Here is a 288,358-nt window from a genome sequence, read left to right on the forward strand (position 1 = left end):
TAAGCAAGCAATTCACACACAAATCAGATATATGCAATGCATTTTTGACAAATAACCCTCTGCAATAACGGATGAAGCTTAATCACATTGTAAGTAAGGATAGTAAAGCGTATGCTTGTAGTTCAGAAAGTCCATGGTACTGTTTCAGTTCATTGTATTTTTTAACATACCTTATTTAACATGCCTTTACCAACATACCTTAGAAGTCATCCTTTTGTAGTTGAAGTTGTGCCAAATTTAACATTTAATATTAAAAATTTAATTTTAAAAATAAAAAATAAATATTGGCCATCATTCACCCACATCTTCCTAAAAAATCTTATTTCAAATTGCTCTTATTGATGGATCTCAATGTGCTCGTATATTGAACAAATCCTAAATAAGAAAACACTGGTCGATGTTAGAATCTTTGTGAAAACTGCTTAAGAAATGTATTCTTGGTGCTTAAATTATGAGATCTTTAAAAAGTCCACATGTAAATAATACTAAATATATACAGTACATGCAAGCTAAACATTCCTGTGCTTTGGAAAGACATGCTATACAAGCAAGTCATCTACCCATCCAGAGAAAGCATGGCCAATAGTGCTCTCTCAGGCTCCGGCTGCTGATGGCGAAGGAGCATGCCCTGGAATTCGAACTGGCCATCCTCAGGCCATAGTGTCAGCATCTCAGGTCCGGACTACACAACTACACAGTCCGGACCCCAGACTGATTCTAGGCTTGTTTGGGGGAGGGGCTTCTTGTCAGTGGTTTCACACAGAAGATTTCCATTCGAACACGTGGAACGATTTTGAACATCACCTTCCGCACACATTTGTAGAATCTAGGTTCATTTGTTTAGTTGTCTTCATTATTTTACATGTATACAAACTCTCAAGCAGTGAAGAACAGCAATTTCTGGACTCACTCTGGCCTTTAACCATGCAGGAACACCTGCAAACGTGGTGCCGGTCTTGGAGGAGAAGGTTTTTAGCAACACTAAGCAGTAACGTGATGAAATTAACCAATCACGAAAGCCCACATGTGGTGCTGTGAATGGATAGCTTCTACACCATCAATTTCAGGAGACCAGAGATGACTTCTCTGGGCTGCTCCTGGGCTCGAAAACAGCTTTAACACTTCTCGACCGCTTAGAGCAAGCACTCCTGAGTCCAGAAAAATGATTTTTGTGGATCGAGGATATTGTTAGTGATTAATAAACACTGACCAGCTGCAGGTTTCATTACTAACAGTGTAATTAGACTGGTTTAAGACTGGTTTAATTAGACGAAGAGCAGCAGATGTTGAATATAAATCATTGTACTCAGTACAGGAGAGTCTCTGAAAAGTATTTAGTAGAGTCTTGTCTCTACTCATGTATTTAGTCTGTGATTACATGCATTGTGATAAGTATTACATGCATATGTAATATAGTATTTTTACCATATCGCCCAGCCCTAACTTGAACTTACAAAAATGTCAAGTCTTTTTTACATGAAAATTTTTAATTTTTTTATTTACATGACTAGTAACTGAACAGAAGGTGTCATTTGACCAGGGTTTCCTAAACCTGGTCCTAATCTTGAGTCCTTTCTCCTTTGATGGCTAATAACCTTCTTGGGCCCTTGAGCAAGGCTCTTTACCCTCTCTGCTCCCCGGGCGCTGGAGTTGGCTGCCCACCGCTCTGGGTGTGTGTGTGTACTCACTGCCCCTAACACATGTGTGTGTGTGAGTGTGTGTTCACTACCAGATGGGTTAAATGCGGAGGACACATTTCGCTGTACAGTGTACACTGTACAGTGACAAATACGTGCACCTTTACCTTTACCTTTACTTGGACTAATCCAGTAATGTGATGATTCCCAGCAGTGGTCCTGGAAACCCGCTTAGAGTCAGAGAGCAGATGTGTAAGAGGAACTACAATGTTCAGAGCAGTGGGCACTCCAGGACCAGGGCTTGGAGCCTGTGTAGTAATGAAGCTGCCCTTAAGATGGCGTCTGGGATTCCCTGAGTAAGGCCAAGTGTTAAGACCGCTTGTTAAAAGCGCTACTGGGTGGCTGGAGTCTGCCTATGCTTGAGCTGTTGCTTATATATTAAGATAATGAGACGTATTTAAGCAGGAACGTATCGAAGGAAAGTGTGGCTTGATTACAGCACAACAGTTCCCCATGTTTAATGAGTTGAGAAAGTTGAAAGAGGTATTAGCACCCCTTTGGAGGAAATACTGTGGATCCACGACAGGGTTTTAGGACGATGGCCTAATGAGTTTTTCTCTTAGCAAGCAGCTCCTTTAGCATAGCCTACATGTTTTAGTCACATTATCATTGGTACCAACACAGGCGCTAAGTGGTGGGGCTATCAAAATGCACAACACTTTACGTTAAAGGTGCCAAAGAATGCTTTTGTTTAGTAGTTCTACATTTTAACACGAGAATAACATGAAGACTTTCCTTTCAAGGTGGGCTTGGGAGGGGGGAAAATGATGAGCTCTGCTTTTATTGGCTGGTTTATGGCCCTGTGGCGGCCCACGGTAGCTGCATAGACTAGCCTGGCATTGTTTTTAGGCATGTAACAAAAATTATGATTATAATTTTATTATAATAACTTAGTAGATCATGTTGCTCTGTTCTCGGGCTCCTATTGGTGTCCAGTCGACATGGTGCATGGTCATATTGCAATGAGAGATTCTAGTAGGGCCTGGCCTGGTCTGACCGCTGTGTGCGAATGCAGGGTGCTTCCCCTGGTAGGCAAGTGTTAGCTTGTAGTTAGCGTTTAGGGGCTTTCACTAATGATTTCACTACGTTTTATATATATATATATATATATATATATATATATATATACAAATTAATATGTATATGAATATGTATGTGTCTGTGTATACATATACATTTATTTATTTTTTATTTTATTTTATTTTTTTTTATTTATTTCTCTATACCACCATTCTCTATAAAGATACTTTTAGTGGGGTTTTTCACTTCACTAAACGATCAGATTGACGCGGCAGTTTTTAATAAAAACAGCGATATTAAACAGGAGATCTACGGTAACAGGTGTATGCCTAAAGCTCCCCGACGTTCCTTTTTCCTACCCGTATTCCGCGCAAGCCCCGCCCCCCCATGCCGGACTCCGGGGACGGAAAACGGGTAGGTTTAAAAACAAAAGCCGCCCTCTCTTGGTTGCCCTTCCCAACATGGCCGCTTTGTTTACGCAAGTTGCGTAGCGGTACCCTGCGTATTCCACGCTGTCCACGACGAACCGTCGGTCGTCCTCACCGCTAGGCGTTTGGGCTGCCGGGGGGGGATTTGCTTTTCTGACACAAACAAACCGCTAGAAACCGAGGAACCGAGCGAAGATGGGAAGAGAGCGGTCGTGATAAAGCCCCACGTTTCTGACTGCAGCGTTTTTGTTAGCTATCATTTCCAGGCTCCTTTTTGGTCTGTCAGCGTAAGCCTGCGCATGAACTGGCTCGAACTAGTCCGCTAGCTAATCCTAGAATAGGGAACGCACAGGTAAGAGCAATTTACCGTTGTATTCACGCCGTGTAAGCGTTTAGTTGACGACGATAAGTGAACAATATTCGGGCTTTCGGTGTGTGTATGTGTGTGTGTGTGTGTGTCTTTAAGCGAAGGACTGTGGGGATACGGTGGTTGTGTGTGTGTGAGCGCGCGCGCGCGCTCGTGTGTGTGGTTTGTCAGCTGGCTAGCTTGAGCAGCCTGGTGCACGGATAGCGATTTAATGGAGAGGGCCACGGTTGCCACAGTGGTTCGTGGATGCTGTAGCGATACACAGCAGCTTCAATATGCGGTCATTGGGGTTTATCTGCTGTTTATCTCAAAATAGTAGCGAAGGGACGTGTGTTATACCCTCAGCTTGTAGCTAGCATTCCTCGTCTGTATATATTCCAGAAGTAAGTTGATGGTGTAGCTGGTTGGAGAAGCCCTGTAGAAGCTGAGGATGAGGTGGTTTGTGTGCTGGTTAATGGGCAAAGGCTCAGAGCCATAACCTGCGTACACCTGGCGCACCTCTGGTGACTGTGGTTAGGCTGTCAGTTCAGTGCTGCTCGACCTTCTCTTCATCTTTCCTTCTCCTTCTCCTTCTTCTTCATCTTCTTCTTCTTTTTTAATCAACATTTCTGAACACATACCAGTTAATACGTGTCTTTTTCCGTTTAGAGCTCCTCTGGGGTTTCCTGACACCTGCCCTCGTTTGGGCCTTGCTGATCCTCGCTCAGTGGACAGATAGAGCAACCATCTGTGTGTTTGCTTGCTTTATGCAACCTGTTTTGATGGGAAAGCTCAGGTTTACTATCTTGAGACTTCTCATTAGTCAAGAGGTAGCTAGCTACGTTCCAGGTCCTCTAATAGTGCCCTGCAAGGTGGAGCACACAGGGCATTGAGCAGCTTTAAGGATGATTCCTACCCACAGAGAGCGAGCAGCAGTTTACTGCATGTCTGTAGAAGAGAATCTGTTGCCTGGTGTTTGATGAGAACATTGACAGATGATCCAAATCGTCAATCAGAAACGTGTCTTCCTCTTTATGTGACCTGTTTCGCTTGGAAAACGCCCCATTCGATTGGGCCATTTCATTTTCTTCAATGGAGTTTGACTGGTTCATGAAACCTAGTTGTTTTAAAGTGGACATGGAGGCAGGCCCGGACTTTAGTATACGGTTATTTGTGGCCGTGTTGGATATACAAAGTTAGCACGCTCCCCTCTATTAAGACATAATAGAGGGGAGCCGCTCTCTCATCGGCTTTCAGTAAGTGTGAATTCATTAAGGGTCGTTTCCTCCGGCCTGAGGATAAAAGCTTCACCACATCGTCCAACAGCCTCTCCAGGCTGGGGCATGTTGAGCTTAGTAGACCCAATGGTGAGAGAGTTGACGAGGCAGCTATGGTCATCACCACAGGCCATGTAGCTGCAGCCGTTCACACCTTCATTTGACTTCCAGTTGGCCCCAATCGGAAACGTGTCTTCCTCTTTATGTGACCTGTTTCCCTTGGAAAACGCCACATTCGATTGGGCCATTTCATTTTCTTCAATGGAGTTTGACTGGTTCATGAAACCTAGTTGTTTTAAAGTGGACATGGAGGCAGGCCCGGACTTTAGTATACAGTTATTTGTGGCCGTGTTGGATATACAAAGTTAGCACGCTCCCCTCTATTAAGACATCCTACACATCCTACAGTCAAGCATTTATTAACCGAATGCGCTCTAGCACCAGCCATAAAGGGCCTCTTCACCCGAACCGAAGCTGGAACGCTGACCTATCGATTGCAGGACAAAACTCTGTATCTGACCCTTCCCATGACGGCATCCAACGAAACTGCCTCTGCTGTACTGTCGTTAAAACACTATTAACTAACGAACGAACTACAGGTAATCGTTTTGCGTTAATGGCAGCAATTCTCTGAGAACAGTGCAGATTGCTTCAGCACCTGATATTCAAACCTCTTTGCCGGCTCTTCTCACTTTTGTTCCCTATCAGCTGACGTCCCTTTCATTAACTAAGCTGACGCCTTGTTCCTCCACAGTGGCGTCACATGCTTTAGGCAGGGGTGCGTAAATCAAGTTAATATTCAAGTAGGACCTAGAGATAGGGTTGTATTGCTTGGGATAGTTAAGCTTAAGCTCTTGTGGGAGTGTCCATTTATTTGCGTTAACAGGCTGCTGTTTGGCGTAGGGGGCCGAAACGGGCCGCTGAGAATTCCAATGTATCTCTGTTTACATTCGGCGAGGGATGCGTCAGTTTAGTTAGGCTGAGTAAACAGAGAGCTCATAAAGGTATTGGGCGAGGGCTGTGAGAGCTCCCTGGATCCTGCTAGCTGTCCCTGCCCTGGCGGTCAGTGGCGGCGCCTTTTTGTTATGTGCCAGCCTGCCGCTCTCTCATCGGCTTTCAGTAAGTGTGAATTCATTAAGGGTCGTTTCCTCCGGCCTGAGGATAAAAGCTTTACCACATCGTCCAACAGCCTCTCCAGGCTGGGGCATGTTGAGCTTAGTAGACCCAATGGTGAGAGAGTTGACGAGGCAGCTATAGTCATCACCACAGGCCATGTAGCTGCAGCCGTTCACACCTTCATTTGACTTCCAGTTGGCCCAGCTCTCTTTGTACCCTTTCAGATGGCTTCTTCAGCTGTTCTCTAGTAAGGATGTTCTCCAGTAAACTTCGGTAAAGGCACTGCCAAAGAAAAGCCCGGTGCCCCTAAATCAGGTTCATATTAAAGAGAAAATTTAATATTAGAGAGGATTGTGGTACTGGAGTCGGTTACTGAACTGGAGTTCATCCCGTTGCAGCCAGCCGTTCATTTTGGAGCAGCGAAGCGGGTGCTTTCCGAAATCCTGGCCCACCGATGTTAATACCCAGCCCGATGAGTCACGTGGAGACACATTAGGGAGCTCTGTGCACTCCTTTATTTGCCTCTGCTTGTTCATGTGGCTGAGTCACACGCTGCCTCACTGCGAGCTGCCAGTGAAAGTCAGAGCCTGTCCCCATCCTTCTCCTCAACGGCCCTCTCGCTGATCTGACAAGGTTGGATAGATGCGTGCAATACAGAGCTGTGCTAAAACTACAGTTAAATAATAAACGTGCCAAAGATGTGTTTATCGAGCATTTTAGGTTTTACTTCAACGTATGAATAGCTCAATTCAGTTCAGTTTTAATTATGTAGCGCTTTTCACAACAAAGGGTGCCATGAAGCAGCTTTACAGAGAACCAGATCCAAGGGAGGGCAAGCCAAGGGTGACAGTGGCAAGGAGAATCTCCCTCAGATCAAAAGGAAGAAACCTTGAGAGGAGCCAAGACTCTAAAGGGGAACGCGTCCTCCTCTGGCCGACACCAGATAGCACAGCAAATGACAGAACAACTAGAATAAAATTGACAAAATATGTATGTGCACAGCTATGCAATGAGGCGAGAATGAATCAATGTGAGGATACAGAGCAGGACAGCAGGGTAGTGAAGAGCCAGGTCTGGCAGTACCAAGACAGAACAGTAGGAACAGGGCATCTCTGAGTAAGAAGGAAAAATTTTAATGGGTAGGAGGAACACAGCGGGACAAAGCCTGATGCAGAGGGTAGGCAGGCACCAGCACTCAACCAAGCATGGACTTGTATCAGCAGCAAGTAGTCAGTGTGGGGCAGCTCAGCACATACTACAGACTGGTGTCGAGCCTGTAAAAGAACTAGATTAAACAGTATGTGACTTTGGCTGGGGTGAAAAATGGTCAGGTGTCATTCACCAGGCCTATTTAGCACCCTGTAATTTTGCCTCAGAATGAAATGTTTTTTTTTTTATTTTATGGAAAAGGTTTATGGCTTCATTGGAAAAATGCACTGGCTGGTTTACAGAACAGCAACCCACAAATTATAGTGTAGTAAAATTATTCCTGAGTCTTGCCGGATAGTGTTGCTGTCTTCTTGTGGTGTCCTCTCGAGGCCTGTCAGAATAATTACATTATCGACTATATATCACACAATATATGGACAGCACATGGACCTCAATATTGCTAATTGAGTTTAGTTGTGTGTATTTTTTCTAGCTGCGCTATTCTGCTCTCTTGTCCGCTCTCTTTCGGAGGCAAGCTCGAATCTGTGAGCAGACAGCGACGTCTATCGTTTACAGTAGTGGCCGATACATCTATAATAGCGCAAATGCTTCACCATAACTGTGGAAAACAGATTTACTCCTTCTGTAGTTATTCACACCGTTTGTTGAAGTGCTACACGGACATCTGTAGCTCGTATTCCAACTTAACACCAGTAACGTAGTTCTGTGGGAGCCTGGCGTTTAATTGCCGGTCTGGGTGACTATTCTGCGCTACACCGATGAGAGTCCTGGGGCAAAACTCCCAACACTACATTGGCCCACCTCTGTAATATGAGTAACCTTGTAAGTCGTTCTGGATAAGAGCGTCCGCTAAATGCCATGAATGAATGAATGAATGAATGTACAGTGTGTGGTTAGAAGGCTACAGAACTCATTGCCAGCTTTTAGCCTGGCCCCCACTCACTCTCCCAGGTTTGGCTTTCTCAAAATTGTGACATATGTACCATTGTATTGTAATTGTTGTCGATACTCAGTCGTCACACAGTATGCATTTCATTTACTGCTTGTCTGGATTAAAAAAAAAAGCTCTGGGTACTTAAAAGCTGTGGACGTGGAAAGACTTTTTAGGAAGCTATGGAGGGTTCTCTGATCCTGAAGGATTTTTTTTTTTTCTTTTTCAGGGGCAATTCCTTTGGTAGATTAGGTCTGGGTTGGGCTCTTTGCTGATCTGATCTTATAGCAACAGTTTTCCAGTTTTGCAGACAAGCGGTGCTACATGAACACTTGCTTTTTCCTTACTGTATGTTGGCCTTAAAATGAGTGGTGATCCACATGGCTATTTTACTGTATTTGTACTTGATTGGAGCCTTTAGGGAAGCATTGAAGGTTCAAGGCCGCTGAGTCGAGGTTTTTGCTTTGCCGAGAGCTAATCTGTCTTAAATTGCTTGGTTCCTGAAATGTAGGTCAAAGCTTTCTGCTCTCTGCACTTGTCACTGCGAAATGTCTCTAAAAAGAAACGGTAGCCATAAAAGCACAAACAAAAGCCAAGAATAAGATTGCATTGATTAAACTAGGCTGCAAGCTTCTTTTTTCTTTTTTTTTGCCTTTTGTGAAGAGGGTTGTTATTTACAGGAGGCACAGCATAGATCTGCTCTCTCACTCTTGCCCTCTTTCTCCCTTCTCCCATTTAGTGACGCTCCAGCATGACGGACAGTATCATGAGTAAAGCGGCCACGATGGAGATCCCCATCAACAGCAACGGTGACACCAGGACCCTGGGGGAGGACGACGGCCTGGAGCAGGTGAGGAAAGCTTGCTTTTGGCCTTGTGCTTTGAGCTCTTGTAGTTCAAAGCATCTGTTGCGATAAGTGAGGGAGGAAGGAACGCCACCTCCAGGAGTTGTGGAAAAGGCTGAAAAGTGGCTTTTGAACACGTCTGCTGTGCGAAAGAGGCCAGGTGTTGGCACCTGTTGCGGGTTTCACAATTTCACCTTTACACCTTGAGAACGAAACTTCCTGGAAGCAGGTGGTTCAAACATTTACCTTTGTTTCGGTGTTTGTTTCCAGCCAGAGGCTTGTTGGAATGCTAAATACAGGATATCAGGTCTCAGATAAGGAATTTCTATATGCTGGGAGATGAAAGAGTGTAATGACCTTAAGATGTAAAGACTTTTAGTGGTATAAGTTCAGTGTTGTATACTGGGACCAATCATTGTTAGATTGCATGGTTTCCTCTCCCGGGTTCAAAAATAGCCGTATGTTAATAAGGGAGAGAGGAAAAAGCCTTTGGTAAACAGAAGGTGGAGTGGTTCCATTGTCCCAAGACACGCCTAGTCAAAACAACAGAGCAGAGCCTCTAGATCCGGGAAAGAAATGCTCTGCAAACATTGCTCTGTTTGCTGACCAGAGGAGGTGATTTTCTTAAGTAGGCGACAGTTGTTTTATCGTTGGGCTGACGTAGGAGCTTTGGCTAACGACTGGTGGGAGGAAGCCTTGGCCTACTGGGTGAAAATAGCACATTTGATTCCAGATACAGCTTCACTGGTCAACAAACAATGATGATCACTCTTCTTTTAACTCTAAAGCCACGTGTTCGAGGCTCTCAGCTGATTCAGGCGGTGACGGAGGGCTCTTTGCTGTTCCGTATCTTTTGATAGAACAGGGGAACTGAACCGACGTGCAAATTATGAGCTTCTCAGGCTCAAGACATTTCGTTGCCTGTGATTAATTGGTCAGAAAGGCATCCTTTAGCGTCTGTTGGGTGTTCTAAACTTAGAAGAAGTGGAAGGTGTTGAGCGGATGAGTGTCATAGCTGCTCAACACGTGATGTGATGCTTTCCAGGGCTGTGACAGTGTGGCAATGCAACACTGTAGATCACACCTCCATGTATAGGTTTCTTTATCTTTTTATTATATACAAAGATCTTAACCGTGCAGTATTTTGTCTTCTCTGTGTGGGTGTGGGCTAAGGAGACTTATTTGGTAGCTCATTGATCTAATACATGGTTTGGTGGTTCTCAGTCCTGGTCAAGGAATACCACTATCTGGCGTATTTTAGTGTTTGTCCTGCTCCCGGGTAGGGTTGGGATGGTGCAATATGATTAGTTATTATACGTTTTTAAACGGATGTTTTCAAACCAGAAAATTATTATACTTTTGACCCGCATGACTAGATACATGCTGGCCTGCTGTGCTAATATATATCTGCACTAAATAACCACATTTTCTATTGGTTTGTGTGTGTATTGGAAGATTGTAGAGGTGGGCAGCATTTTATTGTAGTATGTCATTATGAAAAGCATAATTAGTCCTGTTTAATTAGACAGAGTGCAGCACATTTTTATAGAATTTATCTGTAATATTACCCCATTTTCTACCCAATTACTAAGTAAATTTATCCCGTTCATGTGAACTCCCCAAGCACTAGGAAGATGAACACTAGCACGTGTGAAGCTATCCACCGCCTCTTTTTGAACTGCCCCCAGCTCCAATATAACACTGGGAGTGATAGGAGCAGGTGCCACCAGCCCACCCCTGAGAGCGCAAGATCAATTGTGCTCTCTCTGATTCTGGCTGCTGATGGCGAGATTTGATCCAGCAATCCTCAGCTCATAGGACAGTGCTTTAGTCCACTGGGCCACTCCGGAGCCCAGCAAATTTTGAATGATCGCAGTTTTTAAAACCTGCTTTCACTGCTGCATTTTGTCTACATGTCTCGTGTAATCATGAAAATGTCTTGATCAATGAATTTTTACCATAATGCTCGCCTCTAGCAGCCCACTGTTCCCTAATTATTATAATGAATGACGTCACATAATATCACCATGTTCTCTTCTGAGCAGATATTGTCTGAACTTATATATAACCAAGCTATGTTTAGAATATTCATAAGAAAATTTTGTCATGCCAACAAAATGTATTAAGATGCCAATATTTCATCACATGACCTGATCCGAACATGTTGATTGTCATGGGAGCCGATCCAGGCATATTTTAGCGGGTATTGGCTATTTTAATCGTCGTAAAAGTTGTAGTTTTAAACATTGTGTTCAGCGCTCCATCTAGTGTCCTCAGGGCACCATTAGCGGACGTTATTCCCAGCTGGCAGCAGTGCGGGCGTTCTCAGATGGTAAATAACAATGCAGTGTGGAACTGTTTCACAGTGGAACATGAAAACAGACCATAAAATCTGAACATTTATAAAACTATCACTGAACTGTTTTACCAGCGGGTTTTAAAGGAGCTGGAAGCTGATTGGTCAGGGAGGAGAGTCAGACTGGATTATAAGGTATTAAACACACTATAAAACAGTGATTTTTAGAAAAGTTTCTACTAAACTAAATCAATCAGTCCAGAATGTCTATTATAGAAACTCTTACTAAAAATAAAGTTTTTTCTTCAGTATTAGCTGCTCATCTCCTCTAAACTGTGTGGCTCTATTATTACATAGGTAGAACACTACAGCATTCCAGGCATGGATACTCCAGAACCAGGACTGAGAACTGATCTGTTATAAACCTCATTAATGAATAATGTTGGATATTGTCTGCTGAACCGATCTAGCATTTAGCCCCTCAATATTATACACTGCTAAAGAATGAAATTGAGAATATTACAGGCCACTGACCTCGAATGATCTTTAACAACGAGTTTATTGCAGTATTCTCTTTTGTTTTAACAGATTATATCAAGGACCTAATTCTCACTTTTTCCCTAAGATGACACTTCATATTTGCAGTCAGATGTGACCCAAAACTCTCATTTATCACCTCGTTTCTTTCTTTTTTGGGTCTCAGTGCACCTCTATGCACTTTGCTCAAAGCAGTTCACTTTTATGCTGGTAAAGGTTTAAAGATCATCAGGAGAAATAATTTTATTACACTGTGCACATGGCTTTAAATTGTTGTTGATCATTTCACTACTATTAGTGTCTCACACTTGATGACATATCAGACTGAATGATGTGCACATTCATTAAGGTTCAACTGTATGTTAAGTACGGGTGGGAAATATGACCATATTTTATTGTAGCGTGAAAAAAATTGTTAGCATGATATACTTTTCTGAGGATATTGATTATTGTGTGTATCACCAGAGTGTAAAGGACACTGACCTACTGCACATTTTAATGTAATTAGTGCTGTTCAGTCAGATGAAGTGCAGCATATTTTGAATGAAATTCGCTGGATAAAATATGGGGAATAGTGTTTGTATCTGATGCTACTGGTGAAGTTTGTCTGCGTGTCAAAATATATTAATAAATAGGAATGCATTGATCCAATACTTATAATACAATCAGATATCAGCCCTGATACTAATACAATTAGCTGAAGCAAGTATCCAGGGGACTGATTCATTCACTGAAACTGATTCCCGCACCACCACTATTATGGGCTTCATAACTCAGGATCAGAGTAACCTACAGACACCATACACATCATAGCAAATGGTAAGACTGCGCTGTCTCACTAGCTCTATCAGCGAGTAATTCAGCTCAGAAAATCAACTAAAATCAACACACCTTGCCTCCAGCAGCCTGCTCTGTTTACTCAAGAGCAGCGCAGTAAGGTGGAGCGAGCAGGGCATTTGCTGTTTTTGCCATTTTCAGCAATAGAGAGAGACTAGAGCACTTCAGTTGGAACTTTTTTTTGGTCTCACAAGGTGTGCCAAGGTCCAGCACAGTTATTAATTTTAGTGAGAAATAAACAGCAGTTCAGTTCATTTATATCTGTGTTCATTTGTTTTAGTTTGTTTTACAAAGTTAGTAAAGTCAGCGGTATCTGGTTTCTGCAAAGTTTTATTGATCAGCATCAGAACAGAAAATGTTGGATCGGTGCATCCCTGATAATAAATATTGTGAAAATGTCTTTAAATATTGTGATATGATATTTTCACCATATTGCCCACACCTAATGTAAAGTGCTGTTCTTTGCTGTTTTCATTTCAGCCTTTTTATTTATATACCTTATTAGCCCATACAGTTGACATGTGATTATCATCATCACTGTTTTCTTTAATCAGTGCTTGTGTTTGTTTATGTTTATGCATTGTTCATTTTCTTTTCTTTATGTCTTTGTCATCCTTTTCCACCCATGTCTGTGCAGGCTCGAAACGTACAGTGGGGCCCCCCAGGCCAAAGGGTGAGGAGAGCACTGGTGGAGGGTTTTCTGAGCCCACGAAGGCTCTGTGTGTGTCTGAATGTGTCTTTGTGTGTGTGTGTGAAGTGGGAGAAGGTGGGGTGTGTGGGGCACTATCTTGTTTGGCCCCTGGTTTGTAGGATGTCTTTCAAAACTGTTTAGAGAATGTTTCTGTTAATCTGGCATGTTAAACTGGACCCTCCCTCTCTTGTCGTACTGGGTTCTGTTGCCAAAATGGAAATTTAAATAAATTGCTTTTTTCCTCTCGTGTTGGTTTTGAAAAGCATCCTGCTGCATTCCTAGTATTCCAGTATTATTAACAACCATCTTAACATTAGCAGCAGTGTAATTATAATTCCTGTTAACATAAAAATCCATGTGGAATACTGATTTAGGGGCATATGAATGATTCCAATGGATTTTTGTCCGTAACCTTCCTTGTCTGTGTTGTTGTGTTCATATACAGTGTTGGCCAGTAATGCAGTGTGTTACTAATCTGTCCTCAGCACTTGTGACATTTTTGCAGTGACCGTGCATTTGACGTTTGTTCCAGACACAAGAAAATGCTGATGATGCCACGCGCTTATCCCTGTAGGGGACGTAACCCCAGCTAAACGTGGAATCTCAGCCTCCCCTGCTACGCCTGTTCCATCAGTGCTGTTTTTACAAGTCTTCTATTTGTCCGACCGGTTGGAGGAGATGATTGGCCTGCACTGTGGGAGAAGGCTGTTTAGGCTATCTGGCATCAGAGGCCGTTTACTGCGCTGCTGATGTAATCAGAGCGTCTTCCTGCTGCACACTCACAAGTGCACCCTATTTAGAGTGATGAATAAGACGTCTCTAGTGTGCCGGCTGAATACCAATGGCCAGTATTTAAAGGGCCTGCGTTGCGTTATGGGGGGAAAACCACATTTTCCCCGCCTGTTTTCAAAATGTGCCTTTCTCTAAACAAGGCTGTTAAACCCATTTTAAAATCTTTGTTTTTGGGATGGTAACATTGTTAACGGAGTAGCAAGTGCTGCGCAGTTTACCACAGCAAGGCTAACCTAAAAAAAAAAAAGACGAAATATAGTCATAATAAACAAAACACAATTTAAAAAGGGCGCTTTCACACCTGCGATTTTTTTTAGTATGGTTAAATACTGCCGTTGCTCCATGTTAAACTGCACAGAAATCTGCACTTGTCTAGAACACAGGACCTTCTTCCTGTATTTACTTTCTAGCTCCTAAATCGAAACCTGATGTCCTAAAGTCCTGATTGGAGCAAGGCAAATGCAACTGTAATCAGGATGCAATCAGATCCTCACAACAGTGCCCCAAAATAATCTAGTAGAAGGTCTTCCCTGCACAGTAGAGACAGTTACTCCAACAGTCTTAAATACCCTTGATTTCAGAAAATGAGCTGGTGTCCCAATACTAATGGCTAGTTAGAAACCAATTTAGTTCAGAAGTATTATGTGGACCAGATTAGTAATGCATGTGGAGGTGGTGGAATAGAAGTTTACCTCAGGAATGTGTATGAGTGTTCTCGGAAAAGATGACCTGAGAGACCACCATAGTCACCATCAGTGTTGGACAAGGGTGGAATTGGATCTACGCTTTTAACCCATCAGTGTAGTGAACACACACATAAACACTAGTGAGCAAACGCACACGTGCCCATCGCTGCAGGGCCCGGGGAGCAGGTGAGGGTGAAGGGCCTTGCTCGAGAGCCCCACAGTGGCAGCTTGCCGAGCTCTGGTATCAATCCCACAACCCTGCCATCAGTAGCCTGGTGCTCTGAGCCACCACTGTCCCCAGAAGTCAAAGATTTGAAAGCTTAAATAAATAAGAGGACCTCAAGAGGACCCAAGCTCAAAAGGGGGACCGCTTCTTCTTTGGGGAGACACTAGGAATAATGGAGAATAAGAAAAATATACATTTCTAAAATTAAAAGTATCGGGTGGGGGGCACATTAATCATTAAAACTTCTATAAAATAGTAAATAATATATGAAATAATAACTGCACAGTAACTTACCTAAAGCTGAAGCATCCTCAGAGTAGTCCTCTGAGAAGTCCTATAGAGCGTCTTCTACATTTGAGCGTTATGTGGAGCTTGAGCCTTGCCTTATTTGCCATAGACTTTTTTTTTTATTATTACTATGACTCCTTTTTGTTTTTTACCCCACAAGAATTAGCTGAATATTCACCAACATGTCAGTCCACACAGGATTATTACAAACTGGGCCTCTTTCCACAGTTTATTGTATAGAGGATAGGCATAGCAGGTCATAGAAATGAATGGCACAGAGCAAAAAGCACTGAGATACTCTGGTAATAATTACAATACCCCACCTCTCCATGTAAACTAACCCCGTCTGAATGGTGCTAGACTCAGTAATTTCCTAACACATACCTAACAAACCGTCTTCGTCCCTCCTAATAATCTGGATCTAGACTAGGTAGACCACATGGTTTTCTTTGTCTCTTTAACAAGCCTTGAACATGGGGTTTGTGGGATATTGACTTCAAGGGTGACTTAAAGGCATCTCTTTCTTTGTCTGTCTCTGTGTGTAGGATCTGCAGCAGGTAATGGTATCTGGGCCCAACCTTAACGAAACCAGCATCGTATCGGGTGGCTATGGTGGCACAACAGAAGGCATCATTCCTACCAGCTCTATCAAAGGTATCACTCTCGCTGAGTTGCACATCCCATGCTCTTCTATGTCCTTCTTTTCTTTCCTTGCCTTCCTGCTATAATCTTTTTTTTTTCCTTTGACTGGACATGGTGTGCTTCTGAATCGGAATTGTGGGAGGGGAAAGGTTTTGTGCTTTAAGGAATGTTTTTCTTCCAGCCCAACGCCCTACTCGAAGATTTAATATCTGGAATTGCTTGTTTGATTGTTCGTTTGTGTTTGTTCTATTATTCAGGGTCCTGGAAAACCTGGAAAGTCATGGAAAATAAACATTCTAAAATCCAGTACTGAATACTGAATGACCAATCGATGCCCGTATTTCATATGACCATGCACCGTTTTGGCCGTGGTATCATGAACGTGCATTATGTAGTTAACTAGCTAGCCTGGACAGTCTTTCAGCTAGTAGCGTGGACTAAACATTCCCGTAATCCTGGAATTTTGAGTTATTTGGTACTTAAAAAGTCATGGAAAGTCCTTGAATTTGAAATTGTTGAAAGTGTATGAACCCTGATAAAAAAAAAAAGTAAAATGCCATCAATGCTGTGCAGTATAATGGGCCTCGTTCACCAGCCGTTCTTAAGAAGGATTTTCTTCTTAAAACCCACTTATGCAGTTTTTACGAAGATTCTGACACTGTTCTGTTTTCTTATTTAGGATTTATTTGGGATCCATCATTATAAGAGCAGAGCTGCGAACCACTCTGACATTGACTTTTTGTTTTGACTTTTTGTGTTTACTTTTCTCAAGAATTTCTCTAAGACAATTCTTAGAAAGCTAGTGGTGAATAATAATGAAACATCAACAGCCAATCAACTTTAGCTCCTCCCTTCAGTGTTCTATCTAAATTCTTGCTAGCTACCAAAGCACATGCGCAACCACTACCTAGGCTAGGCTTCTGCTCACCTTTAGTTCTAATTAGTTTTTGATATGGCTGCCGTCTGTGCTCATAAATTCTATTCATGGTTTCCATTTTGCTTCTGTCGAATATTCAGATTTTTAAGAATTGCATTGTTTCAAACTGAAATTTGAATTTTGACATTTTTTGCAGCCCTAATGTTAACATGAGGCACATATTTGGGCCAGTTCTAAAGTGAATTGTGTGTAATCCTAACTCAACTAGTGTTTTTTAAACCGCAAATGACCGCTGTATTAAATATTGTAGATACAATATATTGCCACTGTCATGGTAAAACCTAGTGTCTCCAAAATAGCAACTTTTCCAGGAACATTTCAAAAGACGTAAATATAAAAAGGTCATTCCAGGTCATTTTGGAGTGTTCCTATTGGTCCATTCATCAGGAGTTTTTTCTTTTCTTTTCTTTGTGTGTGTGTGTGTGTGTGTGTGTGTTACATTAAGATGACTTGCTCCTCCCCTATACAGGTCATGCAATGCATGGACTTCGCAAGACCTCCTGTGTTATCTGGCGCCAAGACATTATCATTAGGTCCTTCAAGTCCTGTAAGTTGTGAGGTAGGGCTTGCATCAATAAACCTTAGGTTCTTCAGTTCTCTTTTGGTAGATACTGACCACTGCATACTGGGAACACTCCATAAGACCTGCCTGATGTTTTGGAGAAGCTTTTCCTGAGTACATCTAGCTATCTGCTATACCTATAAGTTGGCTCTTGTCACAGTGGCTCAGATTCTTGTGCTTGACCGTTTTTCCGGATTTTAACACATCACCTCCGAGAACTGACCGTTCACCTGCTGTGTAATTGGTAAAATATCCACTCCTTGACTGCTGCCATTGAAGCCAGATTGTCAGTGTTCTTCATTTGACCTGTCAGTGGTGCTGATGTTGGCTGGCTGCTATATACAAGCATATTGTGTTGTATTGATCAACCACCCACCCCCTTTAAGCGAGGCTAACTAAGTTGTGACAGACAATGGGACTGGTTGGGAGCCAGTATTCAGTGCCTTTTATAATGAGACGTGCGCTACACATTATGCTGAGAAGAGCTTATGATGACATATTATAATGATGCCACCACGCTTTCATACCGCCCACCACTGTTTGAATGTCGAGTCGTCTTTTGCCCAGAGTGTGCCCTGCATATTGCAGCTTTTTTCTGTGCTGGTTCCACAGGTCTTTGTGGGACTTGCAGCCGATGGAAACCGCACTTTTATTCTCGAACAGATTACAAGTTTAGATAACGATGATCTTTGAAAGAAGACGTGGTTGCCAGTGTTCTTTTCCGGGTTTGTGCTTTCTGCGACGAGCTTGCTTTTTCTCTCCCACACAGTTCCTATACTGCTAACTAGCTTTCCCCAGGAAGGAATGTGCTCTATGTTGTGCTTTCTTCCTGGTGCACTTCAATTTGCATGAGGTAAAAGGAACTGTACGGTTGTAGAACCGGTCTAGTACAGTGCGAGACCCATTTAGACAGTTATCTTCCCCCTCCCCCTACACACACTCACGCTCTCTGCTCTGGAGGTTCCATTGAGTGCTTTGCATAATTTTCAGCCTCAGTAGCTTTTCTATTGTTTTCTGCTTTTGAGTTTCCCATGGCTCACTATGTGTGAAAGTGCAGGGCAGGGGGGGTGGGGTTCAGGGAAATGTGTTATTGCATTGTAAAGCTCTTTTACTCTGATCTCTTCATGTGTGTGACCTCTGCCATAGAAAACATGTCAGCTACCTCCCCCAGATCGTTACTGTCTACTGTCTTTGACCCATATTCTTTTATAATCACCTGATTACATAAAAGTGGCGTATTAAATAACGATAAATCAACTATAGTAGGTTCTAAACAGGGATGCAAGGTGTGTGTGTGTATATATGTATGTGTGTATGTGAATATATATTGTATGTGTATATATATACATATATATATGAAGTGAAAAACCTTGATTATCTTTTTTTACAGTGGATCTATTAGGCAGCAAGTATACGTTCAGTTCTTGAAGGTGATGTGTTAAGCAGTGGGCAAGCATAAGGATCTGAGCCACTTTCACAACAGCCAAACTGTGATGGATAGTCGACCAAGTCTGAGCATCTCTAAACATCAGGAAGGTCTTGTCGTTTTTTTACTCTGGTAGGCAGTGGTCAGAACCTACCAAAAGTGGTCCAAGAAAGGACAACCGTTGAACCAGCGACAGGGCCATGGGCACCTAATTGATGCGATCAATGAAGACCCCACCTCCCCAAACTTCCAGGACTTGCAAGATCTGCTGCTAACATCTTGGTGTCAGATACTACAGAACACCTTCAGAGGTCTTGTCTTTACATGCCGCGAATTGTCAGATCTGCTGTGGCAGAAGGGGGGGTTACTCACTATTAGACTGGTTGTGCTAATGGTTGCACATAGTATTAAAATTTTATATTGAGGGTATGTCTGTCCGGTTAACCCACAGTTGAGATCTCTCTTGAGCTCAGTAATCATAACACAATGGCTTATTATTTTGAAATAACACATTCCATAAATATGCAATTATGTAATTGACTGCTTCACGTTAAATGTAGCCGACCTACTACTACTTCATCCATCAGTAACTGTTTGTCAGCTAACCGTTAGCTGATATGAATATGGGTGTTTCTCCTTGGATGATTTATGGAAGGTAAAACTGCAGAAACTGCTGATGTCAGCGGTGTGCCGGGCTAAAAATAGGCACTGGGAATGGAAATTGATCCTTTATCAGCTGTGGTGGCAGTGGTGGCTCAGCGATTAGAGCGCCGGGATATCGATAACAGGGTTGTGGGTTCGATTCCCGGGCTCGGCAAGCTGCCACTGTTGGGCCCTTGAGCAAGGCCCTTTACCCTCTCTGCTCCCCGGGCGCTGGAGTTGGCTGCCCACCGCTCTGGGTGTGTGTGTGTACTCACTGCCCCTAACACGTGTGTGTGTGTGTTCACTACCAGATGGGTTAAATGCGGAGGACACATTTCGCTGTACAGTCCACACTGTACAGTGACGAATACGTGCACCTTTATCCTTTTTTTTTCTCTTCAGAGCTGTGCTCAGTGTGAAGGATGTTTGTGGCTCCCCCTGGTGGCTGACTGAGTGAAAGCGTTCTGTCTGTCTCCTCTCAGGCCCTGCTGTTCACCTCAACACTGAGTTTCTAGGCAACAGACGCATCCCAGTGGATGGACAAGGTTACTCAGCCCTCTCTCTCGCTCACATGCTCTTGCTCTCTCTCTTGATCGCTCGCTCGCCTTTTCTCACACATGCTTGGTCAGCCTGGAGTTGGAGATTACTGGCTGCCTCAGCAGTTTTCATTATTCCTTTCTCTTTTCCTAAGGTTGGGGGTTCTAAAGGACAGACTGATTTGCATCTCTTTATTCCTCTCCTCCAGGCTTTTGGGTTGTGTTTTCCCTCTACCTGCATTGACTCCACTTGTGTATACTCTTTACTTTTCCCAGGGGAGGAGGTGGCTTATGTTGATCTTTTCACTTCATGTGTGTGCACTGATCTAACCAGAGTCTGAATGATTTCTACTTGAATGCCCTGTAACAGAATCACAGAATGGCTGAGGAGGTTATTAATGGCTGAGTTGGCCTTAACCCCTTAAAAAGGCTGCGGCCTGCCACCGGCCCGAAAGTGTTCTTACACACTTCTATTATCAAAGAATAGCCACACCAGAAATCCCTCTAGTTACTGAATAATACATAGTATTAAGTAATAAGTCTTTCTGTGTTCACGGGTTAAGTTCAGGTAAAATCTGATGCTCTTAAAAGTCATGCGGCACAACCACCTACAAAGGACTTTTATTCCCTCATGCTTCTATGAAGCGGTGGGCAGGGTATTGCATCATAAATGAGGCCTCAAAAGCCCTTCATGGTGCAATGCCAAGGTCGTTAGCCCCTTTTTAAATATTTGAAAAAAGAAAAAAAAAAAATGTCGTTGTCAGGTGGGTTTTAGTTTGCCAGGTCAGGTGGTCTAACCCTAGTTTTCATAGGTTTTTTTTATGATAATTTGTTTCTCATATATATATATATATATATATATATATATATATATATATATATATATATATATATATATATATATATATATATACACAGACGATGTCTGACAAAAAACCCCAAGACATCTCCAAGATCTTGTTTTTCACTTTTTGAGGTAATTTGAGTTTTAAAGTCGTTCTGACAAAATTGTTGGGATTTCATGATGAATGGTCCAATAGAAACGCTTCAAAATGATGTATTTTACAACATTATTTATTTATTAAAATATTTAATATTTATATAATATATTGTTGAATATATAAACTATATATATATATACACATATATTCTATATATTATATATTTTTTAATAAAGTCAAAAGATTCAACTGATTATGGCAGATACAAAAAAATTTCTAAGAAATTAAGGAACTTTTAGTAGAAAATCATTTTGAAAGCCTTATCAGTCATTGTCCCATCAGTATTGTTGGACAGCTGTTGGTTGATGCTGCTTAGAGAATTGTCCTGTTTCTATGTATTTGCTGTCATGCAGCAGTGCTCAATGTTTAACTTGTGTCTTCTTATAACTTATATTTTCATGTACCTTCATCTCATTCTCATCTCATTATCCCTGTTTTTCTCTCTTTTTCACCTACCCCTAATCCCGTACATGTCATGTTGTGACATGACATGCTTCTTCATATTATCCAAACCATACGTTTGCTTCCTCTTCTTCCTCATCCACATCCCTTTTGGCATACACATGCACACTGCCCTCCATTGTCTATCCTTCACTCACCGAACTGTGTTACATGCTTTGCAATGTAACGATAATCTCCCGACGCACGTCCTCACTCCCTTTCTCCAATCCCTCAATATGACCCCAAACTGCCTGAATCCCCCCACCCCACACACACGTCATTGCCCCTGGCCACCCCCCCCTCCAGACCTTCGAATGAAGTGCAAGGGCATTAGCGTTGCGCCCAGCCGGTCCGCAGCCAGCCGGATAGCCAGCCAATCAGACGATTGCCCCGGTATCCCAGGTACCCCCAAGCCCCGGAACATACCACCATCGCTCTCTCGTTCACTCTTAATCACTCCATCTCCTGCCTCACCTTCTGCCTACATGCTGTAGCACACCGTTCAGGGCTGTCTCTCTGCTGTGAGGATGGCTGTGATGATAAGTAGGATTGATATCTGATTGGGTGAGTTGGATTGGGTGGAGACTGGGTGATTGGAGATCGGCTTTGAACCCATGCCTGTCTGCTTGTGTATCAGGATCCAGCATGCATCACAGCAGCAGTTCGTCCATGATGGCGGAGGAGGCCACGAGAGGCGTTGCTGTGGAGAAGTTTGACATGATGAAGAAGTGGGGCATGAACACCTATAAGGTATGAAGAATGTGTGTGATGATAAACACAGCTACTATACAAGTGCAGTTAAAGGAAGAGTTTAGAGAAACATCTAATTGACAGATCTAAAAACCCCAATATACCCTGGTCACCGCAGACATGGTGCTACAGCACTGGTCGGCAACAGCAGCCACCATCTGCTGATCAGCTGTTAGCCACATCGTGCTAAAGTTTCTCCTGCTAATGCTGCTAATAGCGGGAATTCTCAAAAATGTAACATTAACACAGAAAGGTGAAAGCTGCATTATGATTCTTCCACCAACCCAGCACATCCCTCTCATCGTCCACACTGGTTGTGCCTGACCTTGAACTGCCCTTAAACTTTTATTCCAGACGCAGCTATATAGAGCAGGCCAGATTTACCTTAGTTTAATTAAAATTACACTGGTAAACAAATATTTAGGAACATTTGTAGTGAAATAAGAAGATTGTAACAAGCTGAACACAAATGTTTTTTATGATGTCTGTATCATGCACCACTTGCCAGAAAATTGCGATTTCCTTGAAGCATTGTCATATGTCTGGCGACATACACTACGATGGCAATGTTGGCATCGGGAACTGATGCCGCAGACTGTCCGATGCTTCACGGATTGGCTCCACCAATGGGTCACGTGCAACGTTCTTCTGCCCTGGAACCAGTTACTAACGAATAAATCTGTGTACGCAAGATTGTTTAAAATTTTGCAATGTTTGTGAAACTAAATTGGCAGTTTATCAAAAAACGTACATGATGAGGATGTCCAAGTCAGGAAAGGAAACAAAAACCTTGTAAATCAGTGTTGACTAACAAAAATGACACATTCGGATTAAACAAACCTGAGCCCTAACAAGTTTTGGGCTTGACACATTTGCTCACAAACTGGACATCTGGACCGGACACCTGGCACAATGTTTTGCTGGACATTGAGTCAAATGACAGACCTCTAGATTGGTGTCCAAACGTTGCTTCTTCAGCTTTGACGTATTATTGGCTAAAAGGGGCCCTAGCTGGGATAGCAGCCATCATGAAGTACCGGGCATACAGGTCTGTTATATATGAACTCTCATTATTTGTTACATGAACATCATAGTTCCAGTGCAGATCCGACTACAGAAACGTCGGACACAAACGTCTCTTGGCTAACTGACTTTATTCTGGTTAAAGCAAAAGTTGTGTAAATATGATTGTTTGCTGAACTATTCCTTTAATATCACACTTGGACCCTGTTTACACCTGGTCACTTCATGTGACTAGTATCTGACTACTATACCTGGTAAGATTTTAGGCACATGCGTTTATACTAGGTAGTCAAATGCATCTCCGGCTAGTCAGACTGAAATCCGATTGCTGTGTGTGTTTGTAGTACTTGAAGGGGTTTTGATTATCTAATAATTCTTGGAGAGACGGATGTGTTTACACTGCTAACGTGGCCTCCAGCGGTTTGAGTGCTGGGATTTGTATCTGGTTTAAATTTGTCTTGGGTGTGTTTACACTTGTCCAGATATAATCCTGATACTCAAGACGTATAAAGTGACCAGATGTAAACGGGGTCTTATTTCTTTAAAAGCTTAGCTAAGCACAGGAAGGGTCTCCGAAACCGGCAAACTGTTGGCAAGTTGCCTTGCAACTGCACTTGTTCGAGCCAAGATATTAAACTAAACAGCGCGCTTTATTTTGGTGCAGTGGTCTCACGCTCTGCCACTGCCGCCGCAATTCCCACAAATCTCTGTTTCTGTTGAGCTCAGTGGCACAGCTCAGGGAACGAGCATGTTTGCAAAACAGTAGCTTGTTAAGTCCTTAGTTTTCCCCTCAAACATTCTCTCATGCAGTTGTTCTCAGTCCCAGTTGCACGGCATGTGTTTTATCTGCTCCAACACACTTTCTTCACTTCATTAATTAGTCAGAATCCCTGTCATGTTGGAGCAGAGATAGTACTGTGGGCTCCACGGGGACCCCTGCCCTATTATGGCCTGCAGGGGGAGCCAAAGCCAAACAGTTTTTCGAGAACTGCTTTCTCACAATCTCACAAAAATGATCATCATGATAAAAAAACTGGATATTTGAGTTAAATAATTGTGTATTTCTGTGCGATAAGAGGCCTGTATATAGGGGTGCGTTAGGATGAAATGGACATTCCTAAGAGAACTACTGTGGGGGCGAGTTTGGCAGTGATTGAGTTCTGTGGAAACTCTGCTCGCCCAAACATGTAGATGCTAGTTTTGCTTTATCTTGAGAATTGTGTTGGTGTATGTTATGAGTTAATTTAGGATTTTGCTCCATTTCCCATAAAAGCAGTGGGTGTGAATACAGCAGAAGTGGGCGGACGTAGACATTGGATTACGTGCATTTCTGAAAAAGTGACTCAAGCAAAATATATATGTATAACAATAATCTGGAAATATTTGTGTAAAAAATGAATGTGTGTGAAGCCTTTTTAAACCTCAAGGGTAATGGTTAAGTTATTTATCAGCCAATAACGATCTGAATGTTTTTGTTTATGTAAATAATACAGTCACACAGTTTAGATCAGATTAGCTGCTGATTAATACTATCCTATCCTATTGTCTTTAGTTACAGTTTGTATAATAAGACATTCTAGACTGGTAGAATTAGTTTAGTAGAGACTTTACTCTTTACTCGTTTTATAGTGTTTTTAATATTTTATAATCCAGTCTGACTCTCCTTCCTGACCAAGCAGCTCCCAGCTCCTTTAAACACTGCAGTCTAATCATCCCTCTCACTTCTAAGCATGCTCTTCAGTGCTGCTTTAAAAAGAGACAGAGAGAGAAAGGCATGAGGTTCTCCCGCTGGTAAAACCGAGCATTTCAGGGATAGTTTTATAAAGGTTCAGATATTATGGTCTGTTTTATTGTTCCACCTTCTGAACATGTGCACACCGCTGTCAACTAGCCAACAATGTTTGTTAATGGTGCCTTGAGGACACCAGATTGAGCTCTGAACTCTGTGGTTAAAACAAAGATTCTGAACTGGCTTTGGATTGAAATAGCCGATACGTGATCCATTAAAATATGCCTGAATTGGACCACATTCCCATTCTTACCTATTTAAAGGTTCTTCACTCTCACATCTTTTAAAAACATAGTTCTGTACGGAAACTAAAAATGGTTCTTCTGTGGCAATGCTCAAAGAACTGATGTAGCACCTTTATTTTTAAGAGCTTGTAGAACTTTATGGTTCACGGAAGTTAGCAACATCTAAGCAACCACTCTGGATACCATAGCGACTGCCTAGCAACCGTAACTGCCTAACCGTAACTGCCTACCTAGCAACCACTTGGCAACCGCATCGCAACTACCTGGCATACCATAGCAACAAACTCTCTACCCACCTAGCCAACACCATAACAACTAGCTGAGATACCTGAGCAACCACCTGGGAAACCATGGAACTGCCTAGCAACCACTAAGCATCATAATGGCAACTGCCAGAAAAACTGTAGCACCCATCTAGTGTCAACACAGTAAGGAATACCATAGCAACTAATTAGCAACCACTTAGCAATGGTGTAGCAACCAATTCTCAGCCACCTAGCAACACCCTAGCAACCACCTGGAACCCCATAGCAATAGCCTAGCAAATGGCTGGAAGTGCAGTCCACTTTGGCTGTACAACCATTCTGTGTTTTCTTCTGGAAATGCACTTTTCTGCTTATGAATGACTTACTTCCTGTTCCCAGCTTTTGAATGATTTATTTGGCATCTTGCTTCACTAATGATATGTTTTTGTTTTTTTGTTTTTTGTCTCCATCTCGGCTGGTCCCGTCTCAGTGCACTAAGCAGATGATCTCAGAGCGGTTCGGGCGCGGCTCGCGGACCGTGGACCTGGAGCTGGAGGCTCAGATCGAGGTCCTGCGGGACACGAAGCGGAAGTACGAGAACGTGCTGCGCCTGGCCCGCGCACTCACCAACCACTTCTACAGCATGGTGCAGACGCAGCACGCGCTGGGGGACACCTTTGCTGACCTCAGCCAGAAATCTCCAGAGCTGCGGGTGAGATCACTATTCAATTAAAGATGTTCTGTAATCACGATTCAGGTCATTGCTTTTATTTACATGCATTGACCATTCTATATCTGTCACAGCTGATTGAAAATTAATAAATTCATTTATAAATATATTTATGTATTAATTTATTTATTTACATATTATGGAAAACTCACTTTTTCAGTACATGTGCACATAAATCTGGGTATTTGGAATGTATTCCAACCCACAAACTGGGAAATAGCTTTTGGAAAGAAAGAATTTCAAAAGGTAGTTGTGTGATTATAGAGTGCATTTTTAAAGGCTTCTTCATAATGCATAAGCAGGTGTGCGAAAAAGATGTCATTTGCATTTGCCATAGTCAGACACCAATCATATCAAATCGAATCACTTTGACACATCACATTAACACAGGTGTAAAAGTGAGTGGAAAACACAAATATATACAAATATATACAAAATAAGACCCAGAATATATACCCACATTTACTTACACTATACATACATTTTACACATACACTATATGTGCGTTATTGAAGTGTTTAGAATGTACAGGTGTAATATATATTTGAAGTATATAGATAGACATTGGATAAGATCAATGTAGTGAGTGGGGAGGCCTTTGGTGGGTGCAGTGTGACTGTGACCAACAGTTCCAGTAAGTAAGTGCAGAGTGTGTGTGTGTGTGTGTGTGTGTGTGTGTGTATGTATGTATGGGGTGAAGGTTTGATAAGATATCTTGTGTTAAGGTGAGAGCTTTGTGACTGACTGGACCAATACACTGTACTACTGGCTGTTCAGCAGCCTGATGGCCTGGGGGTAAAAGCTGTCTCCGAACCGTCTGGTTATGGTCTTCATGCTTCTGTACCTCCTGCCGCTGGGCAGCTGTGAGAGCAGGCTGTGGCTTGGCTTGCTTAGTTGCTAACAGCTTACAGATTAAGGTTTCTGGGTGAAAGTCTTGGTTTGATCTCTTGTGAAATCTGGTTCCACAGGACGTTCATCAGTCTTTGCACATAGGCTACCGTATATTCTCACTCTCATTACTCTGAGTCGTGATCAGATTTGAAGATTGGTGAAAGCAGAATAATGCTGGCGACTGACTGCTGTTATACTTCATAGAGATGTTTTGTAGTTGAGTTGTTGATTGTGTTGTGGATAGTCTTGTATGGAACAGTGTTGCAGTGGCGGTTTGCAGGTTTACAGTTTGGCTGATGTGTTTTCCTGTGCTACTGTTTTAACTGCAGGATGAATTTGGCTACAATGCAGAAACCCAGAAACTGCTATGTAAGAATGGAGAGACCCTGCTGGGCGCCATCAACTTTTTCGTATCCAGCATCAACACGCTTGTCAACAAAACTATGGAGGACACCCTCATGACCATCAAGATGTATGAGAACGCAAGGTAGGAAATCCGGGTACAGGTCCTGCTAAAATTGTGACCTTGTAGAAAGATGTGTTTGTAATCTGCATATTTCTAGTAATTGAAAATTGGCCAGTATCTCGCCATTTCAGTATGTACTTTTTTATTATGCATTACAACCATTGTATATTTGTCAGAGCTAATTGGAAATAAAGAAACATCAGTAGTTATTTATTTATTTATTTATTTATTTACATATGGAAAACTCACTTTTTTAGTGCGTGTGCACATGAATTTGGATATTTGGGGTGTATTCCAACCCACAAACTGGGAAATCTTCCACTTCCTTTAGCAAAGACAAAATTCTAAAAGTCACCCGTTAGTCAAAATGATCTAGTTATAGAGAACAAGACTTCTTCATAATGTCCTGGTGCCTTGAAAAAATCAGTGTATTTATAATGTAAGGGAGGCATGTGCGCAAGAGAAAGAGAGATCTTAAGGTGAACTCAAGATGAAATAAATGTCAGCTAGCTAGTTCAAATGGGCTGTGACCCCTGTAGTATTCTGACCAAAGCATGTCACAGATATTGTATTAAGACCCCAGGAACTGTGTTCACTTGTGGAAAAGAGGGATATATGACCTTTTAAGTTTTGTCTATGTGTTGTACAGGTGCCTTGGTATTGTGTTGAGTAACAGTGCTGATTTATGACACTGACTGAGGAGTTTTTAGTTCAATGTCCAGAACAAAGCAAACTAAAACTGTGCTAGCACAACTGCTGCTGTGTCTTAAAGTCCTTGTTTCTGTTTCCATTGATTGATTGATTTATTATTTAATATTGTTTTTAGTTGAGCATGTCATGAGAAGTCAAAAATAAAGATTTTCTCAAATGCTTTTGTCAAATGCTAAATTCTGCTTTGTTTGATCTCCTGTAGGTTGGAGTTTGATGCTTACAGGGCTGATCTGGAGGAGCTGAATATGGGGCCCCGAGACGCCGTCACCATGGCCCGCATAGAGGCCGCTCAGCAGCAGTACCAGATCCAAAAGGACAAATACGAGAGGCTCCGTAGTGACGTCACTATCAAACTCAAATTCCTTGAGGAAAACAAGGTATTTGATTCTCTTGCTTTAATATCATTTGCAAGTACTGCAAATGTGTGATGCTGTACATTTAAAGCAGATCATATAAACAGTCATCATGAGATCTGACCTGATATATTGGCATGGTTATTGTGAACACTACTGCTCAGCAAAACTATTACTAGCTAGGTTTGTGCCTTAGGTCAATGGCTGATATTTGCTGACAAATGAAGAAACATTGAAACATTATCTGCCCAGTGCTGCTATTGCTAATTGTTTTAAAAGTGTTAGATATTCGGCTCAATATTTTACACATGAAGTAGGAACCTATTCAATTGTGAAGTAGCACCATATGAGAATCATTTTCCATATGTATGTAAATGACGTTTTATTTGATGGGATGATTTTGTTCCCACGTTTTCAGAGGTGTTGTGAAGATGGGCAGTCTCAATTTGCCATCGGAGGATTATACCTTCAAACATGCATCCGTTTATTTTATTTAATTGACTTATCTTTTCTTAAACACAAATTATTATGTGGATAATTGTGTGAATTAAAGAGCAAATAATCTTAGTTATTTGGCTAAAAGACGTGGAAAGGTGTGAAATGACTGGGAATGTGCAAGTGTCTTATGTAATCAGGTTAAAAAAAAATCACGTTTCAGGTTTAAAAAAGGCAAATAATTCTATAGTCACATTTCTATGTGTGTTTTGGGGTTGTAGTGTGACTATACCTTATACACAATGTCTGATAGACTCGAGATTCCTATTGACACAAATTCATGTCTGATTTACTTTAGCTGAGAAACTATCCATCTTTGCTGGCCTAACAGCATCTAAAAAGACATATACATAACTGGTTTAACCCAAATACACAACTCTCCCAACAATAGTTATTATTCTATCATGACATTGTCGTCGTCGTCCCCCCCCCCCCACCCCCATTAGACTACTGCCCATACAAATCAACGCTAAACTCAGTTTTCTTATGTGATGTGACCAAAAACAAAATTCTATTCAGTACCAACAACCACTGTTATCTATGTCTGTCTATGCTTAAGATGCATGTTGGCTATGCATATCTAAAAATATTACAGTTTGATCCGAAAAAAAAAAGTCCAAATATTGACCATCAGTCAGCTGGTCTGTAAAGCAATTGAAATTGGAACTGTGCATTAAAATCCAGGATCAATGCATCCCTGCTATGATCTCTGTCAGTCTTCTCACACTGCATTCCTCAGTTTTTTCTGTGTTTTCCTCCTTCCTCTGGCAGGTGAAAGTGATGCACAAGCAGCTTCTTCTTTTCCACAATGCCATCTCTGCCTACTTCGCTGGGAACCAGCAGCAGTTGGAACAGACCCTCAAGCAGTTCAACATAAAGCTCAAACCTCCAGGAGCCGACAAACCGTCCTGGCTGGAGGAACAGTGAAAGTGCCCGTACCACCTCCTGGCCCCACCCGCCCTTTCCTACAACCGGTTTATTATCCAGACAGAGCCACAACCACCAGCCCCAGTCATGCAGTCTAGCTTCTTCAGCAGCAGGGCAGCAAGAGGCTGACTGTCTTCCCTCTATCTCTATTAAGGGGGTACTGCCTTTTCCATCCCATCTCATCTCTTCCTCTTTATCTCCTGGTTCCCTGAAATTGTCTGATCATGAGAATAAAAACTACTTGTATCTTCAGTCATCCCAAAGGCCGTCACGTTTGTTTTCCCGCTTGAACAGTAGTCGACGCAAAGGTCAGCAGAAGCTGGCCGGGTCCTGCAGGGAACAACCTGTGGGCGGCAATCGGAGCTCCTGTAGACTCACTCTTTTTTTTCTCTCTCTCTCTCTCTCTCTCTCTCTCTCTCTCTCTCTCTCTCTCTCTCTCTCTCTCTCTCTCTCTCTCTCTCTCTCTCTCTCTCTCTCTCTCTCTCTCTCTCTCTCTCTCTCTCTCTCTCTCTCTCTCTCTCTCTCTCTCTCTCTCTCTCTCTGCCTCTGACAACGAAGCTGTTCTCCAGCCCTATTGACCACACCAAGAAGAACAGTTTTTTTTCCAAAAAGACCCCCTCCCCCTCCCTCCTCGCCCAAACACAGGGTTTGGCTTGTGGACCTGGACCTGTAGAAGTGGAGAAGACGTGGAGCACTGCTGTTTCTGAATTTTCAAAGAACGAATTTCTAGACGGGTTCCGGGGCAAAAATAGATCTGTGTTATTTATTTTCATAAATGTCCAGCGGAAATATTGATACCCTGTACGTTTACCTTATAACCGTCATCCATGTGTTTACCAGATCCCGTGCTCCAGAAGGGAACGTTCATTACTGTCGTCATAGTCGATCATGTTGGTTACAGAAACACTTGTGTGACCCAGTGCTTTTACACCATGAGATTCTTGACTGAACCTCTACATGTCGCTCTTGGAAAACCCTTCCATTTGCTGCACGTTAGCTGCAGTTTCTACATAAACAGCTCTGAAATTGGAGCCACCTTCTCCCGTAGAGGTCTTTCATTTCACTACGTGTTCATGTGTGCCCTCCTTTCTGTTGAGCGACCTAGATTATGGAGGTCCTGATCGTTGGGGCGCTCAAGTTTTGTGCCTGCTGCTGCTGTTGTGATCTTTGCATTTGAGTTCTTGCTCTCCAACAATTCATCTGAAATCCATGTTTCAAATAGTCATTGGAAGTATATTTTCTATACTGTACGATATGCCTTTGGGTTTAGTTTTGTTTTCATGCCGGTTCGGCTTCAGTACCAATTAGTTGGTTATAGAAAAGACAGACAGAGAGGGGCATAAGGCTGTTCGCCAGTCTAAGGGTGTTTGTTTGTGTTCGATGTGGTAAATTTTCTGTGGTATTACATACTAATTTCTGTATGATTTGTTTTTTCTTTCTTTCTTGTTTGTATATTTGTTATTTTAATTTAACAATCAATGGTTAATCTGAGAACTGTAGCGTAGAAGTGTCTTTCTGATTTATTGTATGTGCTTTGATTAGTCCTAGCCATGGTTTAGACCATCGTTTATATATTCCCAGACCAAAACGTACACTACAATGTCCTGCGAGTTTCCAGTGGCCCGTTTCCCATTGGAAACTTCGGGTTTGCCTACAACAATTCATGCCTGTTTTTGTTTTTTATTTTGTTGTTGTTGTCATTCACTCATAATCATGTTTATTATGATGAATGTATGTTTATTTTTAACCCCCCCCCCCAATAAGTTTAATTTACAACACTATAGCTTGTTCCCGAAGAGACCCCACAGAGGAAGCGAAATGGATGTTCACATCATGACCTCATGCACAAAACTGTACTTTTGCTTCAAGTAAGAGCTTTATGCCTCCAGACACAGAACACTGTTGTAACTTCTAACACATAAAATATGACTCCCATTCTGAGCGGTTTGTTGTGGTTAATCACATGGGGCTGAGATTTGTTTTTACTGGAGGTGGCACGATACTGCTTTTTCTGTTCCATCTTTCAGTGTTGAAGTTATTAGTATCGGACGATGCTATCCGATATTTTTTCCTTAAAAAACACCAAGCTTTAAAATGAGCTGATTTGATTTGCAGCTGTTCACTTCAGCTTCGCATTTAAGGCCCCGTCCACACGTATCCACACGAGTATTTTCAAAAACTGATTCTCCGCTTTAAGCATATTTCTGTCCACACAGATACGAATGGCCATGCTAGCCCTGTATGGGGGGAATAATCCTTATATCCTATAAATAAAGACCCCAAAGGAAGAAAAGACATAGACAAAAGACAGAGGTTTAATCCCATATTACGCACAATGCCAAAGTCATGGAATTACGGATTCAAAATCTGTAGAGCATTATATCTAGAATAATATTTATATTTATTCATATGTCGAAATCTGAATCTAGCGCCATTTGCACATGGACCTAGGGTGCTCAATCTTGTCTGCTCAATCTTGTGGCTGCCACGTCGGCTCTTTACGGATAAGGTTGGACACCTCTGCTGTAGATGTTGTGATTTTCTGACTCCTGCAGTTGATTATACAGGGAGGGGTTTGAGATGCAGTCCGAAACATGTAAGCGTTGTCATAAAGCTTTTCAGAAACAGCGCTTTCATGTGGATGGGAGGCCAATACGCAGACAAAAACATCCAGATCTGGATACATTTGGGCGGGGCCTGAAAGTAGACCGCCATTCTCAAAATACTGAAACACTCCATGCAAAAACAATAACAACAACAACAAAAAAAAACAGTCATGCCAGCTCTAGTTTTTTTACAGTAACCTAATAAACATAAACATCATACGCTCTTCAAAATAGAAGTCCTTATTGGTTTATGGCTTGGACGTACTGTTCTTTAAGAGAGTTCTTCCAAGGTTCTTTAGTAAAGACATCAACTGTGACAACTCGAAGAACCATTTAGATGCTTGAATAGGTCTTTGCCTAGAGGGTTCTTTGCTATGATGGAAAACAGATGGTAATATATAGCAGTAAAAAGGTTTCATTATTATTATTATTATTGTTATCATTATTACAAGTCAAAAGCATGTATTAGTTTGAACTCCACAGTCATGTGGAGGTTCTTTTAACATCCGATGTTCAGAAAATTAGTTCTAGTTTGATGGACAGGCTGCAATGGCGGTCTTGATACAGCAATACAGTGTGATACCTTGTATTGGTTTATCCTTAGAAGCACCTTTTGTCTTTTAGAGTGGGAACAATGTGGGGGTGTAAAGCTTTTTTATATATATATATATATATATATATATATATATATATATATATATATATATATATATATATATATATATATTTAGAAATAAGCTACATAGAGTGTAACTCCCCCAACAAAGGAACATTAAGGATCTGAGCTCCAAGTGAAGCAATACTAAAGAGGGTTCTAGAAAAACATGGTTCATTCTAGCTGTGTTGGTTGCTGGTGTGTTTTGCATGGCTTCTCCGATGGCTTTAGTTGGCTGGTACCTCCTTGGTGTTTATCCCGTTTTACGCAGGGCTAACGGAATATAGGGTAAACGGGTTGCTGTAAGGCAAGGACGTTTCTTTTGAATGTTAACGTGGGAATTCCATCAGTTTTTCAAGATGTGTGCCTAATGCAATTAAGTGGTCGGGTGCGAAATGTTCCATTGTGGAGAAGCTTTGGCAACCATTTACACCTGGTCACTTCATGTAACTGGATTGTATCCTGATCAGATTTAAGCCACATGCATTTACACTGGAGAGTGAGACATGCTTCTCCGGGTCAGTCAGAGGGAAATCACGATTGCTGTGTAGGACAGAATATGCAAATTTGCTCATTGCTTGGCCATTAATACTGGTGTTTCAGTTGTACTGGAATGCGTCCTGGAGAGACGAATGTGTTTACACTGCTGTAACGTGTGGCTCGGACCACCTCCTGAAGTGGTTTGCATGATGGGATTTATATCTGGTTCAAATGCTTGTCTTGGGTGCGTTTACTCTTGCATTTAATGTATCCAGATAAACTCCTGATAATCATGCATACGCATGAAGTGACGAGGTGCAAACGGGGTCTTGATGAGGTCGAGGTTGTTCACAGTGGTGGCGAATGGGACCCCTAAAAGCTACATCATGCTTGAGGCATGGTTTTTATTGATAATGTTAAGATATGTACATTTAGAGGCGTGTTTGTTTACTGCTGGTATTGGACAGTAAATAAAATGGCTATGTCTGCATTGTTGGCACTGTGGGCCCTGGATCCTATCACTGCCACTGTAAAGAGGTCAGAGTTGGGAAGTCTTTGCAGTGAACCATTTCACACCAGACCACTCAGAATGACTTTACAGTGACTGAATTATGCCGAAATCGAGGCCAAATTAAGCATTTATATACAAAATAGGTCGAATTCCCCACCTAGGATAAACTGGAAGTTGTAATGGCTGGACTTGAAGCGTCCATATTGTTGGATTAAAAATAAGTTACGATGTTCTCATTTTTTTTTTTCTGTGCTTTTTGAATCCAGTGTGTATTTTTTGCTAGAATAATGAGTGCAATGCTGCAGTGTGACGTAAGTGTGATTACCTAGTGTGAGAGAAAAAATTTGCCTCTACCAACAGAGTCTGAAAAGGAATCCTGGAATGAAGGACTGTTTGTAGTTGAGCAAATATGAGCTAATATCCTGAAGAACCCAGCTGAAGGTAAACTGTGGCCCAAAATTTTTATACATATATAATTTAACTTTCTGTTTCAGTTTTGACTAATGCACAAGTTTCCAGCTGAAATGAGACAAGACCACTCCTTAATGCCTCGTCTTTGACCAGAGTGGAATGAAGGGTTAATGACAAGTGTACAATCGATGTTTTGGGCTGCTCTGTAGTACTGTGGTGTATGAATGACCTGTGTATATAACTGGAGTCCCATGATGTTTGCCTTTATTCCTGACTGACCAAACCCCCTGGAATATGGCAGTGATGTGAAGAGCCCACAACATAAAATTTGAAATGTTTGCAAAAAAAAACAAAATCTGTGTGTGTGTTTTCTTTTTTTTCCCCTTCCCCTCCCATCCATTGATTGAAGTCTTATTGAGTGTTTTTAGGTGATGCACCCTCTGTGCTGTCCCAAGACACCTTTGGAGTAGCCACAATACTGGCTTTCTGCTGCCTTGTTCAGAAAGCAGGCTCAGCTGAAACTCCCTTTATAAGTTACATGTAAACAGCTAGGGCTCAACAGCTATAGGCCATAATGTCAGTCAAGTCAAGTCAGATTTATTTGTATAGTGCTTTTTACAACTGTTGTCGTCACAAAGCAGCTTTACATAATTAGTAATTAGTAATTAATAAAAGAGACTAGATACAACAGATAGTTAATAGTGGTGATATTAATAGTGACTGATCGTTACGAGTCCATTTAGGTGTTAACATGGTCATTAAACAGGTAGCAGTGGTAGGAGGGTGTTCCACTGGTCTGTTATGGGTGTTGGTGGGTGGGGGACCTGATGGTCGGATTGGTAGGTGGTCTGACGCAGGTAGAGGGGACCTCAACGGGCAATCTTCCACCAGGTCGGGCTGGGTGGCCATTTACTCGGAGAAGAAAGTTCTGAGAGGAATTTTATAGAGAGAAGGGAATGTTGAGCAGTATCAGAGTGTGTCTGACGACTCCTGCAGGTCTGAAAGGAGAGCCAGAAGAGCCAGAAGGTAACACAGACACAGGAGCACCCTGAAACTCTAGTGTCCATCTGCTCCACCGTCCACAAACTTGAGTGATCTCCTATTAATGGGGAGTTATTAAATAATATTGTCGCTGTCACAAAAAAAACGTTATTAAATGTGAGGAAGGTTTTCTCTTATCCAGTTCAACATGGTTGAACGTATGGTTAAGGTCATGAATCATTACTAATTACAACTAATTAGGTGTCTGGACATACTATGTACAGTCTGAGCCTGTGGCCACCCCTGACCACCCATTATATCAGCTCCACTTACCATATAGGAGAACCCTGTAGTTCTGTAATTCCTGACTGTAGTCCTGTATCTGTTTCTCTGCATACTTTATCAGCCTGTTTTTCAATGGTCAGGACCCCACAGGACCACCACAGAGCAGGTATTACTTGGGTGGAGGGTTAATCTTAGCACTGCTGTGACCCTGAGATGGTGATAGTTGGTTTACCTTGTGGATGTAAGGTCAGAGACTGAAGCTTATCTATTGCTGCACCGTTTGTGTTGGTCATCCTCCAGCCCTTCATCAGCGGTCACAGAATGCTGCCCACAGGACGCTGTTGGCTGGATATTTGTGATTAGTGGACGATTCTCAGTCCAGCAGTAAGACTTAGGGGTTTAAGAGCGCCAGCAGCACTGCTGTGTCTGATCCACTCGTACCTCCAGCGCAACACACACTACTAACACACCACATTGTCAGTGTAAATGAGTGGTGTGAATGACCCACCACCCAAATAATACCTGCTCTGTGGTGGCCCTGTGAGGAACAGGGTGAAAGGAGGTTAACAAAGTATGCAGAGAAGCAGAAGGACTACAGTGTGGAGTAAGTGAAGCTGCTAGAATGGGCAGATGTTGGCTATAATATTCTGATACAACTATGTATGTGTATATATTTATATACTTTTGCTCACTGAGCACTTTATTAGGAACACTATAATGGTACTAAGTTTGTTCCTCAAACACTTTGATACTGGGAGATGACTATTGCTTTGTGACGTGGTAGAAGATGGGTAGATGATGGCCATTAAGGGACAGCAACAATGGTCAGCAACAATAGGCTGTAGCACAGAGTTAATTGGCATGATTAATTGGCATTAATGAGCCCAAAGTGTGCCCAGAACGCATTCCCAACACCATCTCCACCAGTCTGGACTGTTGGCACAAGGCAGGTTGGGTTCCTGGGTTCGAGCTGTTGGCACCTAATTTTGACCCTACCATGTGTGCCATAGCAGGAATCAAGAATCGAGAGAGACTGTGCCCACTGCAGCCTCAGCTTTCTGATCTTGACTGGCAGATGTGGAACCTGACATGGTCTCCTGCTGTTGTAGCCCATCCACCTTAAGGTTTGGTGTGTTGTGCATTCTAAAATTCTGCACACCACAACTGTACAGAGTGCACGTGGTTATCTGAGATTGATTTTCTGTCAGCTTGAACCAGTCTAGCCATTCTCTGTTGACGTCTCTAATCAACGAGGTGTTTCAGTCTGCAGGACCACCGCTCACTGGACATTTTTTCTTTGTTAAGGCATTCTGGGTGAACTCTAGATACTGTTGTAGTGACAATTCTAGGTCAGCAGTTCTAGAAATACTCAAACCACTCCTCCCTGAACTGGGTGTGCATTTAGGCTAGATTTCATGGGTGTGTATCTGTTGTTGAGAGTTGAGAACTGGGATTGAGCTCTGTCTTAATATATAGTTTTACTTTGTGGTCTTAAAATATTATTTTGTGTCCTAAACATTATATATGTTTTCGCCTCAAATTATTACTGTGTCTCCTTAATACATTATTCCATGGCCTTAAAATATTATGCTGTGGCCTCAATATATTTTCATAGGGTTTTAATGTATTAGTTATGGACTCAATATATTATTTGGCGACTTCAATATATTATCATTGGGCTTTAATGTATTATTTTGTGGTCTCAATATATTATCTCAGGGTATCAGTATATTATCTTGAGGCCTCAATATATTTTTTGGTCACTTCATTATACTTTTTGAGGGCCTTAATGTATTATTTCATGGACTCAATATATTATCATATACTATCAGCTTTAATGTATCATTTTGTGGTCTCAGTAAAAAATATCTCAGGGTACGAATATATTATCTTGAGGCCTCAATTTAATCTTGTGGCTTCAGTATATAATCTCATGGCCTCAATATGTTATTTCATTTCCTCTATATATTATCTTGTGGACTCAATATACGATCTCGATTCAAGATTCAAGAGTTTGTTGTCACATGCACAGCAGAAACAAGCAGTCTCACTGTACAATTAAATTCTTACTTTGCAGTCCCTCCATTTATTGACATAATCTTATTAATATCAATCTAAAAAGAGAAAAACTGAATAAGTATAATAATAATAATAATAATAATAATAATAATAATAATTATTATTATTATTATTATTATTTATTGCATTTGCAAGTTGTGCGAGTAGAGTTGTATGTGCACGTGTACAATGTAAAGTGCATTGACCTAATTATAGCAACAATGTATTATTTTATGGTCTCAATATATTATCTCAGGGTATAAATATATTATCTTGTGGCCTCAATTTATTCTTCAGCTTCAGTTTATTTCATTTCCTCAATATATTATCTTGTGGCTTCAGTATATTATTTAATTTTCTCAAAATATTATAATAAAAATATCTAAAATTATTGTATGGCCTCAATATATTATCTCAGGGTATAAATATATTATCTTGTGGCCTCAATTTATTATCTTGAGGCCTCAATTTATTCGTCAGCTTCAGATTATTTCATTTCCTCAATATATTATCTTGTGGCTTCAGTATATTATTTAATTTCCTCAAAATAGTATAATAAAAATATCTAACATTATTTTATGGCCTCAATATATTATCTCAGGGTATAAATATATTATCTTGAGGCCTCAATTTATTCTTCAGCTTCAGATTATTTCATTACCTCAATATATTATCTTTTGGCTTTAGTATATTATTTAATTTCCTCAAAATATTATAATAAAAACATCTAAAATTATTTTAATGGCCTCAATATATTATCTCAGGGTATAAATATATTATCTTGAGGCCTCAATTTATTCTTCAGCTTCAGATTATTTCATTTCCTCTAATATATTATCTTGTGGCTTCAGTATATTATTTAATTTCCTCAAAATATTATAATAAAAATATCTAACGTTATTTCATGGCCTCAATATATCATCTCGTGTACTTCAGCAGTATCTCCGGTCTGCCAGGCTCCTGTATTACCTCCCCCTGACGGCGGCGCTGCACTTTAACACTGACGTGGGGATGCACGCCCGCTCTCACGCTCGTGCGTCCACGCTGAGCTCAGGTGAGTGGCTGTGTGAGAGGAGGGGGCGTGGCCACGCGCACGGATAAAGAGCCTTGGCCATGAGAGATGGCGTTTGTCAGGTTTTATGCCCGACCGCGGTGATGGATGTTACACGAAACTTCACACGTTTCGCTCTCTGACTGCTTTCTGACTGCTCCACTGCAGGTAAGTGTCGCTGCCGTCCTCCAGAGTTGATAAAAAGCTGGTTTCTCTCAGCGCGGGGTTTTTTTTTTTTCCTCTGAAGCTCAGCTCAGTCCGGCCCGTTAGTTGGTCGCATGTTGTTGGTGTCTGTGGTAGTTTGGTGGCTGTAACGGTCGCTTTAGCTTTCCCCTTCGTCTTTGAGGAAAAGTTTCGTTTTCGAGGCCTTAAAAGTGTAAAACCCGTCTCTATTTAGAAACTAAGAAGCTTCTGGAGACAAGTAGTGTTGATTATCTACAGTTTGCTGTATTTTTAGGTTTGCTAAGGATTGTATAATATAAAAACACGAAAATATGGAGTCGGCTCTAGTGCTATCTAGCAACATCCAGTATAAAGTCCATGGCTAACTGCGCAGCTTATGGTGCCTGTTGGTTTGCTGTAGTTATCTACAGGGAGGCCAATCATGCAAACTAGTCCCTGTCCATTAAACGGCTTGTTTAACAGGCAGCTGTAAAAGCATATGAATGTGGGCCCTGCATGAAGCTATCAGTCTTTTGTGGTCAGTTCCCACCGCAGCAGCTTCCCAATACTTCACCTGTCCAGTCTCTGTTATCAGCGGTTTGCTGTGGACTGTGGACTGTGGCTGTGAAGACTAATATCCCAAACCCGGCTCATAATACAAGCAAAAGTCACTTATTTCCCAACATTTCTGTATAATTTAATGGTTGAGACATAAGTGAAGTCGTTCAGGGTGGCTCGGTGTGCATTGGTTGCATGTAGAGTGACCTACTGACCGTGTTGATGATGGGAACCAAAGGTTGGTCTTGTGAGTTTTGTGATGAAGATGAGCCGGAAGGTTGTTGTGGATCTCAAAATATGTTGTCTTTGGATGCATTTTTGATCAGATCCCTGCCAAAAATGGTTTGTCCACTGTGTATGCCTTTCTGTAATCTAGCAGCTTTGTAGCTAGATGTCTTGTGGTGCTCACACAGGTGGGGATGAATTCAGACTCTGAGTTTCTCTAGATGTGATTTCACACTACACCACTCTGAATGACCTTGTTTACGTCTTGATCTGATCACACAGAAATGTAGTCAATCTGTTGCATTATTCATGTCTGATCTGTCTGACCATGCTGTTCTTTATTCTCTCGTTCTTGAATCAGCCCATCTGAATCCCGCCCTTCTTCCGCTCACTTTCCCGGTTGGATCCGAAGTTCTTCCGATTCCCCATCCCATCACTGCATCATCCCATCAATGGATGGCATTGCACTCCTAGTTCCCCCGCGGCTTCCCGCGCATTCTCCTGATCCAGCGAACTGCTTTCCCACTGATGCCGTGTCCATTAGACCTCCTCCGCCACCCCCACCTCCACCACCCCCTGCCCTGGCTCCACCTCCGCCTCCCCCACCGCCCCCGCCGCCTCTCTGTGGAGGCGACCCGTTCTCTCGCAGTGTCCACAGGCGCTCCAGGATGCGCACCTTCAATTGGGATGCCATTCCCCGTCACAGTGTCGTCGGCAAGCGCAACGTGTGGACTTCCCAGAGGAAGCTGGAGGACTTCCCGCTGGACACGGAGCGCATCGAGGAGCTATTCAGCCACAGCGAGCAGCAGCGGGCGCCCCGCAGGGTCGGGACGGTCAAGAAGTGCGTATGGGGCCTTCCGGCAACCGCTCAGGAGTCCGAAATGGTAAGTGCTAACCCCAGTCACTGTTTTCTCAAGCAGGCGGGGCCCACTGGAAGTGACCAGGGCATGTGTACAGTCATAGGGGTGGTGCAGGGTCATTGTGCTGCCAGCCGTGGGATTGCAGAATATATCTTTGATAAGTGGGGCCAGTTGTCAGCCGTTAAAGCCAGGAAGCAATTCGGAATTCAGTTTAACAGCTGAGGCTTGGTCCGACCTGTCAAAAGTAAGTTTTGCAACCAGTTCTGAACTGATTATGTTCAAATATTTTTGGTAGAACAACTGGGCCGAACTTTCTTTATTAAACACTTTAATTGTCTTTGTAGTACCAGGTGTGGAAGTACAGCAACTGATTCTAGATTATACACTCTTTAAAAATAAAGGTGCTTTGGTGGTTCTTTGAGCGATGAGTCTCTTTTGGTTCCATGTTTGTAATAGAGATGGGAGTTTGAACAACCATGCAGTGGTCAGTTCGCTCTGTTATGGTCAGGGAAACACTTTCACTCCCGAAGGCAAACACAGAAAGAAAAGGGGAGGGGAGGGGGGGGGGGTCTTCCCACAAGTAATTTGGACTTTGAACCAGGACAGTAATTGGGACTACCCCACACACAATACTGCATACACAGGACTTCTTACTGTCGCCACTGTTTCGGTCTAGGCTAAGCTTTAATATTGGCGTATGTTGTTAAACAGTGAATTACCTTGTGGTTGCCTTATGGTTTATGCTGCCTTTTTTGCGGTGTTGAAACGAACGCACTGTTGCAGCATTTAGGTGAACTTAAGTATAAGGCTACACTATATGTCCAAATGTATGTGGACACCCCTACTTTAAGTAGCACCCATTGCTGACTCAGATGTGCAGAATCTAATAGGAAGCCATCACAGACATTACTTAAACAAAAGCTGGATCGAATTTTCTTTAAAAACAAACAAAAACCAACTTTGATTTAAAAGAAAACCATAAATGAGTTGGTGCCCCAATACTTTTGTCCATACACTGTAGTCTTGGTGTCGCTAGAAACCTATCCCTGAAATCAGTTGTGAGACCAGTCAGCAATGATTCACTCAGCTGGAATGGGTTGTGTTGCACTCAGATGAAAATGAAAGTACTCGTAGAAGTGACAAATTAGGGAGGTGTGCATCTAAACATCTAAAAGTGTTAAAACAGCTTTGTGTTGAATTTTTACCTTTTAAAAATTGCTTCAAAATTGAGATGCTTCATTGTAACAGTGGGAATGGCATCCCTGTTTTTCTCTACTCCAGGCTCGCTGCTTACTGCTGTATGTAACTCTGGTAAAACAGACAGGACAACACTTGAGCCCTTGAGTGTTTGCGTAAACTCCACATGATTCCTGCACGTTCAGGGATGGTCAGGGATGGTCCTGTATCTCTCAGCTCCAGAAAAGTATAAAGTATGTCCTTTACTGGTGGCTCAAAGTGCGCGTTCACCCTCTTCTAACTGTAGGGGGAGCTCAGGAGGAATCTCACTTCTCCTTAATGCTGCTTTAAACAAGAGGATTGTGTTTTTTGTGTCACACATCTATGATCTGGAGCTGTTGCTCATTTTTACCTGAATTAGCAGACTAATTGGGCAATGATTCTGTGTAGTATTTATATCTTGCCCTGTTCCTTTTTAGACCAGATTTAAGCTTAATTTGGGTCTGGGAATGCTTTAAATGCAGTACTCAATCTGTTATAGGATCTGTGAAAAGAAAGCAGCAGTGCAGTAAGTACCCAATTCAGTTCCATTCTTTTCAGTAGCCAGGCTTCCATTTAGCTACCAAATAAAATTTTTGAAAGGAACTGAAATGACAGCAAACAATCAGCTACGTACAAAAGAATGAAAAACTCTACGTCCTTCTGTAAAACACACCTGGGGAAATATGGAGCTGATTTACAGCAGTTTCTAATGCTGAGCAGATTCTTGTTTTAGGTTTTGTTTCTAATGTCTAATAGCCTAGACAATAACAACTTTACTCAGTTGCTAGCACCTTTTTGTATTGTTTAATAGGACTATGTTGGTCAAATTATCTATTGATTATTAACTTGAATAATCGATTACTCCGATTATGAATTGCTCAATTATGTAGTACTCTTATGTAGCCATCAGCTTTTAAATTGATCTTAAGTTTGTTTTATGAACTTGATAACTAACAATCGGGTGATTTAAGATGTATGCCTTATTCAGAAATGTCAACTCCCCTACTGATGATAAAGTTAAATAAACTCCAATATCGGTTTCCCTTTAAAACCAAGGGTGTGAAATGTATAAGTAAATCACCCTTTTTTTTTCTTTTTTTTTTTTCTCAAATTGTGAGATTTGAGATTCCGCATTTATGTATTGACTTAAAATTGTAGCTTTTTTTTTTTTTAAAGAATGTAATTTAATTTGTTTGTTTTTATTTGGTGTCTAAATACATGTGAAACAACATGGATGTAAAGTCTTTCCTAGAGCTGGGCAATATTTTATCATATTGTGAAGAATGTTATGACCCTATGCTTTTCTAAGCATATAAAGGATATTGTTGGTGCTTAAAGAGCACTGTTCAGCTGCAGCTTTCATTACAAACAGTGTAATTAGACTGGTTTAATTGGATGAAGAGCAGCAGATGTTGAATAAAAAACACTGTATTCAGAAGAGGATAGTATCTGAATTGTAGTTTAAGGGTCTGTTGCTACTGATGTATTTTGTGATGTATTGTGATAAATTTGGTCATTTTTATCATCATAAAATAAATCATTTTAATTTTTTGATGCTAAAGTAAAAGCTATATCACAGTACAGCAGAACTTTGCAAGCTTTTTTTTTTTAACTTTCATTTTCCTCCTGTAAAGAGAATTTAAGCCAATTTTGTGTAGTGTATGTGTGTCCTTTTGTGTTTAAGGCTATGTACAGGGAACTGTCAGCTGTCTGCCAGGTTGAAATGCCTCTAACTAAAAAGTCATTGATACAATGAAAACCAGAAATGTGAGACCATATTTGTTTTAGCCCTACTTCATCTTAACCTACAGAAAGTGGCTTGCATAACCCCCCTACTTTCCTAACTACTTTCTGACTGCAACAAGTCGAATGATCATTCATAAAGAACAGGTTTCTTTTACCTTTTCCCGTTCACACTAACCCTGATGTGCTGGCACAGACCGGGGAAATGTGTTGAGTCAAAGAAATGATGTCACTTCGAGGCAGTTTGGCACTGAAGTTCATTTGTGATCTTGCGTCATCATTCAAAGTAACCAGCAGCTATTTTCACCTTATATTTATTTTTGTATTCTTCTGTCTCTCTCTGGCAGGTCTCAATCGTCAACTCGAAGAAGAGTATGAATATTGGGATTTTCCTGAAGCAGTTTAAAAGGTGAGATTTTGAATAGGACTGAAGTTCTGTGATTTTATTTATTCTCTAGCTACCTCCTGTGGGGTCCGGAGGGGGGGGGGTGGCTGGGGTAGACCAGTGCTGACATTTTTGACATTTGAGGTGTGGCACCTCCAGGAACCGCAAGCGTTATCAGGTAAGTGACTAAGAGTGACTAAGACGACAGATTTAGTTTTGCTTTAGTTTTTGGAGATGCAGCAGATCATTTTATGTAGCCCAGACGTAGGTGCTACAGAGAGATTTGACGTAGATGCAGGATTTCCTAAGAAGATTGGAAGCAAATCAGGCATGTTCTAAAAGCAATAAACGTCACAGTCCCATCCCTCCGATGTTGCTCTGCAAAAAAACCCTGAATGTCTTTCTCCTTTTTTTTGGTTATGTGCATACATGGGAAAATTTTACCGTTTAAAGCAGTCAAACAGATTTGAGTAGAAAATGCCTTATTCCAATGACCTCGTTGTGTAAAAATGTATTACAGTGGTTGAAGAGATTCTCAATATTGATCCTGCTGACAGTACTGCAACTAGTTGTTGTTGTTGTTATTATTATTATTATTATTATTATAATTTGTATTCTAATTTATTATTAACAACTTCCCCATAATATTTTTTTAGCCTTACAGAGATGGGGCTCCAAGTAAGCGTAAGCGGGGGGGATAAAGTCTGATTTATGGAATATTATTAATTCTGAAGGAATTGGCACTGATGCAGTAGTGTTGTGTGTGTGTGTATAGTTTTACATAATCAGACATCCCTTTTGTGTTGGAGGTTTTTTTTTTGTTGAAAAAAGTGTGTATATATGTATATGTATGTGTGTGTGTATATATGTATGTGTGTGTATTTATTTATTTATTTATTTATTTATTTATTGTGTGTGAAGGCAGTATCCGTTTATGTATATTGTATTTAAAAGCTTGTCTGTTCAGAAAACCCACAGTTCTGGTTGTCTTAATTGTTTGCATTGACTTACAGCAAACTCCTCAGTCTATTATAATGAACCCAACCTGTGGGCCAGTGTTTGCACTCAAACTGAATTTTTGCAAAAACAGTTTTTTTCTGTCATTTGACACTTAAGTTTCATATACTACATGTTTGTGGACACCCCTTCTAATGATGGAATAGGACTCTCTGGAGCAGATAATAAACATGAACCTATTGGCACCATGCCTAATGCCTACTGTAAGTACAGTATGGTGAAGATTTTTCAGTATTTCACTTCTGCAAGCATCCAGTAATCCAACCGCTCAAGCCTGTCTCCCTCAGCTTCCAGCGAGTGCTGGCACCTACCCTCTTGGCTATTTTCCCACTATGACCATGGCCCTGCAAATTTGGTCCCATCCACTTTGTGGATAATGCGGGACCTGCAGGCAAACCTGCCTTGTGTAGAGCTTTATTCATTAGTGTTTTGTTTCCCCCTACAGGCCAATGCAAGACATTATTGAGGATGTGAGGCAGGGAAACATGCGTTTTGCTGCCGACAAACTTAATGAGCTGACCAAGCTGTTGCCTGACGATGTGGAAGTGAGCTCTACATTACTAGCCTCATGCTCAGGCAGATATTTCACGTTTTTAGTTTGATAACTAATGTAAGCATTTGTAAGATTGATCTGATTTGCTTGTCTTTGGTTTTGTTTTTAGTTGAGGAAGCTGTTATCCTTCAGTGGTAATGCATCCCAACTACCAGAGGCTGACCGCTTTCTGTTGATGCTGGTCAAAATTCCTGGGTGAGTCCCCGAGCTCTAAAATCAAGAAAGTTTAAAAAGTTCTGCTCCTGAAGTACCACCATCTTTTATACACCGATCAGCCATACCATTAGTAGCCTAATATTGAGTAGGTCCCCCTGGGGCCGCCACAATAGATCAGACTCCTCTGATGGAGTCCTGTGGTATCTGGCACAAAGACGTTAGCAGCGGATCCTTCAAGTCCATCAGCCTTAGGTGCTTTGTCCTTTCAGGCTCTGACCACTGCATGCTGGGAACACCCCACAAATCTGCCTGTTTTGGAGATGCTCTAGTCGTCTAGCCATTATAATTTGCTTGCCCACTCTTTAAGATGATGAATGTTTTTCCACTTTACTAATGTTACTAATGTTTTGGCTGATTGGTGCGTTTTTGTACCAAAGCAGCACCAAAGACAACACCAAAATGTTCATCCCAGGATTAGGAACCTCTGCATTACAATGAAACATCCTATATTTCTCAACAATTGAATGTTGATGATGCTTTTGGGTGCCGCTTCCAGGTATGAAGAACGAATCAAGGATCTGCTCCTCCGGGAGGAGTTCAGCCCCTTCATGGAGGAAGTGACCAACTCTATTGCTGTCATGACTGCAGCAGCTAATGGTATTTCTTCTTCTTCCTTCTCCATGATCTTTATTTATGTGGCCTTGTACTGATTTTCTCAATCATTCATTTATTGATTGAAAAAAAAAAAAAAAAATACAGACTCTTGGGGCCCTATGGATTTTTACATAAAACATTCTTTACACTCTGACTGCTTGCAGCACATGAAAGGTTTTTATATTAAGAAAGTATAAAAGAAATGTGACCCTAATTATGAGCAATACTGATGCATCCCTGTGCTTACTGCTGGATTTTCACAATTCAAAAATTATTTTTCCAGAGCTGCTGGTATGTGATGATCTTCATTCTATCATTCGACTTGTGCTGAAAGCCGGAAACTACATGAATGCTGTGAGTGTGTAGTTTATCCTTAATCGCTTACTTAATTCCATTAGGCTGTGAGTTCTTTGATTTGTCTAGGTGTGCTCTTCTGAATTCTTTACAGCAGGTAGACCATAGATCTAGCAGTGACTTGAGATTTTTTTCAGGGCTTTGTGTGTCCTAATTATTTTTTTTGTTTTGGATTTGTTTAGGGTGGATATGCTGGCCGCGCCATAGGCTTCAGGATGGCTTCTCTGCTGAGACTAGTGGACACCAAAGCAAACAAGCCTGGCATGAATCTGATGCACTATGTGGCTATGGTAATGCACTGTGCCTGAAACAATGGTGTACTTTGTTAATTACTGTACTTTTTAGTCTGTTCAACGTCATCTTGCTTTGTCAATGTCTTTCAACCTCAGCAAGCTCAGCAGATTGACAGTGCTTTGCTGAACTTTCCAGAGCAGCTTCGGCACATTGGAGAAGCTTCAAGGTAACTTTTATATTACTCTACTTTGTTGAAACCTATGTGATCAATGATATTTAAAAGTTTGTCTTTTAACTGCATTGATAAACCTTAAATATAATGTGTACTAAAGCCCCCGCTCTAGGCGTGTTTGGGAACCCAGAACTTTTCAGAGAACTGTATGCATGAACACAAATGGCTGCATCAGTTGTACTGGACATTTACCAGGCTTTATCCTGCTAGCCACATAGTACAAAGTCTGGTAGATGAGTCCAAATGCAGATAATTTTCCGGGTGATGCCATGCCTCCTGCCTTCGCCACACAGATGCCAACCCTTGCCTCAACTACGTGGAATGTTTCCTGTAGTGAGAACACGTCAGACACAGAAAATCTCGCTACATGTTGCACAATTGTCGGGACCTGTGTCACCTAACATTTTCAGGAAGCATCAGGGGGAAAAATAAAAAGAAATGCGGACATGTTTCAGTGGGCTCAAAATGCCTGTTTGCTTGGGACCCACAGCCCTCAGTTTCAGATATTTTAAGTGTGTTTGGTGCAGAGAATACCTGAAACTGTGAGTGGGCCAAACTCTGCTTTACAGAACCATACAAAATATCATAAAGAAAAAAACCTTTTTACCAGGCAAAGAGACACTAAAACATTCAGTTGATTATTTGGTGGCTCAGCGGTTGGAGCTCCGGGCTATTGATGACAGGGTTGTGGGTTCGATACCCAGGCTCAGCAAGCTGCCACTGTTGTACCCTTGAGCGAGGCTTCTCGCCCTCTCTGCTCCCTGGGCTCCGGCCACATGTGCTCACTGTCCACTGTGTGTGTTTCACTGGTGTGTATGTGTGTGTTCACTGCACAGATGGGATAAAAGCGGTAGCCAAATTCCATCAATCTGTTACAAATGGAAAATATGGTTGTCTTGTCTTATGGGGGAACACAAGTTGTACAATATGACCTATGACGTATATGGAAAACATTGCTAAAAAAAAAAGCCAAGTTGCTAAAAGTCAGTTTGATGGAAATGAGCAGCTGGGCAGTCTGTAAGCGTCTTTGTGTCCCTCATCAGAATCCACAAACAGGAAGTGGAGACAGACTTTCAAAGAGAAATGGAGAAGATTAAAAAAGCAAAGGCCAATGCCAGTAAACAGCCTGACCTGCAAAATCAAATGGAGGAGTTTCTGCAGGTAAGACTGCTCTGTGGAACACTTATGGCACTCCTAAAGTAAGATCTGAAGCGAGTAAGTGACTGCAGGCTTTTGCACTCCGTATAGATGGCTGAAGGTCGACTTGCAGACATGGAGGCCTCTCTGAGGGAGCTGGACTCAGTCACTCGCTCTGTGGCCGAGTACTTCTGTGAGGATCCTGCTACCTTTAAGCTGGAGGAGTGTTGCTCAATCTTCCACTCCTTCTGTGAGAAGTTTGAGAAAGCTGTACAGGTGAGCTTTGATTTTACATCATTATAAGCCAACAAAGCCAAGAGGTGCACAAAACAGTCATGTGAAAAAGTTAGGGTAAACCATGAAATTCTTTGTGTATTTTTACAAATTTATTTATTCATTTATAATGTAGGCATTTGAACTGATTGTTATTGAACAATATTGGGGGTGGAGGTAAAATAACCGAACAAATGAAATGTGTAAAATGTAAGAAATCAAGATTACCGTTTCCTGTGATTGGGGATGTTGGGATACTAATACATGTAGTACTACTTAAAATGCCTAACATTAGAATCAGGTGCAGCACATTAGCAGAGTTATTTGGACACAGTAACAGAGGACATGTTTGGTGTAAACTGCATTTAAGCACATATCAACCCATATAAACTGTAAAGCATGGAGGTGGAAATGTTGTAGTTTGGGGCAGAGCTCTCCAATCCACTAGGATTTCTCTTTTTGGATCAGAGGGTGCTTGAGGGGAAATCCCTCAAATTATAGACCATCGGTCTATAAACTACAGCTGAAATGTCACACAGCTGAATGACTTCTGCATGGAGGAGTGGGAAACTATTTTTTCCCAGTTAATGTCAGAGACTGGTCGATCATTATAGGAAACCTCTAACTGAAGTCATTTCGGCCAGCTTTTGGGCCTGGGATGTCCTAACATTTATTTATTTATTAATTTTTTCTCTTCACAAAAAACATTACAATAATCAATTTAATTACATTTTACAAATGATTAAACATTTATTGTTTTATTGGTTTAGTAATATAACCTCTGTCTTGTTATTGTTTAAATAAATGTTAAAATATTTTAAAGACCAAGCTTTTCCTGTTGTGTCCGAACTTTTTCACATGACCGTATGCTTATCGGCTGAGCTGTGGAAGAGCGATCAGGTGTTGACTTTTTAAGTGTTTGATCACTGCGGTGTGTGTGCTACCAGAGCCAGTTTATGTATGTTTACATCTGAAGTGGATTGAGAGCTGGGACTCTGAGGCTGTAAAATTTACATTTCTGTTAAGGACCTCTAGATTTAGTCAGGTGCTCAAAGGGATGTCCTCCCCATATTTACGATTAAGTTGGAACTTTATGTAGAGTCCAAGGTTTCAAGTAGTTCTGGATTTCTCTTCGTAAGCATGTAATTGGGTCGTATTATTGGCAGGTCACATAGTGGCAGGTAAAAGGCTTAATCTTAATTTGACACCACTGTTAAAGGCTGGGTGGTGAAATGGAGAGAATCAATGAAGGTGAAAAGGAAAAATGATTTGTTATAAGGTGCTTTAGTCTAATGATTGCTTGGTGTTCACAATACTAAAACAACCATTCACCTTGTGTGTTGGGCAGGAGAATGGTGAGCGCGAGGCTGCAGAGAAGCGCCAACTGCAGCAGAGAGAGAGGGAGGCAGTGAACCGTGCTTCCAAGCGTCGTTCCATCACCACCTGCTCCGGACGCGATTCTGACACCGAGGTTTCAGCCCTGGAGTCTGTTCTGACCAACTTTCTCACAGAGCGTCCAGCTCGCAGGAGGCAGCCTTCCAACAGGGAAAACCCAGCAGAACTGTTGAACAGTAAGAAGCCTCTGGCCGAGACTTTAAAGACAGCCATTGATAGCCCTGCCAAAACGGCAAAGAATTCTGATGTTTCGGATGGTGAAGGACTCCAGAAACCAGACCAGAGCTTTCAAACCAAAGAGGAGATACCCATTGTCATTGACAATCTTCAGACCCCTAAAAGCAGTGTGCGCAAGGCCGGTGGCCGCAGAAGCATCCTCATGAAGCAAAACCCTGTTGTTCCTGAGGAGGGTGACGACCAAGAGATAAAGCAGAAAGAAGCCGTTCAAGTCCCTGAAGCGTCCCGCAAGGTTCTGCGATACCAGACCAGCCGTGGCAGTCTGAACGGGGATCCTGCCCTAGAACGCCTTGAACCCTTAACTGTTGTCTCGTCTCCTGTCCAAAGAGAGATGCGGGACGAGGATCTGCCCTTAAACGATCTGGAGTGCATGGGCTCACCCTGGACGGTCCTTAGCCCTCACATGACTCCCAGAAACACACCCCACCGCAGGCACTACTTCACTCCCGCCGCCAAGGACGAGGAACTGGACGACGGCGTGTGGGCGCTCCCCGACACGCCTGTTCGCTATAAACCCCCTTTACTAGCACACATGTGCAGGTCATACGAGCACAGCATCTCTACCTCCGTGCTGACGGACGCAGGTGTAGGAACCTCTCAGTTATCAGACTGCCCCTCAGGCATCCCTTTGTTGAGGTCTGCCTCTGTGGGCTCTGAAGCCCCAGACTCCGCCCCCGGCTTCCGTTTGGGGGTCATCTTCCAGAGACGAAACGCACAAGAGCCTCCACCGACCAAAAGGCAGGAACCTTCCGCCCTGGTCAACTTCTTCAGGCGCTTTGGGGAAAGAGGAAGGCCCGCTTCAGTAGGGGACTCCCACAGAACCGACACCTAGTCGGAAAAGGCGAATCCCAGCCCTGTTTTAAGTTTAACATTTGTCTGTTTTTAATCGTTTTGCTGTTGTGTAAACACACAGACCTCTCCTGTTTCACAATGCACGTTGTGGCGCAAAACAAATGTGGACTTGTTTTGGCAAATGATCATGGTGGCATTAGTGAATCCAGAACTGCTTATTTATTTACTATTATTTTCTTAACTTAATCTTTTTATGGTATTTTTAGTTTGTTGACTTTTATGCAGGTTACGTGTAAACGTGGTACTAAAATGATTATTAATCTGCTCCTTTTGTTTCTTAAAGCACACTATATTTTTATGTAATAAAGTGTGATTTTTTTTCACATTAAATTGTTTTTTTTTCCCTCACATATTTTACAATTAGTCTATTTGAAATGTCATTAACTACATAGCTATATGTAAATACGTCTGCCACACTAGTCAAAAATATGAAGTTACAATAGCCTTGTGTCCAATGGCACCACGAATAGGCACCAGACCCACTGCTTCTCTGGTCAGGAAGAAGCAGATGATCAATTGAATTGCATAACTGTGGACTTCAGGAGGGCACAATTGGCCATGCCCTTTCTGAGTGTTTGCCCATCATTAGAGAGCACAATCTACCCAATGTTTGCATCTGTTAGCTGCTGTGGTAAAGCTGTGGGACCTGGCATTAACTTCTGAGCAGGTCAGCCACCCAGGTAAAAAAGAGGAGAGAGAAGGGACTTCAGGCATGTTCTTCCTCCCAAAATATATTCCTCAGTCACTGGCTGCCACACAACCCCAAAGCATGGTAGGTTCTTTAATGCTTTGGGAGGGGGCCTCCTTGCCAACTGTACATTTTCACTTCATCATGGCACTGCATGCGTTTCCAAAAAGCCTGTTTCTTAAATATTTGTTTGAACACTTCAAATGCTTTATTGCTTTTTGTGTTGTGGTTGATGTTTCCTTCTAATGATGCTTTCATGCTATTTGTGCTGCACAGTAGAGTACATCTGTCAGCTAATCCTTTCTGCAGGTACTTTGCAGTCATTCAGTAGCTTGCTTTTCTTCTGTGTCCAGCAGACAAGCGGTTCTGTCCGAGAATTCTGTCTGCTTTGTAAGCATCAGTTAGCTCAGCGCTGCTTGAAGGAGCCCTTGATCGTGGTGTGTTGGCACTAGGTTTGAAGAGTTGCTAACTGTTTTCTTAAACTTTTTTTTTTTTTTTTTTTTCTCCAGTATGAGGAATCATGGAAGAATCGTATGCAAGTGTTTGGATACAGGCCAAAAAGGTTTCTGCAAATGTTTAGGCTTATGTTTTCTATCACAATGTTGAGACCATGTCACACTTTGAGATTATCTTGAATTCTCCTAAATTATGTATCCGTTTTTCCTTATACTCTTTTCTGGTTATTAACCAGGTCTGTGCTTTCCCCAGGGTCGTGTGCAAGGTTGTCGCGTTGGCGTGATGAGCATGGAACTGTAAGGAGAGCCGATTCCAAGTCAGTACTGATATGGCCTCTCAACAAGGCCTGATGTATAACCTCATATTTCCAGTCCCTCCTGCAAGCCTCTATTGTTTCCCTGCTTTCTTGCTCTTTCCCTCTTTTGAGATGGATTGGGATGGAATCTGGGGGCATTTGCACTGTTGCCTAGGAAACGGTGTTGTTTACAGCATGCTCTCATTTGGCCAGTGTCACAGTGAAATAATACCCCCTCGGAAAACAGTGTCCTCACACAGACTCCTCTTTCATGCAGAACCAGTGCCCGTCCAACTCCTCCACAGAACAGCCTCAGTCTGCTTCTGTTCTTGTGATGTAGTTCAGGAGCTGAGGAAGCCTCAGAACAGTGACCGCTTAAGACGCGAAACTGCTCAAACATTTAATGATGCTCTTTTAGTCATTAGTGTAAGGCAGTCGTACCTGCTGTGAACAAATGACTGCTGTAGTTCTGGCAAAGACCTTGGCCATTTTTAGTAGATTGTAAACTGTGGTCAATCCGTTTCTACGTATTAGCTTGGTGTGTTTTCGGCTGTGGTGATACTTGACGTCTCCTGCTAGACTCCTCTGATCATAACAGATCAACTGCATTGTTTTGTTGAGTGTGTGTGTCAGAGGGCGGAGGAGCAAGACGGACACTTGAGCTGGAACAGAGAGGAATGAACTTGCACTACAGGATCACATGAGAAGGCCACTTGGAGGGCTTTGAGTTTCGACTCCTACACTGGGCATGACCTGCTTGTTTAAAGGTGAGTCAACTTTTCTATTGATTCTTTGTTTATTGTATGTATGTATGTTTGTATTTATCAATTTTTAAATCTAATTGTTTCTCAGTTTAATGTTGTAGTGGGGGATCTTGGGCGATATCTAGAACCCTGATCAACCTCAAGTTGGTTGTTACAGATTTGGCATCATTAGACCTGGACCTAGACCTCCATTTTTGACAGTATTTTTGTTTTTATTGGTCCATTACAACTAATCTAATGTAGATATTATAATTTAAAGTATTGGGACACTTGTTCATTTATTATTTCTTCCCAAATCAATGCTATTAAGAGTTTGTCCTGCTGTTGTTGGAGTAACTGAAAGACAGAGCGTTGCTGTTATAATTAGATTGCCTTCAGGGAAAGCAAAATTGCCACCCTAACCTTATCCCTTAACTCGATCCAGAAGTATTAGATGGCAAACAATAATTCCAGAGGCCACAGTTCCACTGTTCCACAGCTCAATGCTGGAGGGCTTTGTACCTATCCCTCTATCCCATGCCTGGCATGTGTGTGCAAGCTATGGGTGCATTCATTAGAAGGGGTGTCCACAAACATTTGGACCAATGGTGTGTCCATACAAGGGCTCCACTCCCTAGCATTATTATATATATTTTTTTTTTATTACATAATTTTAATTCGTCCCATTTTTGCCAATTTCAGCATGCCAACATTTTGCGTAATTATAAATTAAGTTGGGTACACAGTGTTAATAATGCACAGCATCACCCTTTCCCTTGCCTTTCACAACTTCACTACAGCAAGGGCGAAGAGCTGCTTCACCACCAAAAACCTGAGGCTTGGAAGCTTCAAACAAGGCATTGAGTAGGTGAATGTTAAAGACTCCATTAACTAAACAAATGCTATGTAGGCATGTTGACCTTTCAGTTGTGTTTTAAGCAGAGGGTGGAAACCGAGGGCCAGAGTCTAGTCTAGCAGAAGTTTGCTGACTTCTCTGCTCTGAAGCAACTAAACCTGGTAAATATCTGCTTAACTTGGGTGTGTAGAAATCCGGCCTTCCAGGACTGTTTTTAAAATTTTCTGTGGCCAGTTTGGGCTTGAAGCTTTAGACCAGGACTGCCCAAAGAGTGTCCCATAGGCCATAGTTCACCCATTAAAATGTTTGATTTGGATCATCAGAAAGTTCTTAATTCCACCCACTCACTCGGTGATAACTTATTTGTCTTTTGTTTTTTAATTATCAATTAATTATTTTGGGATTTAAGTTCATTTTCTACTATTATTTAAGGATAAATTATTTCAGTATTTTACAGACGTTAAGCACTTTTGGTAACAATTTAGTATTATTTTTTTAAGCTGTCATAGTCTTTTTATTGTAGCCTATGTTTCTTTTTAGCTCTGTTTTTAAACCCTTCCCAGGCCGAAAAGTTTTTTGCCTTTAATCTGACCATATGAAATGTACACCGATCAGCCATACACCTTGTTTATATACTAATTTTCCACTTCATCAGCTCCACTGACCATATAGGAGCACTCTGTAGTTCTGTAATTCCTGTAGTCCATCTGTTTCTCTGCATACTTTATAAGCCTCCCCTCACCCTGTTCTTCAATAGTCAGAAACTTCACTGAGCAGGTAGTATTTGGGTGGTGGGTCGTTCTCAGTACTGCAGAGACACTGACATGGTGGTGGTGTTGGTGTGTGTTGCGCTGGTACCAGTGGATCAGATGTAGCAGTGTGGTGTAAATAATTCAAGCACCAATTATCTAATCCAAGTACATTTAAAGTGGCTGTGATTTAAGATATGTATTTAAGCAGACACCCCTTCTAATGAATGCATTCAGCCTACTGGAACCATGTCTAATAAGTGAGATGGTCTAGAGGGGTGTAAAGCCCCCCAGTGGAACTGTGTTCTCAGGAATGATGTAGATTGTAGGATACTTTTAGAATGAGGTGGGGATGGGGTGGGGTGGTGACCATCCAGCATCCTGACCTCACTAACGCTCTTTTCGCTGAATGTGGTAGTGCTCCAGAATCTACTAGAAAGGCTTCTTCCTTGGACAGTGGAGACAGTTTTCAACAAAAGCAGGATAAACTCATTTTTAATACCCTTGAGATCGGAAGAAACAATAAATTGTCTTTGTCTTGAAAATCATCTTGTTTTAAAATGGGTGCTATTTCATTTACAGTTAATGCTACTTTTGACACAAGGCGTAATGCAGAGTTCATCTTAAGCACCAGTAGATGTCACCAGAGAACAGCCATTAACAAAAATACTGCATATGTGGGAACTGTTTACAGTATTTCATTTGCAGAAAAGAATTCCTTGTTCTTGGAGTCAGTTATTCCATATATTTCACATCCAATAATGGTCAGACACATTTATCTCCATCTTTCTTTCTTTTTTTCTTTCTTTCACCCCCTAACCCTTTCACTACTTAAATTTGCATCACACAACCTTGTGGCACTCCACCAAATCTGGTTAATCTCTGATGGAAAAATAGAAGTCTGAGCCAGTTTTAAATGGTTGTTCACTTAGGTAAGTTACTGAAGTTGGTAACTCCTTCCGACTTTGTTTACAGTCCACCCTCCAGAACACTTGGAATTCATACCCTGGGCATGACCTCCAACACAGCGGGCAGAATGGTTGGGTAAGTTGAGATGATAAGCTTGTTAAGATGTAGACTAATAACTGCTAAACTCCAGAAATCCAAATTACAATTTCACTAAAGAAAAAACAAAAAACAACCCAGACGTCCACATTTTGCACCGAGGCTTACAAAGGGATTAATTAACAGAGACCTCTGTTCAGGATCATTTTTCTCCAATCATTATCCCCCTCCACAGTGGAATTCATGAGCCCGGCATACTTTCCTAAATGAATACTTAAGCAGAGGAGGCGAGGTGGAAATTAAACGGGAAGTAATGGAGGATGGAGTGGAGGTCAGTGTTTGAGTGTGTGCCCCGTGGACAGTTATCAAGAGGCTATGACTTGTGGAAATGACTCAGTGAGAGCATGTTCTAGAAGCTCTCATCAGGAGTGTTTTTTAAAGGGAAGGTTGTAGTTGTTGGTCGGACTTTGCTCATATAACATATTGTGCTGTGTGGTAGCCAAGACTGTTTAGGCCATTATGTACACCACATAAGTTTGAGGGCTGATTGTTGCTTCTACATAGCTGGTGCTATGTAGAATTCTTTAAAGAACTATGTGAACTATTTTCCAAAAAAACTCTTCATCATATTTTCAGTTGATTTTTACATTTCTTTCAGAAAATCTAAATCTTGTGGAGGTTTAAAACTGAATGCTTTACATCTGAGCCAGCGAATTATGCAGAAATCCACATTTTCTGAACTGTAAACGGTAATTCATCTTGGTTTTGTGTGAACAGTTTCACTACAGAGAAACTTAATAACTCAGTTTTATTTATAAATAATTTATTTGTACAGCGCTTTTTACAACTGGTGTTGGTCACAAAGCAGCTTAAACAATCAGTAATTAGTAAAAGACAAGAAATCAACCATCTAAGAAGACATGAACCTCCAGTGAGCAAGCAAACAGCGAGAGTGGCAAGGAAAAACTCCCTCAGAGCTGGAGGAAGAAACCTTGGGAGGAACCAAAACTCACAAGGGGCGGTGGGGGACGTCTTCCTCTGGTCAGAACTATGTATCAATTATTGATAATAGTTACCAAACTACCAAGACTGTGTTACTGCTCAGGTGTGCTGATGGAGTCCATTTAGATTTTAACATGGTCATTAGACAGGTAGCAGTGGCAGGAGGGTGTGCAGCTGGTCTGGCATTTTGGTGGTAGGAACCAGAAACTGCAGTGTCTACAACACAAACCTTTTTGTTTTTACTCTCTGAAAACAGCAGTGACCTACACAAGTCTGCCTGTGGAGTTTAACCCGAAACTTGGCTCCTAAATGTCTGTTCCAGCCTATCTAATCATTCTAATACTTAGAAATATGTATATATCATATTTTTCATATAACCAGTGAACCCATTTCTAGAACAAAATGATTATGTATTTAAATAATTCTATTTATATACTTTAAGTGCAATAGAATTGTTGTGATCAGTAAACATTTTACAGTTAAAATCCACATGCAACAGAAGACATCATGTGACCTCTATCACAATAAGGAAAACTGCTTATGAGCTGCTCAATTAATTTAACTCATTTCATTAGTTTGAACGCTATTTAAAATTGACTATGGGTTAATGTGCAATACTTCTGATTGTCAAATGGTCCCTAAAGAAAAGTTTGTTCAAAAACCATGTTACCCCTGAACATCCTGTAAAAACTTTCCCAACAAAAATAAAACTTTCTTAATAAATAAATTAATCAAATAATGAAAAAATAAATATGTCTTAAGCCTCTGACATCTCTCAAAAGTAAAGCAACCACAGGTCTAGAGCCTCTGTTGGCTGGTTGCAGTATGATGTGTAGCTACCTGTTCTAATATTGACCCAGTTTGTATTTCTTAAGTAATGTTATTGTGCTCATGTACTTAGGAAATAAGTGAGAGACTGTCTGCAAGATCTGCATTGCACCCTTTCTGTTTATTACATGGAGTAGCTGAGTTGTATTATAACTTGCATGACCTACACTTTTACTGTTGATCCTTTTATACTTACTGGACAAACTGGGAATCCAAAAGACCACTTTGCTTCTGTGCTGTAAGCTCAATGAAGGCGGTCTGAGACACGCTTGGTCTGGGAGAAGGGAGTGGGTCTACTAAATGAATAGACGAGTCTGACTCTACCCTGGCCTACTGCACAGACTCTATTTGCAAATTCCACAACATGGCGGACAGTTCTGGCTTTATTTCTACTGAACAGAGGATATCATTGGTCAGGCCAGGTGTTAATGACCATTTTATGCAAAAACGTTTAGAGGCCTTAATCAATTTAAATTCTTCCTAGATTTCTTTAGAATGGGGCATTCCACACCAAACCACTCTACATTACTCGCTTATGTTTAATCATGTCCTTTAGATGACTTTAGACTTAGAGATGCCTTTAAGACGAGGTTAATTATTAAACGGTGCCCTTACTAAAAGACCCTTGAATATTTAGGGACCTGTTATCTTTGCAAGGTATAAGACCTGTGAAACTAACCTACCAACCAAACAAGGCTGATATCTTCAGTTTTCCTTTAGTTGGTCAAATAGTTTGTATGTGTTCAGCGAATGTGAACATGAAGTAAGGCAGGCCTGGAAGGAGCTTATACTGTTGTAAGTGAACTCTGATCCAGAGATGATTAGTGCGGTCTAAGCTTCAAAATAAGCCTTTAATCTTTCAGACCCATTCGGAATACAATAGGCTCATTAAAGCAAACAAAGGCGCCAGTGCTCTAACCTCCACTGACTCCTGTGAACAGCGGAGCATTCACATGCTATTTGCTAGTAAAGTAAGACTAGACTGAGGACATAACTTAATAGCACTTAACAGCTACCTGGTGGTCATACAGTATTTAGGAAAACTGCTCAGACTACCAGAATGTCTTTGTTTTGTAATGTAGAGGCGCTTGGGATGCCCCTTTTGTCTGTATAAATAGCAGGTCTTAGAGCAACGCTATGCAATTTTTGCAGCTTAAAAATTGTTGTGATGCTCCATTGACTTGTAAAAGCAAGAATAGCCTTGCTTGGCTTAGCAAGCTGCTATCTGCACTATATAACTTTGGTGAAGCGGGCAGGACAACATTTGCCGAACTGCATACTGCTGCTTTAAATGAAACAGTGAAAGAAACAGGACTTTTTTTTTTTTTTTTTTTTTTTTTGTAGACTCAAAACCTGACAGATCCAGAATTCCTTTTTAGTGTTTAGTGGTGCATGGTGTCTGATCAGTCTTCACAAAAACTAATGCTGTATGTAAAGCAATCCAAAAACATTCCTTATTCATTTTATATGGTTAAATCTGATTTAAAGTGCTAATTCTGTTAACAGATTTATGTAGTCTTTGCTGTATATGCATGATCAAACTTGCGTCCAGCTGGAGAGCATATGTATTTGAGCAATAATTACAGCTGTTTGCGTTAGCCTAGTGCTAAATGGGCTAAGTAAATAAATAAAAATAATAGCTACCATTACATTGTTTACATACTGACATTTTCCTCATCTGCAGTTTCACTATGGACAGTTAATTGATCCCTCAAAAGAAATTTCCTGGCCCAGGTTTTGAAAGCAAAGTGGTCAGCATGCGTGTAGGCAGTTTTATTAGCTGAGATGTCGTATTTAAGGTTTAGGGGGCAATGTAGGAATTTATGCTGGACTGTGCTTAACTATGACCTAATGCTAGCCAGTCAGAAGGGGAGGAGGACGCCTTTGGAAATAAGCTACTCAGGAGTAACACTGTTCACATTATATTCTTCAAACTGTTTTCTCTCCTAGGTGGCCCACAAAAACTAACAGGGTCTTATTTTACAGTTTGTGGGTTGGTAGGTACTTCAGAGACCTGTTTGTTTTGAATGTTATCTTTTACTTTTTTTTTTTTTTTTCTTGAATTTTTCTTTAATTTTGGGAAGTAGATGATTTTACAATATTTAAAAACATCTATGAAAAAACTGCCATAGTACATATATTCAGCGGTGTCTCTTTCTTATTAAAGTCACATATTCAAATAATCACATTGTTGCCTAAACATGATCACTGTTCAATGAAAAACCTGCATCTCCGAAATAGCAACTTCACAGGAGAAGCAAAAACTAATGTTATTTCAAGTCATTTTAGGGCATTTCTATTGGTCCATTCATCCATTCGACTTATTTGTCCAGACTAGCACTGGCTTCCTGTAGCTGTAGCTGCTCGACTTGACCCGCCATCCCTTAAGATCCATGGAAGACCAGCATCTAGGCTTTTTTTCTGTCCTGGCACAGAAGTGGTGGAACGAACTTTCCATGGGTATCTGAACAGCAGAGTCGCTTGCTGTCTACAATTCGCCCAAGTACTCTTGGAAGAGGTGGGTCTTCAGTCTGCGTTTGAAGTGTTGAGTACTGTGGTCTCTTCTGTGGGCTTTTGTATTTAGTAGCATCTAAGCTTGGAGGCATTATTTGAATCCTAGTCTATACAAACTAGCTAAGGGTGTTTTCTGAGTGAATAGTGAAGCCCTTTTGTAAGTCGCTCTGGATAAGAACATCTGCTAAATGCCTTAAATGTAAATGTACAGGGTTCAAATGACTGGGAAAACTGGATATATATTTTTGTTGAGCAGCAGCGAAATAGTAACGTTACCCTAACGTCCCTCATGGTAATATCCGTGAATGAATTGAAGTAGTTACAATGACTCTGGGAAGTAAGTTAGCCGTGATGAGATGTGACCGATAGCATCACATTTGTTTTAACTGCCTGCTGCAGAAGCTTACTTTGAATTTAGGATGCAAATACCGTGGCTCATATGTATCTTTCTACGGAACTTTAAACTTAAAGGCCAATGTTTTTGCTTAATTCAGCGTTCCGCATACAGCTCTGCTCACGAAGGTAGAGTAAACGAACACAGGATGATGCACAGTCTCTAGGGGAGCATCGTAGGCCTTTATGCTTGTGGTGTATGGGGAGGGGTGGCTTTAAGATTTGCTTATAGACGCTAACGCTGGGAATATGCAGCATCACACTGCTCTTATGATTGCAATACCCAAAGAGCTTTAGCAGGAAAGTGGATTAGAGGCTCCCCTGCTTTGTGTACACTCTTGCTCTCGCTCTCTTGCCCTCCCCTCTTACTTAAGGAATGTCTTTATGTAGCAGTAATTGTAACATCTTCCATGAGACTGCCAGTTCTCTGCTGATCTGCTGTGATGATGCTCCAGGCTACTAGGAGACAGAGGAGAGTGAGTAAGAGAGGGGAGGGATGAGGGGCAGGCAGCCATCTGGGCTCTGCTGCACTGGATGCAGTCTCCATGGCAACATGGCTTGCTCGCACAATCAAATCCAGGCCTTAAACCTGAGCCCCGCCTCCCTCGACCGTCTGCACACAAGCTTTATTTTCACTGGCCGAGCCTTACCTTATTCCCTGCCCCGCTGCGGCCCCACCCCCAAACCCAGACCCAAGCTCAACCTAAACCAAACCCAGGCTACACCCTTATTCCTGCTAAGAACCGGGCTGTGTATGTACGTGTGTGGGGGGCGGGCAGCCTGTGGCCTACAAGCTGTGTGGAGCAAATGCACCAGTCTTTCCATTCTGCTAGATAGCGGGGATATTTTTAGCCTGTCTTGAAAGCCTGGTGTGTTTAAAATGACCCTCCGCCAGGCTGCTGCTTGTATACTCGCAGGCTGACTCTGTTTACTCTCATATCTGTGCAGACCCTAGATCTCCATCCATCTTTTACTATTACATATCACTGTCCGACCCTTCATCTTCTGATCCTTCTATCCCGCTGTCTCTATTCCCCCCCCCCCATGAATCTATTCCACTGATCTATTTCAGCCTTGCATCCTAATAAGGTAACCCATAAAACACGCACGCACACTCTCACTCTCTCACTCTCTCTCTTCTCAGCCCTGCTAGAAACAAAAGCCTCTTTCACAATGTGCCTCACATGATCAGTGTAGATGCCATCAGCCTTCATCGTACAAGGGGCGCCATTGATTTTTCAGCTTTTGCAAATGCATGTCTCTCACGCTCTTTCTCTCCCTAATCTCCACTGTAACTGCTAATTATCTACATGGCCTCAAACAAGATAGGGAAGAAGTGTCCAGCCTTGTCCAGGCAGTGTGACCCCCCGCCCCCCCCCCCCTTCCCTCATCCTTTTCCTTATATTTGATATTTGATGAAAGTGCTTGTGTTTAGTTTGCAGACCAATGAGAGAAGGGGAGCATGAGAGGAAGACACAGAGAGAAAGTGAGACAGGGCTCATCTTCCAGTGGTCAATTACTGCACTGTAGAGGAATCTCTCTCTCTCTCTCTCTCTCTCTCTCTCTCGTGCGCACACTCTTACTCCTTCATGGTCTGTCATTGGCTGTCATTGCCCCCTCCTCTCCTCCTCCGAGCCAATATGCTCCCACCATCTCCACTCACCCTCCCTTTGTGCCCCCCTGTCACATGCGCCCGCTCGCTCTCCCTCTCTGCCTCCCTCTCGCGTGCTCACGCCCTGCTGCTTGCTTGCTTGCTTGCCTCTGTGCTCCTCTGCCGTCTTCCTCTTCTCGCTCCTTTTCCTCTTCCCGTTTGGGTTTTTGCTTTTTGCCGTTCCGCTCAATTGAGCCCTGTGCGGGATGTGGATCTGTAAGGATGGGAGGATTCCTCTCTGCAGGACCGCACTGATGCTGCACTGAGCCTCTTCTCCCCCCCACCACCCCTTCCCTTCTCCTTCCCTCCCTCACCCTCTTCTCTCGTTCTGCGAAAGCTCACGTGAGTACTGCGCTGGGGAGCTCCCCCACTTTCCTTCTTTTGCCTCTTGTATTGTCACTATGGTATTAGTAGCCATTGGAATATGTCTTCAGTGTCCGTCTATCTCTCTATCTTTTTGCGCCTCTCGCTCCCAAATCTGCTGCTTTCCATCTTTGCATGGGTGCAGTGTATTGGGTAGATATGAATAATTAACTGCTGTGTCTGTCTGGCCTTAGAATCAGCACTGATTCACTGGCACAGACAAAACACACACACAAGCATTACCAGCATCCGTTGACCACCCTGCCTCTCCCTTCTTATGTAAATCGACTCAGAGAGCAAAGGTAGAGCAGTTGGCGGTGTGTGTGAGGTGCAGTATTATCCCTCCCAGTCTCCACCTGTAAACAGTGTTCTCTTCTGTCCACCGCTCTGATCACATATTTACAGGGTGTGTGAAAGCCTGTGGACGCTGCCGTGTCGTGTCACTGCTACCAGCTGTTTACTGTGTTCCGTCTGAGGCCGCCTGGTTAGACACTATCTAAATTTAGACCCCTTACAACCCTGTTATCAATGAATGTCCAATAATAGTTCGCGCTACAATACGAATGTATCCCAAACTCATGCAGTACAGCTATCCTGCTATCAATCAAGTACGATACTGGAGACCAATTGGTTGTAATAGAATGAATGTAGTAGATGGTTTTAAGCCTGGGACAGCAGAGTTTCTATAGAGCAGTTTAAAAATAGCATGTGTGTGTGTGTGTGTGTGTGTTGATCTCCTTCAGGCTGCATTTTGCATCATATTGTCTTTCTACCCAATTGGAGTGATGCACAAATCTGTGTGTGTGTGAGTGAATCAGCAATGGTTGGTGAGAGTCAGCGCACGGCACTGGCGTCCTCCTGGCTTCTGTTCAAGAATAGAATCGGATACTCAGTTTGACATATGCACAGTGGCATCTGTGAACTTTCGGGAAAAAGCCCACACACTCACATTGAGCTTTTTTTTTTTTTTTTTTGGTTGGCCTTCCGGTTATTCAAGGGTGGAGTGGGATCGTTCTTGGCAGTTTTAGCTTTGTAAGCTCGCACTGTGGACACATTCCACTCCATTTCTGCTCAGCCCAGCGTTTCTTAACCCTGGTCTAGGAGAGGCACCCTGCCCTGCACATTTATTGCTTTCCCCTCTCCCAACACACCTGATTGAACTAATTAGTTAATTAACAAGTCCTTATAGAGTTGCAGTGGGTGTGTTAAAGCAGGGAAAGCTCTAAAATGTGCAGGGCAAGGGGGCTCTGGGACACTGGGTCAAACCGACGCATAAAAGCACTCCCAAAAAAACGTTTTGGGCCCCTGTGAAAATTTACTTAAGGATCCTCATCCTGGCAGTAAGTGTTTATTTGCTCAGTAAAAGTAACTGGAATTGGAAGTCCGTGCCCCGGCTAGAGGCGTCTAGGAGTAATCTGGAACCAAGCATCGTTCTTCAAACTAGCTCTCAAGAAAACTGCTGCTTTCTGCAAAATGAGAATTTCTTGTTACTGTATTTTTCTTGTTGGATGAAAACTCCTTATCTACAGCCACATCACTCTGATTGCAAAGGGAACTGGCTTGGAATAAGGGGAAACTGTGTGTGGAAACTTTCCTAGCAAATGGACGGTGTTGAGGCTCAAGTCTGACATAGTGAATTAATGGGGAGTAACCCAGTCTGTTCTTAGTGGGTAAAGTTCAAGACTTTCAATTGATTGGGGTTGGGAATACAGTATTTGAAGGGGGAGGAGTCTTTCTTTCTGCTGATATTCTGGCTGCAGGTTAGAACAGGCTGGTAATTTCACTGCTCACATATGCTTGCTGGATATTAGTGGCCTAGCATTTACCTGTGAGAATCCGTAGGGAATGCAAGATGACATTTGGGTGATCTTGGTGTCTGCAGATAATGGCTTGCAGGAAAATAAATCCGTGTCGGACTGATGTATGAAATATTTTGCAATACATGTCAAAACTGAACATGTATGTTAGTAATGTAGAAGTATTAGCAGGATAGAAGACCAATATTCCCATATTGGTGCATATCTAAAAATCATAGTGTTGAGGCGATCAGCCGATATATTAAGGTCAAAAGTCTTGATGAATCACTAATTGTGAGTGGTTTATTTAGTACTATAATGAATAGAAATTTCACTGTGGTGGTACCATCAAGGGTACGCATCCGGTACCTTTAGTTAGGGTAGATACTTGTACATTTGTACTATATTGTATAGTGTTTTTCTCTAATTGACTTGACCACATCTTGCTTGACTCTTGAACTTATTGGTCCAATATTTTCAAATCGCAACTGTGCTGGACTGAAGTGGAGGACCCTTGCTGTGGAGGTCTGACCATGTACCATGTAGCTGTTGGCTGAGAGATGTGGACCCAACAAAAATAAGAGGAGCAAGAAGGTGGGAATTGGAATCTCAAGCTGTTACAGTCATAACACCAGCCGGAGAAGACCTGAGGGCTGACTGTGTGAATCTCGCTTCACCTTGACCAGTTAACACTTACAAAAAACAGCCAGACTAATGGGTATCCATGGGTGTGTTTGTGTGGGTCTGTTCTCTGTGGCTGCACTGATGGATGGCAATTCAAAGGCAAAGGCAATTTGCCGGTCACTGAGACATTCTTTACACTTCTCTCCTGACTGGGACGTGTTAGCAGGGGCTTTTCAACACATTGAAATGTGAGCAGTTGCGTCTCCATGCTGGATTTGACTTGTCTGTAGGTTTATAGTTTGGAACTGCGGACAGTCAGCTTCAGCCCCCTTCTTCCCAATGGTTCCACCACTGACTAGATAAGATTTTGAGAGGTGGCCCAGTCTCAGCATGTCCGTGACTATGACACTATGGCGGCGGCAGTGTGTTGGTGTCTCGGCTGCTGTATTGGGTGCTACCCCTGGGATTTTAATACACGGTGTTCACACATTGACCTTAACATTGACATTAAGATGCACTTGCACAGTCTTGGAAAAAGGCAATGTACAGGCAGGCTCAAACAATATACATCCTGGTCCTCGAGATGCAGGAAGGCTATGTATTTATTTAATACTGTTATAAACAATGTGTTTTTTAATTGAAAAATGTTTTGGACGGAGTAAGAACTAAAGATACCGGAGACGCATGCTTGAGGGTACCACCCCAGTGACCGTTTGGTACCTTGTTTGCACCTTGCACCTGTTCTGCATTGAGTGACCAAAGCTCATCTTCATCAGTGCACGTTTTCTTGTTAGTAATCATCTAGCCCTTCAACAGGGCCACTGTTGTCTGGTTTTGTTCTGGGTACAGGAAAGTGGGGACAGTGAAGTGTCTAAAATACTCAGCAGTGCCATTACCATGTTGAGTCACTGCTGTGCTTTGTCTGGTCGGCGACGGCTCTATAATGGGATGAATGATGTAGATGGTGCTAATAAATTGTGCAGCAGCAGATGAGCTACAGTGAGCAACTGTAAATGTGCAGCTATGTGTATCTGTGTGATGGGTGTAGCTGGTAAAATAACCAGGGAGTGTAGTGTACTGGCAGTATGCCCATGACCTGTCGGTGTGACACCATCATAAGCCTTTAAGACAACACACACACTTGCTGGAAACAGCCTTTGTAGTTGTTTATGTATGTTAATGTGAGTTGTAGGAGATGTAGCCTTAAGAATGCTGCCTTTTCGTTAAGTGTGACTAAAGAAAGTCACTAATGCTCCGTTACAACTGCCTGGGAGCCTGAGTAGGAAAGTAGTTCATAGCAGGGATCCGCCTGGGGTAGTTCAGTACAGTTCAGCCTGTAGATGTTGGCAGCCACACCTCCACCCTTCCCGACATTCACAGTGTGATTGACAGATAGGAGAAGGTGAATGCCTGAACCTGCTTAAGCTGCAGACTGCAGGGAAGCGATTCTGTGTGTGCTGTTATCACCTGCGGATTCTTTTGGGGATTTAGTGGGACTACAGTGGCAGGGTGTGGCTGATGTAGCTTCTTCAGGCTTTGGGATGGGATAGTTAAGGGATAAAACTCTTCAGAGACTGGTAGGTTAAATGACAGGGATGGCGCACACAGGTGAAAGGTGGTCCTTTTTCAGCTGTACGCCTAATGTCATGCGTGACAGCTCAAGATCTTGCTTCATCATGCTTCATTCTCCTTGGTGGTACACAGTTTTAACCCATGCAGTGCAGTTCTGTTTTAGCGACGTTCTAGTCCTTCATCAGTGGCAGCTTTATCCACAATTTCATCCCCAAATTGTATCCCCCAGTTTCTACCCACTAGCTTGGACTCCTCATTGGTTGGCTGAACACCCTTTTAGGGGGACACTGCTTACATGGCGTTCTGGGACTCCTTGCCATAATTGGCTACAACTACGATGATCTCCTGATTATGGGGCCAATGCTTATCCAGGAAGGCTTCTTGTGAGTGAAGCAGCCGTCTATTTCTCAATTGACAGTAACAGTGGTCATTCCATACTAAAAAGGGTATTTTCATTGATGGACCTTAAGGATCTGCTGCTCACGTCTTATGGCCAGACACCACAGGACTCCTTTAGAAATCTTGTGAAGTCCATGATTCAAATGGTCAGATCTGCTGTGGGGGCCCAAGGAGGCCTTCTCAGTTTAAAACAATTGGTGCTAATGTTATGGCGATCTGTGTACGATGGAGCAGTGTGGACGCTATTCCTTCTCGGCCTTAGAACTGTGTGTGTGTGTGTGTGTGTGTGTGTGTGTGTGTGTGTGTGTGTGTGTGTGTGTGTGTGTGTGTGTGTGTGTGTGTGTGTGTGTGTGTGTGTGTGTGTGTGTGGTCAAGCATGTAACACGCTCATCACGACACCCTGCTTCAGCCAACTGGCTCTCTTAAGCACCCTCTCTGAGGTCAGGCTCTGTGTTCTGAGAGGTGCGGGAGGTTTGTTTACTCGGGCTTCTGCTCTTTACAATTATGCATTTATGCCATTTTGCCCGGCCTGCTACAAAGGGCGCCATGCAAATGATGGTCTTTTCAGGGGTGTTTGCAGACTCTGTTGGCAGACCCTAATTGATTGAGTGGGATGCTTCTGCAGAGAGGGTTAGAGAGCGGGGGAATTAATGAAAGGCTAAGGGAGCTTGGAGTATTGCAGTGTAGGCATATGGTGGGGCAAACATTGCTTAACGCTATGCGAAGTTGAGTCCAATGACCGAGCTATTCTCCATGGTTAATTAACTTCATTATTAAATCACTCTAAAATTCCCACGGGTGCTGTCGCGCAGTGTGACCATCTGAATTTGCAGCTCAAACCACTTCACAGCCTTGTTTATACTCAAGTCTTACCTTGTAAGTCCACTTTGCTAGTGTCCAGTTGATGTACCATGCATTTGGATAGTCTTCATATCCTTTTAGTTTTTGCACACAAAATCTTCAACCTGCTCTTTGTACCAAGTGCTCGAGGACTCAAAGAAACTTCATCAATATATTTTTAAATGCATTTTAAATTAATAATCTTCCTGTTATAACACTCTGGGTTTGTATTAGCCTGCTATTATTAATAGGCAGTACTGTGTTTTAAGACATGGGCCCCATGCTACGTCGACGGATTGTTGCTTTCACCTGATTGGCCAGCGTAGTGTGGCTACCATGTGCAGTTTGCATAAAAGCCTGTTAAATTTTTCTCACTGCGTTGCGAGTCACGCCGACACTGGCTGCTTTGCTATCCCACAACTAACCCGCTAACACAATAATAATAATAATAATAGTAATAATAATAATAATATAAATAAATAAATAAATGGGCCATCTCGTGGCCACTTCAACCAAGTGCTCCTAGTGACTTAGGCCTGATACCAGGTCCTTTAGATGTAATGGGTTCAAACAGCCTATGCCTGGATCAGCTCCGATCTCATTGGAGCGGCTCAGGACATCTCGATTACGCAGTGTTCAAAAGTCTATGGGTAAGGCCTGATGGCCTTACCCATAGACTGATGATGGTTTTTCTGCAGTTTTCAGTCCTTGTTAACTACATTTAAGCTTCATCGCTTCAGTGCAAAACTGAAGAAACCTAGTCAAACATGCCCTGGCTGATTGACTAAAGTATAAGGCGTGTATGCGTTTGTGTGACCCCTTTAAGGGCCAAGTCTATTTTCACATTTCATCTTCATCTCTCCTCTGTGTTGGCTGAATAATAATGCCCTGGGCAGATGTGTCACAGCTCTCCATTAGCCGAAGCTGCCTGGCCCCCAGGGCCCTTCACCTCTCCCTCGGTCTCTCCTACCTGCACAGGAAACAACAGCAGCAGGAAAAAAAAAAAAACTCAGCCTCGAACTTCAGAATGAGGACAGCCATGCATAATTCATGCTTCTAAACTGGTAAACATTACTGAATGTGAGTGAGTTTGTCCCACTGCACTGGCAGCTGGCCTGCCATCTGCGGAGTGACTCAACACGCCCGGCGGTGAAAAGATGTCTAGCATGCATGCAGCACACATGTATTACTGTTATTACTAAAATCCCAGTTTAAAGATTAAAGATGTAAAATCTGACTGACAAGACAGACAAGAAGTGTTTGAAGCTATTGTAAAATACTTGTCAACAGCACCAGGTTATTCCTGCTCAACCCACAAAAGTTATTATACAGCAACTGCTGTGGATAAGCTAGACAAGATTCTCAGAACGATGACGAAAATCACATTCAAGTAAATGAGCTAGATTAATAATGCGCTGTAAATGAAGTTCCCTGACCCAGCCAATATTCTATAGTGCTTGACCAACCTTGCGCCAGTTGCTAGGGAAAAACGACGGCTGGCCTGAACATATTGACAACATATGATGCATAGTAAACCATAATGTAAGCACTTTAATAGAAGGTAATTCCTTATAGTAGTAGGAAACACGGGGCAAAAGTGGCATCCATTCAAGAATTGCGAGGTGCAAACCATTCCTCACCAAAAAGAACACACAGCCTCCTGGGATGATATTCTTTTGACTGAAATTAGTCAAAGATGGAACATTTGGGCAACATGTGCCCTGTTACATCTGACGTAAGGCTAACGCCTCTTTCCTCCAACAGTTAAACATGGTGTTGGTAGTGTGACGGGCTGGGGCTGCTTTGCTTCTGAAGGACTCGGACAATTTGTCGTAATTGATGGAGCCATGAAGTCTGCTTGAATCCTCTGTCCGAAAATCCTGAAAGTGAATGTCCACCTGTCAGTATGTCACCTAAAGCACAAGTGCAGCTGGGTTAGGCAGCAGGACAATGACCTGAAGCAAGCCCACCTTTTTCCACAGTACTGTAGATACTGGTGATGGTGCAGATGAGCTGAGATCAGTTGTGACCGTATTCCTTCTGATGAGATCAATTCTATATTCATGGGGTATTAATGATGGGCAAGTTATTATAACCCCAAAAGGTTGCTTGGCAACCATACCAACTGTTGACAAACTAGTGTTTTTGCTATTATTATTATTATTATTATTATTATACTGTTTATTAACCTGGTGTACTCTTGTACGTTTTGTTGACGTTTAAATAAAAATACTAAATAAATCATATAAATGGGATGTTTATTTGACTATTTGGACGCAGCGCAGTGGTCGTGTCTTGCAACTTTCATGGGGTTCAAAAGGGAAGGGCCTTAGAGTTGATGTATGTTTTTGTTTGTTTTGTTTTGTTTTGTTTTTTTTGCCTGTGGTGGGGTGGTGTACTCCCCTCCCCTCACACACACACAGTTATTTAAAGGATCAGATTATTTCTGGCCCATCTCGTTTACCCTGCAACACGCCACATTTCCTCCAGGAATATTCTCACAGTAGAGAGAACGAGAGAGAGAGAGAACGAGAGAGAGAGAGAACGAGAGAGAGAGAGAGAACGAGAGAGGAGAGACACGCGGCTATGCCACGCTCTGCATGGCCCACTGTCAGGACCAAGCCCAATTAGAAGCTCGGGGTGCACACACACATGCATACGCACAGCTCGTGTCTTATGCATCAGGGTCAGGCCACGTGTGCTCAGCCTCTCCGCAGGCAGCTCGAGCAGAGTCGGCACTGATGACTTATACCCGGATGCCAAGAAGCAATGACCAGTGTCATTACTCGGTATACATGTGCTTGAGGAACCTCTTAAGGTGCTTTGAGGAAGCTTCAAGGAACCTTTTCATCTTAAAGTTTTTTGTTTTGTTTTTTTCTTAAAGGTTCCTTCACAGTTTCAATGTGAAGAACCTTCAAACGTCCCTCATGGAACTCATGATTTTATATATGACCCAGCTCATATATGAGAAGCCACTGACAAACGGTAGAAGTCAGAAATGATGATCAGGTGAACGATCAGTTGTCTTAGGCACTATTACTTGGTAATTGTTTGGTTTAAAAAAACAAAACAAAAAAAGTATGTTCTTGGATGTGTGCGTGTTTCGTTTTGAAATTAAGATGCTAGGCTAATGTAGCTAACAAACACTGAACTGACAAACACTGACTGTCACCAATCTCATCTCTGTAAATACCTGCCCAAAACAACCTGCTGAAAGCACAGCCAGAGCTTAATTTGTTTGGTGTAGACCTCGATGTGGATCAAAACGTGACTGTTATATACTATATATCGGTCTATACATTTTGACCTACTTTGATCTATAAAAATAAACTCCAGTTTGAAAGAACTTGATCCACTTTTACTCACAGCACAGCATGTGGGATTATTCCACACACGGTGGTCCAACTTTTTTTATTTTTATAATATATTTAAACAAGGTATATCTGTGCCAATAATAATTGCTTGTGGTCATTTTTAAAACACCTGTGTTAATATTAAAGATTTAGTATGTATGTATGTATGCATGCGTGACCGCCTAAATCCAGTGTTTGTTAGCAACGTTAGCCCATCGTCTCCCATTCTAAACTGAAGAAGTACACGTCAGTGATGAATCACATCAGTTTAATTTTCCACTGAACCCTTCCTTTAAACACTGCATTTTGTCATTTGCAGAGGTGAGTATTAACTCCGTGCCAGTTCACGTTTCAGTTGTATGCAAACATTAACACACCCCTGCTCAAATGATGGGAACATAGTTTTATTGACGACAAAACAGACTAATTTCTCTAGCGAAAATATGGCTTTTTTGCACTTTTTATGCAATATGACCTGTATGTGAGCCATGTTATAGTAGTGTAAAAACATCCATCTCTCAAAGACCCACTGAACAATCAAACCCCTCCCAGTACATCCGTAACACCGGTTTATAACTGCAGCGCACATTATTTCAATCCACACTGTGATCTGATTGCAGTCTGGCTAACTGGAGACGCATGTGGCTTAAAAAAAAGTTTTATCAGGATCCAATCCGGATACTAGTCTATACATATTAATGGATTTTTTGAATAATGTATTTAAAGATAAATATACATTTATTAGGAACACTTCTTACAATGGGTAGGGCCTCCTTTTGCTCTCAACACTGCTTAAATTCTCATGGCATGGATTCCACAAGAGGTTTGAAGCGTTCCTTTGATGTTCTGGTCCACGTTGGCATGATGGCATTACCCAATTCCTTACAATGTTCTCCAATTCTTCAGCTTTTCAGCACTTGTCTGGTCAAAAACTGTAAAACTAAAGAATCTGTCAAATCAGTGTTTAGGCAAAACATGCTCTTCACACCATGACACTTTAAAGAAGATGGTGCTAAGTACTAGCCAGTAAATAAACAGTGGTTTCTGCAAATGAATTGGCTTTAGCTCTAACCGCTGAGCCACCACTGCCCCACTCATTATAAATCTTTAAGGTTTATCACTTAAAGATTTATACTGGATTAAAATCTGAGTTTGTTGGTTCAAATGGCAAATAATAAAAACAAAAAGTTATCAGGTTTGTTTGATTAGTGTTTGATCCCTAATTAATTTTCCGTGCTAAAAAGAACCGCAAAAAGCCATTTCTGCCAAGCATACCACCAAGGTCAAAGTCCACCTACTTCAGGCCTCTCGCTCTCTTTCTTCGCCCCTCCTCCCTCTTATGCCTTATGCCTTGTGGCGTCCTGGGACTGTGCTCCTTTTGAGTCATTCTTCCCTTGCCATCATGACAGTGTTACGTAAAAGCAGAGGCCTTTGGGCTGTGTGAGAGGAAAGAGGAAAGGACTTGTGGCTTAATTACACTTGATTTTCGAATTGACCTAATGGGATTTCATAAACTGATGTCCTGCGCAATGACCAAGCCTCTGGAGATGTGGAATAATGAATGTTTATACATTTGACCGTAATACGAGTCCTGGAGGCGAACTCCGTGGACGAAGGCTCACACTGATTCAAAAGGAGGAACGTACGATTAAGCTCTTCCTGCAAATGCAGGTTTGTCTTGGTTGGAGAGACCAGTCCAACAGTTTGAACGTCTAGCTTTTCAGAACATTCTTAATAAAGATGAGCTTGTGTTTCTTTGGCGGGTTACAATACCATAACACATTACATGGGTATTCATTTTTTTTTTTAGAAACCACTGTGTATTTAATGATAAATGTGAACGTACATTCACATTAGGAACACTACTTACAATGGGTAGAGCCTCCTTTTCTCTCAACACAGTTTAAGTTCTCATGGCATGGATTCCACAAGAGGTTGGACGGGTTCCTTTTGAGGTTCTGGTCCATGTTTGCATGACTGCATCACCCAATTCCTTACGATTTTCTCCAGTTCTTCAGATCCAATTCTGTCTACTGCAGCCTCAGCTTTGTGTTCTTGGCTGACGACAGTGAAACACGACCTGGTGTTTCTCAGCCCTGGTCCTGGAGGCGCCCTACCCAGCACATTTTACTGCCTTCCCTGCTTCAAACACGCCTGATTCAACTAACCTAGCTCAATGAACAAATTTGCAGGGGGTGTGTTAAAGCAGGTCCAGGGTTGAGAAACACTGTTCCAGGCTACAGTCAATGATTCCCATTACTGAAGAACATTAAATGCCATTGCTTTAGTAATCATTTGAACAGTGTTCCAGCAGAGCGGGATCCATTAGTACATGTCCTGATGTATCCTCAGATCAGTCCTGGTCTACTACACTCCTCTAATCATACTAAAAGTCCATTTCTGGGAGGATTATGCAATCCGTCTGTGATGAAGCTGTCTGCAGACGTGTCTGATGGCGTGTGGAGGCTGGGGGTCAGTGGCGTTAGTGGAAGGTGTGGGCGTTAATCTGGAAGCTGGACGCTTCTGCATAAAGCAATGCAGTCAATCCTTCAGTTTAAGCCGGTGATTGATGTTCACTGCCTAATCTGTTCCAGCTCTGTCAGAACGTTTAATATTTTATCCCCCTAGCAGTGGCTTTTTAGATATATATATTTTTAACTGTGGCCGGAAGAGGGGGACGTGAACGTGAGTTTTTATTTGCTATAATGAACGAATGTGGGTTTTTTTTACGCTCCGTAATCCCTGACTCTTTGGACCGGGCGTTAGTTTGATGCTGGAAAGCAGACACTGCGTGGATTCTAATCCTCGGATCCAAGGCCGCCCCACCTAAAAGTTGTTCCCAATGACCTCATGCATTATGCAACTTTTCATCGGCTGAAATTTGGTTTTCAAACAGAGTGTGTGTTTGCTGGCTGCGCTATCAGGACGGGCCTGCCTCTCGAGCTCAGCCAGGATTAAAAATGGACCTTGACATTAATGGTAAACATTTTGCATTTGCATTTCATTTTCATGCCTGTTAGGGAAGGGTGGTAAGACTTGCCATCAAAAAGCCCAAATCATGGAAAGTCCATACAGTCTGTTTATGGAAACTTGGCTACGAAAACGTTTTTTGTGATGTCATGAACCCAAACACGCTTACAGTAATATTACAGTACATCGGCCTGTTCAGCCTGCAGCTGTTTAGCCCCTCACTTTCACATTGCTGAGGTGGCCATCTTTTGTTTACTTCGTCTAGAGCCTCTACAGCGCTACAGTGGATCCATAGAACAATAGACATAGTATAGGTCCTCTTCTTTGGATATGGCGCCCCACAGTACTCCGATCTTTTGGTGTTGCGTTGGAAAGCTGGTTAGCGATGCTCTGATTAGCCATAAGTAACGCCAAATAGCCGGTTGGATTGTAGGGCTAGCATAGCTAACTACTTTATGATCAGTGTCCACAGCAATAGCCGCTCCTTCAGTCTGCATTAATGTTAAATACAATATGACCGTCAATCATTTAATACAGAATGACTGGAAATTAACTATGTCAAAGGCAGAAGAAGCAAACTCTTGACGGTTTGAAAGTGGGTGTGGTGGAATAAGGTGGATAAGGAGGTTACGAGATACTCCTAACCTGACCTACATGGACAAAGCTTCTCATGATGCTTTCACGTGGGGTTTCATCTTCATCAGCGACAAGAGATTCCAGTGGCTGACTCCTGATTTGATCTTATTTCAATACCACATATGAAAGTGACTGAATATGAAAATGTCAGATTCAGTGTGGGGTTCCCCCCCCCCTTTACACTGCCACAGAGAACACGTCTGTCACATATGATGAAAAAAAAAAAGGAATTTGGTCTACTTTGACTTACTGTGTGAACGCAGCCTTACCTACATCAGTTTTTAAGGCACAGTAACGAAAACAGCCTGTTGAGTTCTAAGCAATAAAGACAGATTAGAAACTTGCCATGTAAAATAAAATATGATCGATTTTGGTACATAAACCCACACAGACGTTCCCAGCAGGGGAAACGCTAAAAATCGAAATGTAGGTGCAGCCGGGCTACTGATGACAGGGTTGTGGGTTCAATACCCACTGTTGGGCTCTTAAACAAGGCCCTTCATCCTTTTTGCTCACTGGGTGCTGGAGTTGGCTGCCCACCGGTCCTGGTGGGTGTGGGTGTGCGCATGTGCATGCTCACTGCCCCTAGTTCACTAGTAAGTGTGTTCACCACCATGGATGGGTCAAATGCAGAGGATACATTTTGCTGTACATTGTACAGTGACAAATACTTGCACCTTTACCGTACCTTTACCTTGTGTAGCCCAGAACTAGGCTTAAACCTCGTCTGGGATACCCACCCTTATGGGAAAATCCTTCTCTCAAAACTCTGTGTAAGGCAGCCTATTCATAATCATTTAATATCATACAATAACATTGTGTGATGTAGCTTTAACACATCAGATGTTTAATGTCTATTATTGGTGTTGTGAATCCTGTGTTTCGGTACATCGTTACAAACCTGTAAGAGATGTGGTGAGAGACCATGCAGAATTTCGCTTTCCCATCCATTCATGGGGTGGGGGCGCCCCTTTTGAACTCCCATCCCCACCCTGTTCTTGTCAGCAGGAATTGCTGGCCTGTGAGGCAATCCATGCTTTCATCAGGAGCCGCTCAGGAGGGCAGCCAATCAGAGCCGAGCCTGCGGAAGGAGAGACGGGTGTGTGTTCGTCCACAGCCAATAGAGGAGCCGAGTTACGCGCTGTTGTCCCGCCCCCCTCGGATAGCGCGAGTCGGATAGAGGAGTGCTCGCGCGGCGCGATGCTGTGTAGCGCTTCTAATATGAAGGTGGCCTGTTTGTAATATTTTAGCTGGCTGTTTTATATTACGTTATTATAGACATTTTAGGTTTTTTTAACGTCAAAAACAAATGCAGAGGGCGAAAGAGGTGGAGAGGACGGACGCGGCTGAAGTCGGTTTCTAATTCGATTTTTTTCCCGTTCCACCTTAAATGGTGCCGTTGTGACGGCCTGGGTAAACGAGACGCCGCCTTGTTTACGCTGACTGTCGCTGCTGCTCCATTTAAGGTGGAACGGAACAATTCGAATAAGAGGCCAACTTCAGCTCAACCAGCGGGAGGGAGGGAGGGAGGGAAACGTTAGGAAGGAAAGAGAGGAGCAGAGGGAGGGGCAGAGCGAGGGGCAGAGCGAGGGGTAGAGCGAGGGGTAGAGCAGCGGAGCACTTTTGCCGAGGGGGCGTATAGAGAGAGAGAGAGAGAGAGAGGTACAGACAGAGCGGATTCACGCTGTCGTTCAGTGGCTGGGCCCCCAGCTGTAATCCCAGCGAGGAAACAAAAATGAAGCCCGCTTGAAATCTCCTGCAAACCGCTGGTGTGTGTAAGTCGAGTCTTCGCTTTCTGCGCCTGTGCACCTCTGGCTGTGTGTGTGTGTGTGTGTGTGTGTGTGTGTGTGTGTGTGTGTGTTGCTCACTGGTTGAGTTTAGGGCTGTGACTAAAGCTGTGAAGAATGTTATTGTTGCAGGTCCTCTCACTCAGCCCATCAGAGGGACACTGCAGAAGTTGGCCTGTTGGCTATACTGAGGCTGTACATCCACTTTTACCTCACTGTGGCTTTCAGGTTATATCCTGACATGAGAACAGCGTGGGGGGGCTCTGTGTGTGTCTCTCTCTGTGTGTGTGTGTGTGTGTGTGTGTGTGTGTGTGTGTGTGTGTGTGTGTGTATTAATACACTCAAGTTATGGTTTATTATAGCTCACATTAATGAAAGGGGAGTTGCCTTGGTTGAGATGCAGGATGCAGTTATTCAGAGTGATTTGGTGTGAAATAGTTCATTGTACAGACATTTGCTGACATGGTTGTCTTTACTGTGGTGGTGATCGCAGCAGCCAGGGGTCCACAACGCAGATATAGCCAACACATGCTATCTAAACCCACGAGTAGGAGCCAGGGGTACTGTCATCTCAAACCGGCTGTTTTTACCATCTAAAACCACAAGTAGGAATCCGTGGCCTATCTAACTTTTACTATCTAAAACCAGGAACCAGGAATCGGGGCCTCTGTCATTGCAAACGCAGCAATTGTTGACTATCTGAACCACATTTTACTATCTAGAACCATTAGCAGGAACCTGGGGGTTCTGTCATTGCAAGCACAACCACTGTGTACTATGTAAAACCACATTTGTACTGTCTAGAACCATTAGCAGGAATTTAGGGCTTCGGTCATTGCAAACATAGCCCTTGCTGACTATGTAAAACCACATTTTTACTATCTAGAACCATTAGCAGGAACTTAGGGATTCTGTCATTGCAAACATAGCCATTGTTGACTATCTAAACCACATTTTTACTATCTAGAACCATTAGCAGGAATTTAGGGGTTCTGTCATTGCAAGCACAACCACTGTTTACTATCTAGAACCATTAGCAGGAACTTAGGGATTCTGTCATTGCAAACATAGCCATTGTTGACTATCTAAACGACATTTTTACTATCTAGAACCATTAGCAGGAACTTAGGGATTCTGTCATTGCAAACATAGCCATTGTTGACTATCTAAACGACATTTTTACTATCTAGAACCATTAGCAGGAACTTAGGGATTCTGTCATTGCAAACATAGCCATTGTTGACTATCTAAACCACATTTTTACTATCTAGAACCATTAGCAGGAACTTAGGGATTCTGTCATTGCAAACATAGCCATTGTTGACTATCTAAACCACATTTTTACTATCTAGAACCATTAGCAGGAACTTAGGGATCTAAAACCACAATAGAAATAATGGTGGATCAGCTTTTTTGCACCCATTTTGTGTAATCACTCAGTAGGGTAACTTTAGAGGCATTCATCATTACAGATGTCTGGTTCCTATCACCAGTTCTGTTCTCACGCTTCAGTTTATCTAGAACACAGCATTTCACACCAAACCACTCAGAATGACTTGGTGTACGTCACAAGCCTTTATTTATGCAAATGTAGCCTTAGGCATGCGTTCGGTATGCGCTGTTGTACTGAGCCCTTCTGTCCCTGGCTTGTAACCGGGTTTCAGGCCAGTTAGTGATACTGCCTTTCAAATTGAAACACTCACCCGCGGCCGGCCTTGGCCAGAGGTAGATAAGCACTCACCCCCTTCAGTTCGCACACTCTCATTACCTTACAGAACACACACACACACACACCTATAGCTTAGGCTACATTAATACCAAGCATGTGTAGTGGTGTGTTTATATGGGCAAGTTAACTGAGTCTCCTTAGTATTGACTTTATGATGAAATCATCAGCTTGAGCACACTGCGAGAGACGCGAGATGTTGAATGGGTCAAGCGCCGACTGTTCTTTTTTTTTTTTAACAATGACACTGTGTTTTCATTTCGTGTTGGTGGAACAGCTTCTATCTGGGTCATGGCAGGGTAGCCTGTGGCCTGACCAGGGGCAGGACAGTCCTTCACTCTCTCACATCTCAGCGTCTTGAGCTGTTTGTGTTTGGACTTATTTGGAAATATGATTTCTGCAAAGACACGTGAACTGTTTGCCTTTAGGTTGTCATCTTCCACTGTGTGCCAGGCTTTCGGTTGTTTGAGTAGTCATGCAGATGAAAGTGAGGCAGTTGTCTACCTTCGGCATTCCATTCCAGTGCAGAAATTGGGCTGGATTGGGCCTGGGCTAGCTAGTCGTTGGTACTGCAGCAACAGCCAGTCTCAACAAGTCTCCAATGCACTGCTGCAAAACATGTGAAACACCAGTATGTGTTTAAATAGCTTACTGGAAGCACGCTAAACCAATACTGATTGAGATTACCAATGTGGCACTACTTAAACTTTGTGCTACAACACACTACAGCATTTGATTTCTGTTTAGTTCATCAGTGGTGGAATGATATGTAGGATTGTGCGCTGTAATGGTAAAATTGTAAAACGTGGTATTTAAAAAAAAAATAAATAAATAAATGAGGACGGTATTTCAAAAGATGTCTGATCTTACATGGCCAAATAAGCTCATTCCCCCATGTGCATTTGAGAGCCACAGAATGGAAGTGCTGTAAAAGCTCACACATTGGTGATGTGGTACTGGTGAGTTTAGCGACGTGCTAAGTTTGATTGAAAGGCCGAGCAAGCAAACCTGGATGAGCCAGTCTAATAAATGCGCCTGAAAACAGCCAGAACCACTGCTAAGACCATTCCTTGTCCTCCATGCTCTCAGATCTGAGGTTCTATCTCTTAAATGTGTGTGATTTGAGTCCCAGCCAGCTGGAACACGGTCCATGTTGTGGTGTTTAGCTTGCTGGCTAGCTTCTCTACGCCAAGATCGTCCAAAAATCACCCTGACTCAAGTTTAACATCACCACTTGTGTTGGTAGCTCAGCAGTTAGTCAGCCGAGCAGCTGTTTTGGGCTGCCTGATGCTTGGTGCATCTGGAGCCAAGCTAGCTAAGCAAGGGCCAACGAGTGGGCTTAGTGAGTGGGCTACAGATCCAAAACCATGGAGAAAAATCTAGAAAAGCTTTAAACACCGGGGCCTGCATGTTCTTCAAGCACAGCAGCGCAGTCATTATTCATTCAGCCAGGCTGCAGATATAGTATTTTAATGTTATGGGTCAGTTAGAGGCAAGTTAACCTCACCGAAACTAGAATAATCCAACCTTACCTAACCCTACTGAAATGATTTGTAAACGGTGAAATTGGTTTTAATTTTCACGTAGTCAGGTTATATTATTATTTATTAACATGTCTAATTGATCATTGTTCGTGATCTCTAATTGCTTTAGAGCAGCAATTACCGCAATTGCGGTCTGTAATTGCTATAATTTCTGCCAAATTTCATTGCAAACGTCAATCAGCGGGCTCCAGGCACGGCATGCTGTTATGGAGCCAATTATGGGTGTCCCAAATCGATTCAGGCATGTTTTAATGGATTGGATATTGACCATTTTAAGTTACATTAAGTTCTGATCATCTGTTTTTATCGGCCTAGCAAAGTGCCCTCTGGCATGCTCTAGACGTCATTAGTGAATATTATTTCTAGGCCGCTGCAGTCAGGTGTGTTCTCAGAAGGTTTTGTCTGCAGGTAATACCTGTGATTCTAGTGCTTTGGCTGGGTTTGAGCTGCTTTACTCTGGACGTTTATAGTCTGCCGTATTTGACTATGCCACCAAACCTATTCTATTCTAGTCCAGTATATTCTATTATATCCATTCTGCTCACTATGAACAGGATATTTGATTGTTTATTTTTTAATGATATGAAGATATAGGGTCATAAAATGATATGTCAAAAATCTTGATCTTTTTGATAAAAATGAAAACATTTTAACAAATAAATAAATTAATACATTTTTGGGTACTTGCATAGTTGTTGAACTCAATTAAGTAAACAATTTATTCCATATTTTAGTCTCAAAGTGTACCAGAATTTAGGCTTGAATCATTAAAAGTGTTTTTATTATTATTATTATTATTATTATTTTATTATTTATTTTAGAAAGGAACAGCTCTATCTGGTGCCGCTACAGATTACTGGTGCCTGAACTTATCACCTTTTCAGGAGTTTTCTGCAATGTATTGATTTACTCCATTGAGTGCAGTGCGGACTGCAGATCCAGTGTCACATGCTGTTGCCATATGGCAACAAAATGCAAACTAAACTCATTAAAAAAGAAAAATCATTAAAATCTAAATTCTTTTTGTGTGAATATTGACTTTTAGCTGCTTAACCCCCTTTCCAATGCCTTCTGCAAAAACTTGCTCACGGCAATATCCATGTCCTGTCTCCCCCGACACGGCATCCCATGAATCCCAGCCATCTGCTGGGGTGTCTGACCCTGTCTAAGTCCCGTGTAGTGAGAGCGCAGTCTTATTTTAGGCTCCCTGAATCATTGCATCAGAAGAGGTTGATACAGATGGATAGATATCAGCTGTTCCATTTGAGGGGCTGATGTCCTCACTCGTGCCCCCGTCCCGTTCACCAGGCAATGTTTTAAATCCCGTACAGGTATCGGTATCTGAATGTGCGGCTATATTAATAGTGCTGGTGCCCGGGGAGGCCAAAACGTCAGTCCAAACACACACTCAGAGAGGCAGGAGGTGGGGGCAGTGAACTGACTGACCAGCCAGCTAGACTCTTACGGATTTAGGGCCTTATTCGTACCACGCTGTGACAGATGTGCAGGCGGCGGTTTGTGTGTGTGCACACGAGTGTGAATAGGAGAGAAAGGGAGTGGGGTATGAATAATAAATCTCCCTGTGACCCACTGGGAAAGTTTGTAATGCTGCAAACAGCAGCTTATCCTAATGCTCTCGTTATATCAGTCGATCTGCTGCTCAATCAGCCAGGTCCTGCAGAGCGGCTTCATTCGTAACGCCCCACCGGACCAAAGAGGTCAAAGGTGAGGTTACTGATATACTGTATATCAGGATAAAGGTAGAATTTGGTATAGTTAGGCTAAATTAATGTTTTTTATTTTATCTGGACTGTAAAATGGGAAGGTTTTGCTCGTGTTTGAGAGCAAGTATGTACAATGGCATGCCAACTGTTGGGCACCCTTGTCGAAAATTCCTTGTGTGATTAGAAGATTGTCTCCAAAAGGCAAAACATTTAAGGCAAACCTATCTTTTTGCACAAATATGGAAAAATTATCTGTTAAACATGGGGGTGGGTCTATCAGGCTTTGGGTTTGTGGGACCATGCGAAAGGGGGTTGCAGGGTACTCAAACTTTTACTTTTTGCCCTTTTCGCCTTTTGTTATTTGGAATCTGTGAAAAATGAAAGCAAAACCATAATCTTGCCTAAAATGTTAAAGAAATGTACACAAATGTACAAATTTGACTTAATGCCTAAATCAGCTAATGTTTGATTTTGATCGGGGGGCCCAAACTTTTGCATGCCACACTTGGTGTAAGGCACACGAGTGCAATAATCTGAGCATGTTGCCAAGGGTGTGTTGTTAATGACATGAGTGAGAAGTATGGTGGGAAGAAGGCGGAGTCACCGTTTCGCTTGCCAGGTCGTGCAGTTGCAGCTTGTTATGAAGGAGCTCTCAGCAGCTTTAACCTTTTCGCAAGTAAGTTCTGGCTACTGGCCAGAGTGAGTTTTCTGTAATTTCCACACCATTTAAAGGTGGAACAGACAATTCCTGCGTTTTAGGGATGCACTGTATTTTGTGGGAAGGCTGGAAAGCTTAACGGTGGAACTCTTACTTGTGAGAAAGGGGTTAAAAGTACAGCTTTCACCAGAGAGAAGGACACTAGGACACTAGCTGCCTGTCTAGGTAGCAGGAGCTAGTAGAGAGGAGAGAGGAGCCAGTGTAGTGAAAGCAGCTGTTAGTGTAGTCCATTAATTGTCAGGGTTAGTCAAGCGACAGTGTGCCTGGTGCAGAGAGGGTTAAGTGCCTTGTTTAAAGCAGAATTATGTGGCATTTTAACCTTAAAATAGCAGCTTTAATATCATATTGATGCTCCCCCGGCCTCAGTAAACCAGAACCTGCACGATGGAACTTGGGTAGCACTGGCAGGACAGCGCTCATGAGCACTGCACAACGCTGTGCAGCCAGAGTTCCTGTTTGTGTCAAATTCCAGGAATATTACTGTACCGTGTAAAGTGTGTCTTTTAGGAGTAGCTCAAAGTGCAAATTCCACTTTTCGACTGTAGGGGGAACCCAGGAGCAGGAAATCCCAATTCTTGCATAAAGCTGCTTTAATGGCCCAACAGAGGTGGTTTAGCATCCAAATTTTAGCTCTTTAGCTCCTTTAAAGAAGCTTTTCTGTTTTGTTTTTTTTGCTGTCACTCATCTGACATGAAAACCTAGTAAGTTCCCTTTTGCAATTTTGAATAATAAAACATGATTTCAAATAAATGCTTCTGTTTGCTGCTAAATTGTGCTATTGATTTGTGCCTCTTATCACTCCAGCAAGTGTGCACATCCCTAATAACAGCAACAATAAAACACAATTATTGCTATTATTATTATTATTATTATGCAATGCAATTCGCAACCTTATATCTATCCATTTTTTATTTATTATTTTTCTGCAGGACAAAACAGATGCACCATTCAAACCGATTGTTTGGTTTGTGATTTTTGCTGAATTATTCCCAAAGGGATGAATTGGGCGCAAATGCAGTGATATACACTAGTATAACCCAACCAATCACAAGGGTCAACACAACGACCACTTGGCGACAGCCTAGCAGCCACCTATGACATCCTAGCAATCACCTAGGATACTTTTAGGAGTACCTAACGACCATGCAGCAACGCACTAGTAACTACTAAGCAACACCATAGCAACCACCTCGAATACCATAGTAACTGCATAGCAGATACGCCTAGCAACCACCTAACCACTTTAGCAACACGATAGCAGCAACCTGAGATATACACCATAGCTATGGTATCCCAGGTTGCTGCTGATTTACATCAGTTGCTATAGGACAGGTGACTACCTAGCCATGCTATAGAAACCACCTGAGACACAATCGCAACCATCTCCGTAGCAACAACCTACCAATCATCTGAAATCCAGAGGACTGCAATAACCGTTTCATCCTAGTGACTGCATACACTATATGGACAAAAGTTTCGGGACACCTGGTCATTCATTGTTTCTGCTGAAATCAAGTGTTTCCCTACTGTCCAGGCAAGGCATTCTATTAGATTCTGGAGCATTGCTGTGAGGATTTGATTGACTAGCGGTACTGAGGTCAACATGTTGGACGATCACCACCCCACCTCATCCCTAAGTCATCCCAAAAGTACTGGATGGTGCACCATCCATCATTAGAGAGAACACAGTTCTGCTCAAGTTAAAGAACCAGTGGTCCATGGACAATGACGTGTAGCCAGGAACGTCCAGCTAACTGAGGCTCAAATCACAGCCGTTTCGAGGATAAAGCCTCATATCTGAGAGCAGTCATCTTAACTGGCTAACTGGCTGTAGCATGTAGGTAAATTAGCAACTACAGTGGGCTTGTTTTTCCTTTCAGCAGTCTGTAACGCTAACTCTGACACTCAGTCTTTTTCCCCGTCAGACTCCCACCGTCTGTGACGCCACAGGCATACCCTCTATTGCGGTGACCACGCTGAAACGATATATTGGACGGCCTCTAATTCCAGGCCTGCTCAGTTAATTTTATAGTTTCATGAGCTAATGCACCCGTTCCATCTTGTTGACCAGCTTACCCAAACTTTTGCATGCCCCCGTACATGTTTGTTCAGTGTTCTAGTAGACAATGCTGCATGTACTCGGACAACAAGGTGTGCTGTACTGTAATTTGTCCCTGTAATGACAGCATGTTACGCCCTTCCTCAATAACTCTGTCAGTTGTATCGGTGAACTCTGCTTTATTAATCTACAGATTGACTCTCACTGTTTCTCTGCACTGTGTTGAAGAGCCTGCACTTCATTATGCTGCGTTAAAGCAGTGCAGTCCGGAAGCCTCGGGCAGGGTTCTGTCAGTTGCGTCTGCTTGTGAGCAGGAAGCAGAAATCACCTACCAGCTTTTGGTCACGCTTGAAATGCTCATCCACGCAGGAGTCTTACCTTCACACCCCCTCCAGCGCTCCAGTCAGGCTCCTGTCAGAGTGAGGAGGGGTGGGGTGGGGGTTTATGGGGGCTGACTAAATTCAATTAGCTCCCCCCCACACACACACACACACAGTTATTGCTTGTTTTAATAAAGCTGCAAGTCAGAAGTAATGAATTCGAAGGACTAGTTATTAATGATGCTTATGAGCAGCGTCTAGTTATGTCTGTTTAATGTTACTCCCTGTAGCCCTTCTTAAGGGATTCCTGCTTGCTTAATTCCATGTTTGTATTTCGAGGGCTAGTGAGGGGAGTGACCTTGAAGTTGAAAAGCTTCAGATGCGGCTGGTTCCGTCTTTGTCCGTGCTCATAAAGTGCTCCGTTATCTCAGCCCATTCTTTCTTGCTCCTCAGTCTTGTTTATGGAGTGTTTATTGAAACATAAACCAAAGCCTGAGTGCAAACTTGTGTCTGAAAGCAAGCGAAGGAGTTTTCAATCAGAGCTGTTGTGAAGAACCAACTGCAGAGTCAGATTTAATCAGTAGTTTGTTCTAGAGACGGGGTCATAAGGAAAGACCAGGGCTGGATGATATGCACTGAAATGTATATCGCAACTATGTGACGTTATGATTTTCGTTGTAGTAAAATAATATGAAATAATAGTATATTTTATACTATTATTTCATACTATTATTTATACTATTTATTTATACTATTATTTATACTATTTATTTATACTATTATTTATACTATAGTATAGTATATTATATACTATACTATATTTTATACTACATAGCAAGTGGTTGCTGTGGTATTCCATGTGGTTGCTAGTTGTGCTGGGCAATATGACATCAAATCTGCTTCACAATTAATTGAACAGCACTCAAATAATCGTTTATTAATCGTAAACAGTATTTTTCTTTGGTCTGAGGTGTTTATGTTGCCCAGTTGTCTCTGTGTTTGAGTTCTCCTCCATGTTGCTTGCATGCCGCAGACTGGATGGGGCGGAGTCACATGACCCCTGCGCTCAGATATATTTTTTAAGAAGGAAGAACATAAACTCACACAGTAGTGAAATTGAAATTTAGGACATTTGATTCGTTCTGAAGGTCAGTTTTGATTAATTTTCAATTAAATGCCCAGATCCATTCGCTAGGGTGTTTCAGGGGACTGCTAGCATATTGCTGTAGTCACTTACTATTGATATTGATGATGATGATGATGATGATGATGATTTGTATTATTATCTATGTTACTGATGGTAAAATATTTTAAAATAATGAGACAGGTTCCACAGTGCAACACTAGGAAGGGTATCCATGCTATAGTGTAATCAGTACCATTTAATTAAGGAATGTTGCCAAGTGGCTACTACTATGATATATCTAGGTGGTTGCTGGGGTGTTCCAGGTGGTTGCTAGGATGCACAACCATCTAAATAAACTTTCAAGCTCAGTCATCAGGAGATAACAGGTTTGATCACCAGGAATGCCACAGTCATCCGTGGCCAGGGGTCTCCGAGTACGATTGCCCTCTCCTGGTGTCTCTGGCTCTCACCACTCTGTTAGCTGGTGTTACAGATTTGGCAGTTAGGCGCATGATGTTGCATTACCAGCAGTTAAAAAAAGCTGCAGTGTCAGGCTTTATGTGAGTTGGGGTAAGCACATGCTAGCCCCTGGGCAGATGTTAAGACCCCCTCCTAAGCAGCAAATCCTCCCCCAAGCCTTCAAGGGTCAGAACCCAATTTTGTTCTTACAGGTATTGTTTGTTTTATGGATGATTTAACCATGCTCATTTCTCTCTTTGTGTGTCTTTGTGTGTTTGTGTGCGTCTTCGTAGGTTAAGGTGTGTCCCGGCCCCTGGCCCCTGCTGTGGATGTCTGTCACCATGGCTAAGCGCGAGACTGGCAGCACGAGTCCAGTGGTGCGGCAAATAGACAAGCAATTCCTGGTCTGCAGCATCTGCCTCGATCACTACCACAACCCCAAAGTCCTACCCTGCCTGCACACCTTCTGCGAACGGTACCACTTCCTCAAAAGGCGCCCTACACCCAAACAGCTAGAGAGGATCTTTGGAACCTGTACATATTGCCTGTTGTCTTCATAGAGGGAATGCTCACACTCCCAGGGTTCAGTTTTGATAAACCACTGGCCCAGGTCCATGTTCTAACTGTCAGTAAAAGTGGCCCACAAACACAGCTGTCCACTGTTTTTTCTTAAGATTAATATAATGGACTTTTTTCACAAAGCTCCTTTGACCCCTTTTGTTTCGATGTTCTTGAAGTAAACCTGATTGTAAGTAGCTGTTCGTCTGATTGGTCTTGATAAAGAGCATTATGGGTGTTGGTTTACACGACACTCGCAGTCTCGCTCGTCCTCCTAACCAAGACATGCGGAGTCTCATAAATTTCCGACCCTAATCTGGCTGGTGGCATCGCCACATCAGATATGTGCAGTAGCATGCAAAAGTTTGGGCATCCCCAATCAAAATATCTAATGAAACATTTCTTTAATATTTTGAGCAAGATGTTGCTCGATATTTTTATTTCCATCTGTTATAGATTCATTCTCCCCAACCCCTTGCGCCCCCAACAGCTGGAGACGTGTTCTCTCCAAACCTTTGCTTGTTGCTTACCTTTATCAGTCCACATGACTTGTTTCCAGGATGCAGCAGCCTTGTTCAGAGGTTCCTTTGAAAACCCAGGTTTATCTTCTACTTATTTAATTAGTCATAGTAAGATACATTTTGACCAGGGGTGCCCAGATGTTCCAATTCCACTGTATTTCAGTGACTGCAAATGAGCTGGCTCAAGTAGGGATGCACAGATCCGTCGTTGTCTGTTCCAATATGGATACATAGTCTTTGCGTATTGGTCGATACCCGATTCTGATCCAATACCATTGTTGAATAAACCATAAACTGTATCATGTAGGAGAGACTTGAGGCATCAGGATTACCTGAACTTCAAAGTCTGTGAGATCCTTTCTTCTCGGGTTCTTCCCATATGCCATATGATAGACCAGCTGTGTCGTCATTGGTCAACTTTGGTACCCAACCGTTGTCACACAAATTTGGGACACTTTTCCTGCAGTGTGTACATAACTTATGAGTTATGAAGACAGTCTGGTGATTCTTTATATAGCTTAGCACATTAGCACACATTAGCATTATGCTCCAATTCCACACACTAATCTAGTTTACCAAACCCAGCCTCGATTTGATTGTATAGCTCTCCTTTTTGTTCGATCCAAGTCCCTTAATGCTTAGTACCAGCGTATACAGATCTGATCTGATCAGGACTGATTTGTGTTTCTGTAAATAACAGTCACACAGTTCAGGTTAGATGTGCTGCTAATTAATACTGAAGTCAAAGGATATAATCCATCTCATAATACAAGGCATTGGTGTTGGACACAGATGAAATTTGTCTCCTTTAATCCCTCCATGCAGTGAACACACACCTATGCACTATTGAGCCAACATACACAGTGACTGTGAGCACACATGCCTGGAGCGGTGGGCAGGCATTGCTGCAGCATCCAGGGAGGGTGAAGGGCCTTGTTGAAGGGCCCCTACAGTGGCAGCTTGCTGAGCCTAGGTATCGATCCCACCACCCTGTCATCAATAACCGCTGAGCAACCACTCAGTGGGTGGTCCTGCTTGGGCAAAAAGGAAAATTTGCAAGCATCTGCAGAGAAAGCATCTCGCACACAAATAAAGCAGATAAAAATTATATGCCAGGTTTTCATGTTCCACTCTGTAAAATAGTTTCACACTATAAACTGTTCTGTTTACCTTCTGAGAACTCCTGAGAGATCCTCACTGCTGTGGCCTGTGAATAATCTCTGGTAATGGGACCTAAATTGGACCAAAATAGTCAGTAATACATTGCAATATGCCTGGCTCAGCTCCGATGCCCTTCCACTGGATCGGATCTGGGTATCCCTACTCTAGGGATGTGGAAAGCAGTACAGCCTGGGTTCCTATTTGCTGTGATTCTTATGTGGCTGGACTAATTATAACTGTGGCCTATGGCTAATGATCCAGTGCAGTTTGATGTTAGATCACGGCAGAACGCACTCTGTTTAGTTTGGGTCAGTTCACATGTAATCACGCGTGTGCACACGTTGTCCACATGCTCTATTTTGAGCCATGCCTGAGGAATCGTTTGACTCATTAGAATGAAAGAGGAGGTGTGTTCAAGGCTGGGCAGTCCAGTTGCTTTGGAGTAGCCTAAACACTCAAGTTTCCTTCATTGCTGGCAGTGTGTAGTGCAAAATGTAGTGACACAATGACAGGAAGTGGCACAAATGGACTCTCCCTGCCAAGGGGCGTTTTTCCCCTCTGCTTATGTACTGCAGTTTGACAGCCAGGGTGATGTTGTCCCACTGCGTCTTGGTGTTTTGGCCCAAGCGCTGCGTGTCCACAGGCCGTGTTCAGCTACTGCGCCTCTACGTGTTTTGACAGACCAAAAAATTGGAGTGTTGAATGAGTTCTCTTGCCCCCTTCCACCCACCCTTTTCTCTCTCTCCCTCTCCCCTAGTATTGAATAGGGGTGTCTCGGTACACAGAATTCAACTACCGTATGGACCCCACGGTTCGATATGGGTTACATATGTGGGGGCAAGAAAAGAGGTTCCCAAAGTTCAGATCTGCTCGTCATCAGCAGCCAGGGTCAGAGAGTGCACAGTTGACCAGTTGGCACTACCTCCCCACATCACTCCTAGTGTTAAGACCCACCTGTATCCACTATCAATCTGCTGTTCTTTCACTCAACAAAAATGTATTCCAAGTTTATTGTATGTTTATGTAATTATATTCTGAAATTTTTATTCATTTAAGTACTATAAAGTCATACAATTATGAGCCTTATTTGTTCTGTATTTGTGATCTTCAGTATAAACAAATCTATATATTTCAGTATTATTTATGCATGTTATGCTTAAACCTGTCTGCATCATATATATATAGTGAGCATCATATGAAACTATCTCTGCCATAGAAGAGGAGCTTGAGACTATAAAGCTGTTGTGAATCTGAGCCGGAGTCAATCGACTGCTCTGTATCTGATCACATACCCCTATTATTGAGTATTTACAGTATTGCTTATGCTGCAGAAGCTGCATATAGCAATTATGTTAAAAAAGCACTCTCGCCTAATCTGTTCATTGCTTCTCTTCATCCCTCCTTCTCCCATTTTTTTTCTCCCTGGTTTTCAGGTGCTTACAGAACTACATCCCACCCCAGTCGCTGACCCTGTCCTGCCCGGTGTGCCGACAGACATCCATCCTTCCTGAAAAGGGCGTGGCAGCGCTGCAGAATAATTTCTTCATCACCAACCTGATGGAGGTGCTGCAGAGAGATCCCGAGTGCTCCCGTCCCGAGGCCTGCAGTGTGCTGGAGTCGGTCAGCGCAGCGGCCGCTGGGAAACCTCTGTCCTGCCCCAATCACGAGGGCAAGGTAAGCTACTTACCAGTCAAGATCTGATCATGAGAAAAGTTTCGTAAGGAGAAAGGATTAAGGAATGATATTTTTAATAACCAGCACGTTGTTTGTTTGAGGATTCAGTGCTGTGAGTTCAGCCGTCCACCAGAACACACTTGGGGACCTTTTGGGTCTCCTGATATGGGCTGGTGGTGGAGTCTCGGTCAGTTGAGTCGGATTTGGCTGTTAAATACGAAGATTTGACTTTTTGTTCTTTTATATTTCATATGTTTTCTGGCATCATGAGTTTCAGTGATGCTTTTTACCACATTAACATAGTCCAATACAGTAGAGTCACGGCAATCAATAAAAGACCGCTGCATATGATGCATCTTATTTGAATTGCCGTCATATACAGTAAAGTGGAGCTACCACATCGGCAGCCGGGGCCCCAAGAAAGCACAATTGGCCTTGTTCTCTCAAAGGTGGGTAGATGGTAGTTCTTCCCACATCACTTCAGTGCAAAGCTGCAGGCTGATGCATTAGAGCCGGGTACGCTGCGCTTTCCCCCGAGCATGTAAATCTGATTTCAGGGTCAACCCCAATTATGGCAACATAAGTCATCAAGTTCCCACAGCATTCTATAGCCCCTAATAATCAAAAGCAGATCTGGTAGAGGTGTAGATATATACTGCAGTAAGACCACCAGTATGACTCTTCCAATCCCTCACTATAAGCATAAAAAGTGTATTCTAGAGGCCTCTATTAACCAGAAAAAGAACTGTTTAATTATTCATGGTTATTTGAGTGTTCACAGGTCTATACAGATATACTATAACCCTTAGTAAAGAACCCTTAAAAAACCCTCTTTTAAAGGTGTGTCATGAAAGGTTTCATCTCATCACATTTTTCATATCCTCTCATCTCAGAGCTTCCTTGATTAGCAAAAGCCATTAGTGACAGCTTGCTTGTAACGACCCAAAGCACCAAAATGCAGGACTTTTCTAATACGCTATTCTTGTACAGTTCTGTAGAAATGTATGCAAATCAAACATTGAACCTGTATGAATCATTTGCTCACAATATAAATAACTATAAATGAACTCCTAATTAATCAGAGCTGCACTTATGGAAAGTATATGTATATAGAACTTGGAGCGCTGTGTTTATACGTGTTGCATATTCACAGTGTTAAAAAAAAAAAGTATTTATTTGGTTAAGTCTACCATCTGTTCGGAAAAATATATTTAGGTGAAATGCTGATGTGGGCTTATTATTACCATTAGCATTATATGCTCCTTAATACACCATGTTCATCTACTGGTGAAGTGCCCTGATGTTTAGTCTTGGCAAAGAATTACAAACATATAAATTAAGATGTTAGATGAAATCTGTGGTAGTAAAGAATCATGTTTGTAATAGAGATGAAGAGGTGGGGTGAAGCACCTTTTATAGGGGTAAAGAGCCTTCACTGGTGTACATTCATTACTAATGTAAAGGTTCTTCGCACTTACACTTCTCTGTTACAGGCATGGCTTTGATGGAACCAAAAGTGGTACTTGTATGAGCTTGCTTCTTCTTCTATGAACCATTTGATAAAGCACCCCTAACCTTTTAACCAGAAAAAGAACTGTTTAATTATTGATGGTTCTTTGAGTGTTCACATGTCTATGTAAATATACCACTGCCTTTAGTAAGGAACCCTTAAAGAACCCTCTTTTAAAGGCGTGTCAATGTTAAAAAATTTCTGCCAGATAAGGACATCTCATCTCAGAGCTTAGTTTATTAGCAAAAGCCAGTAGTGACCGCTTGCTTGTAACGACCCTAAGCACCAAAATGCAGGACACTGGACAAGCTTCAACTTCAGCAGACTTCAAACCCAGACATGAGCATTGCACTGCACATCAGGACATCTTTATAATCCTCTTACTTTTCCCAACCAGTGAAAGTCCTGTTGTGGACATGAAAATCCTATATTTGCCCCAAACATCAAATCTAGATAAGCCCCTTAGATTCTGTCTCGGCGAAAAGGGGGTAGGAGTTTTTGCAGTGCTCCACAAACAGCTGCCGTGTGTGTCACTACTGCTGGGCAAAGGCTAACTGGTGCAAGTTATTTGGTGCCCCCTTGTCTCGGATCAGATCACTTTACCATGACTCCTTGTAATGAAGATGCTCACTGTTGCCCTCTGCAGGTGATGGAGTTTTACTGCGAGTCGTGTGAAACGGCCATGTGTCTGGACTGCACAGAGGGCGAGCACCGAGAGCATGTGACTGTCCCACTGAGGGACGTCCTGGAGCAGCACAAAGCAGCACTGAAGAACCAGCTTGACGCCATCCGCAACAGGTACCCCACTTTACCACAGTGATGCACTCTTGCTGGAAGTGATTGCAGAGGAAAAGTGATGTACAGCAGTGTAAATGCATGTTCTCTTAAGGAAAGTTTTTTATTTGCCATGAAATAAGATTAGGGACATCATAGAATCACTGAGCTTATCAAGGCTATTTAAATGGATTGCTATGAAATTACCAATGTTCAGCCAACTGTTTCTTAAAGCGGATTTACCTTGTTGTGCCCCTACTTACACCACAGTTGTAGAGGTAACAGACCTTACCATTTTCTGCAACTGCAGCAGCAGCAGTTAAATAGGCATTTAAAGTTAAGGGTTTATCACAATATTTAAATACATTTTTACGATACACAATATTAGCATGCAAAATTCAACAGTGGCTTCAGCAACCAATTAAACAGGACTACAGGATAACACTCTTTGCAAAAAAAAACAAAACATGCAGTTGATCAGTGTCCTGTAAACATTTACTGTATCGATAATATATACTCATAAAAGCAGATTGTGTATCACAATAAATTTAATTGAATCACGATTCCATAAAATATGCTCATATTGCCCATCTAGCACTTCTCTGTGCTACGTCTGACCTCTGTGAATTATTTATTATTTTAGTTTAATGCGTTTATCTATTTAAACAACATTTTACTGTCATAATACAACATTTTAATGGAATTATTTTGTTTCAGTTAAACAGGCATTTAAAGTAGGGTTGATTCATTTGTTTGTGACTTCCAATTTCTTTACAGCTGAATTTCCCAATCGATGGTTGTTGGGAATTTTTCCCAGCAGTCTTTATTAGCCTTAATTAGGGCTGGGCAATATGGTAACAATGTTATATCACATGCTTACAAAATTCACCAGTAGCTTCGCCATTCAATTAAACAGAACTACAGAACAACACTGTAGTTTATTACAGTGTTTACAATGTTCTGTAAACATTGACTATATTGATAATATAAAAACAGATTGTGTATCACGATACATTTTATTGAATCACGATTCCATAAAATATGCTCATATTGTCCATGCCTAGCCTTAATTTGTTTTAGTTTTTTATGTATTAAGCACTTTTCTGTGCTACTTCTGGCCTCAATTAATTAATAAATAGTTAAATGTAGGCTATTCTTTATGCATTTATCCATTTAAATATATTTTTTTATTAGCAGTGCTGGAATTTAAAACGATAATATAATTAATTTAAATAACATGAATCAGTTAAAGTGCTAGATTGAAAGTGAGATGCTGCCGGCTAATGAGCACATAATCATGCGTTATTACACCATGACATTTATCGTATAGACATAACATCAGTATTGACATGCAGTGGGATGGCGCTTACTCTGCTCACTGCCGACCTGAAGTAGTTCTTTGCCCATGTTGGAGCATGGCATATTCAAGAACCTGTAAGACCCTATAACTTAGTGTAGTGTAGAGTAATCCGCATTCTAGCATATCTTGCCAAAACTGAATTAACTTTAATGTCATTGAAGAGGAAACTATGCAGAAAATGCGAATATCAGATCAGACTCTGTATCGGACTTGGTTTGGGACATCTCTGGGAATAATGAACGGCTGTTTCAGCTGTAAGAATGTGAGCAGTGGCCGAACATGCAGGTGCTCTTAACAGTTAACTTTATTAAACCATTAAAGGCTATAAACCTGACATTTCTGTGCTTCTACCATTGGCAGGTTGCCTCAGCTTACAGTGGCTATCGAGCTGGTCAACGAAATCTCCAGGCAGCTCACAGAGCGGAAGAATGAAGCGGTGAATGAGATCAGTGGCACCTTTGAGGAGCTGGAGCGAGCGCTGCACCAGCGCAAAGCAGCCCTCATTGCAGACCTGGAGAACATCTGCAGCACCAAACAGAAGGTCAGTATACCTCAGTACTTATTAGTTACTCCACAGTGCTGTTCTTGGAGGGCCGGATTTCTGCAGAGTTTTCTGCTTTTCCTGATCTTTCACCTGATTCACACAGCTTGCGTGTTAATGGCCAGGGTGGCAGTGGCAGGGAAAACTCCATGAGAGCATGAGGAAGAAGCAATGGATCCATAAAGAGCCATTTTGTAATGGATATTTGAACAAGGTTCTTTACACTCAAACATCTCTATGAAGCCCTTTTCAGATATGCACAGTAACCTCGACCCTTTCCAGACATCACCTGGAGGAGCTGTATGTATGAACGCAAAAGGACTTTATCCTGCCAGCCCCCTAGAACAGAGTCTGGGTAATGTCAGAGTGAGCCCATGTGCGAACAGAGCAGGTAATTTCCCGTATAATCCCGTATAATGATGGTGTGCCTCCTGCACATGTTATACAGTCGCCACCCCTTGTCAAAAGCACACAGGAAATTTCCTGTAGTGAAAACGCCTGATCTCTGGGTCTTCGGATGTTTGTTACTCATGAAATGTCAAATTTCATATGTGAAAACTGCTTTACAAACATGGCAGTTTGTGGCATTATTTAAACTTTCAAGTTTGTAAACCACCAGCTCCAATCAGCACCCCACTCCATCACGGCCATGGCACGTGCCACACTCCTTCCATGTCCCAGCTTTAGTTTGATTAGTTTGATATTTGATAGTGATGTGAACCAAGTCCTTTCATATAAAAAAAGCTGTTGGAGAGCCCTCTTGTGGGTTGTTTGAGAAATGCGTTATATGAATTCCTGTCCTTTCTAGTCACTGGTTCCCAAACCTGGTACTGTATGAGCTGTGCCCTGTGGATTTTGATGTTTTCCTGCTCTAACACACCTAGACTGGGTTGTACTGGTTGTTCGTACTTAAATCTGTAGTCAATCCTATTTGTCACTTGCTGTATACTATTTACGAAACTCTGTTTAATGTAACCTGAGGCTAATTTTGACTAGTAACAACTAAATAATGTGTCTAACAAGATAAGAGCCAATCAATAAATAGATTGCTTAAAAGCTTCATCTTCTTCTTCACGCTTCTAGTGCTTAAATCTCTCTCTTGGTGGCTGTGAGAAAGCACTGGTGTAAGGCATGTAAATATCTCACAGTAGCCACGTTTACATTACATTACATTTACATTTACGGCAACTTTAGCTAGTTAGAATAGCTTAAAGGATACCTTTAAGCTTTAGACATTACTAAACACAAGACAATAAGGTGACCATAGTACTCTAATCGTCCAAGTATTCTCGGAAGAGGTGGGTCTTCAGTCTGCGACTTTACACGCAGCCTGATAATCCGTTAATAATAAGACTAATGGCAGAGAATATCAGAATAGAATATGGCCATGTATACATTTCAGTCGGACCCGTCAATTCCTGTTGAGGTGTATGTGAGGTGCCATTGCGAATACAGTTTGAGGGAGGTGGGTAATTCATTAACGAGAGGAAGAATATCCCATTATATTCCAAAGGTTTATTATTATTACTGGAATAGGGACTCTTATTGTATGTAAGATTACCCTTTTATCAACTCATACAAAAATGTAGCTGGAAAATCTCTCCCACTCTCTCCCGCCAGTCTTTACGGTGCACTGAAATTCAGGTTTTGTGTTGGTGGAGGTTTTCCTGAGTCCGCCATCATTTTAAAACTACTCCAGTAAACTCCAGTAACACACTGCTGCTCCTCTCACTTTGATTGGTCATCACGTGATGCTGGTTGTCATGGTAATGTGTACACAAAGTGGTACTTTAAATATGAGCGTAATTTTTGATCAGGTTGTTGTGTAGGGTGTACATATTGTGGACTTGCCACACAGGGCGTGATGTCCGAGCTGACTGGACTGTAGTCAGAAGCGACTGACCTTATGGAGTGGTGAAGTGGTGTTAATGAGGAAAAACGCTAGTTATTTGAGCTTGAGGGGTTTTAGAGACCTAAAAAACTAAAGTTATTTAAAAAACGCAAATTTTAAAATAAACGTCAGCTTAAAAAATAGTTTCCGTGTCCTGGACTACCGAGACTGATCATGGCAGCTCTTTAAAGTTATGTTTCCCGTGTGTGTGTGTACATACAGGTGTTGCAGGCACAGCTGTCTTCCTTGCAGCAGGGCAAAGAGAACATCCAGAGTAGCTGCAGCTTCACAGAGCAGGCTCTGAGCCACGGCAGCGCCACCGAGGTTCTGCTTGTGCAGAAGCAGATGAGCGAGCGGGTCAGCGTTCTCGCCCGCCACGACTTCCCCGAGCGCCCGCACGAGAATGCTCACCTGGAGTGCCAGGTGGAAACGGAGGGGCTGCGGCGCTCTATCCAGAACCTGGGCGTGCTGCTGACCACCAGCGCCGTGGGACACACCAGCGTGGCCACCGGAGAGGGACTGAGGCACGCCATTATTGGCCAGCACGTCACGGTAACCGTCACCACCAAGGACAAAGACGGAGAACTGGTGAGGACCGGCAACGCGGCTTTAAAAGCGGAGATAGCGGGGCACGATGGCGGGCGGGTGGCTGAGGTGGAGGTGGTGGACAATAAGAACGGCACGTATGAGGTGGGCTACACGCTGAGGAGCGAGGGAGAATACTCCATCTCTCTGCTGCTGTACGGCCAGCCCGTCCGGGGTAGCCCTTTCAGGCTGCGTGCCGTGAAGCCCTGCGACGTGCCCCAGTCTCCGGATGACGTGAAGAGGAGAGTGAAGTCGCCCAGCGGGACCGGAGGCCACATCAGGCAGAAGGCTGTCCGCAGACCCTCCAGCATGTACAGCACCACGAAGAAGAAGGAGAACCCTATTGAGGATGAGCTTATCTACCGAGTAGGTAAGACCACTGAGGTCCACTGGAAAAGGTTTTGGGAAATGGCAACCAACACGCTAGCAACCACTTAGCAGTACCATATCAACCCCATGGGATAACAAAGCAACCCCCTAGTAACCCCATAGAAGCAATCTGGAATACTGTATCAACTAGCTAGCAACCACTTAGCCTAGAAACCACTAAGGAATTCCATAACAAACAACTAGCAACACCTGTCGATCACCTAAAAACCACTTAGCACATACCTACCTGTAATGTCATGGAAACCAATTAGCGACATCATAGCAACACCTAGGAGCTGCACCTAGCATATCAGCTGCCATTTAGCGACACCATAGCATCACCTGGCAGCTGCACCTAGCATATCAGCTGCAACCACCTAGCCACACTGTTGCAATCACCTAACGACCACTTAGCAATACTGTTGCAACCACTTAGCGACACCATAGAAAAACCTAGCAGCTGCACCTTGCATATCAGCTGTCTAGCAACTACTAAGCAACACCATTGCCTCCATATGTGATACCACAGCAACCTCCAAATAACACCAAAGCACCCATCTAACAACACTAGCCAACACCTAGCAACCATTAAGCAACAGTAAGTAACAGAGTAACAGTACAGTGTCCTCAGCCTGTCAGTCTGGCATTGCATGCAAAGAAAGCACCCGTTGAATTGACTGTTTGCTTGCTATCGACACAATGACCTAATCTCATATTTAAGATTAGATTTATTAATAGGATTTATGAATGTATTTATAAATATATGAGTGTCACTAGGTTTGAAATGATTCAGGTGTTTTGCCTGTGTTTGTGCATCACAGGCACAAGAGGAAGGGAGAAGGGCGAGTTCACTAATCTACAGGGCATCTCCACCTCCAGCAACGGGAGAGTAGTCGTGGCAGACAGCAACAACCAGTGTATACAGGTGGGTCTGTTTCTTCAGTTTGTAATCTATCCCAGTCAAATAAGGAGGGTTTATTAAAGGAGTACAATGGAAGGAGAATGCGAAGAGAAATGTGGTGAAAGATTTCCTGTCTATCTGTAAACGTACTTTGACTGCTAGACTGTCTAATATCGTTGTACTTCTGTCTGGTAGGTGTTCACTAACGATGGGCAGTTTAAGCTGAGGTTCGGAGCGCGCGGCCGCTCGCCAGGGCAGCTGCAGAGGCCGACAGGAGTGACTGTAGACATGAACGGAGACATCATAGTGGCTGACTATGACAACCGATGGATAAGCATCTTCTCGTCAGACGGGAAGTTTAAGGTAGGATGACTGGATTGCTGCAGATGAAATGGATATTGAGTCAGAATGAACATTACTCCATATCATCGCTGTCCAGTAAAAAACATGTATCTCCAAAATGCCGATTTTACAGAAGGCAAAAATGCTCTCAATTGTGAGTAGAGGTCAATGTAATAGGAGAATTTCTAAAAGCAATTTTAGAGCATTTCTATTGGTCCATTTCTCCAGACTTATTTACACAGTGTACAGAGCAGCTACAGGGTTCAAACCATGGAGAAAACTAAAAACATACAAAATTGGAGATGCATTGTTCCAACTCCAGATTGGTCTGATTGTGTGATTAGGGCAGCTTTTTGATCACAGTGAAACAACGGTAACTGTGAAGTAAATAATTGGATTATCGGTACATTTAAAAAAAAAAATAGGGTGATTACTAGCAAGGATTGTATTAAAGCAGGGTGTGAAACATGCGGCCCGTTAGGTTCTAATCAGACCCGCCAAACAAACTCTGAATCAATGTTCTCAACAGCGACTATTAAAGAAATCCACTATCCCTCAACTGTGCTGACACTGACAGGAAGACAGTCCAATCCAGAGCCAATCAGAATCTCCGTTTCAGCTGGGAGTGGGGCAGCAGAGAGTCAACCTCAAAGGCAGAACCACTCAGAATCTCTATTTTCCCACTTCCAGCTGAGTCAAACTCAGAATCAATTCGGGGAGGGGTGGGACATCTCCCAAACAGTGAAACCAGTAAAGAACCTATAAGTGTAAAGAACCTTTCAATTGGTAAAGAAGCACAACATTGACTTCTTTAAATCTTGAAAGGGTCCATCACACACACTTCTTGTACAAAAAATGTTCTTTATGAACCAAAAAATGGTTCCATAAAGATGGATCACTCAAATGACCGTTCATCTGCATTAGCATCTTCATTAGCAGTTGCTCTATTCCACTGACCCGGGCTCTCTCTGTGTGCAGAATAAGATCGGCGCCGGGAGGCTGATGGGCCCAAAGGGTGTGGCTGTGGACCGGAACGGCCACATCATCGCAGTGGACAACAAGGCCTGCTGCGTCTTCATCTTCCAGTCGAACGGAAAACTGGTCACAAAGTTCGGGGCCAGGGGGACCTCGGACAGACAGTTTGCAGGTACCGAAGCTGAAGTAACCAACGGGTGGTCGAGATATTTGTGGATCACAGATTGCTAGTGTGCTGTGGGGTTTTGTTGCACTTGTGAGCACGGATGAATTGGGTATGAAGTTGTAACTAGTGTGTGGGTGGGCATGTTGTGTAATGGTTCACTGCAAAAAATGGTATCTTAGCAAGTGAAATCCTCTTAAATCTAGTCTGAATGTCTTCTATATTGTGGTAAGAATATTATTCAGCATATTACTAACTTATTCTTGTTTTAATTGATTGTATCTATTCCACTGGCAGACTATTCTGCTTGTTACACGCTCTTTTATATTATTTTTAATTATCTGCCAATAAAGTAAGTAGTAGATAAAATCACTTAAAACAAGTAAAAATAAGCAAGAATGAGTTCATCTTATAATGCTACTGCAATAATTTCAAAATGAGGAATACTGGATATTTAGACATTATTTAGGAGGATTTCACTTGCTAATAGAGCTGCAACAAATGACTATTTTGATAGTCGAATAATCTGTCGCTTATTGAAATGAATAGTGGATTATTCTGATTATGAATCACTCAGTTAGCAGATAACTCCTATGTAGATATGAGCTTTCAAATTTAGCCTGAGGTTGTCTTATGCATTTGCTAACTAACAGTCAAAACAATATAGATGAGTACCGCAATCAGAAGTTTACTGTTTTAATGAACTTTCCTGCTAAACGTTCCTCTTAAAATTTCAAACCACTGATGTGCAAAGTAGCAGCAATAAAATATACCAGAAATACATACATTTTCATATAAAGATATATATCAGAAAAATTACCGGATTTTAGCTCTGTATAAAGGTATTTTGTGTTACTTTGGTCGTATTAGGGACTTTTATTTTGACATGGCCTGACAGGGAGCCCCAATATCATTGACCCTGAATCGCTTGCAACATTACCAGCAAGCTGATTGGTTCTACTTATTGAAAGGCAGGTTATTATTCGTAGAAGGGCGGGACTATCCATAAGAAGAAGCTATGTTGAGCGTTCCATTCACATTTCAGCCAGTGACTGGTCTCCTCATTTCTAACAGCTCTGGTTCGACTTACTTGATTTCTCCTTTTCCGCTCAGCCCGTGTCCATATGAGACGCCACACAGTTAAACAGTTAAACTTTGGCGATTAATCCGTGGTTCACGTGCGACCCGACCCATTCCTAGACATCACCAACTGATCGACTATTAAATGGTGATGGTTGCCAGCTGATTTGGTCCTCGATTTAAGTCGATTATCTCGATTAGGTGTTGCTACCCCACTTGCTAAGAGAACATTTTTTGCAGTGTTCACCTCCCCTGTTGCGTGTTGTAACAAATGCTTGTTCTCTAACAACCAGCTTAATTCACAGACCAGTTTCACACAGTGTTTGATCTTTGAGCTTTTGGCCTTAAATTCCAGCTTCACATTAAAGGGGGAGAAAAAGGCCAGGCCAAGAAATCCCTGGATTCTGTTACACTGTGAACCCGTCTGAAGCATCAACTTCTGCTGCAGAGATCAGTGTTCCTCTAATATTGGCTGATCTTCAGAATGGTCAAAGGGAGAAAGCCAAATAATGGCAAAATGTTCCTGCTCAGTACTTGCAGATTAAATGGTGGATTTCTGGAAGATTGCACGCACTCACTAGATAATTGGAGGATATTGAAGGTTAAAATGTTGCAGTTGGATTATTATGATTGATGCATTGCAATGGCCAGATTTACCCAGGCTTCAGTTCCAATGTGTAAAAATCTTCTGTTCTCCTCTCTGTTCCTCAAACATACGACTCTCTAGAATATATCTGTAAAATCTTAAAGGCACTGAGAAAGCAGTTCCCAACCTTGGACCCTTGTCCTGCATATTTTTGTGTTGTCCTGCTCCAGGACACCCACTTTAGTTTAATAAGGTGTTGTTAATGAGCTACTAATGGCTCGTTTATGCTTGACGATAAATACAAATATGGATACGGACAAAACCTTCTGTCTGTACTGTCTCAAAGTTATGGACAGAATGGAGCAGTACCTCTGTGGCGTGGTAAATAGTTAAAAAAATACACAAATATCATTTGGACACAGCGAAAGAAGACACTGGCTCAGAAATAACCAATGGCAAACTTTTTTTTTTTTACCGTTTACAGTCATATTCACCGCTGCCTTTCATCTTTAATGTAATAAGTACATCATCATGACTTCCTCCACTGCTGAGACTTTTGTATAAATTAGCCTTCAGTTGGATTAGGTGTGTAGAATCTGGAACAGGGAAGACACTAAAATGTGCAGGCCAGAGTGTACCCAAGTTAACAGTGGCTTTCAAGTCTAGTCTCGGGGGTCCCACTCATCCAGCTAATAAGGAGCGCGTACCTGAAGCTGTGCAGGGCAGTGGTTCCCCAGGACTGAACCCGAAAACCACTGCTGTAGGACCATGATTAGGAACCTCAAAGGAATCTTACTGTTTCCTTTTATTGTTGGACTTATGAGCTTTGAATAGAGAGGACATGTACATACAGATACACTATATGTCCAAATGTTTGTGGACACTGAATGCATCGACACAGATGTGCAAATGCACACTCACAGCTTGTCTAGGTCCTGTAAAGCTAACCAATAATGGGATAGTATAAACGCCTCAGGCATTGAGCTGTTGAGTAGTGGAACTGTGTTCTCTATAATGAGGGTGCTCCATCCAATACTTTAGTATCAGTTTAGGAATCAGTTGGGAATGATGTTGCCTAGGGGAATCGTCCAACTTCCTGACCTCAATATCGCTCTTATTGCTCTTCTCCTGGACAGTAGTACTTCCACTGTTTATTATCCTTGATTTTGGACGAAACAATGAATGAGCATGTGTCCCAATACTTTTGTCCATATAGTGTATCGCAAGCATTTTCCACATTTCCCAAAACCTTAATCTTAAGACCCAGTCCTCCTGCTTATCCACTTTTACTTGTTGCCATTTCCTGCTTACTTTACCTGTTAACCCTGACTGTTCACAATTCACGATCCTGAGCAAGCGCATGTGGCATGCTGCCCTCTGGCTCCTTCTGACAGCATTTATTGACAGGTGAGGGGCGTGAGAAAGCTACTTTATGGGCTTCACTTCATGCGGTCCATCTCCTTGCTTTGCTTTGCTTTTTGTGGTCTCTTTGGCTCTTTAGGAAAGACCTGTTTTTGCTTCATTTGCCTCTTATATCTGACCTTGTGTTTTTGTCCCCTATTCCTTTTAGAAAAAAGTGGTGCAAACTTTGCACTGGAGCAAAAGCTTAGTAAATCTGGCCCTGGGTTCAGTAAGTATGGAGCGCACTGCGTATCGTCGTATTGTGCCTGACATTGGTCCCCCAAGTACTGTTAGCTGAGTGTATAATGTATGATTTTGTGATATAATCGTGTTGTTCTTAATTGGAATCAGTTCATGAATGTTGCGTCTCAACCTAATAGATTATTGTAGATTGTCGCTTTCACAAGAAAACCTTGTCAGGTTTTTTTTTTTTTTTTTTTTTTTTTTTTTTGCACCTTTTGAACAGGCTAGTAGACCCATCCCAGGATGATTTGGAATAAGATAATGTTACATAAGTGTTGGGCTGGGCGAAATAACAGTAATAAGGTATACTGTAGTATTTTAAAAATGCGCTACAGCTATGGCCCAGAGGTCACGAGTTCAAATTCGTGAACTGCACCACCTGATCATCGGCAGCTAGAATCCAAGAGAGCACAACTGGCTGCGTTCTCTCCGGGTGGGAAGCCACGTAAATGTGTACTACTCTCCACCCCCAGTAAAACCTTTGGGGGGGGATAATACTGCTTAGCTCTACATAAGTGTACGTTCTAGTTTGGAGTGTTTTTTCTTTCTCTCACTCCTTTACCTTTTTCAGAAAAGCAAGGTTTTCTTATCACTGTGACAGTACACTGATATGTACACAACAGAATCAGTCAATCTCTTCGAAAGGTTGCATAACATTGTTGATTCTGCTCTAAATATCTAATGAAGAACTGTGACTGATTGATGTCTTTAGATTGTGCTTGATCACTCAGAGGATCCTCTTTCCATCAGATCGTGTGGCAACAGCACTCATGTACTTTTTCTCTCTGCCCGTCCCTCTGTACGCATTTTCAGGTCCTCACTTCGTAGCTGTGAACAACAAGAATGAGATCATAGTGACGGACTTCCATAACCACTCCGTTAAGGTAAGCCCGGCGTATGTTCACGTAGTTCCACAGAGTACAAATCAGTTCTCATGGTTTGAAGTGCAGTGTTTAACTCTCTGCTCCTCTCTCAGGTGTTCAATGCAGATGGGGAGTTTCTCTTTAAGTTCGGCTCTCATGGTGAAGGAAATGGCCAGTTTAATGCTCCAACGGGAGTCGCTGTGGACACTAATGGCAACATCATTGTAGCAGACTGGGGCAACAGCAGGATACAGGTATCAGCACTTAGCTAAATGGCACATTATTTATTTATTATTATAAAAACATTTTTTTAGCCTAATTTGACAAATTTTATGTTTTTAAAGCTGATGTGAGGCATTCATATATACCCTAGACTATAATTTGTGTTTTATCAGTGATATTTATAACATTAAAAACTATAAATATATATATAATCACACTTCATCTGCAAAAACCTTAATAGAAATAACCACTAAGTAAAATTCATGTAAAATTACTTCCAAAAGATTTTATTCCAAGCATTTCTATTGGTCCATTCATCATGCAATTTTCATACAATGTAAAGAACAACTGTCCGGGTCAGTTACGGTATATCAAAAATGAAAAATAGCAAAAATTTCTATTTTTGTAGCGACAATGTGCTGTCCAGCTGTTTCAGTATTTTTCTGTTCTGCTCGCAGAATGTTCACAACACACAAACATATCAGGCACGTTAATCTAAGGATACACAGCACATGATCAACTGAACCCTGTCTTAACCAGCCTGTTCAAAAACAGTCTGAAGAATTCAAATAAATCTAATTAAATACAATGGTTAACATGGATCACTGGACGTTTACTAAAATGGCAATATATACAAGATCTATTTTTTTGGGTTACAGAATAATAGACAGAGTAGACCACCAGACCAAAACAGCAAATGTGCATGTTCTTTCCCATGCAGCAATCAGATTTCAGTCCGACTAACTGGAGACGCATTTAACTATTAAGTGTAATTGCATGGGGCTAAAGCTATATTTTACCAGGATACAGTCCAGATACTAGTCACATGATAGTGTAAACAGGGTCTGAATGTGGGCGTTTACACCCGGCGTTTCCTGTGATCAGACTCTGTCAGGGATGATCTGTGGATCTTGGCTTCTCTCTCACCCTCTTTCATGGTCTCTCTCTCTCGTGTGTGTGTACTTATTGACCGAATAGTCAGTCACATTTTCTGATGGAGGCGCTACAGGAATGCAAGAAACACATGTTGTAGAACCAGCGCTGTTCCTCCAAACTGCTCAGTCTTTCAGAGCGGGACCATTTAATCAGAAACCGCTGTTAACAGGATCTAATCTGGTCTAGCTGGGGATGCATTTTAATGACCAGTGTAAACTGGCAAAATGTGAAATCCGGGCAAAGTAGATCCAGATACCATCCAGGTGCCAGGTGTAAACCGACCCTAAACAGACAGAAATGTGGACCAGGTCTAAGCAAAGAACTCAGCTAACAAATAAGGCTTTCAGTTCACCAGACCAAACTTTGGCTTCTTTGTTTTTGAAGGTGTTTGACAGTTCAGGGTCTTTCCTGTCCTACATCAACACGAGCGCGGACCCTCTGTATGGGCCTCAGGGGCTGGCCCTCACCTCGGATGGCCACGTGGTGGTGGCTGACTCGGGGAACCACTGCTTCAAAGTGTACCGCTACCTGCAGTAGCGCTGGGGCCGTCGCAGGAGCCGCCGCAGGAGCTGTCGCAGGAGCCGCCGCCTCCACCTCTCCTGCTTTCCCTCTCGTAAAACCCTGTTTTGCACATTCAGTTGGGCTCCGGGCCCTCAACCGAACCCCAGCAGAGGACAAACGGAAAGCACGAGAGCACTTTTCTCCCCCCCCCCTTTCAGCTTCTACTGATGCTGTGCCCCCTTCCTCCTCACCCCCAAAGAAAGCTAAAAATACCAGAGTGAGTGAACTGTTCTTATTTGTAGTCGTAAACCAGACCTTATGATTGTTTGAGTGGGGATGGCAGATAATCATATCGAAAAGCACAGCTGTTTTACAGTAATCACTAACCTCTAACTCCAGAGGTGACCGTTAAATTAAGTACGAGTTGTATATTTCACTGAGCAAGATGTCTTTATCTTATTTTTTGGTTTGGTTCTTAAACCAGTGTCTTAACCTTGCTGAGGAGTCACTAGTCTCTTAGGTCAGTGTGGGCTTAGACCGAAAGCAAAGTCTCTACCAGCTTCCTTTCCTTCACTCTCTCTCCTCCAGAAACGGAGGCACACTGTCTGTCTGTCCTCCGACTGCAACACGACTTGTGGATTTGATGAGTGTGTGTTTGTATCTATGCGCATATACAGTACGTGTACTTGTAAATATGCATATGTGTGTATATATCTGAGAATATATATGTATATGTAACCTGTACATGTAGTGCTTCGGCTTCTTCTCAGCATATGTATGACGTCGCTGTTTACCACTGGTCTGCCGCAACCCTTCGGCTGTACAGAGCTAGTGCTTAGAGAAGCTTACTGCGACCTGGGCACCTAGGACATACTACTGTATTTCCAGCGAGCTTCAAAGTCACGGCACACTCCTCGTGCTCTTTTTCTAAAAGCTCGAAACACAGAGCCAAAAAAGGACTTGATTTTATTTTTCTGTTCCTTTTTTCCAAATTTTTATTTTTCTATTTTGTCAGCCTGTGTTCCGTGTGGAGCTCTTCTATCCGAAAAAAAGAACAAGCTGTGGCGGGAAGAAAAAACGCAAAGAATATTCAGATATACATATTGTGTGGGTCACTTCTCTATAGATATCACCATGGGTATTAAATGTTGATTCCCGTCAGTCTGGTCCAAAAGTATTTGGACGGTGGTAATGTTTTTGTACCACTGCACGATATGATTTGAACTTTAGACTTTCAGATTTAATAAAAAGAAATTCAGGTCACAGACATTTTCACAGGCTTGCAGTAAGTGAAGGAAGCCTGCATTCGTCTGAAAAATACAAAACAAGTCTATCAGACAGATAGCAGAAACTTTAGGAGTGGCCAAATCAATAAATTGAGTCTTAAAGCCCCTGTCTATCTAAAAAAAAAAAAAAAAAAAGATTCTAAAGATAACAGAATAAGCATAGCATTTCTGAATATTATTCATATCATAGTTAATAGTCTAATGCTCTAAAACTCACAAGCTGCAGCCCACTCAGAACTGCAAGGGCGTGTCAGATCGCCAGTGGTATCAAAACGGCAACGTAAATTATTTAAGTTGGAACGGAAAATTCCAGTAAGAACCTGGAGAATAACTTGTCTGACTAAGGTTAGGAATTTCCAGATGCACAAGAAATTTAAATGAGCAAGCATGTGGCCATCAACCTTAATAACCTTAATAAACTTAATAACCTAAAAAACTGCATTTGAAACTGAAGGTGGCTGCAGTAAAGGCCTGGCAATGCCTGTCAAATGTGAAAACTCGATATTAAAAAAATACTCTTGTGTTTATAATTGATTAATAGCTTGTCCAATTACTTTAATACATAGGGACTATTTTAATAGAAAAAAAGCTGCAACTCCTAAGCTCTGGAAGCTGAAGGTCCACTTTTACACTTTTTCTACACACGACACAATTACATCCTGACTGCTCAGGTGTTGATGCACAGAGGCAAAATTGCAAAAACTGTATCACTGTCCAAATACTTCCGGCCCTGACTGTATATAGAATTATATATACTTTCCTTGTACATAATCGTTTTCATTTCTACTATCGGTGGGTCTGTGTGATATCAGTGTGGCATAGAGAAATGCCATCTTTTTATCAGTATTTCTTTTTTTTATTATTTATTTGATGTTTTGTACAAAAAGTCCTGATTCTCCGATTTGTGCATTTTTAGAAGTGCCCTGCACGATCCCCACCAGCCAAAGCTCTCAAAATCCATCTTTCTCCTTTCTGTTTCCTCTCGAAGGCCTCTCTCGTGTGTGTGTGTGTGTGTGTGTGTGTGTGTGTGTGTGTGTGTGTGTGCGTGTCTGTCATAGACCTAACTTGTCTGTTACAGTATGAGTGGTTTATGAAGGGCGACTCGTAGTTGAAATGGTAAAAGTCCATCTCTGTATCGGTGTGGGAGTGGAGTTTTGCATGACGGTGAGGATTTTCCAGCAGTCGGGACATATCTGCTGCGACAGTGAAGTACTTGTAATGCTGTATCATCTTCGGCCAGTGATTAAAACACTTTTCTATTTATCAGTTTGGTGACACCTGCTGAGTGTACATGGGTATTTACTTTTGGATAGTCACATCTGTTCCACTTGGGTCAAGCTTACTGATCTCTGAGCAGGGGTTCCCAGTCTCAAGCAGGCCAGGCTCTCTGTTTTTGTGTTTTTCCTGATCTAAGGCTGTGATCTGAATTTTAATCCAGTACAAATATGCAGCGTATATGGTTTCAAGTCTGATGATCAGAGGTTTCGAACTTTGGGAAGGTTTCTAACCTTGTTTTGCTGCAACTGCTAAAATGAGTGCAGGATAGACTATTATTATTATTATTATTATTATTATTATCTCCCCCCCCCCACTCTGTTAGTCGTTTTGGGGGAGAGTCTGTAAATCACAGGCAAGTTAAGAGTGCGGAGTAAAAGTCTATGGAGAGTTGGAGGCCTAATATTGTGTTTTTTGTAAAATTCAATTAACATATTTACATCATATAATGTACTTAAGCATAATTTAAGCAGCCTCTTCTGAAACTACCCTCCTACGTCCCTGCTGACAAGTACAGATTCAGCGAATTACCTTACTGTGATTTACCCAAGCTTCCTCCTGGAGGAACCCTGTGGTGATATAATGAGCTTCTAATAGACACAGCCGTGTTGATGTTATTGAGCGTCCCATCTGTCACATAATGCTGACATTTACATCCACGGTGTGGCGTTCCGATCCTGACTGTCGGCCAGTTGAAGGACACATTTTGATTCCTAAGGGATTGGGTCTTTTGGATTAATATTATGTACACTTAAAAAAAAAAATTGCTGAATTTTTCCCTTTGTCTCCCGACACTAGAAGAGTAAGGCTTTAACACTCTGTCTCCTCCAATACGTGCGAATCCAGCCACCGCCTCTTCAAACCGCTGCCAATGCGGCATCGCCGGGCATCACTGGTGCACTCGGAATAAAAGCCGCATGCGCCGACCAGCATCATTTAAGAGTCAGCCGATTGTGCTCTCTCTGACTCCAGATGTCGATGGTAAAGCGGCAGGGGCGCTCGGGATTCCAACTTGTGACCCCCGGGCCATAGTGGTAGCACATTAGACCGCTGAGCCACTCTGAGCCCCATAAGATCTATTCTAATTGACCTGTAATGTCGCATTCAAAAAGCAGTCAGGCTCCTTACATCTTCAGTTTGAATGGGATAATGGAAAACTTTAGGCAGAAATGGCCTATTATACAAATTCATTTTTGTGAAATTGGGCTGTTTTTGCAGCTTAATGAAAAAAGCAAAAAAAAAAACTTTGCAACTGTATTGATACAGGAGTCAGAGCTACATATTAAATATCCCATTACATCCTATTAGAGAAAATAATTCCAAGAGAAAATCCTGCAAATCAGTGGTGGCATCATTCCTACCACTTTTATGTAGAAATCCCCCAGCTCACCTGAACTGCGGCACATCCTTTGGAAAACACCTTGAAGATTATACCAAAGGTCTCTTTGACCAGACAGTTCACGGTCAAGTGGGTTAGCTTAGGCATAACACCAAAACATCTGGGGCAACTGGGAACCACTGTCTCAGAGTAACAAGGCTGATCTAGTATCTAGACCTCCCAATGTTTCTGTCTTGCTGCAGATCCGTTGAGCAGCCGATCTGGGTCAGAACTAATCTCTGAGACACTGATGCATACGTGGCACTGACCGGTTAACACGAACTCTGATCTAGTAACAAACTGTTTAACACAAGAAATCATCAGTGTGTTCATTTGCCTGGTCAATTATTACAATGTGTAATTAAAAAAAATGTAAATATAAAAGTCTTTCAACACCTATTCCTGTTGTTCTGCACCACGATTACATCTGTATTCTCACTTTCACACATTCTGGAAACTGACTGATGTGTTTTATCCTGACCTGATATGAAAAGAGTTAAGTTCCGAAACCAAGCTTAGGTCTGGTAGCCTAGGAGAAAACCCCAGTGACTGAGGCCTTGGTTTAATGCTTCAGCTGGTCTACCAGCTTGATAGCCCAGCTAATCCATCAAACTCAAATGAAAACATACCCTATAGGTCAACCACTTCACCCCTTGAACTTCAGGCTTATTTTGGTCAGTAAAATATTTAGTATCAACTGTCCATTTTTCAGCATCCATTGTTAACTACTCTAACTGCAGTAATTGTCCATATTTTAAATGATTACCTGTTATTAATTATTCAGTAATATGTAACTTGTGCTGTTTGAGGGTGAATAATTGACATATGGGCCCAGAGGCCATTAAGGTTTAACCAGCTTGATTAACAGCACAGGGTGTTTTGCACCTGGATAACCTTGGCCATTAAATACCAGCTTAGAGCATCTAACCGCAGGCTGGATTTATCAGAAGAGAATTTTTTGCCAATACAGTTGAAGAAAGAAAGTGGAAACAAAAATAAATCAGCAATCAAATTTTATTTTCCAAACTGATGTATTACTATGGAAAATAAAAAGCTTGACATACTGCAGTAGTTATTACAGTAACAAACCACACAACCGTTAATCTCCTCACATGATCTCCCTCTCAGTCAGTCAGTCAAAGGGCATAAAACACCATCACGAGAACACATTCGGAAACGAGTCCGATCTTACGAACGCCAGTCAAAAAAAAATCACAGTCCAACTCGGAGCTTCTCTCACCAGGTCAGAAGCAAGTGTTACTAGAAACAAGAATTAGAGTGAAACACGTTTCTTATTACACACAACAGGTAACAGAAATGAACTATTTGGGCACATATTCGATTTACAATGGATGGGATGCACACAGAAGCCAGTTTGTACTTTAAATGGAATGTCTTCTTTTCGGTTTGTTCAGCAACTTGGCCTGAAATGCAGGATGCATTCAAGAAGACAACCAAGACGGAAATACTGAAATAAAAGCATATTAGTATAAAACGATACAAATGAGGACTGACCACATTTTCTCAAGGAAAACTGCAAAATGGCACACGTTTTAGTCTAAAGGCTTTTAGCTTGAGATGAATGAACAAATTAGTGATCGTTCCATTTACAAATAATTATAGCAATGTGCGCTTGGAGCGAGTCCTCAGGCCCCAATGGAAGCGTCTTAACAATTCCAGCTTAGGCCTTTAAGAAAGGTAGTAAAAAGGAACCCTAGCGTATGTGTATGCATTTATTTATAGAGCTGGTTGGAGCCTGTTAAAAAAAACTGGAGTTACACACAGTGTACTATTTTATGTGTTATCTGTGAATTACTCAGTTTATCAAAGTAGAAATATTATCCAAGGGAAGGGGGGGGGGGGGGGTCGACTTCATGATGTCAAAGACAAAGCTTACAGTATGTTGGAATATTTAAGTGTAAAAGTTGAAATACCTCTAAATCAATTTAGCTTCAAAAACTGAAATCTTAATACTGTTAAAACATAGTGACCTAAATTCCACTGCCCTGGAGCGGACTTGGTACGTATAAACTCTCATCTGAAAGTGATCTGAAGTCTTTTGTTACTTTTACCTGAAAAGTGAAAGACACGACACAACACTGAGGTGAAAACGGAGGTTATGAGCAGCTTTGAGTTGCTATTCGTTTGAAACCTGCAACGTATCTCTACCTGAATTTCAGTAGGGCTACATCATAAATCCAACAGTAACGAGTAGAACCGCCTCTGATTCTTTCAGATTTGGGTGAAGCGGAGCACTGTGCTCCTTTAAGTTATATAAACAACAACGCCACAGTCCGAGCCGCACACCGGCCGAACCCTCCCGTCTCCCAACAGGAGGGCTCCAAGCAATGGAAACGCTTTATCACAGAAATATAATCAATGTTTTATTTCCGATATTTCGTTTCCTGGCCACTAACTGTCGGGCCTCTCAGTAGAAGTGGCAGATTTGCAGCCGGCTGCCCGGGTCGTTCTTGCCCGGGCTGAAAAAGGGCGACACAGGCTCGTCAAAGTAGGCGATGAAGTTATATATGCGCTTCATGGTGACGGCGTCAAAGAACGTGACGTGGCCCCTGTCATAGTCCAGGAACACGCCTACGCGTGGTGAATTCCAGTAGTCAGCCACAGGCACGCGCGAGTCCTCTTCGTTGGCATACAGCCGGTCTTGCAGACACAGGCTCCAGTAGCCAGCTGAAGGCGACAGGTTAACAAAGCCCTTGCGGTTGCTGCACTCAGTGGTGACGCCCAGGTACCACACACCCTTGTCCCGCACATCCACCTCCCAGTAGTGCTGGCCGCTTGAGTAGCGGGCTGTGGCCAGGACGCCGAAGAAACGTGTGAAACGCTGGGGTAGGTCAGGCTCCTGAGAGCGTACACGACCCTCTTCCACTTTAGTGTCAAAGTCAGTGATGGCCAGGGAAGGGTGGGCCGTGTCCAGGTCCAGTGTCAAGTTCTGGGGCACTGAGAGATGGAGAGAAAGGAGTAGTAGTTGGCACACCATAAGTTTTTCTCTTAGAGTTTCGCTTTAACTACTGGCTATGCTGGACCCACGGTTTCCAGTGGTACTGCTCCTTTCTATCCGTATCCATAAACCTTTAGGAAATGTGCACAAATATAGCCATGTCCAAAACCATGTCCTACTATACTAATGAACACATGGATAATAATGGTGTACTATTAAATGCAGCAGTGTGGTGTTTTGGACCCATCCAAACACTAGACAGTCACTACAGTACATTTCTGAAAATGTTCTTCACATACTTGTATGCAGCACGTGCATCATCTTCTTCCACAGAATGAGCTGAAAAGGACCGGTAAACTCTGTGTAATCAGGGGGACAGTTCACTGCCTGCACAGTAAGGCTCACATGGCTGGGGCTGGAAGGTAAGAAAGAAAAAAGATGAATTATACAGTAGTTCTAAACTATAGTACTGAGGAGCCTTTGCCCAACACATTTGGGTGGTCCCTGCTCTAAAAAAGGACCAGGGCTGAGAATCGCTGAATTATATAGAATCGCTATACATTATATAGCTGGACAAGGTCACTATATAAAAAAAAAAGGACATACCTTGAGTATGCTCTGCTGATACTCTAAGGACAGAAAGAAGAGCCATAATGTAAAAGGTTACAGTGCATTTCTAAGGACATCCAATAACATACTTGTGCAGAAGAAGAAACACGGCACAAACGTTACATACATCGAAGTTGCCAGCCTCGCTGAGCTGATTCTGAATGTCAGAAATGGCCTTGTCCACCTTTGCTGCCTCACTTTCCACCAGCTTAAGGTTCTCGTCTATTAGTGCTATGGTGGACGCCTCCTCGTCCTCCAACCTCTCCAGGAGCCCGTCCTTCTCGTCCAGCAAGAACTGGACCAAAGCCCCTACATCATCTTCAATCTTCTCTTTCAGAGCCTGCTTCTTCAGCTGTGAGAAGATGAACAGACTATGTTAGCTGACTGAGTTTAGACAAGGTCCTGCACTTACTGCAGTTATCCCTCATTCAAAACCTGGTCCAACCAAAAGACTGGTCGTGGTTTTATTTAGCAGTTCATCAGGCCATCATCACGCACTTTCACATCCGCTTTGGCTTGCTCATCTATGGCCTTGACTCTGGCACACATAGACTTCTGCCAGTTCAGCTTGATAAGCCTCAGCTTCAGTTCTCCCTGTTGAAGAAAGACAACATGCATGTTCAGTTGAACCTTGGTTACAAACATGAGCAACATCTGGAGACTGCTGGACGGTGCCACAGGTGTAGTCAAGGACTAGCAGCGTGTTTATTTCTTCAACCCATCCCTGGACCTGAAGGCTGAATCCATAGAGATGAATTTTGCCTGATCTGGCAGTCATGTGGATCCACAGCTAGTCAGCTAGCAAGGTTGAGTGGATAGGAAGAGGAAAACTTCACTAAACTACTCTGACCCAGCCTTAGGTCAACATCTGGTGGAGCGAATCATCAGACCTCACCTTCATATCCTCAACAACTTCCGGCACAGGGGCAACGTCATGGTGTCTGAAAACACAGACATGCAGAATGTCCATTACGTCAACAGGCACTACTTCCCAATAAACTCAACATGAAATAGAATTCAGAAAAAGAGAACTGCAGAGTAACATAGTTGAAACTCATGCAGACTGCCTACCTGTGAGCCCTGGACTCTCTGCACACAACGCAGATGGGTTTTCTGTCTGTGTGGCAGTAGAGTTTCAGCTCCTCGTGGTGCCGCTCACATTTCCCATCCATTTTGACCGGCTTTACTGGAGCTGGGGGCCTACAGGTCTTCAAACAGTCAAAATCGCTCAATTTATCCACCAGGTTCTTCACGAGGTAGTTCTTCGTGAAGCTCATTTTACCAAACACCTATTTCATTCATAAAAACACAAAAGCAAAGTCTATCATTTGATACCCGTTAAACTTTTGAGACCCCTGCAACATCAACTATCCTAAATAATGATTTCATTATATATAAAATAAGAAAACTATATATAAAATCAGTGGATTATGTGCATGCACCCGTGATGTATTAAATAGGATAAAATAAGTCATATACGCATATTTTTATATGATTGATAGGAGGGCCAAATAAACTAATCATTTGAAAGTTATGCCAATTGTTTGATGGTTCAGACTTTAAGGCACTGGGCAGGCAGACCAGACCACTAGCCAGTTAGCTTGGTCCCATAGCCACGATCCAGGAGGACTGGCTAGCTAAACTGGCTAGAGTTCACCTCAACCTCCCTTAAATGTTATTGTTTAAAAGAATTAGCTAGTTAGCCAAGGTAGCATTAACATTAACAGCCAGGTAGCACTAGCTAGCTGATTTCCAGTGGTTTAGGGCAATTAACCAGCTAGCACTAGCTAGCTAACTAACCTGGGTACTTAGCTAGAGAGCTTTGTTTACAGTCACAGTAATACACACATTTTAACAGCGGGCCTAAACGACAGAGCTTAACATTTTGAAGCAGGACAACGTCTAATAATGTGTATGAATATAGCTAGCTAATAATTATATTATTAGGATATTATTATTCTGGTGTAATACACATTATACAGAGAGAATAACGCGTCCATGCCGGATTGTAAACCAATGTGTTTTCCCAGCTAAGGCTTGTCTTTTTACAGTTGCAGCTGCAAAACGCTTAAATGACTGAACACAGTCAGGACGTGAGCAAACTGCACTGGTCTTTAGCTTGGATGTATGATGTGCAGGAAAACATGGCACTGTAAACTAACGGTACAGACCTGGAGATGAGGCAACATATCAGGTATTCTTTGCAAAGGTTGCAAACTCAGGTCCGAAAAGTAAAAATCCATCCCCGGATTTTGTTCCAGCCGCATGGGCGGCTCCGCTGTCTCCGGGCTGCAGCAGAGCCGACCAGCCAGTCGGAACAAAAGCCCAGGGTGGATTTCTGGACCTGGATTTTCTCGGGAAGGAAAATAACCAGCTTTAACCAGCTTTCGGGCTCGACACACACGTTAAATATTCACTAACAGACCCCAGCCGTCTCTCAGCTTCTCTGGGCTGTGAGACCGCAGAGAGATGACGCTAAAACCTGGCCGTAACAGCGAGCGTTTTCCAACTTCTCCAGCCTGCTCCGTTAGTGAGGAGGCTAGCTGGTGCTAGCTGGTTAGCGTTAGCAGCAGGAATGAAAACAGAGCGCACCATCCGGCACTCCGGACACTGGTACCCGATGTCGTCTCCGCCGTTCTCCTCCCAGTGCATTAAAATACACATGCGGCAGAAATTGTGGCCGCATTTTAAGATGACAGGGTCGTCGAAGTAATCGAGGCAAATGGCACAGACCAGCTCCTTCTGCAGCTCCCCCCTCTTATCTCCAGCAGTAGCCATGATCACAGAGCGCTCGGCTTCCTGGACAGTGCGGGAAGACAGCGGAAAGACGACAGCCGCCGGTGACGTAGCTCGCTCGCTCGCTGGGAAGGGGGTTGTTGTGCGTCCCGACTGGCGCACTTGTGTGTGTATATACACACACACACACACACACACACGTGCGCTAATACATTCACACACTGATGCACATATCTTTCCTAACGGTAGAGTAACTTCTATGTTATTATGATCTAGCACATCATCGAGATGTTCCAACTCCAGATGTTTTGGTGTGACTGTGAGGTTTGTATACAGCTTTCTGATTGGCCGCACGGTTTCCAAGTAACGACGGTTTTATGGATGTTTTTCCCATTGGAAAGAATAGGGTGTAAAGGTGCGGATGATATAGCTAATTATACCATTAACAATCAGCCACTTTGTCACAACCAGCCACAATCAGCCACAACCACTTAGCAACTAGCCACAGCAACCACCTGGGACACCTAGCAACACTCTAGCAATGACTAAGCCATACCATAAGAAACACCTGGAATACCTTAGTGAACACCTAGGAACAATCAACCAACTACTTGGCAACACCACAGCAATCACCTGAGATACCATAGCAACCACCTAGCAACACTTTAGCAACTACTAAGCCATACCATACAAAACACCTGGTAAACCACAACAACCGCATAGCAAAACCACAGTGACCACCTAGCACACCATAGCAACCACTTGCGATACCATAGCAACTGCCAAGCAACTAATCCCATATAGTAGCAAACACCTGGGATACAATAGTGAACACCTAGTAACAATCCACGAACCACTTGGCAACACCACAGCAACCACCTAGCAACCATCTGGGACACCAAAGGCAACTGCCTAGCAACGCCCTAGCAACTAATACCATACCACAGCATTTACAGTTACATTTAAGGCATTCAGCAGACGCTCTTAGAAAAGTGCTTTGCTATTTACCCAAGAAAAACCTCAGCTAGTTTGAAAAGACTGATAATTTAAAGATGCCTCTAATCTTAGACTCTACTAAACACAAGTCAGTAAGGAGATCACTCTGCTATTCACCCAAGCATTCTCTGAAGAGGTGGACCTTCAGTCTGCGACAGCAACCATTTGGGATACCATAGTAACCACCTAGCAACACCCTAGCAACTAGTTCACTGGCTGCCCGCAGCAGATTCAAATCCCTGACGCTGGCCTACGAAGCCGAGATTGGACCAGGTCCACACCAAGAGCCTTTCCAGCTTCAAGTACGGCTCGGCTCGACCCGCCATCTCTCAAAATCCACGGAAGACAAGCGTCCAGGCTTTTTTCTGTCCTGCACCAAAGTGGTGGAACGAGCTGACCCTGGGTGTCTGAACAGCAGAGTCGCTCGCTGTCTTCAAACGCAGACTGAAGACCCACCTCTTCTGAGAGTACTTGGGTGAATAGCAGAGTGATCACCTTACTGACTTGTGTTTAGTAGAGTCTAAACTTAGAGGCATCTTTAAATTATTAGTCTATTTAAACTAGCTGAGTTTTTTCTTAAGTAAACAGTGAAGCACTTTTGTAAGTCGCTCTGGATAAGAGAGTCTACTAAATGCATTAAAATTAAATCACTCCCTGCAGAGCCTTTTCATGTTTTAATTACATTATTTGAATTATGACAGATGTCAGTGGGGTTCAGCTGGAGGCAGTTCTCTATGTTAAGAAGATTGTTATGGATGTAGCTAGCACTAGCTACGTTACACAGATTTTATCTGGCAATATTCCCCAGATAGCCAGGTGATGTCATACAACACTTATTTTTGCTCAGACTCATATTGATGAAAGTTGCTGGTTCTTAATGTCTGCAGCAATGAGACCAATATTGCTGATGTCCAATGAAAAACATGTATCTCCATTTTTGGCCTTTTTTTTTTTTTTTTAGTTTTCTCCATGGTTTGACCCCTGGAGCTGTTCAGTACACTGTGTAAATAATTCTGTATAAACAGACCAGTATAAATGCTCTATATTTCTTGGAATAAGCTCTTATTTTACAGTCATTTTCATTCTTCTGTAAAGTCACCATTTTGGAGATACATGGTTTTCACTGGACAGGGCCGGTACACTGGGTTTCAGCTGACCGGGAGATCATGTGACAGAGGACGCGCGCGGTGGCGCGAGCTCACTCTGGCAATTCCAACGGACCCACACTGACGTTTACGACTAGCTAGTTAGCCAAGCGCTGCCTCTGAGGTAAGGAGAAAAGCTTCATAACGTAGCATAGCTAAGATGTGGAGTTTCTGAGCGACTGTTGGGAATACATATCGATTTTAACTGAGTATTGATTATTTTAGAGCATTAACTCAATTACCTTTACATTATACTGTGGTAAAATGCCTGGTTGTGACTGAAGGCTATAGCTAGCGAACACTAGCTAGCTAGCTAACTAGCGGGAGCTAGCTAGCTAACTTCAGCTGTTAACGTCTAACCCAGTTTACCTTCAGTCATTAGCATGGGGAGCTAGCTAACGTTAGCTAATGTGGATAGTATAATTTTAATTATCATGAGGAAAAATGAACTAGCCAGCACTAAGTAGTGCTAACTAACTTTATATCATAATGATATCCGACTAATGTTTTAAATGTTGAGTTGTAAACTTTTTTTAACCTTTCCACATTGCCAAGCCCTTTGGAGAAGCTTTTTTTTTTTCATACACATGTATTTATGCGTTTATTCAAGCAAATATATGAATATTAAGCACATTTCTATTTTACTGTGCTGATTTTACTGATATGTCTCATAAATAACATTTCTATATTTGACAAACTCTCTTTCCACTTTTCTTGTCCCTAGTCTGCTTTTTATCAAATTCTAACAAATTCACTGCTGTTTCAATATTGATTCAAGGTGCTGGTAAAAAGGATGGTAAATCAACATCAGATTGAAACGCTGATTTAATGAAGTTAATGTTGGAAGGTTAATGTTGATTTAACATCTGGCCAATGACCGATTGCTATCTGGGCCGCTGATGTCAATCTTGAAAGGCTGGCTTGAAGTTGAGGTGTGCAACGGCCAGATTTTACACCGCTGAAGCAGCAGTGATTCACATTTGGACTGATGGCATTACATATGTTAACACTCTGTAAACATTGACATTTGCACTTGTTTAGCACTTTAATGTATTGTATGATTTGTTGCTTGCTTATCTGCATTTATATCCCCCCCCCCCACACACACACACCTGTTTTTCCCCTTTGGTGCTATTGATATGCAGATAGGGTAATTATTCAAAAATAATGAAAGGTTATTAACAACAATAACAACAACAAAAAAGCAGAGTAAATCAGGTCATCTCCTACTCCTAGTTATTCCCAGTATCTGAAATTCTGATTAAGAGTGCTCAAACTCTTGTTCAAGGACACCTTGTTTTTATATTGTGTTGTAAACTATAGTATTGGGATGCAAATCATATCATATCTGAAAGTAAGAGATTCACACCACCAGTGTACAGCCTTCCCAAAAGACTGGGAGAAACTTAATATGTTTGTTTTACATTTACATTTATGGCATTTAGCAGACGCTCTTATCCAGAGCGACTTACAAAGTGCTTTGCTATTTACTCAAGAAAACCTTAGCTAGTTAGAATAGACTAATAGTTCAAAGATACCTTTAAGCTTAGACATTAGGAGTTTTTTGGAAGGAGATCTTAAATGTTTTGGAGCACACTGGTAGTGGTTCTGAGCACTAAACTAATACGTCTTCACAGTAGAACAGAAGTAATCATCAAATCAAACGGGATTTAACCCTTTGCTCTGTTTTCCTTAGTCATAGGAATGTTCTGTTGGTTGGTTTTATTTACACAGGCATTAGCACAGGCATCTATCTTTTAGAGTTGGCGGTACAGCAGCAAAAAATAATAAATCATCTACTGTATACTGTGATGAGGCATTACAGATGAGCCTCTGTAATCATGCAGGAAAACAAATTAGACAGCAACAGCCTGTGTGTGTGTGTGTGTGTGTGTTTATTTACACTGGGTGAATACAGTAGTGGCTATATCCACTAATTATGTGAAGAATATGCAGTAGTCGCTTTAACAATCTAAATACCTGAGTCACTTTCTGTCTATATAGCCTTAACTGTCTCTTACAATTCAGAGTCTAGATGTATCTCAGATGAAGGGTGGCTGGAGATATTGAGATACAGGAGTCTGTAACCAGAGGTGGGTAGTATCTTCTCTTAGCATTTCCAGTGTACAGCCTTCACAAAAGACTGGGAGAAACTACATTTGTTTTGGAAGAAGATCTTAAATGTTTTGGAGCACACTGGTAGTGGTTCTGAGCACTAAACTAATACGTCTTCACAGTAGAACAGAAGTAATCATAACAGGGGATTTAACCCTTTTCCTTAGTCATAGGAACGTTCTGTTGGTTTTATTTAAGGTGGACCAACTGTTTTCCTAGTTCTCATTTAATCTTTTGTGTCAAACAGAAATGTGTTAAATACTATAATTAATTATAGCACATCGCAAAGTATTCAACCTATCCTTACCTAAAAGTTAGCAGATTTGTCTGGATCACAAAAAACCCAGAAAGCTCCAAGTTCTTTGTCTTAAAGACCCAACTAATATAGTACCAGTGGTTAAGTTAATATTATCAAAGATGGAATATTCAGGTCCAGAAAGTAAAAAATCTGCCCCAGAATTTTGTTTCAACTCTGCTGCCGCTAGCTAGCATCTCTACTGAAGAAACAACTTATTACAGCTCATTTGCTGGAGTTTGCCAGAAATCGGCAGAGTGACACAGATAAAGTGGTGCGATCTGAATTGTAATCTGTAGTGCTCTATAAATGAAGTCTAGGCCTGCTCACTTGTAGACCATGAAATCAATTCATCCAGTTTTTCCAAAGTTCATTTATTTGGTGGCTTTTATACCTTTTACAAAAAGTTGTACAGATTATTGGAAATATTTAACAGTGAACATTTCCAAACACAACATTGCACCATAAACACATCTGCATACATAAAGAGGACATTTTCTATCTTAACTCTGTGTTCATTTCTGTAATCTCACTTGACTGTGCCCTTGACTGTGGAACAAACAAATCAAGTCTAAGACAAAAACGCAATAAAAAAAAAAAGACAACTGGATACAACTGCTCATCTTCTACTACCTGCATTGCATAGAACATGTATTTGTCATATAAGGAATGTATTTGTGTGGAGGGAACTGTTTCATATGCAATAAAGAAGATTCAGTTGTATTCTGCTCAGTTTTGGTGTGATCAAAACACTGGAACATTGAGAAGTGTGTGCAGTGGTTTATGCAGGCATTAGCACAGGCATCTATCTTTTAGAGTTGGAGGTACAGCAGCAAAAAATAATAAATCATCTATTGTAGAATGACTGTGATGAGGCATTACAGATGAGCCTCTGTAATCATGCAGGAACACAAATCAGACAGCAACAGCGTGTGTGTGTGTGTGTGTGTGTGTGTGTGTGTGTGTGTGTGTGTGTGTGTTTACACTGGGTGAATACAGTAGTGGCTATATCCACTAATTATGTGAAGAATATACAGTAGTTGCTTTAACAATCTAAATACCTGAGTCACTTTCTGTCTATATAGCTCTTCCAATTAAGTCTAGATGTATCTCAGATGAAGGGTGGCTAGAGGTATTGAGATACAGGAGTCTGTAACCAGAGGTGGGTAGTATCTAATGTTAGCACTATATAGCAGCACAGTATGTTTTAACATTTTCTTTAAAAAAAAAAAAAAAGTTAATATTGAATTAATGTAATAATACAGTTCTTTCAGTCCAGCCCAGAGTTCGCTACCCACCTCCACTTACTCACAAATACTGAACACACACAGTAGCACACCCAACTGATGCTCAACTCATGCCCCATCACATAAATCCTAACTGTGCATGAAATGCAAGTTAACAATTAAAGAGATACACAGTAACAAAATAAACACAGCAGCGCACGTGGATCAGTGTAAACTTGTGAAAACGTGTATGGCTTGTGACCGAGCTTGGTAAACCAGACACTTGCAGCAGGTATTCAGTGTTCTCTACTCACAGTCTGACATTTGTGCACAATGACCAGAACTATCTGGAATCAATCTGGAACAGCCAATGAAAAATGATCAATCAAATATTTTAGTCCTAAAATGCTGATTACTGACCATGATATGGGTAACAGGTTGGTATTGTGATTTCTTAGCGTTACATTTGATGACTATTCTTTTAACACATCAAGCTGAAAACTGTTCTTCTTATTCTTAAGGCCAGAGCACACCTAAACGTAGGTATGACACACCAACCAAATGTTTGGCCGGAGTTTTGGGGCCTTTAGTGCGTCATATTTTTTTTTATATTGTTTAAATAACTTGTTTTTATATTAAAGCAAGGCAGTGTTTCCTGTCAGCATTTCAGTGTTATAATGAAATATAATTTTTTTTATAGGAACAAATGAATCTCTACTGTAAGATTGTTCAGTACCTGCAAATGTACCTTTAAAGAACTAAAGCTTTTTCGTACTTTAAATATGTAAACCCAGTACATGTAACCACATGTGAATACAACTTGCAAATATTTATATTGTGACCTACAGTACGCCGTAATGATCAGTCCATTCATATAAGCATAAACTGCTTTCTCACCAACAGCAGCAATAACTACACTTAGTGACTTGTGTATTGAACATGTGCCTTTTTTCTCCAGAGCAAATAGTAGTAGCCTAACCTGAAACAAAGGTGCTACAAAGGGTTCTTTAAGCAGTGCCGAAGAAGAACCACTTTTGGTTCACTAAAGAATATTTTTTTAAAGACCCTTTACATCAAGTGAAGGTTCTTTAGACAGTTCTTTATACTCACAAATCAAAATCATTCTTTAGGAAACACGTCATTCTTCTACAGGACTGCTCTAAGAACCCTTTCTAGAGTTTAAAGTAAACCATTAGAGTATGAGGTGAAAACTTTTCAGCTGGACACTGTCTAGATGTGGACGGATATTCCTTTGGGTTGGGCATGATTTTGGTCCATGAGCTCTCCATAGGACTGGATCTGTCTGAGGCACTTGTTGAACCACAACAAAAGGAGGCGGGGGTCATCCGAGACAGCACAAAAAACCAAGAGAGCCAGCAGACAGTCTGCCAGCCTTCAGACCTCTGAACTATCGCTGCAGTCAAAACCGCTCCTCAATATAACAGGCTGCATGCTGGAGGAGACCTTTGGTGCTCCTTTTGCTGGTCTCTGTTGTGACCGTGCCACCAGGACAAGGATAGCCATAAGAAGAACAGCAAGCAGAAGCCCAACTACAGCTCCCACCACCGTCACCACTTGGTCCTCAGCACCATGACTGCCCAGTCCCTGCGGAGCCAGGCTGTCAGCAAACAGCTCTTCACCCGGGGCAGCCCGCCTGCGGCGCCGGTCCAAAGCGATGTGCATGATGTTGGTTCCTCTGTTGTTTTCAGCACTGATCTCCTCTGCAATGGCAGGGACATCTCTCGTCCAACGCTTTGCACGACTGTCGGTCTGAGCTAAGGGCAGTGTGGCGCCCGCCACAAGGGAGTGGTACTCCAGGCTTCTCTTGCCAATTCCGCGTTTGGCATTGTCTCTTGAGCGCACAGTGTAGATGGTGTGGATGTACCACTCTCTGCCTGCTGCCACCTGACAAAGAGGGGAAAAAGCTAATTTAATTGTGACACAAATTACGGTTGGTGTTTTTAAACCACTTTCTTAATTCTTAATTTTTACCAGGTATTGGTGGAGAACACAGTACACTGTAATGTTTTTTTTTTTATGAACAATACATCTAAAACTCAGAAGACAAATATAGGTTTATTGGTGGTGGTTCTGGATAGTAAATGAAATGGTTGTATTTTGCACTGTTGATAAATTTCTCCACAATTACCACGTCATACTAAACCACTCTAAATGAACCTGTTTGCTTTCTCTCTTGAATTAAGCAGAACATTTGGAAAACTGCCCAATTCTTTAACACTAGTTTTTTTTAGATTCTTATTAGACAGTCTCTGTTACAATAGTGATAAATGCAAAACTTTGTTAAACTTTGAGAGGGCAGGAAAGGTACCTGGAACAAGGGAGCGGAGTCCAGTCTGAAGCCATCTGAGCCAGGCTGCTTCACTAGAGAAATGGCAGATGGGTCATCTACTGCCAGCAGAGCATTGAAGCCCACATCACCAAAGCTTTGAGCCTGGGTCTCTGGCTGTGCTTTATCCTGACAAAAGAGGAGATGCCAGAAGAGATCAATGAAAAGCAAACCCTGATTTCCTTTATTTGAGGAACAGGCAACAGACTCTAGATTTCTGACACTTCATTAGATTGCAGATTAGATCATTTGTGGTATTTGTAGGTCCTAACGTAGCATTATATTCCATAGAGTTATACCATATTCTGTGATCGCCATGTATAAATGTCCATTAATGAAGAAATCTAGCAAACATTCCTTACATTTACTGAGGTCTATATAAATAAGTAGAACTTTAATCAGTCAACTGTAGGAAGTGAGATACTTACGATAAGTTTGAATCTGTAGAGTAGAGAGGGAGAATCGGCCAAGCAGCCAAACTCAAACTTAGTAGGGTTATATTTGGGGACATATCCATCTGCTCCAGTGCACAAATAAACCTTCTCAATATTACAAAAGAAGGAGTCGCCCAGGTTCTGCACTGGGTCCACCATCACTCGCCCATAGATTATATCTCCTAGAGGAAGAGAACGTGATCTATAAGTCTTAATACCTACAGTACCATTCTGGCCGAGAAATTATACATTTGACTACACTGATTTTTTATGTGTTATTATTTAATAACCTGACTTTGTTCTCTGCTGTTTTCTGATTAAAAAGAGAACATGATTAATATGATCAATGATGTGCAAAGATATGTCTGTCACCTGACTAACAAGCTGCTTAATCAGAAAGCAATTTAAAACCTGAATTATGCACAATACTGCTGTTTTCCTGAGTAATGATGAACCACATAAAAAAAAAAGAATTAACGAAACTATTATGTGTAGGTTCTTAATTTATTTTAGTTGTTGTACAGAGTTCCATTAATGAGTGGTTTCCTCTGGACGTACCCTCTGAAAAAGCTGCATCACTTTCCTGGCCAAAGCCCATGGATCCATCAGACAGCCACACAGATCTCTTGGACAGCAGGAACATCTGTGTGTTCAAGCTAAACTCCACTGCAACAGGGTCACTCACCTACAGAGAGTTAACAGTATGAAAAGTCTTATAGCTTGTGTGGTTTTTTTTTAATGTCTTTGTTTTCTCATCAATAAAAGAATATCTAAGAATATCTTATGAATAAATAAACACTGCTAAATTTACTGCTCCAACAAAAACACATTTATGACTAAAAACACAATCTGCAAAGCTCATAAAAAAAATACGGATTATTACTGTTTCATTATACCTGCTGGAATCGAATGTCCAGATCAAAAGTGATGGGCTCTCTGGGGTTACACACAGCAGGAACGGAGTACTCGATGTTCAGGGCCGTGGTACAGGGGGTCAACTTCACAGTATATGTGCCAGAGTAATCGCGCACCTGTAATATGGCACAGAGATAGTTGGAAGTTAATGGATTTATCGTATCTGATTTAAACCAGATACAAATCTGATCACTCAAACCACTTTTACAGCAGTGTAAACACATTCATTTCTCGAAGATATTTGCGACGGATTTCAGTCTGACTAACCAGGCGATGCATTTGACTAGGGAGTGTAAAAGCAAGTGGCTAAAATCTTCCTGCTCATTCTGGGAAGTATAAAAAAGAAAGGCTGTCTATAAATTGCCAACGCTGATTCATACTCACAGCAAAGTCTGAGGTGAACATCCACTGCTGCACAGGGTGGTTGTATGTGGGCTCTGTTCTGACTAAGGAGAGGTTGAAGGTCAGCCCAGGGTGGTCTGCACTCATGACCATTGAGATCAAAGAAGAGGCTGCATCAAAGAAGCAAAGATAAAGTCACGGCTTCGGACCAAGAGAAAAGCTTTGAAGTGGCACATGCAGACGCTTCTAAGCTGCTACTTCAACAGACTAATGAAGACTTGCTCTCAGGGTATCACAGATTTGCTCTTGGAAAAAGGAGGAAACTTAAAGCCCAAGTCAGGAACTGAAAGAACATTTCTGGTATTGGGAAGGTCTTTGAACAACCGTGCCCCAAGACTGCTCCCACCATTGCGTGACTATGCCTTTTATATTTCTAATCATCTCCTCCTGAGATATACAGTTTGTGGTGCTGTGCTGTCAATACTCTTGATTGAAACTCTCAGGGAAGCAAGACTGAGCATGAATCTTGCTTGACTGAGCTAGTTGTTAATTATATATTAATCATTGTATTAAAAAAAGGATATCAATGCCAAGCAAATGTTTATTTGAGTGCCTCCATTATCCATACATATGTGTACTATTTTTATAAAAAGCTTATAATAAATAGACCACCAAAATGCTTAAGCCTAACCCTTACTTCCCTTATGAATTAACAAAGATTTTAGCTTCTTCTGTGAAGTTCCATTTGGTAGATATGAGATGAGATTCTTAAAATAACCTGAACCTATTTCTCATTATAATTCATTACTGACAGAGGAGCACACAGTCCGTACAAATAACTGACAAAGCAGATTCGGAGGAGACTGAAATCACTGATAAACTCCCATGGTAATGACTTTACCCCAATTAATGCTATATAGCCTTAAATATATCCTTAAAGGAGACACGTCTATGGCTTCTGTGTCTCTGTGAGGCCTGTGATGTGTGTAAATGTATGTGTGTGTCTCTGAACACCAAGATTCCTGAAAAATGACCCTTCGTTGAGAAAGTCATTGTGACATTGATGAGAGTTAAGCTATCTCGATCCATTTTCTACAGTCACCAGATGAGCTTATCTAAGACTGAGGCCTTGGAGTGCCTGTAGCAAACACCACTGCCAGAGGCATCAGAGACCTACGTGGACATCAAATTTGAGGAGTACATTTAATCAATGGCATTGTGGTCTTTATCGCATCTTATCTTCTGACTAACCTTTTATATTTATTAGACTAGCAATTCTGGAATCCATCATAGCTTTCCTGCTGTAACTATGAATCAGAAAGTATGAGCACATTTTTAAAAGTTAAGTAGCTCTGTCTAAGTCTGTTATTGAATATATATATATATATATATTGACAACTTATTTACAATTTTTATTATATATTTATTTTAAAGTTTTATCATATATATTTTGTGGTTAAAATGCTTAGATAAGCTATTTAGAATTATCCTTGTACCCCCCTCCAATTTTGATCTCTCGTTCCCATCTGCATACAAGTATTCTCTGTAGAAAAATCGGGTAAAACATCTGTAGAAGGGTGTGAATCTTACCTGGATGAGAGGCCACAAAAAGCCCTCTGAAGCGAGCCTCCGTGCGGAAGTTGACCACCAGACGGCCCTGCTCATTAATCCTCATACTGGTTGGGTACAGAGCTCCTAATAACACACCATGCTCAGGTCAGTACTGCACAATGATACTGGAGTCATATCAGTGTTGGTGCAAAAAATGCTTTAAAACAGTAATTTACAGTGTAATTAATTGGTATTAGCAGTATTAGCATCAGCAGATAATGTATGTACGGGAGCAAATTAGTTAAAGCATTTGACCCAGACTTGCCTTGTATTTCCGCTTGTGGAGGGCTGCCAATGCCATCCTTCCACAGGATGGCGGTGTCGTACACGAAGGTGAGCCGCAGTTCTGACTGTAGGTCAAAGTGCTGCCAGCCACCGGCGCCCACAGGAGAATGAAACACGTAGGAGACGTGGAGGGGAATCCGCAGGGTCACGTAGGACTGGACCAAATTCAGCACCTAACAATGCAATCACAACAAAACCACATTGAAGCTGAACAGGAGGTACGTACAGTACATTATTGACTTATTTTGCCCATAGAAACTGCTTGGGAGTTGAACTTGCTGTCTTCAAAACACTGTTGTTTTCCTCTCATTTCGTGAAACACAAGTTAATAGTGGAGTCTGCCGTTCTGAGGTCGATTTACTTGAGTAGTTCTACTTGTTACACTCGGCCTGTGTCCACATAAGACTCCCACACCTCACAATAATAGACCTCTGCTCATCACTCACCTGTGTGTCACTCATCTGAGTGATTGTCACTGCAGATATGTAGCCATACTCAATGTGTTGCCTACTGGCTCTCGTGGCACAATATTAACGAATCGTAACAGTTTTATCCACACGCTCTGTTCATGTGACATCCAGATTGAGATTGAGATTATTAGTGTAAAAAGTAACAGCATCAGTAAAACTGTACTCCACACTGCTATGGTTAAACTTTGGAGATTAATCTGCAGGTTCGAGGGTTTTCCCGAACTTTGGGAGGCTCGCGGATCACGGATTATCTGTGACCTGTTACACCACTGTACTGTATGTATGAGTTTGGTCCTAGAATGTGACCTAGAGTGTGACCTTTCATATGCTTTGAGGGCTGGATGATATGGTAAAAATGTTATATCATTAAAGACATTTTCATGATACATTTATTGTGATATTTTGTCACGCATATAAAATTTAACAGTAGATGCAGATTTAAAGACTGCTATCCAAATACTCTCCGAGCTGTGCACTGCAGTCTCCCATTACTTTTAAGAACACATCTGCTTTGCAGAATTGATGGGTCAATTGGTGCAAATTTTACAAATCAACAGAGAATAAATCAGGGGAAAGTGTATGAATCAAACAGACCATTGACATCATGTAAATAAAATTATATATAAATATTTAGATATTTATTTATCATGATGATATTTTCTGTTTTATTTTGAGGTCACAAATAAATTTGCCAGCATTTGATACACAACCTATTCCTCATAATCAGTTATATTTGGATGCATATCATTATTAGTAGTAGCAGTATTATTTTAAACTGGGTTGAAAAATGTATTGCGTTTGAACAACAAATTGAGAACTTTTTTTTATTATTTACCAGCAACATCTGTAGCATCTGTAATGCGTGCACACTTTGTTTACCACTATTGTTAATAAACTGTTGGTACTGGAAACTGGAACTCTACATTTTCATTTGTTGCAGAGATGCATTGTACATACATCATGTGAGGATCCTGGCCACATCATCAGTGCTAGCATCTGGGGGTCAGACATCCTTGCCCACGCCACCCAACCAAGGTTGGTCAATTCCTGGTCTGTGCCTAAGTAGTCAGCAACAGATTTCCTCTCTATATTCAGAGCCATCTTGAGGCTTTGTTGCTTCAGCTGACTGGCTGAGAGAGCCTTAAAATGGCTCTGGATGATTACTCTAGCTTTAACTCTTTCAAACAAAACACACAGCCTAAAATTGTGCCCCACTCTGCCATCTCAGCAGTCCTACAGACATTTGTCTAATGCAAAGGCTAAAGTCCACTAGAGTGCGCTACTGGACAGCGTTTTTCTACCAAGAGCACCACATTAGTTCTGGAATCCCGCCACTGCAAAAAGGCATGAATTAAATAGCCTCTGCTTTGTCAGAGAAAAAGGATTATCTGTCTCAAAGTATAATCTGGCTTGATTGAAAGAAACATTTCCTCATTTACATACTCAATTATAATCAAAGTACCATGCAGTGAAAATCAGCCCGCTGCTAATGAGGATGGCCCAAACACCTGCTGGCCTGGAATTACTCAAGAGGGGAAAGAAAATCCCCATGAAATAAGCCAGCAGCTCACATCCTGAGAGAGAGAGAGAGAGAGAGAGAGAGAGACAGAGAAAGAGACAGAGAGAGAGAGAGCACAGCCGACTGCAGTTTGCATTCAAGCGACACGGTGCAGTACCCTTAGCGGAGGGAGCAGGTCAGATGGAAACGGAATACTGACGGGCAGCACAGCATGCAGCAATAAGCCCCCCTCTGTTCCCCCTGGGACTGATCTGCTTTAGCTAATGAACTGAAGACATACTGTGGAGGAGAGGTTTGTCACAGAGTTAACTCCGGTGTGCTGAGGCTCGACTAATACGCAGAGGGCAACGAGAGAGCTTTTAGTAAAAGAGGGAGCGAACACAAAAGGGGCGGCGTGACTCTACAGGTGAGTCTTTTCATCAGCACAGCAGTTGCTCGGTTACACGAGTGTCTGTTACTGCACCTCAATTGGGAATTATAATACCTGAATGATGTGACATTGTGCTTTTTTTTAAGGAGTCAAAGGAAAAGAACCAGAAAAGAGATTATAAGCAGCAGTTATTACTGGAGGTAATCAGCATAGTGTAATGTGATATTAAGCCTTTCTTGCTGTCAGCATATTGAATCAAGAGGAGAAATTATTTGGAAGGTGTAAATTGCTGCTGTCCAATGAGTGCTGGCTTTAGTTTTTGCCATCGTTCGAACCCTAAAGCTGCTCAGTGTACTGTGTAAATAATTCTGATTCTGGATGAATAGACCAATAAAAAAGCTTGGAATAAGCTCTTATTGTAAAAGTTACATAGATATTTGCCTTCTCCTGTAAAGTCACCATTTTGCCATTTTGGAGATACATGTTTTTCACTGGACAGCGACGATATCCTAAACCTTACATCTACAACACATCTGTGCTTGTAAGTATAAGTGAACAAAATACATAATGACTGATATTATTATGATAATTTCTTTTTACAAGCACAGCGGTTAGAGCTCCGGGTCCTTGATCACAGGGTTGTGGGTTCGATACCTGGGCTTGGCAAGCTGCCACTGTTGGGCCCTTGAGCAAGGCCCTGGGCACTGGAGTTGGCTGCCCACTGCTCTGGGTGTGCGTGTGCTCACTACCGCAGATGGGTCAAATGTGGAGGACTAATAGTGCAGTGACAATACATGCACCTCTACCTGTTTTACCTTTAGTGAAAATACACACTGAGGATTCAATACTTAAACACACACAAGATATTTACACAGGAGATATTTACTGTAGGGAAGGACTGTAAAAAAGGGCGGGGAATTGTGGGCTGGAATTCAGGGGGGCTTCTGCTTTGTGGTAGGCCTTTCCCCCTCAGGAAGGTTAAAAGGGAGGTGACGAGGTGGTGGAGGGTTGTGCAGACTTGTTGTAGGCATGTGAACAAGGATGGGATTTGAATGACGTTAGTTTGGGAGGAGGGGTTTCAGGCACGTTCCTCCTCCCAACATTTAGTTCAATTTCAGAACTCCATTTACGTTTAACAGGCGATGGCTTAGGCAGGTTTTTAAAAAATAAATGAAACATAAATACAAACTCCACTCTACAACAACTAGAAAAGTACCAAAAATGACTAAAATAGACAGCTATCATAGAGTCATACTGATCTAAACAGTCGTCACACAGAAACCTGCAGCTCACAGTTCCCTGGCTAATCTACCAAAAGTTAGGAATGTAAGCTTGCACATCCAGCATCAGCGCTTTCGTCTCAGTCGTGTAATAAGTTTTGGCTTTCACTGGAGCACGAGGATAAATTGTGTACTACTGTGAACTACACAGTTATGTCTGTAAACTACACTCCTATAAATAAAGGTGCTTCATGTGGTTCTTTAAACAATGCTACAGATGTGTGAACCATGTCTGTAATAGAGATGCGTGAGTCTGTAGAACCTACATTTGATGTTCTTTACCAATTTAAAGTGTCTCAGTTTTTTTGTTTTACCTAATTTACCTCCACAATTACTCAACCCACTCATTAGTACTCTGCCCCTGTCACATGTAATGCTCCCAACACTGAGAGGGTGAGGAGTGACACATGCCTTCTCTGACACATACGCAACCAGCCACCAGCTCTTAGTTACCGCTCGACCAACGCGCTTGGATGATAGTGTCAATTGTGCCCTCTCAGGCTCAGGCTGTTGATGGCAGGCAGCATGACCAGGGATTTGAACCAGCGCTCCTCCCATCATAGTGGCATTGCCTCAGTTCACTGGACCACTTGAAGCCTGTACAAGTGTGGTGTGACACTATGGCACTTTACAGCATTCTGTCAGCGTAGCCTTCAGTGCTTTGTAACTATATGAATGAAAGACAGCAGATAATAGACTGATAAAAGGCTTTCGAGCCATGCTCAGGATCCAGTGGGAAGTTATCAGAATCAATATTGATGCGTCTACAGAAGAGAAGTGGGACTTGCACAAGAAAAGGCGCAATACCATCTGAAAAATTGAGACAATGTAATTATCTGCACTGATTCTGTCAAATAAGAATAGAAAGGGATAACAAGCAATAACAGAGCACAGCAATCATCACTTGCTCAGTTCTGCATCAGACAGATTCACATAGCATGGACAGATTACATCCTGACATGCTTCTGATCTTCACACTTTGAACTGGCAAAACAATCACACATCAAAGCCACTTTCAAGGCAAAACCTTCTATGAAAGTTACATTACAGCTAGAAGGAGTGGAGTCTGTTTCAATAGCATTTACTATCAATCACTGTTTGCTCGTAACTGTGTGATAACAGCAGTTTTAGTGTTCTGCATGTCACACTGTACGAGAAAATACAATTAAATCTAGCGTGAATTCTACATACACTGTGTTTAAAAGTTTGTAGACACCCTTTCCAATAAATACATTTAGCTACTTTAACCCCTTAAACAGCCTATGGACTGTCTGCAGCATAAGACTCTCTGAAGCACATAAACATGAACCTATTGGCATGCTGTAGCAAATTCTACAGTATAGAAAGTAGAATTCAACAGCTCAGCAGCCTTTTGTAAACAACAGCAACGGTGTCCTCTATGCACACATATCTTCCAGGTTCTCGTATACCAGCAGATCAAATTCTGGGATAACAGATATAAGGTAACAGAGCAGTCTTGTCATAAATCGATGAGGAAAAGTGAAAAGTAGTGTCAGTGTGGTTAGATTAATGGTATTCAAGCTTTAGCCACAACATTGAGACCAACTCCAATGAGTGCAGAAACAAGGAGGTGGTTTTAATGTTGATGGCTTATCATTGTAATGTGTATATAAATATATGGCTCTATTGTCATCAAGCTGCAGGGCAACTGATTATAGCGGTGTACGTCATGGTGATGCACTAATGGTGCTGATGCTGGGGAGTCAAACAAGCTGTGTGTTTTCAAACTAGCTAGACGTTTCTCACAAATTGGAAGCTGGACTGCCGGTATAGTGTCTGAAGGAAACACCTCACAGACCTAGCGTGCATAGAGCCTATTCTGCACTAAACCTGGCTCCAAAATCTTGTAGAAAACCTTCCCTGGACAGTAGAAACAGGTGCTTTAACAAAAGCAGGATAAACTCTTTTTTTAATGCTTATGATTACAGATAAAATAAAAAATAAACAGGTGTCCATATACGTTTGTCTATATAGTGTAGTATGTGAGACTAGGAGATATTGTTGTGTCATGTTCAAGTGTGCTGTCCAGACTACCTGACAATTCTCTGAAGATATCCCACATTGGGTAATCTGTCAACCGGTGTGAGTTGTGCATCATCCTATGCCGTTTTCTTATTCTACTGGTGGATAGTGGATGGTGTTAGGCCAGAAACATACTCATGGCATGTACACAAATGCAAATGGCAATGGCGTACAAACTCAACGTGGGTTCTTACGTTACTGTGGCGGTTAAACACTCTGTACTCATTCAGTTCATCTTCTACTCGCTTTGGCATGCCACTGTATACCTGCTTCAACTGCACATATGTAGATTGCTCTATCCACATAGACCCAGCATTGCTTGAACACGTCCCAAAGCGTCAGGATTTCATGTGCTAATACCATCAATAACTGTAACTGTAACTCTGCTATTTAAGAACTGGGTTCTCACCTGGCCGTCTGTGCCGATGGTGCCCCCGCAGTCAGTCAGCAGCTCAGACATGTCATAATATGTGACAAACTCCCACAGACAGGCCTCCAGGTTGAGGTTCCTGTAGAAGCGCAGTGTGCTCTGACCCCGCAGGGGGGCGCTGTATTGGTATGGGGAGCTCTCTCCCACGCTCTCCATGTTGCGGGTGGCCTTGGTCAGAAAGCCGTGGCGGGTGGACACCTCGTTGAAGTCCAGCAAGTTGGAGCAGCGGTGGTTGCCCACGCGGCTCCCGTCAGGGCTCAGAGTCAGCTCGAAGTTGGACAGAGGGCGAGTGGAAACCACAGGCAGCATCCCTGATGCAGAGGGATGCAAAAAGAGTCAGTTTTATAACCTACACAGTCTATATAAACTCTATGAGAGTGAACAATGGGCTTCATATTAATCTCAGTCCTGTTCTGATACACTTGACTTAACCTACAAAGGTCTTGGTAATTGCCTGTCTAAGCAGGTGTGGAAAAACGGGGACAACTAAGGGTGCATAAGACTCCTCTAATTATTTGCTACATGTACCTAATCTACTCTTAAGCTAATTTGGAAAGTACACCTAATGTACAGACGCACTGTGTAGGTGTTTAATTACTATATTTTAATATTGGAATGCTTTGAATATTAAACCAGTCAACTGTATGATCATATTTGCTAGCGTGTGGATTGCCTTTGCTTAATTGGTAACAAACACATCCACCAACCCACTCAACCCTGATGAAAGATGTTATACAACCAGGATGAGGTTCTTAATGAGAGTGAAGGTCAGCAAATTCTACAGTATAGAAAGTAGAATTCAACAGCTCAGCAGCCTTTTGTAAACAACAGCAACGTGTGTCCTCTATGCACACATATCTTCCAGGTTCTCGTATACCAGCAGATCAAATTCTGGGATAACAGATATAAGGTAACAGAGCAGTCTTGTCATAAATCAATGAGGAAAAGTGAAAAGTAGTGTCAGTGTGGTTAGATTAATGGTATTCAAGCTTTAGCCACAACATTGAGACCAACTCCAATGAGTGCTGAAACAAGGAGGTGGTTTTAATGTTGATGGCTTATCATTGTAATGTGTATATAAATATATGGCTCTATTGTCATCAAGCTGCAGGGCAACTGATTATAGCAGTGTATGTCATGGTGATGCACTAATGGTGCTGATGCTGGGGAGTCAAACAAGCTGTGTGTTTTCAAACTAGCTAGACGTTTTCTCACAAATTGGAAGCTGGACTGCCGGTATAGTGTCTGAAGGAAACACCTCACAGACCTAGCGTGCATAGAGCCTATTCTGCACTAAACCTGGTCTCAAAAATAAGTCCAGTACATAATTAGCCTTGTATACCTTGACGACTGCTTGTTAACTTGCCCCCTTGTTTGTTCATTTATTGAAAATGTATTTGTAAGTTTTTATTTCATAATTACATATCACGCCTGTCATGCAAAAGCCTTGTATTCATGGGTGTTTTTCTTTCTGATATTTGGAAGTTGTCCTTCACATTCTGTGATGATGAATGGAACAGTGGAAATGCTTCAAAATGACGTGGAATTAAAAACATTTTACATTGGCTTTTACATAAAGTAGCCATTTTGGAGATACAGGGTTCTTGCGTGACAGTGACATTCTGTATTTTTTGATCTCCCAGTAAACATCAAACAAATACTGAATGACCATTTGTTTCCGCACAATTTATCAACACTCTTTACCAAATCCATCAATGGAAAAGGACTTCTGTAGTAGCACATAACGGGTGAGAAGGGTGGCGGACCCTTCTCAGCACCGCAGTGGCATGGTAGTTTGTGTTGCACTTGTATGAGTGTATCAAATAATCTGGTATTAAATAAGCTTGCTTTAACCTTACTAATTTATGATTATCAATGATTAGAGAGTTCAGAGCTGGGTAGACCGCTAACAAAAAAACACTGTACTGCAGTACAATGAACTTCAACCCACCTGTGGCAGTGAACACAGACACTAACAATAGTAAATAGGACACTAGTGAACAGAGAACAAACGCCCAGAGCAGTGGGCAGCCAATCAACACCCAGGAAGCAATTGGGTTTTAGGTGCCTTGCTCAAGGCCCCCTTAACCCATGCTTACTGCCAGTCCAGGGGACTGAACCTATCTATTGGTCCTAAGCCTGCATCTCTAACCTTAAGGCCACAGCTGCCCCTAAGTTATCTGACAATGTGGGCAGCCTGATAATGTAATGCCCAACTAAATATTACTGAATTATATGATGGCTGTGCCACCGTACATTTTACATTCATATTTAGTGTAGCATTACTGTAGCAGGCTGTTCTACAGTGAGGAAACTGCACTGTGAAAAGAGCTGAATGTTCCACATTTAATACAGAACAAGTTAAAAGGTGAAAAATAGCATATTGAGTAAATGTGGATGGAAAGCCTGAGGAATTGTTTGGTGAGTTTATATCTTATGTGACGTTACAGAAAAATTGCTGAGGTTGCAAGACAAACACTACCTGAGTTGAAACTGGTGGACTGTGGCGCTGCGTAAAAAATGAAAATGAAAGCTTCTATTCTCTGCGTTGTACGGATGCGATACATCAGGCTGACCAATCACAGCTCTGTTTGTCATGGTTGCAGACCAAACAAATGAGTATCGAGACGTCAGCACAAAACACACAAAATCTTACAAGACGAAAACCTCGCTGACTATAAAAATGCAGAGTTTAAAGAAAAGGTTTCATTTGATAATATTGCGGAGTGCAAGTGAATGGCTGCGGAATGACGGTAAGCAGAGATAACCCACCCGGCACCAGACGTCTTTTTTTCAGATCACACATATATCCCTAATATAGCCATGAAAATAATTTGCTGAAAACGTCTGAACATAATTTTTGCTGTTCAAAAACTTCTACGACTTATTATACTTAAAAACTTATATATAAAAATATAATTTCCTCTTGGAAAAAAGAGACATGTGAAACAATCCTTCTCTGACAGCAGTAGAGGACCACCTCCCAATGCAGAATGTTTAATTTAGTCTTTTTCTAGACGTCTTTTCAACGACGGCTGGGCTATTACCTTTCACTTGTGCAAGTATCAGCCTTGTTAAGACGTCATGTGAAGTCGTCTTTTCAGCGTCCTTTCAACAAGTTTTTGCTGGGTGGAGTTTCTAGCCCCGCTTCCAGAGCACGGAAGGCCGAAAACACTTCAGACGTAATGTGAAGGTTCCACTAAACCCACCCCAACACATTTTTCTCAGCATGACCCTTTACAGCCGAGACACTCAAATCAAAGGCTTATATATGCAGAGACTAAGGTTTGTAGAGAACAATAATCAGTAATAACGGACCCTTAAAAGCTCTCTCCACAGGTAGATTTGGACTGTGATTTCAACGCCTATAGCTCACAAAGAAAAGTGTTGCCGGTTGCCATGGTGTTACAAGATAACGAACAGCTGTAAAGTAGAGAGGTGCGGTAAAGTGGAATTATCCCTGCTATTTTTAGGCCCCTGTCTAGCATGTGGCCTACATTCCAGCCTTGAAGCAGGCGAAAAAGTAACAGATGCTGGGCTGATTATGACAAGGTGAGTTGCAAATTTCTCTGTTGTCTTCCAATCGTCGTTAAAACAACACTGTTATTTTCTTTGACTTAAATTCACCTTGACAACCAACGCAGCATGAATCCAAGACTAACGCCGGCCTGTTCCTGTGGGATATTTGAAGAACACGTTAGCTGGCATGCGGCTTGGAGAAGAAAGCTGTGTTAAGGATGAAGGGTGGCAGGGAGACAGACAGACAGGGTTTTATTCGCTCACCATCTATGTGGGGCATGGTGACACTAAGCTTGATGAGGTTGGCATGTTCCGGATCTTCTGCGCCAGTGTAGCGGAGCTTGGCAGAGAAAGGCTCGGCCCCCACTGTGCCCACTTTGCGAGGCTGGCACATTCCTGCCAAGGAATATCAAAGAAAGTCATTAGCTGACTAGTTATGATCACATAATCACCCCAAGTCCTCCTGAAGTCGCAGTGTGCAGCCCCCAGTCATGCGACGAGGAGTCCAGTCCCGGTGAGGAGTGCAGTTCAAGTGAGTCTAGGTGTGAATCTGATGCACAGATGCATTATGGGTTCTAATCCTAGGCAAGCAGTCTGACAGAAGTTGGAAATCATTTTCATGAACAGATGGCTGTCGAGATGACTTTTGGTGGGTAGATCATATTAAAACATTCAGGAATGATGTTGAATTTCTCTCTTGATATGGTGGCACAATATATTGGCAATTAATATTTTTGCAGTATTGCACTGCTTATATAAAAAATTCTGAGATCAAATCTTATCTCAGATGTTCTCGGATGTCCTTGCTTATTGTTGTCCTTGTAAGTTTTCATCACTCAAGGCATTCACTTGTCCTAACAAATATGAAGAATTCTCAAAAATCTGTTTAGCAATATGAGTTTTAAACATCCCAAGGCGGATCTCAAACGTAATATGTGGCAAAAGGATTTTTATGATTAGCATTTTTTGGTACCTAACATAGAATATATTAAACATGTGAATGTATTAAAGAAATATTTCAGCCTTTTCCAGCTAATAATGTAGGGAAAAGCAGGGCGCCAAATAAGGTGGGGTAAAATGTAACTGCTGGTCATGCTTTTGGCCAGTTTGTTTCTTCAGAACACCACCATTTGAGCATTTGGACTGTCAAAGAAATATGTGCAGTTTAGAAATGTACTATTTTAACCCTTTAAACCCTAAATGCCTGTCTGTGGGCCCATACCTTGCGACATATGCATCATTAGTTTATAGCAGTTACTAAAGTAATTTATAGAAATTAGCTAACAACTCTCAAAACCCCAAGAGCTAGCCAGTCCAAGTTATACATACATATATATTACAGCCTCCACACACTGGAGGTGAAACAGTGGGCGGTATCCATGTTGCCCATGTAACATACAATAGACATAAAATATAGAACAAAAATCAATATATATGTATAATAACTGTATTAAACAGTGCTAATAGTTGCTCTTCTACTTATTTATTTTTTCAAACACACATTTTGTCATGTTTGACACAGACACTTTTCTTTAATTTAAACTAATATTTAATAATTATTTGGATATTATTAGGCATTTAAGTTGGGCATCTCTTGTCTCAAATAACATACAATAACATACAATAATTGTGTTTGTGTCCATTTACCTAGACTAATTTGCGACAACTAACCCCTCCATCTCTTAAAATGAACCTTGCATATGGGATAAGTTGGTTTTCAGTTACTCTTAATATGAAAAAAATATCAGCCGACAATTTTCATTTTGTAGCTGAGATGTGGAGGTTTCTTTCTAATAAAAACCTAAAACAATTTTGCTCAAATTCTTTTACAATTATTTATTCTTTTAATTTTTGAAATTATTATTTAGCATTATGTTATTATATTCAGCATTATAATGTCAAATATATATATATATATATATATATATATATATATATATATATATATATATATATATATATATATATAAACTTATATATATGTATATATAAACTTATATAACATTATATATAAACATTTATATATTTACATAATAATAATAATAAAAATAAACAAATCATATAAAAAAAGGTTGTACCCTGCTCTCACCAAATGCATCTGTAAGGTCTGTAACTCTGTGATCTACTTCTATGTACATCTGGACAATCATTTTGACACATTTCCCTGCTGTCAGAAAAGGAGAGAAACTCCATCCACTTGAAACCCTTGGTCAGTTCATGAATTCTATGAATATATATTAATTCCAGAATATATATTAAATCCTACCAGTGAGCAACCCTTTCCCGAGAAACCACCGTATCACTAAACCGCTGCTAAGCAGGTCCTGAGGCTACAGCTGGTTTACTGCATTGTACTGCATCGAGACTTTTAGGCAGTTTAAATGTTTACAGAATCCTAACCCTCTTCCATGCTGATGGACGTGATGGGACTGCTGAGCTCCAGTCCCTCGTCTCCGTTGGAGTTGACGGCGCGGGCGGCACACTGCACCCGCGAGCCCGCCTGGAAGTAGACGGAGTCCAGGGAGATCCTCTTGGAGGAGGTGAAGAAAGTGTCAAAGTCCACCTCCCTCATGGGGCTTGTAACTCCGTCCGGTGCAGTGGGGGCGCTGACCAGCCAGCGGTAGCGTGTGAGTGTGTCGTTGATGTGCTCGCTCATGCATATGGAGCCTGTTTTGTCATATTCTGGGTATTTGGGGTTACAGGCCTGGAGCGAGACAGGATTGAGAAGGTTATTTCCTTCGACAGAGAGGCAGAAAGGTCCTGAGTAAATACTCCTGACACACATAAACACTTAAATAAATCACATACACACTCTCTCTCACACACACACAACGATTTCGGAGGGTTGTAAATATTGATTGTCTATAATGCACTTACACAAAGTGAGTTAGGTTATTGCATTTCCCTTTCGGGGCCTGTGTGATTTCACAGCAGGAAATCAATTCACCTGTCCACTCTGCACTCTTATTAACCTCCACAGCCTCTGTTCGGGGTCCAAACACTTAAGCACTAACCTTTCACCTTCTTCTTTGTCCATGCTGAAGCAGTACATATCTGGACTGCTAATGAAGGCCCTTATCACCTCACAAAAGAGACTAAATAACAAGGCCCGGAGAGTGGGCTAAATGAAGATCTGTGTGATTTTTCGTTTTTGCTTTAGAGAGAACACACTGTCCTCATACTAATTGTGAGATCTTTATTCAAGGGCCCTTATTCTGAACATGTTATAGTCTTCAATTGGTTTTACAAGAGCCAGGGTTGGTCTGTTCCTTTGTGTTTCAAGGTTATTTAAAAACCTTGTATTTCCAAAAACCCTTGGTGAATAGTCACTCAAAGCTCTGATTAAAAAACACACTGCACTCACCTCACTTAGTGTTATCTAGTCTGTCCGACTCTATTAGGTTTGGTTTCATGGCCGTTAATCCCAGTATGGGACATTCTTTTTAATGAATGACCAGTGATTATAGTCTAAATGAATTAAAATTATACTGGTGGGCTCACAATTGTGTATATCAATTCACATGTACAGCACTGTACAAAGGTTTTAGGCACCTGAGCACATAATTTCAAACCATTTATCTCCACAATGGGTGTTTCTGTTTGTAAAACTCTAGATCACATTCAAGCAGATACACAAACAGAAATTCAATATAAAATGACAAGAATTTCTCCTTTTGAATAAAGTAGTTGTGAGCTTGTTTTTAACTGGACTTGATTTAACATAATTAAGCACTGATCTACCACACCAGGGGACGGATTTACAAAAGTATATATATTTTTTATTATTATTCTCAGATGTGATTATTCTTTTTTTCTTAATCTTACAAAAAAAGTTTAGGTACACGTATATTCTTCATAAATCTTCATTAAAATGTTCAGATTTTTCTTCTTAACCTTTCACTAAAGAATTATTATAAAGACGTATTCTCAAAGTCCTATGTCCTTAAATATTTTCTTAACCTTACGATAGCCTAACACTACATTTTGCTCTTGGCTTAACTAAATATTGAAAAATTGTAAATGCTATTTCCAATTGTTAATGTCAAATACAGCATAAAATGGTCTAAATAAGAAAACAACTATGAGCTTCTTAAGAAGATAAAAAGAAATAATCATTACGACTTTCTTAAAAGAACACTTGAGACCTTAAGATTTTTTTGGGAACTGCATTTAAGAACATTCTTATGACCTTCTTGTTGTGTAGTGTCTATCTTATGATCTTCTGCATGTTTTTTTCTTTTTTTCTTTTTTTTTACTTTTGTGACTCCAGCCCCCGGGTATTGAGTGATAACTACAAACAATAATTTTACTAAGCAGATAATACATTATTACTACCCAGATGAGGAGCTTTTTAATTCTCATTCATTTACATGGGTGCCTAAAACATCAGCACATCATGTACCCAGTAATATAATCATATACCCCAGACACACATACCGTTACACACACTACAGGATACCCGGCAGGTGGATGGGCGTTGGCCTTAGTCCTTCTGACATCATCATAGTGCAGCAAAGACACAACGTGTGGCAGTGAGGGGAATGTGACATCCGCCATGCTGTTGGTTTCCTCAATGTACACTATGGCCTTGGTCACCTGCCAATAAATTAAAGCCATCATAAACCTTTGCAGTCCTGGCTTCTATTGGTCACTTTTTTCTGAAACATTTAAATGGAATAAAGCGATTAAAGTGGAATATCATTTGAAGATAAGTTCACTGATTTAGGCAGTATCTTCTGCAACCATTTCATTTACAGTAACAGTACAGATACCAGTAACACAGAATAATCCAAACTTCCTTTAAATTCTTTTACACTCCCTCAAGAATTTATTTAATACAAATCATAGTTTGGCAAGACAAAGTAAATTCAAAAAAAGCTCTAAACATTACTTAAAACATATGCTTACAAAATGTAATATAAAGAGATGTGTTTCACCAGACAATGTCTTCTGAGAGTATGGTGAATTGCACTTTTATTGCACTACATCTTTTATATTTCCTTATATATATTTTCTTAGTGCTCTTGTCTCTTTCCCAAAGCTGCTGAAGGAGCACTACATTGTTAAATATCCTGCCACTCTCATAACTGCTGAAGTAGATAATGAGAACAAGACAGAAGTATAAAACTCTCCTCTGTAATGCTACTCAGACTGGTCGTCATCAGTGATGAAGAGCTCTAAATTAAAGCCTCTTCCATGACAACCATTTCCTGACTCCCTCCTCCTTCACTTTTCTTAAGCAAACCATTTACAACAGTGGTCCTGATCAAACACTTCTAGGTTGGTCAAACACTTCCTAAATGTCCAAGTCCTAAGTGACTGGGTTCTTATGGAGCTTTAATTTAACCTGTAAATGATACAATGTTTATACACTCATCAGCCATAACAATAATGTCACCTGTTCCCCTTGTGCCACCACAACAGATCTGACCATTCGAGGCAAGGACTCCACAGGACCTGGTACCTGGTACCAGGTGTTAACTGTAAGTTGTGAGTGTGGGGCCTCTGTGGATCACATCAATAAGCCTTAGGCGCCCATGACCCTTTGTCGCTGGTTCACTGGGGGTTACTTTCTTGTACCAGAAAAAAGCCTACAACATCTGCCAGCTGTTTTGGAGATGTTCTGACCCGACAGCTTTGACCCTTGTTAAAGTGGCTCAGATTTTGAGGCTTGCCCATTTTGCCAGCTTTTAACACATCACCTTCAAGAACTGACTATTTACTTGCTGACTAGTATATCCATCCCTTGACAGATTCCACTGTAGATGGAGATAATTAATAATCAAGGTTTTTCACTTCACCTGTCAGTGATATTAATGTTATGGCTGATCAGTGTATATAAAACAAATATATACACATCTTCTTAAGACTCAAGAGCATAAAATTGTGTGCTGTGGTGTAAAAACGCTGTTAACCTCCAGTAATAGGACCTTCTATCAATGTTTTATTTAAATTTAACACATGACTGCAAGTAAGCAGTGAATGAGCTGATCAGCTCACCAGCCAGTCAGCACACAGTAGCTAAAATGCTGGCACCATACTACCATGTAGTATACCGCATAAGTACTCAATTTAGTCTCTTCCGATTACCACTGTATTACACAATGCTACCAGGGCTGGGAGAGTAGAGGCCAGCATGTGCTTTGTCACAAGAAACCAGTCAATACAGCTTTGCCAACTGACACTGGTGCAACATCACTGGACAGCTGAACACGCTTGTTGGAGAACCTGCCAATTCTGTAATAATTGCACTAGGGGTGGGGGGTGCAGTTACATTCTCAGAGATTTCAGGCCATGGATGACTGTGGCAACACTATGGCAAACCTGTTTATAGTCATTTGTGGGTATAACCTGAGAAACAGAAAGTGGCCAGGTCCCTCATAAATTGGCTGTGGCTCTATCAGCTTAGAGCAAAGGCCAGAGTACACAGAAAAGACAGACACAAATGTTTGCTTGGTGTGTCCTCTCTGTGTTTATTTGTTCGAGGTTTGTATGAAGGTTCTGAAGACACTGGCAGACATTAATTTGTCTGTGTTTGTTTGTTTGTGATTGTGCATGTTTATTTGGCCTGTATCCTTTGGTCTAAAGCGACCACCGTTGTTACTTAGCAACCAGTGGAATTATACAGAAACTCTGTTATGGTGAAAAACACAACATATAAATAGCAGTTTTTTAATCAGACTGTGTGGTAGCGACTAAGGCATGTAGAAAGAGGAGAGTAAGTATGCTATAGGTCAACGCTGCATATCTAAATAAGCTCTGCAATACACAATTTGCAAAAAAGAAAAAGGAACAGTACAAAACTGTACAGTAGAATGTAATATTTGCTAGTCCGGACCATGCCATCAGCATTTGGTGATAGGGAGGAGACTTCAGAGAAGAGAGAAGAGAGAACTCGGGGCTAGTTCAGGCAGCTTCTGCTTGTGTTAGGAAGCCAGTCCCCCCTCTCTGATAAGGGATGAGAAATTACGAAGTTAAAAAAGGGGGAGCTAGAGTGGTTGAGGGTTGCGAAAACTCTGTTGTAGACACAGGAACAAGGTAGATATGGAATTTATAGGACGTTCGATTAGGGAGGAGTGACTTCAGGCATGTTCCCCCTCCAAAATGTGTGTTATTTCATAACATCACTAACTGAAAGACCATGCTGTAGGAGGTAAACCAGTGGTCATTAATCTTCCTAGCTCTTGCAGGATTCGCCTTCAGCCCAAATCTAACACCTTATTAAGCTGGACTTCCGAAGGCAGTAATTCAATGGGGACGATCAGTTGGGGTCGATTAGCCATCCAAAGTCTGCAGGATAGTAGATCTTCAGCTACACCGTTGGCTACTGACCACTGTGGTAAACAATTAAGTTGATTAGGCTACTTTACCTGCGTCTCGGCCACCATGTTCTCATCGGGTTTGAGGTGGACAGTGAAGGCTTCTCTCATCTCTCTCACTCCATCGAACAGGACCTCAACCTCCACAATATGCTCTCTTTCGCCCTTCTTAAATTCAACATCTGTATAAATTCACACATGCCACAAAGAGAACCTTGTTTAGCATTGAAAAAAATGGACGCACCGCACTGTTACATCATTTACACTTGAATAAAATGCACTGCTCTAACGTGAGAAAACTGAAAGAAAGAGAATGTATTTTATTCATGTAGAAATGATGTTCAGATCTGATTTTTTTGAAAATCTCATTTTCTGTGTGGGTAGAGATGTAATACCAAATGTAGAACAAATGCCAGTATGAATAAATAAAATCCATTTGGGTTCAAAGATTATTGAGAGAAGCATAGCTCTAAAAGCTCTAGCAGTTTCTTATTTGGACCACATATAATGCTGAACGCGATGAGAATTTCTGCCGCACTCTGCTCTCTGCAGTTCCTCACCCTGAGAGATGGGGTGGTAGTCCTCTCCTGAGATGGCTGAGCCGTCTTTAGTGTGGACTCTCACCACGGACACCATCGAGGGGTCTCCCACTCGCCGCACAGGGATCTTTACCACATTAACCTGACGTGACTCCTTGGGCTCACTCACGCTGAACTTCGTCTCAGCAAACCTTATAATGGGCTCTGAGGGATAGAGTAGGATGTTATAAATCTTGGTTGATACTGCTTACATTTAGTTTGGTTCAGAATGTGTGTTTATTGAACAGATCGTTGGACAGGGATCATACTTGAACAGTAATCTAACCCCATTAATGTCTAAAGGCTCATTTATGCTCAATGTTAAATGTTGGATACAGATAGGGAAAGCTTACTGATACATATGGAGCCTTCTGACTGTATTCTGCACTCATTTCGTCCATATTTCTGCATGTTTTCCGAATGCTTATGGAAACTTATAAGAACTTATAACTAGCTCTTAAAAAAGAATGAATGAATAATAAAAGAATAATAAAAATATGAATGAATAATAATGAATAATTAATATTGATTCTTTTTAACAGTAATATGTTGAGGAATTGGTTAGGAACGCCATCCAAATAAAAAAATGGCCATGTTTATTCTCAAAACAGCCTTAATTCTTAGTGGATTTCACACAGTGTTGGAAATGGGATTCATCAGACCAGGCTATGTATTTTTAGGTAAACCTGCGCGCACTGTCTCCTGTAGCCTCAGCTTTCTGTTCTTGGCTGACAGAAATGGAACCTGAAGGGGTCTTCAGTTGTTGCGATGCTTTTCTGCTCACCACAACTGTAAGTGCTTAACTACATTACTATATCCTTCCTGTCAGCTTGAACCAGTCTGACCATTGTCTGTTGACCCCTTCTCATCAAAAAGGCGTTTCCATCTGCAGGACTGCCTCTCACAGGGTAATTTTCTTTATTGCACTATTCTGAGTAAACTTTTAAAACTGTTGTCATGTCCCAGAAATATGGCACCAGTAATCATTCCATACTCAAATTCAATAGTTGATGTGTATCTGCATGATTTAACACATTGGCTAATTGGATAATTAAGTGAATTAGTAAATGCATAGGTCTTCATAATAAATTGCTTGGTGAGTGTATATCAGATGTGTATATGTTACATGTTTTCTATTCCCTTGTTTTTTATCCTCTTAATTAGTCAGCACGTTCCAACTTTTGGTGCAACACAGTTTCAATTAATGCTTTTAACAAAGGTTTGGAAAAAGCAGCTGCCTAATTACTATTTTTGTTTATTTTGTTAAAAAGTAGCAGCAAAGATAATAAAACCTCTAAAAAGAAGGCAAACCTCTGATGGGCAGAGTGGAATGAAAAGGAAGCAGTAAGATTAGAAGAGAGCAGAGCTGTGTGTTTCTCTCTTACTGTCTGCGGAGTCTTTAATCTTGATGAGTGTTTCGTTCTGCCGGCCTATGGACGCTCCATATGAGAAGTCACTCCTGGCGCTCCCCAGAACCAACCGCATCTCCTCCTCCTCTTCATACACCACGTCATCCACCAGACTCAGCACACATGGCTTCTCCACCTCACCTAGGGGCATCCAGAGAGAAGGATTATATGAACACACAATAAACTGATCTTTTGAGCATCTACAACATGACCTATTGACCTACTGGACAGATGGAATACTTGTCACATATAAGGATGATCTGACAACCATTACATACTTTCAGTCTGTAATGGTTGTCAGATCATCCTTATATGTGACAACCATTACAGACTAAAATACTTGTCAGATCATCCTTATATGTGACAACCATTTCAGTCTGTAATGGTTGTCACATATAAGGATGATCTGACAACCATTACAGACTGAAAGTATGGAAAAAAACACTTTTTCCAATGTTTCCAAAATTACTCCAATACATTATATAGCATTTCTTTAACAGTTGCTTAGAATTATCGTTTTTTTAATTATTTACATTATGGCGCCTGTATTGGATAATGTCTTTATTGCCCCCTCCCCATCTCCATAATCTGCAATTTTACATCCATGACTCATTAGTTAGCTTTGATAATCTAATAACAAAAAAAAAAACAAGATATTAGCCTGCATTAGAGACACAATTTAGTTGAGAAATGGACAATAATGAGCAACCAAGCCAATTACATTTAAATGTGGAGTTTTTTTTTTTTTTTTTTGCGGGTCCCATTAAGATAATAGTTATTGCAGTGTTATTAAGCTTTACCCGGCGAGAAGGTTATAATGGAGGCGTCAGTGTTGGGTCTCTCGGCAAAGTCGCTGGCCACCTGGGCAGACCCCTGGCGTGTGTAACAGCGCACACTGGACCTGTGGCTGATGTCACCGCTACGCTGGACCATCGCAATGAGATGGCCTTCGCTCTCCTCTCCAACCAGTAGAATCTGTTTAAACTGCACTTTTGGCACTGCAGCATTAAAGAAACACATTGAAAGAGTGAAACCTCAGAGAAGTACAGTTGTCTGCACCTAAACAGTAAAGGCGTGGTACAGTGGCAGTGGATGTGAAAAAAATAAAATAAATAATAATAATAAGCAGAATTGTGTATCCATAAAATATTTGCCTTTATTATGACGATGGTCTCAGCTGCATTCAACGCTCTATTTAAACCGTGAAGCCGAAACGCTGCTGTCACTTCATAAAAAAAACTTGGTTTTAATACCACAAGACTGTTATATAACTAGAGAAAGCCTTTCAACACCTAAAGCTGCAACCCCGTCAAAAACACACCCAGCATTTTGGAAGAATTTGATGACTTTGTGACATTTGCGACATTTCATGTGCCAGTGTCCACTGAAGGGTACAGCTAACCACACGTTGGATGGGGATCTAAAAGCCTAAGTGTGAGGTAGACAAACCTGGGGAAAGCAGACAGTATCTGTGCTAGGCTAAAAGCTAACACTATGCCGGCGAGCCACAACCTATTCAGCTAGCTAACTGCACACTGAACCAAGAGAACACAGAGAGGGCAGCAACAGTGCTAAAAACAAAGCTTTACTATAGGATAACTAAAGGGAAATCAGTAGATAGGCTACAGCCGAGGTAGGCTGCATTTCTCAGCTGCTACATCATCGAAAGCTGTTCCACAGTGAAGTGCTCTTCATATACAGCCAAGAAAAGCATGTTCAGATCATTTTTAAGGACACAACTGATGTATTCTTCCTGGCCCATCCACAGTTCTCTGCATACATACAAAGTGAAGGGAAAAAAAACAGCCCCTTAAAAATGATGGAAAAGGAAGCCTCCGGTGCACAGTTTCTTTTAAAATGTTAGTTTTTGTAATTATGATTCATTTTGGTGACGAAATGAAAATGCAAGAGACACAATCTGACTGGCTCCACTTTCTCCCACAATTGCAGGAGGTGAAACCTTTCTGGGGACGTCACCATACTGCTTTGTTAGACTGTTCCATTTGTATGACTAATATGGAGTCTTTATACCTCTTGTCTCTACCTACCTCTTGTTACAACCTAGTCTACAAAACGCAGTCCCATGTGTTTCATTCTCAGTCAAAATAACAGGTAAATAATGCTGTTATACAGCCTTTTTTTGCTCCTTCCAAAGTCACATAGTGGAGCTATGACATAACTGAATTTTGGGAGAAGGACAATGCCCCAAACTCCTCCTCCTGGCCCTCAAACCTCTTCCCCGCCTCTCAGTCCTATTCTGTGGTGAACAAATGTCACACCCACCTCCACCCTGTCTCCAGCCTTTCTTTCATCACGTAACAAACCAACAGGGGGAAGAAGTTTAAGTCCAGCCTCCTGTTCCACTCCAAAGCGTGGTCTGTACTAACAAATTTACTATTTATACATCCAAAAATGCTGACAAAAATACTTCTATGGCACATAATGGACACTGGACTGTACACTGGACTGTACACTGGACTGAGGTTGAACAAGAAAATCGGGTTGATGTCAAAACCCAACTTTAGACAGACGTTGGTTCTTTGCTTGGAAATCAAATTCACACATCCGTCAAAAACCAACACTGGGTTGACCTTTATGCTCCAACATTAAACAGACGAAGTCTGGTCAAATAACACCATGACAACATATCACTGTCTAACAGTATTTGACATTAACGCCATTAACTCTGCAATTTTAAGTGCACATTAGGTTTTGTTCACCATACCTCACAACTAAATGTTCTTATTTTTACTTCAAAATAACACAATGAGATGATGATGGCATGTGACATTTAGAAGACATTGCATTTTTAGTTACTTCACATCACAACTTCAAACCAACAAAATATCTACGTCAGCTGTCGTCACTATTCTACGCCATGTTGACGATGACTTTAGACATTGTCCTGACGTTGAATTATGGTCAGCTGACTTCACAACCTACACTCAACTACATAATGTCTATCTTTGTCAGTGGCCAGCTGGGTTTGTTGATTGATGATTTGCCTGTGTGACCAAACAGGTTTGAAAACATAATGAAAAATATAATTTTCATTGGATTCTTGTGGAACAGTGGGTAATAGCTCATGCAAATAATGGAAAATCAAATTAGTGCCACATCATATATCACAGGTCAGACAGGCTGGTAATCTCTTTTAATAAATTATTTAATTCTAATAAATGAATAAACTATTACTCAGCTGTTACTGTAAATACACTGCGCTTGCAAATATGCTGCATTATCATACTTACAGTCTGAGATGGAGTCGTTGATGAAGACGGTGGCCTTCCCTGGTTCTCCCAGGATGCCGCTGGAGGGCATGCGAAGGACAAGCTCAAATCTCTCTGTGCCTTCCAGCATTGGCAGGCCAAGGTCATCCAGGATAGTGACCCGGATGGTTTGAAGACTCACTCCTGGCGCAAAGTCCAGGTTCTTGCTGATCCCCACATAGTCCACTCCAGCTAGGAGATAAACAAATAGTCCGGAGAGTGAGGTGAGAGAGAGTTCAGCCTATAGTTAACACTGAAGAGCATCAGATTCATCCACATAGCATAATCACTTTTTAGACAGAGAGAGAGAGAGAGAGAGAGAGATGGCTGTTGCTGCTTTTTAAGGGCTCAAAAGCCAAGGTGCTGTGTGAAGCTCTCAGCTCTCCTCAGCAGGATGGTGCAAAATGTGTGGGAAGATGGAGGAAAGCGTTTTTTTTTTTTATTTGCCTAGAAAAGATTCACTTTATCTTTGCTTCCAGGTTTTCAGAGACTAAACTTAAGAGGCCTTTGTGCTAACCTTAGCCTCCTCCCTTCTTGCATAATATTTAGACAGGCATTAACATTTTTACACGTTCGACTGCATACCTGAAGCCTTTCACTACATTTTTTTTTTTGTACACACTCGAAGCATCTTTTCATCAAGTACAAGCACTGAAAGGCATCACGGCATCCAGTAGTGGTCCATTATCGGCCAGATGACATTTCACAGCCATTTCAGCAAATGAACCGCATGCCTTATGTAAAGACACAAATTCCGCCCAGAACACGTACTCTGATTTACAATGCACTTGTTAGATTTTTCTTATTCTGTCATATCAAAACCATCCATTCAGGTTTTTCATTTGTACACTCTTCTTCAGCCGCTCTATGCGCTGTGTGACAGTATGACAGCAATGATTCACAGATCTCAAAGGAAGAATACCTGAAGAAAATTTCAGTCATTATGAAAAAAATCAACCTTTAGCTTCAGGCTTCAGGCTACATGATCATCATGTAAGAAAAGTAGCACTCCTTTCTGCAGGCCCACAAGTGGTCCCCCTTCTGCAGTTTACTCTATGTTTTGCTTTTAATAATCCGACGCCTCACTGATGTTGTGGAATTTACTTCACGTGTAAATTTAATGTGATTTAGCAAAGTCAGAAACTGTTATTTTAAGCAGAAAACACATGGATAGGAATAGAAGTCATACATCCTTGCTGTGTTATTGTTACTCGGTTTCAAAAAATAAATAAATAAACAGCGCTTCCACTAGGGGGCCTATAGAAAGAGATTAAGGAGGAATTTCTTCTTTCATCTGTGGCCAATGCCAGAGTGGCCCACCGGGAGCCAGGAGAATTCCCGGTGGGCTGCTAACATTTTGGCCCAGTTATATACACCCACACATATAAACACAAGAATGCTCAGACCAACTCAGACCAGAACAAAAGAAATTTACCGTTAGGGTACGTTCCACCTTAAATGCTGGGGCAGTTCTCTTGCTTGTACATGTGCTATAACTGATTAATCATTTTTAGGTGAAAAAAAAATATTTGGACAACTCCTCATTCATTGTTTCTTTTGAAATCGATTGTATTAAAAGAGAGTTTATCCTGCCTTAGTTGGAGTAACTGTCTCTATTGTCCACTGAAGGCTTTCTACTAGGTTTAAAAACATTGCTGTGAGGATTTGATTGCACTCAGCAAGAGGAGTATTGGATACCAGGATGTATCAGGATGTTGGATGATCACCACCCCACCTCATCCTCAACTCCCAACTTATCTAAGAAGTATCATTATAGAGGACACAGTTCCACAGCTCAATGCTGGAGGGGCTTTACACAATGCCCCTTCGCACTGCATTAGACATGGTGCCAATAGGTTTGTGTTTATCTGCTCTGAGAGTCCTATTCTATTGGCAATACTTCTCTACAGGGACTAGACAAGCTGTGTGTGTATGTGCATTTGCACATCTGTGTCAGCAATGGGTGCAACTTAAAGTAGCTGAATGCATTCATTAGAAGGGGTGTTCACAAATATTTGGACGAACAATGTAGATAAGCTGGTGGTCAGTGAAAAGTGCTGACAGGACTTCTAGTCAATTCAGCTAGAGGTTGTTTATATTAGTCAAATATTAGTCATCATGATTTGTCTTATTCGAGATCAACATTTTCTACAGTTTTCAACAGTTTTCCTCTATCCTCCTATTTCCACTAGCTGGTCAGCTAGCAAAGGATGAGATTGTATATATACTGTACAGTACAATTCAGGCTCAGTCCTGTATAACACTTGAAGGAAGCAACTGCAGACGTCTCTTACCTTCAGCCGACACCGGCTCAGTCTTGCGTGACCTGACAGTGACTGTGGCTGGTTTAGAAAGATCCGTTCCTGACCGCCACACTTTCACCTCGACGTGACCATCGCTCTCATCCACATGGTACTCCTGATCGCCGAAGTAAAACACAGGGGCTGAGAGACAAAGAAGAAAACGAGAGACTTTAGGGTGGTACGTGAACTAAAAACATAACCAGTGCCGTAAAAGAGCATGTGCACTCGGCCCAAATTTCTGTTGAAGCAAAGGTAATACAAACACAATACACCAGTGGTGCTCAATTCGGATCCTGCAGCATCATTGCCTAGCACATTTTAGAGGCTCCCCTGCTCCCAGCACAGCTGATAGAAACTGATGAGCTAATTCCTGAGGTGATCTGGGTGTAGTAGAGCAGAGCCAAAAGCACCACGACATGCTGAATGTGGGACCAGGATAATAAACAATATTAGCTGAAAGTAGAATCAGACAAATGCCTACTGTCATCCGTCTAATCCTGCCACTTCGCATCACCTTTTTTTTTTTTCATATGTTTGCAAACACTGCTGAGCAACCAAATGCTTATTAACTTATGAACACCAAAGCCTTCAAGGCTTTTCGTAAAGGCGACCTTAACTGGAAACACCAGTAATGCCCCCTGAGCTCCTGAGCCACCTCCTGAGTTTTTCCAACAGGACTGTGAACATGGGTTTCCATGACAACACTCTGACATCCAGTCTCCAGGTGGCTGGTCTACCGCAGTGGCTCGGTGTGTGGACACTGGGGGGACTGACTACTTTCTGTAATGATGGAGCTCACATGTACACACACACACACACACACACACACAAAGAAACCTTGAGACTTCACCTATTACTAAATTCCAAATTCCACCCCATACAGCTTCGTATGCACTCATGCGGGCCGGTGTAGGCATGGGTGCTGACTTCGGAGGATAAAAAAAAGGCTTTCAAGCCTGATCGAATGACAGGTGACTGATTCGATGAAGGATGTAAAAGCAGGAATTGAATAAGAATATATTAAGTTCATTAATAATTGATTTTGTTTGGGCCTCCATGTTGTATTCTGTATGATTCTATGCTGTGTTTCTTCTTTCTATCTAGGTGTGTGTCAGTTCCTGTTAGTTCAGCTAAAGCAGGTCCCCTGTTTTCACCGGACTGCGAGGTGTGTATTTGTATTCTAGTTTAGTTCCCCTCAATGAAGCTTATAAAGTACCAGAAACATCAAGAGAATAAGAAAGCATGGTCGCTCTGCTCTGCTGGAAAAAAAAAAATTCAATTCAAATCATAACGCCATTATTAATTCAAAGTCAAATATTTGATTAAAAAAACATCATGAGACCAGCTCAACCTCATGCTGTGCTGGTGTTTCTGCCTGCCTTTAAAGACCATCGTGACTGAATGATGCTAAAAGATGCTATGAGTAAATGGGCAGGGCTGACTTTTTTGGAAACCCTGTTCACTAGAAGCGGAAACTAGCCTGGAAAGACTCTCTAGATAGTCAATCGAAAAATTCTCATGAAAATTCATACTGAGCTTGTACAAACAGACGAGACAGACCTTTTAAGATGGTCAGGGCGTAGCTTTAGAACTTCCAACATAACTCATCCCGCAGGTTTCTCTTTTCCACCTGCAACTGCAACCTGCAACTTTCAAACTTGGTGGCAAAATCATCAATCTGGCAACTCACCATAGGTTTACAAGAAACCTCTTCATACTTTGTTGAGATTCTCGCTAACCCAACCTGTCCATGTTTCCCCCACAAGTGCATTCTTTTATAGCAACTGTAGAGTGAGCTTACAGCCATGGACAGTCACTGAAGTGGTGGAACGAACTTCCCCTGGGTATTCTCCTCTTATGAGAGTACTTGGGCGAAGTGTAGAGTATTACGGTCTCCATATTGACTTGTTTTAGGAGTATCTAAGCTTAGAGGTATCTATAATTGAATTATAGTGTAAGTTGCTCTGGATAAATGCCTCAAATGTCTTAAACGTCTTTTTTTTTTTGCAAACCCCAATCAAACCGATGAGCACCTGTGTAAACTGTAGTGTTAAATGTAAAGTGTGTATTTCATTTCTGTGAGCTTGGTAGTAAGGGCAGGTTACAATGCTCCAATATCTGAACAGCCTTTAATCTTACATGTTCTCATATTGGGGAATCTTGAGATGTCTGTACTTCATCAGAGGGCACTGTAGAGTCTGTATTCTAGGAAGAAAGCATAGAAGAACGCTGTGGCAAATGGTGCTCTCCCTGTCCGGCAGTCCACATTTGCACAAGCATGTGAGGACTGCAAGCCTGCAGAATGTTCCAGTTCCCATTTCGGCGATCAAAGGGGTGCTCACGAATGCGCTCTCTTCACCCTAAAGGCTGGTTCATACCCAGAGAGCATTATCAGAGAGGATTATGCCCTGTATGAACTGTAGCCTTGATTATGGTAAATAATTATCTGCTGTGCAATAATAATAATAAAAAAAAACACACACACACACACCTCAATGTAGATTAGAAAGCAAGTATTGTTGATCGTGGCACATGCTGTACATCTTTTACAACAGTACACGAGGCAGCAAAGAAAGGCCTCAAAAGCTAACTCTGCATCCTGTGGTGCGTCTGTGTCCGCTGTAGGTAAGACCTTAGCCTAAACTGTGGTTTTTAATTGCACATAATAATAGGGTGACCAAAACAGCTTTCTTTCACCCAAGAAATGTTGCCAAGGTACGTCAGAACTCTGCTGCCAGAAATTTGACCAAAACTAGGAAGAAAGAGCACATGACTCCAGCTCTAGCTACACTGCACTGGCTTCCTGTATCTTGTAGCATTGATTTTAAAGCCCTTTTACTTATATATAAAGCTCTAAATGGTTTAACACTCTTACATGGCTCTATCCAATTTTTTATGTCCCTTTGCGAGCCCTCAGGTCCTCTCCAGCAAGCCTGTTAAATATTCCGAAAGTCCCCCAAAATAAAACAGGTGAAGCAGCCTTCGTCACCTACGCCCCCAAACTGTGGAACACAATACCAAAAAGTATTAGAGAAGCAGGCTCAGTGGACTTTTTTAAAATGACGACTGAATCGAGCTCATAACTAACCGGACGTTTCTATTATTTGCTCTTTCATTATCTATCCACTCTTCTAAGTATCCACTATTATCCATTCTTTTTCATTATGATTCTATTATCCTTTTATTTATATGATTTTACCTGTTCTTGCTGGCCTTGTTTGGGTCGTCTGTCTTGTCTATTACTGTTGATTACTGCTGATCTTAAATGATTTCTTGTTTGATTTAGTTTTATGTTTTATGTTATTAAATGTATTTTTTTCTTTTGTATTTTAAAGCTTTGTACTGTAAAAGCATCTCAGGCTGCATTCCTGATGTATGTAATGTGCTATATTGGTGGTTGGTGTGGCACAACAGATAAAACCACTAGCAGCTAGTGAGGTATTACACCATGTGGGAGACCAGGGTTCGATTCCCAGTCTGGGTGGCTATGCTGCGCTACACCAATAAGAGTCCTTGGGCAAGACTCCTAACACTACATTGGCCTAACTCTGTAATACGAGTAACCTTGTAAGTCGCTCTGGATAAAAGTGTCTGCTAAATGCCATAAATGTAAATAAAGTTCATTAATATTGTTATTAATAATATTTATTATTAAGTCTGTCCTAAACACACTTGTCTAAACCAAGCTCCCTCCAGAGCCCCTCCACCATAGGTCTGCACATTGCACAACGTGTAGAATTTAAGGAAAGCCTACATAGCTTAGGGTGCCTTAGCTGACTACAGGCTACTGCAAACCACAAGAGCATTTTTAGCTGGAAATATTGGAATGGAATAATGGAATAATGGAATATTTTATTTATTTATTTGTTTTTACCATCATTCACTAAAGCTCGGTGCGACCTCTAAACAGCTGCTCCAAAAGAATACATTTGCGTGTGGAGCACAGGAACACAGGTTAACCAATGAGCAGTGGGTTTTAGACAAAGCACAGACAGATTTAACTTGTCTAAAGTCTTTCCCCTTTCAGTGCAAAGCTGCATTTTCGGCGCATCGATTATTAATTATTTTGACTGAACATTTTCAGATGGAGCAAGAGAGATGTTCTGGCATGTCTCTGGACTTTTCCGCCAGTCAGGAAGAAAGGAGGAATCCGGCAGCTAATCAAGCAGAGCTGTTTTTTTTATTTTTGAAGCAGACAAGCTGATGGCTTTTCAGAGCCTCACCTCAAAGAAAACTCCCAGAGGGAACTCACTGAATGTCTTTTTCCTGCCTGTGAGATTTTCTAACAGTTTGTCAGTACAAAAACTGCTCGCTCCGACAGGCCTTACAACACTGCAATGTCCACAGCAGCAGGCTGATAGCAGAACAGAGACACACACAAAGCAAGCATGACTGCTCAACTATCAGCTGAAGCAAAAAGCATTTCCAGCAGTGTTTGTTTAGCGGCCTCCTTTTACTGACTATCGAGCAGTATCTGCGCCGACAAATGGTACGATTTGTAAAGACGGTGAGCATATGCTGTAGCACAAGTACAAATAGGACACGTTCAAATAGGCTACGTTCATACAGCAGGTAAAGTGGCCCCAATCTGAATTTTCTGAAGACAACCAAGACCATATACATAGTTCTTGCTTTATATACATAGTGAGCACACATGCCCAGAGCGGTGGGCAGCCAATGTGCAGCACCTAAGTAACAGCGGAGGTTAAAGGCCTTGTTCAAGGGCCTGACAGTGGCAGCCTGCAACTCTGTCATCAATATCCAGCATTCTAACCGCTAAGCCCTCACTGCCCCTGGCAGTCTTTTTAACGTGACCTATATCAGACATTCGTCGGAACAGTTCACGCTCCTAAACTGAAAGAGCAATGACCTCATGCTAAGTTTCATCTTCAGGCTTCATCTTCGCCGTATAAGGAGTTTCAGCGGCTGACAGCTGGACTTTTAACCGAGAACAAGTTCGAGCTCGCTGTAAAAAGACTACGATATTTGGCAACTTTTTTTCCCTTTGACGCTACAGCTGCAGCGCCCTCTTGTGGTCACGTCCAGCCATTTCGTTAGACAATTCTTCAAACACGGAGCGGTTGCAATCTGTGCTTTAAAATTTACTTAGAACAGAGACATTACCACACCTAGTTAACCCACCACAGAAACCCCCCGTCGTTATTAACCCGTATCCCCAGCGCACATTTAAGGCGAATGTCTGTTGAAGTCGCATTGCTGCATATTGGATATTTATCAGTTTTTAATACCACCCTGCCAGACATCTGTTTCACAGATCGGATTTGGGCCACTCTGACCTGCTGTGTGAGAGATGGTAGCAGAAAGTGAATTAAATGAGCTCTGGAACTAATCACTGAGTCATCATTTTATTAGTGAGGGTCAGTCCTCTTGTGTACTTGCCTAGGCAGCCTGTGCGTGTTTGTTTTTTGAGGGTTAAGGAAAGATGAATGGAGAGGCTTGTTTGAATGTTACATTTCAAAGCAGCTACAAGAACCACCAACATCACTGACCTCATCTCAAGAGTGTTCTCAAGAGTGCTGCTATCACAACAAGCAGATACAGCGTGTACAGTTATTAGTCCCAGTGTAGTACGACCACAAATACTGTCACAAACATTTACCTTTTGTATTGTTTTTTTTTTAATACAGACCTGGTTATTCTTTAATATGTTACATCTGCAGTCACATTCAACAAGCTAGAGTGTCCTCAAACCTCTGATGGGTAATTCATGTGTAAATCCGTGTTCACATCACCCTCCGGCATCAACAGTGAGAAATTTTCCAAAACGTCTTGCACTCATTGGAGCCTTTGTGATTAATGTATTTGGGGCAACAGCTGTGGCTAAAACGTTCTGTAATGCGGTCAGGTCCAAAAAGTGCTGGAGAACAGGCAGGAGCTAGTAATAATACTTTTTTTTTTTTACTGTCTGAGCTTCGCGATAAAGGCTGTGTATTTTTTGTGCAAACAAAAAAAGTCATGTTTCAGCGCACAGCAGAAATAGCTGTCGGAGGAAGACAGTTAAGACGGGCTGCAATGATTTGTCTTAAAAAGGTCTTAAAAAAAGAAAACACCAGACATAATGGAAGGAGAAACGCGGTGTGTTCTGCTTTCTTTGCTTACTCGTTTCCTCTCGGAACAACCTTTGCTATTTTTATGACTCGCAGCAAAACGTGGCGAATAAAAAGCAGCCATTGGTTCAGACGACATGCAGCTCAAGAGAACATCACGTAACAGCCTGGAGTAAAGAAGTTAACACTAGGGATGCACCAGTGTGGGAATTCTTGGCCGACAGCGATATTTACATACAGTTCCTTGCAAGTATGATTCCAGCTACCTCTTAACAATAATCAGTGTAGTCTGGATTTACAAGTAATACTTTCAAATTGTGTTGTGCAATATTTCATATAAAAACTGTCAAAATTAGGGTTGCAAAGGAGTGGAAAATGTTCGATAGATTTCCAGTAAATTAACGGTAACTTTCCATGGGAACTTTAGCTTGGAAACTTTGAAAATATTCCAAAATGTAAACTTTCCATGGAGATTTTGGGAAATTTGGGAATCTATGAGAATTTATTGGAATTAACAGAAAATATTGGATTATTTAAAAGAAACTACATCATACACTATCATCAATTTAATGATTTTTTGTCAACTGCAGACATGAAGGCGTAATAATATAAAACAATTACCTTGGGGATTAACAGGAATTACCGGGTAATTATGGGAATTAATGAAGCTAAAGGTGAGATACTAAAGCATAATCGTGGCTAAAATAATTAGATACAATACCAAAACAGTTGAATAGCAAAGCTGCTCCTCAATCCCAGGCACATGGCACATTACACACTAAAGGACTATTGAGACCACATCCCCTGCATGCACTGTTCATTCCTCCATCACATGTATATACATACAGCATATGTCCAGATGATTTCTAGAAACTCTAGAATCTAAGGATTGAGGATGAACTGTTTTGGTATCATATTTAATTATTTTAGCCAAGATTATGCTTCAGTATATTTTTTTTACCAATTATATGCAAGTTTCACACTTTTAGCTTCGAATATTCCCATTTTGTTCCAACTGATTCCCGTTAATTCCCATAATTACCCGTTAATTCCCAAGGCAAATTTCCCAACTTTGAAAATTCACGGAATTCCCTAATCAAAATCCATGTGATTATCGATTGTCCCGGTCCATTCCGTTCCAAAACTACCATAGGCAGTTAATTTATTACTTTTTTACTATGTAAAACAATAAAGTGCTGTGACATTACCAGTTAGCTAAAGTCGGCTTCTAATTCTAACTCTACATTCTACCTTAAATAGTACCGCAGTTACATTGTGTCTATTTCAACAGCATAACAGAATTGCTGCATTATTTAAGGTGGAATTGAAAGTTTGGCGAAGTGAAAAATAATAGCTTAGAGCCTCGATGTAAACATGAACAACTGGCTCACAGAACAGGTGTTCTACCAGTGAGAGAACCACGCTTTTTTCTTTGGTTCTGTTCAGATCAGCTCTGAACAGAGCATTCATAACAAATGAGGGGGCTAAAGAGCACACACACTAAGTGATTTGACTGCTGATATTAAACAGTCATATAAAGAAATGCTACCAAACAAAGCAAATCCGTTGTAGAATGTGGAAATGGTGTTCATTTACAAAACTCGTGGGGATAGCTGTAACGTGGTGTGTGGAAATCCACCCCCACAGAATCTTCTGTCACCGTAACTGTGCATTTTATCACTGATGAGTGACAGCTAGAGCCCCATGAATGAGAGCCACACGGGTGCAGATATGAGAGATGAGCTGTTAAGCAATGTAGCAGAGGACCGGTACTAATGATCACCAAGATGTTCCAACAGTTGTAGGTCAGTTCCTACATATGAAATGCTTTCCCCCACACGCTACACCTGGGCTCTCAGTGGGTCCTCATGGTGTCCACTGTGGCAAGGCTACTAGAGAGGGTAAGACATATTACTGTATTTTTCTACCGCAGCCCCACTGCAGAACCTTCCAGTAGACCTGCCACATGGCTTCCATTTGTTTTATTACTAAAAGATATCTGAAGTCAATTCATTGTGAGTCACCACAAACACTTTGATTAAAAAATACCAAGTAGTGAGAAAAAGGAAATCCTGCATAGAAAAAAAAAGGTGCATCAAGATTAAACGATGACCGATAATGGCATCACAGCCTTCTGAATTGTAATGAGGCGCCTAGAGATTCCCACCCCAATAAATAGCCTTCTCAGTTTTTAGTTTTTTAGGATATGCTAAGAAATAACACAATTTGACTTTGAACATATACTTAATAACTCACCACAATAATCAGATTATTGTGGTGAGTTGCAAGCTTGTCCGGACTTACTGCACAAAGCGTGACACCAGCATTTGTTCTCTGTGTAAGTAACTTCCAGTGGGAGGAGCTGGATTTGCATGCTGTAGCATAGTCTCTGTAAGTAGTTGGTTAAACGAGCATTGATGGAGTTACCGTTACTGCTTGTGTTATTAAAGTAAATTTGTGGGGTAGTGTAAGGAGGGGTGGAGTGTGCACGTGTCTGGCCACCATGGACCAGATTGTGTGTATTATTGTGTGTATATATATATATATATATATATATGAGAAAGAATCTCAGAAAGAGAGGGAACTGTTGCCTGCGAGTGCATGTATTGCTTAGTGTTTAGTACTATGGCTTATTGCTCACATTTGCTTGTGCGTTACCTTGTGTTTATCAGCTTAGATCCAGCTCTCTGAAGATGAATGGACACTTTGTCTGAATGTGCACGCTCAACAAAACCAATAATTTACCTTCCTAGTGCACTAACATCAGTTCAGTCAAGCCTGAGGTGGCAATTACAGCCGGAAGAGGCAACAGCTCTCTACAGGCTCATAGCTGACAGATATATGTTAACCTAAAAGGTCTGTGTGTACGCTACGCGGCCATCCCCCAGCACAGGGAACAGAACAAAGACATTTCTTCATGCAGGTGTGTTTCCATAGCTGCTAGTACCACTGACACATGACGACTTTAACTCAGCAAGGGATTTTTTTCTTTTTTTTTTATCCCTGTGTAGTTTTATTCCATGTAAACGCCTGGGGGGTATAAAAACAACCCTCATTACCAATGAGCACCACATGTGGAGATGTTTCTGCTGCACAATGTTAATAGCATATGTAATTTTTCTTACTATTAGATTATTTGTAGTATATTCTTCCACCCATTTCTTCTTGAGTGTGTGTGTGGGCCCAGCCAACATGCTCATGTGGGGCTCACATGGATGGAAAGTGGGTGTACATGTGTTGTTACCGGGACCCAGTTGGGCCCCATCTTTACAGCCAATCCCAATCTGACACAGGCCACATCTAGACCCTGTATGCAGTGTACAATCATGATGGGGCCCATGTTTGAGGGACAAAATTTGGGGCTACCCATACATGCCCCACATCTGCATGTTATCCCGAGAGGGGTGGGGGATGGGGGGGGGGTGGTGTTCATACAATGAATGAATGTGGAGTAACAAGTAAACTATGCCTCCAAACTCCAAAATCTCACATTTCCAGTGACCACAAGAAAAGTGACCATTAAAATGAGGGAGTTTGACACAAGAAAATGATCACAAATTAAGTGAAAAACAAGAAACGCGAACAAGAGGATTAGAACAGCTCAGGAAGAGGAAACAGACACTGGAAACAGCACTGAGAGGCAGCAGGATGGTTGGATTGCTAAAAATAACAAAAATCTATTTGGCAAATTGTTAGGAGTTTGTGTGCGTGTAGATGTGTGTGTTGTGCACTTGGGTCATATCCAAACACAGGGAACAACAGACAGCGACCCCTCTTTGCCTGCAGTGATCACATCATATCATCTCTGCGGGTCTCAGAAACTAAAGGAACTGACCACCCAATTCACTCAGCTCTTAATCTCCTGAGTGCTCTGCTACTCTGATGACCAAATAACAACAAGCTACAGATCTGTGCTGTGCTTGTTTCGACACAATCCATAAGCCCTTATATAGAGAGAGATAGAGAGAGAGAGAGAGAGAGAGAGAGTGTGTGAAAAATAAGTAAAGAGTCAGAAAATGACAGAGAGGGAAAAACAGAAATCGAGAGAGGGAGGAAGAGAGAGAAAGGTAGTGAGAACAAAATAAAGAAGGAAGGAAAAAAAAGAGTGAAGAGGTAGAGATAGGGAGCAAGAGAAAGATGAGAGGTAGAAAAAGACAAAAACAAAGAGGTAAATAGCAGAGAACAAAAAGACAGCCAGAAAAAAAGAGAGCAGGAGAGACATAAACAAGACAAAGAGAGACAGTGAGAGAGAGCGAGAAAGACAGAGGCAAAGAGAGAGTGAAAGAGAGCGAAAAAAAACAGAGGTAGAGAGAGTGAGAGAAGAGAGAAAGACAAAGGTAGAGAGAGTGAGAGAGAAGAGAGAAAGACAGAGGTAGAGAGAGTGAGAGAGAAGAGAGAAAGACAAAGGTAGAGAGAGTGAGAGAGAAGAGAGAAAGACAGAGGTAGAGAGAGTGAGAGAGAAGAGAGAAAGACAAAGGTAGAGAGGGAAGAGAGAGCAAAAGAAAGACAGAGGCGGAAAGAGAGTGAGAGAGAGAGAGAGAGAGAGAGAGAGAGAGAGAGAGAGAGAGAAAGAAGAGGGGAAGAGAGAGCAAGAGAAAGACAGAGGCAGAGAGAGAGAGTGAGAGAAAGAAGAGGTTTGGAGAGAAAGAGCAAGTAAAATGACAGGAAGAGATAGAGAGCTAAACAAAGACAGAGAAAAAAAAGAGAAACAGAGAAAGCGGAAAGGAAAAAAAGGAGAGAGAAGAGGAACAGAGACAGAGGAGTAGAGAGAAGAGAGAGAGAGAGAAGAGAGAGAAAGAGAAAGAGAGAGAGACGAAGAAAGACAGAGACTGACAAAAAGAAAGGACAAGTCAAGGTAAGACAGAGAAATGTGGAGAAGGAGAGGAAAAACAAGTAGAGAGAGAGAGAGGAAAAATAAGTAGAGAGAGAGAGAGAGAGAGAGAGAGAGAGAGAGACTTACGGCAAGAGAAAGAAGCAACATTGTTAAATGTTCCCCAGACAAGCTTTCTGATAAGCCCCAGGTGCTGTTTTATCTTGTTAGCATTTTCTTTCATTTTTATCAACAGAATAGAAGCCAATCACACACACACACACACACATTGCAGACCCACACAGTAAAGGAGGGGGAAATTGAGTTTGGACCGAGTTAACACAAAACCGAACTCCTGACCCTCATCTCAATTCCCTGACACACACACACACAGTCACACACACACACTGAAAGATATGATCAATCCACAAATGCCTGAGGGTTGGCCTGCCTCATTCTGTTTACCTGCAGCCCCCTGGACATTCACACATGATTACATGCCCACACACACACACTCCGCTGGCTCTTTCATTCAGCTTGTTTGATCACTCAGTAGAGACGCCCATCTTCAATCTCCTCCGCTGACAGCTATCTCTACATCCACCACACCATTCATCTCTGCGCTCACACTCACCACTCCTGAAACCAGAGGCACTGGGGCAAAGCTGAACAACCGGAAGGAGCTACGCAGATTTCACAGAGAGGGATCCGAGGCTGAGGTCAACTACTGTGTGCTACCTCCAGCTAAAATCCTAGACCTCCGTCCCCAGAGAACATAACCATTCCATTCCAAAAACAGGTGTTCAATAATTCATGTGCAAGTGTGTGTGAGAGAGAGATACAGAGAACATCTAAGCTGTAGAGCTTCACAATATACTGTGTGTTAGCATGTTTTAGCCTAGGCCATACTGAGACCTGACACACTGAGACTGCAAATCTAAACACAAGCTGCGCCTTAAAGCCCCCCGTCATTGACACTCGTGCTTGTTGATGAGCTTTGTAGGATAGTGGACAGTGGACAATTATTTGGTCACAGATAAAATGTTGTAGACCACCACAGCCCTGATTTTACCTTGATTGTTCTATTGCTTTTATACAACCTTTTTTACAAAATAAAGAAACAAATCAAAGAAGCCATGAATTTCATACTGAATATGCTTAAATATTCAGTAGTCAATACTCTATAGTCTGTTCCTTATGCCAAAAAGTAGTTCCACAATAAATGAGTTATTGCTATTTAACAGTGACAATTCCAATACAATAGAACCGACTTAGTGGAGGTTTGTTAAGGTACCTGTTAAGCCCTGTACACAGTCCAAATATCTGCTTTAGTGGTATGTTTCCATTTTCTCATGAGAGGGTGTCTACATATTAGAGCCATGAAACTGTCAAAATATCAGGTTTAGCCAGAGACATTGTAAATGAGGAGACCAGCCATTGATTGAAATATGAATGGGAGTTCTCGTAACACTCAACATGGCGTCTGTTTATGGACAAAGTCCCGTCCTTTAGTGAAAAGAGCATGCTGGTTATGGAGAGTTGACGTGCTAGTGGGAAAAGCCTTTATGTCAAACCTCTCCCTTTTGCTCCCAGTGTGGTACTGCCAATTAACCCACATGTTCGTAGCTCCCGCAGCACTAGCAATGCTTCCAACACTAGAAGAGTAAGGGCTTAACACATGTCTCCTCCGATACATGTGAAGCCAGCTACCGCCTCTTTTCAAACCGCCACAGATGCAGCATTGCTGGGCAGTTGATATGCTTGGAGGAAATCGTTGGGCTCCAGCTCCACCACACCACCAACAGATGCCTGTGCCCAGCCTGCTTCGCTTTAAGAACGAGGAGGAGAGAGAGCACTATCTACTTGAAGGGGGCGGGGTGAGGGGGGGGGGGTGAGCGCCATCTAGCTACCCAGAAAGAGCATGGTCAATTGTGCTCTCTCGGACTCCGGCCACACCGGTTTCAAACTCGCGACCTCCTCCAATTAGATTATGAGGTCAGAAGAAGCTGTTGCATAACACAGGATTTTACACAAGTAGGACACCAATAAAGTTACATTGTTTAATAACTAGAGTTTCAGGCCTGGAGTGGCAATGACAGAGGTTAGTGGTTTGGATTCATAGTTAATCCATAATATGTACAAATTAATTGCCATAGATTAATTGCCAAAGTTTAACCATAACAGTGCGGAATATTTTTTTTCCGAACAGCTGTTACTTTTTATAGTAACAGTTTCCAAGATCTCAATGCAAAATTGCAGAGATAAAGCAGTTGCGAATCTCATGAACTGAGCATGTGGACAAACCCAGTATGTAAACACTGTGCCACAAGAAAGACATATGACTACAGATGTATCAATATCACATGATTTACAAAGCCTTTTTCCAACAGGCTACAGTTTTATAAAAGCTGCTTTTTCACCTCAGCAGGTGTGATAAACTTGATGCTAGTTGGAAAAAGGCTGGATGAATGTATATATAGTTTTTCTGACCTTGACATGAGCACAGCAGGTGAGGATTCACCTCAGCAATAAAAAAATCAAGGGACGATGCTGGAAGTTCAACAAGAACAATTACACCAACTTTTTTTTTACAACAACAATTGTCTGAATCTCTGCAGGTTTTTTCAGTTACAAGCCGTATTAACTCCTAAGCATCAACCCGCCACTTTGCAGAACCTTATCTACTCTCCCCGGTAAGGTATTATGGCATCTGACCTAATGCTCATTAGAACTAGAAATGCAATCTCAGTTCTACCGCACTGAGATCTAAAGTAGATTATGGTATGTCCTTACGAACTGGGCAAGTTTTGTCTTGGGCAAACATTATTGAAACAAGATTCCCCACTTTGTAGTAGTGTGTAAAGATTTACAGCAGCTTTAAGGTAGGTTTTTGAACATCCCGGCAGTGGCAGGTGATACCTGGATTGTAAGCAGGGAAAAGATTAAAAGCTTTAAAAGTTCCAGCATAGAGCCACAGGTGCAATGAATCCATGTGATTAAGTGGGTGGACCTGAGTCTAGCACAAAGCTGCTAGAATAGATTTGTGTATATATAATTTTTGGATTTGTTACATCTAAATGTATCAGATCACACAGCTAAATTTCATATAAGTTAAAGACAATGTGAGCAAATACAATATAGCCTAAACCTAATAACTGGTTGTGCCACCCTTGTCAAACATCTCAGATAATATTCTTCATAAAAATTTTTAATTGAGAATGAACGCCGCAGAATCTCAATGAGACTCAAGTCAGGGTTTTGACCTGGCCATTCCAAAACCTTCATTTTGTTTCCTTTCAGCCAATCAGAGAAGTGCTTGCTTGTGTGCTCCAGATAATTGTCCTGCTGCCTAACCCAACTACATTTGAATGTTAGGTCACAAACTGACAGGAGGACATTCTCCTTCAGGATCTTCTGATAAAGAGCAGAATTCATGGTTCCATCAATTATGACAAGTTGTCCTGGTCCTGCAGAAGCAAAGCAGCCCCAGACCATCATACTACCACCACACATGTTTGACTGTTAGTATGACAGTAGGACATTGTTCTTTTGGTGGAAAGCAGTTTTAGGTTTATGTATGATGTATCGGCTCCTATGTCTCCCAAAACATTCCACCTTTGACTTATCAGTCCATAAAATGTTGTCTCAAAAGTCTTGGGGGTCATCTAGATGTTTACTTGGCAAATGTGAGGCAAGCCCTTGTGTTGTTTTTGGTCAGCAGTGGTTTGAGCTTTTCCACACTTCCATGGATGGTCTTTCTTATTATGGAATCTTGTGCATTGACCTTAACTGAGGCAAGTGGGGCCTGCATTTCTTTAGATGTTCATCTTGGTTCTTTTGTGACCAAGATGAGTCATCGATGCACTCTTGGTGACATTTTGGTAGCCAGGTCACTCTTGGGAGGGTTCACCACTGTTCCAAGTTTGTGGATGATGACTCTCATTTTGGTTCGCTGAAATCCCAGGTCTTAGCAATGGCTTTGGAACCCTCTTTAGACTGGTAGATTTCAATGACTCTGCCTCACATCTGTATTTGTAAATTGGTAAATTTAGTAGCTAATTACTTTTTCAGCTATATAGGTTTCAAATAAATCTTCAAATTCAATATATGCAACTATGCAAAGACAGAAGAAACAGTGAAGGGGCAAATACTTTATACTCACACATCTTTTACAAACATGGCTCTTTTTGGAACCAAACGATATTCTGCTAGCTCAAATAACCATTTAAAGCACCTTTATTTTTATTATTATTATTATTATTATACTTTTAATATTAACTAAAAGTCAGATCTTCCAGACTAAGCAAGTCTTTTAAATGAATAGTTCAACTTTGTAGCTAATATTGCTAACAATGAATGGAAACTAGTAGTCACCAGTTTACATGATCATTTGAATAATGCTGTCCATTGACTAGCAACGTTAGCATTACTGACCAAAACATTCATTTTAAAATGCATTTACTTCTCTGATATTTCATGGATGTCAGTTTAGATTGAAAGATAAGCACTTCAGATATGGAGCAGATAAGATCTACAGCCCCCGGGATGTAGTGCTGCAGAAAATGAGACCACTCCGGAAACGTCCAATACTTGAGGCGTGTGTGTTTGTGTGGACGGAGTGAAAGAGCAGCTTACATACTGCAGCATGTCAAAACAAGCCACCAGGGTAAGCTCTCATCAAGCAGCACCTTCCTCTTCCACCCATGCAGCATTAGCACCAATCTGCTGTGCAACCCCCCGAAGAGCTCAGCTCCACCTCTACTAGAGCTGTGAGAGGGGGAAAAAATCAATCAAACTTTTCACACAAACCTACACCTGACTGTCTAAAGCATGCTGGATTTCCTACTAAACCATGTTCAGCCTTTAAGTGGACGTACACACACATACACACGCGCACAGCACTATTCCTAGAAGCACTGGGTGAATATATGTAATTCTGAGCAGCCCTCTGAGTGAAGGCTGGATGTTCTGTCTGTTCTGTTTCCTGAAAATGGGCCAGATTTATAAAACCTGATTATGCAAAATGCAAAAACAACATACAGCAAGGTAATTCAGTCATATTCATTATGCTGTGCCATCATCAGCTTGCCACTCTCTCTTTAGCGTTTTAGCAGTATTTGTAAGTGTAAGTGTCCTTGGTAAAAGCCACTCATATTGCACATGTTATTTAATTAATGCATATAAATGACCAGTGCTCAACATTTGGTTTTGTGCTGAAAATGGACATAAAAATATCCATACATTGTTAAAAGAGGTTACAAGTCAAAAAGTCCACTCTAAACCTTCATTTTGTTTCCTTTCAGCCAATCAGAGGGGGACTTGCTTGTGTGCTCCCGATAATTGTCCTGCTGCCTAACCCAACTGCGTTTGAATGTTAGGTTGCAAACACAAAGAATGTACGCCACCTATAATTTAGCCAGTTGCGCTGCTCTGTTTGTGCATCGCAGTGCATCAATAACAGTGCCTCCATACACACAGAGCAGACTATGACAGGTGAAGACGTAGTACTCGAGGCTAATGCGTGTTTTTCCTGAAGACTCCATAATTCTACGCCTCTAGTGGCGAAGAAAAGACTAGAAGCGTCTCATAAATGTTTGGGGTGATGTCTCTGTTCAAACAAATTAGAAGACACATATCACAACTGCTCCGTGTTTGAAGAGATTTGAAAGAAATGGCCACAGAAGTGGCCACAGTAGGATGCGGCTGCATTATCATAGGAATATAAAAAAATTATAGAAATCAAACAACACAAATCAAAGAAGTGGTCCTATTTTTGGAGTGGAACAATCACTCTATATGGACATTATGGACATGTAAGATCATGTTGGTTTAGTTATTACGTCAGTGGAGCATCAACATGATTTTTAAAGCTGTCATTTTAACCCCTTAACGCAACACTAAGACGCATTACTCAGTAACTACAGGGAATTCTGTACAAACGTATGGGGCTATTCTATGCTAATAGAAGTTTGCAATAACGTTTTCGGCCCATAGGTTGTTTAAGGGGTTAAGGTGCAATAGCTACAGAATGTTCCTTTACATATGTAAGAACAGTTAAGTGTACGAACAGCAGTAAGATAACTTTCATGTGTGACCAAGACAAGATATAACAGCACCTTACTGTGTAATTCGTCCAAGACTCATTTAGGTGTTTTTTCTGTGTTGTGTTATGAATTGCTAATGGATCACGACAATGAGGAAAAAAAGCAATGGTGCCACATATCACACAGACACTAAAACAGGCCAGTAATCCTCGTTTATGAACAAAAGAATACGTTACCGCAACGCTATTTGCTCTCAGGGTAAACCTGACTATTTGTTTTGTGAATCTAATCTGGATTAAGGATTCAGCTCCTATTCTCTGCATGACTGTTTTAGAAGAAGCTCAGTAAACCAGAAACAAAGGACAGACAAAAGCCTCGAAATCCCATGCTTACAACTGGAACATAAAGATTTCCCTTTACACCGAGAAGGAAAACAGGCTTAAAGGACCTCGTCTTTATCTGCTGTTTCAGGCCTCGTAAAGCCTGTAGAGAGGAAACATTCCCATGTACGCTTTCCAAAGCACAGATCAAGCAGGCCTAGTGTTCTGTGCACACTTCTACTGCATTTAAATTTGAGTTTATATACATAGTGTTGTTGCTGCAGACTACTAGAACTGGGCTGCTAATCTGCAGAGTTTTACACCTTTCCTAACAACAAAATGCTTTGCTTTGCAGGAAGGTGTTCTACAGTTCTATAATTCTTCTTCTAAAATTCTGTCTGCATATATCAGCAATATAACACAAAAACCTTGTATCTCTAAAATGAAGAGATTTTACAGAGTTTACAGAAGAAAAAAATATTTTGGGGTTATTTTGGGGCTTTTCTTGGTCCGCTCACCACCGGCTCTTTTTAAATTGTTGCCCAATGTGGCATCGCCAGGAAGCCAACACACTCTGAGGAAAGAGTAGGGTCCACAGCTCTGTTGTACCAGCTAACATTGCTTCAGAGAGCACAATCTACCCACCCAGAGAGTGCATGGCCGATTGTGCTCTCTCAGACTCCGGCTGGTAATTGCAAAGAAGAATGGCTCGGGATTCAAACTCGTGGCCATACTTGTGGCTATAGTGGCAGCACAATAGACCGCTGAGTCATTTGAAGCTCTCTCACAATGAAATTTTCACACATTGAACAACAGATTATGTCCTAAAATGAAGACATGCAGTTTCATGTAACAGTGGAGATATACTGCATAAACTGTCTTCTCTACTCAGAGCAGTTCTGTGCTTTATTTCTGACCAGAAATGAATCAGTGTAGAATAACTCTACTCTTGTCTGTTTCTGTTAAATAAGTAGAAATAAGTATAATAAGTATAATAAGCTATTCTAAACCCCGCTGTCCTTTAGCCTGCTACAGGCTGTTATCCTGGTTTTGCACCACCTTATTTCAGCTGTTTGCCACCAGTCTGTTTGTTCAGCACAGGCTGATGATTAAAATCAGTGGGCAGCATTAAAAATTAAAAAACGCAGGTCGAGAATTGTAAACAACAAACACCAGCGATGCAGTTCCCATTTCAATTTCTGTGATAACAGAAGGAGAGCTGCAAACACGGATTCTTTTCTCAAACCACCTTTAGGCAATGAACCAATCAATGTCAATAATTTTTTCAAATCAATTATCATAGTTTATAGGTCTCTGAATAAACATGTTTATTCACAACAAGAGTGTGATTAGGCTTGGGCTATTGAGCTACAGCTCCAAATGTTTTTTTAATATCCCCAGATTTCCTGGGAAACAACGCACTTTCATAGTAAAAATAAAGAAATCTAGGCTATTAGTGAGAATAAACTATGAGTTTATTCTGCTTTTGTTGGTGTAACTGTCTTTACTGCCCAGGAAAGCTTTCTACTACGTTTTGAAACACTGCTTCGAGGATTTGGTTGCATTCAGTGACAAGAGCATTAGTGAGGTCAGGATGTTGAATGATCACCACCTCACCTCATCCCCAACTTCCCAACTCATCCCAAAAGTAGAAGTAGCACCATCATTCCAGGGAACACAGTTCCACTGCTCTACTGCTCAATGCTGGGGGGGCTTTATACCCCTCTAGCCCACACCTGGCATTAGACATGATGCCAATAGGTTCCTGTTTATCTGCTCCAGAGAGTCCTATTCTACATGGACTAGAAAAGCTGTGTGTGTGCATTCGCACATCTGTGTCAGCAATGGGTGCAACGTGAAGTAGCGGAATGCATTCATAAGCAGGGTTGTCCACAAACATTTGGACATATAGTATATGAAGTGGAGTTATAAATTAAATTAATTTTGGGAGAAGGACCACACCCAGAACTCTACCTCTTCTAAAATGTCTTACCCGCTCAAAATGCATTCAGATCCTACGATTCAGAGCTGATTTAACACTGCATAGTCATTCAAATCAGAACATTATGCAAATGAAATAAGCAGTTTCAATTTTAGCTCAAATATTTAGATATAGAAATGTATTATAATTTTAAATATTTTTATTTATGTAGCCGTTTTCTAAATATAAATAAAAAGTAAATGAAGACAATCAATGACAATGTAATGTATATGTGTGAATGTACACCTTTTCTGCCTCCAAATGAGCTCTGCTCTAAATAGTAAACATCAGGAAAAGCTATTTATCATGAAAAATATGATCTGTAATCTCATTTTCATTTTTTAATTAGGATGAAAAAAACTGTGGAATCTGTCATGATGTGTGGGTTCTCCCACAAGATAAATGCAGAAACATGCAGTATAGACCAGGCATAATTTGCAATTAATGAAAATATATGTGCTACAATTTCTCATTATGTTAAATTGGAATGTTTCAGTTCTGTACAGCTTGTCCAGCCTTGCAATGTTTTTTTTTATTTTTATGAAAGGACACATATGTGGGCTGAGCATAAATAGGTCAACTGCAAAGTCTACTTAACTGAAGTACGGAGGTAGTGTAAACACCTCAGTTATTCACATTTGGTGTTTAGTTATTCACATTTGGTGTTAGTTGCTTTTACAGCCACTACAAATTACATTCCAATGATATTGTTCAGTGGGCAGCACTCATATGCACTGAAAAAGTGGTGCTTAAACACAAGGGAATGGGAAATAAACTGCTTTGGCTGCTTGATTATTTACACAGGCACTATATGTCCAAATATTTATGGACAACCCTTCTAATGTTTGAATTAAGTTACTTTTAAGTTGCATATTGTTAGCACACACACACACAAAGCCTGTCTAGTTTCTGTAGTTAAGTATTGCCAATAGAATAGTACTCTCTGGAGAAGATAATAAAAAGCCCCCCTCCCAGCAATGATATGTGGAGCAGTGGAACTGTGTTCTCTGGAATTATGGTGCTCCAGCCAATACTTTTGGGATGAGTTGGGGATGAGCTAGGGTGGTGATCATCCAACATCCTGTCCTCACTAACGCTCATCACTGAATACAATAAAATTCTCACAGCAATGCTCCACAATCTAGTAGGCAGCCTTCCTTGGTAGAGACAGTTACTCCAACAAAAGCAGGATAAACTTCACTTCGGAAGAAACAATGAATGAGCAGGTGTCTCAATACTTTTGCCCATAGTGTAAATAGTTTTCTTGTAAGTATTGCAAAGTAAACCGAGAAACAATATTACGTTGATACAACAACATGCAAATTATGTACATATGTGAAATAGAACCGTTCCATATTCATGCACTTCTGCTCGGACAGCTTCTCTTACCATCATCCAGGTCGGCCAAGATGCTGATGCGTGTGCTGGGGTACTCTGAGCCCAGGTGGCCACCCATCGGCATGCTGAGGGACACATTAAAACTCTCCTCCTCCTCGTACAGGGAGTCGTCGATAATGACCACGCGGCAAAACCTCTCCGACTCGCCCTTGTCGAAGCGTAGCATGCTGGCCTGCTCCTCCGGACGGGAGATGTAGTCTGAATAAGAAAGGACGGTACTCGGAACAGTGCCTTTAGCAGAGCCTACAGAGGAGGAGGAAGAGTGGGAATAAGAGAAGCGTCACAAGATAATTAACTTCATCTGTGAGTGCCCATAATGTTTTGGCTCATGTTTAACTACTGTCATATAGACATTCCCGGATACCTCACCTCATGTCCGTTTATATATTATGTATCTAATCAAAATTTAAAGCTACGTCTGGAGCAACAGGGTTAAATTTAATCCATGGTCGCAAAGCAGATGTTATTGATTGGCTAAAAGAAGTGATTGCATTTGGGCGTGCCAAAGACCATAGTGTGAGGGAAGTAGCTGAGTTTGCAGGTGTATCGAAGCGTACAGCAGAGGTAAAAGTCCCAGTCTACAGGAACATCTCAGCATTCTCCTCATTCTTTTACATGCCACTCTGCTCCATATGCTCATAGTATGCAGTTCCCTGCGGAGTGTTCTTTCAGATATAGGTTGTGAAGGACCTGGTGGTCCCTCTCCATCAGTTTCGTCTTTCGGCCACAATTCTGAGGCGAATTTCCTGTAGACTGGGATGTTTGCCACTGCTGGTAGAGCTGTATGCCCATACGCTTCTATACACCTGCAAATTCAGCTACATTCCTTCACACTATGACCTTTGGCAAACCCAAATCCAATCACTCCTTTTTACCAATCATTAACATTTGCTTCACATCCTATTTTCCACACGTCAAACAAGACATTTACTGCACAGAACCACCCCTTCTCAATCAATGAATTCTGTCACACACCACGCAGATCTTTACAGCACAATCATCCTTGTGCAATGTCCAGTTACTACCACCTTAGAATGCTAGATGGCTTAAAACATAATATAGCATAAAAAGACAATTATACCCTTTTAAAAAACAAAAAAATCTTGAAGTATTAGGAATATTCAGACATTGGAAATGGAATATAAAAAAAGTTGTCATACTGGCTCATATTAAGCAATATTAGGGTCAGCTAAAATTATTGAGCTCATGTCCATATGTTGTACGATAAGCCAATATCGCAACGAGCCCAAATAAAACCAGGAATTAAATAATGGTCTAAATCTAAATGTGATCAAATTAAAACTATTACATTTGAATCAACTGGATTATTATTAATAGATAAGCCTTGATTTATTTCAAGATTAATTAAGCCTTGTTGGTGCCACTAAAATTTCTTTTAGATTTATAAAATGTAACATTTAAGATGTTAAAAACATCTGACAAACTGTTTTATGCTTTCTATGATACGTAGAGAATGAAACATTGCTCTTCTTTTTTTGACTCATCAAATGTCACCCATTTACAGACTAAAATGACATTAACAGCTTCCTTTAATAGGCCGTAATAAATCACAGTCAGTCACTGAATGAGTCACGGACTGCCAGCATAGCATAGCATAGCAAAGCCCCAGGTCTTCTCTTTCTAAATTCATCAAGCTAAACAAAGCCAGATCACTTGTGTGTGCGCATGTGTGTGTGTGTGTGTGTATGTTGTTTTTTCCAATCAACAAACTACACTGATGGCACTGATAGCCGAGTGGTGCATCAATGAAAGCTCCTGCTGTACCTTGCTGTGTGTAGCAGAGCACCATCAGCTCCTCACTAACATCTCCCGTCCTGCGCACTGGAACCAGCAGCTCACCAACGTCCTCCTCAACAGCAAAACTCGCCTGGGGAATGAATACCTTGGACTCTGTGAGAGTAGGAAAGAGAGAGAGAGAGAGAGTTATTCTTCCCTCAGCGTACTCTAATTTCAGCCACAGAAGGATTTAGGGCTACCCTGGGAGGCAGCCAATTTGGAGAACCGCAGAGAGCGGACAGATTCTTCAAAACATCATTATTTCGCTTGGGTTGAGGATGTGCCTATCCTGGTGCATAAGGCATTTCAACTTTCAACAAAAGTGACCCCCCCCCCCCCTCCCAAAAAAAAAAGAAAAAAAGGGAAAGGTTTTTGATGTAACTCCCAACTGTGCCAGACGGAAGTTTTTTTTTTCTTTAAGATTAGATTTTTCTGCCCTTTACAGCTGCACAATATCGGTCCCTGACGGAAGCCGCTCTGCATTCCGCAACATATGCGCCTATTGACCGCAGCAGATGAAATCGTGTGGCTGAAAGGGAGTGCGCTCAGCCATTTCTGTTTTCAAATACCGGAGGTCAGGAACGAGTCAACATCTAAACAGATTTTATAGAGCGCTGAAGAGAGCGAGTGGGCGAGCGTGCTGTGGCTGGTCAGGGAGCGATCAATCAAAAGGCGAAACTCTCGCAAGTTTTGGAGATGTTATGGAATCAACAAAGCAACGAGGAGACCGTTTTCCAACCGCCGCACTGGGACCAATAAGAAAAAAAATACAAAAAAAAACCCCAAAACTGTACACGCCGCTCTCGTCCCAGATCTCTTGACGCATGTTCTCGTTATCTTTGATCCCTCACTCACATCTCCAAGGCAGAATTTCGGCAGAGGAGAGGCAGATGGACAGAGAGAGATACAGAAAGAGAGAGAAAAGAACGAGGGATGGGGTGAAGAGTGAGAGAGAGAGCTTTCTAGAGGTCGGGCTGCCTGGTTGTGTCCACTAATGTGAAGAACTTCCTGCAGAAGTCTTAATGAGGTCCTGATTAAAAGTGAATGACCTGAGGGAGAATATTATTCCCTCTCTCTTTAGCACGTCCAATCAACCTGATCCTTTCCAAGCACATCACACACACAGCCTGGCAGAGTCAAAAGAATGATGACATTTCCACTCTCGAGCAGAAAAAAAAAGGTGACACCAATGGTGAAACCAATCAGCCATAGTGGATAGAGGAAAACCTGGCTTAAACATTTGAAGGGGGTCTTTGAGCGGGTGGGGGTAAACGGTTTGGGTTAAGGTATTAGCCTTTCATAAGTCATAAGCCTTTTTTGGAGGATTTGTCATGCCCACAGTCAAGCTATACACTGGAATTGTGAAGAGTCAGAGTTGATCACACGTCAGAATGGACATATTATGTCCAATAATAATGCATAAATGTGACCGTTCAGGGTCTCACATTTCCCAGTCGCATCATATTCTCAGCAAATGCAGGAGTGTTTGTGTGTTTGCGTATTTCGTGAAAAGTGGAGGTAATTTACCTCCATGAAGATAGTTGTAGTGTATATACATTAGCTCTGCGGGTGTTCATAGATCTGAAGAAATGGTAACTTGGTAAAACCATACATTAACTGAACAATTATAGGAGGTGGTTTAGGTTGAACATACTAAGTAGTAACATAGTATGTGACGGTTGATTTACACCCCTTGTGGAGTTAAGATAGTGACATCCTATACATGGAAACAGTGCAACAACACATGACCTGTAGTAGGGTATAAAACGTGAGGTGTTCCTTTGTCTGGAGTCCTTCCAAGAACACCTCATAGTCCACCATATGATCAAAAATGAAAAAAATATATAAGCATTAGCTTGTGCTATGGTTTCAACTATGTTGTCAAGCCGTATTGTTATATCACTCAGCACCTTATCTGTATCATTTAATAACATTTTTAAATGGCATATGCACCATTTCTAACTTTCACTGAAAGCCAAAGAGTTTGCATGCATGACTGGATTCGAGCTGGCACGATACCAATGGCCGTTTTCCACTGTGGGGCTGAGCGGTTCTGAGCACGGACAGGTGCATCTTATTTAGTTTTTTTTTTTTTTGTGCTGCTTTCACACATTTAGCTTGTAATGTATCTCTGCAAGGCTTTCATTCACAGCCTTCATTCACACTCTCTAGCCACAGCAGTAAAGCATAGCTTTTGGTGGAACAGTGTGGCTGAGGAGACCTGAGGAGACACGTGTGTGCCGAGTGATTCAAGAGACTGCAGTGTCAGCTCTTTTTAAACTCCACTGCAGTTAGGAGGTCGCAGTCAAATATTTATTGTGTGCCCACAGATAGGTCAGCTAAACCATCATGTCTTATTCATGCTGTTTGGAAAGTTATGATTTTATTGTGAATGAACGTTTTCATTTATTTCGAGACTACAGACAGCAACGGCACTGTGAAACAGCAATTCTCCAGCATTACAAATAATGTTCTGAGGTTTTGGCCTTGCTTGAAAACACTCTCTCTTATGGGTTAGATCTTCCTTTTTCCGGGCGATGGTAACACATTTGCTGCTAATTATTTTTCATTTGTTTTTGATTAGAGTTGTTTACATCATAGATGTAAAAAATAAAAAGAAAAAAAAAAGATAATTTGAGCACAACGACCTTCTCCCAGTTCTCTGTACCAAAATGAATTCTGCCTTTATCTCTCTTAGATGTGACTCTGATGCGTCTGTGTTGCAGTGTGTATTATTCCATCTGCAGTCGCGCACAGGAAAACTGTTCCATTTTAATTGACCCGTCCATGCCCCACTCGCAAATGCGTTCGTTCTTAGCAACTGTTGCTAGATTGAACAAGCTTTATAGGACTTTAAAATGCTACACTAAGGAACTCAACCGAGCTCATCAAAATGATGACCTGAATAGATTTGCCTCAATGTTAATGCTAGCTTCATTCCAACATTATATGTTGAGAGTTCATGTGCCAGGACTCTGAACTGAAAGAATCAGAGTAGAAATTCTAAATTCATGATAATATATATATATATATATATATATATATATATATATATATATATATATATATATATATATAAAAACGGTTACAGTTCCGGGCTATTGATGACAGGGTTGTGGGTTCGATACCCGGGCTCGGCAAGCTGCCACTGTTGGGCCCTTGAGCAAGGCCCTTCACCCTCTCTGCTCTCTCTGTGGGTGTGTGTGTGTTCAATGCTCCTAGTTCACTAGTGTGTGTGTGTGTGTGTGTGTGTGTTCACTACCACAGATGGGTAAAATGCGGAGGACATTTCGCTGTACACAGTACAGTGGCAAATATGTGCACCTTTAGTATATCCAATGTCTTTTACAGGACTTTAAATCAGGGCTGCTCAATCCCAGTCCTGGAGATCTACCACCCTGAAGGGTTCAGACACAACACAGCTGACTCTAATGTTCAGTTGTTCCTGAAGGCCTTCAATATCTGGATCAGGTGTGTTAGATTCTGGGTGGAGTTAAACTCTGCAGGGTGGTAGATCTCCAGGACGAGGATTGAGCTTTAAATGTACATATTTCATTCAGAACAATAATGTTTTTTTGCTAAAGGGGACATACTATGCTCACTATGCTCACTATACTCACTTTTTTAGTACTTGTGCAGAGTGTATCTCGATTGCCTACTAACCCATAAACTTTCAAATAAGGCAACCTAGTAAGTGTGTTTTTGTGGGCTGCCCATGTCTGCAATTGTGTGATTTTTACACATCGTTTAGATTTTGCTCTCTTCCTACAACAGAGGGCAAGACCACCCCCTCCTCATTTGAGCATCTTCACTCATGACTTGAAGGTGGATCGTCATTTAAAAAAACAGGCACTCAAACTTTTAAACAGGGCCTTTTAGACATGGTAAAAGGGTGCTGTTGGTGCTGGACCCTCGAGGCTTTTCAAGACCACAAGGAAGTGGTTTAACATGTGAAAAAGGGCAGTGGTGGCTCAGCGGTTAGAGCGCTGGGCTATCCCGGGCTCGGCAAGCTGCCACTGTTGGGCCCTTTACCCTCTCTGCTCCCTGTGCGCTGGAGTTGGCTGCCCACTGCTCTGGGTGTGTGTGTACTCACTGGCCCTAGTTCACTAGTGAGTGTGTGTGTGTTCACTACCACAGATGGGTTAAATGCGCAGGACACATTTCGCTGTATAGTGTACACTTTAATATGTTACCTTAGCTCAGCACTAATGTACAATTAGAACTGCTATTGGGATGATAGTAATAATGATTATAGGGATGATATATGTTTCGATATTCATGGTTTGAACTGTATTTTGTAATAGTTAATGTTTGCTATTGTCATTAATGTATTATTTGAAGTTCAGTCAACTCAACTTTTTAAGTGCGCTTCAGATGCTTTGAAGATACCTTATCTTTAAATAAAATGTAATTAAATATCTACTAAATATGCCTTTAATTTAAGAGCAAACAGATTTTCTATAACAGTATGAAACCCATATCTGTAACTGTAAACTTAATTAATCACAAATACATAGTGTGTTAGAAAAATGTTGAAAATCTATAGATAATTTGTGGAGGTGCATGTCCTAAATGTGTGTTCTGTTTTTTTTTTAATATATTTTCTTTACAAAAACTACACGTTATTAGACTGAATTATGATGTAATTATTATTTATTTATTATATATACAATGCTACAATTTAAAACCCTTTCTATCGTGTATTTAAAATATGCTCTACATGTTCCTGGCTCAAATGAAATTGCACAGTAAGGTTAAACACACAGGGAGTATACAGTAGACTTGGACAAGTAGACTTTAGCAGAGGTTATATTCTTCACCCTCATATGTACCCTGTTTTCCCGCTCTTAGTACAGCGAGTCTTATTCCTAAGTCGCAGTGAATAAATCTGGTAGTAATGTAGCATGCTTGTTACACCGAAAACCTCTTAGCTCTGAATGCTGGCTGTGCATGACGTTTGTGGTTTGTCATAAAGCTTGGAGGCTAAATGTCACCATTCGGCAGCAAGTGGGTCAGACAGGTCTTCCCAAGCCAGAGATGGAAAAACCTGGGTCTGTCTCTCGTTAAAATATTAATGCAGGCAGACAGAAGTTCTTCTTCTTAGAGGAAAAATGGGGTGAGGAGCACAGTAGACTGCCACTAAGAGTAAAACTGTAAAACAGTATCCTTATTGAGAAGTAGATTTAATAAAAATAAAAATATATTTGTAATATTTGTTATGTTATTTTGCCAATTTTATAATTAAAGGAGAAAACAGGAAAAAGAAAAATCTGCTGAAAATAAGCTAATGGAATAATCAGCTGAAACTCAATTAGTTACCTTTTACTTTACAGTTAATTTAGTCAAACTGGGTTTATTTAGTTTAACTGGTCTAAATATGTCTTTTGTTCATATATGCCAGTTTGGATGGGCCAGATCAAATAGCAAATTTTCTTGATTTCTGAAACAAGAAAAACAACCTGTCAATGTTAATGCATGTTTTTTTTCTAAATTGATAAAAAAACAGAAAAAGTAAAACAGTAATTGTTGAACGTGCAGAATTGTATATATTCTTCCAGCTGAAAAGCCTGAAATTGTATCTAACTCATTAGTCCTTAATTGACTTGTGATGACAAATCCAGAGTGTAACAAATGCCTTTACCCTAGGCAACTGAGGAGCTGAGAATCTGAAAAAGAAGCTAATTGATGCCTACAAAGCAAGGGAGGGATATAAAAAAACTCTGGCAATTTCCACTGCCTGAAATGTCATTAAGAAATGACAGTAAAAGAAAACTATGGAAATCGAGGCAAGATCTGGAAGTCCAAGAAAACTCTAAAATAGAACTGCTCATTTGCTGTTCAGAAAGCAGAAGCACAGTATGACAGCAAAGGATATGTAGAAAGATTTAGCTGGCACAGGAGTTGTGGTGCACCATTCTATTGTGCAGCATTGCTGTATAAACAGTATATACATGGAAGGTAGGAAAAAAGTGGGAAAAACATTAAGAAAAGCCACACACACATTTTGGAAATAAGTGATGTGGATTCATGAAATAAAAACCGAAATACTTACACATGAAACAATCTACTTTTTTAGATTTCTTCATTTTAAAGTTAATCAAACAGAAAGTAACTGAGCATTGACAAGGGTTCAACCCCCTCTGTAAAATAGAGGGGGCTCTGTTTATTAGCACAGGTAACCATAGATTGAATCATAGGACGTACAACTTGCACTAAACCAATCAAACAAGAAGCTCAACTAACATCACAAGTGCTTTCTCCACATTCAACACTAAATGCCACTTTTAATGACGTCTGCAGCTACAGAATTATTCAACCGTCTTGAATAATGACAAGCGTCTTTAGAGCTTAGTACCATTTGCTGTTACTACCAGCTGCAAACCTGACGTGATGCACAGCCAGACACCAGCTACTGGCAGCGTTCCTGAGGAATCCTAGCCCATTCCTCATGGGGAGTGGCCTCTGGTTCACTAATATTCTTGGGTTTGCTGCTGCAACCGCCTAATCCAAAAATTCCACCAAAGATTTTCTAGCTAGGGTACAAGTCAGGTGACTGTGATGGCCACTCCAGAATCTTTGACTGCAACTGTACTTTCTTTTATCCCAAAACTGTGTAGCTGTGTAATTTGGCCAGGGGAGCTCAAATGGTTTGCACACAACTGTGTGTGGTATTGTATTTTGGAAGTCCTGATGATACCCCTGATTAACTTAATGCGAGAGTAATGCGATCTAATTCATCACAATAACGATGACATGCCGCTGCACAACCCTTACTGCCACGTACATACAAGCATTAAATGGGTAATTAATGGTGAGCATGCCGCAGTGCTGGACTGTGCAGAACGGTCGAGCATCTCCCTTCTTCTTCATTCCCGCCATTAAAGAAAACAGACACGTTAAGCCTCCCTCAGGAGCCCAACCTCAGGAAAACAAACCCCACCATAACACTGGTAATTAGCTCACAGGGGAAGCCAGGGAGGTTTTTTTTTATATGGAGAAACAAGTTTGAGGTAAGAAAGAATGAGCGTTGCTCAGATGGAAAGCTATGGCTGTGTTTGGCGAGATAGATCGAAATTATAATTACCAAGGGACCCCGCAAAGCCAATAAAGGGAAATACGCACACGCTGTGAAATAAAAATAAGCCCGTGGTTATTCGTAGCCTACAAATCTGAGTTTGCTTATGAAACTGAGAACGTGCTGCAGATTCCCATGGTAGCAAACAAAGGGAGCAAAGAAGAGGCTAAAGAAGCTAAAGTCCACAACTTGCGGCCTTGTGCGCGACAGGGAAAAGCAATTTAAAAGAGCTGGCCTGGTGTGAGCCAGAGCTGAAGGCATATCAAAAATCTTCTGAAGACAAAGTTTCTTGATTAACGGGATATTCAACGCTTCGGTGCTTAATTACAAATCAGCGCTGTCTATAATTAGTTCTGCAGTTCTGCGCCTGTAGTCAAAGTGTGGTGTGTGTGCTTTCCAGGAGTGCTCTTCTAAAATTTTTAATCAAAACTGTTTGAGGAGAAAATGTTTAATTTCACAGGTAACTATTCCCTCCTATTCACTAGAAACCCACCACTTGTGGACTGCAAATTACCACTACGGATGAGACATACCTTAAAGCCTAAACGCTGTGTGGTGGATAGAAGCTCAAAAGAGAGCCAGCTTGGGTGCGGGGGAAGGTAAGAGATGTTAATAAGGGCCAGGAGGGACAATAAAGTGCTTAGATAATTGGGGTCTAGCTGAAGAAAGAAAAAAAATGTATCCTCAGAATGAGGCCTAATGTCAGCGTTTGTGCTCTGCAGCAACAGAGAGAGGTCTCAGATCCATGCAGCCAACCTCAAAAGGAATGCCACTTCCCCCTGATCATTTGCGCAGTAACACTGCGAGACCCTAGGATTCGAGAGCTTGAACTGACGGTTTGATCATTTTGATTTGAACAGGCTACCCTTCTTTAAGTGGCTGACATCTTACATGGTTGATTAGAAATGTGAAAGAGAAAATAGCTTTCTTTTATAGCTTACTTTTAACTGTGTAGTGGTGCTCTGAGGCCAATTATTTCAGTAGGACTCTTGTGTCAGAGAGAAGTCTCTAATTCTTAAGTTTTGCACTTGCTTTACTGTTTTCATGGTGGTAGTGTCCTGTTTTAGTTTGAAGTCATGCTAAATTAACAAGACAAATTCAGTTCGATGTAACAAAAACAGTGGCTCATTGGCTGTTTCAAGAATTTAACCCTCAGAATGTAGACGTTTTGTTATACTATTTGTTTTACTATTTACATTTGCATTCTGTATTAAGAGATCTGGGACTGGATTCACAAAAGTGTCTTTATACTTAAGAATAAATATCAAATAAACCATAAGATAAGATTTGTTTTTTTTCCCTAACTTTTTCCTAACTCATAATAGTCTCTTGGATATTTTATTACCTTACGATAGCCTGACACTTGCCTCTGAATTTGTTCCAAAGTTGATAAGAAAACGAATGAAATGTCAAAAATTTAGTTTTTTTTTTCATTCATAAGAAACGAGATTGCAAATATAACAATCTATTGACGCACATCCTAATACATATCTCCTCTTCCACTAAAAACACAATCAAAATGTTTGAAACTGTGGCAGCTTGAAACTGTGGCAGCATTATGACTTGCCTGTCCATTTTCGTTCACTGATCCACCCAAAATGACTGCTCAAATGAATGTATAAAAAATACCAATTCCCACATAACGCTGAATTAACACACTAAATTGGTTTCATATTCAAAATATTTAGTTTAGCCACTAACCATAACTAGGTATATTATAAAGTTACATAAATACAATAATAACTACAAAGATTCATCTGGCTTGGGATAGCCAGTTAAATCTGAAGGCATAAATGTCACAGTAATAGAAACAAATCACAACCTTAATAATGTTATCTTGAACATTACTTCTTTCCAGTGCAGAATTTAACATGTTCAGAGTTTTGTATATTTATCTTTTAAAAGTTCATGGTTATTATCTTGCCAGCAGCAGCAGTTCGGAAATTCAAAGTTTGTACTGAATCTAAAATATAGAATCTACATTTTTAAAATCATTTCTTCACTTTCATTAAGCTACAATTACTATGACTTTATTGTTGTCACCAATAACTATGACTTGTAAGGGTGAACCCAGTCAATAAGTAAAAATTCATTCAAAAAAACATCCCCAGAATGGAAAAAAAGGATAGATTGAGTTTATTAGTTTTGTCTTACCATCTCCCGGGTCCACAATCTCCACTGTAGCCACTGCTGGCGACTCCAAAACCCCCATGACCGGCTCAGACAGAACAATGTTGAAGGTTTCAGACTGTTCATATTTCCCGTCGGACAAGATCTTGACCCGCCACGTGGCCGTAGTCTGGCCTGGATTGAACTGCACCTGCTTCTGAAATGTCCCCCGGAAGTCTTTCTCCTTCTCTGCACTGCCGTCTAGAGTGCTGATTCCTTAAAAAAAAACAAAAAAAAACATGGATTGGAAGAAAGTAAAGGAGTTTTGCTACAATATACTCCAATTTAGCTCACGCTGTGGGAGAGATTACATTGATTTTTCTTCACTTAGTACTTCCCAAGCCCTGGGAGCATCCATCACTTGCAGAAGCAAGTGAATTACTACATTTAAGCTGAAGAATTAGGCTATATTTCCCCGTGGTGAAAAAGCTATTTATATACAGGAACAACTGCTACTGTGCTATCTACGTATTACAACACTTTTTGTTTATTAGGTACATGCTTAAAAGTTTGCAGACTCCTGTTTATCTAGCGTTTCTCCTGAAATCACATGAGGTGTGAGGATTAGATTGTATTCAGCCTCAAAAGCATTAGTAGGGTCAGATACTGATGTTGGATTATTTGTACTGCCTCACAGAAGCCACTCCAGTTCCTACCAAAGGTACTGGATTGGGCTGCATCTCCTGAGAGGTTTCACACCCCCCTGGACGACATTTGCAATTGGACAGCGTGACCATAGACTAATGTGTTCAGCCGCTCCACAGTATTTCACTCCACCAAGGTTATGAAGGCTGTCTGCCTGTGTCAGCAATTAGTGCAAGCTAGATGGGTTCTATATATTAAACTGAAAAAGGTTATTTGACAACAGCAGAACCCATTATTTAAAAGAGTTTATATAGAACCTACAAATCCACCAACCCAAAGAACTCTTTAACCAGGCAAGGAACCATTAATGCACCCAAATGGTTCTTTGAGGTGAGATAATTCCTCATAACTCTTGAACAGTATATAAAGTTACATTAATACAATAATAACCACAAAGATTCATCTGGCTTGGGATAGCCAGTTAAATCTGAAGGCATGAATGTCATAGTAATAGAAATCACAACCATAATAATTTTATCTCGAACATTACTTCTTTCGAATGCAAAACAAGTATGGATTCTTTTTTTTCCAGAGTTTTGTATATTTATCTTTGAAATGTTCATGCTTTATGTTCATGGTTATTATCTTGCCAGCAGCAGTTCAGAAATTCAAGGTTTGTACTGGATCTAAAATATAGAATCGACATTCTTTACTTTTATTAAAAGCTGCACTTGGAAAATACTGAACATAAAATTATAATGACTTTATTGTTGTCAGCAATAACTATGACTTGTCAATAAGTAAATATTCAGTCAAAAAACAGCCCCAGAAAGGAAAAAAGGGATAGATTGAGTTCATTATTTTTGTCTTATGTAGTATTACACTTTGCTGTATCATATGGATGTCATTCCCGATCATCTCAGCAGTGGAGGAACCCGTAGGCTGCATAATGTGAGAGAAGCTAGATGCAAATAAGCACTGAAATAAGGAAAGTAAATAAATAAGGAAGTCTGAACATGGAAGCTCCTCGCTAAGCGGTCACCCATGGGTTTAGTCTCTCTCGCAGCAGGAAGACCTGTGGTGCACCTTCTTGAATGTGTTTGATCAGAATCACATCAAGCGCAGTGGCTGGCAGGGTCCCTTCTGCCAGCGCATCCCCAACAGCTGGATGGAATTAAATCGCTTCAGGCTTCAGGATTAAAGCAGGACCGCCGGCCCGGAGTGCACCATCGACAGCGCATCATACTGAGCGCTGTCAAAATTAGACACCTATTATCTAACAACTCCATATGAGAAAATGTAGGCGTACCAGGGATGCACCATAATGTGAGCTAATTAAAATGAAATTGGCCGACTGGAAATGTGACTTGCGCGCACAGCCGGAAAAAAACAAACTGTTTTATGCCTGTCTCGTGTTATTGGTAATATATTCGGAGGCTCTGTTGACGGCCCGTTGCCTTATTACAATCTGCCCCCACGGTAGTTTGGACATGCTGGAAATAATAAAATGTAAACTGTGAAAAGTAGAACATGTTTGATATATATTCAAAGTGTTTTTGAGGTTTGAACTGATGTAAAATATTGCTTTTGAGCAGCTGAACTAAAATTCTAATGTAAGTTTAACTGAAGAACCATTTTCTCAGCTTTCTGACTTCAATCCTGTTCTTAAGGACTATTTCAAAGAACTGCCGTACTGCCTTTATAGTATAGAGGGTCACTGTGGCCTTATTATTGATTGGTTTCATTACAGGAACAAAGTGTAAAGTACATTGCTTTGAAATCGCTTCTGGCAAACAGGTAGACACACCTATCTGCTTAGTTTTTGACAGTAACTCCTTAAAACACATATGGACCGCTGGTGGGCCGAAACTTCTATTACCATAGAATAGCCCCACCAGTTTGTACAGTCCCTGCATAAAAAGTATTTATTTGAGTTGAATAAATCCAGAGGATTTGCTTGTAACCACATGATTTGACCTTTTTTTTAGTGCTGAATAGATGAACTATTTTTTACTATTTTTACAGTGTAGACCAGTAATCTTCACCCCTCTTTCTGGAGAGCTACCCCTCAGCAGGTTTCAACTCCAGCCCAAATCTAACACACCCCATTCAGCCTATCAAATACTTGTGAATGCGGTAATTAGTTGGATCAGGTTGATGGATTAGAGTTGTCTCCAAAGTCTGCGGGAGAAGGGTTGGAGATTGAAGATTAAATGACAGGAATAGCTATTTTATTCTTTAGCACTAAAGGGGGGATGGAAAACAACACAGTGTTTGTGTAGTACTATTAGGACAGGATTAGTTCTGCATGGAGAGTTTTTGGGTAAAGTAATTATTACAGTCTGAGTCATTGCCATGTCAGTCATTTTTCAGCTTAGGCTCTCCTACTTCAGTAAAGATTCCGGTGCCTTTTGCCAGCAGAAAGCCCAAGTGTATAAATAACTAAATACCATAATCCTGTTTGAATGCCCTGTCTGTAAATACTTTCGCATCTAATTCGATCTGATTCGGTTTGATTACAATGGGCTGCGATACGATGATAAAACTACTGTTGATGCTGTCAGCCCCTCGGTATCGCGTCCTCCAGGTCGACCAGGTTTGGTCGGCCTAGCCGTTTATGGTTCAGCGGCTGGTTCACCAGCTCTCTCCCCCCAGTTTTGTGTAGTCTCTGCGTGGTTCATGCTTGTCCTTAGTTTTCCCTTTAGTGTCCCCAGGCACTGCCTGGAGGGGTGTTTTGTGTTTCCGTTCACCCTATCCAGCTCACCCAGCTCAGCTCCCAGAACCAGAGGTCTGCATCGAGCGGCACCAATGAATCAAATTTAATTTAATATAAAATGAATAATAAAAATAATAATTTTCTGCAGCAAAGATAACCGTTGGCTGTTATTTCCCAGGCTAATGACACACTGCACTTACTAAACGTAGCTATTTCTACTATTATATCTACTGATTTCTGTATACTCATAGCCTGAACTCCCAGTGCTGCGGTTTAAGTTACTTTTATACTCTATGAACTAACCAAGCCGAAAATGCAAAATATTTTATAGCGTTTGTGACTCGAACTGCTGCTGTGGAAAAAATAACACATCAACAAAGGTATGATCAAAATCAGTCAGTTGGTTTCATTAATTTGATTTAAAAGAATAATAAGCGCAAACCTAAACAGCTCTCTTTCAGAAAGAATCAAAAAGTGGCCAACCTGCACTAAAAATAAAGGTGCCTTAATAGGTTCATTGAGTGATGCCATCGAGGAACCTCTATAGAGAGCCTTGTTTGTAATAGAAGTGTGAAGGAGTGCAAGTGTAAGGAAATGTTTTTGTAAGGAAAACTCTAAAGAACCTTCACTCGATGAAAAGGTACTTCACCAATATAAAGGTTCTTCACACATTCAAGCATCACTTGAAAAACCAATTGAAGCTCCTACTGTATTACAAGTTTGACCTTTTTTCTTGACATTTCTAAAGTTAAGTGCCCAATGTAATTACATTTCTGAGAGTATTACAATTATTATTGACATATTACTATAATATTAAGTGATACAAATGACTTTGAAAGGGGAATGGATTTTCTACTTGTGTGTATGGAACTTCCTAACTTCTTTGGTGTGACAGCAAATCTGTAAATCAAATAGCAGTCTCCATCATTTCTAGACTCTTTCCTTTTCTGTGTTGACTGGTCATAAACATTACGTATAGCTGTGTGGTAAAAGTACATTACTCCACCTCCCTCAGTAAAACTAATCCCATCCAAAGCCTGAATGACAGTTCAGCAAGAACTAAGTCCACATCTAGCTTACTCTAGCTAGCTGAAGTCTGCTGATCTAGCAGCGGCTCCCTTAGGCCGTATGATTATAGTCATGAGCTCACAAATGCCGCAAACTGCTCCCAGATCAGCATTCTTACTCTGGGAGGTTAGATAAATATGCTCCTTGATCAGAATTCTGCCTTCATTTGAATATAGTCTCCAGGCAGTACAAAAAGAAGAAGAAGAAGTAGAAAAAAATATTCATTTCAAATTCAGCATCCACTACGGCCTCTGTGTGCCCCTAACATTGGAGAAAATACATGCTATGTGTAGGGAAAGAATCTTCAAAGAAGAAAGCCTTGAGATATGGAGAGCAAAGAAGGCAGAGGGGAGAGAAAGAGCGAAAGAATAGCTTCACTTTCAATTCCATCTCTCTAGCAGCAGGGGGTCTCTTCCCTGCCATAACAAGAGAGCATGTGGAGCGGAGGGGAGAGGAAGAGGAGAAAAGAGGAAGGCCGCAGGAGAGCGGGGGGGGGGGGGGGGGGGGGGAGTGCAGAGGGACAGAGGTGAGAGGCTGGAGCTTCACAGAAGTGGCCAGCTGAGATAAGAGCGTATCCTTTCCTCAGCTTCTGTCTGAGACACACAGGCTCCTCTCTAAGTGCGGCTCAGAGTAGAGGTACGGCTCCAGCTGTGAGGTGCAGCATAAGTGGATCTTTGGCCAATGCTTAAATGTGTAGTAGGGGAGCACAGATGTTTTATGTACGCTCCTAAAAAAGGGGTTCTTAAGGGTGTTTTGGTAAAGACATTAGTTCTACGCAGGACCATGACCATGACCATTAAAAACCTGTTAAATGCTGGATCACTGTAATGATTTGTTTGGGTATCTCTTGTGTGTGTTCTGCTGTACAGCAATCCGGAGGTGCAACCCTTTCTGGCCTTGAGTGGTCCAGCCAGGGCTAATCACAGCCAGGGCCCAGAGAGAGTGCAACTGGCCTGGCTCTCTCCAGGGTGGGTAGATGGCCTTTTCTTGCCAGCACTAGCGTTTGCTGGCCTGTGCATCAGAGCCGGGTACACGGCACTTCCCTCAGAGCGTGTTGGTTGCACATGCCCTGGAGGAGGCGTGCGTTGGCCGTTACCCTCCCCGTGACTGGAGCACTGCATGTGATGGAGTAGATTATGTATGGGTTGGGTAATTGGCGATCCAAATTGTGGAGAAAAATCAATGCAAATGTTTGAAATGATTTCCTGACCTGCAGAGAAACATGGCTGCACATGGGACAGCATCTACGCTATTCTATAGTACTGATTCAATTATCTACTGATAGATTTGGCTATTAGTCAAGTAATACAGATTTTAAAAGAAGGCTAATCAATAAAAATAACCAAAACTTTGTATATACATATATATTTAATATGAGAATTTTACTTTTAGCAGTGAGTTCTTAGATTTAATATCAGCTAATTATCTCTACACATACACTTTTCTCTCCAGCTAAAATGTTAAATAAAAATGTGAGTAGATTAGTAACACCTTAGCTGGTTTGCCAATATCACAGAGGAGTTTAGCAAAAGGTTTAGATTACAAACTTTTCTATATACAAATTTCAAAATTATGAAAATGAACTTCTGAACTCACCAAGTGCTACCATGGGTTACAAAAGAAAGCTTATTTCGCCATATATTACCATATATATTCCATATATGTTCAAATACAATTAAATGACACTTTTAATTGTAGGTTAATTGTTGATTTTGGGTAGTAAATTAAATGACTGACCCGAATGTGACTCCTGGTTCCTTCACTATCTCTGAAATCTGAGTTGCTAAGTTTCAGTACGGAGCACTATTTCACACCACGCTGTAGATATTTTGAAAAATCGGTGGATTCCCTCTTTAAAGTATGTATTTTCATCATGCAGCACATATTATGTCTAAAGGCTGACTAAGTTGTTCATTTGCATAATGAGTTGATCGATTAAAGTCAAGCCTAAATTAGTCTCTAGCTCCCTAAAGAGAGGCAGACCTCATTTCTTTTCCTCCATCTCCATTAGTCTGACCAGTCATTCTTTACCCGCCACATTCTCTCTCTTTTTTCTCAGTTAATCGCTGCTTTCCTCTTTTTTATCCTTTGTTCGTTCTCTTTTCATCTGCAGTTCTCTGCAATATTTCAACTCTCTCTCTCTCTCTCTCTCTCTCTCTCTCTCTCTCTCTCTCTCTCTCTCTCTCTCTCTCTCTCTCTCTCTCTCTCTCTCTCTCTCTCTCTCTCTCTCTCTCTCTCTCTCTCTCTCTCTCTCTCTCTCTCTCTCTCTCTCTCTCTCTCGTTCTCTATCTCCAAGATATCGGCGCTCCATCCAATACGTTTGGGTCGAGCTGGAGTGGTGTTTGTAATTTAGAACGAATGCTAATGATCTTGTGTATCGATGCAATCAATCCACACAGCAATGTACCATTATGTAATAATAATCTGCCCCATTTGTGTTTTACATATCGCTGCTGTCAGACAAAAAACTTGTATCTCTAAAATGGGGCAAATTCACAGCAGTAGAAAGTCAGAGAGTCATTTAGGAGCATTTCTATTGGTCCATTTATGCCACTGACATTATGTTAAGAACAACTGCCAGATTCAAATTATGTCAAAAAGTGAAAAACACCAAAAATGGAGACAGCGACAGCAACGATATGTGGTAAATTAATATGTTCAGGGCTCAGGGCATCACTAGCTAAGCTACTGCTACTGCACACTGAATTAACATCAGTAGACGGGCAGACTCTAGTAGTTAGATGGTATTAGCAAGTTCAATTTGAGAAGCTGGCGTTTACCCCATTGATCCATGAATATGACCAGTTTGACTCAGTCACACTGATAAACAAGCTAAACCATCAAACTCATATTAAATCATATGTTGTGTTGGTAAGGAACTAAGCTCCTCAACCAGCTTGCTTACCAGCAGAGTATATCTTCTGCTGGATGAGCAGCTTTTTAACCACCTTAACCAGCAGCCATGGAGCTTTGCCTTCTTAGCTTTCTTTAATAAGGCCTACAAATTGACCTGCACTCTGCACTGCTTGACATGACCATACTGAATGTGGTTTTTACCTCCTTTAATACTTTCGTGGTCCATCTTGAAGAAAAACGACAAATCACATAGTGATATGACTGCTATAGCCCCTCTTCCTTCGGTGTAGCTTACTGAACTAAAGCACAGCAACATTAGATTTCCTGTAGCAATATTAGTATTACGCTACTTAAAGAACATTGTAATTCAGAGAATCAGTACAGAAGAAAAATGTACACAGGACAAAACGTATAGGGTTCTGCACATATTCATTTTTCACAGAATGTAATAAAAAAAAAACATTCATTTTTTCCCCACTGAAAATGTAACTTTCATAAAAGCATAAAAGATCCAACTCCCTTACTTAACAGCTGAAAAGATGCCCTTATTGCACAGCATTTACGAAATGCTTATCGAGATGTTGTTTTGAATACTATAGGAAGCTATAGAAAGATTTCTACATTAAAGAATGTAATTAAAAATGGCAGACGGAGAAGATGAAAACAATCTTGAATACCAAGAAAACATTTGGAGATACATTCACCTATGCTGGTAACATACAATATCACAACACCTGTGTAACAGTTAAGAAACTGCAATCGTGAGTAATGGTGCATGTTCCACTTGCATAATCTTCATGAAAACGCCACGAAGAAAACCTTACCTGTGCATAAAGAACCAAAATATATCTCAAAAACCACCAAGGACTACTTGAAGAGACACATACTGCAACTTTTGGAATGGCTCTCAAAGTCACTTGACCAAAATCTTATTGGAGAGTTAAGAAATGTTATAATTATGAATAGACTTTAAACAAGCTGAACATACAAGACAACCTAGGAGTATCTCAGAACTAGAGGCTATTCTTCTGCAAAGAATAGTGGGAAAACATTCCAACTACAAGAACTGAAAGAATTTGATATGGCTACAAAAAGTGTTTGCAAGCAGCAGGGGGTGTTACTTTTGTCTTTTTGTAAAAGTTACATGGAATACTTTAAGTTTTACTTATAATGTTATGACGGTGCATTCGATTTTTGCTAAAACTATTCGTGTTTATGTTTGATTAGCTACAGAGGCTGTGATTGTTATTTTTAACTTAGGTCTTAAGTCTTTTGGCCACCCAAACCTTTGCATGACTGTAAACATCCTTTATAATATTGTACGGTAAGTGCAAGTTTTCCAACAAAGTCAAAACATATTTCCCATAGTGCTGCCACGATTATTCGTTGTAGTCAATGCCGTCGATGCTGAAAACGTGTCAACATCAATATTTTAAGCAGACATATTGTCATAACATTTCATGACTTTAGCTTTTTAGGTCTTTAACTGTATCAGTTCAAATAACTCCATGACGTCAGTCGTTTCTGGCTCCAGTCTGGTCGGATTCATTCAAAGCTAGCTACAGTTTTAAAGAACATCTGGGGCTGAACATCCGGAGTCCGACACGGTTGTGAAATACGTTTGAATAGTTTCCAAAGACCCAAGGCATCGAAAGTCTGAGAGAATCCGGAATTAGCACGAAACTAAACGGTGGTTTGTACACTGGGCAAAGTTTCAAAGGCATATCGCAGCAGTACTCGTGGGACACACAAGCACCTGAATGAAAAAAAAACCCACACAGGCGCTACAGTAGACGATGGACCGCCAGAAACGGCAAAATCACTGTCTAACACTGTTGTATAACAGTTGTCTATTCATGTTTAAGGCTTTTTCACAACTAGTGCAGATGCAGACGCACCTTACTTTGTTCGCCACCAACACTGGTGACCGCACACATTTGTCCCATAGTTGTTCAGACAACTGCTTTTTCCCCACACAGTCCAAACGACTAACAAAGGGAACTGACCCTAGTGTTTATATGTACAGAAATTTCAGCATTGCATACATAAGTTATATAAGAAGTTACAAGGAGGTCATCATATCTTAAGAGAATACATTTTATTTGATATTTTTATAAAGGTATGTGAATTCTATTGTTTGATGACCCAGAAGACTTTATTGCTTCATGTTATTAAAAAACAGACCTCAATGTAAACAACCAATGCTTATACACAGTCAAACACCATGGAGCTGGTTGCTGTTGCCAGGGAGTGTGTTTGAGCGCTTTGGGCTTGCCTGGATATAAACCATGTGGAGTTCTACTCTCTATTCGGCCATTATATTAAGCACATTTCTTTGTGTAAGGAATGGCATAAATACAGTAGATCACAGTAGAATGGCATAAATACAGTAGACCCACTGCAGTGCTGACTATTATACTGAAGTTCTTGTTGCTACAGTAATATGTTAACATGTAAAGCTTTATTTACAGTTTTGTAAAAACTTTTGGAGGAAAAAAATCCAAGATTACTTTAGTCAAAATAATCCATAGATGAATTAATAGATTAATAATAGAAAAATAGTTAGTAAAAGCCCTATTCACATGGCAATGTACCAAAACAAGCACATTTCTACACAGACCTGAATCAAACCACACCACAGCGTGAATCAAACCTTTTAGCAAAATGAATATGAACCTCACATGGTCTTTGGTTGGTGGCATGCAATGCAAGATAAGCGCACACACACACACACACACACACACACACACACACACACACACACACACAGGCACAAAGACACATACACACTCACACAATCATTCTGTCTGTTCTACAGATGCCTGAGAGTGCAAGCTTTCATCTCTGCCCCTGAGACCCACAAAGCAGCCAAAAAAAAAGCACTTCGAAAACATCTTAAACAGTGGATAAAAACCACTGCCGATAAGCTGAAGCAATAACAGCTCACACAGCAACCACAGACTCTATTGAATGACAATGATTTAAGAATTGAAATTCATATATGCTGTGCTTAAGCTGCTGATTGGAGCATTTGCATGGCCTTTCATTTGGGCTTACGCAGTCAGCTCTGTGAAGCTCCACGCAGCGTGGCACGTTTAACATAAAATGTCCATGAAAAATACAGAAGGTGACTGGTGTTATGGCTCAGGCTGGCAGCTGCATGTTAAGCAAGCAGAGAAACAGATACAGCCACTGTGTACTCACCTACGAAAGAGGTCTCTCCCAGGTAGCCTCTGCGTCGCAGCACCACCTCGAGCTGCCCGGCCAGCTCGTCTACTACATAGCTCTGCTTCTGCAGAGAGATCCAGGCCCAGTCCAAGTGGAACTGCTGACCCTTCAGCTTATTGCCTCCTGCGCAGCAAAAAAAATCATACACACATGTATTTATGCATATGTCATTAATCAATGTATATATTTATGCATATGTTCTTTGTTTATATACCTAATACTTAAATACACAGGTAATAATTGAAACACTTTATTTAGAGTGGCCTGTTGAAGATGATTAATAAACTTTTATTAGTAATCAGTAAAGCTTCAACAACTTTAACAGGACTGCGGTCAACTTGAGTGTGACATCATTCCCAGCTCTGACATCAACATAGCATAATATCTAAGGTCATAAGGTTATACTTACTGCTCTGATAAACAGTTATCAAAAATGTTCTTGACCAGATTATTCCAGATTATCTACAAATGATCAAATTATTATAATTTTAGAGTTAGGATTATGACCAGGTTTAGGTTTAGACCCAGGGTGAGCATTCGATATAGGTTTTGGTTAAGGTTATAAAAAATAGCCATATTTATATTTAAGATAAAGTTAGGGTGAGGTTTAAGGCTTCTGAAATGTAGGGTGGATTTTATGAGATATTTAGTTGAATGCAAGTTACAGGTAAGTAAAGCACTAAAAAAGCATCTAAGGCCTATTCTCCAAATAATGTTTATTGACTTTTTCCCACTGTACTGTAAAAAAGGCATTGCTGTGTAGGATTATTAGTGGAAGGTGTAGTTAGATACAACAATGAATGTCAATGTATATAAATGTTTACATTCATGGCATTTAGCTGATGCTCTTATCCAGAGCGACCTACAAGGTTACTCGTATTACAAGGGCCAACCTAGTGTTAGGAGTCTTGTCCAAGGACTCTTATTGGTGTAGCACAGCATAGTCACCCAGACTGGGAATCGAACCCCAGTCTCCCACATGGTGTGGTAACTCACTGGCAGGTAGTAGTGGTGTTAACTGTTGCGCCACACCAACCACATGTATATATTCAAATATTTTCATTCACAGAAAGTCGGGAAAGGTGCCAAAGACTAGCTGGACCTTTTCAAAGCAAACACAAGCTTGAGTGATGACCGTCTGAAAAAAGCACCCACCATTGCTGATCTTCTACATGCAAACACTGAAACATGACTCAAACTGAATCACAGAAACACACACACACTCATTCATGTTTCAAAAATCCATATGTGTGCAGAGATAAGCCAATGCAGCTTCAGCCCTGCTCATTTCTCATGCATGCAAATCTTCCACTGTGTGGCCGACTGCAATTTCACTTCACTCCCTGGTTTGATTGAAGTAAATCCTTAAATTGAGCACATATGCATTAGACATCATGCTTTTCTTACTTTGTTGGTTTGCTAGATCATTGAGCTTCGCCAAATGCTCTTAAAACTAAAGGTGCCTTCAAGCCTTCCTCTTAAAAGAAGCCCTAAGAAGCTTTCAATGAATGGTTCTTTAAAACAATCAACTAAAAGGTTGTTTGGGACCAGACGTGTTTCTCCAAATACAAATTTTTGGAGCATTTCCATCTCTCCAAAGAACCATTTTTTGAGAATTTTAAAGCTTCAGGGCTTCACGCTGACTTCAAAGATCTTGGTGTATCCAAAACTCTCCACTACCACACGGCAGATCTAACTTTGTGCAAGCAAGAGCATGCTTGCATGTGAGCCATGTGAGCAAACTCTAGATCAGAACAAAAAAGAGGTACATTTTTGGACAGAAATTCAACTCCACTGGTTCAAAGACTCGCATACGATCAAGAGATTCACAGAAGGTTGAATCGAGTTGTTTGGAATCAAGACTAATCACATACAGCATCAAAAAGCAGTGTGTGCCGCAAAAAATTGCCTGTAGCTATTTAATTTCCTTTGATGGATGTGACTCACAAAGACCTGAGGCTACTCCTCTCCTGAGGATAACACCAGAAGGCGATCCTACCATGTTCAATCATACTACACATTTACACTTAAATCAGATGTGTCCAGCATCCACAACATTAACACGAGATGTTATGGTGTTACAAGGGAATCTGTGTCAGCAGCAGGGCAGCAACTTGATGGAGAGTCTGTAATTTTATCTACTGTGCACAAGGCCAACGGATGCTCCTCCTGAAAAACAACTTTCCCCCTTAATCACTAGGGCTATTGTTTCTCTGAATGCACTTCAGAGAATCCCAGACGTCTGACCAGAAAATGCAGATTTCCAAATCAATTTCAAATGTAAATAAATTTGTGTCATTTATTATGTCAATGTACAGAGCCTTTGGTTAAATGTGTCTTATTTCTTCCATCGAAGCTCTTATGTATACCCGATCTACATATCAGAGTTTTTTACATAAACTTGTATAGTTCTTGCCAAATTCTGAAATTCACTTAAATTGTGTGACCACTACTGTACAATCTTTAGTACTTAAGTACTAGAACAGAAAACACGTTTACTGTCTTTTGTTCTGTCAATAGCTATTTGAAATACAAGGCTGTTAGACAGATTAAAAATCCAATAAGATATACCAATAATTAGGAAGAGTATACCATGTAACCATGTACCACTTTAAATAGGAACCAATGGGAAGCTGTTTATTACTAATATGAATACATGTTTGACACACTGTAGACTAAACATCTAGCATGCAAATTCAAAACTACAAAAATTACACCAGCAGAAAATGTTTTAGCAAAGCGTTTTAAAGGGGCTTTAAATTGATAGATGTATTTAAAACTTTTCTGCATAACTAAATAATTAAAATGTAAAATAAAATAAAATAAAATAGTTTTGTAGTAGATTGGCATAAAATGTTCCATTACAGAAAAAATTAGAGGCATCTAAAGAGTTTAGGGTCTCTATATTACACCCCATAAAAGTGTAATAAATACACTACCTGATGCGTAAAAAAAAAATGTTTTTACAATGATTTGTAAAAAGGTTTTGGTCAAATCTTTTTATTTTTTTTATTTATTAAGTTGATATATGTAAAGTAACATTTTTGTGACATCACAAAAACAATGGATTAAAACAGTTCCCATATAAACTGCATTAACTGTATAATATATATATATATATATATATATATATATATATATATATATATATATATATATATATATATATATAATAAAGCTGCTAATATTTACACACTATGTGACACTCATTCCTTTCATAGAAGAGCAGAAAATCAGTTTGTCCTGATATGAGTCCTTTATGAAATATACAGCCTGAATGTGCAATCAGTAATATGATTTTAAAGTTACTTAAAAAGTAGTATGAAGACATTGTAGTTACTTCTGGATTCCATCTCATCTAGCTGGTTTATTTAGTTTCATAACCCTAAAATTCAGTGTAGAATAAGATGGCATTGTATTAATCAGTACAACAAAGGGGTCTCCATTATATCAGAATCACAACTGTATTTTTTTTATTTGTTTTATGTTTTTTTGTTTTGTTCTATTAAATCTTGTTTCATTAGAGTTAAGACTACATGTTTTTTTTATCTTCTCCTATATCTTATAGTCTTGGTACAATTACAATTGATGTACAATCTTTCCTACAACAGTGATAACAGACTCTTCCTTTTGCCTCAGGAAGAGATAAAATGGTGAGTATATATTATCTGCTCTTTGGCAGGCCGAAGCAATCCTTAGCTGTCTGTCAGAGTATTGACAGATGCTCGATACACACCCGATCTTTATCTGCACCCAGTGGACAATCGAGTGAAGCTCTTTTAGCAGAAGTTTCAGATGATTTTATTCAAGGAATAAGCCATCTGACTCTAACTCTGGCTAAACTGAGAAAAAAGGAGCTCAGTCACAGAAGTTACACTGTTAGCATCCCAAAGGCAGTACCAGACACGCCAACAAAGCAGCTTTTGAAGAAAACAAGAAAAACAATTAGTGCATGCCCCTATGTAGCTACAGTAAACTCACACACTTTGCAACTCACACACTATGCACTGATAGAACTTTACATCTGGGGTATGTGTTAAAAACAGAGTGATCCCAAGAAATAATTCATCTAATCTGATTCCAGTCTACCACAAAGAAGCAGCCTTGATGCCAGAGTGAGTGGATAACTTCAGACAGACTGTCAAATAAAGCTAAACCTCGGGGGAAGCTTAAAAAACTCTCAAACTGATTTGCAAGTTTGCCTGAGACTTGCAATGCCTGTTCTGCCAAAATGGGAGGATTTTCCCTATTAATCTCCACTTCTTTGGAAACAATACAACCTTTTTATACAGCTGAATAGAATTCTTTTCCATTTTCAGGCCTCTTCCTAAAACAAAAAGATAACACCATGGACAAAGTTTGATTTTGTAATAATGCAAACATAATGTCTTCTTTTTTACAATGCGCTCTCAAACAACATCTACCCTATATTCAAAATCAGATTTGATCATGGGCATATTAACACATCTTTTTAATAATGACACCTTAATCCAGGGACGAGGAACTCTGAAAGCCCGGATTCCTGCACAGTGTTGAGCTTTTTTGCCAGGTTTAGTAAGAGGGTTTTTAAAAAAACAGAACTGTGGCAACAGTTTTACTTACAAAACCCTTCCTAATAAAAATACAACTCAGCTTGCATTTACTCTTCTATATAGCTTGCTGAAACAAGCAACAACAAACAAACAACAATATGCTGACCACAGTTTCATTGTGGGTTCAGTTCATTACTCCCCATGCAGAGCTCCTGCCACAAATTGTCAAGATCTAAGATCCTCTAGCAACAGTTGCCTGGTGGTTTGATAATGCAAAACTATTTTGTGTTGTTGCAATAATCGATGATGTTGACTGGTTGTTACAGCAGTGATACGTTTCTATACATCACCATGTCACATAACCTCTAAGATCAAAGCAGTTGAACAGATGCAAGACATAATAATCATTAATAATTTCTGTGTTAATAATTTTGCAGTTTTGTTGCTATTTTAAACAGAAATATTACTCACATATCAGTTGCATTTTTATCAATATTCCGATTAAACAAAACAATAATAGCTTACAATGCAGATCTGTGCCCTAAATTAAATCATAGTATTCCTGGAAAACATTACAGTGCACCCAACAATAAAGGAGGCCTTATGCATTTCATATAGTAATGAAAAACGCAGAACATAGAAAGCTCAATTCCACCTGCTGATAAATTTAATTTCATTCCTCTGGCAGAAGATTTTATTGAGTTAGGGGCTACCCAAACCCCAAATCAGTCTACACAGAAATCTTTTAGTTGAACATTTATTTTTTTGTATCAAATCTGTATAAGTTTGTGTATTAAAATAGTTAGAAAGATCATTTTCCAGCCTTACCTTTGGTAACTGTACTTTTAGGGCTGATTTGTGTAAATTACTTCAGAACTGATTGGTTTCCCTGTGTTCTGTCTTGTTTAAAAAGCAGTCATGGCTGAAACACTTAGAACTTCAACATCAATGGACTAAGCAACACTGCTGTGGGCTAAACAGGCAGATACACACAGATACTAAATTTGGGGTTATTCATCTCATAAATGGCCAATGGCCCACCGGCAGGCCAAATGTTTTATTACACACGTCTATTACCAAGAAATAGCTCCATCACTTTGCACAGATATCCCTGTAGTTACTAAATAATATTCCTTAGTGTGAAATAAGCCTTGCAGTGTTAAGGGGTTAAAAGGCTATTTTTGCAGCGAAGACATTATGCCATTGTTTTTCTTTGCTGCTTTTATACAAGTGAACTAGATGCCTTTTTGGGTCCTCCGGAAAGTATGTACGGAAAGCCACATAAAAGCCACAAAAACTCTAAGCAGAATATTTTTTATTAAGATATAATTATGAACAATTCCTTATTCCATAAGGTATAAAAGGTAAATAAAGAATATGAAAACCAAATGCATAAAATATGAGTGTCAGATGCCTACTGAATAATTGAATAATTACTTAAAATGCTCTGGCTCAGGAGCGTATTCACGCTGCAGGAATAGTGAATTAGCGAGACGAACCCTTGGATCAGCTATTGTAGTCTACTGTGCAAGCTCAGTCAGCACCAAAGAAAAACAAACAGCACCAATGCTAGTGACTTCAGAGTACAATCATACTCCCTAAAAGGTTTAGTGACTGAGCTAGACATACATGGCTTAAAACATCTCTAATGCCTTAAGACATCTTAAGCTAACAAGCCAGTTGGGGAAGAGTCTCGTAAACTAGATGCCTGACTATCAGCAGAACGTCTGGTTGCCTTTGATGCTTAGTGTGGCCAAAAACTTTGACACGCAAAGCTTCCCAGCTTTTTTTTTTTTTCGTATGGGCACAAAGTGGCATGCCTGCCAGCAATATACAGCTAAAAGTTTTTTAGTGTGTCAAATAAAACTCCTGAAAACTGTCAAAAAATAAACATAGGATTCTTTGTGTACTGTTAGCAGAGCATTTGGGACTAAGACTAGTTTAAAATAAACTCTGGAACTACAGTTCCTTTCCTGTCAATTTCACATAGCTGAAAGTGGAGGGCCAGTGTACACAAAACTGGACTGAACTGGCTCCCTCCATACTCAGAACTCAGAAGATTACGCATTTATGGGTAGAGCATGGATAGGCCTGCCTGGATATATCCTAGGATACCCAAACTTTTGATTTCAGGGGCCAGTGCAAAATCGTTATGGAGATAAAACAATTTGCAAGTTTATAAGGTACATGTAATGTCATATTATTAATTTAATACTACCACTACTAGTAATAATAATATCATTTAAAATTTACATACAATATAAAAATACACTGTTCTCTCACTGGGTGAGGGGGTGGAGTCAGGGTGGGTAATGGGATGGGGTTTTGGGTTGGGGTTTTTTACGGATGGGTGATGGAGTGGGGTTTTGGGGTCAACTTTTACTGGTGGGCCACACATTATGCAGCTTTGAACACTAGATTAGCTCAGAACACCAAAGCTCAGAACACCAAAGTGAGTCAACGATTCACTCTAAAACAGACTGAAGAACTTTCTGAGGTCATTCTCCACCACTACCAGTGCAAAAAAAATACTTGTGAATATTTGATGCGACCAAACTGTTTCCCTCATGGAAAATGCCACTCAGTATGAATGTAGCGCTGCGTTAAGGGATGCATTACTGGAGAGAGCTGGAGGTCAATCTGTGGCTAAAAGGCTGGGGATTCTTTTCAGGTGCGCATGACCACCCTCTGCATACAAAGAGACGTTCTGCCCTTTAGAGGAAGGAACAGAGACAAATCTACAATGACAGACGAGGGAGAAAAGCCCTCCTTCCATCCTGCAGTGTAAAAACCAAGCTGGCACCACTGAGTCACCTCAGAAAATAAATAAATAATAAAAAAAGAGAGAGAAATATAAGGTTTATGGCTGTCCTTTCTAATCAAATCTCTTCGATCTTTTCCCTCTTTTCTCTTATTCTGCCTCAGAAAGAAAGTCTACAAGCTACAATGTTTAATATAATAAGGTTGCACAAGACAAAAAAAAATTGATTATATTACATATTACTACATATTGCTATATGTGCCTTGCATTGTAATAAAACACATTTGCAAGCTCTTACTATAGTATGAGTAAAGGCTGGTATAATTTTACCAAAATCCTTTATATATTTTGGATATTTAAAATGCTTAATTTGCATCAATTTGCATATTGTAGTGTTCTGCAATATCAGTATCACAAACTGTGATACCAAAGTTATATATACACTGTGTGCAGAATTATTAGGGAAATTAGTATTTTGATCACATCATCCTTTTTATACATTTATACAAGCTCTATAGTCTTGAAAGCCAACTGCCAATCAAGTAAATCAGGTGATGTGCATTTCTGTTATGAGAAGGGGTGTGGTCTAATAACATCAACACCCTATATAAGGTGTGCTTAATTATTAGGCAACTTCCTTTCCTTTGGCAAAATGGGTCAGAAGAGAGATTTGACAGACTCTGAAAAGACAAAAATTGTGAGATGTCTTGCAGAGGGATGCAGCAGTCTTGAAATTGCCAAACTTTTAAAGCGTGATCACGAACAATCAAGCGTTTCATGGCAAATAGCCAACAGGGTCGCAAGAAACGTGTTGTCAAAAAAAAGGTGCAAACTAACTGCCCATGAATTGAGGAAAAGATGCCATTTGCCAGTTTTGCCATATTTCAGAGCTGCAACGTTACTGGAGTATCAAAAAGCACAAGGTGTGCGATACTCAGGGACGTGGCCAAGGTAAGTAGGGCTGAAAAACGACCACCTTTGAACAAGAAACATAAGATAAAATGTCAAGACTGGGCCAAGAAATATCTTAAGACTGATTTTTCTAAGGTTTTATGGACTGATGAAATGCGAGTGACTCTTGATGGGCCCGAGGCTGGATCAGTAAAGAGCAGAGAGCTCCACTCCGACTCAGACGCCAGCAAGGTGGAGGTGGGGTACAGGTATGGGCTGGTATCATCAAAGATGAACTTGTGGGACTTTTTCGGGTTGAGGATGGAGTGAAGCTCAACTCCCAGACCTACTGCCAGTTTCTGGAAGACACCTTCTTCAAGCAGTGGTACAGAAAGAAGTCGGTATCATTCAAGAAAAACATGATTTTCATGCAGGACAATGCTCCATCACATGCATCCAAATACTCCACAGCGTGGCTGGCCAGTAAAGGTCTAAAAGAAGAAAAAATGATGACATGGCCCCCTTGTTCACCTGATCTGAACCCCATAGAGAACCTGTGGTCCCTCATAAAATGTGAGATCTACAGGGAGGGAAAACAGTCCACCTCTCTGAACAGTGTCTGGGAGGCTGTGGTGTCTGCTGCACGCAATGTTGATCATAAACAGATCAAGCAACTGACAGAATCTATGGATGGAAGGCTTTTGAGTGTCATGGTAAAGAAAGGTGGCTCTATTGGTCACTGATTTGTTTGTGGTTTTGTTTTTGAATGTCAGAAATGTTTATTTCTAAATGTTGTGTTATATTGGTTTACCTGGTGAAAATAAACAAGTGAGATGGGTATATATTTGTTTTTTATTAAGTTGCCTAATAATTCTGCACAGTAATAGTTACCTGCACAAACAGATATCCTCCTAAGATAGCCAAATCTAAAAAATAAAAAAAAAAATTCCAAAAATATTAAGCTTTGATATTTATGAGTCTTTTGGGTTGATTGAGAACATAGTTGTTGTTCAATAATAAAAAGAATCCTCTCAAATACAACTTGCCTAATAATTCTGCACACACTGTATATGTCCAATGAAAAACATGTCTCTTTAAAATGGTGATTTTACAGAAGAAGGCAAAACTGATCTTAACTTAAATAAGATAATGTTTAAATAGAGATGCATATTTTTCATTTGACAGCAGTGATATATATATATATATATATATACACGTTATATTTATATATAAATAGAGATACATATTTTTCATTTGAGAATCCAAACTCTCATTGGAAGCTATAGGACTTATTAGAGGCTGTTATTTCTGCAAAAGGAGGATCTACTAAATATTGATGCAATCTTTCTGTTTAATTTCTTTAAATAATTATTTCACACTTTGTGTAAATCATATAAACTTCATTTCACTCTTCAAATATCGCTGTGTTCTTCCGCTATATGATATATTTAACTGAAATTGCTGATCCGAACAACCAATGATTTATAATCATCATAAGGAAAATCATCAAAATTATCAGGGGTGCCCAAACTTTTTCATACCACTGTATATATATAAATAAATATATAAATAAATAACATCAAAAGGTTTTTGTGTGACAGTGACATTAAATATAACACTAGCATCCAATATCCAACACAAAACCCGTGCTCAATGATGTAAAATCAGGTGAGCTGGTGATGGAATTGAACACATCCATGTGTTGGCTTGGGGTGTCCAGGAGAAATTTTTGAACCAAGCTTTGTTCTTTAAAAGAACACATATATAAACTATTTTCAATGTATGTATATTTTCAATGTATATATATATTGTTTATTGTTCCAATGTAATCTAGAGTTTTTACAGGTAAAAACATCTCATATTGCCATATAACCATATGCAATGTTTTAAAGCATGAGCTCAGGTGCCTAAACTTTCTGATGGAAGCTTGTTGACAAGGAACTTATAACTAATTTACATTTTTGAATGTTTGACTTATTGTGGTTCCAATGTTTCTTCAAATGTAGTGTCTGATACTATGACAAAATATTTCATGGCTTGACTAAACAACAAATAAATAAAAAATTCATTTTGATATGGCCCTTTCGTATTAAATTGCTAAATGTTTTTGATTTATGTTGTTTCCTTTCTTCTAAAGAAAGGCTGGAGTAAACATCCATTAACAGGTAAAGAATGCAGTGTGAATCCTCATGTCTTATTTACACAGCAGGTCAAGAAAAGCTCTATCTGATTTGACCTTTAACAGACAACCCTTGGGCCCCTGGGTCTGTCATTTAAAGGGTCTGTCCCAACCTGCAAACGCAGTTAGAAGAGTGGAGGTGTGTGAGGGATTGTCTAGGAGACATAGCCTGGAGCTAGAGAAGATAAAGCCAAAGATAAAGAGAACGGAGGGGGTGAGTGTCTAGGCCAAGCTGTGACTGACAGGATATTACTGGCTGCAGATAGATATGGAAAATGACAACAGGGCATATCCTAGCCACGGGTAGTTGTCTGTATGTGATTGCGTGTGTGTGTAGGTGTGTGTTTATGCCTGTACAGACCTTCAGAGGTTAGAAGCTGCAGTTAATTGCCAGAGATAACAAAAGCATGTTGTAATAATTCACTCACTTCTTAAAATGTTTTAAGGTGCAGGTACTAAACTTTATATGAAAACTACAATATGTTAGATAGAAAAGGAAATGCATTATAATTATAGCTCCGCATAGAGTCTCATTTTTTCAGATAGTACAATCCTTTACAATTTTATGGTGTGCAGGTTGTTCAGATCTAAAAAATACAACTTTTTCTATACAGTTCTTAGGTACTGATTCTTAAGTTGTTTTTACACTCAGTATGTTAACAAACCTCAAAAATGGGGTTTAATTTGTGTAACAGGGTGGTAAAGTGGAGTTTCTAAAGTTTTTAAGGCCTGAACTGATGTAAAATACTGCTTTTGTTGATCTAACCTTTATTTCATATTTATCTTATTTATCTTAAGTCATATTTGACTTTCCATTGTTTTGAGGGTTTATCTGAGCTCAGTGAAGTTATCGCCAGATAAAACATTGTCATTGATATGACAACCCATTTCTTACATCTTTTGGTAGCAGCATTTTGCATGTTTACTTTATTGATATACATGTTGATTTTCCCAATCATCATAATGTTTTGCGTTGTGTCTAAACTAAACAATCGTTACATTCATTAACTGACAGGCATGTAACAAGGAGTGTGACGCATGACACAACTGCACTGGGGAAGGTGTTCATTTTACACCAATGCAGTTACGTTCCATTCAATTAACTGCCTATTCGTCAAAATGTCACAATTCAACAGTGCACTTTCACTTGTTCTTGCATTGCGATATCACTGCGATACCCTGTTTAACTGACAAAACTGACAAAAAGCAGTGGAACTCACTCCAGTGCAAAGAACTGAGACCAGTTCTGTAAACAGTTAACATAGAATATGTGAACACCAAATACGTTACTGTCAATGTGGTGACAAATTAACACCAGTGTTGTGAACAATACATGTGACGTTTGTTAACTTGAATGTGTTGAAGTGTTATTACAAATTTCTATTACTAGACAATAGCCCCACCAGTAAGGGGTTAACACAAGCAAATTTGGTGTGCTGCTCATTTGAACCTGTCAGTACAGAACAGAAATAAAAAGGGAACTGAATTTATTAAACTGGTAAGTTATTGAAACTTCTATTTTAAATAATTTAGTTATGCGACAGTATTAACGCCAATGGTTACTGCACTGATGCAATGTTACTTGAATATAGTCAAATGCTACTCAGAGCCACATAACTAGTAAAAAAATAAAAAACCCTTCAGTTCATCAGTGCCCCAGCGCTCGAAAGCAGAACAATAGCCCTTAATTAGCCCTCTAATTAGCTCTGTTCCTCCACAAGGCAAAAGGCGGACTGGTGTTCGCAAGTTGAAGCAAGTGGTACCAGTCGCGACATCAATAAAATGAGTCCAACTAAGCCACCACCCTTTTCTTTAGTGCACTTTCTATACCCCGCCCCAGCTAGGGGCCCTCTCGCAAAAGAACTGCAATCGGCTCTAGACAATGAGACAATTCCACAAGAATTCAGAGAAGCGGACTCCATAATGGCCCTGAGGTCAGAGTGGATTGGCTGTAATGCCCCACCGCATGCCAAAAGTTAAAGCTCTCTCATTTCTCTCCCTGTAGGTCCGTCTAGATGGGAAGGGACAAAGGGCTGACATATTTCCCCGCTGGCCTGAATGAGTGACAAGACAACAGTGCACAAACCATCCCCCTGAGATTACAGTCAAGGAGTGGTAGGAAGAAAAGTGCTGAATAAATGATAAAAGTCAGGCCACATGTAACTAAACTGGCTCTTGGATGGTGGTAAAATCTCACACAAGGCTAATTTCTACTGCCTGGACGGTGTTGATAAAATTTTGTGCCTGTCAAGTTCTTGCCTTGCACTACCTGTGGACAAAGTCATGACCCCGTCATGACCCCGTAACCCCTTTCAACCTAACAAGACTCACAGATTCAGGTCAACGTACAAAAACATCAGATTCACACATGTAGAGCTGTGCACATCAAGTAAATGCTGCAATAATGCAGCAACATAGGGCTGGGTGATATGATAAAAATATTAATATCACAATATTTAGAGACAGATTCACAACACATGATATTTATCACAATACATGTGATCGCATTAGTGGCAGATTCTTAAAAAATGCAATTTAAATGCTATCTCATAAAGGGTACAGTGACTTTTATTCAAAATGTGCTGCACTTTATCCCATAAAACCAGCCTAATTGCACTGCTTCTAATGAAACATGCAGTTGATCAGTGTCAAATTCTGTCATATTACCCACCCTTACAGTACTATATTAAAAACCTGTTGTGCTGTTCGTAGTATTGTTACATTGCAACCATAGCCTACTGTTAACAAACTACATTTGTTAACACTGCTGTTTGTGACTTTTTATTATTATTATTAATAATAATAATATAGTAAACTAGTTACTGGCCAGTGGTGTAATTCATTGTGTTCTGTCACCATTTTAAACATGCCTGAAACCACTTCAGGCTGTGTGGCACAGTCTAACTTTGGTAAATCTAAGCTTTAAACCATTACACTGTAAGAATGTGTCATAACAATGGATTCATAATTACAATAGTATTGGTGCTGTCAGAACTAACATACTAATTTAATTAAAAACTAATTTTGCTTTTGGCTTGCTCACTATCCACCCTCACAACACCATTTATAAAAAGCGCTATCCAAAAAAAACTAGATTGTAGAATTAATTTAATTAATTAGATTGTATAAATAATATAATTGAATTAAATGTAAAATTTAGAGCCATGATGTAAACTGCTAGTGTTAATCCTTTCACAGAGAAATACAGTGAGTTTGAAACACCTGGTGTTGTGGACTAAAAGCTCACATTTTGTCCAGCTCTTCATGCTGAAAGGAACCCTCTAATATACCGGCTAATGCGCTGTCTGGACAGGAGCTCGACCTACTTTCCCACCCCCAGGCTGTAATTATTAGCCATTTTGCCTCTGGTCTTAAATATCAAACACTCTTTTGTACTAAGAGGCTGTCTAACCATCTAACCCTCGGCCTGACTATAGCTCTTCTATAGCTCTGACAAAGACTATCCAATTCCAGCGTTGGACGGCATGGGGAGATAAAGGCCTCCTGCAATTAAGGCCTAATTGGGATTTGTGGTGTGTTTGTTCTCTTTCAGAGCGGAAGCCGAGGATTCTAATGTACAGCTCAATTATGTTTGCCGGGACCAATAAGGACTCTCACGCTTGTTGACATTAGTTTGTATCAGTGGAATGTGTCGAGTGCAGGGGGGATTGTTTCCAGTGAGTAACATTACTCAAGGTTAACTCTGTTAAAAACATGTTAAAACATAAAGTTTTATTGCAGAGCTCTTTACAAACTTTTAAGGCCCAATAGATCATCGCTTTTACAGTATTTAAGTATATTCCTTTTTTGTTTAATATATTTGGTCAGACATTAAAAAAAACTCAACTCAAGATCAGTGCAAAGCAAAGAAATTGTCACTCTTACCGCTGTCTTCAACAGAAAAATGGAGGATGTCACTGGTGGCGTTCTCCTTATATTTCAGCACGTAGCAGATTTTCAAGTTGTCAATGTCAGCTGAGAAAACAACAAAACAATGCGTTAACATCTAATGAGGGTTTTAATGAGAAGTGATTCAGTAGATGCATGTCAAACGATTCACAAACATAGTAGAAACCACATCAAAAATGCTTAATGGCTTTGGTATTAATGATAAGCTCAGTCTTGTTTAACTGTTGCTTTAATCATTATGCATGGTTCATAGTTTTGCTGATCTACTTAAGATTCCCGTGGAGAGCAGGAGCCAGGGGCATCACTACAACCAAAATATGTTGGCAAGCTATGTTGCCAATATGTTGCTATTAAAATCACAGTCAAAAAGATACATAAATAAAATAAACCAAACGATAAAAGACATAAACAAAATGATATTTCCCACAGAGCCATAGCATCTTTCAGGCCCTTTAAATCTGTCTGGATGGCAACCCTTCACAATGCAGAGTTAGCAGCAGGTGGTTATGAGTTTATTTTCAGTAATATATATATAACAGGCTTAAATACAAGCTAAATGCATATATATGCATTTAGCTTGTATTTAAGCCTGTTAGAATAAAAAATGGTAAATATTTGAAAAGTTCATCTTGCAAAAGAAGCTAGAAAGATGCAGAAGCTCAGTTGTGATGTGTGGTAGAGACAGAAGGTGGAGACCACGTCACTGCACAGGAACAAAATGCTTAACCTATCATCTACATTCAATTAAATAAAAATGGTGGTGTTACTATCAGCTGCCAAATACACCTGCTGTAAAAAATCTCTGCTTTTCACAACCGAACCAAAGCCACATTTACATTTACATTTACATTTATGGCATTTAGCAGACGCTCTTATCCAGAGCGACTTACAAGGTTACTTGTATTATAGGGGTGGGCCAATGTAGTGTTAGGAGTCTTGCCCAGGGACTCTTATTGGTGTAGCGCAGCATAGTCACCCAGACCGGGAATCGAACCCTGGTCTCCCACATGGTGTTGTTGTAACGCAATGGTAGGTGGTGGTGTTATCTGTTGCGCCACACCAACCACATAGTTCTGTCTCTGCAAGCAACAAAGATGTTTGCCTCCTAAGCCTTCAAGTACATCAAGCAGTGTTGATACACCCCTGTCTGAGAAACCGTCCCAACAGCAGAAGTCAGCAGAAGAGGCGATGTGCCTTTTTCTAATGATAGACAAGGCCAAGAATTTTAAAGGCAGGTTTCCGGCATTATCATCCTGCCATCTGCTTTACTCCATCTCTCAAATTAGGCTAGTGAATGATACAAGTGAGAATTACTGGATGCTCCAAGATGTTATTATGGTATACACAATTCTATACATAGTTCTATTGTGATTTTGAAAGATTTGCTAAAGGCAAAGTGTTAACAGTGACATATGTTTTCATATACGGGGTGAGGGGTACATAAAATAGTAGATACCAATTTTTAAATGTAATTTCACAATACACAGTGTTTATTGCAATAATGTGACATGAACACAAAGTGTATTGGTAGCAGCAGATTCCATTCCATTCCATTCCCATACTGAGTACAGAGATTTATATTCAAAATCTGCTGCACTACTTCTCATTAAACAGCACTGATTACCCTTTTTGTAATAAAAAGCACTGCCGATATCCACAGTACGCTTAGAAAAGCATATTTTGTATCACAATACAATTTATCACAATTTTGATCAAATATAGTCCTACTGAAAACCTTATTTCATAAATTGAAATAGGCTCAGATATTTTAAATATTTCTCATCTAATGTTTTAGATTTTTTAACCCCTTAAGGCAGAAAGGCTTATTACACACTAAGGTGCATTACTCAGTGACTACAGGGACTTCTGTACAACCTGGTGAGGCAATTACTTGGTAATAGAAGTTTGTAATAACATTTTTGGCCAGCCAGGGGGTTAAATAAAGCACAATACAATCATGTAGCAATAGTTACTTGGGTACTAAAAAACACGTCTGTAATATTAATCCTCTTTAGCAGAATCATACTTGCATTTAAACTCCATAGGCCAGACTACACCTAGTGATTGACTATAGTTTCTTTTTTTAATGGAAAATCTCCATTCAAACTTCAAAATCCCTGTCCAGAGAACTGACCTGTAACTACAAGTATTAAGTATCAAATCTTATTTCAGAAAACTGTCCAATCAGAATTTTTTTAGCGGCCTGTAGATAAATACAGCTAAACATGCTCTCCTTGGACCTACCTAAACCTAAACATATTAGATTAGCCACCAACATATTTAGGGCTATAGGGCAACATACGTCACTAATTACAATATACAATATATGTCCAAATGTTTGTGAACACTCTTTCTAATGACTGCATTCAGCTACTTTAAGTTGCACCCAATGCTGATGCAGATGTGCAAATGCACAAGCACAGCCTGTGTAGTCCCGGTAGAGAAGTACTGCCAATAGCAGAAAAGCACCATGACTAAGGCCCGGTATGGGCTAGAGGGGTATAAAGCCCACCAGTTCTCTGGAATTATGTTGCTCCAGCTCCACTCATCATTTTTTGGTTAGGTAGGGTGTTGGGGATAATGTGGCGTGGTGAACATCCAACATTCTGACTGCAATGACACCTGAATGCTATCAAGCAATGCTCCAATATCTAGTAGAAAGTCTTTGCAGGACAGTAGAGACAGTTACTCCAACAAAAGCAGAACTCCAGAAGAAACAATAAATAAGCAGCAGTCCCAAAACTATTGTCCAAACAGTGTAGCTCCAGATTTTTTTCAGCTTTTTTTGGTACTTTGTGGGACGAAGTGGACTTATATTGCTCGTTTGGCCTCTATGGACCTTTAACCTGGCGGAAATTTGGTAGATATCTGAGCACCCCTGATGTAGGTAAAGCGGTATAGAACAGGACTCTTATTGGTACAGTTTTTTCTGATAAAATATAATAAAAGACCTGGATATCATCAGTGCCCCAACTCTCCACACCTCACCCTGCCCTACGAACCTAAATTATTAATAGCACAAGAAGAAGCTTCATAAAATTGTAAACCTATGATTCCTTATGCACACAGCCAACTTCTCTTCATATTGCGAGCATCATGTCTGCTCTCACTGCTACAGTCTGCCCTCTCCTCGTCAAATATTTATCAGGAGCCAAGGAGGACATGACAGTGCCATGTCGGGGAGAGGGAAAAGGGCTGGGCCAATAAAGAAGAGTCACTGTCCCTTCCGCTCTAATGCTTGCTCTGATGAGCCTGTTTGCCAAGTCTCTCTCTCCCTCTGTCTCTCTCTCTCTCTTTCCCACTCGTCACACTAAGCAAAGCTGACATGAATTTCACACTCTTACACTCTCTCTCTCTCGTGCTAAGGGGAGTGTGTTTACCCTTCAGTTGAAAGGGTAAAGCTGAATTCTGTAATCTGAAATCCAGGACACGTGCACGAGACACTGTCTTTAGCACGAAGCATAGATTTCTAACTGTTTTGGGCAGCAAAGGGAAAGGGGGGGGGGGCAGAGTCATAAGCTCCACATGTAGCGCTGCACAGTGCACAGAGTAAAAACTGTGTAAATCTGGATAATAAAGGGTTGGCTTTGTTTGTGGACATGGATTAAGCCTAAACCTTTAAAAAGTGGTTCTCCAGGGGTGTCTTTGCTTGGTTAAAGCCCTTTTCAAATACAAGGACACTGTCTTATATATGTTTTTTTTACAGAACCTTTGACAAATCTATATGTTTTATATATATATAAAACTATATATATATGTTTATATATATATATATAGTTTATCTAAACTGTAATAAAAAACTCTACTTAGTCTTAAATTCTACGTAAGCTGTCTCAGAGGCCAGTCCAAAGTGTGTGTTATGCTAGCAAAAAACACATCTCATAACATGTGAATAAATCCAAGCAAATCTGAAGACAATAAAAAGTACTAAAAACGTCTTCTAAACTTGTTAGAAGAACAAAAGTTTGGTCCCTGACTTCTTTTTGGTGCCCCCGGTCATCTGCTCAAATTCACCAGCATCTAAATAATAAGAGCTGATATTCAATAAGAGGCACTAAGGCATAGTGCAATATTCAACACACACTGTGGACCCATTGAAATGCAGTCCCTGCCTTTTAGTCAAACAAACTGCTGCTTCACCAGCGATTTTCTACATATACTCTACGTCCAAATGTTTGCGGACACCCCTTCTAATAAAAGCCTACCATTTTTTTTAGATAGTGCCCATTGCCAACTGTCCCTGTACAGACTAGGCCCATTGTCTAGTCCCTGTACAGAAGTGCTGCCAATAAACTAGGGCTCCCTGTAGCAGATGAACCTACAGAACGTGAACCTATTGGCACCATGCCAGGTGTGGGCTAGAGGGGTATAAAGCCCCCCCCCCCCCAGCATTGAGCTGTGAAACAGTGGAACAGTGCTCTCTGGAATGATGGTTGGTGCTACATCCAATACTTCTGGGATGAGTTGAGGAGTTGGGGATGAGGGGAGGTGGTCACTAACACTCCTGTCGCTGAATGCACTTAAATCCTCACAGCAATGCTCCAAAATGTTGTAGAAAGCCTTTTGTGGACAGTAGATACAGTTATTCCAACAAAAGCAGGACAAACGTTTATGATACTTTTGATTTTGGAGGAAACAATGTAATGAGCCGGTGTCCCAATACTTTTGTCCGTATAGTACATGTAGAGCAGCACTGGTTTCACAAACTGCTACTACACTATCGCATTGTGTACCAGATGTGTTATCTGGCAGGAATCATTGGGTGGAAGGCAGGAACAACCCTTGGACAAAGTGCCAGTCCATCGCAGGGTACCACACAAATCGGAGCTCTCACACACTCACACTACAATGCGTTTGTGGGAGGCGGGAGGAAACTGGAGTACCAGGAGGAAAACCCATGTGGACAACACACCAAACTTCTAGAATACAGCAAACTGTATAGAGCAAGAATCGAAGCCACAACCCCAGGCCCCTTAAAATACTACAGTTATGTCCAAAACTGTTCACCATCCTCTACCTGCCCAAATCCAGATCACTTTACAGAGCTCTATCTTAGGGAACAGAATTCAACAAGGTAGTAAATTTGGACATGCTGTTATGTGAGCTCATTGCAGCAGTCTTTCTCAGAGAAGCTACACGCAAATCGTCATATCAAACAATGCGATGGATTATGGGTATTCCATGCTCGTTTAGTGTACATTATTTGTACACAGCATATTACGGTGCATTGTGGTATTGTTACAGTGCACTAAAAATTCGGAAACCCCTACAAAAGTGTGGAACCCCAAAGTAGTGCACTTTGTAGGGAACAGGTTTAACAGCTCAGGTTTAACAATTTGCACGTGACTGTAAGATCCATACTTCTTGTTTGTATCTATTTTAGTATTTGTGTTTTTTTCTGAATAAGTAAATGCTTATTGCTTGGATGAGCAGCTTTTTAACTGCAATTAATGTACTAGTATATCTTCATTTTTGTCCGTTTTTAGTTTGAACCCTGTAGATAGACCAAAACAGACCAATAGAAATGTGCTAAATTACTTGGAATAAACAAAGTTAATTCAAAATTATGAAAATTCTGAAGATTTTTAATTGGACAGGGAGGATTTTTTTAAGGAAAGAGGTGGGATATTACTAGTTACAGTGAGTTACCACACCATGTGGGAGACTGGGGTTCGATTCCCGGTCTGGGTGACTATGCTGCGCTACACCAGTAAGAGTCCTTGGGTAAGACTCCCAACACTACATTGGCCCACCTCTGCAATACGAGTAACCTTGTAAGTCGCTCTGGATAAGAGCGTCAGCTAAATGCCATAAATGTAAATTTATTGTACTATATTTTAAGACTCCTTTTTTGTCTCTGCACAATTGTTTATTTTAGTGACAAAGAAATAGCTATTTAGTACATGTATATCAATGTGTTCATTCGTTATATTTTGTTTTACAAAATTAGTAAAGTAATGTTTAAGTCAATCCAATGCCGTAAGTCTCTCCCACATGGTGAGGTATACAGATTATTAATTCAACAATGGTACTGGATCGGTATCGGGTATCGACCGATATGCAAAGTTTATGTATCTGTATTGGTATCGGAACTGAAAAAGCCAGATCGGTGCATCCCTAGTTACTATGTTTAATCTACCTATTTTATATATACCCCAAACTTCTCCTGAATGCAACTGTCTGATTCACACTGCTAAGGCACTACAGAAAATGTATCTTCATGTTTACTTCCAGGATAGTATATTTCCTTCTTGTTGTGATGCCTTTCTTTGATGAGCTAACTTACTTAGCTCATTAAAAATAATTCCTTCATTCATTAATTCCAAGAAGTAAGTAAATAAACATGGAAATAAAAAATAATCAATCCACAATCCACAATACTAAAACTCCCCTGCATGTAGTGAAGTAATCGTCCAGTGGAGAGATGTTCTACGGCAAAGTGTGCCTAATGAATTATTAACAGCATACATGTGTGAACGCTCTCGTTGCTCCATCAAGTATTTAAGCTTGAGGCTAAAACGCAGACACATCTATCAGAGTGGGATTTCAGCAAAGGTTAATGTTCCTCTTTATTAAAGCATTTCGACTTTAAAACATTTTGCCAAGATCATACAGGTACTTAATATTATATGGGTTGGTTATGTAAATGTAAAAATGATAAATAAGTTACATAATGAGAATCTGGTTCCGTTATGAAAAGTAGTTGGATGCACTATGTGTTTTTTGTCTTTCATAAATCATCTGTATTGATTGTAGCTCAACTAAGATGTTTTACAGCCTGTTATTTTTGTAAGATTAAAGTACACTAAAGAGAATGAAGCTGTGTTTATACTATTTTGTAATGCTAAAGAATTTTTATATGGTTGTACAGCTTTAACATAAACTTTTGAGAAGCACCTACAGCAGTATTAATATTATTATTCATTATTATTTTAATGACCTCACAGTAAAATATACAAACATAAACCAAGGAATCTAGGAATTTATATGTATATGACTTTACCTTGAGTGAAAGTACTGATGGAATCATTGCCCTTCTCCAGGTTGATCAGGTATCCGTGCTCTGGTTGTGTGGTGATCTGAAAAACCAGAGCTTCTGTGCTGCTGTCCCAGTCCTCTGCCTTCAGTACTTTGCTGCTGATTAGGCAGCCCAGGTGGCCAGAAGGCAAGGACTTCAGAGTATGAACACCTCTGTTCACCACAATCTGCGGGACGCCATTGTCCACGGACACAATAGTGATTTTCATAGCTTGAGGTCTACGAGTCTCAAACACTGTGTCAGGGAAGACATAGAAGTCTGCATGTGTTCCATCAGTGACAGTAAAAGCAAAGCTGTCCTCATTTGATTCAGTCCCGTCGTGTTTGTAACTGATCAGGTTTTCGTTCAGGTCTTGTTTGGTGAAGGTTGTGATCGGACGGCTGCTGTTGAACAGCAGTTTCCCGTGTACAGGTAACTGGGTGACTGTGAACCTCAGAAGGTTCTCAGCTGTATCCTGATCTTCTACAGTCAACTCAAAAGGTGTGATAAGTTTGTTCTGACCTTCGGTCACCAGGAGCTCGTGCACCGTCAAGACCGGTTTCTTATTGTCAACGTCAACTATGGACACCCGGAAGGTGCGGAACACTGGGTTGTAGCCATCAGTGACCTCAAACTCAAAGCTGTCCATCTTGATTTCATCGTCTGACGTATGGATGTAATAGATCTTACTTCCAGCCAGCTGAAGCTGAGAGAAGGACACGATGGGCATTCCTGGAGTGTCAGTGCTCTCCAGATGCCCCCTCACAGGAGCTCTGGTGATGGTGAAGACGAGGTTTTCGTCTGGGCTGTTGAGATCGCTGGTACTGAGTAGGTCAGTGGTAAGAGTCACCTTGCCGCCTTCCTTCAGAGATACCCCTTTGCTAATAACGTCAGGAAACACCATGTCAATGCTGCTCACGGTGATGTAAAAGTATCTGTCAATTAGTGGATTGATGCCATCGGTTACATCAAACTTCACGAGATCGCGAATGCCTTCTTGTCCAGTGTGTGTATAGAGAATACGCCCCTGGTTCAGTTCGATCTGCGTGAAGTTCGTACCAACTGTGATGTTCTCAAGAGATCCGTGTTCGGTTTTCCTTTGTAGAAAGCCCTGGCCTGGCCCGTAGCGAATTATGAAAGTAAGTGAGTCATCGTCCGAGTCCAAATCAGTGGCCTTCAGAATCTTAGTGTTTATCTCTTTGGTCTCACCAATTTCAATTTCCAGACCATCATTGATGGCTAGTCTTGGAGTCTCATCATCCACAGGAATGATCATGACCATGACAGTGCCTTCTATGCTATGTTTTCCGTCTGTGAGAATAATATTAAATTTGTCTTCGGTGGTCTCAGAATCATCATGCTCATAAATAATACTAGAAGCTTCCTTTATTTGCTCCAGAGTAAAGTTGGTGACCGGCGAAGAGCCAGTGGTCAGCTGATTGAGGATGAAACCATGTTTAGGTGGCTCTGTGACTATGAAAGTCAATTCTTCAGCAGGAACATCAGCATCAGCTCCGTTTAAGATAGGAGTATCGATTATGACATTCATGCCCTCCATGACCACAAATTCTCTCATGAAGATCTCTGGCCTCTCATCGTTGGTGGGAATAATGACGATTGGGAAGAACTGTCTCTCTGAGAAGTTTACACCGTCAGAGCATCTGAACGTGAACCTGTCCTCAACGGGCTCAACTCCTTTATGTATGCTTTGAACATAACGGACATGGCCATCGTTGACATCTCTAATAGTGAAAGCGCTGACAGCCGTTCCTGACCTGGACTTCTCAGAACCGGGTGCTGGGGAGATGTTCTCCACATAGCCTGATGTCGGCTGGACAATGATAGTACACAAGATGTCTCCAATGAGCGTGTCTTTGTCCTCAACCATAATTTGATGACCTCCAATTGTGTTTTTGTCTCCCTCATTGACGCTAAAGGTTGGACCAACTGTTATCACGGGAGGCTGACTATCTACTGGAAGAATGGTGACATGAACACGAACTCCACTGACCTTATTTCCTCCTACCACCCACTCATCAGCCATGTCAGTGAGGGTGAGGTTGAAGGAGTCCTGCTTCGAGGCAAGGCCGATCTCGCCACTGGTATGGGCATATACTACCAGACCGTTGATTATGTCAGCTTGTGTGAACCGGCCAGAAGGAATTCCATTTACCAGGATCTCCCCAAACACAGGGGCATCCTCAACGATGAAGGTCAACCTAAGGTCATCAGTGTCTTCATCTTTGCCCTGGATTACGCTGGAGGTGATTTCAGTGGCGCCGTTTTCCAACACGTCCAAATGTGAACCAATGGTGCCTGCTGGGAGACTCAGAGTTGGCATTTCATCATCAACTGGCTTCACTACTATTCTTACTGTAATTGGTACAACGTGGACGCCATCGCTGACATCCAATTTGAAGGTGTCACTGGTCGACTCATCTCCGTTGTGAATGTACGAAATTCTGCCTTCAGAGATATCCATTAGGCTGAAAGCATTGCCTTTGATCAAATCAGCAAAGTTCAGCTGGACCTGACCATGTTGTGGAGTTTGACTCAATGTAAAGGAAATCTGCTTACTGTCTGTGTCCAGGTCAGCAGTGTTGAGCTCGGCACTCGTGATTATATGCGTGCCGCGCTCCGAGACTGTGAATCCAGTGTTAGTTATCTGGGGGGGTTTGTTATTGACGGGCTGCAGAAATATGGTGAAGACTCCTTCTACACCGTTTCCAGCAGTGTCTTCAACTGTGAAATGGAACTGCACTACATGAGCTGTGATGCCCAGCTCTGTGTCTGGCGGGCTGTAGGAAATTTTATGATGGTTCACTTGTGCTTGAGTGAATTCGCTTACCTCAGCGTTCGGGTGCTCGGTTAAAACTATCGATCCGAACTTGACTGGATTGTTTTCATCCGTGTCCGTGGGAGGCTGAGTTATGGTGTACTTCAGGTCTCGGTCCTCAGAATCCAAATCGGTGTAGCGAAGAACGTTCTTGCTAAAATGAGTCAACTGATACTCGTGAACCGTCATCTGTAAAGTGGTGCCGGGGAAAAGCACAGGAGGAACATCATCGATGGGGAGAATTCTAATAAAGAACATGTTCTCCTCGGACTGGTTTGGAGGGTCAGCATCATCCTGGGCTTTGAAGATGAACTGGTCAGTCACGGTCTCTGTGATGTGGGGACCTTTGTGTCTGTAGAATAGCTTTCCGTCTGTAATGTCCTTCTGGATCCACTCCATCACGGCCTTTTCGTATACGCCGTCTTCAGTATTGAACTTCCAGGAAGATGGATTCTCTGGTGCTTCAGACTGCCTCAGCAGCACTTCACCTATAGTGGACAGTGGAGGCTCAACGGTGAACCTAATAGTGGAATCTTCAGAGTCAATATCTGCTGCGCTGAGCATCAGCGCTGAAATGGGCATCATCTGGTTTTTGAACAGCACCAGTCCTGTGTTGGCATTTATAATGGGTGGCTCGTCATCTGTGGGCACAACTGTAATGGGGAACAAAAACTCCACGTCGTTCTTGCCGTCGGTCATTTGGAAAATAACGTTGTCGCTATACGTGTCACTTCCATCATGCTGGTAGATGACGATACCAGCCTGAAGATCAGCCGGGGTGAAAAACTTCCTGCTGGAGCCGAGAACGGTGAGCTCGCCGTGACGCAGGCCGTCCACGACAGTTATCCTCACGCTGTCCAGGTTGTCTTCATCACTGATCTCTAAATTGTTCTGCGTGAACAGAGGCCTGGACTGACCCTCGTACAGGAGCTGCCCGGTGTTCTTAGTCACCACTGGAGCGAGTGTGTTCATGGGCTTCACCACAATCATGAAGGCAAAAGGCTCCGAGATGCCCCCGTCCGTGTCCAGCACCTGGAACTCGATCTGAAAGATCCTCTCAGTATCAGAGTCCAGAGGTGGAGGCTTGTAAGCGATCTTCAGATCCATTAAGTCTCTCTGGTAAAAAGAGGTGATGGGTAAATTTCTATCGTCCGTGCTCACGATATAACCTTCCTCGTAAGAGAGGGGGGAGGTGATGTTGAAAATAAGATCCCCCAGGTCGGACTCAGCGTCCTCAGCATTCAACATGTCAGGCGTCAAAGCGGTCATGACAAACTGATCAACTTCCATCATCATCATGGCCACAAAACTGGGTTTGGGAGGGTTGTTCTTCAGTCCCTCTTTTATGCGGATCATGACATGGAAGTGTTCTTGCTTCAGGAGGTTATTTTCTTCGTTCCGCAGCTCCACGACCATCGGGATGAAGTCCTTGTCTGGGGATTTGTGCGTGGAGGTGTGCTTGTAGCGAATTCCAGCTCTGAGGAAAGCATCACAGTCCATCATACTCTCTAATTTGCCCTCATCTCGAACTTCCCCATATCTAGGCAGAGCGCTGGTGGACGCCAACGATGCCACCTCACACCGCTCAGAGGCTCGGTCGTAAGTAAATTCTAGTATTTTACGGTCAATTGGATTACTAGTGCCGTGCAGGTTCTCCACAGCGAGGGGCATGTTTTTAGTGAGGATCTCCAGCTGGGTGAAGAGCACCTCCACCTCCAGCATGAAGGGGATGATGATAGTTTCAGTCTGAGTGTCGTACCTGAGTTGAAGCCTCACTCTGTCCTCGGTGGGGCTCCTGGAGCCGAAGTGCGAGTACTTCACGTCGTTGGGACCGAATTCGCACGGGAACTTTTTGGGGGATAGGCGCCCCGGTCGCTGGGACAGGGGGTCGTTGTCCAGGACGGTCACGCTGCACCTGTCGCCCGGCTGCACTTCGGTCACCAAGTCGTTGATGGGGTCGATGAAAACCGACCTCCCGAAAGGCACACGTATCCCGTTGTTGGCCACAAGTATCGCGTCTTCGGACAGCTCTGGCTTGTACGCGTACGACAGCGCGTAGCCGCCGACCCTCTGGGAGGAAGCGGCCGTCACTGAAGCCGCGAGAAGAACGAGACACGCGAGGAGCTCCATACCTGAACGGACAGGACGGAGGACGACGGGCAAAGCAAAGAAAACACTCCTCTCATAAAAATCCACCTCAGGCAAGGAAGAAGGCGCGGGAAGTTGGGAAAAGCCACGCGCGCGCGGACCCACGCTCGAGCGACATCCTCTCGCAACAACAACAACAACAACGGCAACGGCGGCGGCGGCGGCTCGCGCACTCACTTTTAACTTCTGTCCGCGCGAGCTGCGGGAGCGGGGAGGACACGCCCACCCGCGCGTCCCATTGGCTGAGAGCGTCCGCTGCGAGAACAGCTGCAGGTCTCCATGTGGCGCGGCTCTGAACTCACTGCTTACTTTCCCACGTTATAAAGTAATGTCCCGATTCGAGTGAAATTCCGCCGTTTTTTTCCAGATCTCGGATATTTAATGAACTTAAAATATATATTTACTTTTTAATAAAGCTCAAATAGATAAAGAACTTTTCGCTAAATCAGTAAAACGGGGGAAACGTGAACACAGAGCGCGTTAATGAAGCTGCGCCTGACATCACTATCAGTTCTGCGTGTCCTCTGGCTCCACCTGCTGGAGGTGCCTTGAAGGTGATGCCTCATCATTGAAAGCATTACCAGGTATGAGGAATTTCATTATCCTTTCATAATTACTGGGATAATGGGATACTCCAATGTCCACTTCTGTGTAATATACAAATGTAGTTATTTGAAACTACAGCCAATCATTAATTGCACACAAGCAACAAAGCTGAGAAGAATCAGAAACATCAGGTTACGATAGGCCTAGTACATGATATGATATGGGCAGCATCAATACAAGAACTACCATTGTAAAAAAACAACAACATGCATGCATATGCATGGATATAATCAATATTTCGACACCTTGCTGTGCTGAGAATGATCAGTCATTAATGTCCCCGGCCCCTGATCACCGGTGATCCAATAGTGGTCCCTTTCCATTGATGGATGAGGTAAAGGTAAAGGCCGACTGATGAATTGGGTTGCAGCAGATGAACAGCAGTGTGCAACTAGTATACCTATATATTCAACTACGTATATGAAGGTGTACCTATTAAACTGACAACTCAGTGGCGTAGCGTGCGCATATATAAATATATAGAACACATAGGAACATTAACCTGTATTATACCTATATATTCAACTATATATATATATATATATATATATATATATATATATATATATATATATATATATATATATATATATATATATAAGCATATATAAATATATAGAATGCATGGGAACATTAACCTGTATTATACCTATATATTCAACTATACGGAGGTATACCTATTAAACTGACAACTCAGTGGCGCAGTGTGTGCCTATATAAGTATATATATATATATATATATATATATATATATATATATATGCATGGGAACATTAATCTGACTTTAACCCCAGTGGAAGTGAAAATCTTGCACACTGCTTCTGGTTCTCGGTGATTGTAGAGTGTATGTCTGCGCTCTCTCCTTGTGCTCAGGTTTGGAGGTCTTGTTTGATGTGTACTCTGTTATTTCAGGGCCTCCTCACCAGCTGTCACCTTTTTCAGAAGGCCCAGCTCTTCCACCTTCCCCCTAGTCATACTCTATAAAAAAAAATGAGAGGCCACTGCCAGCGTCTTGTCACCTGCGTCTGCTCAGCAAGCCTGTCCTTCCCACGAAAGCCTTCAATTTTTGCTTGCATTTCATATATAATGACAACAACGAAGAAAAAAAAAGCATCTGGACGTTCAGACGAGCGGGGAGCAGTAAATCCGGACAGCTGAGGAATGTCTCAGGATCTGTGGCATGCTTGTTTTGGTGCACATTCTAAGCAAGCTGCGATATCCCGTGCAGCACTCCAGGATAATGGCTTTCTTCTTTATGGGAGTCTTCATTATGCTCCTACACAGTTTTTCCTGCCATGGTTGCCTCCGACTCTTTCATTATGTGTCTGGATGTGCATTTCTGGAAATGCGCTATGTCTATTGTTAGAAGCATTAAACACATGAAATGGAAAGTAATTGAGCTGAAGCGGACTACCATCAGTGCAGAAGAATAGAAGGTCTGCTCAAGGCTACGTAATGTTGCATGTATGGGTACAAGTGTCCGGAGAGAGGTGCTTTCAGTCAGTGTAAATAGCAGAAATGACTGGAAACTGGGAAATCTGTTGTTAACAGTAAAATAAAATAAAGGTGGATTTTACCTGGTTTAAATGTGTAGATCAGTTCCACGGGAAATGCACAATATGTCCAAATGTTTGTGGACACCCCTTCTAATGAAAGCATTCATGCAACCATCCATTGCTGAAACACATATGCAAATACACACACACACACATAGCTTGTCTAGTCCTTCTGGAGAAGTACTGCCAAAAGAATAGGACTGAAGCAGATAAATATCAAATTACAGGCACCATGTCTAACCCAAAGTGTGGGCTAGAGGGGTATAAAGCCCCCCAGCGTTGAGCTGTGGAGCCGAGGAACTGTGTTGTCTGGAAGGATGGTGCTCCATCCAGTACTTTTGGGATGAGCTTTTAAACCTTTTATGGTTACTTAAAGAACCTTTTAAATGTGATAAGAGCAAGAACAACAACAACAACTACTACAATAACAACAATAATAATAACAACAACAACAATAAAACACACTAAATGAAATGAGTGCTGTTTATCCGGCATGCATACATTTAAAGACTGGGATAGAAAGGCTTTGCAAAGAGCAACAAGTTTATTTCAGTGAGATAAATTCAAGAACTTCCTCATTGTTGGACATTCATCTACACTGTTAAAAGAACACAATCCTTGAGGAACTTCTGGAGGTTCTTCAGTTTAAAACTGTAGAGTAACCTCTTAAGGTTAAGCTTTGAGGAACCTTCACAGAACCTTTTTCTTCTAAGGTTCCTTAAACGACCTCACAAGGTTCCTCCACAGTTTCAAATTGAGGAACCTCCAAAAGTTCCTTGATGAACCCATACTTTTAACAGTGTAGGAACGTCAATTTAAATTCAAGCTCTTTGAGGTACCTCTAAGAGCATCAGCGAACGTTATTGTTCTTTGAGGAGCCCCTAGGTTTATGGAGAATCCAAGGGGTTCTTTAAGGAACTACTTATTTTAACAGCGACCGAACTGGATAAGGCATTGCTTCTTTTCCATCTTTTAACTTATAAAACTCAATAACAGCATATTTGCAGTACTGGGTCAAAGTAATCCTAAATTAGGGTCATTCTAACAAAGGCAGTGATGATGGGTCGACAGAGTGTGTTTTGTTCTATAATGACCGAGCACTGGTTTGAAAATTCATTGTTCTTAACCCAGCATTTCTTGAGTTACACTGTCAGAAAAAAGGGGTAGCTGTACAGATACATGAATGTTCTCCAAGGTATAAACGTACCTTACAATGTAAAATCTAATCAAATGTGTTTCTGTGGAGCTTTTTACAACTAGCGTTGTCACTAAGCAGCTTTACAGAATCAGTAAACAGCAAGAGGATAAGAGATCTACAAGACATAAAAACCTAAGTGACCCCTAGTGAACAAGCCAAAGGCGCCAGTGGCAAGGAAAAATGTCCTTAGAACTAGAGAAAGAAACCTTGGGAGGAACCAAGCCTCACAAGGGAAACCCATCCTCCTCTGGTCAGAACGGTCTTAAGGTGGACTATACGGGTAAAAGTATGTTTCTTGAGAAACTTTTGGAGGTTCCTCAATTTGAAAACTTTGGAGGAACCTCTTAAGGTGCTTTGAGGAACCTTCAAGAAAAGGCTTAAAGGTTGCCCAAAGCACCCTAAGAGGTTCATCCACAGTTTCATATTCAAGAACCCCTAAAAGTAGCTCAAGAGACATATACTTTTAACAGTGTACGTTCACATCCTCTGGAAAAAATTAAGAGACCACTTAACCACTTTATTTTTTCTTAAATTTTCATCGCTACGTGCATGGCAACCATTGTTTTCCAGGCATTTCCTCAAACTAAGCTGAGTTACCATAAATAAATGGCATAAAGTCACCCAACAGCAATGTGAAAGACTAGTGGAGAGTCTGCCAAGACATGAAAGCTGTGATTGACAGTAAAGGTTATTTCACCATAGTGATTTTTGAATGCTCTCAATGTTCAAATATTAGTCCTGTGTTAACTTCTTTGCATTATAATTATTATAATCCTTTTTTTGCATTATTTGAGCAGTTGTCATTTCTGCAAATAAATGCTCTAAATAGCAATATTTTTATTTGGAATTTAGGCAAAATGTTGTCCATGGTTTATGAAATACAACACAAATGTTCATTTTCTTAAACACATTGCCTATAAATAGTAAAACCAGAGAAACTGATAATGATAATGTTAATTTTTTCCAGAGCTGTATTTAAACATTTTAGTAGTTTTGTTAAAACTGGTGGTTGCGAAATCCAAAAAGAATTGCAACAGAATATGATACAATCACATTGCCCATCTATTCCCTAGCAGTTGGACTCAGTTTAACTCTATTCGGGTATTAGATGACGTCTGTGCATCTTAAGAAAATCCAGTGATTTTAGGATACTAAACACTCAGACTACGAAAATCTTAAGAAAATCCAGTGATTTTAGGATACTGCACACTCAGACTATGAAGCGTCATGTTGAAGCAAGCGCCGGCTGTTCTGGTGGAGCTGGAAGGGGAACTGTCAGAGCTTTAAATAGTAGTTTCAGGATAAGCAGACTCAGCCAGCAGTGCTTGGGGGAGTGAGGCAGATTGGCAATAACAGATTTGGAGATCAAACAGCAGCGAGTGCAGTTTGCCCAGAACACATCCAGGTTTATCCAGGCTTTTCCTGAATGGGTCAGCGAGGAGTAATTGCGTTTAGAGGGCAAATCAAAGTTGTAATGTAAAAAGTTTAGGGTACCGTGGAACAGATATGGAGAACTGGGAAACAGTTGCTGGATTGGCTTTTTGATGACAGTTGCTTTCTAATGTATCACAAAGTGACCGGCCGACTCAGTTAAGACGATTTAGAATGCAGTTTCCAGAGTGCAGAGTGGTTAACAACTTCAGTACGGAAAAGCTGCCAGCTGGTGGCTCCTTTTTTCCCATGCTGTGAATTTCAAAGTCATCGCTTTGTTCTTGTCTCTGTAATGACAAGGGCAAACGGACAAATTGTATGTCTTTATACAACTGGGTACACTCTTATCCGCAAAGCCTTTAGTATTTACTGTTTCATTCCATGGTTTATGAGCTTTTTTTCAGTGTCTTTGGTGTGTAAATGTTGGTTTGTAAATGTTTTAAAATAGCATTTGTGAGCTTGTAGATTACACTGAACATTTTTGACAACTTAACCAACGTTAGGTAAATAAAATTAAATAAATACTTAGTATACAGTAGAATACAGTGTACAGCAAGATTTAAGTTTAAATAAACAAAACAATGTTTTTATCCTGCTTTAAGCTTTAATACCTCTACCCTGTTCCACAAAAACAAAAATCAATAATTCTTTTTTACTCATTTGTATTAGTAACAGATGGAGGGGTTAGTTGTAACAGTGGCTATAAAGTCTAATAAATTAAAACATTAGTAGTTCAATAGATTTCAATGTAGTTTGAGCAAAATGAGCTTTCCAATCTAAATGCATACCAAAATCTGCCTCCAAATAAATACAATTAGTGAAAAGATGAGAGCAGATATTAGCATGATAATATTGCAACATATTTTATCTACTTCTATGGCACGATTTTGATTAATCTGTGGCTAAAAACTATTTAGCAATGAATTGTTCTGAATGTATATAGGAAAATTTGGCTCAGTTGTAATAATGCATTAAAGCTAACCCCGCAGTGTGGAGGCTGTGTTTTAGCTAGGCTAGCTCTTACTGTGATTTGCCTATGTGCTTCAAAGATGATGCTACACAACCACCAGCCACCAGGAAAACTAACCCCACAGTGGGGAGGCTGTACTTTGAGCTGACTAGCTCTCACTTTAAATTGCCTATGCTGGTAAGAATTCTATGACTTATACGTCTTCAAGGTGAATTTGGAGACACATCTGTCTGAATACAGTCCGGGATCACAGATAATGTTTCAATGAGAATAGGAGAAGATTGCCATAAGCACATTCTTCTTGGACAAATTGTTGGAAAAATTTTTTTTTGCCCCACATTAGTTTGTGACACCACTGGATACTATCAGTGTTAATATTTTTGTGAATTTGGAGGCCAGCATGCCAGACATTGGCTCAGGTTTACCAGAGCTCTGTCTATCTCAGAAGACTTCAGAATGGAACACAGAGGCAGATACATCATTAGCTTGAACATCATTAACTCCCCAATTCCCAAGGTAAGTCTCACACAAACATCTTCTTAAACTCCCAGAGGTCATGATTTGTTATGAGCTTCCTGATTGCTAACCCTGCATGACTTCCTAATCAGTTTCCTGAAGTCATAATCCTTCACACTCATACCGTACTTCTAAACCACCATGTTTTCATATCAATAGACCAGAACTTCTTCCGACCTTTACTTGTGATTTATGTGACAGATCATCCCACTTTCCATAGTAGCCTGTAAACGTATTCTGGGTATCAAAGTTCCCCTGATCTGATCTTTATTTAGTTTTGGTTCCTCTCTTTAGCTTAGAGAGTAAGAGAGTTGTGTGTCATCCATGAAAAACTTTGGATATTATTGCACACATCATACCTGAACCTCCTTCAGGACGTCAGGACGTGACTTCGAGCTGGCTTTCAATGATGGGGCATCGAACCTGCAATTCTGCCCCACCACTGTATGTACCTATCTTTCCTAAGCTGACAACCATTCAACACCAAAATCAATATTCAATTTGCTTTCTTTCTTCTACTGTCTGAAATCAAAGAATTGCATATTTGTGGTGCTGCGGTTTATTTAGAAAGTACCTCAGAAATAATTCACCTCGAAATTGATCATTTCCCACACAACTGCAAATCTGGCAACCACACAGGAGAACGAACCAGGGAGTCAGACATGCATAATAAACAGTGCAGGTATGCTGTTTGAGCTAGCGATCTTGCAGCTTCAAGGATTGCAGGGTTGTTGCACTCATTGGTTTATTTCAGGGCCTATGACCTCACATATAAAGGCTTAGCAATAGTAAAGGGATTAAAAGTAGGCCCCAAATAGAAACCGGCAGACTACACATCAAAGATCTAAATTAGAGCAGAAGGATGTGTGTGTGTGTAGGGGTGGCGTAGTGTAGTGTGTGTGTGTGTAGGGGTGGTATAGGTTGGAGGGGGGGGGGAACTTAGTCTTCAGCCCTGTCCACACATATCTAGATATAAAAACTGAGGTTTTTGTCTGCATGCCTTGTCTCTGTGTTGTCATGTGGACTGAGAAAAATGGAGCTTCATGTGTGTTATGTAATTTCTGGCTAAATCTCAAATATCTTCTTACTCCCTATTAAGTGAACTACAAGTCATACACCTACGTCTACACATAGATAGCACTGGATGTAAGATTTCAACATATGATTAAATGTAAATGCTGGTCTATTACAAATCTGTAATGCTCTGTTCAGATTCAGAATCCGTCATTTCGTGACTTGCACGGTACACTACATAGGAAGTAGTGTGTAAATTGGGAGTAAACCTTTGTGTTTATGGTGTTTAAATGATTATCCTAATGAGCTACTGTCGCCCCATACAGGACTTGCAAGCACATTCAGAACGTAGGGAGGGAATTCTCAATTATTAATAATAATAAACCGGATATTTGTAAACGTGGCCTTTAGCTGCGCAGTTTTACCAAATGAAACAAGCTGTGGTTGACATTTGGATTCATTTACAAACACGTCATTGGTTGAGTTCGGTCAAGAGAGATGGTGTCCACATGAGTCTCTGAAGACAGGACTACTGTACTTTTATGATGGCCTAAATAAAATTGAGAATGAAAACTGAGTATATTAAAATACATTTTTTTTCTACAAGGAAGTGCAGTTTCGTGTTGGGCCGCATATATGCTCACTTTACTGTGTGGGAAGAAGGTAAAGATCACAGCACACCTTTAACGACTCAGTGGGAAGCAACCACAGGGCCGGTGGAGGAGTTGACGGTTTAACTACAGACTCTGGACATGTCGAGCCAGAGTCCAGCTGCCTGCACTGAGTACTGATTACCTCGTTTGTCATTACATCTGCAGTGAGCTCCTCCTGTAATTACGGCACTACACTGCTCAGGGTCAGTAATGAGTTCTCACGCCGCCCGTGTGTGTTGCTCTGTTCTGATTCTGTGAAAAAGACTTCCTGCCTGGGCTGTTTTCTTTTTTGACCCTAAAAGCGAAACACAGCAGCTATCGCCGCTGGGCTTAAGTGACCTTTCTGATAATGGAGCCCCGGATGCACTCTTGGTTTTCTGATGACACTGGGCTTATTGCAGATGCTTTTAACACCTCTGAGGTGGGAAAAGCAGAGTCGGTTAATAATTACTGAGATATGCATGTTATACATTAGTAATCTTTCTCAGCCTGAAATGTGCAGGGACATTCAAAGGTTTGGCCAGCCCTGGTCAAAATGTCTGTTACTGTGAATAGTTAAGTGAGAAGAACATGGACTGATCTTCAAAACGTGGCACAATAGTACAATAGACAAAAAATACAATACAATACAATACAAATGCATGCATAGAGGCAGAGGTGTGATTCAAGGTTTGTTTGAATATGTAGTCCAGCGATTACGATTGGTTGTCGTGTTCAAAAATGAATGACTCCAGTATATTCGGGTGTAGTATGCTAAGGTGGACCAGGTCGGGTGTAGTAAACAGCATCACACAGCGATGTATACAATGTACAGTGCAAGTGATGAGTATTGCAGCTAGTGTACAGGTAGGGAATACAGTACACAGCTTAGTTACAGTAGAGGGAGTCCCAGTTCAAGTGCCAAGTGAATACAGTCTATGAGCTCAGTGTGGATACGATGAGTGAACTGGAAGGATCGGAGTGATCAGGAGCAGTCTGTGTGCTTTGCTGGTTGTGGTTGGTGTTGCTGCTGTGGCCAAAACTGCTCTTTAATCCGGTGGTTCTGGCTGTGATGTTATTGTACCGCTTTCTGGATGGCAGGGGTTGGAACAGGACATTTCTTATTCACTACAAGCAACGTTAATGCATTATAGATTTATTTGTTTATTTATTTTAAGTTTGGGCAAGGACTTTAGCCCTCACACTAGATAACGTTTGCCAAAATCTCAGACCTTGGTCAACTTTAATTAGCTTAAACATGTAAACTAGCTTTTTAGGACTATGGTTTGAACACAGTGTTCACTGGGAAAGGCCAGGTGATGCACATTTTAAAGCTTCATAAATAGGTGGTATGCATGTGAAATCACAGGTGGCGGGAGTCACTTCAGTCATGCCCTCTAAATGGCAAAAAGAGTGGCAGCATTAGCATTCAATGGGAATGCTGCTAAAGCACAAAAAGGCAACGAGCTGTTGTGTGATTGACTTTACAAACAGATATAGCAGGAATTTGGGATCCAGGCACTGAAACCTATGGGAGCTGAATGAGTGATGAAGTCATGCTCTGAAAACAGGGATTGGAAAAAAAACTCACTGTAGCTTTAAATTTAGCAACTTGCTTAGTTTGATTAAAAGGGAAAGCAAGCAAACCTGGATGAAGCAGTCTACTAAATGGGCCTAAAAACAGTGGAAAGCACAGCTAAGACCATTCACTCGACTCAAATCACACCCGTTTTATCCTCTAAACGGGTGTGATTTAAGCCTCAGTAGGCTGTACGTTCCTGGACACACATTACTGTCCATGGACCATTGGATCTTTGGTAATTTGGATAGATTGCTGTTCCAACTGCATTTAACTTGAACAGATAATCACTTGTTTCACTCCTGGTTTGGCCACTTTTCCTAATAAACGCAGTCGTGCTACAGAATGTTTTGCCCCTCAGTCCGACTTAAGGGGACGTGTTCCAGCAGGATGGTGACGTCTATGCATTCCTTCTATACTGATATTCTCTCTAAAATACTTATCTAACATTTTCCCAACAATCAGCAGCCACGTGTCCTCTAAGCAGCTGCCTAGCACACAGAAAGTTAACATAATGGATGCCTGCAAAGCAGGAGAAGACTAAAAGGTGAAGGTCAAGACGAGGTCTGGAACACTAAGAAAACTTTCTGAGAGAACTGCTCATAGGATTGCTAGAAAGACAAATAAAAAGAACCCCCATTTGACTGCAAAATGGAAGACTGAGCAGAATCAGGAGTGGTGGTGCACTGTTCTACTGTGCAGCAACACCTGAACTAATCAGTGTTGCCAACTCCTCAGTAAGGAAAGTAGTTATTGGCTGTCACAGAAGTCGCTAAATGGCTCCTGAAATGACCTAATTTTGGATAATGGTTCATTTGCTTGTATTTGAAGCTGTAGAATATAGAAATAATGTTGTGGGAGAGAAAAAAGTAAGTAAAAAACACTGAATAAATGAATAAACTTTTTTTTGCCTTTGAAATAACCTTTCACTTCTCAAAACATCATGACTTTAATGCTTTGTCTAGAACCACATTACATAAATCATTTTTTACATAAATTACATAAATCAATTCTGTCCTGTGTTGTTAAATGTTAGCATATCAAATTTAATAAAAAAGACTGTGTGAGAAGTGAAAGGTTATTTATTTATTCAGTGAGGTGGAACTGTTACTTAATTATTATTTTTTTTTTAGTTTTTTATTTTAGATTTGAGGTGAGTGAGGGACTGAGACTGTAAATTAAATGCAGTGATAATTTTTTGTGTCTCTCTGAAGACGCATTTATTTTTACGTCCCGCTCTGTGAATAGGGGGCAGGGTTGAAAAAAAGAAGATTTTTTGTGTCCTCACCACAAAATTCTAAACTAAACAATCTAAACGAGACTGAGACATTATGGAGATTTTTTTACAAGATCAATAGAGTATTCATGAGTAAGAGCTGCTAGTAAATGAATTGAGAGCTAAGACCTTTATTCATCCTTGTTCCTCTTTCTGGTCAGGGCCGTGGAATCATTGGGCACAAGGCACTACCCCCCTAGACAGGGCATCCATCCATCGCAGGGTACAACGCACACCCACCTACACACACAGAGACATGTGTTTTTTGGAGGAAGTCGAAGTGCCTAAAGGAAATCCATGCAGACACAGGGAGAACACGGCACCCTCCTCCCAGGCAGAGATCGGAGAGATGATCAAACCAACAACCCAATCATCTGTTATTGGATTAGCACTGAGGTTTTTCTCGTTTGTTTGTTCCCCTCCCAGTGTTTAACCCTAGATGATGCCCATGTGTGAGGTTATGTGTGTTTATGCAAATGTTTTCAGCTATGTTTTATATATTTGTGAGTTTTTTCTATTCCATTGTTTCTATTCTTGGGTGTATTGCATGTTTTTCATGCATTTCCAAATCTTTAACAGTTGTTCTGCAGTGGTACATTGCCCAGAAAGTAAAGCAGTGCAGATGACTAAAATCTGTTGTCTGTAAAGCAAATTATTGGTAATATAACAAATATTTCATAGAGATAAAGGTCATTTTAAGATAATTTGGAGCAAAAAGGGTTAAGTCCTTAAAAAGCCTATGGCCTTTTTTTTGTTGCTATAACAGACTTCTATTACTAAGGAATAGCCTCAGAAGTCCCTGTAGTTACTGAGTAATATGCCTTAGTTTGCGTTAAGGGTTAGCAGTGTTTTGACTGATGTCATTGACAGATAAATGGAACAATGATAGAGGTGTAATCATATAGTTATTGATTCACATGTATTTCAACACAACTCATGTATTTCTCATGTATAATCATGTGTTTCTCATGTATAATCTGTGCTAGGCTAAAAACCGACACTAGCTGACCAGCTTTTACCATTTCTTCCATCTTTCACTCCCTCAAAATCAAATTTGACTACATCAGACTGCAGCCAACCACACATCAGAAAGGGGATCTTAGAATCACTGCGTGAGAAAGCCAAATGCGGAGAAGAGAGCAGGTGCTAGGTGAGTGCTAGGCTAAAAGCTGACACTAGCTAATCGGCAACAATCTCTTAATCTAGCCAACCGCACAACCAAGAGGACAAACCAAGAGGACAGCAACAGTGTCCGTTAAGACTGGTGAATCATTTAAAAAATAAATCAGTGTTCCTGACACAGTGCTAAAAACACAGCTTTGCTAAGCTAGGTGGCTCATGTGTGTCGTTGCAGTGAAGTAAATCAAACAATACAAACAGATATGATAATTTTTTAATTCATGAGACGGCCGTAAAAGCAAACTCAGTGTGTTTAATTATTTTGACGCAAGCTAAGTCACATTTCTCCTACCAATACAAAAATGATATTTTTAATATACTGAGTAAATGTATGACTGCTACAGGTGTAATCTCATAATCTATGAGTTATAGCACATATGTCTATGATGAGCCTATAAAATAAGTGCAGCAGCTTCAGTGCTAGCAAAAGAGACTAAGCATACTTAACTTCTTGTTCCATTCGATTTTGTGGGCTAAAGTGATCATTTCAGGGTCGTGTCTCTCCAGCGGCAGAAAGAGCTGATTAATTAATCCAGACTGACACGTTCAAAGTGTATCGGACTGAGTCCAAATGTCACCCTTTGCATTAACTTCTTCTTCAACGCCCACAGACGGGCTGAAACAGTCCCAATGGTGCTCATTAGATCTCCATCGGTAAATTGTACCCTATGCTGCTGGCTCTGTGTGTGTGTCTGGTTGTGCACCCAGCGGCCCATGGCATGCATCTGTGGCTGCCAACAGCTACAAATTAATATTGCCCAGAGGACACCCACCATTTTACATGGCATTTATATAAAGCCAGCCATTAGACATGTTTCAGACTGAGGCAATTTTAGAGAAGCGAGCACTCTACTGGTACAACTAGCCATTAAAAGTTGTTTTGCTGCTTTTGGGGTAGGCGGTCCAGAACATTTTTGACCCAACGCTGCTTCCCATTACTACATCACCCAGCAAGTCTAATGGACCTCATTACAAAGAGGGACTTGGCATGAAAGCCAACGTATGAGCAAGTAAATTACTGGGTGTTTTAAAGGCCCATTCAAGCATTAGTGTAACTGGCAGGCAAGGTGTTTCAATCATTTCATTGGACACTTTATGAACACTACCACCACTATCTTGGAGGTCACTGTTTTGAAGGTCACAGAGGGAATTTGGCCTCCGCCTTTAACCCATCCGTGCAGTGAACACACATGCATACACATTAGTGATTAAACACACACAGTGACAGTGAGCACATGTGCCCGGAGCAGTGGGCAGCCATTGTCCCCATTGTCACCCTTTATCCCCATTCATTGCATAACAGTTACAGTAAATAAGCAGGTTGTCAGTTCTAAAAATAGAAAACGATTACAAGCAGAATCACAGTACAGGCTAAACAGAATCACTTGCCATGTTTTTAATAACTGAATGAGCGGCTGTGTGTTAGTGGGATGTGGCTGTTGATGTGGATCATGGGTTTTCAGAGACACATGGAGCTAGTTGAGTGTAACTTTGCCCCTAGTGGAGAAGCCTTGGCTCCTCTTTTGTGGTGTGCTATGAAAACTAAACGAAAATTTCAAAAGAAATTTTTTTTTTTAAAAGCAAAAATAGATGTAATATCACTATCCAGTGTGAATTCTGCAGCTTCCAGCAGTAAATATTCTCTCAGCTGTAAAATACTTCACTTGGATTTAAAGAAAAACGACACAGGATCCATGCAGATGAGCTCGGACTGCTGTATGATTAGCTGGCTGCTAAATCATACAGCTAAACTAAATCTAATATAGCCTCACTGACCTACACTCTAATAAATAAAGGTGCTACGAATGGTTCTTTGGGTGATGCCACAGATGACTTTTTATTAAGACCTTATTCTGTGACCTTCCACTGTGAAATTCCCATTTTGAAGCTAAGGTTTTGTTCCAGCAGTGATGGTATACATAATTTAGTAGACAGAGGGTTTGTTTTATGTGGAGATGGCTTGGTATTTAGGATGGTTTCAAGTGAATCTGTATGTAGAGTTTTTTTGTTTAATGTCTTGGATTTGAATGCCTTTGGATTACTTTACAATTTACATTTTTGATCAGGTAAACAGTAGTCAGTAACCCTCCCAACCCTGCAGATGATCAGATATTATTGAGGTGGTGGAGCGTTCCTAGTATAGCACTGGTCTGGACACTGGTAGTGGTAGAACTGTATCAGGCATGGCAGAGCTGCTGTGGTGCTGCTGTATGATATGTACATTTGAGCTTCATTTTAATAATAGTGAGAGATGGAATTGATGAAACTGATTTTGGAGGAGCCTGTCCTATTTGGGTTTGCCCTTGTTGAAGTGAGTGGTATCACCATGGCCAAATCCAAAGAACTGTCTGAGACCTTTAGAAAAAATGTTGTAGATGCCTATTAGTCTGGGAAGGTCTAAAAACACCACTCAAGAGATTCCACCTCCCACCAGGAGCAGTTCTATTAACACTGGTCAATCAGAAACTATGGAGTTTATGGAGAGTTGGCAGACTGCTAAGACAAATTGTGTGTTACATCAGGTGGGCTATGGAGGTAGGACAGTAATGCAGGTTAAACTGTAACATGGATTTTTTTAGGTAGTTTAACAGATCCAAGAACAAAATGCTGTTGATCAGCATCATATTTCCATAGCAAAACCATCTACAGGTTCTGGCAGTAATCAGACAGCGCTTTATCAACAATCACTCTGGAGAAGATGTGAAGCAATTCTTGGACCAGGCTACTCACTCAATTTTGTAGGCTGAGGATGCTCTACAAGCGTATACTCCAGTAGCACTGACACTGTGGTCCTTGTTTTTATCACCATGGCCTTGTCTATAACACACCACCATGTTAAAGGAGGTAATCAACTAACAGAGAGGGATAGGCAGGTTTTTTTACATTGAGCCAGCTGTGCTGGCTGTTCACGTCTGCGCTAGCTGCTGTCTACACCACTTGCGGTATGCGCAGTGCTTGCCGGTAGGGCGCCAAAGTGGGAGGCGCTTTCAGTAGCAAATGAGGGTGTGCAGAAGTGTAATGGCTAGGTGGAGACAACACATTAGCTTGCACGTTTATTTGAGAGGTTCTCTCCTTTTAGCTAGTTTCAACTGCTTCTCCTGCTGGTTTTGTACAGCTGGTGTTCAGAAAAAATTTGGAAACTAGCCTTTCCTCCATATTGAAGGGAACCAGAGCCGGTCCATTCGAATTACGCGGCCGCTTAGGGCCCCAAAACCACCAGGGGGTCCCCAAGAACACCAAGGTATCATGATAAAAAATACATCTTTTAAAAATAACATTGGAAAATGTTTCTATTCATTTATTTTTTTTATAGTTGGCACACCAATACTAGGTTCATCGATTCCTGATGTTGTTGATGTTCCTGACTGTTGGGCAAATGCAGATATGCGCCTCTTGGGTGGTCGATAAAGGCCCGGGCGCTTTCATCATATTGCACAATATCTCTCTCCCTATGAAATGATGAAGCATCCCAGTGAACAGAATGTGTTTGAAAGTTGAATTTTCCACTTTCAGTGTGAAAAAAAGCTTTAGTTATTACACAGTGTTACAGCTAAGCTCCCCCAAAATGACAAATCCATGTCACCAGTTAATTTGTTGGAGATTTTTAGGTAGAGGTGCATCAAGGTGTGGGGTAAATTTAGAAGTGCTGCTGCTGGAAGCAATGATTCATTTTCTTTCCCATTGTAGAAGTGTGGGTTGCTTGTATAAAGAAGTCATTAATCATGGTCATATACTTTGTAAATGATTTAGTAAAGTGTGTAAAGTTAAGCCCTAGCCTGCTTTATTCTCTGAAGCTTCAGGCTGGCGCTAAGAATCAGTTAAGCCAAGAAATCAATCAGGAAGATATTTTCAGTGCATGCCCCATGAATGCCCCACGGCACAACACCTAAATAACCAGAAGATGGCGATGTTGCACTGTTGTATGTCCTTAATTATTTCGAGATATAATCACACTGTAGTCACACTGGCTTTTGTATCTACCTCATGGACCACCCGCACATAAAAAGGAGAGGCCTGTAGTGTGTTTGGACATCAGGAAAGAGAAGGCACTGGAGCAGAAAGAGGGAGAAAAACCAGGAGGACAAAAGAGTACGAAAAAGATGCCGATCATTCGCAGGTTTCGTCTCAACTGGCCATGAAAAGAAACCCTGGATTTCCATCCCGAGCAGCTAATCTAAAATGAGATCTAATGGGGCTTCTATGGAGGGTGGGCAGATAGGGCTGCCCAGCACTCACACAGGCCCCGGCGGGGCCCGACCTGTGACTTTTTTTTATTTCCAGATAATAGAAGCGGCAGGAGGCAAAGCATTTCCGCATCATTCACTTATCTAGAGCCCACAGCAAATGGACTGAAAATGAAATGTGTTGTGGAACCGTCTTGGCAAACAACAGGGCAGTGTCTTAACTCCAGTCGATGTGTTCCAGGGAAATGGACAGATGGGGCGTTTATTTCTAGAGAAGGAAGGAAAGTCTGCGGCAAAGCTATGGAGAAACAAGAGCAATGTGTTTGGTACATGAGGTCAGAATAGAGCCAACCTCAGCCAACCTTGATAGACTTCAGTGGTAAAAGAGTTGATGCATCTCCTGTGCTTCAGTTTCAGAAGAACACACCTGATGCAGTGGGTCAGCATGGTCAGTATTAACAGTACACTGACTATGGCCAGGCTTATAACTTACAGCATACACTGATCAGCCACACATTAGCACTACTGACAGGTGAAGTGAAAAACATTGATTGTCTTCATCTACAGTGGCCTCTGTCAAACGGTGGGCATATATTATGCATCAGATCTGAGCCATGTTGACAGGGGGCCAAATTGTGATGGCTAGATGACTGTGTCAGAACATCTCCAACACATCAGGGAGGTCTTGTGGGGGTTTTCCAGTATGCAGTGGTCAGTACCTACCAAAAGTGGTCCAAAAAAGAAATACCAGTGAACCGGCAACAGGGTCATGGGCACCTAAGGCTCACTGATCCACGAAGGCCCCACCTCACAATTTACTAATGTCTCAGTGCCAAATAGCACAGGATGCCTTCAGAGGTCTTGTGGAGTCCATGCCTCAAATGGTCAGATCTTTTATGGCAGCACAAGGTGGACTTAACCAATACTAATGTTATGGCTGATCGATGTCCCAGTCCAAATTTCCATTAAGTTATTAATTTTAATTGGATATAAGGTAGCCATCTCCCAGGTGAAAAAAGCAGGTCTTTCCAAAACTGGAGTTCAGTAAACTGGACCCTTAAAAACCATGTCAGACCTGGTAGACCACCAAAACTTTCCTCATCACATAAAAAGCACGTAAAGCTTTCATCTCTGAGGAGAAAGAGGAGAGAATCAAGCCTCACTCTCACTTCAGATCTGGATCAATCCACAGATGTTTCTGTTCATTTGTCCACTGTGAGAGGACAGTTCAGAAGTGTGTATGAAAGGATGTGGATCTGATCAAGAAGAGCTTACTGAGAAAAGCCATACCTAGCCGACCTTGACAAGACCTCAATGTGGTGAGGTCTGAAGTTATTATCAATATGGTTGAGTTGTGTGTGTTAGAGAGAGTGCCACATTTCACAGACATCTCACCCTGCCACATGATAGCACCAACCATAGGAGGGTGAAGGCCAGTAGTACAGTAGTAAAGTCACCTTCAAGTCACCTGAAGCCAGCCAGGACAAGAAAATACTAACTGTCTGATTGTTTTTGGATAGCTAATGGATATACATATGTGGGGTAATTCTACCAAGAACAAGGCCAAATATACTTTAGACTCTACTCTTATATACCATAGAATGGCTGTGGCATTGCCAAGGATTAAAGTTGCATCAGGGCCAGCACTTAGACTGTTGTGCCACTTGAAGAACTAACAGTTGAATCATGTAAAGGTAAAGGTGCACGTATTTGTCACTGTACAGTGTACACTGTACAGCGAAATGTGTCCTCCGCATTTAACCCATCTGGTAGTGAACACACACTCACACACACACACATGTGTTAGGGGCAGTGAGTAAACACACACACACCCAGAGCGGTGGGCAGCCAACTCCAGCGCCCGGGGAGCAGAGAGGGTAAAGGGCCTTGCTCAAGGGCCCAACAGTGGCAGCTTGCCGAGCCCGGGAATCAAACCCACAACTCTGTTATCGATATCCCGGCGCTCTAACCGCTGAGCCACCACTGTTACAGTAGGGTAGGTAAATGTAGGTAGGTGTTTGCCCAGGTGAGGAACTGAGCCCCAGGTGGCCTAGGTGGATAGGAGTGGTTTTACATAGTACACACATTACTCACAGTTTTATGCTCTTGTACATAGCTAAATTTCACTGTTTCACGATAAAACTGATAAAACTGGTAATCTGAACCAGTCCACTGATACAGTACATCTTTCCTATATGCTGGCTATCCTGGTCCCCCTTAGAATCGTGCTAACTACACAGATCCACCCTGCGTATTTTGATCTCCTGCTTGTGGCAATCATTATGCTGCTGCCATGGTCATTTCAGGCACTGCCTAAAAGTGAGCGTGCTGCTTGTCCAGCTGCCTCCCGCCTCGGCCCTTCTCTCTATCCCAGATAACCTCACTCCATAAAGAACACGGGCACAGCTTTAAAGAGGAAGCTCCAGTCTCAAGCCTTCTGTCAAACAGCAGACTCAAGTATAATAAGCCATTAAAATTGACCACATTTCGTTCCTTCCCTGCCTAGAACTGGAAGGGAGTGAGAGGGTGAAGTGGAGGGAGAGAAAGAGAGAGAGAGAGAGAGAGAGAGAGAGGGAGAGAGAGAGAGAGAGAGAGAGAGAGAGAGAGAGAGAGAGAGAGAGAATGAGAGAGAGCGAGAGAGAGAATGAGAGAGAGCGAGACATTGAAAGGGCGTAATTACTGGACACACAGAAAGGCAGCCTGGCTCTTTCAGTCTAGAGCCATAATCTGCTTTCTGATCCTCTCCAAATACAGCAGATGTTGCATATGCCTCTAGTTATCTTTACGAAATCTTATGCAAATCCCTTCTCATTTGCACATTTGCCAATGTATGGCGTCCAGGATGTGGGGTAAGACACTAAGACGCCAGTAGGAGTAAGCTGGGGGGAAAAAACTGCACTAGCCTATATGCTGTCTGTGTGTTTTCTTGTAAATTTATCAAGGGTGGTTTTGCAACTATGGCAGTATTGACTGCCTAAATATTTAGAGAAACAATGAAAATACAGAATTTTATACCATATGGACATGTTGCAGCAAGGACATTACACTATGGACATATTATGGTAAGAACATAAAAGACTATAAAGACACATCATAGAAAAAACAGGTAAAGACATTTTGCAGTAAGCACATTTTACTGCAAGGACCTATTGAAGTAAGGACATGTTGCAATAAGAACATCTCATAGTATGGACATTACACTAAGGGCATTTTGCAGTATGGACATGTTATGGTAAGAACATGTTGCAAAAAGGACATACCACTGAGGACATGTTACAGGTAAAGATATATTGCAGTAAGGACAGTTTACTGTAAGGACATGTTGCAACAAGGACATATCACAGTAAGGACATGGTGCAACAAGAACATACTGCAATGAGGATCTTACAGTGAGGATATATTTCTGCATGGACATGTTACAGTAAGGACATGTTGCAACAAGAACATATCAAAGTGAGGACATTACAGTAAGGACATGTTGCAACAAGAACATATCAAAGTATGGACGTTACACTAAGGGCATGTTGCAGTAAGGACATATAGCAGTAGGGACATGTTGCAAGTAAAGACATCATAGTAAGGACATTTCACATTAAGGACATGTTGCAGTAGAAACATGTAATAAGGACATATCAGTAAGGACATGTTATTGTAAGAACATGTTGCAAACAGTACACATAGCAGAAAGGACATGTTACAGGTAAAGACACATCAAAGTGAGGACATTTACAGTAGGGACATATCAGTAAGGACATGTTATTGTAAGAACATGTTGCAAACAGGACACATAACAGAAAGGACATGTCACAGGTAAAGACACATCAAAGTGAGGACATTTTACGGTAGGGACATGTTGCATTAAAGACCATCCATCTATTTAAAAAAATTACATAACCAACTGATTGGGCTAGTGCACTGCAGATGTGCACTATATGTCCAAAAGTTTGTAGACACCTGCCCATGCAACACTTCTGAGACACTGCTTTGCTGCAGTAACCGCCTCTACTCCTCTGGGAAGACTTCATAGTAGATGTTAGAACATTACTGTGAGGATTTTGAAGCCACATGTTGGATGATTAGTATTGGATCTCAAATGCCACTCCAGCTGATCCCAGAGGTTTAGGATGGAGCTCCATCACACCTCCTAACAAACACTTGGCACTGGGTATGATGAGTTTAGGCTTGAGTGTGTGGTTGCTCCAGAGCATCCCATTCTATTGGCATTGCTTATACACAGAGATTATGCAAGCTGTGTGAACACCTGTGTCAGCGGTGGGTGTACCTAATTAAAAAGGGTACCTAATTAATATGGGCGTCTGGATACTTTTGGACATACAGTCAATGTTTTCTTGTGTTTCTAGTAAGAGCAGGCCACATACTTAAGAGCTTCACTTAACATCTGATGGGGTTGACGTGCTGAAGATGTAGCTGCCTGCTGGTGACACCTGACAAATTGGAGCTCTGCAGATCAGGACAAATCCTATTCACGGAGACGGCAGGATTTTGGCAGGATTCCCAGTAGCCGTATCACTTGAGGCGCAGTGGAAATGGGTCTGATTCAATGTCAGATCAGCGTTGGCTCGGTGAAGGGGTTTCACACAAGCGCATCGAGCAGTGATGTGCTCATGTGCCTTTTATCAATCATCCGCAGGCCTCCCACAAGGACGGCTTAAAAAGCAAAGAGCCGTGGCAGAAGGAACACATTACGAAACGTCTCCATTTTCCGCAGCCGTTCCAGCCAGGATGAGGTGAAGGCATCTCTAAATTTACATCCCAATCTCACCTCGGCAAAGCAGCTGCCAGAGAGCGGCACCAGCGCTCTGTCGGGGGGGGACCTGAGGACGGCCTTTTGGTTTTATTTCCTCGCACAGCTCTGAATTAGCAAGTGTTGCCGTCTCGCAAACACTCGTACTAGCATTCACATACCCTTATTCACACTCTGTCCTTGACACCCAAGCGCCTCATTATCACCTAAACTCCCACAGGCGCTCCAGTCTTGTCAAGTACATCTAGCTCTTTGGTCTGCGAGTAGGCCTGCAGAATCAGGTCAGAAGTGAATGCAGTGGTTTTTACACGTCCCTTCAAGGCCAGTACAGTGCTACTGCACTACGTAACTTTGGTGGAGCCAAAAGTTGCGAGGAGACTATTGGTCCAGCCTGCCTCAAGAGGAGTTCGTTAACATGTGAGTTAATTACCTTTTCAGGATTCGCCCTGTGGCTGTTAAAACACTTAGTACCCGGGGTGGGGGGTCGACCGAGGACAAGTCAAAATCAAGAAATCATAACAGTCGACTGGAAAAAAGCATTACGGCGGTAAAAGACAAATTGACTGGCGCTGTAGTGCCCCTTGTGGCAATACTTAGAATGCAGACACATTCCTAACTATTCACAGAACCCATTTAGCACTCTATGTTGTCTATGTAGCACTCGTGTCCTACTACACCTAAACACAATTCTAACCTAAATCTAGGCTAAACTTAACCTAAACCTGTAAGGGCTGCCTCCAGAGTTAGGTCACCTCCAGCCACCAGACAGAGACATTGGGTGTCTTCAAATCCCATTTCACCTTGATTCCCTCTCTGGGTGAGCTGTTACAAACCTTTACCCTAAAACTAACCTTAACCATAACCTAAACTTTACCAAACCCTTACCCTTACCCTAGCCCTAACCATTCTTACCATTTCTGCAGGACGTTCCGTCCAGTAATCCCTGTGGTGCCGCTGTTTTTTCAACTCTTCTTCAGCAGACTGAATTGTGTGTATTTGGCAAAACAGAGCCACCAGTCGTGAATGATAAAATATGTACAATATATCCTCATGCAAATTTCATGAAATCTTGTTGAATGGTCACACAAATGGAACAGTCTAATGAGGCTGCATGCTGACGCCATCAGAAAGGTCTAGATCTAGAAATCCTCTTTAAATAATCAATAATTTTAGACTTTACAGGGAAGAGAAATTCATGTATATGAAAACCCAACAATAAAAAAAATCTGGAGCTCTGGAGGCTTCCTTTTTCACCATTTTTGTGGGGCTCTCAGTTGTGTCCTTGAAATGTCTCCAAATGTAGGCTGCATTTCTAGGCTGTTTACGAAGGGTCCTTCACACTGGATCAGCCCTCTATGACGTAGCGGCCAGGAAATGCAGAGTACCTCGGCTTAACCGAGTTTTACCATCATCAGTGTTCCATATTAAACTGATGACATGTAGGTTCACTGGTTGTTTTAAAATGGTTATATAAAATAAAAATGAAAAAAATAAAATAAAATGACGATATCTAAGTTATGTTTAAGTATATTTAAAATATTGCTGTAATTTGTGGTTCTCATCACCACAATTGTAAAGATACCAGAGTCAGGAACTTTCTTTCCAATGGACCATTTCACACCAAACTACTCTGAATAACTTTGTAATCGCAAAGACTAAATCATGCAATATTTCTGAAAAAAAAATTAGACTACCACCTCTGTGGATCACCTTCTCATCTTTTGGGAAAAAAACCCCAAAACAACTAAATCAAAATAATAAAAAAGGGTAAGCTATAATATCTTTGATAAGAAATGTACACTATATGAGCAAAAGGACACCTGTTCATTCATTGTTTCTTTCTAAAATCAAGAGTATTTACTGTCCCAGGAAAGCTTTCTACTGTATTTCTGTGCATTTCTGTAAAGATTTGATTGCATTTAGTGACAAGAGTGTTAGTGAGGTCAGGATGTTGGATGATCACCACCCCAACTCATCCCCAACTCATCCCAAAAAGTATTTAATGGTGCATCTTTAGACCCCTCTAGCCCACGCTTGGCATTAGGCATGGTGCCAACAGGTCCATGCTCAGTTAAGGTTCATATCTGCTTTAGAGAGTCCTGTTCTATTAGCAATACTAAGCTGTGTGTCAGCAATGGGTACGATTTAAGTAGCTGAATGGATTCATTAGAAGGGGTATCGGCAAAAAACAAATCTGTTTATTTTTATTTCTTCTAAGGAAATTTGTGTTCAGATGAATTTTAGCTGGATTTTAAACAAAATGCAAATGAGAAGCATTTGAACAGGTGGTCTCAGGCCCCAGGGCCCTGTCCACACATTATGGATCGTTGATCTAAACTGTTTTGGGACCAGTTTATCTACCTCTTCCTCCAGAGTCAGCCACTGTGAAGGCAAAAAGCCATCACTGTTCACTATCTGTGCTTGAAATGGATGCTCCATTAACATGGCAGCTTCCAGCAGCGTTCACCTACAGCTGCCTCACTGCTGGGGGATCAAGTGTAAAATTAAACTGTGGTTGCAGCTTTGAGGAGGGCTGTCACCTCTTCTCACTACTGTGACATTTCCATTAAATATAATATATAGCAGGTGAGGACATCCTGAGAATACGTAAACAGAGAAAACACAGGAGCTGGCATGAAGGACAGCTCTTTCATCTCCTCAGCCGGGGGCTCAGAACCGAGAGGAAATGGGGCAATCGGAGCATACAAAAGCAGATTTAGGCTTTTGGGCTTTCCGTTAATACTTTAAGTAGAGTATTCACACCGCATAAATAGGCATAAGTGATAGCAGCTGAAACGGTGAGGAGACTGGAAAGAAATGGGAAGGGGAAAATGAAGGCTATAAAGAGGCCTCAGATATAAATTTTCCTCTCTTCGTGGACATGGAAGCGCTTGGAGGGAGAGTGTTCCTTGAGAACGTTGTTAATACATGAAATAAAGACTTCGAATAAGGACTCCAGACTATTTGTGGTGGCGAAATGAAACTGTGTACCTCCATCGTTGTGGAACTGAGGAAAAACTTTTGAAGGACTGTTGAAGACCCCCATGTACATCATGCCTAAATGTAACCAATCACTAGGGATGTACTGATACCGAGTACCAATACCAACCAATACCAGCCATAGATGGCTTTAAATTCTGATATGTAGAGTGTTACATATATGTTACACTTTTTATAGGCTTATTCCAAATAAGATCTAATAACCTTGAAAGAACAGCGTTTACTGGTTGAGTAGTGAAGCATAATCCTGCTAAGCTCCACCAAACAGCTTTTTAATTGGTGAAATTCAAATTTCAGAGCAATGAAAGAATTGCCTGTTCAGAAAGAAAAAGTGCTGATGCAGCAATTTCACATTCAGGTACATGTCTCTATGTAAAAAGGTGCTAAACTTCGGTGTGTGGCTTTTAAACAAGCTGCTAAAACTCAGCTTTTGGTTTTAGAACCAACAAAACTGCACATGGAAACAAAATGAGCTAATGTAAAAGTTCCATTCAATGTCTGTTTAATGATAACTATTTATGACTGGCTTTTACTGGTTGTTTAAATGTTTAATTTCAAAACAAAGTATGCAAACAAAAATGTTCTATGTAAAATAACATAGTAGGGCTTCAGTACGCTTCATGGTATCGATATCGATACTGTGTGTAAGTGCCGGTATTGGTGTAACACTACCAATCACCATCCTAAGTCACCTAATAGTAGCTGTAATGATGAAGACCTCAGATGCCATTCTGCAGCCAGAGTTGTTCCCATATTAGGAGCTCTGGGTCTAAGATCAATCTCTGTATAAAGAAATGAATGGGATTTTTTGTGATAATGCGTGATAAACAAAAATCTGTGAAACAAAAGTGTTCCAAACCCAGAGGACGTTTTCCCCCCAAAAATGCCCCTGGATTCTCTGATGAATAAGGCTGTTAATGAGTTGAAATAAGAACACCTGTACACTAAAATAATGCACGCAAAAATAAGTCCCCACCATATTTAATCACCACCATCTACTTAAAGTACACTACCGCCCAAGCATTTTACCATCTACTACCACATTTGACACAGCTTGCTGTTTTTTTTAGGGTGTGGCGGTTGGTCTTATGTAGGGTGACCATGTTTTACTTTTCAAAAAAGAGGACACTCTGGACACACGAGCATCTGTTGTGGTTAGGATGTTGTGGCTGGCAGACTTCAAGTAGGCCTAAGTTGTAGGAATTGGACTGACTGACATTATCTTAAACCTAACAATATATACAAATGTGATATTTTAGATATTTACTAACACCCAGTCCCCTTGTGTGAAAAAGTGAGTATTTCACATTCTGATTACACTAGCAGGAAAACCTGCAACCAAACAATTCATGCAGTCGTTAGTTAGTGTCACAAATATTGGGCTACTCTTTCTTTGCAGAACTGCTTTAGCTTAGTGACATTTGTAGGCCATTTCAGGTCTAGGTTTAGGTCGGGACTTTGACAAGGCCATTCCGAAAGTTCACATTTATTGTCTTTGAATTGTGGTGAGGTCGACTTGTTTCTGTACTATTGGATCATTGTCTTGTTGCATGACCCAACTGCGCTTCAGCTTTAGCTGAATTCACAGTTGCCTACAGGGATAGTAGCAAGGCGTTCTTAAACCATTACACTACTGCGAGTTTGAGTGCTGGGTTTTCCCTAGACAAAACCAGGCCTATGTTGGACCAAACACTCTGCTTTAGATTCATCTGTCCAGGACACGTTCTTCCACAACCCAGGAGGATTATCCAAGCGTTTCTTGGCAAAATTCTAATGAGCATTTGTATTCTTCTTATTTAGCAAAGGCTTCCATTGTGCTATTCTTTCATGGATCCCATACTTCCCCAGTGTTATTCTGATTGTTGAGTCATGAACACTGAATACTGAATATTTAAGTGCTCATGTGTGAGGTTATGTGTGTTTAAGTGAACATGCTGACATGATGACTTGATCATTTTTTTCTCTATTTGTCCCTATTCTTTTGACCATGCCATGAAAACTGACCTTGCCTGGCACACTGACACACATTTTGCACAGTATTTAGAGAGTATGGCTCTGATTGCAATCTGCTGGACCTGACCTGGAAATGACTTAGTAACCTTTTCTGCACTTTTCTAAAGACTTTAGGAATCTTTCCTTTCCATAGCATGATGTGCCTGGCTGGACTGATTAAGGGCCCAAATGTAGATTTAGATTAGACAGGGCTGGCTTGACTCAAGGCCGGTAGTTAACTGAAGCAGTCACGCTGATTGCTGACCACTGATCCTACTGAACTTCAGTTCGGTTGCATAATCGGGGGGCAAACACCTTTACACTCCCGCAGACTGCAGAACTGATACCTTGTACACCAAAGACATGGAAGAAGTACATGCATGTAAATTAGTCTTTTCAGCTGCCAGAGCACAGAAATGATGAAGGGGTTATATTTTTAATGGGATTCCCGCTGATAAATTACCCAACACTGGCATGCAATCAAACAAAATGGACATGTGGGAAAGGGGGAGGGAAGAAAAAAAATGAATAAAATATAGATTTGCGTCAAATAGATATTCAGACTGACAAATAGATTTGAAAATGGCTTGCAAGTGTATCCAACCAAATTATTACTGACTCCTCGTCACGTCAGTTTATGTGATTTTACTTAAATATCTAAAAGTAGTGATTTCGAAACGTACAGCCGTGCAGATAACAGTACACGCCAGCTCAAAAGCAACCCCCTTTACAGCTAGACCTGTTTGTTCCTGAAAATGTGTTCGGGCCACGTCTCTTCTTGTTTTGGTCCTCTTCCAAAATGGCCAAATTAATTACCAGTTTGAGCCGAGGGAAACAATTCCGCCGGCAGAGCGCAAAGCAGAGACGAGTCATAATCATGTGGTGTGTGTTTTTCTCCTCTCAGCTGCACTGTGAGAATTGGCAGAGTGTGATAGCTTATCTTTAATGCACGCAGACTATACGCAGCCCCCGCAGAGGGGAAAAACCACAGCACTACTTTCTCATTTCTTTTATTATTGGTCAACAAATTCCCATTGCTTTTCCTTAATATGTTTGTATTCTCAGATTTACAGGAAACAACATTTGAAAAACCAGCTCATGATAAGTGTGCAGCGTGTGCTGTCCTCAAAATATGCAGAGATATTGTATCTCTTTTGTCAGTGTGACTCGTCTCTCAGTTTTTGTGTGTGTGAAAAGAACAGATTCAGATATATTTGACAGCACAGGTGGAAAGTAGTGGTGTCAATATATTAAAAAAGTTTAATCACAACAATATTTTATGATAAATTACGATTAGTCACTAGTTAAAATGCTACCTAGCACTTCTTGAATTTTTGGGTGGGAGAACAAATAAATTTATGGTATGCCTAATAAACTAGTGGAGTCTAGTATATATATATATATATATATATATATATATATATATATATATATGTATATATATATACAGTGGCGGAAAAAAAGTATTTAGTCAGTCACCAATTGTGCAAGTTCTCCCACTTAAAAAGATGAGAGAGGCCTGTAATTGACATCATAGGTAGACCTCAACTATGAGAGACAAAATGAGAAAAACAATTCTGAAAATCACATAGTCTGATTTTTAAAGAATTTATTTGCAAATAATGGAGGAAAATAAGTATTTGGTCACCTACAAACAAGCAAGATTTCTGGCTGTCACAGACCTGTAACTTCGTTACAAAGGCTACCGTCAGTAACACACTACGCCACCAGGGACTCAGATCTTGCAGTGCCAGACGTGTTCCCCTGCTTAAGCCAGTACATATCCGGGTGCGTCTGAAGTTTGCTAGAGAGCATTTGGATGTTCCACAAGAGTATTGGGAGAATGTCTTATGGTCAGATGAAACCAAAGTAGAACTGTTTGGTACAGACACAACTCGTTGTGTTTGGAGGAGAGTGAATGCTGAGTTGCATCCAAAGAACACCATACCAACTGTGAAGCATGGGGGTGGCAACATCATGCTTTGGGGCTGTTTCTTTGCAAAGGGACTAGGACGACTGAAAGAATGAATGGGGCCATGTATTGTGAGATTTTGAGTGCAAACCTCCTTCCATCAGCAAGGGCATTGAAGATGAAATGTGGCTGGGTCTTTCAGCATGACAATGATCCCAAGCACACTGCCAGGGCAACAAAGGAGTGGCTTCGTAAGAAGCATTTCAAGGTCCTGGAGTGGCCTAGCCAGTCTCCAGATCTCAACCCCATAAAAAACCTTTGAAGGGAGTTGAAAGTCTGTGTTGCCCGCCGACAGCCCCAAAACATCACTGCTCTAGAGGAGATCTGCATGGAGGAATGGGCCAACATACCAGCAACGGTGTGTGCCAACCTTGTGAAGACTTACAGAAAATGTTTGACCTCTGTCATTGCCAACAAAGGATATATAACAAAGTATTGAGATTAACTTTTGTTATTGACCAAATACTTATTTTCCACCATTATTTGCAAATAAATTCTTTAAAAATCAGACAATGTGATTTTCAGATTTTATTTTTCTCATTTTGTCTCTCATAGTTGAGGTCTACCTATGATGTCAATTACAGGCCTCTCTCATCTTTTTAAGTGGGAGAACTTGCACAATTAAATACTTTTTTCCCCACTGTATATATATATATATATATATATATATATATATATATATATAAAGCTGCAGTGTGGTTTTGAGAACTTTAGCCCAAACACGACAAGGCTCAGACACAGAACAAAATGAGGGAAGGGTCAGAGAATGAGAATTGGTTATGAGATTTATAAATTTCGGCAAAAATAAAGTGTAATCTACCCACTGAGCTCAACAGTAGCGATGCCGTGTTTACATTGCTAAATAAAACTGGTAATACTCACTAGGCTCTGTAGGGAGAGTGACCCAAGTTGGGGTCCAAACTTGGTAAGATGGTAGTGGACAAAACAAGGTTTTATTTATTCTCAGTACACTGGAAAATAAAAGCTAATAGCAGAAGACTGTCATAAAATTATATTTATTAGGAGGTTTGGAACTGCACTATGCACTATTCACAACCCAGCTCTTTACCTTTACATAGCCTGCCCCCTCGTAGCCGAGTTGCTGTGGTCCCTAACCGCTTCCACTTTTCAATAATACCACTCACAGCTGATGGTGGAATATCTAGAAGAAAAGGAGGAAATTTCACAAACTTGTTGCAATAGTGGCACCCTATTCCAGTAGCACACTTGAATTGAGTGAGCTTTGTCCCAATACTTTTGTCCATATTGTGAAGCTATGCTCACGATGATTGCATAATGATTAAATGATGATTTTGAATGCTTCACTGACTATTGGTCAGAAAACTGGAGAAATCTGGTTGGTGTGGCACAACAGATAACACCACTACCTGCCAGCGAGCTATCACACCACGTGGAATACTGGGATTTGATTCCCGGTCTGGGTGACTATGCTGCGCTACACCAATAAGAGTCCTTGGGCAATACTCCTAACAGTACACTGGCCCTCTGTAATACAAGGAACCTTGTAAGTCGCTCTGGATAAGAGTGTCTGCTAAATGCCGTAAATGTAAATGTAGAATAGTGTCTCTCGCACTAGTGGCTCAGCACACTGCTCACTGCACTACATAACGCTGTGTGACCCAAGACGTATTGGTGTAAAAACCAGTCTACCGCCTCAGCTTGTCCAGAAATGCACGTGTAATGCCTGTCCTTTAGGTGTGGTTCACAGCGCAAATTACATTCCGCCAACTGTAGAGGGAGCCCAGGAGCAAGAAATGCCAATTCTTGCATAGTGATGCTTTAAAGGAAGCACTGTTTCAGTCAGTTTTTGACTTTGGGGCTGCTGTCCCCTCACACCCCCAACCCTTTTCAAACCCTGGCAACTAGGTAGAGTTCTGGTGATCAAAGATGCTGTTTATTTGCATATTATTTAGTACAATGTTTTTATTTGCAATGTTGTACACTGTAACGATCAATGTAATTAAAATAGATTGGATAGATTACAAAGACCCCCTTTATGTCTCTGTGTTTCCAGAACCAGCGCTTGTTTGGGTAACAGCTTCCATTGTGTGGTTTAGACAGAATGCTCGCATCCCTTGTCACACTTACAGGTTTGCAGACAATGAACAGTACAACCCTCAAAGAACAAAACACGATCTCACACATGCGAGCGCACGTGCGACTGCGCAAACACACACACACACACACACACACACACACACACACATGCGATCGTCATCTTCACACCAGTGCCACACTGCTTGCTTCTAAATCAATGTATTGTCCTTCATACATATTCAAGAGTTTCATTGCCATTCATTTGCATGATTAGGCTCCCACTGAGGACCTGAATTTATGTAAATGATCACACGCTCCTGTGTTCCTTTTGAACATACAGGACGTTGTGTGCGTTGGAAACCGTGTTCCTTTAGACATCTGAAGCCCAGGAACATGTCTGGCCGCTTGGCAGCCGTCTCTTTTTTTTTTTAGAGATAGGGGCGCGAGACAGCCAGGCCAGCGCAGGAAAAAGGAGCGAAGTGCCAAACTACAAAGAACTGAACGGCATTGTGTGGCAAGCTGTTTCCAACATGTGTTTTGTGCACATCAGTGCACCCGAATACGCCCACAGGATGGTGGATGGAGAGGGGGGGATGAGGGGGTGAGGGGGAAAGAAAGAGCCTCAAATTTGTAGAAGTGAGTGCGACATTCGCGCATCTGCAAATGCAGGGCTAATAAACGAGCCGCAGCCGAAGAAAACGAGGACAGAATGAAGTGATGGCTTCTTAAATGCATAGGAAAGTAGGCCCCTCTACACTGGCATAATAACAGCCCTGCTGAATCCATAATGGCCTTTTTTCCCCTCCTTTCTCAGTAATGAGTGGCAGGCAATGGGCACCGCTTGCTGTCTGATTAAAACAAATGAAAGATCCATTATGACAGACGATTGAATACCCCGACCCTCCTACTGTGCCCAGCGCTAATGGAGGGTGAAAAAAAAATAATAATAAAAAGGAGAAAGAAACGCTGAGAGGTTGTCAGTTACCAGCCCTCCGCGCTGCTCTCTGCTTTCACCAGCCACACTCACTTTGAGCCACGATGTGGGGGAAACAGCAGAGCAAAGGCGAGCCGAGATGGGAGGAACGCTGGTGGCCTGCAGATAAACGGCACATTTACAAATGACAGACGGAGACGGAGAAGTCTCGTTCATTAGCAGTCTGAGCTGAAACAGTCCTGATAACGAACATCTACGTGAACAGATGGGCTTAACCGGTCTAAGCAAAATAGTACAAAGAGTACATGTCCTTGCTGTCAGATCAAATCCTCGTAACTTTACTTCTGTTGTTGGGAACATTTCCTCACGAATTCCGCGGAATATAAAATCTTATTACATTCACCTCCTACCACAGGCCTCCTATTGGCCGTTATGAAGATATACAAAGCTTCCATTCTTGTTGGATGCGCTGTGTTTTTTCCCCCTAAGTGAGCATGCAAGCTCCTTCATAGCGCAGTTTAGATTGATAAGAGCTTCTTCTTGTTTTTTTTAATCTGAGTAATATTACAAAAAACATGTTGAGCAAATGAAGAGTAGTCCTAGAGTCCTATTCATGTGTTTTCTTGTTTATAATGATTCGAGTTTCCGAAATTAACAAAGCGATTATCTATGAATTTTAGGCTTTGATGACATAATGAACATGGTCTAGCCCATTCTATTAGTATAGTGTAGTTGGTACCTACACTGCCCTTCCTGTAGAAGTTCAATTCTCTGGCCTGGGCAAGCCCACCTTGCTACAGCAAGAAGAGTCCCTGGGCAAAACCCCGAAGGCAACATTTGCCTACTTGTATTTGTAAGTAAATGTAAGGCTTGGTACACACTGCAGGGTTTTGAAAATTATAATCAACATAAAAAATCAGGACCTTTGGGTCTCCAATATTCGAATTAAATACATAATTTGAGCCCTCTGAAATACTGTGATCTTGCATGTGAATGCAAAGATGGCTGTGGAACTCGCACACCTTGCAGCCCTTGTCGTCGGTGCTTTTTTATGTTCAGGGAAGCACCAAAAGAGTAGGAAATCAAAGCGAAACCCCTGAGCCACTTGAAGCCTCGACATATGAGCTTTAATACGCACTTTCACTCCTTAGCTCTGTCTAGCTCTGTTACAATAACAAAGTCACAAGGTCTTGGAGGTTGTTTGGAGGATGGTGTTTATGATGTTCTGCTGAAGGCCGTTAGTTCAGTTAGATTGTGCTTGTCTAGAATTTGCAACTTTAGAAATCAATACAATCATTGCAAAGGGTTCAGGAGACTTTGTGAAGTTCTGCTGAGGCTATTATCAAGATGCCATTGCTGTGCTGAAACTCAAGAAGTGGCTCAAGCCACAAGAGTGCGAACTATGGGATGACCTCTCCTCAGCATGGCCAGCGTGCACCTGTTCTGCACGGCGTAAAGCTGCATACAGGCCAGAGGCTTTAGGACTGACTCATTGCTGTTCTCACACTACCAAGTCATCCGCACATCAACCTCGTATTCCAAAAAGCACAGAAAATGGGGGTTTCCCTTATATGGATCCGTTAATACAAAGGTAAATGAATATGTGCACGAGCTAATTAGATGCCGGCCTTCACATGAACACCACATTACGAATGAGAGACGGAGACTGTTAGCTGTGAACGGCTGTGTATATGTGATGTGTATAAGCAAACAACGTTTTTTCACATGGTGAACAAGTAAAGTTTATTTTCCTGCTATATGTGTCATACAGAAACAGGCATCGGTGATCTCATGGGGAAACGCTGTTACAGTATGAGGTTTCTTTTCTTTCTTTGTCACATTGCATTATTTACCGCATAATCAACAACCACAGTGAAGGCGCCATCCTGAAAACAGCTGTAGGCAAAAAACACAAGCCATGCAGCTCATAAATTGTCACTTCTTTTTTTTTTTTTTTTGACAGATGTTGCCTTTTTTGTTGGTTAAAACCAGTGGAAAGCTGACAATCCTATTAATACCTTCAAGGCATTAAGCTGTGGAGCTTAAACAAACCCCCCTCCTGGAAACACCTTGTGATTACTTGATGGAGCTAAACCAGTGAAGGTTCTCTCATTGCCTGAAACGGCGGTTTTGAAGACATACACCCATACAGCAACACTGTCAATCAATTTCCGATGCTGCAAAAAATGAATGACCAGGTACTGACCAGGACAGAAATGATGCGAAAAAGGACAAGAATGTAATAGTATAAAAAATATACAACATAACAAAACTGGGCAAATGCTGCTAAAATAGCTTGATGGCTTGAAGATGGTGGCCTGTGGTTGTTTAAAGAGGTGGGCAAAATGAAATTTACTGGAGGCGAAGTGTCCAGAAAGCATGAATCACAGGAGATTGGGGGGGGCTTGGGCGGAGAGGTCCAGGCAGGGAGCCTGAGATTTGTACCTGCTGCTGCTGTGGCTGTTATAAGGCGCAAGTTTTGACAGCTCAGGGCCGGACAATAAATACACAAGCAGGTCAGTCATCTGAGGTGAAGAATGATCCCAGAACAGTCAGATAGTTGTCGGACAGCAGCCGGCTCCAACTCTGTCTCGTGGAATGATGCGAAGCTCTGACCCATGTTTTAGAAACACATTTCCTGAAGAAGAAAAGCAAGAGTTTTAATATTCACAAACTAATCAGACAATCGTAGAGTCCATTAAAGGAGGGATTTAAGCTGCCGTGAAAGCCGCCTAGAACTTAATACAGTCGCTCCTGAACTGAAGCTGATTTAAAAAGTGCTTCGTCTGGTGGTAACGAGCAATTTGACTGGGTTTATTTATCGTAAATACTTTGAATCAAATAATGGTCAATTCAGAGTATTTACTGGAGGTGAGGAAACCCAGTGAAATTACTACTTATGGTTGATCATCATTTTATTCTGATTCTTTTTCGGCACGTTTTTGCTACGCATCTCGTCCCGCAGTTTTCCGGTTATTACCACCGTTCCAATTCCAGATTGTTCGGTCTGATAGTGTTATGTGGGCTTCTATACAGCTTTGTGATCAGACACACTGTTTCCATATAGCAACAGACTTTGTAGGACTTATTTACCCATAACAATGAATGGGGTTCAAGTATTGGCACCCTTCAAATGTAACAATATTACATACAAATACACCAAACTACTAACATGGCATACCACAGCAACCGCTCGACAATATCTGAGCAACCACCTAGGATACCATACCAACTCCTTAGCAACTACTAAGCAACATCTTAGTCTTAACACACTAGAGCACAGCAAGCACCTAGAAAAACCATTGCAGCCACCTGGGATACCATCGCACATACTTTGGGGCAAAAAACAAAACAAAACACAGAACATAGAAAACTATCTATGACCATCTGGCAACACTACAGCAACCCCTTAGCAACACCATAGCATCCCCCTGGGATATCATGGCAACCACTTGGCAACAACCTAGAAATCACTTAGCAACATAATTGAGACCTCCTGGAATACCACAGCAACCAATTAGCAACAGCCAACTTAAAAGTAATCATATTAATTTGATTTTATTTATTTATTTTACTCAATCTTGTGCACACAGGGCACATTATTTGTTGACTTCTGGTAGCTTCTGGGGAAAATTCTTGTATTTGATATTAAGATCGCAATATATATACACACGGTATTGAGCAGCCCTAGTACATCCTGCAGTCTCCTGCTGTGAAGAAGAGCTACTGCATGTTCAATGACTTTGAACAAAGATGTACATTAATGCATCTCACTCCAAAATAGCCTGAAGAAAACAGGGAAAAACCATAGAGTTAAAGTTCCAACGGCGCCGTTTCGAACATCACTTTATGACAGCTGTTATTACATAATTACACTGAGCTCACAGGTCAATACATCAGAGACTGTAACGCTATGGAGATCCCAACAGTTACATCACTTCACGACTCTAAGCCAGGCTGCGGTATAAAATATGTAGAAAAGAATAAATTTGAATTGAAAACATCTGAAACGCAATCCTCCGAGAGAGGACCGTGATCTCATAACAAGAGGAAAGGACATATTGCGCTACGTCTGCTATGAGTGCATCATCAATATTCATTATCTAATATGTGAAATTTACATAGGGATCCTCAAAGAGCGCAGTTCTTTCAAAATAGCATCTTATCTGCCTAAATGACACGAGACAACAAACGCAGCGACTCGTACCCAGAGGCCGAAACCGCGAAACAGACAATCCCATTTGTTTGTATGAACTAGTTGTGCTTTTTTGGTGTTTTTTTTTTCCATTTTTAAGAACAGTGGGGAAACCATTTTCCTCTGCCAATTCCAAACCAAACATATGAGGTTTAGAAGGAAGGCCTTTTCAATACAACATGGTGAAAGAGCGTGGTCCGCCATAACAAAACATGAAAGGCTTCAGACTCAGTCGGCTGGAGAGGCGACGAACCTGCTGTTTGTGCTGGATTGATTCCGATGCCATCTGCACAAAGGAGAGAAAAAAAAAGATAATTTGAAATATGATGACAGCAGTCATGTGCACAAAACAGTCAAAGTGGAAAGTAAGCAATAGGTCGGGCAGATGAGCGAGAAAACACACAAACTGATGAACATCTCACACACAAAACGCTGAGTAATCACAGCGCAGCATGTCTGCAATATCCAGTCTGCGGTGCTGTGAAGCTCATAAAGGAGTCATGTACTGGCCTTGGGACAATAACCAATGTAATTGAATATTGCGAGATTTCAAATAAAAGTGCTGATGATATTCAAACTATGTGGCATGTTACTGTTTAATTATTTTATTGGTAACAAATCCTTTGACATTACTCTACTGTAATTCTTTCATTCTCAGCGATTGTTCTGTATCTCTCAGTTTGTCCAGAAATGCATGTGTACCATGGTGGGGGTGGGGGCTCAAAGCGTAATTTGTATTTACTGGTGTGGAGTAAAAGTGAATGACACTCCCCACCTGCAGGGGGAGCAGAGGAGCTGTTTTTTTCCTATAGTTTGCTTTATTTATTTATTTATTTATTTATTTCCCCCCCGGCTTTGCCATTTTTGTCTGGGTTTTATAATTATAGGGGCCCTGAGTGGCTGAGGGGTCTAATGCACTCCATTTTGGTCCAGGGGTAGCGAGTTCGAATCCCGAGCCATGCCGCTTTTCAATCATCACTCTTAAGCGATGTGTCGGCTGCCCAGCAACGTTGCATTGCATGTATCGGAGGGCACGTGTTAAGTCCTTACCCTCCTAGTGTCCGGAGCATTGCTAGACCTAGTGAGAGCTATGAAGGGGTGGGTTAATTGCAAGAACCAAATTGGGGAAAAAATGTGGGGGGGAAAAAAGATAAAGTAAATTTGTAAATATGTAACTCATGGTGATGGTGATGTGTACATTGAAGAACCACCATCATCTGTCATCTAATTATCTAGAGAGATTTCTTATTCAATGGGAATCAACATCTTTAACCAACACAACCACCATTGCGTGCACCTACTCTGCAGTTCCCAATGATAATGACTGTGCGAGTGTGAAGAACCTCTGCTCACATATCTCTTTTACAAACACAGTGGTTCATTATGGCATCTCTCAAAGAAACAGTTGCAGCCCCTTTCTCTCTTTTATTTATTTATTTATTATTATGTTTAAAGAGTGTAGGGCCAAGTTTGGAGGGAGTTTGTGCTGAAACACAATTGCAGCATTCATCTCTACTCACCATTTGTGATAATGGCGCTGGTAGCGGCAGGCACTTTAAACTTTGAGAGAGAGAGACAGAGAGAGAGACGTATAAAAAATTGTCACTCAACCAATACATTGCAAACCCATACACACACACACATTTACGTCATGGCACGCAGGATAAATAACGCCACTGAGCCCCATGCACTGGCCTCTCACAGACAAAGCAATGGCTTTCAACTAGTGTTTGTGTTTATTGCAGGTAATTTAAGGTCTCTGGCAGAGCTAGATGGCTGAAAGCAAGAGGGGGTGAGGACAAAAGAGGTTGAAGTGGGTTTCTAGAGGGCGAGAGAGAGAGAGAGAGAGAGAGAGAGAGAGAGAGAGAGAGAGAACAGGAGTGAGCAGAGGGTGCCGGAGAAAGTGAACTCAGTCGGGGGTTCGGAAAAAAATAAACCAGAAGTCACAATGACATTTCTCTGCGAAAGCAACAGTGTAATGAGGGGACGAATGAGAATCACAGGACTGGGCTGCACTGATGCATAGTCATCTGTGGAGGGTCTCGGTTGAGTGTGGGGGAATTTTCTGTGTGTTGCTTTTTGCAGATAAAGAAAAGGAAGCACAGATCTCAGTGCGACATCCCACAGGAATGAGAAGGAGAGGCAGAGAGCGAGTTAGAGAGTGAGAACCCTGTTGAAGCATTCACTGGATTCACAATGGATATTAGAGGGCATAAAACAGGGCGGGAATTTAGAGTTTTCTTTCTTTCTGTTCCCTTTTTTTTCTTCTTTTTAAAAGAAACACTCCATCATATTCCGCTCTCCATTCCGCACTTTACCCCAGAAGCCTATTATGGTCCTGTCAACCATGGCATTTTATGCAAGAAGTGCTGAGGAGAATTAATCTGCAGAATTAACTCCAAGTTTGCCAAGGCGTGCATTCGGTACCTCAGAAAAACAAAAACAAACAACAACAAAAAGACGTAATCGCTGGGCTTTGTGCCATATCACAGTATGCAGTATTCCGCTATTTCTAAACGTTACGGAACGTAAGAAAATGAGTGTGATCCTTCACTCGGGCTGCCCATAATGGGCCTTTCACACTCTCAGCAGAGAGAGTGAGGGAGGAAGGAGAACGCTATTGAGAGCGGCAATACACCACCTGTTCCCAAAATGACAGGAAGAAATTTAGAAGGAGCAACAAAGGATATAAAAACCAACCAAAAAAGACAGAATATGGAAACATAAATAGGGAAAAATATAAATGTGATGGGTTTACTGTTTCAGACTTAAATAGGAATTGTGACTATTTCTAAAAATATCTGCATAATGGTTGAAAAAGGTCATTCAGAGGGGTTTGGTGTGACATCATTTGTAGAGAAACGTACTGTCTATGATTTCTCTTCAGTGGCAGTAATGAGAAGTAGGGATTACGGTGTCTAGGCAAATCCTGTTATTTTATTTACTATACAAAACAGTCAGATCAGGTCAAATGTTCGACCAAAATACCCAACAAACAAACAAAAAAATAATAGTATGGCTAAAACCTTCTGTGGACAAAAGTACTGGGACCTGCTCATTCCTGGTTTCTTCTGAAATCAAGAGTATAAAGAAAGAGTTTATCCTCCTTCTGTTGGAGTAACTGTCTCTACTGTCCAGGGAAAGCTCTCTTCTAGATTGTGGAGAAGCACTGCTGTGAAGATTTGACTGCAGCCAGCAAATGAGCAATAGTGGGGTCAGGATTTGGATGAGCACCAACCTACCTCATCCTCAACTCATCCTAAAAGTATTGGATGGAGAACCAACCATCATTCCAGAAAGCAGTGGAGTTCCACTGCTCCATAGCTCAAAGCTGGGGGGCTTTATACCTCTCTAGCCCACACATGGCATTAGGCATGATAGGCCAATAGGTTCATGTTTGTTTATCTGCTCCAGAGAGTCATGTTCTATTGGCAATGCTTCACTAGAAAAAGCTGTGTGTGTGTGTGTGTGTGTGTGTGTGTGTGTGTGTGTGTGTGTGTGTGTGTGTGTATTTGCACATCTGTGTCAGTGATGAGTGCAACTGAATGTATTTATTAGAAGGGGGGGGCATGGTGAAATGATGGTTCCAATCATTGCCGTTTCTCTAGAATGGAGCATTTCACACCCAATCACTCTGAATGACTGTTTACACCTTAAAATGTTAAAATAAGCTCAATTTCAGGGAGGGAAAAAGATATACCAAGTGACTATTAGGTTATCAGGCTGAAGCTGCCTGCATGTGGAATCATTTATCGCACTTGAACGTGACTGATTACTGTGAAAACCAGGCAACGGATCACTACAGGGACATGTATCAACTCTCAAAGCAAGCCCACCGAAAACGAGCTAAATCTCTTTTTAAACAGTTCCATAAAAAAAACGCAGAACCTTTACTTTGCAATTGTCATGAAAATAAAAGAATAAAATAATGGTGTTACCTCTTCCGCCGCGAACTTCAGTACCGCTGTGAAGGGCGTGCTTTCGGGCACACTTAATCTGCAACCAGAAAAGATGAAAGCAAATCAGCTGAAGCACTAAAGACGACGAGGAGAAGTGATCAGATCTTCTCCTCCTAAAGCATCATCAAAATGATCAACACACGCCTCATTTAAAGAGTGGAATAGCTCAAAGCCAGACACACAGCAGGCAGCTCAGAAAACAAAACAACTGCCATATTCAACGGAGCTAAATCTGTAGACATACTGTTAAAAAGCTTTTTAGCGACTAACAGCTCATTTACCAAATGTGTCCGATGTCGATTTAATGGCGATTTATAGTCTAATCAGGGCTGCACAGAGATACAATGCTACGTCTAATAAAAAAATAAATCTACATCATATGATTAAAATACATTACAATTACAACAAGTCAACCATATTCACCATTTGTTTTAGACACACACACACACAAATTTGGCCTCCGCCCTTAACCCATCCCTACACATCACATACACACTAGTGAGCAAGCAAACACACACACACAGTGATAATAAGAGCACATGTGCCCAGAGCGGTGTGCAGCTATGGCTGTGGTACCTAAGGAGCAGAGAGGGTTAAAGGCCTTGCTCAAGCGCCCCAACACTGGCAGCTTGTTGAACCCACAACCCTGTTATCAACAGGCAGGTGCTCTAACCGCCGAGTCACCACTGCCCTAAACTTGCTGGCCAAAGCACATTCTTACTATTCAAGGGTTCTTAAGTAAAGGCAGTGGTTTTACAGTCAAAGGTAAACGCTGACACACCTGTTAAAATGACAGATTTAGTGAAAATATGAGCCAATCCTAAATGCTAGCTAGTTATTAACCCTTTCACAAGTGACTTCTGGCTCCCTGTAACAGTATGAGTAGTGGGAGCTTTGCTGGTAGCGGAAGAGCCGTGTGTGTGGAATCAACAGGTAACAACTGTGCAGACAGGATCAGATCATGATGCTGGTGCTATATTTTAATATTATAGCCTTTTTTAAATAGGTTTAATAGTTTTTAGTTTGGACCTGACTGATTAAAAATTAAAAAGTTTGCTTTGAGCAGCATGAAGTTATGATTCCACCTTAAAATAGCACCAGTCACATTCTGCCTCCTTTAAGAAAGGTTTCACCCAAAAATTCAGTAAGAAGCTGGAGAATAACTCCGAAACTACTACGCTCTAAATTTCAAGGTAGAAATGTTCTACTGAGTTTATGATTATGACGATTAAGATGATTGGTTACATTTCTAGAAATATGGCCAACAAAACAGAACACATTCATGTTGTTTAAGTGACTAATGAGGAGAAAGGAAGCACAAAGCTTTAATGAGCACAGATCTTAAACGAGCACACTGAGCTTAAACGAGCAAGCGTGCGGCCGGTATGACCTGCAAACTTACGTTGATTTCACGCTGTGTGCTGGAGGAAGCAGGTTAGATAAACTAGCAGAATTAAAGCTGATCATGTATTCAATATTTAATACGTATTCAGTTGAATGTCAGGTGAGAATCAACAAGGCATTTACAGTAGACCATCCAAGTAAAGTGTTCCTAAACTTTGCATTTAATACGTATTCAGTTAAACGTGAGGTGTCAGGTCAGCATCTACAAGGCATCTACAGTAGACCATCCAAGTAAAGTGTTCCTAAACTTTCTATTTGAGCTGATGGAGAAGTATTATGCCCAGATAATAGTAACGGATTTCAGACTAATAGAAACACTGCGGTTTGCTGGTTCTGCAGCGAGTAGTACTAGGAACTGAATGCATGGGAAGGCTGAGGTAAACAGTAAACATATTGCTGTGTCTGATTGATTCTTTGGCTGATCTGACGTCACAAAGACCTAAATGCAGTCCCGCCCAACTTAAACCAAACAGAAAAAAATAAAATAAAAAATAGAGGGGAAAAACAGGTTGACAATCTCTCCACAGAAAAGACCAACATAATTTTCTCTGCCAGTTTAGAGTAAAGCCATTATAAATAATTTCACCAGGGGTTAAAAATAAATAAATAAATAAATAAATAAATAAATAAATATATATATATATATATATATATATATATATATATATAAAAATAAAGAAAGAAATTTTTCTGGAAAATTCTGAAAAGTTTAGTTTACAGTGAAGTCGATTACAGCAGCTTCTGAAAATCCCATTAATTGTCCACGCAGAGAAAAACAAAAACAAACAAACAAAAAAATGTTCAGACTTTAACTTTAACCTTAATGAGAATTTTGAACTTGGAAATTGTGCATAAACACCTAAATGGAAATGCCAGAAACAAACATACAAGCAAACAGAAAACAATCGATTCAACAAAATGGTGCTGGAAAAAGATTTTTATTTATTTATTTATTTTTTTTTACCAATTCTGCTGTTCTGATATCTTTAAACTGTTAAAGCACTACACACATGGTAAGAGAGAATGCTGCCCCACAGGACCCGTCCACAACGTGTCACATCACCTTCAAAATGTTTTGCATAACTGGATTTGGAAACTGACTTTAAAGTTGCATTTTCCTTTACTTGCAAAACATTGAGTGGAATCTCAGTTAACGCAGCCATGCCGGTTATTAATGCACATAAATAACACCACTACATTTTATTCCCACATTTATTTTTACTTTTCCATTTTATTTGCGTGAAATATTACGGGTTGAGAAGCGACTGTCAGATGATTCCCAGAGAAGATTTCTTATAGTCTTATATTTCTTATCAGTCAATAAACTGCCATGTAAACTTATGTTTTATAGTTAACTCAAGTTCTATAGATTTCTTAGCCTTCTTAGCTCCAGAAATTCACACTATGGTCCATCAGAGCTTTTTTTTCCAAGCTGGGCTGGGCAGGGCAATACGACGTTTTTCAGCGTAAAAAAAAAAATATGTCAGGAGGAAAACACTGAGTCAAAGTGGTTTATGACTAACAGGAAAATCTTAGTCTGCCTGCTTTATAAGGACGTTAAAAGATGCTGAATTTACAGAGATGGACGTCCTTAATTTCTTGTGAGTGTATTCCAGAAAGTTTCAAGCTGGCCCTTTTAGACCCACTCAGCGTACTCCAGCACCCCTGACCTGAGCTGCGTTTATCAGCCAAGCCAAGCCAAGTCAAGTCAAGTCAAGCCAAGCCTGGGTGCACTGCCAAAGTATTGCCTATGTATGAGAAACACTAGATCACAAAAAATTTAGACTAATGTGTCACACAGCGCCGTCACGAGAAAAAGGACTGCACTACTTTAACACATTGCTTTGTACCTCGTTACCCCATCGCCCCCTGCCACGCATTTCAATCTAGGATCTGACCATTCAATGAACTTTTTTTGTTCAGATTAGTCCTTCCCTGAGACAAGCTCCTGATTTGCATTACACGTCTCTTGAGAAATCTTCAGTAAGATAAAGTGAATGTGTAGGAAAGCTCGGGATCTACTTAATAAGCTCTTTTTACAAAAACTGTACAGTTAGTGTTTGACCCTGTGAGATGTTAATGCAGGAGCAACGGTCTAAACTATGGTCATAACCACTCTTTGGGCTTTTTACTCACGGTTATGCCTGGATTCATTTCCTTTTTTCCTCAGTTATTCATTTTTCAAATCAAAATCACTGCTCGTGAAGCAGACGAAAGGGGACTGGACAGTAATCTCAATGCTTTGTCTAAATTTGCTCTGTCTAACCATGTCAACTTGCCTTTATCGTCATTTTCCTCTTGAAAAATCCCTAATGCTGTAGATTCGTCAGAGTTCGGGCTGAGCAATGTGACGATATTATATCGTATTGTGATGAATTGTGCTATTGTGATACACAATATGCTTTTCTAAGCATATCAAGGATATTGTTAGTGCTTAATAAACACTGATCAGCTGCAGGTTATTACCAACAGTGTAATTAGGATGGTTTAATTAAATAAAGTGCAACAGATGTTAAATAGAAATCACTGTATTCAATATAGAGAATAGAGTGAATAGAAGCTTTTAAGAATCTGTTGCTACCGATGTATTTAGTCTGTGATTACATGTATCATGATAAGTATCGTGCATCATGAAAAATATACATTTAATATTTAAATATCGTGATATAGTATTTTTACCATATCGCCCAGCCCTAGTCAGAGTCATAATTTGACTAAATGGTCTCAGCAGCAAAACTCAGTCCATACCACTGTGATCTGACAGGCCCATTTTGAACATAGCAAATCCAAATTTATTGCCTTAGCTTGTAACCAGCTGAGTACAGAAACTATTACACCTATTTTATGTGACTACTGGTGTAACTGGTGTTCTTTTACTGTTAGTCCCATCTCCCTTGTTGACTACGGTTATGTCCATAAGCCCTACCTGGTTGCATCTGTTGTATTTGTACTAAAATCACTAGGGTTACATCGATCCGATACTAGGATCGGATATCGGTCCCAATACTAACAAAACAGCTGGTTTGAATATCTGATATTTAGGCTGATCCATGGGGGGCAATCAATTCACTGAACCCGATTCCCGTACCACCGCTATTCTAGGTTTTATACCACAGGATCAGAGTAACCTACAGACATGATACACAGATCATACTCAAGAGCAGCGAAGGGAGGAGGGGCAAGCAAGGGATCTCTTACACACACAGGCACACATGTAGGCAAAATCAACAGATCACATGTTTTTCCACTAAATATCAGTAAATTCCAGATTTAAAGCCCCTGTCATCGTTTGAACAAATCACGGCTTTGCTGTTTCTGCCGTTTTTCAGCGATGGAGAGAGATGAGAGCTGAACTGCTCAGTTGGAGACCTGCGGCTGTAGTGGAGGACAGGCGAGAGTGAGGGGAAGAGGGGTAATGACGTCACTGCCACAGCAGGTCTTTCGTATAAGGAGATCTGAGAATGAGGAGCTGTTCACTTCAAATTTCTGTTCATGTTGATTTACGTTAGTAAAGTCATATTTAAGTCAAATCTGATGCTTAAGTCCTTTCCACAAGGTGAGGTATATTGTTTATAAATTCGACAGCAGTATCATTTACATTACACTTACATTACAGCAAGTTTAGACTCTACTAAACACAAGTCAATAAGGTGACCACTCGGCTATTCGCCCAAGTACTCTCTGAAGAGGTGGGTCTTCAGTCTGCGTTTGAAGACAGCGAGCGACTCTGCTGTTCGGACACCCAGGGGAAGCTCGTTCCACCACTTTGGTGCAGGACAGAAAAAAGCCTGGACTCTTGTCTTCCGTGGATTTTGAGGGATGGCGGGTCGAGCCAAGCCGTACTTGAAGCTGGAAGGGCTCTTGGTGCGGATCGGCTTTTGATCATCTCGAGTACAGAGGGGCTGGTCCGTTCTGGGCTTTGTAGGCCAGCGTCAGGGTTTTGAATCTGATGCAGGCAGCAGCTACAGGAAGCCAGTGGAGAGAACGTATCGGATCGGGTATCGGCCGATACACTAGATTTACGCCTCGTATCAGAACAGTAGTCTGATCCATGCATCCCTAGAAACCGCTCTTAATTAGAAAGCTGGGTTCATTCAAAGGACATGGAAAGGTACACAGCTTGTACAAGTAAGGAAGGCGCAAAAGAAGCAGAAACAAGCAAAAACAAGTAAAAGGAGGCTTGTTACTGTTCCGATCCCACCGTTCACACGAATCTGATACGTATCGGATCTAGAAAGTGATTCGTAAAGGAAAAAATTTTACATGTTCACACAGGCCTGAAAGAATTTGGATAGGTGTCACATTAGGACCAACCCCCCCCCCCAAAAAAAATAAAAAATAAATAAATAAATAAATAAAAACAGGTTACATGAACGTAGCCTTATTTTGGGGCAGCAGTCATTTTAATTTAATTAGTAATGGATTAGCTACCTGTTATGTGTCACTACCTCAGCAGTCTCCATTTAGACACGCTATGAATGGCGTCTCGTCTGTAGGCTAAAATACACGCCTATATATATAAGCCGCACCGGCTTTCTTAGAGGCCGACTGACAGCTGTCGCATTTGAGATGAACTGTACAGAAAGAAACAACGACCCTGTCAACAAATCAAGCAAATAAGAGAGGGATTAACAGACAAGCCCCTGTGAAAAGCCCAGCGCAGGCTGCTGTGTGAGACTGACAGTGAGCTCTGCTACTTACACTTTGTAGGGTAACCGGGGGTCCGACGTGAGGGTGATTTTAAACGTTACTTTCGACCTAAAACACAAAAACACACAGATATTCAGTAAGAAACGGACCTGGTCAAGCAGAGAATAAGCCAATTCGGTTCGTTAAATCAGATAAATCAGCACAGTTACATGGTTAATGTAGAGGGAGTGAACCGCACACTGTTTACACCGAGCAGGAAAAGCGCCGAGGACCCGTTAGAACACGTCATCCATTCAGGGTACGGACACACACTGGACCACTGGTCAGTTTTTCTTTTACGTTTCTCACACATATTATTTTATACGCGCTGTGAATTAGTCCACATGTGTCTTTCATACTGCCAGTTTAAACGCTTGAACACAGTCAAAACAAGTTTGATCCCCACAGCGACTGTGATTTTACGGTCAGGCAAGTTCCACTGGTGCCCTTTTCCTACCGTAAGTCTTAGTGTTTTAGCGCCACCGCGATTTCTGCAGATTTGAATCCCTTGGAAAGTCGTGTGTCATTTGGGATTGATTTTCTGATTGACTTTTTTTCAATTTACTTTATCTCATTATCTTTGCTAGATCTGCAAAAATAATTGCAAAATTTTAAAATGAATATATATATATTTATTTTATGTTTTTGTCTCTGATCATGACTCCAGTCCTCGTCATTAACATTACCTTTGCTATCAACTGTTATAAACTTAAAAAAAAAAAAAGACATATTTTATATACATAAAGTTTTACAGTACTGTACTAGGTCTTGAGTAATTTTTATATTATAAACAATTTTTTTCCTGGCCAGTAAGAATGTATTTTGCTCCCAATAACCACAATATTTTTTATTGTTAGAATTTGTTTTTTTAGTAAATACAATTAACTCAAAGTAAAAAGTCCTAAAAGTAAAAATAACAGTATATTGGGGTGGAGGGGTGTCATCTTTCAATGGAAGTCAATGTAAAAAGATGTTCATGTGCTGATCACCAGCACCAAGACTTTGTTTTTGTAGCGTGACATCAGTATAAACTAGCCTCAACCGGCATGCAGTTCCAAATGATCAACTGCCTTATTTCTGTTTTGAAGATTTTTTTTTTTTTAAAGAAATTGTAGTTATCGCAATACACTAAGTGCAGAATTGTATGTTAATTAGTCAAAGTTGGTATAAATAGAGAGCCACACTTGCCATGTCTAAATCAACAAAAGATGTGTTGCATTTGGGCAATAATAATCATTTAGCATATTTTGTAGTACACCTAATTTTGGAATTAGTTCATAAATCTTTTGTATAATACTGTATATTTGTTTCACCACACCAGCTTTCTTTTACATTGTTTGCAAACTGCATGGTAAAAAAATAGAAAAAGAAATAAATAATGGCTGGGTGGTGCAGAAATACAGAGAGATACTGCAAGACAACCTGCTTCAGTCTGCTAACAAAACTAAACCCTGGAAAAAACTCCAGCAGGATAGTGATCACGAGCACAAGCCAAAACAACACAACAATAAGGGTGAAGGCTTTTCATGTCAAAGTCCAGATCTCAAGTCAATTGAGACACTGTGGGACTATTTGGAAATACTGGCACCCAACTAACCTGAACAGCCTGGAGCAAATCTGCTTTTGCGACGAATAGATGAAAATCTCTCCCAAACAGTGAGGAAAGCTGCTAGAACCTAAACCCAAAAGACATTAATCTGTTATTGCAGCAAAAGGTGGTTTAACCAAGTTATTGAAAATACACACACTCACATACAACTGCCAGTGTTATGCACATCATACCCTAGATTGCATGTGTCAGACTACAGGCCTTGTAGACCACAGTGCTGCAGACTCCAGAGTTCTGCCTCATTAAACTTACCTGATTGATCACATCAGCTGATTAGTAAGGCCCTCACAGTGTCATGCTGCATTCGAATGGTGTCAGGAACTGGGAAAAGCCAGCCTCCTGTCATGTAAATTGCACCTGAGGAAGTTGTATTTACAAGTGGGGAAACTCTGTGGCTGATAAACAAGCTTACTAAAGGTGTTTGTTTTATACCTGAAAGTGTGGATGAAGGTCCGAACCACGTTTCGTGTTTTTTTTACATTGCAAACATTTAATATGGTTCGTTTTGGTTTCACATTGCAGGTTATCAAGCACACTAGAATAAAAACTTTGCATGATATACCTACGTCCCCTCGTGCATCTGATGTCTGCATGTTGCATGTACTGCTAATAATACAGCATTACTACTACCAGCAGCACCAACTTCAGTTTCAAGACTTTGGGTCAAATTCAGCAAATTAACACACTTGTTGTGCAGCAGTTATATCATTATAGACAGATGTAATCGTGCCCATGGGCCCCCGCCACACATTTTTACTAGTGTGGTCCTTTATCTTCTTCCATTGTTTAACCTCTTAAAAAGCCTATGATTATTACAAACATCTATTACCAAAGAATAACCCCGGTAGTTCATACAGAAGTTCCTGCAGTTACTGAGTAATACGTCTTGTGATAAGCCTTGGAGTATTAAGGGTTAATGGGAGACAATCCTTCTTCAAGTTGCTTTAATTGGTTTAAAAGCCAGAAAAAGTGTTTTTTTTTACACTGCAAATGGTTTGATCCGGATCAAGACCAAGGGAGAAAAAAAAATGTTGGTCCTTTGGTCTGAACCAAGGCAACTTTTACACATGCTGTTTAGGTTTAGATTAAACTGAAAAAGTCTGAAGGTCCTGGACAAAACGAGATAGGTGTAAAAGCATATATACTGAATATACACCTGACGCTCTTCTATGTGATCTTCTCTGGGGTTTTTTTTTAATACTGCCAAGAAAAGGCAGGATTTAAACTCTCCAGACCTTTGTTCTATGTGGTGGTCGGTATCTTTAAACAAGAACCCAAACAGAGTGAAGTCTAGATATTTTCTAGTTACCAGCCAGAATATACAGCCTCCCCATAAGCATCCATGTGCAGAACTAGGTGAGAGAAAATGTTAATCTTCCTATAGCTCTGGCCTGGAAGCAGCCCAGATTGACATCCCAGCCTTAGACAAAATCAGCACCTGTTGGCTTCTATGAATGCTCATATTTAGGCGGCTCAGTTCTATATTTTTGTCCTTTTTGGCAGCTTGGGAAAATCATCTACAGTACGTTTCTGGTGTGTCTGAGCTGCTGTCACTCCTGAAAAGAGCATCAGTGGGAGTAAAGCTTGTCAGTATATTGTCAGTAAGGGAAACTGGAAAGTGGAGTGTAATGAGTCATTCTCAGAGGGCAGGCCCTGCTGCCAGCACATCAGGGCTTAGAGCCAGGAGCCTCCCTGGAGGCAAAGGAAAGAGCTGAGAAGAACAGACTACTGATGGTTCTTTAAACTCACATCTACTGGGCACTGAGAGTTATGCAATAGTTATAGATTTGTCCCAGGCTTATTGTGCAAGTTTACGGATTCTCTGATAACAAGTGGGAGTAAAGAACAGTGCGCATTTATTAAACACATGTTTTGAAGAACTGTACAAACATATGACGATGGGGTCTTCCAGTTATATTATTATGACTATATGTCAGTCATGTGTGTCACAAAGCAATGTTTAATGTTCATAACAAGCCCTTCTTCAGCTGACTGCATCCAATACAATAATTCTTGTGATGGTTTTGCATTGTTACATTACATGGCCAAATGTCACAGCCAAGCAATTTTCATAAACAAACACTGGCAGTAGATCGAGCTACACTAAAGATCTTATTGATAGTATAGGGAACCACTTTTCTGGTAAGCCACGTCATGAAACTTACCCCCGGCTAGAGCTACTGCAGTCAACCGTAAGTGCAATTACTGTAAAGTGGAAAGGTCTAGGAGCAGCCGTAGCTCATTACCAAGTTCCAAACTGCCTCTGGAAGCAACGACTTTTAATGTTTATATGGAGCCTTATGGTTTGGGTGGCCTTGCCTAAGTAGACGCACACAGGCCTGCAACCACCATGCTCAAAGTAATCAACGCTTCACCATCTGATAGTCTTAACGGTCAGATCTGTGTTAGGCAGATGTCCGTTAGGCCCCTTAGTTTCAGTGATGGGAGCATTTTTCTCTAGTGTGCTTCCAATTCTAAAACAAAAGCCCAGGGAAAGAACGGCACAGAGCCCTGACCTCAGCCATGACTCATAATTATTTTGGAATGACACGATGATCAACATCATAATTCAATGTCAGTGCCTGACCTCAGTAATGAAATTGTGTCTGAATGGAGGCAAATACCGATAGCCATGTTCTGCAATCCAGTGCGAAGTCTCTCAGGAGAGTAGATGCTGTTACTGCACCGAGGGGAGTCCTGGAATGCACATACAGTAAGGCCAAGATGTAATTGAACACTACCACAATGGTTTTTAAATGAAGCAATCAAATGTGATTGATGTGAGGAAATTCAAAGCATTTAAGGAGTCCTTTTTCCATTTTTATGGATTCAAAAATATTGAGCGATAAGCAGTTTTCTCATTAGTCCATGGCAAATTGAAGAGACAAAAGGTCTAGAGTTTATCCCAAGTGCCAAAGTTGCATTTAGTAGCTGTCCATGGGAACTCCAAAAAGATGATGCAGTCACAGAGGACCACTCAGAGAGATTGCAGAAACCTTAAGAGTGACCAAAATCAACGTTCTTGAAATGAAGGAATGCCCTAGTGAGCCCAGCAACTCCAAAAGGTCTGGAGAATCACAACCCAACTAAAGTAGACAGATAATTCTTTCCTTGATGGAACAAAAAGTTTTTTTTTACAACATCTAGTCAAGTCAAGAACACTTTTAAGGAGGTAGGTGTATCATTTTCTAGGTCCACAATCAAAAGATGCCTACAGAGAGTTTACAAAATGTAAAACACTGGTAACACTGAAGAACAGAAAGGTAAAATTAGACTGAAAAAACACCTGCTTAGTTCTGGAACAAGGTTCTTTGGATCAATGAAACCAGGTTTATGGGGTCTTTTCTCTCGTTTTAGCGTGGATAGGGGTGAGGTAGTGAACAGAGAAGACCCCCTCCCCTCTTCTTGTGGAACAGATGGAGCTCCAAGGCTCCTACAAGAACAGGAGCCGACTGGACCACCATTCCTACAGAAAATGCCTCAGATTAAGACCATTATGTACACCCTCATAATACAAGCCCCACCAGCAGTCTTGGTGATATAGCCAGGCCTCTGCCATCATCCCAAAAAGGAAAGGGAGGATTCATGATCTGAAGCAATACCACATCATCTGACATCATTCGTAGCTCAGAATGAATCTTTCTGACTTAGGCCCTATCCACATGTGCCCAGATTTTTTGTAAGCATATTTTCCCCCCTCCATCTCCAGGAGTGTCTCTGAAACTCTCTGCAAGAAACAAATCCAATACCTCACAAAATTTGATGTCAAATTTCTCAAGACACAAGCACAATGCCTAAAATAGACCTAAACATAATAAAAAAAGATGAAGCACATTTTTTAACAACAAAGCCTTTCCCACTATGTGTTGTTCAAACAGCGGGCTTCCTTAATTCAACCTCTAACACTGGCTTAAAAAAGGATTTGTACCAGGGAAGAAATGGCCTAAAATTAAAAAAGGTACCATAGAGTTTTTTTTTCATTTTTTACATTTCTGTGAAAAAGCTGCTGCCTCTGAACCCACACACTCCTCCTGATCAGGCAGAGAAGTGAGCTTTTGTAGCTTTTTTGTTCAAATGTGAGCACAGGATGTTCTGTCACATTGTAGAGAAAACAGAAGCCCAGTCGTTATATTGAAAACAACCATGTGCAAGTGAAATCTATCTGAAAAATAATGTAGCTAAAAAGGTACTTAAAATGGCCTGTTGAGCGATGCCATAGAAGAACCCCCTTTGGCTCAGTGAAGATCCATGTGTTCGCTTGATGTAAAGGTTCTTTACCAATTTATAGGCTTAAAGGCTCTTTACACTTACACAGCTCTGTTACAAACATGGTTCTTTAAGTACCCAGCTTTGGTTCTTCTATGGAACTTTTGAAGCACCTTTATTTTAAAGAGTGTAAAAGAGTGTGAATTTTGGGAGAAGGACCACACCTCAAACCACTCCTCCTGGCCCTCAAGCCCTTATATACCCCCAGATTTCAGTTCAAGTTTGTATCGAACAAGCGTCAAACTCACTTCCACCCCCTTTCCTCCCTTTCTTCCATCACTCACCACGTCAACAGGGGGCCAGACTTCACGCACTGACCACAGGAAAGCCGACTTGGACTTTTACAATATGAAAAATGTTCAGGGTCCGCCCTCCTTTTCCATCTCAGGGTGTGGCCTGCAGTAGCAAACGTAGTTATGTGACTGGGTATGTCAATCTGCACCCTGACTTCCTGCACAACGATGTCCTGCTCATCCTTATCAGTATATGTGAAAAGGTAAATAAATCAGGTGCGTCCGAAATATCAAACCAAGGAAGAGTCCAAATGGAACAACACCTATAGACTTGTTAATGAGAGGTTCATTTTAATGAATTTGCATTGAACCTATATATATTTCTGAGGGTTCTTTAGACCTTTAAAAGGTAGCCAATGTCAGCATAACTGTGTATTCACAATAGCAGATGACAGGGTGTCAAGCAACCAGTCATTTCCTATGGGAGTATGCAAATTGTAGCCACGATTTAGCGACAAGCTGCCTTTCTGGTTTTCTCATCTTTTTCTCAACTACAGGACACATCATGCAAAGTACTACATTTCCCACAATGCCACAGAGCTGTTTGTTAAAGAACTATAAATTGGCGGGAGGAAATGCTAACATATCAGTAAGTGTACAGCTCAATTTAAGATAAGATAAGATAAGATAATCCTTTATTAGTCCCACAGTGGGGGAATTCTCAGTGTCACAGCAGAAAGGGATAGCAAGACACTCAGTTACAAAAATGTAGATAATTAATTTGCACTATATACACAATATAAATAAGAATTAAAAAAGCAATAACAATATTATTTACAGGTTATTTACAGGTTATTGCAAATGACTCTTAATTGCACATGTGTGTGTGTGTGGGGGGGGTGGGGGGGTATTGCACATAGTATTTTTGCATTGAGGGATCTCTGTTCCCTAAACATGTGTGTGTAGTTTAAGTGTGTGTGTATGTGGTCCGCTGGGAGCAGTGCTGGTTGTGCAGTCTGATGGCAGCAGGAAGGAAGGACCTGCGATACCGCTCCTTCACACACTTGGGATGAAGCAGTCGGTCACTAAAGGAGCTGCCCAGTGCTGCCAGAGTCTCATGCATGGGGTGGGAGCTGTTCTTCAGCATGGATGCCAGCTTGGCTGTCATCCTCCTGTTTCCCACCACCTGCACTGGGACAAAGAAGCACCCCAGGACAGAGCCGTCCCTCTTTATGAGTTTGTTCAGTCTCTTCTTATCTGCCGTTGAGATGCTACTGCCCCAGCAGACCACTCCATAAAAGATGGCAGATGCCACCACTGTGTCAAAGAAAGTCCTCAGGAGTGCTCCCTGCACTCCAAAGGACCTCAGTCTCCTCAGTAGGAAGAGTTTGCTCTGGCCTTTCTTGAAGAGTGCAGTAGTGTTAACTGACCAGTCCAGTTATGGATTTCTTACTTTATTAACTTTCTAAACTGTTATAAACTGTTATAAACTGTTATAAACTGCATGTTAGTAATAATATTAGGCAAGCAGAGGGGTACAGCTATGCCCCTATAAATTTTGTGTGTGCCCCACCAGTAGTCTAGAGGTGCCCCTGTTTAATGTAAAGGTTCTTCACCAATTTGAAGGTTCTTCACTTCAACATATTTATTACAAACATGATTCTTTATGGGTTCTAAAAGTGGTTCTTCTATGGCATTAATCAAAGACCCATTTGAAGCACCTTGATTTTTATGAATATATGAAATTGGCTCCGATCAGATCTGTACCACTTTGGCCTGGTAATCTGAATGTGAATGGTTGGAGCAGATGGCCGGTCGGTTATTTAAACAGCTTGGTTAACTCCCAGCCATTACAAAAATCTACAACTGGATACTGGCAGAGTTCTCAGTATGGAAAGCACAACGACAGGCCTCAGAGGCAATGCTCACTGACATCATCGAAAATGGACTTGCTTTTAGCAAGACGTCTTGCAGTAATTCACCGCAATCCTAATTATTGCATTAGCCTGACAAAAATAAGCAGTCCCTGGCAAAGTCGGCTGGGCATGATTCATATCAGGGTGATGAAGAGAACTAAGTGGATGCAGCACATTACACCTCTGCACGAATACAAAGACCTGTGTGTGTGTATGTGACTCACCCCTCATGGGTTTAGCTACATCTGTGCATGCCTGCCACAGTCTTGTGTACACATGCCAGCAGAACTGCATTGTAAACATTGTGGTGGGGATCAGATCAGTGCGTTTCTGTGGTGAGGCAGGAAATATTCCAGGAACAACGCTCTAAATCCAGACTTGCACCCCTCTGATTAGGGGGGAATACTTTGCCAGGCCAGTACTTGTAGTGTGACAACTAAAAGCAAGAATAATGAACAGGCCTAGACAACGATTTGATAAAAGAAGGCCAGACGAATGCTTTCAGCTGACTGATTCAACAGCACCTAACGGTGTACTTCTAGAAGGGATTTACATCACATTTCCATATTAGAAAATACATGTAAATGATTTAGAGCACAGTACAAATAGTAAGCCCTCTGAACACAATACAAGCATTATCTCATGCCCTCAAAGCTCATTTCCATTTCTGAAGAAGCAGTCTGCAGCTGCTAGGTGTTCTTCTTAACATCTCTAAAGAATCAGTGAATACAGACAGAAAATTGTAGTTTGTGGATAATATGATGGAAATTGAGGTGTAGAATACTGAGTCATATGACATAAGGACACTCAAATAGTTCAACAATTCAGCAGTGCATTTAGTCACAGATTGAATTCTCAAGAGGCTTTTCCTCCATCAAAAATAGCTAATAAAAGCTGTCCTTTTTGCTGAGATCTGTGAATCAGGGCTGTGTTTTTTTTCTGATCTCTATCTGAGCTTTGAGAACTGTAAGATTTCTGAGATTACAATCAAGTCAAAACAGACGCTCTGATGCCTGGAAGACATTCTCCCGCCCGTGTTTGTCCTGACATTATCCTCAATTGTATGCCTTTGTGAATAGAGGTTGCATAAGATAAGAAAGCCCTGACCGTTCCTAAGCTGTGTAATACTTCAGCGATGGTGTCACTTTGCTATTCATAGCTGTCTGACGCTATCCGTGGTGCTGAATTGGGTGATACTAAAAGCTGGTTTATGCAGAGTTTATGCTCTAGTCTGTGCAAGTAGACTTTGCCATTGTGAAGGCTTACCCTTGGTGCTTTGGTGTGTCTGCGTCGCTCCGCAATTACACCACCAAAACACTAGTCTGGGGAGTGGGGTTCTGTGTCACTGCGTTGACTGTTCCCTATAATAGTGCTCTGTATAGTGATCTGGATTTTGACGTGTAGGGGATAGTGAATTGGGCACAGTTTCGAACATAGCCCTTATTTTCTAATTTGTAGAAAACATAGACTACATAGAAAACATGGGATACATAGACCTATCATTGGTCATTTGCATAAATTGATTATGAATGTCGCTGAATTTGCCCACTTCGTATTGCTCATGATAGTGTTGCTGAAGGCCGCTGAGTGTCACTGACTCTTAGTTGAAATAAATGACTTCTGGTCACTGTGTCACTTCTGTGTAATTTTAATGGAATAGTTTATTAGTTATAACATTAAGGTCTATGTGTTTTAAATGATATTTTACTAATTATACCATTAAAAGTCAATGTGTTTTAAATGGAATGGTTATTATAATAATAACATTGAGGTCTATCTGGACTTAATAGAAAGGTCTACTTAAAAAATCTTGCACATCGTTTTGAACTACCGCAGTTCCCCTTTTTGGGGAATCTTTAGGAAAGTGAGTGCAACTAAGGAGTCATTCCTGAAATATTCATGTAGGAAACTGCACTGAAGGGATCATTAAACTTTTCTAGCGATGAGTTTGCACGGTCTGTAACTTTTTTAGCTGGAAGGCCTGTTGCAGTACTGAGGCCATACATAAATGTAAAATGCAAACAACTGCAACATGACTCAGCTATTCACCACACTTCAGCTTTGTGTGCTGAGCTTATCTAAAATAAGCTCTTTCACACCTACATGTTTTTTTTGTTATTCCAAGCCTACATTTCTTATGTCTCACATTGTTGTTTTCTCTTGAAGCTTTCCCCTCCACCGCAAGTAAACAGGCAAAACTTAATTGCTTGGAACAGATTAAGCACTTTTGAATGATGTCATTTAAAGTCTTTATATTGATGTGAGCATTTCACCTGAGCTCTGAGTTACATTCTGTCTAAATTCGTACTCCTTCTGCCTAGACCTTTAGCATTTGGACAGCTTTCTTTAGGACGGCTTTGACCCTGATCTGGAAAGAGGTGTCTCTTGCCAGGAACTGCAGGGCTTCTGTTCTCGCTTGATAAGAGTGAAGGAACACTGAAGCTTCAGTGTAGGAAGACTGTCCAGTGTTTACTCAGGCATTATTTGGTTCTTATGTTCTTTCATAGTCAAGATAAAGGGATCCTTTTCTTAGATAAAAGATATATAAATATAATGTGGTGTTTTGGAGACGTCTTGCAAATGGCACGTCTTGCAAAGATCACTACAAAATCCTTAGTGAAATGAGAGGACGTTGATTTGCTAATCAAATTTAAGGCTAAGATAAAAGCATGCTAACCAGAACTCAGAACCAGAACCAGAACAAGTAGGTTTACATATTGCGACAGCTCTTTTTATTTAGTTAGTAGAATCATATTGATTTTTGTTTAGCTGTAGAAAACTGAATAACCTCAAGACACATGTTGAGACACTACAGTGAGCAGCAAATTAGTGAACCAATAGAAAAAGAGATCACACTTCTCAACGGCCAGTGGAAGTATGTGCAACAACAAAAATATAGGCCTTAATATAGAGCCTTGAGGGATCCCACAGCTACAGAAAAGAAAGAAATGCAGTTACCTAAAGGATTTAATCAAATTTAAGGGATAATGCTTACATGATATCATGGTAATAAATAAATTTTTTTGAGGAATCAATGGCCTGTAGAAGCTTACATAAAAATTATTTACATTTCACATGAAATGGAAGACAAATGTGGAATAGAGTAGACATGGCATGAGAAACACAAAATGACGATTCAACTATATTCAATACTATTAAATTAAGAAGCAGATATGTTATGTTAGTGATTCATTTGCAATGAAAACATACATTTAGAGACTGAATGGGCATAATGCTGGATAAAAGAAGTAAAAACAGAAATCCCCTGTACTGCACAGTTAAAAGAAAAAACGGTTCCCCAGAAGACTGTACCTATCATGTGAAATGCAGGTCCTTTGTCTTTGATTGTGCTTTATTGTCTGGTTTTCTTTTATAAATGCAGCATTTCCCTTTCAGAAGAACAGTTGAGTATGTAATTTAGCTGTTAACAAGTTCACATGTACCTGACAGAACTACTGAAGTGCTGGCACTTGAATAACAGGGAAAATGTCAGTGCTGCACTCTAATTGCCCAGGTTTTTGAACAAAGAGCAGTCATTGTAAAGACATTTGATTGCGTAAGATGTGTTGCCTTACTGTGGGGCCACATGCAGTGGAATGTGGCAGACAGACATATGAAACCGAGACATAACAGAAATAAATGACATTTCATAACCATGTCAAGAGAGCCCACCACACTTTTAATAATACAAATAAGAATGAGAATAAGAATAAGAAGAATAAGAAGAATAAGAAGAATAAAAAAAGGTGGCAAAAAGGGTTCATCAGAGTAATGCCATGGAAAAAGCACTTGTGCTTTCCTGATGAATCATTTTTGTAAATTAGACAACCATGCAACCATAAAGAGCCTTTTAATATTTTAAGAAATTCCACAAAACAAAGTTTTTTCCTAAAATCATACATCCAAAACAAGAACCATTAGTAATCTTTATAATGAAAAAAAAGCAATATGCAATTTTTTTATGTTTGTAATAGAATAGTGTAACGATTACAAGGAAAATTCAGACAGAAAGCTAAATAAACTGTGGTGACCTTCGCCACTATACCACCTTAAACTATACCTTATATTTAAACTTTATGTTTAGAAGTAATTAACTCACTGCATGATGATCAACTATGTTAATTAACTGTGGTGATTTTTTTGTATTTGTGAGACACACCATAATTGCCGGTGATAAGACTGGACTTGAGGACGAGACTGAAATACATAACTTTAAGACTATGACAGCGTTTACTTCTTGTCACATCATACGTCTTAAGAATCAGGATTATATCTGGATAAGGCCAAGCCACATAAAAATGCTAGTGTTAACAAACCCAAGACTCATTTAAACCAGATACAAATCCCATCACTCAAACCACTTCAGGAGGTGGTCTGAGGTGCATTTCATCCACATGTTAAAGCACATCCATCTCTCCAAGGCACATTTAACAACCATAACCACTCCTAGTACACCCAAAACACCAGAAAAATGTTTGCATACTTCGTCCCTCACAGCAATCGGATTTCAGCCTGACTAACCGGAGATGCATTTGATTACCGAGTGTAAATACATGTGACTAAAATCTTACCAGCATACAATCCAGATACTAATCACACGAAGTGAGCGGGTGAAAACTATATAATATATAATCTATCGTCTATATAATAATGCACAACTAGAGGTGCTGTGGAAAATGCTAAATTCACTTTACTTACTGATTAGCACAGTAATCATAGGCTGCCACTTTAATGGGAGTAACTGTAACTGGCTTGATACATTCGGAATAAGCTAATGGCGTAATGAGACTTAATAAGGGCAGAAAAAAAGGCTTCTAATAATTTAAGGCTTCTGTATAGAACCAAAAAGGCCTCCACTATTCTTTTGAGTCAAAGAAGCTTTTCAGATTCTTTTTTAGTACTATATAGGATCCTTTTTTTGCTGTGTATGTTATGTGCACCTGAAACTATTACATTGAAAGTAAGATTATTGGAAGGTTCATTAATGGTATTAAAGCAAATACAGCAAATAAGGACAGCAATGTGGTGATGTGCAGATCAGTGTAAATTCAAAAATGTTTTTTGGGGGGTTTTAAGGTGAAGAAATAAAGGTTATTCAAGGGTTCTTTAGTGAAGGTGATGTTTCTGTTTAAAATGTATTTGCTTAGTGCTTTTTACAACTGATGTTGCAAAGCAGCTTTATGGAAATCCAGTAATAAGACAAAAGAGCAGCAACAAATAAAACATAAAACCCCTGGTTTCCTTGGAGGAACCAAGACAAACAAGGGGGACTAATCCTCCCCTGGTCAAAACCACTTAAATTATTGTTGTATTCAATAATTTCGGAAGTGGTGGAATGAACTTCCCCTGGGTATCCGAACGGATACTAGCTGTCTTCAAACGCAGACTGAAAACCCACCTCTACGATGAGTACATTGGCAAAGTGTAATGTTGAGTATTGCAGTCTCCATACTGACTTCTTTATTTAGTACAATACAAACTAGCTATGGACATTTATGGAGTAAAGCACTTTTGTAAGTCATTTTGAATAAACGCATCTACTAAACGTCTTCAATGTAAATGTAAATTAAGAAGTCACTGTACCACCACATGAGTCTGTTGTTATGCTCAGATGTACTGATCTAATAATAGGAGTGCTGGTATGAAACACATTGAAAGTAATGCGGGTTAATGGTGGTAATAAAAGTAGGAAAAGTAGCAAATAGTTAGAGTCCACGATTCTGCATGAAAGCAACTCGGAGAATCTTGCTTAAATGTTGTTGTTGATTTTTTGTCCTGGTTAAATGGTTCCTTATGTACAACATTTAAAAAATGGTTCAATATTGTAGCAAAATGATTCCACTAAGGATCATTTTTTTTAGTACAGACCGCAGTTAACAGGTTAGTTAAATCAGATATGCTTGAGCAGGAAAAGCACAAAACTGTGCAGAAATCTGAAGTGCAACCACTGAAAAAAAGAATCCCTTCAATTTCTTACTATTTGTAGAGTTTAAAAACCAAAGAATCAATTGATTAATAGAGAGAAAAAAAAATTCTACCAAGAATCCATTTTGAGTACTTGGCACATTGTGACATACAGAATATAGTACTGACATTCATTGACTGCAAAACTGCCTAAATATACACATCATTATATTAAACATTTACATTTTAGTATTATAAAAAATTATATATTCATTTTTTAAATTATGCATTCTACAGCTTAAGAACGTTACACTGAAAAATCAAACCCATCAGACACTTCTCTTTGTTTTTTCAATTTGCTGTGTATAATCTCAACATTGATTAGACACCTGTGTGTCAGTGAATGTACTTAGCAACCAGAGAGCTGTGGGTTCACAGCAAGCGAGAAAAAGCAGAGAGCATCCTCACACTATGGGAATAGTATTATGCCTCAGTTGACCAACCTCCATTAACCTCCATTTAGTTTTGCTCATGGTTAATTGAAGATAGGATCACTGCTCTTGGAATAATTGCTTTGCTTTGACAGAAAATAATTTCCTTTACCAGCTAAACATTTCTCAGACTTTAGGGAGTTCACTTCAAAAGCCTAATGTTAGCCTGCTTTATCCATTACACAACCACCTTTGATGTGTGTTTGGGGTCACTGACCCCTGTCGGAAAACCCAGCCGTCTAGCAGATGGTTAGAGGTTATGGTCAAAAGAATTCTGAAGAAGGCTTGTTGTTCCATCAACTTTGTGTGATGTGCCATTTACACTGGCAGCAAAATAGCCCCAGAGCATGATGGTACCACCACCATGTTTGGCAGGTGACAGGTGAAGTGAAAAACACTGATTATCATCATCAGCAGGACTGGGTCATGCAGTGTGTTTCCGGTATGCAGTGGTCAGTATTTACCAAATAGATAGTCCGGAATTGATGACAGGATTATGGGCATCTAAGACTAATTGATGTGATCCATGGAGATCCCACCTGCCAACTTACAGGACTGCTGCTAACATCTTGGTGTCAGATACCGCAGGATGCCTTCAGAGGTCTTGTGGAGTCCACGACTCTTAGATCTGTTGTGATGCCACAAGGAAGACCTAGACCTCAGTGGTACTAAAGATTATACCTGATCGTGTGTATGTATGTATCTCTCTTTCTCTCTCTCTCTCTATATATATATATATATAGAGCAACAACTTCACTTCACGCTCAACTGCCATACACACTGCCATGCAAGTACCCTGGTATTGTATATATATACAATACCAGGGTACTTGCATGGCAGTGTGTATGGCAGTTGAGTGTGAAGTGAAGTTGTTGGCCTTTTCACACTTCAGCGGTACTGCTGGGTAGAGCACGGTCCACCACCCAAGAGTGGCTCTGTGGTCAGAAACTGATAAAGGACTTGAGCTCCCTTGTTCACCTTTGATCCTGGAAGGCCAAGGTGAGGCTACAAATAGATGCTTTTTAATAAAGCAGCCGGTGGGTGCAGAAAAGGTGGGAAGTGAAATACGTATCAGTGGAATACTGATTTGTGGCTGTCTTTCTTTACTTCACATCTTGATGGCTCTGGTTTATTTACAGATATCACACTAACCATCTGCAGCTCTGCTTGTTACTGACAGCAACCGTATCCAGCCCAGAAGGGTCACTGCCAGGCGGAGACAGAGAGCCAGAGATGAAGCCAGTTTCACATATGCAGCCTTGACTCCAGGTTCTTGCACATTTGGTTTGTCTCCATATCGTGTTCATCTGTTGCTCTAATTATGTTTTCAGTTTCTTTGACCATCGTTGAATTCCACTGTGGATCAAATGGTCATCTAAAACCAGCTAAACGGATGGTTTTAGAGGATCATTGGTCAAAAGACATTCTATATTCATATTTGTTCGCAAGCCCTAGTCTCTTTGGTCTTTTGGGATGAAATATTGAACCAATTATTCTGACTGCTGATTGTTTTCAGTGTCAGATGAATGGCCATTACAGCAGTGGCCGGACACCTGTTAGCCAATGTGTAGCATGGCATGGACAATTAAAGTGCACTTCAGTGATTACAAGACCACACCGAGTACACAAAAGGCCCATTTCAGTCATTCAGTTACAAATGACACCCAATACCCAAACAGCATTAGCATTGATGGAAACCACTCAGCCTGGCTGGTAATGGAGGAGAAAAGGCAGAATGATGTGTTGGGCGAAGATGATGTGCAGTCGGGAGAAATGGGCAGTTTTAAGCTGATCAGAGACCAGTTTGTCCACGCTTCCTCTAACAGCCAAGATCTGAATTTGAGCAAGGGATAGGGGACACTGTGCTGATGTACAGTTGCCATCAAATTTTCTTCAACCCCCATTGCAAATTAGGTTTATTGGCAAACTGTACAAACTTTCATCAATTGTTCGCAATAAACTAATCAAACAAGATCAATTTAAATCGCTCAACACAACTAATAGAACCAGTGCTTTCTTTAAATTCAACACAAAATGCTAGTCTCAGAGTTATTCAACCCATTCATGACACGCATGTTTAGTACTTAGTAGATGAGCCTTTTGCTGTTATGACCTGCTGCAAATGTGATGCATTGCCAGACACCAGCTTCTGGCAGCTTTCACATGGAATCCTAGCCCATTCCTCATGGCTAGGGGCCTCTAGTTCATTAATATTCTTGGGTTTGTGGGCGGCAACTGGCAACTTCTTGCAGTCCAACCAAAGATTTTCTATGGGGTTCAAGCCAAGGCGACTGTGGTGAACACTCCAGAATCTTCCAGGACTCCTTCTGAAACCAAGCCTTGGTAGACTTTATGTAGGCTTGGCATCATTATCCAGTTGGAAGGTTCAGTGACACCCAAGCTTTATATTCCTCACAGAAGCCATGATGTTTTCTTCTTGGATTTCCCTATACTTAACTGCACCCATCGTGCCCTGCACACCCTGCAAGTTTTCAGTGCCATTACCAAACCACTATCATGCTTTACTGTAGAGTATTCTTCATTCTTCCTTCTCCAGACACACCGCTGATACATAAGTCTGCAAATGTCCTGTTTTGTTTCACCACTCCACAGAACAGAATCCTAAGACTTCTGTGGCATATTTATGTAGTTCTGAGCAGATTGGAGCTAGCATGGAAATCTTAAACATTTAGTATGCACCTTACTCTGCAGTCACTCAAGAGTTTCTAACCACCTTCCTCTTTCTGCTCCGTTCAGGAAGTGTAGCCAGTGTTTCTTTAACTTTGAAATTGTAAACTCAGTTTCCAATAGTATCTCTAGGAACATTCTGAGCCTTTGCTCTTTTTCTGTATCCCTTTCCTTGTCGATGAAGGCAATGATCTTTTCTCTGGAGAGCTTTTTGGACAATTTACTTGACATATTCTTAACATACAGTCAAACTTCACAGTCGACAAATCCCAGCCAGTTCAGGTATTGGATGCATTTGATCTCAAGCACACCTGATGCAACTCATGAAGCCCTTGATTTGCCACCTGATTTGGAAATGTGTGCTCTTATGAGGGATTCTGTTTAGAGGGTTGAATAATTCTGAGACATTTTGTGTTGATTTTGGAGAAAACACGTGTTCTATTAGTTGTGTTGAGCTATTTACATTCTTGTTTGATTGGGTTTATTGGAAACAGCTGAAGGTTTGAACAATTTGATAATAAACTTAATTTGCAATGGGGGTTGAATTTCGGATGCAACTGTATGACACTTTTCCAGGTCCCTGCATTTCATTAAGGTGTACACATGCATATAATTAACATTGAGAGAGACCATGATTGCAAGGGTCTATTCAAGCGATGATTAGGTTCACCAGGGTTGGCAGAAATCAAGCGTAGGTGTGTCTGGAAGAAGGTAGGCATATTGTTTCAAGAATACAGGGCTAGGATTTCTTCCAGTATTACTGATTTCTTACTTTTTTTTTTGCATGTTTGTCACAACTAATCATTTCAGGTTTTTAATCAACATTTAAGACTTCATGGAGTACATTTTTCTTTAATAAAAAAACAACAACTATTGCATGCCTAGTTACTCAAACAACCATTTCTTTTTTCATTAAAATAAGTTGATAATTGGGTTACTTAATCAGACACACCCAGGACTGATTAATCTGAATATCAAATAAATATAACCTTTCCAGTAATGAGAAGTGGACTAAAGAGCAATATAATAATACATTTGACAAAACTGGTACATAATCACACTGATATGAATGTCTCATAAATATTTTCCAAACTGAAGAACTGAAGCATTTATTTAAACATAACTGAATTTGTGAAAAGTCTATATTCAGTTATGAGAATAATAAAAAAACAGGAAATCCAGGAAACCTGGCAGACCTAGACAAAACGTTCTAAGAACCAAAAGTTGTAACATTCATAACCTTCTAGCTGGGTTGCCCTAGTGAGAGAAATTGTGGTAATACTGTGCATTAGTTTTGCTCACAATCCTTTTACAGATCCAAATTAGACATTAAAAATGACACAGGGCTAAATCCCAATAGCCAAGGCCCAGGCACACCTCTGGGCTACATTCACATTACAAGCCTGATGGATCAGATCCCGTCTTTCTCCCTTGAAGGTCCACATTTGTGTTTGTAAGTGATCCATGTCCTTCATTAGTGCAGAAACATCTCTCTCCTGAAAGGGCACACAGTTTATCCACCGTTACTAACAGTACATATAACTGCAATGATGAGAATCAGGCTGGAATTCATATTTTTTATGCTTTATTTGATTTTTTTTCATATTTTAATTACACTTCACTGGCAATATCACTGCACTATCCATTATCGCCTAGTTGTGGCAACGTGCCAGCAGTGGCTAACTTGATGATAAAATGTGGACCCTCAAAGGAGAGGACGTGCTCAAAAATGTGGTGCAGATAATGTAGTGTTAGCTGACAGCTATCAGCAGCTCCTGGCACAAGGTGATATAGGGTGACTGTTTTGGCTTGAGCTGTAAGCTCTGTTCCACCCTAATCCTGAGCCAAAGTTAAATTAGTTGTCACTCCCAGTCAATTATTCTGCCTCGCTAGAGCTGCCCCAGTCAACTGGAAGTGCTACAGTTGTAAAATAGAAGCATCTAGGAGCCGTAACAGTTCAGCCATGAAGCGGTAAACCACGCTAACTCACAGAGCAGGTTTGCTAAATGCTGAAGCACATATAAAAAATAAAAAATCCTTGACTATACTGGGTTGCATCATTCATTACAAAGTTCCAAACTTCCTCTGAAAGCAACATTTGCACAATTGTGCGCTAGAAGCTATATGAAATGTGTTTCCATGGATAAGCAGCTGCACGCAGGCCTAAGGTCACTATGCCCCTGGACGCTGGGGTAGTGGAAACATGTTGTCTGGAGTGATAAATAGCATGTCACTATTTGGCCATTGAGTGGACGAACCTGGGTTTGGTAGATACCTGGAGAGCAGTACCTATTGGACTGCATAATGCCAATAGCAATTTTTGGTAAAGGAAAAATAATGGGCTGGGGCTGTTTTTCTGGGTTTGGGTTCGGCCTCTTTGTTCCAGTGGAGAATGTTACACAGTAATCATTGCTGTATCATAACTTTCTGTTCCAGCATGACTGTGCCCTTGTGCAGAGAGTGAGGTCCATAAAGGCATAGTTTGATGCCACTTAACACCACTGAACACCTATGGGATGAATCTAAACAGTGATTTGAGCCTTATTTACTTTATTTATTATTTTTTAATGAGAACTAGGTGGGGGGCCAGCTTTTTTTCCTTGTGTTAGAGCATCCGGAGCAGCAGCAGATTCGTTGATATAGATATACATGACAACCACAGCGATAATAAACATACAGTGGGTGACTAGTGTCTATGCTTGAAGGCACTACATTTTAAACATCCACTTAAATGTCCTTATATCTGCACTTACCATATTGTGGAGAAAAACCAACACCAGAACATCCTTACCCAGAGAAGTGGCTTGATTAGCTCTTAGGTTAGCTCTTAGGCTAATGTCATACCTGGAAATATGAGCTTCTTAAAGCTGATGGCCAATAGTAAACACTACTAATAGACTAATATACTAAGATCTTATCTTATTTCATTCTAATTTCAAAAATATTTCAGAAACATTTGATAAACAGTATAACCTGATAAGTCATCTGAACTTAAACAGTTTGAGGAAACCAATTGCCCTAAACCATTTAAGTATAATACACCATTTCAGTAAAATAAACAGCCAATTGCCCGCCAGCGGCCTGCAAGCCCCACCAGTTTGCTTGAGGAGGAATAGCACCAATGACATAATTCTGCGTTAGCGCATGAGTGGAGACTATCCACTTTATGTTGGCATCTAGCCAACATAAAGAAAGCCACACTCAGCAGCAGGGAAAGGGGTACCGTGCTCTTACAACCTTCAATACTGAGGTCAAGCAGCTGCACCACAATACAGATTACAGATGATCGCATAGGGGACAGAGTTTTACTCATCAAGGTTGCACTGCGCAAACATAAGGCCCACTCTAAAGCTCACCATATTCAACTGAAACCACGCAGTTCACTCAGTCTGTCTAACTCAACTGAATAAACTCACATTAACTCCAAGCCCGCCAATAGTTGTGTCTCTTAACTACTAATTTTTGAGTTCGTCATCAGCTTAAGTGATCCCAACTTTCTGTAGAGTTTGAGTTATGTTAACTTTTAATTAAGTTTAATTTACTAATTAATTTAATGAACAAGTAGTGCAGTTAAGCTCTACAGTGTAAAACAACATCTCGTCTTGTTCCGAGCCCTTGGTCTTTGCACAGTTTAGGCAAGCTCCTGATGTAGATTCAGGATGGAATCTGCTTAAAATAAGATGACATTAAATGTACAGTGCGGTTGGGCACCACTGAACCCAAGCAAATGTACTCCTCAGCTATAAAATCCATTAGGATTTTACGGAAGGGCCTCCGTTCCACTTCAGAGTGTGTCACAAGCTCAGGAGTGACCTAAAGCCGGCTGATTACAGTTAATCACATTTCCCTACTGGATTTCATTTTGTCGGGCGTCTTTGCACCTAGCTACACCAATTTCAGGAGCGAATAATTTTAACCCTCTTCACGCTCCATATTTAGCCTTCAGGATCACGTTGCGATCACATGAAGTGAGAGCCCTGGGCTGCAGTCACAGATTTGCTAATTAGCGCCTTGAGCTCTGTTTGGAGCGCAGGCAGCTGATGCTCGTTTACATGATCAATATTCATAGAGCTGCTAGAGCATCATCAGACAATTTTATCATTTTACTTACTTGCAGCGGCTAAGCGGATTCAAGTGCAGGTTTGCCCCCAGAAAAAGGCTTTACTTCATCAGGATTAGGCCCTGTCGGAGAAGTGGAACAGGACTGGAAATAATAGAGAACACAGGCACGTTATTTAACCCATTTAATTACAGTTTTTTTCAGTATATATATATATATATATATATATATATATATATATATATATATATATATATTAGTGCTGTCAGCATTAACACACACAATATGCTGTTAAGTTTAGAGGGTAGATTACACTTTATTTATGCTGAAATATAGATTAAATAATTAATAATTAAATAATTCTCATTATCTTACCCCTCCCCCATCTCTCTCTCTCTCTCTCTCTCTCTCTCACACACACACACAGAGCTGGTCCTCTCTTAGCTCTTATCTTAATCCAGCCCAATGACTGATCCATTTATCTCTTAAAAAGTTGTTGAAGCATTTTCACTATTAAAGCTTCTGTGTCCAAGCCTAGTCGTTATTGAGACACTGCTATCTGTAAAAGTAGGCAAATGTAACGTAGGGTGAAGTAATGCCGAAGTGTCTTTATTGATATATTTAAATTACATTAGTTTCCTGTTGAGACGGACCAGAAGACCTTTGTAAAAAAAAAAAAAAAAAAAAAAAAGTAAAGAGATAAATATTAGGCGTTAATTCTGCTGTTGGATTGGGGAGGATATCAGCGTGCATGACGTGTATGTGATGGCGATATAGTGCAAAAGCAAAAAACAGTGTTCTGGGTTGTGTCTAGCTTGCAGCCACAACTAGTCTAGTCTTTGTACCCTCAACCTTGTTACCTTTCACCACAGCCTCAAGTCTTGGTGATCAGCAAATGCGTACCACTGTGGTATCGCAGTCCAAATAGCTGTGGTCTAACATGGTTTTCTGTCGTCCTTGGGTAGAGAGCTGACACGCACATCTACTTTGTCAGGGGCATACTTAAAAGTAAATGACTCTGGTCATGTGATCAGTCATACCACCCACATAAACATTTCTCAAGATGAAATCTAGACAACCTGTAATTTAATTGGTGCCTTACCTTTCTGTACAAAATAAATAGGTCGTATAGAGCATCACAAACTCTGATCACAGCATTGACCAGTGTTGTTGAATGGGTGAAGATGTAGATATTCTTTATCTGTATTCAGGCAGATTGGGGATGTTACGCACTGGAAACAGGTGGGAAAAAGACAAGCCCACCATAAGGGTGAGTTAACGACAAACTGAATTAGTTGGAAAGGGAGAATCCAACAATTCTGGATATCAAATGAGCCTAAAAACAGTTAAAAACACTCCCTGGTTGAAGACCATACCCTCGACTCTGTGCTTTCAGATATGAGGCTTTATCCTCTAAACGTGTGAGATTTGAGCCTCAGTTATCTGGAACACAGGCCGTGCTGTGGTGTTTAACGTGCTAGTTAACTTATCTTTAAATAGATAGATAGTGCTAGCTGACTATAAGTAGAGTCGCTTGACTTCGCTCTTTTAGACAGTTAGTCAACAACAGCTGGACTGAGCTGTCTAATATGTAATGGAG

The 288,358-nt window shown here is 41.1% G+C and overlaps 6 protein-coding genes across 19 annotated transcripts; 3 read left to right on the forward strand and 3 right to left on the reverse strand.

Moving 5' to 3' along the window:
- Positions 1 to 3,243: 3,243 nt before the first annotated feature.
- Positions 3,244 to 35,012, forward strand: arfip2b (ADP-ribosylation factor interacting protein 2b). Of its 9 annotated transcripts, none has more exons than XM_072659712.1 (10): positions 3,244 to 3,497; positions 8,725 to 8,835; positions 13,137 to 13,172; positions 15,728 to 15,836; positions 19,874 to 19,936; positions 22,007 to 22,119; positions 25,912 to 26,133; positions 27,372 to 27,529; positions 28,422 to 28,596; positions 29,839 to 35,012. In XM_072659712.1, exons 2-10 carry the CDS (start codon positions 8,737 to 8,739, stop codon positions 29,992 to 29,994), a joined length of 1,131 nt encoding a protein of 376 aa, XP_072515813.1. In that variant the 5' UTR covers positions 3,244 to 3,497; positions 8,725 to 8,736; the 3' UTR covers positions 29,995 to 35,012. The 9 variants fall into 9 exon arrangements, with proteins under 9 accessions (XP_072515813.1, XP_072515821.1, XP_072515817.1 ...); XM_072659720.1 differs by lacking the exon at positions 19,874 to 19,936 and adding an exon at positions 21,676 to 21,771; XM_072659713.1 differs by lacking the exon at positions 3,244 to 3,497 and adding an exon at positions 7,668 to 7,876.
- A 4,143-nt stretch (positions 35,013 to 39,155) lies between these two features.
- Positions 39,156 to 51,257, forward strand: fhdc3 (FH2 domain containing 3). Its single transcript, XM_072659583.1, has 12 exons — positions 39,156 to 39,200; positions 40,339 to 40,861; positions 44,146 to 44,207; positions 45,646 to 45,745; positions 45,863 to 45,948; positions 46,466 to 46,566; positions 46,847 to 46,917; positions 47,100 to 47,207; positions 47,307 to 47,377; positions 48,427 to 48,544; positions 48,632 to 48,796; positions 50,142 to 51,257. The coding sequence occupies exons 2-12, from the start codon at positions 40,430 to 40,432 to the stop codon at positions 51,255 to 51,257; spliced, it is 2,430 nt and encodes an 809-aa protein (XP_072515684.1). The 5' UTR covers positions 39,156 to 39,200; positions 40,339 to 40,429.
- A 1,829-nt stretch (positions 51,258 to 53,086) lies between these two features.
- On the forward strand, positions 53,087 to 109,953 carry trim3b (tripartite motif containing 3b). 6 transcript variants are annotated; one of them, XM_072658156.1, is made up of 14 exons: positions 53,087 to 53,483; positions 56,040 to 56,108; positions 86,767 to 86,948; positions 90,147 to 90,387; positions 92,544 to 92,695; positions 94,392 to 94,572; positions 96,686 to 97,418; positions 98,239 to 98,342; positions 98,514 to 98,681; positions 99,639 to 99,807; positions 103,035 to 103,094; positions 103,922 to 103,992; positions 104,085 to 104,225; positions 105,514 to 109,953. In XM_072658156.1, the coding sequence occupies exons 3-14, from the start codon at positions 86,803 to 86,805 to the stop codon at positions 105,664 to 105,666; spliced, it is 2,319 nt and encodes a 772-aa protein (XP_072514257.1). In that variant the 5' UTR covers positions 53,087 to 53,483; positions 56,040 to 56,108; positions 86,767 to 86,802; the 3' UTR covers positions 105,667 to 109,953. The 6 variants fall into 6 exon arrangements, with proteins under 6 accessions (XP_072514257.1, XP_072514254.1, XP_072514253.1 ...); XM_072658153.1 differs by lacking the exon at positions 53,087 to 53,483 and adding an exon at positions 54,345 to 54,476; XM_072658152.1 differs by lacking the exons at positions 53,087 to 53,483; positions 56,040 to 56,108 and adding an exon at positions 62,510 to 62,799.
- A 612-nt stretch (positions 109,954 to 110,565) lies between these two features.
- trim47 (tripartite motif containing 47) lies at positions 110,566 to 115,979 on the reverse strand. The gene is made up of 8 exons (XM_072658072.1): positions 115,730 to 115,979; positions 114,209 to 114,426; positions 114,033 to 114,078; positions 113,636 to 113,731; positions 113,265 to 113,489; positions 113,135 to 113,157; positions 112,828 to 112,943; positions 110,566 to 112,527 (listed from the first exon to the last, which is right to left on the reverse strand). Exons 1-8 carry the CDS (start codon positions 115,913 to 115,915, stop codon positions 111,998 to 112,000), a joined length of 1,440 nt encoding a protein of 479 aa, XP_072514173.1. The 5' UTR covers positions 115,916 to 115,979; the 3' UTR covers positions 110,566 to 111,997.
- A 4,800-nt stretch (positions 115,980 to 120,779) lies between these two features.
- frem2a (FRAS1 related extracellular matrix 2a) lies at positions 120,780 to 220,614 on the reverse strand. The gene is made up of 24 exons (XM_072658071.1): positions 215,484 to 220,614; positions 208,457 to 208,546; positions 194,185 to 194,331; positions 183,741 to 183,971; positions 174,500 to 174,625; positions 172,706 to 172,957; positions 152,085 to 152,234; positions 149,773 to 149,982; positions 147,322 to 147,519; positions 146,498 to 146,662; positions 145,095 to 145,277; positions 144,586 to 144,716; positions 141,653 to 141,811; positions 139,616 to 139,919; positions 137,480 to 137,611; positions 133,676 to 134,007; positions 127,565 to 127,757; positions 127,279 to 127,383; positions 125,731 to 125,858; positions 125,328 to 125,462; positions 124,990 to 125,116; positions 124,426 to 124,613; positions 123,980 to 124,126; positions 120,780 to 123,555 (listed from the first exon to the last, which is right to left on the reverse strand). Exons 1-24 carry the CDS (start codon positions 220,462 to 220,464, stop codon positions 123,046 to 123,048), a joined length of 9,324 nt encoding a protein of 3,107 aa, XP_072514172.1. The 5' UTR covers positions 220,465 to 220,614; the 3' UTR covers positions 120,780 to 123,045.
- A 32,446-nt stretch (positions 220,615 to 253,060) lies between these two features.
- ufm1 (ubiquitin-fold modifier 1) lies at positions 253,061 to 265,868 on the reverse strand. The gene is made up of 6 exons (XM_072658496.1): positions 265,762 to 265,868; positions 265,604 to 265,660; positions 259,478 to 259,535; positions 257,060 to 257,099; positions 255,793 to 255,825; positions 253,061 to 253,982 (listed from the first exon to the last, which is right to left on the reverse strand). The coding sequence occupies exons 1-6, from the start codon at positions 265,839 to 265,841 to the stop codon at positions 253,897 to 253,899; spliced, it is 354 nt and encodes a 117-aa protein (XP_072514597.1). The 5' UTR covers positions 265,842 to 265,868; the 3' UTR covers positions 253,061 to 253,896.
- Between the last annotated feature and the right edge of the window lie 22,490 nt (positions 265,869 to 288,358).

This window comes from Salminus brasiliensis, chromosome 16 (genome assembly GCF_030463535.1).
Source record: "Salminus brasiliensis chromosome 16, fSalBra1.hap2, whole genome shotgun sequence".
In the NCBI taxonomy this organism is placed as follows: Eukaryota; Metazoa; Chordata; class Actinopteri; order Characiformes; family Bryconidae; genus Salminus; species Salminus brasiliensis.

What these genes read in the sequence shown, in the direction of transcription:
- trim3b (XM_072658156.1), top strand. Translation starts at nt 86,803, where the DNA reads ATGTCTGTCACCATGGCTAAGCGCGAGACTGGCAGCACGAGTCCAGTG. An exon ending in CGTCAGACGGGAAGTTTAAG is followed by an intron (nt 98,682 to 99,638) that starts GTAGGATGACTG and finishes CTCTGTGTGCAG; the next exon opens with AATAAGATCGGCGCCGGGAG. An exon ending in CTCGGACAGACAGTTTGCAG is followed by an intron (nt 99,808 to 103,034) that starts GTACCGAAGCTG and finishes TATTCCTTTTAG; the next exon opens with AAAAAAGTGGTGCAAACTTT.
- arfip2b (XM_072659720.1), top strand. Translation starts at nt 8,737, where the DNA reads ATGACGGACAGTATCATGAGTAAAGCGGCCACGATGGAGATCCCCATC. An exon ending in AAGATGTATGAGAACGCAAG is followed by an intron (nt 27,530 to 28,421) that starts GTAGGAAATCCG and finishes GATCTCCTGTAG; the next exon opens with GTTGGAGTTTGATGCTTACA. An exon ending in AATTCCTTGAGGAAAACAAG is followed by an intron (nt 28,597 to 29,838) that starts GTATTTGATTCT and finishes TTCCTCTGGCAG; the next exon opens with GTGAAAGTGATGCACAAGCA.
- fhdc3 (XM_072659583.1), top strand. Translation starts at nt 40,430, where the DNA reads ATGGATGGCATTGCACTCCTAGTTCCCCCGCGGCTTCCCGCGCATTCT. An exon ending in CATGACTGCAGCAGCTAATG is followed by an intron (nt 46,567 to 46,846) that starts GTATTTCTTCTT and finishes TTATTTTTCCAG; the next exon opens with AGCTGCTGGTATGTGATGAT. An exon ending in AGTTTGAGAAAGCTGTACAG is followed by an intron (nt 48,797 to 50,141) that starts GTGAGCTTTGAT and finishes TGTGTTGGGCAG; the next exon opens with GAGAATGGTGAGCGCGAGGC.
- trim47 (XM_072658072.1), bottom strand. Translation starts at nt 115,915, where the DNA reads ATGGCTACTGCTGGAGATAAGAGGGGGGAGCTGCAGAAGGAGCTGGTC. An exon ending in AAGCCAAAGCGGATGTGAAA is followed by an intron (nt 113,490 to 113,635) that starts GTGCGTGATGAT and finishes ATCTTCTCACAG; the next exon opens with CTGAAGAAGCAGGCTCTGAA. An exon ending in GATGCACGTGCTGCATACAA is followed by an intron (nt 112,528 to 112,827) that starts GTATGTGAAGAA and finishes TCCATCTCTCAG; the next exon opens with TGCCCCAGAACTTGACACTG.
- ufm1 (XM_072658496.1), bottom strand. Translation starts at nt 265,841, where the DNA reads ATGACGTGTTCTAACGGGTCCTCGGCGCTTTTCCTGCTCGGTGTAAAC. An exon ending in TGAAGTTCGCGGCGGAAGAG is followed by an intron (nt 257,100 to 259,477) that starts GTAACACCATTA and finishes TCTCTCTCAAAG; the next exon opens with TTTAAAGTGCCTGCCGCTAC. An exon ending in CAGCGCCATTATCACAAATG is followed by an intron (nt 255,826 to 257,059) that starts GTGAGTAGAGAT and finishes TCCTTTGTGCAG; the next exon opens with ATGGCATCGGAATCAATCCA.
- frem2a (XM_072658071.1), bottom strand. Translation starts at nt 220,464, where the DNA reads ATGGAGCTCCTCGCGTGTCTCGTTCTTCTCGCGGCTTCAGTGACGGCC. An exon ending in CCATCGGCACAGACGGCCAG is followed by an intron (nt 127,758 to 133,675) that starts GTGAGAACCCAG and finishes TTGCATTGTTAG; the next exon opens with GTGCTGAATTTGGTCCAGTC. An exon ending in TCTACAGATTCAAACTTATC is followed by an intron (nt 124,127 to 124,425) that starts GTAAGTATCTCA and finishes CTCTTTTGTCAG; the next exon opens with GATAAAGCACAGCCAGAGAC.